Below are 288358 nucleotides of genomic sequence, written 5' to 3'. Positions count from 1 at the left end.
ACAAAACGACCATGTTGATATTTTCATTTGAAGATGATACTTTAAATATAAAACATAATACAGTGCATGTGGCAAAGAAGTTTGCATACTTGAGGTAAAGAAAGAGGTTTGTTCTAGAAATGCAAACAGTAAAATTTTGGGTTTGTACAGTAAACAGGTGTGTGTGCGTGTGTGTGTGTTTGTGTGTGTGTGTGTGTGTGTGTGTGTGTGAGAGAGAGAGAGATCAGGAAGAATGTGGCTTATTCAGTACTGAAATGTTATCCCATCTATGCAATACAGTGCAATACTGCAATAAGTTTAGTATACCATCCTACCCTATTAGTCAAACATTTATTTATTTATTATTATTTTATTATAATATCCACCTAAATTCTAAATTCTAGAATCACCCCTGGTTCTAAGTCATTTCTAATCAACTTTTATAAAGTTCCAACACAGTTTTCTAAAACAGTAAACAGCCTACTTTAAACTGGTCAGTTATAAACCAATTTAACATTTCAAAGAATGTTTTTATAGGCCTAAGTGAACGTGATTGTTTTATGTTTTAATTTGACTGTTTATAAGTTAACATATTTGTATTGTTCTTTAATGAGAGCAAGTGATATGCAATTTTTGAATGCATGTAATCATAATAATAAGCGGTTCGCGCGCTCTCTCGTTCATTCCGTTCATTCACAGTGCGCGTGACTGCCGGCGCGTGACTCTGGTTGCACAAAACAGAAGCAAGAAAGTTTCTCTTCCGCGCCGAGTGGGAACCACATAAAATCCCATAAAAATAATAATTTCGTGTGGGATTTCATTTCAATGACTTTGTTTTGCTCTCAAAATTATCTCTCTTATCCTTGCTGTAGTCTGAGACGCACCTGTGTAGAAGAAGCCCGCCTGCGCCAGCGCGTCTGGCTGCACCGATGCTCCTGTGGGCCAGCTGTGATAAGTGGACAGTCTGCTGTCCTCCGACTCCATCTCTGGGTACACCGCCTGGCCAGACGACACCTGGTCGTCCACGGTCAGCCGCTGCAGCTGACTCAAGAGCTGCCCGTCCACAGAGTCAGACGAGCCCAGCGGAACATTGCCCACATCCCTGCCCAGCATCAAGCCGCATGCGGGGAAGTGCCTCTCATGCTCCCCTCGCGGAGTGTCTCCGTGAACCCAGTGCCTCAGGATCCCATCGCAGCAGAAGCACTGCACCGTGTCACAGTAGCCCAGATAGTGAAAGCCAGCCCGGGCCAGCTCCGCAGGACTCACGGGCGCGTCCGTGGGCCAGTTTTGGAAAGTCTGGAGTCTCTCCTCCTCACTCCGCATCCCGATCCGCGTGCTGCTCTCGCGCTCATGTCCACGATCTCCCCTCATCCTGCTCTCCTTCCATAGTAGACTGTTCAAGTGTGGTTCAGCACCCCCTCCGCTGGCCATATGGCCTATTATTGCCAGTGACAGAGCACCGTTTACTAAAGCGCGCACATTTCCAGAATAAGCAGTTGTTAAAATGATCTGCGCTGTGGCCAAGCCCTGAATAGCATTTATACAATAGACGCCTTTCATGCTGATTTTCTCTAACTTTCACATGATCATACCTATCGCCTGCATATATAGTTATAATTCAAATACTTGTCACATAATTATGTTTTTTTGTAATGAAAAAAAAAATAATGTAAATAATAATAACTATAACAATTGAATTGACATTTCAGGCTGTTTTATAGGCCTAAACCTTTCACTCATCCAAAGTAATCAGTCAAGCACTGTTGACTAATACTTAACGTAAACTATATTGTTTAACATGTTACAAAATTTTGCCTAGTTTATTTTGAAAGAAAATTAATAAAAACACAAAATGAAATGAAAAATGAAATGACATCTTGCTGACAATGTTTTGGGATAAAGTAAAAAGTTCATAGTATTTCAGGAAGCATTATCTATATTATTATTATTGATGTTGTTGTAGAAATTTCATAGATATCTAAAATTATTTTTGATTGAGCCTACATCTCCCATAAACCTTACACTCAAACTACTTTCAATTAATCATTTTAAACGTTACAAAATGTAGTTTATTTAAAAAACAAATATAATAATAATGATAATAAATATATCTGCAAGCAGCGATTATCGGGGTTCAAGCACTTAAGGTGGTCTTGGCCAATCTGGATGTATGGCTGACAGTTAAACACATCCAAAATGGAGAATAGGCTCACAGACACACAACACACAGAGTGAAATTAAATTATTAAAGTAGTATATGATTACTCAGTAAGCATATTTACACACACAAACATGCACACACATTTTATTTATGAAATAAGTGATAAGGGACACAAAACTTATTGCAAGTCTTTTCTTTTTACAGTTTTTTACAATCACTTTGCTACTATTTTCATAACCTTGATGTCATTTTTCACAACTCTAGACACAAAACGGTTATCACTTGTAACACAGGCTGTCTAATGTTCAAAACATTGCATTGTGCATTCACATCTTTAAAGAAATCTTGCATAATCATTGGTTCAAAAAACAAACATAACTATAGATCACCCACACACAAGCAACCGATAGTTTCACTGTGTCATTGTTCGTACAATCATTAAATATAGAACAAAATAGGTGATACAGGTTTCATTATGGTACTACATGTACAGTAAATACATCTCTGTAAAAGTACTGCAGTAGTAGAGAGAATACTACAGGCACAGTGGAATCATGTGATGGTCGTCATCAGCATCCAGCTCCATCACCCTCTAAAAATACATTTTGGAAAGAGATTTAGAGATCTGTCCAATGTAGAATTTTTGGGGATGTTTTTACAACAGCCATCTTGAAACTGAACTTACCTGAACATACTCAGTCCTCATTTGCTTCACTCTGTCTGCATTTCTTTCGAAAGGCACACGGTATAGTTATTTTATAGATACCTGGTGCCTCGTGCAATAGTCGGCAAACTTATGGATCCCACATTGTTGAACATGTCTTCATTGTCCAAGATATGCTGGCGAATTTCTGTAAGGCGAATATCATTTCTGGCCCGAACCAAATCGACCACAGCCTGCTCTTGTTGGTCAGTTATAATTTTGCCTCTGCCTCCACTATTTGGCCTGGTCACAATTCTACAGGGAACATTAGAGTAAGAAGACACTTGGTCACATCACCTATTCTGTGATAAACATTGGTATGCAGTCATTTGACAATTGAGAGTAGCATAATGTTTAGTGCATGCTGATAACTTACCGGTTCTCATTGTGGAAAGTTCTGATTGAGGCCACGGTTGACATTCTGAGGTTTGGTTGTATCATTGTAGCCGCCTCAGTCATTGTCATGCCATGATTTATGACATGGTCTACAACTATTGCCTGAATTTCATTGGACACTATGCTGTTGCTGCCGCTGTCTTGGTCCGTGGCCTTGTCCTCTACCACGTTCCCCCACACCTCTCAAACGAGGCCCACGACCACCTCTCAGAAGGGGTGCCTGTCCTCTACCACGTTCCCCCACACCTCTCAAACAAGGCCCACGACCACCTCTCAGAAGGGGTGCCTGTCCTCTACCACGTTCCCCCACACCTCTCAAACAAGGCCCATGCTGGCTCCATGTTACGTATCACTACGCTCTTGCAATTGGATCCCAATCAACTCTTTATATACTCATTCCACAATGTGCACTCAGTCATCAGTAACGAGTTGGCAGAATTGGACAAGCAATTACAAGGGCCTGCATCTATACAGTGCAGTACTGTCAATACTGTAAATAGTCTGAAAAGGTGGTACAGTAGTGTCTGATGAAGCATTATGATAAAATATTAGGCTACATCATGGATATTGTAGTCTAATTGGTTCATGCTCCACTGGATGCTGATGACGACCATCACAAATTCATATATTTGGATGAGGCAGGTTTTAATCTGGCCAAGACAAGGAGGAGAGGTCGGAATTTAATTGGCCAGCGGGCAACCATCCAAGTACCTGGACAACGTGGGGCCAACATTACCATGTGTGCGGCTATATCAGAAGATGGTGTGGTGGGACGCAGACCTCATATTGGACCATATAATGCAGCTCTCCTTGTCACCTTTCTTGATGAGCTCGATCAGGTTTGTAGAGCTGAAGGTGTGACCTATGTCATTGTGTGGGACAATGTCAGGTTCCATCATGCTCATGTGGTGCAAGCATGGTTTCAGGCCCATGCACAATTTACCACCCTGTATTTACCCCCATACTCTCCCTTCCTTAACCCGATTGAGGAATTTTTCTCCGCATGGAGATGGAAGGTTCATGATAGGCATGCACCCTCATGAACAAGTCACTCTTCTCCAGGCCATGGATGACGCCTGCAATGACATCACAGCAGACCAGTGTCAGGCCTGGATTCGCCATGCCCGAAGGTTTTTTCCAAGATGTTTGGCTAATGAAAACATCCATTGTGATGTAGATGAGAACCTGTGGCCAAATCCACAACACCGAGTTGATGACAATGTAGAAGCACAGTAATCACTCCTGTTTTGTTTCTTACAGTACAAGCAAGTTGAGGAACACTGCATTTGATGTTTTACAGAACTTTCTTTTCTATTTCATAGCTAATTACTGTATTTTTGCTTTGATTCAAATAAACCTATGTTGTGATTGTAATGTAGTATTTTGCATCAATATATTACAAACTTTGTTCAATGATTCCACTGTGCCTGTAGTATTCTCTCTACTACTGCAGTACTTTTACAGAGATGTATTTACTGTACATGTAGTACCATAATGAAACCTGTATCACCTATTTTGTTCTACAATATTTAATGATTGTACGAACAATGACACAGTGAAACTATCGGTTGCTTGTGTGTGGGTGATCTCTAGTTATGTTTCAATGATATTTCACAGTATATTTGTTTTTTGAACCAATGATTGTGCAAGATTTCTTTAAAGATGTGAATGCACAATGCAATGTTTTCAACATTAGACAGCCTGTGTTACAAGTGATAACCGTTTTGTGTCTAGAGTTGTGAAAAATGACATCAAGGTTCTGAAAGTAGTAGCAAAGTGATTGTAAAACACTGTAAGAGTCATGTGTCACGTTTTCACCAAGTTTCGTAAAGTTTATAGTTTTCATTTAGATTTTATAGGCCTCTGGGTATATTTGGCCAGACCCCTTTTTTAATGACTCCGCAACAGCTAACCAAAGGACAATATTCAATTTTTTATTTTAATAATTTTATTTAATAGCAAAAAACATAGGACTAGTTCGCAAAAGTAGGTTTTTAACATATTTGTGAATATTTAATGAACGATTTGATTGACAGCATTAGTCCCAGAGGCAAAGTTGCTCATAATGAGGAGATGTATCATATGATATGAAGATCTAGTGTTTGTGTGAATATATAAACATGTTCTACAATTTGAGGTAATTTTCTATAGAAATTGTGTTTTTGAGGCCTTTTTAACTGTTATAGCGCCACCTATGGTCCGATCTCCATGCAATTTGGCGTACTTGTTAAGAGTCATGTGTCACATGTTTTCACCAAGTTTCGTAAAGTTTTGAGTTTTCGTTCAGGTGTTATAGGCTTTTGGGTATTTGACCACGCCCCTTTTCTAAATGACCCCGTTAAAGGTAACCAAAGAACAAAATTCAACATTTTTTTGATAATTATTGATCTAGAGAGTCCAGAGATTATTACTGCAGTGGTTTGATCGAGAAAACCCTAGGACTAGTTCGCAAAAGTAGGTTTTTAACATATTTGTGAATATTTAATGAACGATTTGATTGACAGCATTAGTCCCAGAGGCAAAGTTGTGCATTATGAGGAGATGTATCAAATGATATGAAGATCTCGTGTTTGTGTGAATATATGAACATGTTCTACAATTTGAGGTCATTTTCTATAGAAATTTTGTGTTTTTGAGGCCTTTTTAGCTGTTTGATAATTATTGATCAAGAGAGTCCAGAAAATTGTTCTGTAATGGTTTGATCGAGATTGAGCAAAAAACGTAGGACTAGTTCGCAAAAGTAGGTTTCGAATATAGGTCAATTTTACGGAAAAACGGTGCGTCGTAGAGCAAATCTGGCAGTGTACGCTTTTGTTCAGGCTGACCCAAGGATTGCAACGATGTAAAGTTTTGGAATCTACGACAAACGGTTTATGAGCTAAGGCCAAAAATGTCTGAAATTTTAGTTTTTTGTGCTGTAGCGCCACCGTTAGGCCGATTGGGGCGAGCCTTTGGATTTGACAAGAAGGCCGGTCTTGTGCCGAATTCTGACCCCCGCCAGATTATTACCTCCCTGGTATCGTAGGTTTAGGGTTGAGGATTAACGATTTCAACGAGGGGGGTAATAATTTGGCAGGGAGTCAAAAATGGGCACAACACCAGACTACTACAATCAGACCAAGTTTCAACTCTCTAGGTTTGGGCTGCAAAATCAGTTTTAGGGAATAATAATAATAATAATAATAAAAATCCTATCAAATACAATTGGGTTTCAATGCACTACGTGCTTGAACCCCTAATAATAATGATGTTGAGGATTATCGTCATCAACAATACAGGGTTTTTAGACTACATTTCCCAGAATCCCCCACAGGAAGTCCGTCATATGTTGAAGCGATTCAAGCGAAACATAATGGCGGCTCAGTGAAACGCACAGGCTTCGCAAGCGACTTGATTTTGATCTTTTAAGGCAAGTAAATGCATCTAATTTCTACTGTTTTAATCACAGTATAGTTGAGCATGTTTTTAATATTTGATTACTTATGTTGATACTTGATTTTACCCGTTAAAGTCATTTTCTGGTTTCTAAAGGTTGTGTTTATTGCTGAGAGCAGGCCATTGCTGTGCTCACTGCTGCGTGAGGTAACTTAAACGATACTATTGAAACTCCTGCGCAAACTCTCTAACTAATATCGTTAGATAATAATATTGAGTCGCGGGATATTACTGCACATGTAACGTTAAGTTAATTTTCTAGTTACACTGTTTAGCCGTGTTTTAATGCTTGCAATTTGACTAAAATCTGACTCATTCTTTTTCCTAAACAAAACAAAATGCGTTTCCTGTTCAATGAGTCTATATAATAATCTGTTAAATCCTGATTTTACAAAAAAATAAAAAATAATAATGTAAGTGCGTATGATGCAAGCCAATTAATCTTACGCTTACGCAGCTTTACTTGGCGTAAACACCAACAAACCTTCTTTCTCCCTCTTCGCAGATGGCGGGCGACTCATCTGATAAGAAGGACCTGGACACCGCAGGGAAGGAGCGGGAGGCTCGGAAGCGCAGTCGTTCTCGCTCCAGGGATCGTGATCGGAAAGCATCTCCTGGCAGAGAACGCAAAAGGCACCGATCCCGTGAACGCAGATCCAAATCTCCTGAGCGGTGTGTAGGGTTATATACTGTTCTTCTCATATCAGTGATATAATATACGTGTACTGTAACTCCCCTTCTCTGCATGTAGAGATCGTCGTCTAAAAGACAAAGAAAGAGACAGAGACAATAACAGAGACAGGAACCGCAAAGAAAGAGAAAGAGACAGGGACAGACGGGACAAAGACCGGTCCAAGAAATCAAGGTTTGAATCATACTTGCATCAAAAGTCTTTTTAGGGCCAAACAGTACAGATGACCTGGTGCCAGTGTTTTAGTTTGTGACTTATGTTTATTGATCCTATCAACAAACGTTTTGATAATGTTTTGTGATGCATTGAACATTGTTGTTGCAAATTCTGCAGAATAGTTTTTTCTTCTAATTTTACACTTAAGGAAATATAATATTATGACATACTATAACACAACCTCAAACACACAAAATATGATGCTGAAAAATGTAAAAAAAAATATTAGCAATACAAATCTTCACTATGCGAGAACAAGAGAAAAAAATCTTATTGTTGAGAGTTTTGTTTATGTTGAATTGCCTGGCATTGTGTATACATAATGAGATTTTAAAAATGTAAATAAAAACTAAAATATAAATATATTAAAGTCGGCATGAAATGGAAGTTGCAATCATTTAATCTTCCCATTTGTGACATACAGTGCCCTTCAAAAGTATTGGAACAGATAGAATTAACATAGATTAAAGTGAAAGACTTCATATTTAGATGCAAATCCTTTGCTTTCAATAACTGCATCAAGCCTGTGACCCATTGACATCACCAAACTTTTGCATTCTTCCTTTGTGATGCTTTTCCTGGCTTTCACCGCAGCCTCTTTCAGTTTTGGGGGGTTACTCCCTTCAGTCTCTTCTTTAGCAGGTAAAATGCATACTCTACAGGGTTTAAGTGTGGAGATTGACTTGGCCAGTCTAAAACCTTCCACGTCTTGCCCCTGATGAACTCCGTTGTTGTTTTGAGTCATTATCTTGCTGCATGATGAAGGATCTCCCAATCAGTTTGGTTGCATCTTTCTGTAAATTGTCAGACAAAATATTTCTGTAGATTTCTGAGTTAATTTTGCTGCTGCCATCATGTGTTACATCATTAATAAAGATTAATGAGCCTGTCCCAGAAGAAGCGATGAAAGCCCAAGCCATTACATTACCTGTGTAATGTGTACTATAATGTACACCTGTGTACACTGTGTTTCAGATGAGCTTGTATGTTTGGGATCATGAGCAGATCCTTTCTTTCTCCAAACTTTAGCCTTTCCATCACTTTGGTCCATGAAATCAGTCCATAAAACCTTGTCCCAGAATTTTTGAGGCTCGTCTGCTATTCTTCTTGCTAATGAGTGGTTTGCATCTTCTGGTGTAGCCTCTGTACTTTTGTTCATGAAGTCTTCTGCGAACAGTAGATTGTGATACCTTCACTCCTGCCCTCTGGAGGCTGTTGCTGATGTCTAACAGTTGTTTTAGGGTCTTTCTTTACAGCTGTCACAATGTTTCTGTCATCAACTGCAGATGTTTTCCTTGATCTACCCGTTTGAGGTGTTACTTAGTACACCGGTGGTTTCTTTCTTCCTCAGGAGATTCTGAATGGTTGTACTTGCTATTGCCAGTGTTTGTGCAATGGTTTGATTGATTTTTCATCTTCTCGCAGCTTCACAATTTCTCGTTTTTGACACCTCTCTGGTTTTCATGTTGGTTACACGTCTAACTAACTATAAATGCAGTCTGCACGGATCTGAAACTGAGCGCAGACATTCAGAGCTATTTATTGTTTGAATAATCAATTAATAGGACACACCAGGGCAACAAAACACACCTGTCAGTCACATGTTCCAGTACTTTTGGTAACATGAAAAATGGGTGGGTTCAAACAAAAGGTGCTATCTTCTAAGTTGTGTATCAGATCCAGATGAAAATACCTGTAAATAAAAGCTGAAATGTTAATCTCTCATCTCATATTCATCTTTTGATGTCAAACCCAAATGTTTTCAGTCTACAGCAAAAATAAAGGAATTGGCCTCACTGTTCCAATACTTTTGGAGGGCACTGTATATCCGAGTGATTATCAAATGAGGAAAAATGGGCGCATGAATTTTAGAAAAATTAATGATGTGCAGTTAAATTTATAATAAACACTGCAATATTCCATTAAAATAAGTGTTATCAATGTTGATTTCATGATGACTTTAATACTCAGTTATAAAGTGTTTGCTTTTTCCTCCCAGGAGCACTTCTCCTAAATCCAAGGATTTGAAAATAAAGAGGGAGAAGGATTTGAAAGAAGAGGAGGAAGATGAGAAGAAGAAAGAGAAGGTGCTCTGTCAGAAGTCATTTAAAGTTTGAATGCTCATGTACTGTGTACTTTTGTTGTTTTACACTGTTTCTGCACTGTTCCAGGTGCAGCCTCTTTCTCTTGAAGAGCTGCTTGCTAAGAAGAAAGCAGCCGAAGAGGCAGAATCTAAGGTGAAGAGATGTTTTTTATATTTGTGTAAATGCACTCCACTGCTGTTGTATTTTCTAAACATTTGTTCCTGTTGCAGCCCAAGTTCTTGTCTAAAGCGGAGCGAGAAGCTGAGGCCATCAAACGGAGGGAGCAGCTGGCAGAGGAACGCCGCAGACAACTGGACGACGAGAGGAAGAAACGAAGAATATTTCAGGACATCGGCAGGAAGATGCTAGGTGAGAGGCAGGACAACAGTAGCATCTGTAGAAACTAGGGATGTCATAATACCAAAAATCTAGTAGTCGGTACCGATACCACGGGAAAAAAATAACAATATTACTTAAACAGTAACTCTTTTATTTAATATTACAAAAACACAACATTAGTGGCACTTGGCTTTCAAATAACACTCGCACGCACTCGTGAACGCACACAATTCACTGACACAACGAATGAACAAGCAGTAAGCTGTCAGTCAGTTATGTGTATGTGTGATCATGCACAGCGCTCGTGCTTTCAGAGCTGTGCGCTCTCATTTAAATCTCACACAATCATATTCATATATCGTCGCCGTCTTCCACGTCTAGTTCTTCTGTTTGCTTGTAGGCGCTTTTTCTTCTTCTTTACCCTTTGAGGACTGACTGACTCTTCCAGGCGGATGCTCTGCCATCCCCCTTCAGTTCTGGAAGAATTGCAGCCTCGCTAATCGGTACCATCGGTAATTACGCTACTGTTTTAAGAAAATGGGTACTGGCAGGATTTTAAAATGTAAATACCGACTTGGTACTGTAGAATCGGTTCTTGTGACATGCCTAGTGGAAACATGATTATACTTTTAAAATTGGAGTTTTGTATCATTTAGTCTGTGTCTGCAATATTCAGTTCTTCTCTTCTCATCTTACCTAATCCAACTTGCAGAGGATCCTCAGGAGAGAGAACGGCGGGAAAGAAGGGAGCGAATGGAAAGAGAGAACAATGGGAATGATGAAGATGATGGGCGTCAGAAGATTAGAGAAGAAAAAGACAAAGGAAAAGAGCTGCAGGCCATAAAGGTGAAGAGTCCTACATTGTCTTCACTTAAGGCACTTTTCCACTGCTTGGTAGAACAAATCGGCTCGGCTCGGTTTGCGTTTCCACTGCTTTTGAGATGGGGCGGGATTATTCACATCGCCCCATCAAGCTCTCGTTGGATCCGCTCCTCTGCTGTCAATGAGAGGAACCTCTGTACTTCCTCAACAGACCACGAAACAGACATTTTTTGGTTGTTAAAAAAAAGGTGCGTTCGTTCAAAAAAAGTTGCGTTCAATCGTTCGCTGTGCTGATTTAAGTCTAGCTGGTCTAGTGTGTTGCAAGTTCAATGACGCAGGTTGTGACGATTCTCTCTGGCCAATCAGTGATCAGCAGGGTTTACATGTCACATTTTGGTAACTGTACGGCTCGCTTGGAACCTCAGCCCAGGTGGTACTGAAAAAAAAAACCAGGTACTGTACCCAGTGGAAAACCCCCCAAAATGAGCTGTACCCAGCCATACCGTGCCGTACCATGCAGTGGAAAAATGCCATTACTCGGCGGTTACTTTTCGTAAGTTATGTTCACTCATTAATGTCTTGGGGAAGTTGATGCAAGCCAAGTCTGCACAGGTTTAGCGTAAATACTGAACTCATGAGACAGCATGACGTTATCGAGTATATTGCAAAAACCAAACACAACACACTTACAGAGTGCACGCATACATGACGTGATGAAGTCTGGTTAGACTAACTTATACTAACTAGAGTGTGTTCTTTCACTGCATGATTCAGTCTATTAATATTCATTCAAAATAATCACACAATTCAAGAGAAGGGAGCAGAAATTGTATATATTTATATCAATTCATATAGTTAATCAATATCACACGAAGTGCTGTTTTTTCTTAAAAAATCAGGTTACAAATGTGATATTGATTTTATACAACAGTTCAATAAACAAGTTAATATCATGAGACTTACATTTTAGACACTATATTGGCTGTTTTTGCTCTATTTCGCCGATAAAAAAACATTCCAAACACAGCCACAGCACTGATTCACGTCTCTGAGCAACATGATGGTGTTTTGTTCCTGAATGAATCAACCCTTTAAATGATTCGGTTCAATTGCAACGACTCCGTGACTTGCTGCCATCTGCTGGCGGTTTTAATTTCACTTTTAAAGTATCTTTTCATTTTTAAAATAATTTCAAATATTATTCAAAATTTCATGTTTAAAATATCAAAACATTATTTATGCATTTGTAACTGCAGGATGAAGCATTCCATTGCTACGTCCCAATTCGCATACTATCCGACCTAAATAGAATTAGTATGTCCCAAATCATAGTATGTTTAAAAAAGTATGCCAAAGATTCCCGGATGGTCTACTACTTCCGGTTAGAATTCGAAGTGTAGATCGATGCACAGTCTAACGGCTAATATTACCCACAACACATTGCGCGGTGGATGGGGATTCGATTAGAACTACAAACATGCATAAAAAGTATTAAAACCTACAAACATGGCGGATATACCCGACCGACGGACAGGTAGAGAAAGGGAATCGAGTGATAAATAATCAGTCTAACCTGATGAAAAAATATTTAATGTTATCCACGTTATTTTTCATCTGCAGCAACACTGTGAACTTTTATAATGATACGTTTGGTGTTTAACTTTGAAATGCATCATTATGCTAACAAATGAGTTCTCGGCATGAAAGACCCGCGATGTGCTTCTTTATTTCTCTCCAATACAGTACGAAATCAAATTAAACAAAATGTGGATGTTAACTGTGACAAGATGATTGACAGGGCAGTTTAAACCGTTACAGGATGCACGTAACTAAGCAACAGAGCATCTGTTAAAGACGCAGCTATGATGAAGTAGTATGTCCCAAAGCTTGCCTACTATTCTGCTACATGCTCAAAAGTATGTACTTTTTCTTCACAAAAAGAGTACATACTTTTATAGCATAGTATAAGTAGGTGAATTGGGACGCAGCACATGTCCCTCTAAGTTGCATTAACGTGTAAATACATCTAAATGCCACTTCAGATGCATCTTCTGTAAAGATTAATTTTCTTGATACTGATTTCATTTGTTTAGTAACAGCCTAAATGTATTATTATTATAATTGACTGATTAAATGTAAGAATTTGACTCAAGAATATCAAAAACTTTAGGAGTCAGCTGTCCACAGTAGTCCTTAAGATATCAGCACAATAACACACTCAGCAAAATATTGTCTAATTATCTTTATCGATGTAATCCCAGAAAATACTGGGATTTTTCTTTTCTATTTTTATTTTTTGTCAATATCGCACACCCCTAGTACTGATACAATGATTTGCAACAGTCGCTTTGTCACGTGCAGTGTAGAGAGCCTCAAGCTGTTGGTTTACTTCCCTTTTTTTTGGCTAGTAGAAGTTATGAATATAAATACACACACATGCATGTATATGTTATGTTTATATATTAAATATATGTATAATATAAATTATATGAATATGCATGTAAATGTAAATAATTTCTAAATATATGCATGCATGAGTGTTTATATATGCATAATAAATATACAGTACGCACACATTAAGCAAACAAAAATTTATTTTGGATGCGATTAATCGTTTGACAGCACTTGTATATGTAACAATTGCACTTAAAGTTTGGTGGAGGATTTATTTTGAAACTCAGAAATTGCTAGTAATTTTAACAAATAATTAAAAAGAAATAGCAAGAAACACTTTGAATTAAAAGTAAATTTTTCAAGTAGAAAGACTGCAATTTTCTATTTTCTTGTAAAATATAGCCCAGTAATCTATATTTAAATGAATTTTTACAGTGTACGTAAACAGATGCCGAATCACATTTTTGGCAATAAGCAGAATGTGTCGGGTACAAAAAGCATTCAGACCTGAAGAAGTTTAAGTAAACTGTTACTAAATATCCCTTTGGGAATAAGCACAGCAAATTGTGGCTCCAGAAAAATTGGTGAAATAAATTTGTAAAGGTAGTGTCTACCATCAGAATAATCAGCTTTCCATTTATTTTTTCCTGTTGTGAATTGAAGTGCACTGGGGGTTGTGTCTTTTTGACGAATGGTGTACCAATACTTGTTTATTTTCTCTTCAGGAGCGTTATCTTGGCGGTATGAAGAAACGGCGTCGCACACGCCATCTGAATGACAGGAAGTTTGTCTTTGAGTGGGATGCGTCTGAAGACACATCAACCGACTACAATCCAATGTGAGCATCTCATGAGATGCCAGAAATAACTGCACTGCTTTGCTATTTGCACATAAAAGATTATTTTGTATATTTTACTGCATTGCATTTGATCTTTACTGCCTTAGGTCACTCTTTTTAGGTCTGCAAATGCTTAGCCAGTTGGATTGTACATACTTATATAGTGTGTATATATGATACAGGAGCTAAAGCATTACTTGACAGTACAAGAACACAGGTTTGACTCTGTTTATGCGTTTAGATATAAAGAAAAGCATCCGGTTCAGCTGTATGGCCGAGGCTTCATCGCCGGCATCGATCTCAAGCAGCAGAAGAGAGATCAGTCCCGATTCTACGGAGACCTGATGGAGAAGAGACGGACCCTTGAAGAGAAGGAGCAAGAGGAGTAAGTCCCACACGTTATATTTCATATTGATGCATTGTATGTACACTACCATTCAAAAGTTTGGGTTCAGTAAGTATTTTTTATTTTTATTTTTTTTTATTCTGTTTAGCAAGGATGCATTCATTTGGTCAAAAATGACAGTAAAAACATTTGTAATGTTACCATGGTTTTCTATTTCAAATAAATGCTGTTCTTATGCACACAAACAAACACACACAGAGAGAGAGAGGTCAGAGATCGCAGATTGTGCTGCGCAGACACTGAAGCTTCTTGTTGTTAGCACTGCCCCGTGACTTTTATTAATAAAAAAGCCTAGAAACTAGATCACTACATTATATTCTTCAGCATCGAGGAGTTTGAAGCTTCATTGTTTGTAGAGAGATGCACAGACACGGGTAACGCACACACAAATGTCATCTCTTTCGCTCTCTCTCTCGCTCCATCGATCGATAATTAATTTAAATAAACGCTACAACTTATTCAAATAAATGTGATCTTACCGCACTATTTAATCTCTGTGTCTGATTTGAAGCTGGCAGAATGCTAGCGCTAACGAGCCGTAACTGATGAAAATAACTTCCGATCAAATATTGCGCTGCAGACATCATTATCAGATTTTTGAAGCAACTGATTTCACCATTGATGATGATAAGGAATGTTTCTTGTGCACCAGATCAGTGTATTAAAATGATTTCTGATGGATCATGCGACACAAAAGACTGGAGTAATGATGCTGAAAATTCAGATTTTCATCGCAGAAAGAAATTGCATTTAAAATTATATCACAATAGAAAACAGTTATTTTAAATGGTAAGATTGTAATATTTCTCACTCTTACTGTTTTTACTGAAGGCTTGGTGAGCATTAGAGGCTTCTTTTAAAAAAAGAAAGAAAAGAAAGGAGAAAAAATTACAGACTGCAATTTTTTGTATGTACGACCAATTAAATAAAAATAAAATTATTGTGGGTACTGGAAAGGAAAGTTTGTGATTTATTTATTTTTCTTTTATTTTTCTTCACCAACCCCCAGCCCCCCACTCAGTAATTAATAAAAATTCCCTAAAATAAAAAAAAATAATAATTGTGTATTATTATTTGAGTTTTAATGGATATGCTATTAAATTCTCTGTATTTCACAGACTGAGGCTGAAGAAGGTCCGAAAGAAGGAGGCCAAGCAGCGCTGGGACGACCGGCACTGGTCTCAGAAGAAGATGGATGAGATGATAGACAGAGACTGGAGAATCTTCAGAGAGGACTACAGCATCACAACCAAAGGAGGAAAGATCCCCAACCCCATCCGCAACTGGAAGGAGTATTCACTGCCGCCACACATTCTGGAGGTCATCGAAAAGTGTGGCTATAAGGTCAGTTTGTATTTGTGTTTCTCAGTTGACTTGATTAGACTGGTTTAGATTCTTCTACAAGTGTGCAAGTAGGCATCCATGTAAATGTTTTGAATATATAAAAATGTTTTATTATATACATTTTTATTCTTTATTCTTTGTCAGGATCCCACACCTATCCAGAGGCAGGCCATTCCTATTGGTTTACAGAACCGTGACATCATTGGTGTGGCTGAGACTGGTAGTGGTAAAACTGCCGCCTTCCTCATTCCTTTATTGGTCTGGATCACCACTCTACCCAAGATTGACAGGTGAGAGCTCACTTTTTTCTGTCACTTTTATTTGCCAACACCTGTAGTGTGGAATCAGATCAAATGTGGGAAACTCTGTTTGTGTTTGTGACTGTAGGATCGAGGACTCAGATCAGGGACCGTATGCCGTCATTCTGGCCCCCACTCGTGAGCTGGCGCAGCAGATAGAGGAGGAGACGATTAAATTCGGCAAACCGCTGGGGATCCGGACAGTGGCTGTGATCGGTGGAATATCCAGAGAGGATCAAGGGTTCAAACTCAGGATGGGCTGTGAGGTGAGAGCGTAATCCCTATATATTTTATATATATATATATATATATATTTATATTTATTTATTCATTCATAATGGAATACCTCATAGTTGTAGATCTGATGTGTTTTGCTCCTCATTCTCAGATTGTCATAGCCACACCTGGTCGTTTGATCGACGTGTTGGAAAACCGATACCTCGTCCTGAGCAGATGCACATATGTGGTACTGGATGAAGCCGACAGAATGATTGACATGGGCTTTGAACCCGATGTCCAGAAGATTCTGGAGTACATTCCTGTGACCAATCAGAAACCAGACACAGATGATGCGGAGGACCCCGAAAAAATGATGCAGAACTTTGAGTCAGGCAAACACAAATACAGACAGGTAACAGATATCTTGAGTTACCATGGTTTAATGGGAAATAACTCGCCGTGAACAATGAATTATGAAGTTTCTTTTTTCCTCCTACAATTACCTTTAATTGCACGTCCTCTGTTTTTTCAGACGGTCATGTTTACTGCCACCATGCCTTCTGCAGTGGAGCGTTTGGCCAGAAATTACCTCCGTCGGCCTGCGGTGGTGTACATCGGCTCTGCAGGCAAACCTCACGAGAGGGTGGAGCAGAAAGTCCTCCTCATGTCAGAGGGTGAAAAGAGGTCAGAGTGCACATTAACTGTAAACAAGTCATATTCAAGTGGAAGTTGTTGTCAGAAATGTACTTGGCTTTTCTCACAAATGTTCTTGTGTGGTAAACAGGAAGAGGCTGATGGATGTTTTGGCAAGTGGCTTCGAGCCGCCCATCATCATCTTTGTTAACCAGAAGAAGGGTTGTGACGTGCTGGCTAAGTCTTTGGAGAAGATTGGAGTGAGTACACAGTGTTTATTTATGTCTGTGATGCTTTCTAGAAATAACTCAGAAACACTCAATCTTTCTTTTCTTCTGTCCTGCAGTACAATGCTTGTACGCTCCATGGCGGTAAAGGTCAGGAACAGAGAGAGTTTGCTCTGTCCAACCTAAAGGCGGGAGCTAAGGACATCCTGGTAGCCACAGACGTGGCAGGCAGAGGTATTGACATCCATGACGTCTCCATGGTCCTCAACTATGACATGGCCAAGAACATTGAGGGTGAGTCCAACATAATCTTTATCCCTATTCAGACGGTATTTGTTTCTCAAGTGGATGTCTGTAAACATAAATTTACATGGCACCTCAGTGATAAAACTCATGGATTCGGATAGAGATTTATTCACATTGGAGAAGTGAGTTCTGTGATCCTAGCATCCTACGTGCCCAGGAACACATGATTGTCTGCTGTAAATAAAATATTTTTTTTTTAAAAAGCTTTTGGCTTCTCTCCTGAGGCAGCCTTAATATAGTTATTTATATAACTGTATATAATACACATTAATACTGTATTGCATACCTGCTGCTGCCATTATTAACACCCATTTTGAATGTTTTTTTAATTTTCTTCTTTCTGCTCTCACTCGCTGTGGTTGAGCAGTTATAAAATTTGTTTTCAGATCAAATCATTTCAGAAATAAATATGCATGCAAATTACAGCAAAATGCAACAGATAGTGTACGTGTTTAGCAGTGGTCAAAAAGGATTTAAAAATTGAATTCTTCTCATAAACTCAGAGATGCGGATTTGGACAACAATTACATAAAAATACCAAACAACCCTTGTGTTTGTCCAAGATCAGGCGGGGATTTTTACGCGGGTGGTGAAAGAAAAACACAGACATTCTGTATTCAAACGCCAATAAAATCACTGACTACCCCCTGGAAACAATTACCGTCTAAATAGGGCTTTTGTCACTTTTTGTCCTTTGCCCTTTAGCACTGTCAAGTGGTTCTATCAGGAGACTTTTCCTATTTGGAGGATTAATATTTAACACTTTCTTTTCTCAGACTATATCCATCGTATTGGCCGAACGGGTCGTGCGGGAAAGAGTGGTATGGCGATGACTTTCCTGACCAAAGAAGACTCTTCTGTTTTCTACGACCTGAAACAGGCCATCTTAGAAAGTCCCGTGTCCACCCTCCCGCCTGAGCTGGCCAATCACCCAGACGCCCAGCACAAGCCCGGCACCATCCTTACCAAGAAGAGGAGAGAGGAGACCATCTTTGCCTGAACCAAACCATTTACTCATGTTGTTTGTTTTCTGTTGTACATCTTGTGAGTGTGCTGTTTTATCACCAGATTATTTGCAACCAAATTTATGAGACCACCAGTAAACCAAGGGATCAGTTTTGATGCAGATAAACCAATGACAAGTGTCTGTAGCAGAGAGAAGGCATCCCTTGACATCCTAAGATGGACAGTTGGTCTAACATTACATTGTAGAATGGCACACATCTTTCCTTTTTTTTACACATTACATGTAATTGTGTTTGATTTTAAAATTGTGTAAAAATACCAATTCATTAATGCATCTGTAGATACTCCATTTCAGTCAATGGATGAGTAAAACTTGTTCACTCTGCGGATAAATAATAAAGTCCTTTAGAATGAGAAATTTGTCATTTGAAATTCATTTTATTATGTTTATGAGTGCTTGATAGCAGATTGATGTGTAAAATCTTTAATGATAATGTATTCTGCAATTACGTAAATTACACTGCCCAAAATATAGCAGACATCTTAAATGGATTTCACAAGCCAACATGAAACTAGAGTGAATTCTGTCTCTTGTGTATTTTACTTTAAACAAAGTGGAGGGTATTGATTTAATGCACTGGGAACTGACAGGATTGTGAAAACTCACTAGTATCATTGAAGTCTAGATGGCAGCGCAGCTTCTAACTGTATAATAATGTGTATTAAGACCAGTGTTGGGCTTGTCACTCAAAAATTTTATTTATTATTTGTTAAGTTACTTCTTCCAAGATTCTAGTTGCCTTTAATCTGGTCTCTCATTCCTCAAAAGCTTCTGGTCTGCAATTGAATTGAAAAAAGTGTGATGGCACTTCATGATCATACAGAATCTCAATTGTTCAGTATTCCTTTAAAAAATAGGTGGCATCCATTTAATAATTTGAATTAAAATGATCATTTACACAAGTGAAAATAGCTGGATTTTGTGCTGTTTATACTACTTGATGCAAATAGTGGCAATTATCTGCACCTCAGTATTGTAGTAAAAAAAAAACAGTATGCAATAACTTGAGTGTAAATTATCATTTTAATTTAAATTATTAAATGGATGCCATCTTATTGGTACAATAAAGCCCTACCCTAACCCTACCCGATACTTTACTTTCAACTTTTTGATAATTTCCCTCAGTTTTATTGAAAATAAATGCCTTTCCGATGCGATACGAGATTTGAAAAGGATTCGAACTCGGGTCGATCGCGTCAAAACTATGACAGGCGATCTACCATCTGCGCCACTGGAGCGGATGTTTCAGTTGACTCTGCTGTTCTTCTTCTCGTTCTTCCTGTACACCTTGTCCAGATGCCTCGTCCAGTCAGCGGTGAGTAATCTATTCCCAAGCCAATGGCGCTGTCTCAAACTATACCTACCTCTTCCGGTTTGTCTGATTTGTTGTGTTTTCTGACTTATTTTGCATTTGCATTTGTAATTTTGTTATTTTGTTTTCAGAAACGTGATTTGTTTTGCACTTCTCAACCACCGTACTTTTCCACTTCTACTGAAGGTAAAAGAAGTTCAGTTTAAAATTATAACGAGTGCACCTTTTGTGAAGCAGACAGTCATCGAAACACTTGTTTTATGCAAATTCTCCAAAAATCTTCTGGGGTGGCCTCTATGCTTGGTTAAGTTAATATCTGACTTTGATTTTAAAACTATAAAATATTTGTCCTTTTGTCAGAATTGTGTTTTGGTTAATAATATTGTGATTTTGACCAATTACTTTATTCATAAATGCAGATTCTTTAAACCCAACACACACTTTTTTACTTTTTTAAGATTTAATGGTCGTCTTCAAATCCGTAAAACTCATGCATCTTAAAAAAGGCCTTAAACTATGTAATCTTTCGAAGGTATTTTTTTAAAGATCAAGCCCCTTGTATTGTATTTTATATCTGTATTTATTTTTCTTTCTTAATTTTCTAGTTGTCTATTTTGTTTATCTATGTTTTTTTTTTTTGGTTATGCTGCTATTTGGACTTCTTGAATTGTATTAGGATACTGTTGTTTACTTGGTATTTTGTATGTTCTTTCAAGCATTAAAAAAAGTTACTTCTTTCAAAAGTAATATTACTTTCTGGCAATAGTAATTAGTAACACTACTATACATTAGGCCACTTTTCCTTCATGGCCCATAGAAGTTAATTTCATATCTTCCCTATAAAATGATTTTAAAATATTACTAACAATATATTTCTGCCTCATCATTTGACCAAAATCCACATTGGACCGCAGTCAGAAGTTATTACAAACACTTAATGGTAACTGATATTGACTTTTAAGTAAAAGTATTTTTTAAATCTCATTGTCATGTAGCTTGAAGCTAATTGTAGCTATAATTTCTGTTACCCATTATATTTCATGATGTATTTTATCAAAAGAAATCACGCAAGTTTGTAAGAAAATGTAAAATGTTCTAAAAAGATTTTTAATGATCTGGATTAGAGGGATGTGGGTGGGCATAATTTACACGTCGGTGTTCAGATCATCTTTTCTCCAGACAAAATCAATGTAATGGCAATATTTCCAGCCACTAAATATAAGCTTTTCCATACTCCAAACTTGCCTGATGCACTGGTGCCTTCATGTGCCTGTAAGAGTTGTGAAAATTATGAAAATAAATCTAGGAATTATTGGATTGTTGTCAAATCAGTAGCGGTTGAGGCATCAACAGTAACTAAATCACCAGCTGTTTTACGGATAGTAACTAATATTATTACTGGAATCGTATTAGTATCTGCACTAGTTACTGCAAAAAGTAATATTATTACTGTAACTACTCAACACTGATTAAGACACTGAAGAAGAATATTGTTGACCGCTTTTGTAAGATAAAACAGCAGTGATGCATAATTCTTTGGCATATTTTATAAGATAAAGAAAGAAAAACAGAACAAAAACCCCTTTGTAATCAATGATTAAACAATTGAGACACGACTGGACTGTTAAAAGTACATAAAATGTTTTGTTTTTTATTATAATTAGTGGCATTTTCTTTAAATAGAAAGCATATACAACATCAGGCAGGATTTTATTTTTCGTGTTGTCAGAAAGATGAATGGGCGAGAGAAAGAGAGAGAGAGAAAGTGTGTATCTACATTACGCCTGAGGACCAATTAAGTGTCCATTGCAATTAATGTTCTACCTATAGTGCATTTATTGCATTACAAAGCAGACATCAAAAAAAGAAAATAGTGCAATATATTTTTCTCTACTTACACAGGAGAGGAAGTGTTAATGTTCTAAGGCGTTTTCTTTCCATGTTTGTATTGCATACAGAATCGAAGACAAAAGACTCAAATAATACCCATTGTAAAAATTGTGCTTAATACCTCAGAAAGAAAAAAAGAATAATCAGTGTTAGTTATGGGTTCTGTATTGGTCCACTAGAAAACAATGTTATGCCATAACAGATATAGCGGGGAAATGTTGTATCATGTATTAAGACATGCAAATCTTGTTTTTAGATTATACTGTGACAGAACCTCATACAGTTTATCACACAGTACACATGCTCTTTTACACTGTGGATCATATGAATCATCTCTTTTCTCTTTCTTCATATCAACTACAACAATGCAAGTCCTTGACTTGCATAAAAGTATGTGTGCAATGCTATTAAAAGGAATGTTCCAAGCTAAAAACAAGCTGAATTCTGTTGACACACTATTTGGACTTACATGTACAGTAATGGACTTACAATGGAAGTCTATGGGGCAAAACATTCTAGAGGGTTTAAAAGCTAAAATGTGCAGCTTGTATTTTTGTTAAAGTGCTTATATCAATTACAAAAACTTTATACGAATGAATGTCTATGTTTGGTCATGACAGGAGTTGAAAGATTAGATATCATTTCATATAGACAAGGTTAGAAAGCAATTTGATCTAATCAGTCTAATTATTATATGTAACGTTTAAGTTATGTGGCTTTCTTGTGATCAGATTCTGTCATTACAGCTTAACTTGAACCTGGAACATTTCTTTATTGCATCAATCCAAATATGTGCGATGATTAAGTGTTAAAATAAATAAAAAAACAGTGGAGGTATTGAAGCCCATGAGATTGAAAAAGAGCAATTCAAAGAAAATGAACTTTGTGACTCTGCTCGGTATAAAAGAGGGTGAATCGTCTTACTAAATAGAATAATACTTACAACAAGAATCAATGCAGTACTAAAGTAGATCAGAAACAATCGAAAGAAACAATCAGATCACATGCAACACTTGCATAGAATTTTTTTTTTTCGGTCATGCTCTGATTTTCTTTTTCTTTTTTTTTTTACTTTTTAAATATAGAACAATAGATTAAAGTGAGACATGTTGATAGCAAATAAAGATGCAGTACAGTAAAAGAGAGGATTGGTCAAGGCATTTGTAGTGGACCTTTACCCTGACTTACACACCCTAGAACATGTACATTTCCCATGACCCTCTAAATGTTTTACTTCAAAATCGGTGCTGTAAACACAGTGTCCAGAGCCGTGACACAATCTACATCAATTTGAATTTATGTTAGAAAGGCAAGAGCTGGGAAGATACAGTGACTTGTCTAATGACCTGAGATCAACGCACAATGTGGGTTGTTGCCATTACCAAGTGTTGTTTTCCCTGTTTGGATTTCTGTGTATTTCCGGTATATACATAAAAACCCTCCAGCATTAAGCTAAGATGCTGACATACTATGGTAGTGATGTTGCTGGACACACCGATGGCTCAATCTTCATCTCAGGCATCAATTTTGGTCAATAAGACAAGTCTTTACAATCTAAAATGAGGGTGGATGTTTCTGAAAGTGCATTCCGGGAGTGTACGGATCCAGTACAATCAATGCAACACAATCAACTGAGGGACAGTCAGTTTAGCACTGTCCCTCTGAAGGACAATACATTAGTGCTTAGGACTAGAGGTGTTAAGGCATGCAACTATACATTCACTCAAGTCTCTGTGCATGTTTGGAAGGACCTGTGTAGTCTACATGAAATCATACTTAAATACACGTCCTATGCATAAACATGACATTAAATTGGAAAGAGTAATTCTGAAGAAAAATTAGGATTTCTCTTTCTGGATGGCGATTTTTGGATATGCACTGAAATCTAGAGGCCATCACAACAATTAATAATACTTAAGATGTTTTAACTGTAAGTTTTCTTCCAAAAGAACCAAACCGACACCTACAGCGCAACATGAGAGTGTACTATAACTTTGTGACTTTACATAACCGTACAACAACTGACGTTACATATATATTTTAATGCGTCTCACGTCAACGATCTCTGAGTGAGAGCAATCCTGACTTTGTAAACATCGCAACATTTCTTAAAAACGATACAGATCCATAAATACAAAGTAAAGTAACATTTCTAAAGAATTATATTCAGAATCTGGTGAAATTTCATTCAATATATATATATATACACTAGCTATTCTTAGATATGTTACTAATATTCTGTTGCGGATTTTAAATTAAAAACAAAAAACGGAGTCGATTTTTCTACTCTAATATACTTAAAATGTTCTAAAGGTCCTGTTCCAAACCTAATGTGCAAATAGTCCTACATAATTGTATTTGAGACATGCAGTGGTAAAGATATAAGTATTAAGGCCAGTTTGAATGGTCCTACACTGGATAAACCTTAGCCTAAGCTGCTACAGGTAACATCCGAGTCTAGAGTCATGGTAATGAGAAAAGGGACAAACTTTCTTGGATTTGGTCGTAACAACCTGGTTGATAGATGCTAATGTAACCACCAATAAGGTAATTAAACTAGCTAGCAGTCAACGTGTCGCCATAGCAAGATGTGACGCTACGTTTTTAGGTAGGCCACGGTAACCGCCCCCTTAGACGCCCAGAGCCTCGCAGAGGAAAGAGTGGCGAGAAATGGAGGACAGAGGAAGATCGCTCACTTGTTAGAGACACATTCTTCTTGGTAAAGACAAATTCCTTCTGAGGCAGTTTATTCAGTGGCCATTTTGGTAATGCTAGTTTCCAGTCATGCAAGTACAACTCCTATCTACTTAAATAGGTAGACCGCCAAAACTATTTGCCAACCATTCAAAAAAAAATTAAATCACCCAGAAACAATGATACAAAAATCTTTAGCTTCTTTAGCTTTATATATCAGGTTAGTCTAGCTAATGTGCATGCAAGTTCAAAAACAGACCAAGATGCCTTAAGGCAGGGGTCGGCAAGGCATCGTGCCCAAACACAAATCACCACTAGATGGCGGGCCAGAACATAGTCAAAGGATAATTTAAGATATTAATTGATGAAAAATACAACCAGAATTGCCTGTGACCGACTGTTACAGTGTATTTTGTAACTGGTAGTGAGCTGTTACTCTGTGTAAAATCCTGCGACAGTCATTAACAAAAAGCCACATTTGTGTGGCGGTGTCCGATCAGAGTATGTGAGCGGAGTGGAGCGTATTTAATAATCACTCTGCTCCCACTCCACTCCGCGCTCACTGATATAAAAAAAAATTATTATCTCAGAATTATAACTTTTTAACTCGCAAGTGTGAGTTTAAATCACGCAATTCTGAAAAAAAAAAAGTCAGAAACAAATAAATTCCTTGAGAAATATAACTTCCGGCTCATGTCCACTGCAGTCATCATAGCCTTCACATTCTTTCTGATTTGAGTGATAATTTTCTATCTAGCTAGCTGAATATGTTTAACATGTGAATTCTTGCTAAATATGCAGTTATGTTATGGGTCGTTGGCATGAATTGTACTCGTGATGGAGTGCTCTTGGAGCGAGTGAAAACCACGACGCTCCGACTTTGAAAAAATCCTCTCCTCGCTCCAGTCAAAATCACACCGCTCACGCTCCGCTCCGCTTACATACTCTGATTGTGAGTAACTGTTGCTGTCTTGACAGATCTATTTCAGAACCAGCCACTATCAACATAATCTGGCTACGGGCGCGGGCCAGATATTATTGCTGGCGGGCCACTTTTGGCCCATGGGCCGCCTGTTGCCGACCACTGCCTTAAGGCGATTGGCTGTTATCTCTGATACGGTCAACAAACAAATTACTTGCAAATGTATAATATATGAACCTACACCAACTTTCATCTCGATCAAGTCACAAAGGAACAACATGACTATCCCAAAACGGACGTCAAATCTGAGCTTCATCTACTTCTATAAAAATCCAATATATGGGTACTAATTGGATGGTAAAATAACTATCCATGATCCATAATGATGTTGGATGATAAAATAACTTCAGTTTTCAGTCCTTCTCATTTCCCAGAAAAAGAAACCAGGTGACACTGACCTAATTAGGTTCTTTCTTTATGCAGCAGTACGGAAATGTAAGAAGATCGACTGCTTCTCTTCAGTCTGGAGTTGGAATTCACCTCATGTGCAAACCAAGACTATAGTCCAAACTGTATTTCACTCTACGACAGCAGAGCGTAACCCTGATTTCCTTTCCTACACGCACCATATTTACATGGTGCTTTGCAAATGGCAATGTTTGCTACATCTGTAAACGTGACTGTGAAAATGACTATTCGTGTCAGTTGCCTGAATGATGTCCAAAGGAGGACCAATAAACAACTCTTAATAAGACAAGTGCATATGGGCTTCAATCAGGCGACACCGTGACTGAGGGCTTGAACCAAAAAATCGTGAGTAATACTCGATAGCAAAAAAAAAATCCATTAAAGTAAGATGCAACAAAATGCTACAATATCTTTCATTGTGACTCACATCCCATGCTATAAAAGTGCTTTTCCTTTTCCCGTAATGCCTTCCGTGCTCATTAGGATCAGGGAGAGCGTATAATACGCAAAATAATAAAGTTTATAAAACATTTTTTTTTACTTGGGTGGGGTTTCAGAGGAAGCTCAAATGTTGTTTCGATATGAACATGCATGTGATCTTAAAGGAGAAAAGCTGCCCTGTCTTTTAAAAGCAAATGTAGTGCAATGCCTCAAACAATAACAACCACATAAGCTTAGAAAACAACAGGATCTTTTCATCAACCATGGGCAGCTTCATCCACATACACACATACACACAAACACGCACTGTGCATTTCCTGTTCCTCACCAATTCTCATCACCCCTCACCCCAATTTACAACCCAACTCTCCCCTGCAGACTCCTGCAGACAGGCGGTCAGTAGTTGTCTCTTGGCCAGGCTCTCGTACGCTGGCGGTTGTTTCGTTGGTTGTGTCCGTCCTGCGAGTCTTGCTGCTGCAGGAGTCGGTTCTGTGACTCGTGTCCGTTAGCGCTGTGGATTCCACCAGGGTGGTTACGGTTGGGCGGATACACATCCCGGTACGGGTGAGGGTGGCGGTGGGGTTCATAATCATCTTCCTCCTCTTCCTCCTCCTCCTCTTCTTCCTCGTCCTCCGGGGGGTGCAGGGAGCTAGAGCCACCTTGATGGAGGGAGCGAGAGTCACTAGCCTCGTCAGAGGGCATGAGGCTGTCCTGCTCCCCTTGCTCCTCCTCCTCCACTCCCCCTCCACCCCCGGCAGGTGACAGCTGCTGGTTCTGAGACAGAAAGAGAAAGATGACAAATCTGAACCATGTTGAGGTCACGTTTCCTATTTCTGTTTCACTCCAAAGAAAAATTACTCATTTAGGAGATTCCGTAAAGACAAAAAACACACAAATATAAAACACGTAATGTGCACAGAGGTGAAAAAAAGTTTTAGGAGACAAGTCTTACCAATGAGGAAATTGAAAGTGACTGGGTGCTATGGCTTTGTTCATACTGCACACAAATCGGACTTGTTTTTTAATCCGATTTTAAGGACTGACTGTCCAAACTGTCATAATCTTTGAATGTGGTTTGGATTGGGTTTGTCAGAAGTGCATAAACTGTTCAGACTGAATGGACTGGAGTCCACATGTGGCAAGAATCAAATTTTTGCTGCCTGTCTGAACAAAGCCTTTAGGTTCTAGGTCTACGATCAAACTGTTGGGCATTACAGATTGCTATGCATTTTCCTCTGGAGCAAAAAGATTCAGGTTAGTTTCAGAAACAAGGAGGTTGCATTCAAAGGGACGTTAGAAGGGTTATTACATTCACAAAGCATCAGTCTGTGGTCAGATACTGCCTCTTTTCCAAAGTCATAAAATCAACAAGTTTCTTTATAACACAGGAAAACAGGCAACTGTATCTGCTTTGTGAACTCATCTTATGGAGGTTCTATGGTGTTAATTTCAATCAGCAAGGTGCATAAACAGAGCAGTCAGAGACGATTGTGTGTGCAGCTCACTCTAAAAAGCAAATTAAGGCGAAAAGTGTAGTAAGTGCAAGTTTAGTAAAGGGTAAGTGCATAACACGACAGAAATCAAAGAAAAAGTGGGCCTTGTCAAATGGAAAGTTTGCACTGCCATATGGAAATTTGCATCATTTGACAGAAAAAGTTTCAATAAGGAGTGAAATGGTCGGTTAGGAAGTGCCAGAAAGCATGTGACTATTGCCCTGAATTTAATCCAGTTCATTTCTGACCTCCAACCCATAGAAATGCTGCCTACACCTCTACAAACTCTGCCTCCACCTTTAGAAATTCTGCCTAGACCAGGAATAGGCAACATCGCTCCTGGAGTGCCGATGTCCTGCAGAGTTGAGCTCCAACCCTAAAAAAAACTCACCTGCTTGTAGGGTTGCTGCAGGATTTTTTTCAAGACTTTTTCAAAATGCTTTCAAGACTTTTTAAGGCCTTTTTTAAGACCTGCACAAATAAAATTAACACTATATGAGCAGGGAAGGGCAATGTCTATGGTAAACTATTAAACTGTACAGTTCAGATACAAGTTTTCACAAAAAGTTTTATAAAATGATACACTTCACATTTCAGCCTTTAAACCATTTTATAGGAAAATGGATGAGTCAAAAGTATTAATTATTATATTAATTTATATATTAAACAATTAATATCAATAAATTATTATATTACTTAATTAACATACAAACACATTTTACGGTTTTTATAATGAATTACCTTCTTATCGATCCACCAGTTCACATTTAAAGCTCTGTGTGTTTCCAGGTTAAAACATGGGTCGATTTTCACATTGGTCTGAACAAAAAACAACCCAATGTTCCTGCAATACCGGAGGTTGCAGATCAAGGACTGCATAGGACCCTATTTTTTGGGACAGCGCCATCTATTCCAACAGAGGAGACCTGATTCAAACATAAAAAAACTGATGCAAAGACTAGATCCATGGAAACTATAAATTTTTTATCGTTACATCTTATTTTTAATGTAAGAGCTAGCGTGAACTTGAGTGTTTGAACCTAGTCGCACTTGAGTAGAGCTCCGTACGTTTGGCCCCTTTTTGCAGTTTTTTTTTCCGTTTTATTTTAAGTTTTATTCATTAATAATACTTTCACTGATGGCATACAATCAGAAACAGCAGGAGTTGTCTCCGTTGGCTTCTCCGATTAAGAAGAAATCCAAGTTACCGACCGCGAGCGATATGGTGGACAAGATGGCGAACACTGATACACACTTTGAGGACATTCTAAGAATGAGTTGACGGCGATGCGGAACGAGTTCGCTTCTCACATGTCAGTTGTTCAGTCCCTATACTCTAAACTGGATCTTCTTACAGGGGAGATGAGAGAACAAAAGAAAGTTGTCGCAGATCACGATAGGCGAGTAGCCACGCTCGAGCAACAGGTTGTGGACTTACAGGATCGCAATAGGTGCAGCAATCTGCATCTGGTTGGATTGCCTGAAGGTTCCGAAAAGGACGATCCTATGGGCTTTTTGAGGAGATCGCTACCGACGTGGCTCCCGTCTCTGGCGGGCAAAGAGATTGAAGTGGAGCGAGCGCATCGCGTGAACACAAGGCTCTCCTCAGATCGCGCTAAATCACGGGTTTTCCTCTTTATACTGCGGTACATGGACAGGGAGCTCATTCTGCGGGCCGCCAGACTTCATGCCCCGCTGAAAACGTCCAATGGAGCAACGCTGTCTTTCTTTCCAGATTTTTTCTCCAATCACCGCAAAAAGAAGAAGTGCATTTGCGCCAATTAGGAAGGAGATGAGAGACGCTGGCATTCAGAATTTTCTTCTTTATCCTGCAACGCTGAAGGTCATTCTCAATCAAGGTGAACCTAAAATGCTATATTCCCCAGAAGAAGCAAGAGTTTTTCTCAGATCCCATTCATCCACCAACTCTCAGTGAGCTTCAGCTGGACATTTGCTGTTTAATGGGAGAAGAGATGCTCTAAATGGTTAGGTGACTGTGTCTTTCACTGTTCATTTTAATGTTCACTTCTTAATTCATAGTTACTAGAAGCTTTCATTGTGCATACAGTATTTTTTACTGATTATGATGTTACTTTATGTTTCTAGTTGTATTCCTTCTCTCTCCCTTTTTTTATTTATTTATTTTTATTTATTTATTTTAAATAGACATACTGCCTAGTCAATATGTGACTATGGGGCCAATGTTGGTGCTTCAGTAATGTGCAGGGTTTGGTTGACGCCACGGACCATATTAAGGGGTGCTGGCAGATCAAGGTTTGTTCTTGGTTTGATCTGCCATAGTTCATGGGAATGTGTTTGTTTATTTGAATGGTAACGGGGAGGGTGGGGGTGGTTTAATGGTAGACTCAACTGGTTTTATTCTCAAACTTGTATTTTATCTTATTATGCAGTAATTCTGTTTGATACCTATGACTGACCTTAATATTCTGAGTTGTAATATTAATGGGCTAAATGGCCCTCACAAACGTACAGGTTTTCTGGATTTTTTGTGAAGAAGAAAGATTGATATAGTGTTAGTTCAAGAATCTTGAATAGTTCAAGTGGTATCTCACTCATCTTCGGATTCTAAAACCAAGGGTGTCCTAATATTGGTCCGGTGGACTTTAAATATTATTATTTTAGATAAAGGTTGTGATATAGATGGTAGAATAACTCATATAAAAACAATAGTGGAGAATAGACATATTGTATTTCTTTCAGTTTATGCACCTTATACTGGTTTTGTCAACCTATCTCTTGAAATTTTCAGATTTTGAAATTGTATTGGGTGCAGATACGAATTCTGTAATGTTGCATATCCTAGATAGATCTGGAGCAAAGGAATCACACTCTCAGGGTTTAGTTTTTTTCTGAATATGAATCTGTCATCTTCTCCTAAGGGTAATTTCTGTTCGCAAGGATCTTTAGGCATGTTTTCGCATTGTTTTTTTTTTGTGCCCTTCTCTCTCATCATTTGGTCTCAGCTCTCACAGGACCTGTTATATTTGTTGGGTGCTGAGATATGCTTGACTCCTGGCCAGAGGAGAACTGGCCCCCCAACTGAGCCTGGTTTCTCCCAAGGTTTTTTTTTCTCCATTCTGTCACAGAAGGAGTTTTGGTTCCTTGCTGCTATCGCCTCTGGCTTGCTCAGTTGGGGACACTTCATTTCTAGTGATTATCGTCAATTTGATACTATTTAAACTAAACTGAGCTAGACAATGACATCTCTGAATTCAATAATGAAATGCCTTAACTGAAAATTGAGTGTTTAATCTTATTTTTATACCTTACTGACACTCCATCCTCCAATTTGATACTGTTAAATGCTTTGACACAACCTGTATTGTTAAAAGCGCTATATAAATAAAGGTGACTTGACTTGACTCGACTCCGCGCCATTTTTTCATGAATGACTTTTGAGACTTCATCTTGTCCGTCCAACAAAGATGTTTACTGTTAGCTGCTCTCACAGCAGCAAAAAAATTGCTAGTCAACCGTTGGAGTCCTCCTCACACAATGGACGGACGAACCTGGACTGTGTGTTTGTTGGACATTGTCTCGATGGAACTCTCAACTTCTCGTGTGCATGGATCTAGTGTGGAAACTGTAAGTATTCAGCGTTTGATGTTGTGTCATCTTTTCTGGAATCCATGTGAAAATTATTTTACTGTGGGTCGGGGTGGGTTCTGAATTTGCGCCTCTTTGGGATGGCACAATAAAGCGACGTTCACTTGCAGAACGCAAGCTTCTAGAGGCACATAAGTCTGTAGTAATGAATTTAGGTAAAGTGGTGTAGAGCCAGTGGTGGTTTTGTAGGCAAACATTAATGCCTTGAATTTTATGCGAGCAGCTATTGGTAGCCAGTGCAAATTGATACACAGAGGTGTGACGTGCGTTCTTTTTGGCTCATTAAAAATTAATCTTGCTGCCGCGTTCTGGATTAGTTGTAAAGGTTTGACAGAACTGGCTGGAAGACCTGACATACATAACGTACAAAAAATAAATAAAATAATAAAAAATAAATAGACTATAGGGTCCTAGAAATCCGGTTCTGAAACTACAGCCTCCAGTACTGCATGAATACCCTACTCACAACAGCCTTATTGAAAAGCCACATTCATTCTCTGCCAGCAGGAGGCGCTTTCGGAACTGTTTCCGTGGAAACGGCAGAGCACAAAGCAGCACAGCACCGGACTTTGAAACGTGCAGCGCTCATATATATTTATAGCCTTTTGAAATTTAATCGTCACATTAAGCTGTATTGCGATTCTGGTCTGTACCCATATTTAAGACCTCTTGAAATCATAATTAAGACTTTCTAGTACAATTTAAGACTTTTTATGACCTTAAATTTCAAACAAGTAAATTTAAGACTTTACGGGAACCCTGGCCTTTAGCCTAGCCTGTGATCCTGAAGACCTTGATTAGCTTGTTCAGGTGTGCTTGATAAGGGCTAGAGCTAAACTCTGCAGGGCAGCAGCATTCCAGGACCGACGTTGCCTATCCCTGGCATAGACCTTTAGATGTGTCACCTACACCAGGGGTTCCTAAACTCATTCCTGGAGCCTCCCCAACACTGAACATTTTGCATGTCTCATTTATCAATCACACCTGATTCAACTCATCAGCTCATTAATAGCAACTCCAAGACCTGAAATGGGTGTGTCAGACAAAGGAGACATGCAAAATGTGCAGTGTTGGGGGAGGCTCCAGGAACGTGTTTGGGAACCCCTGACCTACACCCTTACCTTGCCAATGCTGCCTGTACCATTAGAAACATTGTCAACACCTTAAAGCCCAAAACACACAACACGATTTCAGCAATCCTTAGAGATGAACTGCATGTCACATTGTGCGACATGGATCTAATAAACTTGACTGCAACGTGTGTGTAGACTGTATGATGACTCGGACTTTATGACACACGTTACTATAAAAGAATAAAGCGTCATCAGCATGCGTAAACAAAAAAGAGCATGATAAATCACACTTTAGCAGTTGTATTTTTTATGCGTGCTGAAAAAAATGTGGAAGTGGCAAAAGAGGAAGGGATAAGAGCTTGAGTTAAGCAGTTTTATTTTTTAGCGCCATGTCGCGTTGATTTCATGTCACATTTTTATTGGTTGGTCAGTAAAAACGGATCGTACCAGCAAACACACGGTGCGATGATCATGCAGTATTGTAGGCTATCTTTGATTCAAGATTCAAGATTTTATTTGTCACATACACGATTATACAGAGTATAACCAGCACTGAAATGTAAGTCAGGTCCGCTCCAAGGACAGTGCAATAGTATAGAATACAAATATTAAGAAAAGAAAAGTAGAAAAAAATTAAAGAATAAAATAAAAGATTAAAAAAATATATAAATATAAATGTGCAGGTCAGTATGTTGTGACATAAATAGTAATATAACAGGAATGTGCAAAAAAGTTGTACAGGGTATTTAAATAGCAGCAATATGAGGTAGAAAAAATTATGAATAGCTTATAGATATATTGATATTTACATGGAGTCAAGTGATGTTATGACACAGAGTTAGAGTTTAGGAGCCTGATGGCCTGGGGGAAGAAGCTCCTCCTAAGTCTCTCAGTCCTTGCCATCAGGCTACGGAAGCGCTTACCAGATGGAAGCAAAGTGAATAGAAGGTTACCAGGGTGATTAGAGTCCTTGATGATTTTGACAGCTCTATTTTTGCAGCGTTTGAGGTAGATGTCCTGCAGAGAGGGGAGAGCAGACCCTGAGATGCGCTCAGCTAAGCGCACAACTCTCTGTAGTGCTTTGCAGTCCTGATTGGAGCTGTTTCCATACCTCACGGAGATGCACTGAGTCAATACACTTTCTATGGACTCATTAAAGATAGAAGTGAACAAACCAGTGAGCTGATCGGCGCAGGACCTCAGAACACGGCCGGTTATCCCATCAGGTCCGGCTGCTTTCCTGACGTTCACTTTCTTTAGCGCCCTCCGAACCTCATCCTCTGACACGGTGATTACAGGATCATCGCTGCGCTGCCTGCTGCTTCCTGCTGCTTCCTGACGCGCTGGACGGCAGAGACGCGCTGCCGCCGTTGCCATCGAAGTGGCCGAAGAAGATGTTTAACTCGTCGGCCAGCAACGGATCTGCTCTCACCTCCGCGGAGGATTTGTTTCCGAAGGCACAGATGGTCCTCAGTCCCTGCCACATCTGCCGAGAGTCATTGAGCTGGAAATGAGACTCAATTATCTCTCTGTATTTGTGTTTGGCGGCTCTTACTGCGTGTCGGAGAGCATAACACAATGCTTTGTACTCGCTCATATTCCCGGTCAGAAGAGCCTCATTGTAAGCGGCAGTGCGTGTGTTAACCGCAGCACGGATTGTTCTGTCCACCCACAGTTTCTGATTGGAGAATGTCCTTACAGTTATTGTTTCTGTAGCTTGCTCGGTTAGCGGGTTTACAAAGCTTAATGCTACATTCGTGAACTCGCTGACGTCAGAAGAATTCGCCCGGAACATGTCCCAGTCGACGTCATCAAGAGCATAGCTTCTGAATGGGAGGACCAGCACGTCACTACTCTCTGCACCGGAGGATCCTGAACGAGCCTTTGTTTATATTCCGGTGTGAGGAAAATGGCGGCATGGTCCGATTTGCCAAAAGCCGGTAGTGAGCGGGCTTTGTAGGCATTCTTGAACTGAGTGTAGCAATGAGCCAGAGTGTTTGGTCCTCTAGTTGGACAGGATACATGTTGGTGAAAGTTCGGCATGACCTGCCTGAGGTTGGCTTTGTTAAAATCTCCCGCGATGATAAAGGCAGCGTCAGGATGTTTGTTAATGTAGCCGCTGAGCACATCGTGAAGTTTAGACAAAGCCAAGCCGGTATCCGCCTGTGGTGGAATGTACACAGCAGTAACTATGATTGATGAAAACTCCCGGGGCAGATAAAATGGGCGGCAAATAATGGAAAGATGTTCCAGATGAGGTGTGAGCAGGAACGCGACAGAATGGAGATATTCCTGGGATCACACCATTTCTTGTTAATCGTGAAACACATGATTTGGTCGCAAGACTGAGACAATCACCGTCTTTGAACCTTTCTCACTGTACGACACAGGATCACCAATTAGGAGCCACGATCACATAAATCGGCACGATTATTTTACGATGCCAATCTTTCGTCTGGGACAGCCGAAAATTGTGCAGTGTGTTTAGGGCTTAAGAGAAGCTGCCCACACCTTTAGAAATGCTACCTAAACCATTACAAACATTGTCTACAGCTTTAGAAATGCTGTCTTCTCCTCCAGGTATGCCTCCTACACCCTTTCAAATGCTGTCTACATCTTTACAAATTCTGTCTATACTAGGGATGCACGATATTGGATTTTTCCCGATATATGTGACCCGTGCTGGCATAATGAGTCGGAATAAGCAATTTTCAAAAATATAAATTTACATATTCATATCCATTACAATAAATTCAAAATGACATATGACTTGTTGGAATCGGACAAAAAATTACTGAGCTACAGCCGTTTCAAGGCAATGGAGGCAGCAGATCTGATTTCAAGAAAAATCGAGTTAAAAGATTCCAAAGCAAAATCACCAAGCAACGTTGCATATTTTCCTCCAATTCGTTTCTTAATAATAATTACTATAGTATTAATCACAATATAGCTATTTTTATTTTATCTTTGTTATTAAAAATAAGAACAAAGATGCAAATAAACAGTAGCCTAGTTTAATCAAGAGCAGCGAGTGATTCCGTCTTCTCTTTTAATGTATGATTAACATTGAGACAGATCTATATTAAGACCTACTGTAATGCATGGATCCAATGTAATGTTACACATCAGATTTTCCCCCAACCATAAACTAAATGTTCATGAAAGACATAACAGATTATGATTGTGTGAATCTCGCAAAAACATATTTCGCAATAATGTAGGGAAGACTTGAGTAGAGACACTTTCTGCTTTTTTCATCACTACACAAAAACTAGATGCTGAAATGAAGTGATTTTTCACATGATATTTCTTTTGCTTGTGTACTAAAATATCATAAATTGATAATAGCCATAAGTCGTTTATATTTTCCACAATTAGCTCATAAACATGAGGTGCATTTTTGTCTCAACAGTACAGTTGAGACACCCATTCTTAATGCTGTAAAGCTGGCTAACCATTTATAGCAAATGCAATAAATTACAAAATTACAGTTTCAATAATTACAGTTTAAAAATAAACTTACTTATTTGCTTTATTTAATTCAGATCCAGTTAAACAAAACAGGAAAAAATATTTAACACTACAAAAATATATGGCAAACAGTACAAATATAAACATAACAGTAAAAATAACAATATGCATACCCCTAAACCTACACATCAATCGAAACTTTCTGCATTTTTACATTTTCAATCATTCTGTATGATTTATAAGCTTGTTTCATCATGGGGACCTAAAAAATATTCTCATAAGGTGAATTTAGTATTACTATACTTGTGGGGACATTTGGTCCCCATAATGTAGGTAATACCAGTACACAAACACACACAGCCTCTGTATGCATTTTATTTTCTATGATTGAACTGTTACTGTATACAGATTATGAAAAGACCTTGTATGGCACAATGCCATAAAATATGTCTATTTTTAGAGCACAGAGTAACGTTTGCAATGATATATGTTAAGTTTAACAATCATAAAAGATTAATAAGCTATTCATTGTGGAAAGGACATGGTGAAATGAAAATCTCACCTAGGAAAAAAATCTTTTGCCGATATCTTCGGAGTGGAAAGACGCACACATTTAAAATTTCCCACAATCAAAAAGGAACACTAATACACACGTGTGGAGCAAAAATCACCGCTCTGGGTTCTTGTGTACGCAAGTTATTTAAGGTGTTTCAACTGTACACCAAGTCTCTCCTGTGCAGAAATTATAAGCATAATATTTTTCATTTCGGTTAGTTTTTAATAAGAACTTATTTGTTAGAATTAAATAAACAATAATGAAGGTTTTTTGATAGTACATTGAAGCTTTGAAAATAACTATAAATTAACTATATATCAATCGCTGCATTTTTCCCCCCAGAAAGATGCAGTGTTCACCCAAACATTTTGTTTTAAGATTTAACATTTGTTGATGGTCTGAAGCAAAAGAGTTGTAAAAGTTCTGAAAATCTTTTAGAACTTATGATTTATTTAAAAAATAAAACATATTACACATTAATGAATAACTCAGTATATATAAAATTATTTAATTTACAAGTGTCATGTTTGTGATTTTTTTTTTTTCATGTAAGCATGGTGATTTAATGACAAATTACTGCTTTATTTAATCAGAAACAGTCTAAATGTTATTTGTGTAGGCTATTTTACTTTTAATTTAATTAGAAGTAGGCCAACAGCGCCCCCTACAAATGAAAACAACTTAACGAGCTGGCGTTAGAACCTGGGGGAGGCTGCTGCCACTACACGTGCTATTACTGTTACACTGAACGCGTCATTCTGTACGTGCTTTCACTGATTAAATGCAGCGATCCAAAACAGTGAATCTAATCATCATTCAGACAAAACTTTGCTTCAAGAATGAGCCACAAGGCTGACGTGATCTAATCACTAGCACACCCTGAGCACATGTGAGTTAATGTATTCCATTTATCGGCCGTTTCCGATATCAGTCAGATAATATCGTGCATCCCTAGTCTATACCTTTACAGATGCTGCCTACACCTTTACAAATGCAGCCAAACATTTAGAAACGTTGCCTACACCTTAAGACAGGGGTTCCCACCCATATTCCTGGACCTCCCCCAAACACTCCCTGAACAAGGTTACGAACAGTCTAACCACGGCCTTAAGACACATTGCCTACACCAAGGGTAGACAAGTTTGGTCCTAGAGAGCCGCAGTTCTGCAGAGTTTAGCGCCAACCGTAATCAAACACACCCAAACAAGTTAATCAATTTCTTCAGGATTACTAAGGCTACAGACGGGTGAGATTTTTTTTCAGGGTTGGAGCTGAACTCTGCAGGATTGCAGATCTCCATGATTGAACTTGCCTACCCCTGGCCTACACTATGCGTCAAACTCTGGTCCTGGTGGGTCACTGTCCTGTGGAGTGTAGCTCCAAAAAACCTGCCTGGAAGTTCCTAGAAATCCTGAGAACCTTGATTAGCTGGTTCAGGTGTGTTCAATTTGGGTTGGATCTAAAATCTGCAGGACAGTGGCCCTCAAGGAACTTAATTTGATACCCCTGGCCTACATCTTTAGAAACGCTGCCTACACCAGGGATCTCCAACCCTGAAAGCTACTGTCCCTGCAACCTTATTCAAACACATCTGAAGTTCTGAACCAACTAATAAAGGTGTTCAGGGTAACTTGAAAATTACAGGCAGGTGTGTTTGATTGGGGTTGGAACTGAACTCTGCAGAAAGGTAGATCTCCAGGAGCAGGGTTGGAGACCTCTTGCCAACATGTTTGCAAATGCAAAATGTCTACACCTGGGTTTCTCAACTCTGGTTCTCGAGGTCCACTTTCCTGCAGGGTTTAGCTCCAACCCTAATTAAACACACCTGAACAAGCTAATCAAGGTGTTCGGGATCACTACAAAGTTACAGGCTGGTGAGCTTAAACAAGGTTGGAGCTAAACATGGACCTCAAGGGCCAGAGTTAAGAATCGCTGGTCTACACCTTTAAAAAAAAGTTGCCTACGTCTTTACAAATGCTGCCTACACCTTTGACCCACTGTCTACACTTTAAGATACACTGTCTGCAGCTTTGCAAACGCTGCCTACATCTTGCCTACAAGATGTAATACCTACACCACCTGAAATGCAGCCTACACATTTATGGCTCGTTTCCACCAAGTAGTATTGTTCAGTACAGTGCAATATTGCAATTATTTCCATTTTCATTGTCAGAAGTTGTGAATGGTACTCAAATAGCGAACGGTACCGTACCACTTTTTTGGGACAATTCCGTTGGGGCACCTAGAACAGTAGTCCATTACCCAAAGGGTGGAGCTAGATTTACAGCAGAACATTGATTGGTTGACAGAGAATCATCACTTGCATGTGCTACAAGGGGAATGACAACAACAAGGGGAATGCTCCACCATGCTGCTCATGCATGTTGGGCTTATTTACATCAGAATGCGCAAGCACAAAGATATAACAGTGTATTTTAGAATTTGAAATTTTTACACATACAGTGTCGCGCTTTCTTCTTCTAACAAGAATGATGACAATCACTGCTTTCTGGCATACACCACGCCTATCAGTTAAGGGTATTGTTGGCGGTGGAAACGAAAGCCAGATCAGGGTGTACCATACTGAATCATACTGTACTGTACTGTACCGTACCGCTTGGTGGAAACGAGGCTTTAGAAACATTGCCTACACCTTAAGGCACACTGACTACATATTGAGAACATTTGAATGTACTTTTGGAAGAGTTTTCTTAACATTAAAAGTCATTTTAAGGCCTGCATAATTTTAAACATAAAGCTTTTTTATTACTCACTTTTCCCCACTGGGCAAGTGGCATAGCCACATAAAAACTATCAATGGGCTACATGTTTCACCAACAACAGCATAACAAAATCATATATTTGCATATATGATTTAAAAAAAAAAATAATTTGAATGGGGATACCAGATGGCCATTTACAGTTGGAGGGACTGAAGGTATCAGGGTAGGGTTTTGTTTAACAGTTTGAGTGGGAAAGGCAGTGTGACATCCCACCTACTCACCGCAGGTTTGTAAGTGTTCATTCAATTAATTCCTGTGTTTCAGAGAACTGCAAAGATGTCAGGCATGAATGAGACACAGAACAGACAGATTGAGACTTACAACATATCAGTATTACAAGCATCTCTGGACCCAAGACAACTTAAAAACAGAGAGTGAAAATATGGAATAGAGGAAAGGACAGAACAGACACGTTTAATGACCACTTTCCTGTTGTCAAAAAGAACAAAAATCAGTTTTCAAATTACACAACTGATTTGTTAAACACAATATAGAATTGACCAATTATTGCTTAAAGCAGAACAGTATAATGGAGTATGATGTTTTGAATTTACAGGGGGCTCCAAAACTCTGAGAACTGTAGTGCAAATACCTTTATTTTGCATTGTTTAGTTCTACAGTGCCTGTCTACCTTACAAACGGTGTCCCATTTTCTAGTGAAAATCAGTTATGACCTGAAACCATTTTCTGTGAAACTGCAACTTTCTGACTTTCAAGGTCAATAATGTATAATTTAAATGAATTTGATGGGATCTTAGATATGGTGGATGCAGACATGGATCTACACATTACAAATATAAGATATATTTCTCAAAGCTGATACAAATACCATCTATATTCTGGATGATTATGTTTAGCACAGTCTCTGGACTACTTTCCTGGCTGATCGATGAGGACACATACTAAATCTGGTTGCCTCTGGTCTAACTAGGTCAGTGCATGTGTGACTGAAAACCTCAAACTTGTTTCTTTTTTAATAATGTAGTTGTCTGCATTTTTACATAAAAGGACAATATGGAATATTTATGATATATTCCTAGGACGTAATGTTTGTTTGTGTATGATGTTTGGTGAATGGAAAATAGGATTGTTGCTGTTTGTATTGTTGTTTTGTGTTTCTCCTCCTTTCCTTCTCATTCCTCCATGCTTTCAGCTAACAGGTATTAACGACTACCACCTGATCCCAATTAGGTGGGTCCTCTACCTGTTGAGATGACTAGAAGGATGTGATATAAACCTTCACTGCTCATTGAGAAGAGGGAGAGACAGAACTAAGTGCATTGTGAGAAGAGGGTTCCTTTCTCCTGCCCCAGACCTAGTTGTTGTGGTTATTCCTGCTGCTTACATTGTTGGGTTGAATCTGTTGTGTGATCATGTGATTGGTGTGCTGTGTGCCACCCTTTGTCAAATTGTAAAGTAACTCAAAACATTGTAACAAATAAATAATTTGAGTAGGGATATGGGTGCCTACTTGTTTAATAGTTTTATCGTGTAGTAAGGGAGAGAGGGATGTTCCCTGTTCATTTGTTTGTTTCTTTTAAGCAGGTAAGTTTTTTCCTTAACCATAGAAAGAGTGGAATTTTTGTTTGTTGTTTTGGCATAACCCCCTCCTGAGACTATATGACTACTTATGTTTCCTCTTTGTTTCTTACTTAAAATAAAAGTCTAAAGTTTTACTTTGGCAAATTAAGTGTCTTGCTTGTGTTGCTGGGGCTGGAGATTGGAAGTCCTCCTTGTCTCTCTCAAATTATTTAACCTCGTTCGCAATACTCCTAGACTAGGGACGGACGTAACAATTGGGGGCTCGTCCGGGATTTGAACCCGGGACTTCTCGCATTTTGCTGGCTATTGTGAATATCGTGATTTAATATGCTATTAAGCTTCCTTAAACACATGCTATTACACAAGTTTCACAATCCCTTCGTGTAAAATTACTTTGATTATCCTGAGAGCCAAAGGCGCATGCATTATTGCTCTCTTACATATCTTTATATTAAAACTCTTTAAATGTTTCCGCCCATCCACACAAAGCCACCTTACCTGTAGACTGGAGATTGCTGAGGGTGGGGTCATCAGATTTTGCTCCAATAGAGGGTTGAGAGGGGCAGTGCCAGGCAGATGAGTGGCACGCCAGTAGACCTCCAGATATTCAGCAAGGTGCTCACAGGCGTCCTCCAACTGGTTCTCATCCAAAATGACATCAAACATCTCCTGATGAAGAGACAGGGTGGAGGAGAAGATGACATGCGGGGAATGGAATTAGAAGATATTATATAAAATATCTTGTGATGGTGATGGGAGATGACGTTGAGCGACAGGTAGGATAATGGCTCTATGGAACAACATGCAACATGACTTTTGTCAGAATGTGGTTTGGAAAAGCAAGCGTCTACATCACTACAACTGTAGCAAAGCCAGTCAATCAAGTGAGAATGAAGAACATTTCAAATTACACCAGTTCGCTAACAATGTGAGACTCAAATTTACCTTCATTTCCAAATAACACAATAAAAAAGACAACGTAGTCAAACAGATGTGCCCTAAATTGAATGCCCTTCAGTTCTCATCCTGCCAATCCTTAATTAATCAGGTCTATTTATAAAAAGGACAAACAGCTAAATTATGTTAAAGATTTTGAAATAAAAAATTTTACATTCTGTTGTCATTTACGAACCCTTGAGTAGTTCCAAAATGGGAGAAATTTAAAAGAATAAATACTAGTTACTCTTTTCCATGAGATTGCAATGAATGTGTTTTTTCAGTCTTCAAAAAGTAAGCAATAGCACCATAAAAGTCATCCTGTGTATTTTTTAAAGTCTTCTAATACAGCAGCTTTGCATGAGAAACAGACGACAAAATTATTTATGAATAGTTATGAAAATAGTGACATCCAACCTGGCTCTTATTGGTGAGGCTTCATGAAATAATATTCAGAACTGTTTTTTTAAACCAAATAAACCAATTTGTTACAAACATCCCTGAAAATGATTATACATTTATGGTGCTTTTGTGTCCTTAAATCTTGAAAGCTCCAGTCCCTATTCCTTGTAATTGCATGCAAAAGAGCAATAATTACAGTTTCTCAAAATATCTTCTGTGTTCCAGAGACCAAAATGAGGGGGAGTAAATCATTTTTTTTTAAAAGTACCTTTTTTGGTACATAATATAATACCTAGGCAGCCCTAAAAACTTCAGCCTATCTCCTCCTTTTGTAAGGGAAGGAAATATTGTAAAATGCCAAAACTATTCAATTATCTATAAGAAATTGATCCTGACAACATTACCATACTAACACTAATGTTGGATCTACAGTGTTCTGAACACCTCTCTAAGGGAAGCGTGTGTTTGTGTGTGTGTGTGTGTGTCTGTGTTTAAACTTGAAGAACTTACAGGAGGACATTGAGTCAGTTTATCTGCTGCCATCATCTGAACATTGAGGTGTTTGCTCTGTGATTTACCCCTCGACTTTACCAGTCGTTGTAGGACCTGCCAAAAAAGAAGACGAATGAGAATCAAAGAAACTGGGTTAGTTTTGACAATGAAGGATCTATTTTGCTGCTGACAGAGCTGAAGATATTTTTTTTATTTTATATTTTCAGCATATTTCTTAAAATAGTGCACACACGCTCATCAGACTCACCTTTGGAGAGGTGACCTTGACGTACACAATAATAGGAGCTAACGAGGTTTTAGCTAGTTGCGCTGGATGGTTAATAGTGTCTGCATCTAGAACCACCAACTGAAGAGTTTTGGCCAGCTCAAATATTCTCTCGATCTCACTTTGTACTTCCGCTGAGTGGGAAAACAGACAAATAGCATCCACAAAACATGAATCCCAAGAAAAAGTAGGGAGAAAATGCTCAAAAACTCAAATGTATTGACAGAGCTCAGCATAAGCCTTGCTTATTCTCAAACACAACCTAACATATTTAAATCAGCAGAATTTGCAACAACAGTGTTCAGTACATCACATAAAACCAATTGTTTAAGTATGCAAGATCAACAAACAGGCAACTGATGTGCCGGGTGATGTTACGGCCTTGGGTCATCTTTATTGTTGAGCTCTGAAGGGTGTGTGTGACGTTCTCACCCAAACTGGTTCGTGTGTTAGACCTCTCCATGATGGGTCTCTTGTTGAGAACCGATCTCTTGGCCAAAGAAAGGTCAGCAGTCACCCGGGTTATAGAAATCCTGTCAGCATAACAGTACATTAGTACACTTATGTGAAAGAAAGATTCCTCGCCCATCGTATGCTTTCTAAAACATGGAACATAATCACACGAGTTGTATAGACTATTTTTATGAGTTTTCTGGCGCTTGGCAAACCCTGTAACCATCACTTTTCGTTGTAAAGACATAGGAATGAGTAAATGTTGACATAATATTCTTCTATGTTTACAGACAAGAACACCTTACAGAATATTCTGTCAACATTTACTCATCATTACTCATTACTCTTTTAAAACTCACCGTCCATCAAAGCGATGTTTGAGAAAGTCAAACAGGGCTTTCTGCATCATATCTGTCACCTGTTGACAGACACGACACATTAGACAACAAATTTTAAAGACAAATTCAGAGGGCTGTTTAATGTTTACTGCTCACCTCATAGCCCTTCAGTGAAGGCCCAACCAGAACCACAGGCCTCATGGACGGCACCACATCATATGGAGGAATGTGTTCAGTCTAAAAAAGACAAGAGTGGCACTGTCACACAGAACTACAGCATCAACTACAACTACAAAATACTAGATTAGAAACAGTTTCAGAACAGACTGGCAACAATCTTGGTACAAACTGCTATACTTCCTGAGATGCATGAGTCGTCAGATATTGTCTTACTATTTAAAGCATCTAGACCTGTCACAGAGACAAGTGCAATTTCTAAAGACACTTATTCTACTGATATCAGAATTGTACGCATGGTACTCCAAAAGAGACTTGACAGTCATTCAATAAATAGACACTTTATTCCAATCTACTGTACACTACTGCTGCTCAAAGGTTTGGGGCCAGTAAGATCTTTTATTCATTAAATTGATCAAAAGTAAAAAATAAAAATGTAAGCAGTGCAATAATTTCCAAAGAAATGTTTATGGAGCAGCAAATCAGTATATTAGAATGATTTCTGAAGGATCATGTGACACTGAAGACTGGAGTAATGATTTTACATTACAGGAATAAATTGCATTTTAAAAAACATTCAAATAGAAAACAGCTTTGAATTGTAGTAATATTTCACAATATTACTGTTAACTATTTTATCTAACACAAATCTATATCAACACCTACCTGCTTTAGCTTCTGTTTGGCTTTTGAAAATAAGAGAACACATCAGAATCAGCATTCAGAAGATTTTAGAAGCAAAACGGCTTGTATATTTACTCTATTCTGAACTTTTACAGGTGTTATCCTACTGTATTTGACTGTGGAAGCTTAACCTGTGACAGAACATGCATTATGTTAAGAAGAGGAGCAAAGAATAAGAACAAAAGCAGGGGAAGAATAAACTCACTGATCTTCAGCCCTACTGATATTTTACTCATTTGGGGCAGCATTCCCAGCCACACACATCTCCTGCAAAGCAGCATGGTGCCCAGGCCCTGTCATACTCACTCTCACCTGCAGATGGTGGCGTGGATCTCCGACCTCCTGATACCATGTCGCCCAGGCTTGAGGAGTTGCCACTTTTCCTGCAGAGAAAGAAAAAATTTTTTATCACCATCACAGAGCAACAGCAAATGCCTTCACAGAGCTGGTAAGCTATCTGGACAATACCAGAATTGACAGCTTCATTAATATATATTATCATTCAGACGGGGACTCGGTCATCAGATTTAGTGGGTGTTTATATATGATATAACTTGATACGTGTGCATCAAAAAGATGTAGCTTATTCAAATAATAAAAGTATTAAGAAAAACATTAAAGAAATTCGGTAACACCTTACAACAAGGTTCAATTTGAGGAATAGTTTACCCAAATATGAAAATTCACTGAAAATGTATTCATTAATGTATTCCATCATTAAGATGTTTTTTAACTTCAAATCATTGCTTCAGGCTAAAATATTTGCCCTCTATCCAAATAATGCTTTATGTAGTGAAAAAAGTAATCTCGTCTGAATCAGGAGCGAAATTTGCACAGATCAAGCACTAGTTGCAAGCAAAAACAGTTTTAAACAAATATTCCTATGGGTTTTGATGTGAGAGGAAAATAGGGGATTCAATTCTTTAGTGAAAGAAGCATTATTATGGATTATGGACCCGTATTTTGGAGTGGTGTGGATTACTTGTGCATTACTGTGATGTTTTTATCAGCTGTTTGGACTCTCATTCTGACGGCACCCATTCACTACAGAGGATCCATTGGTGAGAAAATGATGTAATGATACATTTTCAGCAAATTTTCATTTTTGGGTGAACTATTTATTTAGCAGTATTAGTCAACATGAATTAACAATGACAAAAATCACTAAAAAATATATTAATCTTAGGTAATGTAAAGTGCAATATTTAATAATATACCACTAAAATCAAAAGTTGTATTTATTAATATTGTTTAATAGACCTGAGCTAACAATGAACAGTTGCAAATGTGTCTGAAATAGATACAGATGTGCAGTTTGGGAAAGAGAGACCTCTGTTGTTTTTGCTCCTGTTTGAGTCTCATGGCCTCCAGTCGGAGGGGGCTGGGAATGAAGCTGATGTCTGCCCCCTCTTTCACCAGCCTTCCAATCCACCAGTCATTATTGTACTTCTGCAACACAAACATGAAGGAAAACATGCTCAGCGCTATTATGATGAGCTATTGTGGTATTATGGGCACTGTTAGCAAAGAGGACTGACCTGCATAACCTTTCACACATCTCACCTCTTTAATGTGCAGAAAGTCTTTGGCTTCAAAGTTTATGGCAGCACCCTGAACAGGACAGTCCTCATCTAGAGCCCCGCAATAATTCACATTCGTCTTCACTGCGAACGCTACAGGTTTGGACTGCCAGGGAAACCAATGTTAATAATGCCATTTTTTCAACATAAGCAACCATCAAGAACCAATGAAATAATCCTCTTATGGTTTAAAACTAAATGATAAGAAAAGTTTGTAGCTTGAACTGCATTTGTATGCATGATCCCCTGTCCCGGCACATTTCTAAAGCTACATGCAGAATGGCACTTTGTTGCTGCTCGCTTTGCAAAAAAAAAAAAAAAAAAAAAGTAAGAAAATAAAAAAATAGAAAAAGCCCATTAAAGAAGAGCTTGAGGAACCTTGGCTCTCTCGAGCTGCAGCTGGGCCTGGCGTTCGGCTTCACGCCGATACGCCTCGCGGTCCTCCTCCGCTGACAGGTCGGAATCCGAAGGTCTGCTCGTGTACGAATCGGCTGAACCCTGCAGGAACAAGGGAAGCCAAGAACATTTGCCATAACGGACAAATGAAAACCACAGGAAATAGCCCATGACTTGCAGTGTAAACATAGCTTAGCTAGTCATAACACTCATCAATCACAACAAAACATAGCTACAGGAAGACACAATACATGAAAAATAAAGTAATGAACCATTTAAAACTCTTTTGGATTCTAGAAAATGGCCAGAAGTTTATTACACTGAAGAAGTGACACAAGAAACATACAGGAATGTAAACAGACTTTACAATATCATTTAGGCCACACAACTAAACATGAAGGTAAACAGTATGTATGACATGTTCTATTTTATATGTAAAGCACATTTTTGGCATAAGTGCTCTTATTTATGTGGTACTTATAAGTACTTGTAAATGAATGAGAACCTAAGAGCTCAGTCCACACATAATCAAACCATCTATGTGTACAACAACATACAAATAATCCTTTAAAATAAACCTTTATAAATAAACAAGTTATAAAGCAGATACTACTGTCACGAATCCTGTCCGTGGACTTCCGTCCGCTTGCCACCAGAGGTCGCCCTCCCATTATATTGACTCTCACATTCCACAGACTGTCATGTCACGCCGGACTACATTTCCCATGTTCCATTTCACTGATTACGTTTACACCTGCAGCCAATTACACACATTATAAAAATCAGTCTCAAACAACCAGTTTCCAGTACGGAGCCAGTTTCCTGTCCGAGTTTTGTCTAGTTCTAGTCCAGTTTAGTAACGTCTAGTTTTGTCTGATTGTCTGTTTCTTGATCACCTGCCTGTCTTGGATTTCTCTCTCGTCTTGTTGTTTGGACTCTGTTTGTACCTCGCCTGGATTATTATCTGTCTGTGGGTTATTCGCTTGCCTCATCCTTTGGATTATGTTCGCTGTCAACTCACCCTACGCCTGTTTATCGGAGTACTCTTCTGTCTTGCTCTCTGAATACCTGTTTGCCATTATCCAACCCTTGCCTGTTTTGACCATGTTTGAGAATAAAGCTTGGCATATGGATCCATACGTTTCACGCTCTGATTACTCCGTTACAACTATATTATAGATTTATACTACATACTACTAAAAAGTGTCTGCTAAATGAATGAATGTACAGTAGACACTATATTGAAATATTCACTCACCGGCCACTTTATTAGGTTTACATGTTAAAACTGCTTGTTAAATATCTAATCCGCCAATCTGATGGCAGTGTCTCAATGCACTTAAGGCCCAAATATACTTCATTTTTTTGTATGTGTACGCTATAGCGTACACCCACAATCGTATGCGTAGCCTTTGAAAGTTTAGTCCATTTGAGGTACACGTGAATGCAGGGAGTACACTTTTAAACTAAGTTGCTGATATTTACAGAATTAGTTGGGAGAGATTTTTTCCTTATGAAAACTAAACTACCGGTATCAGTATCGGTATTGGCAGATATCATTCTGAATAATCGGTATCGGCTAAGAAGCTGTAGCTATCAGCATATTGGTGCAACTATGCGCATACTATTCTGCTGACGAAATTTGCGTAAAGCGCACTGTACACGAACCCTCCCGTACACATTAAAACTGCATACTTTAGCCTTTAGGCATGTAGAAGACGATCAGCTGAAGTTCAAACCGAGCATCCGAATGGGGAAGAAAGGTGATTTAAATGATTTTGAATGTGACATGGTTGTTTGTGGTAGACAGGCTGGTCGAAGTATTTCAGAAACTGCATGCACAACCTCTAGGGTTTACAGAGGATGGTCCAAAAAAATATCCAGTGAGCAGCAGTTTTGTGTGTGAAAATGCTTTGTTGATGCCAGAGGTCAGAGGTGAATGGCCAGGCTGGTTTGAGTTGATAGAAAATGAATGTACAACACTTCAAACCTTGAAACAGATGGGCTTCAGCAGCAGAAGACAATGGGTGCCGCTCCTGTCAGCTAACAACAGGAAATTAAAGCTACAGTTCACACAAGATCACCATAATTGGACAATAGAAGACTGGAAAAAGGTTGCCTGGTATGATAAGCCTCGATTTCTGCTGCGACGTTTGGATGTCTGGGTCAAAATTTGGCACAAACAACATGAAAGCATGGATCCATCCTGCCTTATATCAACAGCTCAGGTTGCTGCTGCTGGTGTAATGGTATTGGAGATATTTCCTTGACACATTTTGGGCCTCTTAGTACCAACTGAGCATCATTTAAACACCACTACCTGAGTACTGTTATAGACCATGTCCATCCATTTATGAACACAGTGCACCCATCTAGTGATGGTTATTTCAGGCAGGATAATGTGCCACATAACAAAATTCCACAGTCAGTAGATCTCAATCCAATAGAGCACCTTTGGAATGTGGTGGAACGGGATATTTGCATTGTAACGCTATCATGTCAATATGGAACAAAATCTCTGAGGAATGTTTCCAGCACCTTGCTGAATCTATGCAAAGAATTAAGGCAGTTCTAACAACAAAAGAAAGTCCAACCCTGTACAAGCAAGGTGTACCTAATTAAGTGGCTGGTAAATGTATATTTACTATATTTAAACACTGTGTGATTTACAGCATTATTTAATGAAATTGCATAACTATTTGTATTTTAGTGCACAATGTGGGAAATGTTAATAAAACTCTTGTTGCAGTATATGCTCTTTATTTAGAGAGGCGTAAAAAGTGTAAAACACTGTTCTTTTTCCTGTACAACCACTGGAGCAACACTAGAGCTAAAATGCTTATGGTCAGTGAGTCATCAAATGCTGTTCCAATGGTCTGTACAGTCCTAACATGCACAGCCAGCTTCAAACAAACCAAGAAACGTATAACTAACAGATTCCACAGGGCTAAAAACAGAGACTGTGCACTAGAAATGTTGGTAATTCATTAAATACAACTGTGATCTGTGGCACAGTGATCGTAACATTCAGATTTCATCTGTATGGCCTCTAAGGTGACAGATTACTACAGCACTAGAGCGGTGAGCCCGAGGCAGTCATGTAACGCTCAGAACAATGATTCGACTATAAATAATGAAACAAAACCCACCCAAATATAGCAATAACAGCATAATTTGTATTTCAAAGCGATGCCAACATCTTCTATAACCATGACGATAATGAAGTGAAATCTAATTCTAAAATTTGTGGATCCAGACCAACACCCTCACAGACCTTAATACCTATTAATCATACAAAACAATAAAAACAACCTCTCTCTGAAATTCAAATTCACTGTCCACAAATTCATAACCAGTTAAATTCCACCTACCTTCTTCAGGAGTATGGTTAGTGGTTTGTTTGTAACGCTATCTCATTCTCTCTGAGCTCAAGAGAGACCCCAGTACCCTCAAAGCATAGTCCATTGGTTAGTGACCCTTTCCTGGTCCACTCTGAAGATTGTTCTTGGTCTAAGAACGATCAACTGGCACTCAATGCCAGTCAAAAACAACACCGAGATCCAGCACCCAAAACAGAGCAGTCATGACTGCCCTCAGAACCTCACAGCAGGGAGGGAGAAGACGAGAAACAGAGAGAGAGAGAGAGAGAGAGAAAGTGAGAATGTGGAACTCAGAAGACAAATGAAAATGCAGGCGGGTGGTACAAGTTGTTAGAAGAAGGAAAAATGGAGGAAGGGATGAAAATGAGCACCTCAGGACTAGCCAAGCTGCAGCGAGCAGAATGCTTTGGGGGGAAAAATGACTGAATCTCACTGTGGACGGAAATAAGGAAGCTTAAGAAAACATTGTACTAGCATCATCACAACCAACAACTTTTTCAGCTATGTTCACAACTATACTCCACCACGAGTCTATCAACATTTGAAACAATCATCGTTGATGTTACACAGTTGTCAAAATGTATTGCATTTCTTTTTTTTCTAATGCCAATGTTCAAAAATCGAATTTAATGTAATATAACAGTAAGTTTTGAGATTTAAAAAAGGAAAATGAAACAAAAATGTATAATGAATAAGATTGGAATAATATAAGATACCTATAATATATTCTGCATATTCTATAATTATATTCTATTCATATCATATTTTTAAATCATTAATAAATTTGTAAATATTGACCATGTGGCTCCTTTATGCAAAAGGTCAGATGTTCTTGCCTCCACTGAAGCACTGTAAAATGATTTTTGAAGAATGAAGTGTGCACAATTGAAACTTTTACATTAGTGGTTTCAGATTTTCAGACCCTACTGTACATAAAAAGATATTTCCAAAAATATATGCAATTTCTGATATGAATATATGTATACATATTTAAAAAAAAAAAAAAATTGTGCACTACCTATTTGGTCACTTTGTTAAATGAGCCAGTCTAATAGAGTTCTTAGTTAATGCTGATGATACATACACACACACACACACACACACACACACACATACATATTTATGTATCTATTACTAATTAGCAATATTTAACTATGAGTGTAAATCTCCAAAAATGCACTGCTCCATAAAGCATGCCAGTGAAAATCAGTGCCATCTACACAATATTCAAACATTTTGTTTGAACAATACAATATTGACGAGGTATGAGGTAAAGCACACACACACTCACACCCTTATCGACTGTATTCACGTCAGCCAACTAAAGAAGAAAAACAACCAGAAAGTGCAGACATTAGCATAATTAACTCTCTGAACAGAAGGCTTGTTTTTGCAGATTCAGCTCTTTCATTGTGAACGGCGTGTCATCGCCACTGTCTCTGTGTAGCATTCATCCAACATTAGCAATTAATCTTCCACATAACAAAATATAACTGAGCATTTTGAGATCCACTGTGTTGCTCTCTTTTTGGTGAAGGATATTGATTTGATTGAGATATATTGGTTAGCTCACAGAAAAACAACACAAAGAAAATATGTTGTGTTTGCACATTTCAATAATTTTTTAGCACACTGCCATGTGGTTATAGGGTGTTTTGAGTGATTATTTTAATGCATTGCTATGTGTTTGTTACAGTGTTCTGGGTACCTTTGTGATATTTAGTTCAACATACTATGATTGGTACACACTAATTCTAATTTCTGAATACTATTTAGGATGGATAGTTAGCTAATCCGGACCCAGCATACATGTTTTTTAGCACACTGTTGCTAAGGTGTTCTGAGTGTTTAGCACATTCCTAAGTGTTGCCAGGGTGTTAAGAGTGATTTATGTGGTTGCTAGGGTGTTTTAGGTTGTTGCTAGGTGGTTGATTACTGGGTGGTTGATTTTACGACTTAATGTTGGACTGAAATAGATGAAGCCTTATGTTGAAGGACTATTTAAGTGTACCTCTATTTGTTTGGCCCGTGCAAATAAAGGATGACTTATATGCTAAGTGTATATTATTAGTGTTAGGGGTTTGTTCATATAGTCCTTATGTATCTCCGCCACTTTTCAGCGCTGCCCTCGCTGTCTTCTGTCTTTCTTGTATTTCCGCAGCAAGATCTTACGGATTTATGAATGAACCACTTGTTTTAAAATTTACTGCCATTATAAAGCTCGTAAGAGCCAGGATATATTTGAATATAACTCTGATTGTATTCATCTGAAAGAAGAAAGTCATATACACCTAGGATGGCTTGAGGGTGAGTAAATCATGGGGTAATTTACATTTTTTGGGTGAACTATCCCTTTAAAGTGCCCCTATTATGGATTTTTTAAAATGACCTTTCATGCAGTGTGTAACACAGCTCTAAGTGAATGAAAACATCCTGCAAAGTTTTAAATCTGAAAGTGCACCGTGTATAATGTTATCGTCTCTCAAAAGAAAGAGTCGACTCTGAATCATTGAAACGAGTCGTTTTTAAAATGAATCCCAAGCCGTTTCATGTTGACGTCAACATGAAACATTAGCATATTGCCCGCCTACTTGTGCGTGCAGACCTGGGGAAACTTGATATTAGCGTTGGTCTGAATGAAAATGCTAATTCATTCTTTGCCACTAGGTGCTGCTTTTGGAGCGTTAAAAGCTCACAAACACTGCTTTAAATGAAATCGACCAATCACCGCAGATTAGCGTCACGCAAAGGAGGGGTTTGGAAAAATCAATCGTTGAGCGAATCCTTTGGGAGTAGTTGAGCAAATGTCAACCTGTTGTTGGGGACTCCCAAAACCAAAATATGAACCTTTCATAACCCATAATAGGGGCATTTTAAATCTTTTTTTTTTTTTTTTATAAAAAACTAATTGCGAGAAAATTGTATTGTGAAATCAGTATTGTGAATCGTATCGCAGCGCGAGTTGAGTGAATCATTACATACCAAACAATAAGTAAATCCACTTCACTGGCTAATTACTCTTCAACAGTGATGCCATAGATATATACAGAGCTACCGCAAAAATGGAAGTTCAAAATTCCCTAAATTCTAAAGATGGCTATGCACTTGTTTCTCTGGAGCATAAGGTCTATAACTTCTCATTACTGAGTCATCGTCATACTTGTCTGCTAACCATAATGACGTCAGCATTGTTTTGGAAAAGAACGGAACTTGATTTGCTGCCTACCAAAAGCCCACATCCACACACTCTTTTTCTTCCCATGTCCAAAGCCCAACTCAGCTGTGTGCAGATGTTTACCCCTCACCCCTTTCTTAGCGAGTCTCTGATGGCAGATGAAGTTGGTTCACACCCACTCCCGCTTTCACTGCAACACCAAATATAGCACACAACCCCCCCCACCACCCCGCGGCTTCTCCTTTCCCCTTACAGCACATATATCATCTTCCTCTCTGTGCGTAATCTTTATAGATTCACTGCACTATGGATATCATTTATCCTTCATATTTTAACATCAAGATACGCCCAAGGTTATCAAACAACACCACCTTGTTGTGAGGCAGGTGGAAATAATAAGACATAGACAACGCATAATAGTGTAAAGATAAGCAAATGCCTTAGTGCGTAAAACCACATTGCCGTGGGTGGAATGATGAAGGTGGTCGCTGAAATCGATGTAGCTGTAGAAAAAATAGAGGTGGAAATGAATGGAAGTTCTGGGCTGGTGGGAGACGTTCTTCTGGTTGGTGAGGCCATGGCGATGCTTCCTCCTATATTTGAAACTCAGCCCTGATTCTGTCAGCTCCAAATAACAGCCTCAAACAAAGCGAGCGGTACACATGGGAGGGAGGAGAGGAAGACACAGGGAAAAAGAGAGAGAGAGACAGGTATGGAAAGAGAGACAAAACAACGTGAACAAAAGTCCCATGAAAAAAGGACAAGTCTCTTGAGATGCTCACACACAACCCAAACAACATCTGTATCTTAAATACAAATTAAGCTGAGTAATGTTTTCCATCTAAATGTCTCAGTTGGTTCATATGTTAAAATGGGTTTGAACGACACACTTCATTGCATGTTGTTAGATTTATGCCTCAAAAAATAAAATAAAAAAAACTTTCAAGATATGTTCAAGATTCATACCAAGAGCGATAACTATAAAGATAACTATAATGATAAGAATATTATTGTCCAGACTAACGGACATATTAGCACACTCTGCAGTTTTGTTGTCTGTTGTTTTAAAGCGGTCATCAGATGCCCATTTTCCACAAGTTGGTATGATTCTTTAGGGTCTTCATGAAATGTCTGCAACATAATTTTATAGAACAACACCCTTTTACCATGTCTCTGTTCACAGCAACCCGTTTCTGTGAATGTCTCTTTAAATGATAATGAGCTACTGCTCACCCCACCCCTCTCTTCTTTTTTTTTTTTTTTTTTAAATGTTCTTTTTGTGTATTTTGTGGCGCGTAAACATCAAAAACAAAACTAATCCACTGTCAGGAGATAATGAGGACTCTTATGTTCATGGCCATAGCCAGGGTGTGAAAGGTCTGGGGTGGGTTAAAGGCATCATCGGATCCAAAATTCACTTTACAAGTTGCTTGCACATAAATGTGTGTTGTAAGTGTGTGTACACATCCATCCTATAATGATAAAAATCCACCCAGTGTTTTTTTTAAATCCCTATTTTAAAATCCCCTTTCTCAAATCAGGCTGTTCTGAGGTTGCTGTCAGAATGACGTAGTCTTTCCTAATAATGTGCTAATTAGCCAGTTTCACAGCTGAAGTTTAGTATGCTCCATAGATATATATACCTAGATGCCTCATTATGGACTGTTTATGGACATTATTATGGACATTATCCATTTTTTGGAACGGTCTGCGAATCTTTGAGCGCATTGACTGTGTGCGTCTACAACAGCAAGTTATACGCTTGTATATCTTTGAATATTCATTGATTATTACGGTGAATGCGAGAAGGAGAGGACGAATAGGGAATCTACACATATCTATGGTCTACTCGTCACTCCACAGAAGAGAGGGGCGGAGCCAGCAGCGCTCACTAGCATTTAAAGAAACATGGACTAGATCAGCGTGCTGAAAACAGAGCTGATTTTGACAGAGTAAGGAAGGTGTTTTTTACACTACCATTGAGAAATTTTAACCAAAGTATGTTATAGACTTTTCATTAAGACCCTAAAGTATCATATCAACTTGTGTAAATGGGCATCCGATGACCCCTTTAAGAACTGTGTTATAATAACCCCTCATAAACACATTATATACAGTAACATTTTAAAAGAGACGATGTAGATGTTTGTGAAAGATGTTTTCTCTGTTTTGGAGGGATGAACAATGTTAAATTATACAATATTTATTGCATCAAAATTTGTTAATATTTTACAATAGGGGGTGGATAATTTCATCATTGTTTATTAATACATATTACTGTTATAGTTTTCCTTAATAATCATTGCTATATAGATGATAACTTTGTCCTGTGTTTTTATGAATGTTTTTAGCATTATTTGTGAAAATTTAACTTCTATACTCTGAATGAAATAGCATAGACTTCTTCATGGCTAGTGTTTGCATATTTCATTTCATTCTGTAACCTACTTGTTCTACAGATCTGTGTGCTAGCGTTAAATGCTACTGTTTTTGGCAGCGTTGATAATGTTTCTGACAGAAAAATAAAACAAATTAAAATATGAACTGAAAATTTCAAATATTTTGCAAATTATATAAGATAAAGATATCACACTTTCACAATTTCACACTTTATTAACTTTCAAGTGTTAAATTAAGTGGAAAAGACAAGTCCAAAGACGCTTATAATAGCTGGATCTGGCAACTGGCTGCGATCATTTTTATTTCATGGATGCTAAACATCCTTCCAAACTGTCTAAACTGAATTATACATGCAGACACTCATATGAGGAGTTTTAAACAGTAAATTCAGAAAAATGTACCGTGGTCTGACCTCACAGCTGGCTACAGGCTTTTACATCCAATTACAAAACTCACGAGATGTTGTCACAACAGTGTCTTGAGCACGGAGAAGATGGCGGGCAGCGTACAACAGGCTGAGGGCAGAAATATGCTAATATGGGGAAGTCCAAAAGTGGCTGTGGGCGGGGCCTGACCAGTATGACGTCACACTGCTCAGAAAATCAAAACGCCTTGATTCAGACTGATTAGGTTTTTGGGGGATTAAAAAAAAATGGATGGATTTTTATAATTGTAGGGTGGTTGTGTCCACACACTGCTAAGACACATTTATATGCAAACACCATGTAAAAGTGAATTTTGCATCCGATGTCTCCTTTAAAGTCGGTGGATTCTGATTAGCTGTCAGTGTTTTTAAAATTCATCAGCTGGAAAAAAAATGGCTTTGAAAGTGATTCCAATGAAAATTGTTCCTTATTGTTAGTCATTTGGACTTTTAAAGACTATTAAAACTTTGTAGTTATAGTACGCATATTCGAGATATGATCGCAAGATCAAATTTAGGATGGTTTCTGCGCAAACATTTTATGTATGAGGCCCCTGGAGAATTATATTTTTGGGACTCAACCTGTCCATCACAACACACATCATATGGTTTTGTTGATTTGTTTGAGCAATATATTTAAATGTATAAATAATCATAAATAAATAAATTATATTTTACTAGTTGGGTTTTTAAAGACCCCATGAAATAAAAAATTGAGTTTGAAATTTGAAAATGTTTGGAATGTTACATCTTTATAATGGAGGGAAATTATGCGGTACAAATATAGTATAAATAAATTATGGTTTTGCATATTAAAAATAATAACTCTAAATATTATAATTATGGTATACTACAATTAATTGAACATCAATTTGATTTCCAACCTAAATTTTGGATGGAGATAAGAAGTTTGATGTGGGATATATGAAACAAATCACCATTTTATTGGGGGTATACAGACAATTTATGTATTTAAACTAATAATTCTCACAACAAAACAACACAGAATGTATGCCTCTAAAGCTTTAAAACAGTAATAACACACCAAAGTATACAGTATTTGTGGAGTATGCCACAAAAAAAAAAAAAAATCATGAGGTCCCAAAGGGCTATTGAGTTGTTTGGGACCGCTTACACTGCACTCCAGTACACAGAAACAGAAATACATGGTACAAACTCTCAGTTTACTGAGGAGGAAAAGAGGCAGACACAGGAATGAAGCACTCATATATCTACACATTACCCCTCCCTGTGTTTATGGTCTGTGCGTGGCACAAGCAGGAAAAGTGCTCTTGCTAAGTGATCCTTAATGATGTTACGGCCATTTGTGAACTGTCAGAGCGGCCATTTCCCATCCATTATTAATGCGATGGATTTCAACACCGCTCTCGGTGCTACACACCCTGCACTAATATCTCAGCCTTCCTTCACATTTCACTCTGATTCATGTGGAAAAGACTGAAACAACAATAGTGAGTTTGTGTTCAGGAGAGGCTGTACGTCTTTGTGTCTGTCAGATATAAAGATGGTTCTTCAGCCTAAATTTAGCCTATTCCCGTCTGATTATTAGTCAGCAGAACTCAGATACAGCTGGACAGACACAGGCTTAGTCTCAACTTCACACTAACCAGGCTTTGGCTTTGGAGAGAAAATAAAACTAGCTGGTTTAATTGGCAGATTAATTTTTAAATACATTGTTACACAATCAAAGACATTCAAATGATATCGTTTTAGTTTCAAACCAGGATTATAGTTAACTAAATTAAAAACCTTAAAAAAGTTGTTACTTAAATGCTAACTGAAATAAAATATAGTACAAAAAATGTGAACCTATTTCAGCTAATTAACAAGGCAACATTTCTCATTTTCATTTAACTTAATGTATCAAAATAACTAAAACTGAAATAAAAAATCATAAAAAACTACATACAGACATATTTAAAAGCAACCAAAACTAATAAAATGTAAAAAAATAACAAATTACTAAACTTTACATGAAAGCAGAAGATATAAAATATTTAAAAAAAATTACAAAAAATTATAATAGTATCTCAATGATATTAAAATAATTCTGTCATACTTTAACTTACAAACAGGTACTCTGTGTGGTTCCACCAACAGAAGACAAAAACAAATAGTCAAATAATATAACTGTCAGATAAAAAAAAAACAATGAATACAAAAATACACTTTCATGGCTGGTCAGGAATATTTATAGCAAGTGAATTTTCTCAATTCAGTCACAGCGGGCAGGTGTGCCATAAAGTTACTTTTGGACCTTCTTATGCCCTGGATAAAACTGGACAAACCTAACAAATATGAATATATACTTTGTTCTAGTCAAACTGGAAACAACTAGTAATATCCTATTCATAAAACATAAAGCCTTTAATATGGCAACTATTTTGCATGTTCCTTAGACATAAGCACACATAAATTCATCCATCACAAAACACCTTTTGCATGATTAAATTAACAGTTACTAGCCAGATTGAACAGTAATCATATACTTCAGACGCCAAATAGAAAAATCAACAGATTTGATGATACAACTGGAGAAAAACAGTGAGAGAGAAAGAAAATCAAAGCAAAGCATTTACCTTGACTGATGTATGTTGGAGGTGTTGTCTATAAATTCATGTTTTTCCATCAGCAGCTGTCACATATGTGCTGCTCAGACTCACTCTAAAACTCTGTTCCTCTGACCTTCATCTCCATCTCACATCACAGAGCCCGCCCTCTAATTCATGCTAATGACAACACAACAGCAACCTGCTCTCTCATGTGTGTTTGTGTGTGTCTAGACAGAGCTGCCAATTCTGCAATTAAGCGTCTGAAAACAATACATTCAGTATGCTTTTAAAGTACAGTATATTATTTATGAGGTAACACTTAAGAATAGGGAACACATATTCACTATTAACTAAGAGTTTAACAAACCTAATTTGCTGCTTATTAATACTTAGTCAGGTAATTATTAAGGCAGAATAAGGTATTAAAGGACCACTCCACTTTTTTGAGGAAATAGGCTCATTTTCCAACTCCCCAAGAGTTAAACAGTTGAGTTTTACCGTTTTCTAATCCATTCAGCCGATCTCGGGGTCTGGCGGTAGCACTTTTAGCTTAGCTTAGCATAGATCATTATAGCATCGATTTTTTTTTCCATTTAAATGTTTAGTGTTGAAATGTTGTATGCATTTGTCAATTTTATTTAATTTCTTTATTTTCTTAAATGTGTGTATATAGTATTTACAGAGTTTTGACTTTTAGTTACTTTTTCTTGTTTGTAAGTCGCTTTGGATTAAAGCGTCTGCTAAATGACTAAAAGTAAAGTAAAAGTAAGGTAAAGATCATTGAATCTGATTAGACCATTAGCATCTCGCTCAAAAATGACCAAAGAATTTCAAGGGACTTTGCTGCCGTACCATGAGTGCAGCAGGTGCAATGATATGACGCAGCGCCTGAAAGTAGTCCCCAGCTATATCATAACTAGTTACCTAGCTGGGGACTACTTTCAGGCGCTGCGTATATCATTACGCCTGCTGCACCCATGGAACGGCAGCAAAGTCCCTTGATTATTACGCCGGAATGAGAGTATAGTTCCTAGCCATATCGGCCTAGAAAATCCCAACTTTTCATTTTCCGTCAGTCTTAGTACACGATGTAACTACAGAAGAGTCAAGTTTTATATAGGAAAAATATCAAAACTCTTTGCTCATTTTTGACCGAGATGCTAATGGTCTAATCAGATTCAATGATCTATGCTAAGATGAGCTAAAAGTGCTACTACCGCCAGACCCCGAGATCGGCTGAATGGATTCAAAAATGGATTCAAAAACTGTTTAACTCTAGGGGAGTTTTAAAATGAGCCTATTTTAAAAAAAAGTGGAGTGTTCCTTTAACATGTACTTTATAAGTACTAATAAACAGTCAATATGCTAGTAGCATGCATGCTAATAATAAAATGGCTACTTAAAGTGTTACCATTTATGCAATAACTACTTAAAAGTATGCTAAATTAAACTTCATTCTCACAAGGTGTGGTCATCATTATATTATTTATTAATAATTATTACAATTGTGCTACATGAATAGAATCTCAAATCATGCAAGTAGTTTTGGAGAGGTGTGCTATTACTTTTCTAAGTGATCAGACTTAGTTGCTTTGTTATTTTCCCATGCCGGATCATCATCTACATCTACTGTACTTCATATTTTGAATTTACATATTAAAGTGGGACAACAGAAATCTACAGCACGTGCCTATTATCTGTATTTAACCGTTCCACAAAAAAAACTGATTTCCACTCTGTGTGCCCAAACTGGGACACCTGAGAGTACTTGAGAGAGTTTGTTATGCAATGTCTGTTTAGCAAGGTGTCAGAAAGATAATGAGTAGCACAGCAGCAATGCCTCCTCATCCCAGAGTGTCCTGAAGTGCTCTGGAGTGGGAGGGGCTGGAGGACGTATGGACGTGCATGTTATGTAAGCCTTCACATCAAGAGTCCTCCTTCACACAAAAACACCCTGGTGCTACCATGCTACAATAATCCTGTAATATTATGGTACGTCGAATGATTACCACATTAATGTACCATCATATTTACAAAAAATATGATTTTACTGTCATGGTATATGTTCAAAAAATGTTTTGACTATTGTTTTCGTTCATGCTGGAAGTGAGATACAGCTAGAAGCATGCAAATATTCCTCATATTTTTGTTCGCTGCATCAAGACTATATATATATAGAGAGCGAGAGAGAGGCTTATCCTCTCAGTTCTATATATGCTTTTAATCAATATTAATTTCTATGCCAAAATGAAAAGCCCCTAGAAGCTGCCCAGAGTCCACATATGAGAGAGGGTTCACGTGGGGTGCGTTTTCATGCAATAAGAAAGCAGATGGGATGAAATAGATCCACTCAACAGCAGCAGGTAAATGCCACTGTTTCTCCTGCAGAGATGAGTCACAATCCAGCAAGACAACCCCACCCGAGTCAGAGCAAAGATTTCTGTAAGTCAGCATGAGGAAACAAAAACAAAGCGACAGCTACAGCTCCACAAACGGCTCTAGTTAAAAAAATAAAAAATAAGAGAGAGAAGCGAACCGTTGTATTTTAAGATCCTAAAAACAGAGATTGCTCAAACAGTTTAGAAAAAAAGTATGTTTATTATGCTTAAAACATTTGATGCTTATCGTTAAAATGCAGTGTGCCATTTCTGCAACAGAATTGCAAAAATAAAAACTGTATAACTAATAAATATTTCATTTTTACAATAGTAATATAATATAGATATAATTATAGTTATAATATTAATATATATTACATTATATAATAGTACATTTTACCCGTGTCTGACAGCCCAGACATTTAAAGTATACTACCATTAAAAAAAAAACATTAAATAATCTTACCACCCTAATTTCTGCATTTAAATGTATTACAGAAATAAATATGATTTAATTCATAAATATGTAATTCTATATTAGCAATATATATATATACATTAAAATGTTAATAAATATTGCATTATATAATAGTAGCTAGAAGTTTTCAATCACACTACAATTTAAAAGTTAGCTGTTTACTTTATTTTTAAGAAATTAATATTTTTTTATTCAGCAATGACAAATTTAATTGACAGAACAGATAAACTAAATCACTACAAAATTTATATGCGATTTTTTTTTTTTTTTTTTACTTTATATTCATAAAAGACTCCTCAAAAAAACTTTATTATATTAAACAAGACAAATGTTTCCATCATTGATAATAAGAAAATAAGAAATGTTTCTTAAGCATCAAATCATTATATTAGAATGATTTCTGAAGGATCATGTGACACTGAAGACTGGAGTAATGATGCTGAAAATCGTAAATCCAGATACATTTTAAAAATTATATTCAAATTGTAATAATATTTCACAATATTACAGTATTTACTAGATTTTTAAGCAGCCTTGGTGAGCATATATCTCTTATGAGAGAGTTCTTTCAAAAACATCAAATATTCTTACCAACCTGAAACTCAAACGGCAGTGTAAATGTAAACTAGCAGTTGCAACCCAATTTTACTTCTATAATCCATTCTTTCACACTTAACAATGCCAATATTCACAGTAATGCGTCCATTCATGAAATACAGCACATTCACCGCTGTCTTCATGCATGTAAGGAATCCATGATGTACGTCACAGATGCTTATTTTCAGGTACGCCATCACAGCACAGTTTTTATGAACACAGAGAAAGCGTGAAGATTTAACATTCACCAGCAGGCCCCACTCCAAATGAGCTCCATTAATATTTTAATATTTTAATATTTAAGGAACTGTGATATTTTGAGAGAAAATTGAAACTGCCACGACCTCCTGGTCATGAAAATTAACAACCCGCTCAATATGCCGTCTCTTCTTTCCACACACACACACACACACACACACACACACACACACAAACTCTCTATTAACATGTTAAATGCTGCATGGCAGATGGACGCCCAGACAATCAACGTCCCTGTTAATACCCTTTAAACCTTGTCTGTAAACTTGCCTTTGCTTCCGCACAGATGAATTTGGAGTAGGTATCTAAGGGTGTCACATATTACAGGCTGAATATAAAGACTTATATGATGTGCGCAGAACAAACCAAAGAATTTGGGTCACTCATTACAGAGGAAATTAATTGATGTAACGAGGCTGACATAGATGTTGAAGTATGCCATGGAGAAATTCAGTGTGCTTGTCATAACCTATTTTTTCCTTTTGGTGTTTTCAAAAGCTTCTCTTAAAGAACACATGAAGATGCTGCAGGAGAGTAACGGAGCTGCCTCCATCTAGCGGCCACGTCTTGAATTAAAGCACAAGTGAGACGGTGACATATTAGTGTAGGCTGTATCCTTATAGATATAATCAGCTCCTACACAAAACAGAAGTCAAAATCCATGGTCATGAATGTAAAAATAATTAAAATAATAATAATTTTATTATCCTATGTAATGTTAATTTATTACAAGAAAGACAAGAATCTTGTAAAGTTTATTTCATTATATATATATATAATTTCATATGTGTGTGTGTGTGTGTATATATTTACACACACACACACACACACATACATATAAACACCCACACACATATACATTACATATTACATAATGTAGCATTACATAAAGATATAATAATATATTCTTATATATTATATTATTATTATATATTATAATATATTATCATATAGAATTATATATAATAATATTATATATATATATATATATATAAGAATAATATGTATATTTTCAAAGGTATATTAAAAGTACTATGAAATTTGTCATTTATTTTTATTATAAGCATCACTGTATATTTTAATATGACAATATATTATGAAATATTTTAAATTATGTAATATATTATACAATATAAATGTGATATGGTTTAAAATATATATGTAAAAAAAAGATGTACAAAAGATGTTGTAAAAATGAACCCTTTTTGATGCACTGAAATCATAATATTTTACAAGGTCGTTTGCGCGTTTTTTTTTTTTTTTTTTGTAGCTGTTTAGCTTTGGGTAAAACGCAGCGCTTTTCACTATCACTTTTTAGCCAGCCGACCAATCAATGGAGGAGGGGCGGGACAAATATCACACCAACCAATCATCCTACTTGTACAACAGAGAAGTTAATATTACTGGTTACTGCATGTTTATATTCAGTAATAATATTCTTCAAAATGAGATACTAGTAATACGTTACTGCCGTGGATATTCCACATCATAGCAACCAAAGCGTCTCAGCTGTAAAAACACTGTGCCACCAAAACGTTTTCAAGCGCCACAGAAGTCGTTTTCAGAAGAGCACCTGACATTTGTCAGATGGCTAAAACGCTTTGGTGGACACACTTTATTGAATATTTATTGTTAGGCATATGGCCTATTAGTCTTTTTTGCATTTATGCAATATACTGGAGCAAAACCTGAGAAAGTAGACCAGAATATTCCACTATGTTCCTGGACACGCAATTTGCGCAGCTGTAATCATAGGCGGGGATTATGCTAATTGTGTATGAGCATGCACGAGCGCCCTATTTACTAATGATTGAATCCAGAGGAGAGTTTTCGGGAAGATCCGTTTTAGCGCAAATTACTCAGAATTTACTCCTATATTTACGAATGTTTCATGAATGAGGCCCAGTGTTTCTAATACAAAGGCTGAGGGGGTTACGCATATTTGACATCTGTCCTCTGACTAACATAATAAATACATTTCCATTTTGGAAACATTGGGACAAACGAGAACGCATAAAATATGTTGTCGTTTCCATACACCACTAGACATTTAACCCAACTATGACAACTTCCGCTTCTGAGAAACCCAGAAATGTGAAAAGGGTTCATAAGACACCTGCTGATTCCAGCCTCCAGAGTCACTTCTTCAAGTCAATCTACACAACGTAACCACTCAAACAACCCCACATAAAAACGTAATGACAGAAACAATATATAGCATCTGTGTGATTAACGTTATGGAAGCGCTGACTGGTTAAGCAGAGTCTTACCTGTCGTTTGATGAAGCTGGAGGTGGTGTCAGAAGAGGTGCTGCCATCTGAGCGTTTAAAACGACCCTTGCGCTTCGGCAACTTTCGTGGTAGCTATATGGAGACAACCACATCAAAACAAACAGTCACCCGGTTACAGTAACATCAGACACAAGATGCCTTATAATTAAGATGCAGTTTGTTGAAAAACAGGTGCAGTTTGTGCTTACATTTTTAAAACTTTGCCTCCTTTTTTCAAAACTTTACACACAAATCCAAGAATCGCACACACAAAATACAAAATGCCTCGCATCTCTTGCAAAATGAAGCACTGCATTCAAAATATCACAAACACGTCTCAAAAGCAAACATTTGCAATCACCTTTGTCATAATATTAATCCCTGTTAGATTTGTGTGTGTTACATAGAATGCATTGCGTTTTGCAAAAAGAGTTTTATGAAATTGAAAACTGAGTCAAAGGCTGAGAATTAGATTCAAATGAAGATTTTGTGTGTAAGCAGTTGAAAAAAACTGTAAGTTGGCAAACTGGGCTAGGACACCAGATGCAAGCGTTTCTGGAGCTCCAGCAGCGGTTAGATTAATGTTCACATTATAGGAAATGGGTCTGGAGTAACTGTAAGCGCTTTAAATAGTTTAAAGTAAAGTCTTAAAATATGACACAGATATAAAGTTTGTAACTGTTCTAGTCAGCAGTGCTTAAATACCTTGTATCTACAAGGGAACCTTGTTTTTTGTATTAAAAATATTGTTGGTCGCATCAACTATACTCAACAATTTCTTTTTTTACTGAAAAATGTGGTGAATCTAAAATCTTTCAATCTGAAAAGTAAGACTGATACCCCTCAACTAACTGCTAGTTGATCAGACTAGTTTATAAAACAGTTTTAACATAACGGCTGTATTTATGCAACTAACTTTAGTCTGCTCTACAGGTACATTGCCTTTCGTGTTCAAAATCTTTTTTTTTTTTTTTGGTATAAACAATAGATTAATCCAATAGAGAATTAATCCAACCCGATCTCGCAGGAAAATCTATCTTTAAAAAAAAAAAAAAAAAAAAAAAAAAGATGTAGAGCGACTATAATTTTTGGTAAGCATTAAAGTCCACCCCAAACAAAACCGCCATTGGAGCGTAAGTAGCATATATCATACAAAAGTATATGGATGAGATTATACGAATTCATACAAATTAGTCACCAATTCAGCAAAATGTAAAACAGATACAAATTGCCATGAGATTTGACCAATTTTAACTGGCATGACCAGTTAATGGAGTAACTAATAGCCAACTTAGACCACCACTTACCATCGTCAAAAACACAGCTATCAGTTTAATATGGTATTTCAAGCAGTGCAGGTGACCATGGGACTTCAGTTGGCTACAGGTGAGACCCATGACAGTGAGGGTTCACCATAAGAGAATATAAATCCGTTTATTCGTAATCAGTAGAACCTGACTGTTTGAAGTCATAAATGAACACTGTCTACAGATGCCTGGCCTGAAGGACGAGGCCTTGGTTGCAGTGAGGAAGCTCAGGGCGGAGGAAAAACAGGAGTTTCGCGGATGCTGGAGGAGCATCAAAACATCTTATCAACATCTCGCCTCCGCTCATTAAACACAACAGCGCGTGACTGATTAAAAGCGCGATAAAGGCGATATTACACGGGCAGATTGTGTAGCTGTAGCGCTCTGCGGAAATATGAAGCGCTTCAATGCACGACTGCTCAACAACAAGTAGCAAGAAATTAACCATTTATGAGATCATATTCAAATCCTCAAAAAGTCTTACCTGAAAATGGTGCGACTGAGAAGCGCTTTCTACACCAGACAGAGGGTCTGCGGAAGATTTGGACATCTTTACTTGCACCATCTATTTGAGAGCGCAGGGAGGCGGGTGCATGCATGCATTGATGCTTACTGGAAGAAACGGCGATACCAAATACATATGCCTCCCGAGGAAGAAGAGGGTATCACGATTGAACAGTCAAGCTTCTGTTTGAGCTGCATACGCAGAGATCCTAAGATATAGCTATTCCCTCGCGCGTGTTATTGTAAATCGAGATAGTAATACAGGTGTATAAATGCAACGGGTCTTGTGCATGCGCCTTTTGTAATGATGTGTGCCTCTCTCTCTCTCTCTCTCTCTCTCTCTCTCTCTCTCTCTCTCTCTCTCTCTCTCTCTCTCTCTCTCTCTCTCTAGAGCATGCTATATTTGCCTCTCTTGTACAGTAGGCTAGATACAAATTTTCTATCCAAAAGTTGTTAGATAAACTAGTCAAAGAATAGAAAGATCTTAACCGGAATAGACATTTTTACTTGTAAGAATTGTATTTCTGAGATGTGAAATTGGAATTGATTTTGAATGGCAGCCTATGGTGACATTTAACTAGTGAAAATACAATTACAGATATCAACAATTTAATTCTTGATAACAATTTAATTGTTGATATCAAGAATTAACATGATTACTAGTGGAAATGTAATTGCTGATATCAAAAATAGCCATTGTTACTAGTAGAAATATAATTCCTGATATCAAGAATTGACATTTTAACTAGTAAAAATTTAAATGTTGATATCAAGAATTCATATCCTGAGAAGGAATAAAAGTCAAAACGGCTTGCCATACAGAAGAGGGCATTGTACTTTACTTCTTCATAAAAATAAAGCTTTAGTGTCAACTATAACTGGCAATTTTTTGTATAAATAAATAATAAATACATAAATAAAAATTGTGAAGGAAATTCTAGTTTTGGTTCTATTCTAGTTGGGAAGTGATAATTTTCAGTTATTAACAAATATTTAAAACATGCACCCATTCGCTTTTATTTGTATGCCTAATATGTTGAAAAAGCAAAACGTTTCTTGTTGTGGTGTCACATTCTGTCAGGAATTACATTATGTAAATCACAAGTTTGCATCACTGGATAAATTTGTCCATATATATTTTTTTATTTTTTTTGCAAATTATGATTGTTTTCAAACAGGTTTCCTTCTGCCATGGGCTGAGACTTGCAGAGAGTCACTCTTAAGTTTTGTGAGCCTAGGGCTATCAAAGAAACAAGTGTTATTTATCCAGAACACCTATTTTGGTGATAGCCTATTTGTGAAACTGTATGATATTTACTGCGTGTTACATCAAAGCACCGCATGAAGCTTTAAAGAGCCACATTACCTGAGTTGTTGTGATGTAAATTTCAGATATGCACAAAGTTTAGAATATAGAAATAAGCTGTATTTCAGTGTATGAAGCGCAGAAGGATATGTGTCTTTCAAGCATTAAATGATGTTGATTAAAACATCTAAACACACACACTAGGACACAAACACAAGCGGCCTGCTTTTCATTTACACAAAAGCTTGGAATTATTTCCGTCTGCTGTGTTTACACAATTGTAATTCAGTGCCACTGTACACTGCTTGTTGCTTTGCTGTTCTATGGTGACGGCAGACATGAAAAAGATAAAGTAAATACAGTACTATTTGTCTAATGCTCAGCTGACATATAGGTCTGGATAGACTGCCAGATCTTTGCCCTTCATAGGTTCCTCATTGCCTTAAGGTAGGGCTGTGCTCTCTGAGGAAGCAGTGCTGCTATTTGAACCATCGCTAAAGTTTTTTTTATTCAGCCACAGTATCGTAGAACTGCAATAGTGAAACTTTACGATAATATACTGTTAACAGCTCTTTTGCAACCAGAAGGCCATGCTTATATAGAAATAAAATATTAGAATAGAATAAACCCTATTAAGCCTACTTTATCATATTTGATCAAATGCAAATTTCTAAGGCCTCTATTAGCATGATTAAAAAAACTGGAAAAACCTGTTGTACACAATCTAGTATGCTTTCTGTCGTCTTATTGATTGTTTATACTTATTTAGCAAGTAAAAAGCCTTTTAGTATCATTTTCCAAGTCCTGGTTCATGTATCTTTTTGCTGTGAAATCTTTAAATGAAAACATAAGAATAACTTTTATATTGTTAAAAATTCAAGATAAACACTGGTCTGAAGCAACTTAGGTTTACTTGATTATCCATAAATAACTTTTTTTAGACAAATCGTGTTAAAATATTAGTATAGAGCATGATATCATTGTTCTGCATTGCATTAATTGTTTTGCCCCTAAAAACTATACTACTATTTAAATATATCGAATTGGGAGGTATAGAGTGACACTGATATTTATAGGTATTTTTATATATTTTATTTATATGAAAGTAGTCTGTTATATTGTTATAAAGATCTCATTACATACAAATTTACAAACAAAATTCAACTTACTCATTGGCCATTTAAATAAAAATGCATCAAGTTGCATATTTGTGCTCAGTTTGGGCCTCTGAATAAAACTGAGGTGGTATTTCATACACTGAAAAAAAATGTAAGATCTAAATTAACTGGTTTTATTCAAATAAAACACAATATTTAAAAAATTTAATAAATTAGCAGAACTAAATCAACCTAAATACATTAATTTATACTATTTGTTTATTTATTTTCATGGGTTAAATAAGATAAAGATTGCTCTTTAAGGTAACAATTACAGGTAACTGATTTTTATAGGCTATATAGTATTAACCATAAAAGCCTGATGTAAAATAATACTCACATTAATTTTTTCCTTTTAGATTTTATTAATATTTTATCTAAAATTTCAACTTTTTGCCATTTCAGTAAAATCAGATTTCTTTAACTATTCGCTTATATGTCGGGGCCCAGACTTTGCAGGGTTAAGCCCACAGCCAGCTGTTAAAATACATCAGCACTTGTCTTATGTGGCATAAGCTACACTGTTATAAACAACGTATTACATAATAGTTTTGCCAGTTAGAGGGGCGTTTATGTTTACGTCGTAGCAGTAGAAACCATATGCACAACAATCATTGCAATTAAAACAATCAAAACAAACAAACAGCACAAATAAAGCTCTTTATCACCTGTAATTACACAGAGACAGCGCCCTGCTGTTTCATAGTCAAATCAGGGTCCAGCTGTCAGCAGTGCATCACTTGTCACATTGACTCCCAACACTGGCCACATGATTTTTGTGTCTGACGATTAGTGGCTGCCAGAGGAGTTTACATTCACGTGATTGACAGCCTGATTGCTTCAGCGTGATGGCGTAAAGTCGTCAAGTCACCTTTATTTATATAGCGCTTTTAACAATGTAAATTGTGTCAAAGCAACTGCACAATATCAAAAAAGGAAAATAGTGTGTCAATAATGTAAAATGAAAAGATAAAAAAAAGATTTTCAGTTAAAGGCATTTCATTATTGAATTCAGTGATGTCATCATCCAGCTCAGTTCAGTTTAAATAGTGTCTTTGCAATCAGGTCGACGATATCGCTGGAAATGAAGTGTCCCCAACTAAGCAAGCCAGAGGTGACAACGGCAAGGAACCAAACCTACATAGTTAGTGAAGTGACATACTGCCAAGTATGGTGACCCATACTCGGAATTCGTGCTCTGCATTTAGCAGTGAACACACACACACCGTGAACACACACCCAGAGCAGTGGGCAGCCATTTATGCTGCAGCGCCCGGGGAGCAGTTGGGGGTTCGGTGCCTTGCTCAAGGGCACCTCAGTCGTGGTATTGAGGGTGGAGAGAGTGCTGGACATTCACTCCCCCCACCTACAATCCCTGCCGGCCGGAGACTCGAACCCGCAACCTTTGGATTACGAGTCCGACTCTCTAACCATTAGGCCACGACTTCCCACATTCTGTCACCGACTTTCATCGGTGACAGAATGGAGAAAAAAACCTTGGGAGAAACCAGGCTCAGTCGGGGGGCCAGTTCTCCTCTGGCCAAACGAACCAGCAGTTCAATTCCAACTGCAGCAAAGTCAGATTGTAATGGATCAACTGGTTCGAGTGGTCTTTCCCGATGGCTGTCTAAGTGGCGGGGTCCTCACTGGGGATCTGTCTCTGGCGCTCATCTCGGTATCCTGGTCTCAGCTGACGTTCGGGGCTGTAGAGGTCATCCCTGGGTGCTGATCCACCATCTGATCTGGATACGGACTGGATCTGGTGACTGCAGTGACCATCTGGGCTGGATACGGACCGGATCGGGTGGCTACGGTGACTGGGGATATGTCCCCGGGGATCATCCAGGTGTCCGGCCTCCGCGGACAATCAGGGCCACATACATCATCTCCATGGGCGCCGATCCACCATCTGATCCGGACACGGACTGAGAAACAAAATAGAAACAGACAAATATTAGCGTAGATGCCATTCTTCTTATGATGTAACGAGTACATCATGTGTTATGGGGAGTGTTACCGGTTCTGGTTGATCTAATTAATGCAGCCTAACAATCTTTTAACGGATTTGAATAATAGAAGTGTATTAGTGTGTTATGTGTGAGCCAGGTTAAAGAAATGTGTCTTTAATCTAGATTTAAACTGACAGAGTGTGTCTGCCTCCCGAACAGTATTAGGTAAATCGTTCCAGAGTTTGGGTGCTAAACAGGAAAAGGATCTACCGCCCACAGTCGATTTTGATATTCTAGGTATTATCAAATGGCCAGAGTTTTGAGAACGCAGCAGACATGGAGGACTATAATGTGATAAGAGCTCACTCAAGTACTGAGGAGCTAAGCCATTCAGGGCTTTATAAGTAATTAACAAGATTTTAAAATCTATACGATGTTTGATGGGGAGCCAATCCAGTGTTGACAGAACCCGGGCTAATATGGTCGTACTTCCTGGTTCTAGTAAGGACTCTAGCTGCTGCATTTTGGACCAACTAATTGGTTGATCAAGCGTGCAAAACAACCACCCAATAAAGCATTACAATAGTCTAACCTTGAGGTCATAAATGCATGAATTAGCATTTCTGCATTTGACGTTGAGAGCATAGGTTGCAATTTAGATATGTTTTGAGATGGAAAAATGCAGTTTTACAGATGCTAGAAACATGGCTTTCAAATGAAAGATTGCTATCAAACAGCACACCTAGGTTCCTAACTGATGAAGAAGAATTGACAGAGCAGCCGTCAAGTGTTAGATAGTGTTCTAGGTTATTACATGTGGGGTTTTTAGGTCTGATAATTAACACCTCTGTTTTTTCAGAATTTAGCAGTAAGAAGTTACTCGTCATCCAGTTTTTTATATTGACTATGCATTCCGTTAGTTTCTCAATTTGGTGTGTTTCACTGGGCCGCGAAGAAATATACAGCTGAGTATCATCAGCATAACAGTGAAAACTAACACCATGTCTCCTATAATATCTCCCAAGGGTAACATGTAAAGCGGGAAAAGTAACGGCCCTAGTACTGAGCCTTGAGGTACTCCGTACTGCACTTTTGATCGATATGATACCTCTTCATTCACTGCTACGAACTGATGGTGTTCAGATAAGTACGATTTGAACCATGCTAATGCACTTCCACTAATGCCAACAAAGTGTTCTAGTCTATTTAAAAGAATGTTGTGGTCAATAGTAGGGCTGGGTAAAAAATATTGATTCTCCGATTTTAATCGATCTTCAGTTTAACGCAACGATATCGATTCGGGAAATCCCCGAATCGATTCTTAATGCGCGTGCTTCACGTAAGAGGATATGAATATTCACCTCTCGTCCTGAAGGTGTCACCATCTGTCAAATTGCTCCACTAAAAAAAAACAACTGTGTGCACCCTATTATTAATGTAGATGTGTATTTCAGTAATAAACGTAAGTAGGAGAGTTTCAGTTACCAGCATTTATATCAAAATATGGATCCCATGTCTGCAAAACTAACATTTTAAATGAAATATTGATAGCTAATCGATATCGAATCGAATCGAAATCGAATCGAATCGAATCGAAACCATAAAAATAAGAATCGAATCGAATCGCAGAATTGGTCACAATACCCAGCCCTAGTCAATAGTGTCGAACGCAGCGCTAAGATCCAGTAGAACTAATAAAGAGATACAACCACGATCAGATGATAGAAGCAGGTAATTTGTAACTCTAATGAGAGCCGTCTCAGTACTATGATACGGTCTAAATCCTGACTGGAATTCCTCACAAATACTATTTTTCTCTAAGAAGGAATATAATTGCGAGGATACTACATTTTCTAGTATCTTTGACAGAAAAGGGAGATTTGAGATCGGCCTGTAATTAACTAAATCTTTGGGGTCAAGTTGTGTTTTTTTAATGAGAGGCTTAATAACAGCCAATTTGAAGGTTTTGGGGACATATCCTAATGACAGTGATGAATTAATAATATCCAAAAGAGGATCTATGACTTCTGAAAGCAGCTCTTTTTTTGTAGTTTAGATGGAATAGGGTCTAACATACATGTTGTTGGTTTAGATGATTTAACAAATTTATACAATTCTTCCTCTCCTATAGTAGAGAATGAGTGAAATTGTTCCTCAGGGGATCTATAGTGCACTATCTGATGCGATATTGTAGCTGACGGTTGCATGGTTACAATTTTATCTATGATAGAATCGATCTTGGAAGTAAAGTAGTTCATAAAGTCATTACTGCTGTGCTTTTGGGAAATGCCAACACCTGTTGATGCTTTATTTTTCGTTAATTTAGTGACTGTATTAAAGAAATACCAGGGGTTATGTTTGTTTTCTTTGATCTTCTTCAAGTCTATAGGAGCAACTGTATCTAAAGTGCTAGAAAAGAGAGAGTCCATAGTTTCTGTTATATCATCAAGTTTTTCTGCGCTGTTGGATATGCTGAGGAATTGAGATAAATCAGGAAGATTACTTACAAAGCAGTCTTTTGTGGTAGAGGTGATGGTTCTACCATACTTGTAACAAGGTGTAGAATTTACAGTTTTAGCTATATGGAGTTTACACAAGACTAGATAATGATCTGAGATATCATCGCTTTGCTGCAGAATTTCAACACCACTAACATCAATTCCATGTGACAGTATTAAATCTAGAGTATGATTTCAACAATGAGTAGGACCGGAAACGTGTTGTCTAACCCCAATAGAGTTCAGAATGTCTATGAATGCTGATCCTAATGCATCTTTTTCATTATCGACACGGATATTAAAATCGCCAACAATTAAGACTTTATCTGCAGCCAGTACTAACTCAGATAGAAAATCAGCAAATTCTTTAATAAAGTCTGTGTGGTGCCCTGGTGGCCTGTATACAGTAGCCAGTACAAACATCACAGGGGATTTATCACTAACACGTGTTTCTCTAGATAATGTTATACGCAGCACCTTACTTCAAACGAGTTATACTTAAAGCCTGCCCTCCGAGAAATACTGAGAATATTGCAATAAATTCTAGCAACACCTCCCCCTTTACCTTTCGGACGTGGCTCATTTTTATAGCAGTAATCTTGGGGGGTGGACACATTTAAAGTAATGTTTTCACCTGGTTTTAGCCATGTTTCTGTCAAACAGAGCAAATCTAGATTATTATCATTGATCAAATCATTTACAAAAAGTGCTTTTGTAGAAAGGGACCTGATATTCAGTAAGCCAAGCTTTATCAATTGTTTCTCTGTATTGTAAACATTTTTTATTTGTTGAACAATTAAATTGTTACTCTTCATTTGGTTTGGACGTTTTCTGTATTTTCTAGTTTGGGGAATAGACACAGTCTCTATAGTGTGATATCTGGGTGAAGGAGTCTCTGTGCTGAGAATTAACTGACTTCTGTGATGTGAGGCGGCTAGCAGATGGTCGGTTTAGCCAGTCTGTCTGCTTCCTGACCTGGGCTCCAGTTAATCAAGTGCGAACTTTAAGACTATGTGCCATAGAGAGAGAGAGAAGAGCGGCACCACCCCAGGAGGGATGAACACCATCTCTTTTCAACAGGTCAGGTCTGCCCCAAAAACTCTTCCAATTGTCTATAAAGTCTACGCTATTCTGCGGGTACCACTTAGACATCCAGCCACTGAGTGACGACAGTCTGCTATGAATCTCATCGCCACGGTAAACAGGGAGCGGACCAGAGCATATTACAGTGTCTGACATCGTACTTGCAAGTTCACACACCTCTTTAACATAATATTTAGTGATCTCCGACTGGCGAAGTCGAACATCATTAGTGCTGACGTGGATAACAATCTTACTGAATTTACATTTAGCATTAGCCAGCACTTTTAAATTTGCCAAGATGTCAGGCGCTCTGGCTCCCGGTAAACAATGGGCTATGGTGGCTGGTGTCTCTATTTTCACGTTCCGTACAATAGAATCACCAATAACTAGGGCACTTTCATCAGGTTTCTCAGTGGGTGCCTCACTGAGTGGGGAGAACCTGTTTGATGTTCTGATCGGAATGGAAGAACTGTGTTTTGACCCGCGACTAGGCCGCCTCACAGTCACCCAGCTGCCCTGCTGCACGGGCTCAACCGGAACCAAACAATGTACAGGACTCCCTGAGCTAGTCGCATCCAAAGCAGTATCTACAGCCCTCACATTCTTACTATCCTCAACTAAAGTTTGGATGCTTGTCTCTAATTCTGAAACCTTCTCTGTCAGCCTAACTATTTCCCTGCATTTATCACATGTGAATCCCTCATCACCGACAGTGAGAGATAAACTATACATGTGACATGAAGTGCAAGCAACAATAGCAGGAGAAGAAGCCATTACTCACCGTGACTGATGAATGATACCAACTGAACTTACCACTTACCACTGTTGTTTGATGAACTTGTGAAAAACGGAGCGAGAGAGAAATGAAAACGGAGCGAGAAAAAAGAAAACAGTAATAGGCGCGAATAGAAACGCGAATGGAAAAAGCGAATGATCAAATTAGTTTGATAGATAATACCAGAAATATGGTGGGAATTAAGTTATATATTATCACTTTAAACAACAGAGAGCGAAAGTAAGGTAAAGATTCAATAAAAAAGCGAAGCTACAAACGCAAACCTCTCAGCAGCACAACAGACAGGGACAGACTGAAGCAATCAGGAAGGAAGGGCGCTTGGACATGTACAAAACACAAGACACTTTGGATTACAACTCCAATTACACCAATCACCGGTGGAATATTAGCCTACTAGTCTTACTATTTTAACCATATCATTATATTTTTAGTCACTGTCTTATATGAGGTTGAAAGTTGAAATAACTGTTGTTTGAAGTGGGAAGTGCTGTCGTTCCTAATATTCAGAATAACAGCATGTGACTCAAAGGTAGGCTATAACAATTAACTAACTTTTTTGTTAAGTTAGGTATGGGGTTGGATAAAGCGATCTAAAAGGTCATGTAAAATAACTTCAGAAGAATTCTAAAGGTTTGATTGTGTAGTCAGTTCTGATTGACAGTTCATGGAAAGATTGCATGTTTCTCTTCGAAACCATAACTGATTCTTATGGTGAATTTACATTGTATCCAGTGTGTCTATGTATATGGATACTAAAAACTGTTATACAGTATGTGTTTTTATAACAATACTATACACATTGTAGAAATGTTTTGACAAAAAATTTCAAGTTTATGATATGTTTACATTGTTAGACAGTGTGTATTTGTATGAGGATACTGTACACATTGTAAAAAAAATTTTATTATGACAAAATAAATTGTCAAGTTTGATGTTTGAAGTCATTCATCTTAGATGATAAAATTACACATTCTGAAAGTAAATACATTTCTTTATATTACATTAATATTTTAAATTGTATTTGGTTGGATATTTGCTAGATGTAAATGAAAAGAATTAAGTTAATACAAAGAGAAAACATTAAGATTTGAGATTTCATTAAACTTAAAAACTTTATTTGATTCAAAGATACTTTTTGCTTTGGCTAAGTAATGGATAGTTAGTTCTTTTCAAAGTAAAAATTTAAAGTTGATAAAAAGTAAAGTAATTAGATGTAACAAGTTGACACAAAAGTTTTACTTTGATCCAATGAAACACTTTTTTCAGTGTAAGTGGCGTGGGTGCTGTGTTAAAACGAAACAGGTTTGTCTACACTAGGTAGTGTTTAGGATACTTACTAGCTGCATTTGTCTTGGCTTGTTCCCTGCCTATTCAAATGTGCGTGGAAGTATGTATACCAAACTTTTATACAATAGCCATTCATAGTGTATTATTTGGCTCTCTAGCAGTTTGCATAACTACACAGCTCAGTACAGCTGGAAATTTGTCTAATATGTTCACTAGAATTCATTGCAGTGCATCATAAAAACAGTTTATTTGGAGAGTCATATGTGACCCTGGACCACAAAACCAGTCTTAAGTGTCAATTGTTCAAAATTGAGATTTATACAGAATAAATAAGCTTTTTATTGATGTATGGTTTGTTAGGATAGGACAATATTTGGCAGAGATACTACTATTTGACAATCTGGAATCTGAGGGTGCAAAAAAATCTAAATAATGAGAAAATCGCCTTTAAAGTTGTCCAAATTAACTCAATACATATTACTAATTAAAAAATTAAGTTTTGATATATTTACGGTTGGAAATTTACAAAATATGTTCATGGAACATGATCTTTACTTAATATCCTAATGATTTTTTGGCATAAAAGAAAAATCTATAATTTTGACCCATACAGTGTATTTTTGGCTATTGCTGCAAATATCCCCGTGCTACTTAAAACTGGTTTTGTGGTCCAGGGTCACATATATAGGGCACTTATTGAATGAGTAAACTGCAAATGATTTACCTTAAATGTGTTTGTATGAGACCGTGTCTGAAGTGAAGTATTTAAAAGCATTGTATTGTGTTTTCTTAATGTGTTAGGCTGATGATGCATAGGGCAACTTTTTGAGCAATGCTGCTGTCAATGGGCCACCAGTTGAGACACAGGGCAAAAGACTGATCTAAGATATCCAGATATAAATTTGTTACCCATTCTCAATGGAAAAGTGCCCAAGCAACATTGCTCATAAAACTTGCTCTGCATAATTGCTCAAAAAGTTGCCCCGTGTATCATCAGCCTTAGAGTTTATTTGGTTTTTAGAAACTAGTTCTTCCTGCTTATAATGGCCTTGATCACTTGGCAGGGCATGCAATATGGGTCTGGGGTTTGGGTTGGGTGTCTGTGTGGAGTGCCACCAAAACCTCTTATTATAGCACACAGTAATGCATAAACTCAACTGCGGCAAACACTAACCACAGATTTGCAAGTTATTATATGAATCACTGATATCTGATAACCCACGACATACCCATTCTGCCACAGTTTCCTCTCGCATTTCTATCCAGCAGTATATTGTGCACTTAATGGAAAGCACCATCAGTATGGGTGCAGCAGACAATAGTGACTTCCAGGCTTTATCTTTGTTATCTGATATATTGTAGAGGAACTCTGGCTGATAAGCATGCAATGAAATGCCACCACTGTCAGACAGGACATCTTACAGTGTTGGCAGCTGACAGTGCAATATATTGTATATCACTAATGTATTAAATGCAGGAGCCATTTAGTTTTTCTTATTATGGAAGCAACTAATAAGACCAGTACTTAAAATGAAAGTTCCAAACCTTTCTTCTTACTTGGTGATATTTTGCATGGTGGGAAACCAATTAACACTGTAGCCCATTGACTTCCATTGTGTGGACAGAAAAATCACTTCTCATGTAACATTTCCAAATATCTTGAAACAAAAAAGTCACACAGGTTTAGAGTGAGATGAGTAAACAGTAGACAGTATATAAGGGTGAACTATCCATTAAGGGTTAGTGAGTAATAATGTAATACAGTATGTTTGGATAAAATCCCAAATGCCTCACAATAACAAAGCTTGCTTCAACTGCCTCATTTTGATCACTATATCAATAATTTAATAATGTAAATCTCATTTTTAAACATTTAGCTTGAAGAGTCTGTATATGTGGCTTTCAAATAAATGCCATTGGTTTTGACATTTTGCTATGCAATATAGCCTAATGGTGGGTTAAGTGTCCAGATATTTTGGCTGCCACTATAGATAGATAGATACCACCTGTTTGAGCGTCTGTGGGTCTGTGTCCATATGAGAGCAGAGGAGGAGGAGGAGGAGGACAGGTGAAAGCAGCTGGCTGTGAGGAGCTGCTTGATCGCAGGCCTTTAGGGGGAGTGTTGAGACGCGTGGAGACTGAGACTGGCACCGCGTCTGTGTGAAGGGGGAGAGGCTGGGAAACGACGGGAGCACAAGCGAGGCAGAGCTTCACCGGCTGTGGCCCTCTGTCCCCTCGTCCTCGATGCCTGCAAAAAACACATCGCCCTGCCGATATCAAGGACGCGGAGCGATCGAGGGAGAGACGCCACCGCAGTAGCGCCAGAACCGGAGAGATGTGTACGGTGAGTCAGATCAGTCATGTTTTATGTAGGGCTGCTTTCTAGTATGATTTCTGATGGACAAACGTTATACAAGCGTTTGCCTTCTATAGAGGACATTTGGAAGAGTCGGGGCTTTAATGCAGCACTAGCCCTGAGTTTTGACATGGCGAATAAGCAACGGCTAAATGCAACACCCCTCTCTCCATTCACATCAGCGACATATATTCAAGATTAAATGCAACGCCTGTCTTAGCTCGCACTGCTGATGTTGCCCTAAAGGTCGAGTGCTCCAGCTAAATAACGTGCAAAACCGCAGCTGCCGGTGTCTAAATAGATGTCATGCACGAGGCATAAGGCTTGATGTTCATCTGATGGTCGAGTTGTGCGTGTTTGCGTCTGTAAAACAAGGCGATGATGACTGATGCGTTGGAATGTTTCGCGCGTTATGATCCCTATGTAACATGTCCACCGCAGATATGGACCGAGTGGATGTGTGCACGGCCCGTTGCGCGCTAGAATTGGGCTTTTTGGGGGGGTGAAGGACGGGGCTGTGTAGCCAACACTTGGCGGTCGGGTGTGACATGCTGTGTTGCACAAGTATCCGCACACTGTTACTGTAACAGCCTCGACACACACACACACACACACACACACACACACACACTGAACGCTGAACACACACTCAGTGTTATGTAACGAACGAAACATCTCCAAACGGCCTATGGGAGAAATGCTGCATAGTTCTTCTGGCAACATGAGCCATCGATGAAGCGCTGAAATTATGCAGCATGCATATGTTATGGCGATGGCGAACAGTCGTTGATGTTTATGTGCACGCGTCGATGCTTTCTAGCGTAAATAGGCGTTTTTATGTTTTCTTTTTAAATGGAAGCACAATTTGACTGATGCAGCTGGCTTCCATAGGAGGAGACGGGGATTTAGATGAATAACAGATAGTGTTGAGACTGATGCGACACTGCGATCTCTATATTTGCATTATGTAACATCAGCGCATGGCTGCTGAAATGTCGTGCAAATGTCCAGGAGGGAATACAGCGCGATAGGAGCGCCAGCGAGGATGCACGATACAGATACAACCACATAGGCTATATATGTGCCGTACTCATCTTTAGTATGGCCTCAGATTCTGAATATGACTCAGAGTAGATTGGTTATGTGCTTATATGTATTGTGTACTGTGTCATTAGAGCGTCGTGTCCTCAAAATTATCGATGTTCGGTTCGTGAGTGAATCATTGGTTTGAGTTGGATCGATGAATCGGTTCTCAGAACCGAGTGATTCGTTCATAAATCGGACTGAATCTTTCCAAAGCGATTCTCGAGTGAACTTGCTGAATTAGAAATAGCATACTAGCTCTAAACTCTTACTGTTTCTATCATACTATATTGTATTTATATTGTGTCTAGAACCATTGTGGTCAAATTTAAGTTAGTTTAATGGATGCTTGACATTTCTGGTTTTCACAGAAGTGGAAGTCGTAACTGGGTTAATTTAGTAATAAACAAAAACTACAACACATATCCTACAGGCCAAAAAAAAGTGCACCCATTTGTTCCAGTATCAATAGAAAAACTTACGAAAGCATGGCTATGACTTTACAAAAGAGGGAAAAAATGAACAGATTGTTCGTACTGATCAGAAGAGAGAACGATGTCAACTTTGCCGTCATTTCCTCGGCTGTTAGAAACACCAGTTTTGCAAATGTACATAAAAATGTAGAAAATTATAGATTTACAATGTTATTAACTGTGGAAACGCATTGGAAAGAGATACTTTAATAGGCATACATGCTACTGGAAATAAGTTTATGACTTGGTTGACAGTTTTATCAACAGACATATTAAAAGAGCCAATTTTATTGAGAGTTATTAGTATTGTTTAAATGTGCAATAATGAGAGATGTACTTTAATTTTACCTTTGAAAATTTCATTTAGCTTCCAAGTTTTTTATAAGATGAATCATAGCTGCAACAAACTGAACTAGGATACATGACATTATAATAATCAAACGTAAAATAAAAACCGTAATTGAGATTGTATGCTCTATTTGCTAATTTTTATATGAATATTGTTCATTCATATGTTCGTTCTGCTGGTTTAGGCCTGCTAGGACTGAGTAATTGAGATGATCACTTCTTACCTCTGTAATCTGTGATTGTCTGATTAGGCAGGATATATCAAGACTGTTGCTTTTGGATTAAACAAACAATTATCATTGATAGAAAATGGCATGTACTGCAATATGTCTTTTGACCTCTAAATTTAATATGCAGTACTAAAAAATGTGAGTCCAAAGTCTTTAAACAATTAGTCAGCGTGGATTAATGCAAAGTCATAAATTAATGTTAAGCAGTCAGTTATACAGCGTTGCCCTGGACAACTGTCATTACTTGGAAATATTTGTCCAATGCAAATCAAGTGTTCCAGAGAGCAGTGTAATAATATCTGCTTATGCAGTGCTACTTAGTCTTCATATTCAGCGTTGCAGTCAATAAAGCTTTATTTGCATGATTCTTGTACAATATTGAGAGAGCATATAAAGTACTTAGAGTGCATAAAATACGCAAAACTATCAATATGGTTAAATAAAGAAGGGGGAAAATGTAATGCATGTGGGGATTTAGAAGTATTTAAAATGATAATAGTGAAATAGAGACATGAAATTTGAAAAGAGTATTCTCATTACTTCCTGAAATGATATTTGATCTTGCTGATGTCTTGACTCTCTTTCTCATCCGTCTCCTTTCGAATGTTTAGCAGAATCTCTCGTCCTTCCAGCTTTGTGACCCACTGCCATGCTAGAATAACATAGAGAGCTCAGAATATCTTAAAATGGCGAGGATTAAATGTAAAACTAACATCCAATGTTACTGTTTCTGAAGCTTCTTAACTTTTTTGTATTGTTATTAATCATTACTAGTAAGCAAGTTATGCGTATATTGATTTAAGAGCTGCCTAGTTGATCAGAAATACAGTGACAGTTTAGGGAAATTAACCTGGTGCTTTCCATATTTGTTGTAGACGTTTTTATTGCTTAGTTCATATGCCATGTAATTTCATCCTGTTAAATAGTGTACCTGTCTGAGGAAGGGAATTTTAGACGATGTGAAAGCATGTAGTGCAATAACTCTAGTTTTAAATCATTCAACAGTGAAATTGTCCAGATGGATCAATTCTGTTGATGGATTTTATTTGTCTTTCATTGTTTCTATTGATGGTTTATCATCAACAGATCCAGACGTTATGAAGATACAGTTGAACAAAGTATAAGATCTTCAGATCCATCAGGCCAGTCTTCAGTAACTAAATGAAACGGGACTCCCTGATAGCCTTCAATCACTTATCACAACTCTACATTTTTGCTTTCGCTCATCCACCGCTCTAAATGAGTGTCTCGGACAGCAAGATCAGGGCAGGGGCGCACACCAGAACCCACACAGGTAAAGAGATCCAAAAAATATGCATTATTTCATCCATACATTCTGCCACGTGCATGAGTCAATGACGTCATCTGTTCATTTATTAAAACATAAAACATACAAATTTAAAAGAACAGCTTTCATTTGAATATAATTTTTTGTAACAGTCTAAGACTTTATTGTCCCTTTATTGGATCCTTGCTAAATAAAATAATTTCTTTAAAAAAAAGGATCTTGCTGAATGGTAGTGTACATACAATGGCTTGAATATACCTCTTCCCTGATGAACATGTTTTTAATATCTCAGTTCAAATTTATTTTAGTATCTTCGGGGGGCATAAAGTAAAAAATATCCTAAAATCAACGAAGAATAAAAAACCTTCATTACAATATTGAAATTCATGTAAAGAAAACCTTGTTAGGTAGTTTAGCATAATGTTTATATAAAAGAAAAAAAAACAGTTTAACAAAACTGCTTCACTTCTTATTAATATAAAAAATGCTTTTGTCTGCTGTCATGTGGACTCTCCAAGAGATATTTATGAATGGATAATTGTTGATGCTTGTAAAAACCAAAAATTCTTTATCTACAGTATATTTAAGAACTTAAAAAATAAATCAAATTTAAGGTGTGGCCACAGTGAAATTTTGAGGACAAAAACAGGTCCATTATCAATAGCATAGAGATGCATGAAGCACAGAAGGCCATTGCAAACTAAGCAGCTTTCGGTCAGTGCGGCGAATTCATGTGACCAACTTTAACACAAGTTAATTCTGCGTGGGGAACTTTTTCTCCCTCATGTGATTTCCAGATTCCTATTGGAATGACAGAATTTAACCTTAAAATTTTGCAAAGTAAAGATAAATGTGAGCATACCTTAAGGCTTACAGAAAGTATGTTATTACTTTTTACTTAATGGTCACACCACCTGACAATGTGGAGTCATCTAATGTAATTTTTCAAAACAATCTTGAACCAACAGTACATTTCTATTGCCTTTTGAACTGCATTTTCTTGTCTGCCATTCACCTGCATAAACATGCACGTCTCTGACTTTGGTTTTCCTATAGAATGTCCTGGATCAACGGCTTCCTAGTGGCCAGAGTGGATGACCGTAAGACCGCGTGGGGCGAGCGCAATGGCAAGAAGTCCAAGCGCAAGGTTGGCTCCTCTCTCTGCAACCCACGCTACATGAGCTGCCTGCGGGACGTGGAAGCCATGGAGCCTCCTCCCCAGCAGCCCCACGCTCAGGCCACCCGGTCCGGAGGAGGAGGTACGGGCGGCGGCAACTTCGGTGTGCGCTGCGGATGGCAGGAAGACCACTATGGGAAAGTGGGGAGTGGGGGGGAGGGGTTGGGGCTTAAATCTGTGGACCTGGGTTTCGAGGACGGCGAGGTGAAGGGGAGGAAAGGGGACGGCTCGGGTTTCGACGGCTCCAGCGATGACACAGCCAGCGGCGCGGGGTCAGTGACGGCGGTGGACTGCTGGCAACGGGTGGTTCGCGTGTTCCAATCCAAGAAGTTCCAGTCGCGCAAACTGGAGCGTCTCTACCAACGCTACTTCTTTAGGCTCAACCAGAGCTCGCTCACGATGCTGATGGGGGTCTTGGTGATCGTTTGTGGGGTCATGCTCACCTTCCACTGCATCCACGGACCGCCTGACGTGGTCTACGCCTCTGTGCTCTCCGTGGCCATGGCCCTGTTCTTGGCGCTAATGGTGGTGTGCAACCGAAACGGGTTCCACCAGGACTACATGTGGATGGTCAGCTACCTTGTGATTGGAGTGCTAATAGTGGTGCAGGTGTTCGGGGTGCTGATGGTGGCCCCCCGCAGTGCCTCTGAGGGAATCTGGTGGTCCGTCTTCTTCATTTACATCATCTACACGCTGCTGCCCGTGCGGATGAGGGCAGCTGTGGTCAGCGGAGGAGTGCTGTCCTCCATACACCTCCTCACCACATGGAGGATCAATCAGGACGATGAGTTCCTCTGGAAACAGGTAGGTCATTTTAGTTTATCCAAGCTAAGCTTCAGATTTGACTTTTTGTATCCATTGCTTTGAGTATGATGACTAGAGTTGGGAATTGAGAATGGTTCCATTGAAAATATACTTCCTTTGAAAAGTTGTATCTTTAAATTCATTCCATTTAAATCACGTCATAAATATGCAGATGCATGAGTTGGGCTGTTTCGTCATGTCTTGCACTGTTTTTTCAGCGTCCCATCACAAAATATGCCTTTTCAAGTTAAAAATAGTCCAATTTTTAAAGAAGCAAGATCTGCTGATTTCTGTTCCATTCTGTTGCTCTCAAGAACACATTTTATGTAAAAGCCAAGAAATGTGAATTGTTTAGGGCTTCCAGTTAAGGGGTCAATGACATCATCTTTTTAGTCGTTTATTTAAAAATATTTAAAAACGTGAAAATAAAATCTTATTTAGTAGTCTGGCATAGTCTTTTATTATTATTATTTCTATTCAAATCAAAGTCACTTGATGCAGACAACATTCTGAATTTTACAATTAAAAATAAATGGAAATGATATTATAAAAAAGAACACTTGCAGACACTCATGACTATGCATCAAGATCAGTAAGTCCTTAAACTATTAGATAATTCAATTTTTTTTCCACGAAAAGGCTCAGGTTTTAAAATGTAATGTGGTGCATCTCCCAAGAAACTTAAAGGGTTAACTGTTTTTTTTTTTTTTTTCTAGGCTTGATCGTGTTTATGGCATCTAACATGTCTAACAGTCTAACATGTGTTAATGCTTTGTTTAAAAAAAAATAAAGCATTGTTTTTCCCATAATTTACCTACACCTACACTATTCTACGCTCTGTCCCTTCTCCGATGAATGCTCTGATGATTTCCTGGTTTTATGAAATACGCGATGGGCTCAGATTGGTTAGCTGGCCCACTGTGTTGTGATTCGCTATACCACCTAGTGCAGTCCAGAAACGTCACGCCCCTCTCTTCAGAATGTGCCCCAGTTGTTGTCTCATACTTTTAGATACGCTGATATTTGTAAATGCTACTGCTAATGTTCGTTTTTAATATAGTTTCATCTTGATTAAAGCTTTAATATAGCAGAATACACGATTGCATTATAGCATTTTTGTAAAGTAATGTTTAATTTTTAACAGTAAGAAGTGTTTGCCAGCAAGTATTACTTGCTACCACTGCAACCGCGTACATGTCCATGTTTAACGCTTCTCGTAGCTATGTAAAAAATATCTATCTTAAGTGTATAACAAATTGTATAATTGGAACAGTTTATTGAAGGAGCTGACAAGTGGATGATCTGACCGAGGAACAGTATTAAGAACCACTGCTTTAGAACATTGATTGTGAAACTTGTGAATCCATTAGAATCGTTAGAAGACAGAATCGTGATTCATATATGAATAGATTTTTTCGTGCACCCTTAGTTTTGACGGCATGGCAACAACTCTTCCTCTTCTCTAAAGCAGCGCAACATGGCCTCACCACCTTTGTTGAATGTTCCCGGTGGTGGTGTTTATGATGTCACTAACCCGGGAAATAGCTCGCTGTAGTCCCTACCAGCCATAACTGTTGGCATTAAACTGCCATAATTTTAAAAGACAATATCTCCATTTGCATCATAACTTTGCAGATATTGTTTATGCTCTAACAGCAACATTACATGCTAAGTGACATCACAATCAGCCACCCCTTTAATATTTGTGAATTAGTTCATTATAGATATATAAAGACATTTTTAATGTAGAAAAATACACATTTAAAATAAATGTATTTAAAAAATGTTAAATCATTTTTGACGATGGTTTTAAAAATATAAATATAATATAAAACATATGAATTGTGGACTTTGCACTAGGGATGGGCGATATGGGCTTAAAAATGTATCACAATATTTCTGGTATTTATTGCGATAACGACATCAATGACGATAATTCAAGGAATCCTGTTTCTTTAGAGAAAAGTATTATCTTTCCCGTTTTTACCCAAAACAGGGTGTTGTGAGCATTATTGAGTACACACGTAATGTAATGACTGCTTAATTCATACTGAAATACGGAGGGCGCCCTTATGCAGAAACTCCACAAATGCTAGCAGAAGTAATACAACTGATGACGCTCCAGGAAATCCCTAATATGGACAAAGGTATCCAGTTATCGCTGAATAAAACGCACAATGGAGATAGAGAAACTTTAACTGATGAAACTTGAAGACAATAAACATACTATTGCACAAATATATGGTTTATCTGTGTTCTTCAAACAATTTTGGGTATTTTTATAAGGAAAGTATGTTTATAATGCAATGCTAATCGACATAGCCTTTATTACTGTCTAGAATACTATCATTCTGTAATATGAATCCACATCTGGTCACAAAAAGAAGTATTTCAAACACTCGACTATGTTATTAAGTTAATTTGGAGAAAAAGCATGTCAATAAATTATATCTTTGTTGGACACCAGGTTTGTAAACAGTCATTTTTTAGGTTGATTTTTTTGTGCACAGTACAGCCTTAACTAAACCAGCTCCAGATTGTCATTTAGTGATAAACTCCTCAATTTCACGTCCGCCTTCCGCAATGTTCTCCACACGGTCGCACACAGGAATATGTCAACAACTAGACTTTATCGTTATTATCGCGGGAAGGCTAATTCTTATCGTGGGGAAAATGTTTACCGGTATATCGCAAACGATAAGATATCGCCCATCCCTACTTTGCACATGTGTGTTCAAACTGGAATCAACTAGTTTTTCCTTTTCTTTATCATGGACAGTTATACAATGGACAGTTGTCATTGACCCCAATACGGATTAGTTGACTTTTAGTTCAGTAGTTGCTTTTGAAAGTATCTAAACATGAAATATGTAGGGATAATTGCCATCCTTAATCAGAATCAGAATCAGAATGAGCTTTATTGGCCAGGTATGTTTACACATAGAAGGAATTTGTTGTAGTGACAGAAGCTCCACAGTGCAACAGAAAGACAGCAACAGGACAGGAACAGATAATAAAAGAATAACAACAAATATCCAAATAGGCAATGTACAAAGCAGCAAAAACACAATATATAATATAGACAACTATGTATGTACAGGTCAAGTATGTGCAAATAGAAATGAGAAATAAAAATAAAATAAGTGAGTGTGGTGAATGGATAGTGTATTATAGTTGTGTGTTCCACGTTTATTGTCAAGTGGATTGCCTGAGGGAAGAAATTGTTCCTGTGTCTGGTCATTCTGGTGCTCAGAGCTCTGTAGCGTCGACCAGATGGTAACAGTTCAAAGAGGGAGTGTGCTGGATGTGAGGGGTCCAGAGTGATTTTACCAGCCCTTTTGCTCACTCTGGATAAGTACAGTTCTCGGAGAGTGGGGAGGGTTGTACCAATAATTCACTCAGCAGTCCGGACTACCCTCCGTAGTCTTCTGAGGCCAGATTTGGTAGCTGAGCTGAACCAGACAGTTATTGAAGTGCAGAGGATGGATTCAATGATGGCAGAGTAGAACTGTTTCAGCAGCTCCTGTGGCAGGTTGAACTTCCTCAGCTGGCGAAGAAAGTTAAGGAACCTCTGCTGGGCCTTTCTGACAATGTAGTCTATGTGAATATCCCACTTCAGGTCCTGGGAGATGGTGGTGCCCAGGAATCTGAATGACTCCACTGCAGTCACAGTGCTGTTCATGATGATTTTTTAAGCGTGTTAAGCTCCAGGTTGTTAAGACTGCACCAGATAGCCAGCTCCTTAACCTCCTGTCTGTAAGCAGACTCGTCACTGCCCTGGATAAGGCCGATCAGTGTGGTGTCATCTGTGAACTTCAGGAGCTTGACAGAGGGGTCTTTAGATGTGCAGTCGTTGGTGTAGAGGGAGAAGAGCAGTGGGGAGAGAACGCAGCCCTGAGGAGCTCCAGTGCTGATGGTACGAGTGCCGGATGTGAATTTACCAAGCTTTACTAGCTGCTGTCTGTCTGTCAGGAAGCTGTTGATCCACTGACAGACGGAGGTGGGGACGGAGAGCTGGGTTAGTTTATTTTGAAGGGTTTCCGTGATGATGGTGTTAAAAGCGGAGCTGAAGTCCACAAACAGGATCCTCACATAAGTCCCTGGTCTGTCCAGATGCTGCAGGGTGAATGATGATGACTGTACTTATCCCCAGAGAAAATAGTTGTGTGTTTTTAACTTAGCAGAAGCAAATGTATGTAATAATGTCACACAACACTTTCATCATTTCAACAAAGATAACTGTATTAGTTATTTAGGGTTTTATATTTGTTTATGCGTTTTGACTGCTTCCACCTGTCTATAATTATGTTTCTCTTCTCATATCTGTATTTACTGCCCTTGTCCTGGAAGTGTAAAGACACTTTAGAGCGTCAATTATGCAAAGGCTCAGAATTGAATTCCACCATGGTAATCAGTCACCTGATCGTATGTACACTTCCACCCACAGCGCTGACATTCATGAGTTTGTTTGAGTTACTGTTAGTGTCTTTGCTGCATTAGCACGATTGAGAGGCACGTCTAGCACGGACATTTCTCTTCCTTTAGAGTCGGTGGCACTGTATCCAAGTGTCTATTAGTCACAGTTGCCATTTGGTTTTGCATACTTAAACGCGTAATAAATGCGACATAACAACATAAATAAAAGTTGCGGTGCCATTTTGAATACCCTTTTGTTTTTGTCTACTAATAATGATTTCTTGTCAGTGCGGTGTGCAATTTTATCTGTTAATTGGTAATCTGTTGCTGAGGTAGCCATTCATTTAGTGAATGGATTTAGTCAAAGTTAAGATAGGGCATGGCAGCAGTCAGTGTGACTGGTCAACATTATGTGAACACACTTGCCCAGCAAATGGTTCTGCTTTCACGGTATTGACTCAAGTTGGTTAACAATCTGTGGATGATCAATGGCTGTAAAAGTTATTTTAGAAGAATGTAGAATTAACAAATATAGGTCTTTTCGATATGTACAGACCAGGAATGTGTTTCCTAAAGCATTGTAAGTTTAAGGAGATTGTATTGGTGCCAATGATTTCCAAAATCACATCGGTAAAACAGAAAAACTTATCAGCAAATGCCGATATTAAAAAAATTGACAAATACCTGCCGATATATCATGATTTACTTGCCCTCAAGCCATCCTAGGTGTATATGACTTTCTTATTTCAGACAGATACAATCGGAGTTATATTAAAAAATGTCCTGTCTCTTCCGAGCTTTATAATGGCAGTGAATGGGTGTTGAGATTGTCCAGCATATTCTCACACATATTCTTATGCTACGCCTACGTCCTATGCCATCCACTGGATGCCACTCACTTGCGAGTTACTCAGTTAGCGGACCTATCCCTTTAAGAGCACTAAAATGACATTTATTAAAGCCAGTTTGAATTTTGAAATTTGAAAGCTGAGGCTTACTGTATATCAAAAGTAAAAAAGCACAAAGTGGCAATTATTGGATGGCAAGTGCAACAAAGAGTGTTTATTTAAGTTTTGTTCACATATCAACTGAAAACAGCTTAGACTAAAATATTTCTATTTTCCACAGAGCTGACACGTTACTTGTACTTTGTCCATGTTATCTCCAAAACCATTTTGCCCCAAAAAATTCAATTTTCTTTTTCTTTTCTTTTTTTTTGCCATTTCCACTGAAAATTTCCAGTTGCCAAAATTTCAGTGCATCACTACTGAAAAGCATTTTATCACTCAAAAAATTACGTTTTAGTCAAACATGTTTTTTTGCTTGTGGATCATTTTGCATTTATTCAATTGCTGATACCTGGTTGGCTGAAATGTCTTTGGAGAGCGGCATTGTAGATGGAGGGTGTGTTGTTTGAAATAAGGAAAGTGGTGGAAATTAGCAAACTAGCTCAGCAAAAAATTCAACAAACTTGGTACGAACAGGCCTTTGGTGCTCTTGTGTGATGTATTTGTTAATATTAGCATGCATCATCTGTAAGGCCTGTGTAACGCTAGCATATTTGAAAGTGCAGTGCCAGGCTTTGGCTGTGCTATCTGTGTGTTGTTGTGAGTCAAGCCAAGGACCTCGGGGGTAGGATGAAGGTCAGCCAGCGTGGTTGAATGAGCCGCCCCAGCAGAGGAGATCCTTTTCTCTCCTTGCGCTCCTCCCATGAAAATATCAGCATCATGTTAAGCACTGTCACCAGGCCTCTGTGCTCCTACACAAGGGACACTTTGTACTTTTCTCCTGGGTGTGTGTGTGTGTGTGTGTGTGAATTTGTATGTGTGTGAGGAGTTTTTGGGGACAGGAGGAGGTCAGTGTGTATGATGGGAGGGTCACTGTGTGACCACAGCATGTTGAGAAACTATTTACTTCTACTGTACAAAGTAGTGGGAAAGAATGGGAACAGGAGGTCATTTCATTATAATCAGGAAGACAAAGCAGAACATTTAGCCCCATTAACGCAGGAAGGAACGGTTGCTTACAACACATTTCCATCTTTTAATCAACGGTTTAGCAGATCTCTGTGAGGAATCCTTGCCATAGTTTGTAGTATAGCTGGATTATTTACATTAGTCTTCAATGTTTGCTGTATGTCTTTGCCATTTATCACAAGCCTTAACAACACATTAAAAATACTCTCCTTTCTTTTAGATTATAAACTAGGTATTTCTGGGCAAGTTGGTCTTGGATATTAGTATGGATATTAATAAATTGTGGTTGTTAAGAGAGGATCATAGAATGTAAAAAGAGTAGTTTTGGTTCACACAGAAAATAATAGAAATTTAGCCCTATGTTTATAAAAAACAAACAAAATATGTGTTGACAGCCATGAACTTACATTAGTCTATGGGGCAATAATAATGGAGTGAGTCATTTCTGTAAACAAGCTCTTTTGTTTGTTTTTCTGAGAGTCAAAATTATTTTCTGTGCTAATCGCTACAGTTTAACTTGTATTTTATTCACTGTATTGCTTCAAGGTTTTGATATGCTTTGGCCTTGTCAAAGGTGCTTGACTAGTTGACCATGTAATGTTTAGACTCCATGAGCACCAAAACACTTTTTCTTATTTTTTATTCATTTTCATGGAGGAAAACGTGAGAAAATACAAGATGAGTGTCACGGTGCACACACGAGGGAGGAACCAGGAACACGCAGACGAGGATATAAACTCAAAGAACAGACTTTACTTAAGACATCAGGACAAGGCAAGGCAGACACGGACATCACACACCGGGGTTAACGAGTAGACCAGACGAATTGTAACTCAACAGACAGGACTAATATACACAGGTAAATCATAGCTAATGAGACAAACAAGGCTGGACAAGAATTAAACTAATGATATGACAGGAAACAAACCAAATATGGACACAAGGGGCAGGAACACATGACACACACACACGACAGTTCCCTGACAATGAGCTTGTATTTTTTCTTTAAAATGGGAATTCCTTCTTTATTGGAACAGATTTGGAAAATGTATCATTACATCACTTGCTAACCAATGGACCCTCTGCAGTGAATGGGTGCCGTCAGAATGAGAGACCAAACAGCTGATAAAAACATCACAATAATCCACACCACTCCAGTCCATAAGTTAATGACTTGTGAAGTGAAAATCTGCATGCTTGTAATAAACAAATCCATCATTACAATGTTTTGACTTTAAACCGTTCTAGCCTTAATCCATACTAATGCTTCCTCCAGTGAATAAGTCCATCCTTGTTGTCTTCTCACATCAAAACCCACCAATGTATTTGTTTAGAAATGTTTTAGACTGTTTTTGTTGGTAAACTGTGCTTAATGTGTGCATATTTCTCTCCCGATTCAGATGAGACAAATTGTTCTTTGGAGAATGAGTAGGAGACTTATATTTAAAAAATACAGGTTTACAGTCACTTTACAGTTCATAGCAATTTTATGTAATATATTCCTAAGAATTATTATGATCTATTTTATTCATATTCATATGACCTACTCATGCCCCACTGATGGTGATGTTTAGGGCTGCAGGTCATGCTGAGGTTTTTTTTTTTTTTTTTTTTTTACAAATCATGCATTTCCTTCCTATACAGTTCCAATACATGTATGGCTATTTAGTGGAATTATATGTTTGATTTTTTTTTTTTTTATTTGTATATGTAAAATAAGATTCTTTGTGGACAATACAACAATCAAAATGTATGATAAATCCTGATGCTAGAGAGAAAATGACTCACAAAATACTTTATTTAAAAACCTGTATATTGTTTAACAATTTTTTTCCCCCTAAACGGCTACAAGGAAGTGTTAAAATCGGCAATGATAAATTCCCAATAAAATGTGTCATGTACCACCTCGTTCCTTCATAAATCCTTTCAACGTGACCTTTGTTGTCAGTCAATTTTTTTTTAGGAAGAGCGAGGGCTGATGACACGTGCTCTTATCTCTAATAGGCTGAAGCGGATCTGTGTGTAGATTTCTCAGAAAGCTGCAGTGTTGTCCAGGCTAATTTATCCTGCAGTGTGGACACTGCATCCAGGCATTTCCCCTTTCCTCTGTGACTCATTAAACCAGCGCACCATCCCTGCTGGTTCTGCGTCTGAGTATGCCTGTGATCTGAGACTTACTGATGGTTTGCAGCCGTCCCGGCAGTCCGAGAGGAATTAAATTGAATCAGACCACAAGAATTACAACTGGGTGTCGTTAATACCGCGCCATAGATAGGTCCTATTTATAGAGCAATTCATACAGTCGTAAATCTATTTTTAAGCTGTGCACGTGCACACGCTCACTCGCTCTCGTACAGATTAATAGTACATTGATGCAGAAGGCGTGTTTGGATTCGGGGCTGATGACTCAGAAATGTCGTTTCAAGTCTTATGTTAGCGTGCATGTTTCCCATGATCGCTTCACGCCTTGTTTGCTGCTTTGTTTTGTCTATACATATGTGCGTATTTGCATGCGTATGTGTTCGTGCCAGCTGAACAATGTTTTTGAGGGGGTGTGTGTGCGATTTTAATGCATTAGTCTTTTTTAAAAGGGATAGTTCACCTAAAAATAAAAATTCTGTCATTATATTCATTCATGAGTCAAAGTCCATAAGAAAAGTGACAATGTATTACATTTCATGAGCAAAGCATTCTTTTGCTATACTGGAAAATATAATGCGAAATATTAAACTACATTTCCATGTAGGGATGGGTATCGTTAAGGTTTTAACGGTATTACTACTCTTACCGATACTGCTTATCGATCCGGTACTTTAACGGTATTCTTATCGGTACTTTTTGTTTTACTTTGTTTCTTTGTTCATATTCTTACAGTCTCTTATCTTATGTATATAAAACACTAAAAATGCCTGCACTTCATCAATTTGTAAATGCACCAGTGCGCAGGTATTTTAGGTTTTAGTGTTTTATATACATAAGATAAGATACAGTAACAACATGAACAAAGAAACAAAGTAAAACAAACTGACAAATACAATAAAACAAACACACAAACGAAATGAAATAAACAGTGCTTTCATTTTTCCATGAAGGTCTACTAATATTAATATTCAGGTAAGTAATAGTTACAAAAGTAATCAAATGTAAATGAGCACTGCATAGTTTTCACTGTATGTACTGATAGATGTATGTTTATTAAAGCTATAACGTTGTTCAGATTAAGAGCTGTGGGTGATTTTCTCTTTGCATTTTGTTCTGTGATTAACATTGATGGCTCAAGCTCCAGTCTGACACTTTAAAGTACTTAATTAAGACAATATACTGACACACATCGGATTTTCTCCCAACTGTTCTCGTCCACTTAAAACATAAAAGTGAAGACTCTCATAACCGGCCATTTGACACATTGTGTGTGTATTTTTTGGCATATTTTAGTGTGTTATTTCGACGCGCCCAAAGCTCAAAGTGTACTTTGCTTGTCCGTTTTGGAGCACGCCGCCGCGCAGGCACACGCGCGCACACATATTTCAGCCTGGGGAACAGCAGATTGTACTTTCAACGTTTTACTATCAAATATGTCCTGCAATGTAGCAACAGTAAAGACGGCATTTTATAACAATCACTGATTGAGCTGATTCAGATGTTAAGTTTTGATTCGGAGGAACGAATCCGCGCCGCTATGAAGGGAGTTGTGCTAAGAAATGCGGCTATAATCCTTGGAAGCCAAAATCGAAAAAAAAAAAAAATACTTAGCTTAATATAACAGCCACAGGCCTAAAGTGTGAGCAGATGTTTGAATAGTTGGTTCTCTCTTCTATCATAATTAAACAGGACTTTCATGTTGCGTGTGCTGAAGCTCCTGGCGTGAGCGCGATCTCGCTTCTGAATTGCGCATAGCAAAAATGCATCATAGACAAATGTTTGAATATTATTGCACATAAAAACAGCTGGCGACATATATATATATATATATAGAGAGAGAGAGAAAGAGCGAAACAATAAATGTATGTGTGTTTTCTTAACTTCTCCAATACCGACAGAAGTACCGATAACGTCAGAGCTTATCGATACTCCGGTCTTTCATAATTTAGCCCCGAGACCGATTTAATACCGAGTTTCGGTACCCATCCCTATTTCCATGTATGGAAAAATAGTGCTTATTTTTTCATACTCTCTGAATGGACCATGTCTGGCTATGATACATAATTACAAATAAAAATATATAGCACTGAAGAAAAAACTGCACTACATTTTTATATCTCTTACTCTTTCATTGGTTTACATAAAACTAAACACATATTCATAAACTTTTATCTCACTTTTTATAAATGAATATTGTATCACATTATCAAATATGATCACATAGACTGTACATATTATATATATTACTGAATATAAAATTACAAACATTATGGTATATAAGTAAATATGTTTTTCAATATATGAAAAGTGGCAATTCAGATGTCTTATTAAATATATTGTAACATATTAACATCATTACTGTGTAAGGAAATCCATTTTATTTGCATAAGGGTTGAGTCAATGAATTATTTTTTTGATCCGGTTCACAAAATCTGTCTAAATGATTCTATCATGAACTGGACTGATCCAGTTCTTCTGTTCTTCCAGCAATATGAACAATGTAAGTGTGAGTAAATATTGACAGAATTCCCATTTTGGGTGAACAATCTCTCTTTAGTATGTTTTTTCACAGGTAATCTTTTTTTTTTTTTTTTCTCCACAAGAGGAAACTGGTGAGGGAGTAGGTCAGACTCTGGCGTGTGAGTCATGGGTTATCCAGTACCTGTTTTATTCTGAGATAATGATGTTAGAGAAGGACCAGTATCAACACATGTCTGTTGAGCTTTGAATATTGTATCGGACAGTGGGGGGCTGGGAAGCACAGATTTAGAGTCCAATTTCATGTTTAAAATAATAATAAAAACAATTATACTATTTGTCCTGGTTCCGATCCCCTCCAGCCAGAAGACTGTCCTAACCATCTGTTTTGTGTTGGTTTACTTTGGGGAACTTCCTATCTCTTCCTGTCTAGTATTTCATTGTGACAGACTTTGTGGCCATAGGTCATGAGTACACATTGGCTGGAGACTAGTGAGACAGATCTTAAATCTAAATCTGATCAGTTTCACATTATCATCTATGGGACACTTTTTTAACAATAAAATGTGATAAAATGTCCCATATTTAAGCTCAGATTCAGCAATGACAGCTGGTCACACACAGGGCACTTCATTCTGTATTCTGCATTTCTCAAGTTCAAGGCAGTTCAGAAAGTCAAACATACTATTGAAAAATGCCTGGGTCATTATGTTTATTAAAAACTATTTGGGACAAATATTATGTAATTTAATGAAAAACCATGTGATTGGTACTCTATGAGAGACGTGACACTTGTCCAGTACGAGAGCCCTTTCTCATGAGCAGTAGGAGCTGTCACACTGTAGGACTGTGACCCAAATTTTCTGACACCGCAAAGAGCATTCATTCGCCATCTGTGAACATGACCCACTAGGCGATCAAATGTCCTAGACAACAAAAATCCTTTAGGATCCCAAAATTGTGGCCAAAACCATACAGTGTGCACCGGGTTTTGCAAGCCATATCTAGACACCCCAGTATCATAGAGATTTGTGCACAGGCAAGCACCACTCTCATTTTCTTTAGACAATGTTATAAAAAAATCTATTTGGAGTGGCTGACTTTTTTCATATTAGATGAAGATGTGGTTACTGCAGTGTAACAGTGAATACTGTCTGAAAACTTTGTCATGAACCAGTTAGATTTAATTTAATTTATATATTTTATTTTATTTTATTTGTTTATTGTTCATTTATATTTTAAAATACCAGTGTTGTTACTGTTAACAAACTATTAAACAATTAAAGTTGGCTGAAATAAAGGTGAAATAAAATTACAAATAAATATATAATGTAAATATTATATGGAAAAACAAATATAATTTTTTAAAAATATATAAAAACATTTAAATGTTGTCTTGACAAATAACTGAAATAAATTTTGTGTTGAATTAAAGCTAAATAGAAATAAAAAGCTGCATTTTCCTAACTAATGAAAAATTACAAAAGCACAAAACAGAAAGAATAAAACTTAAAATTAAAACTTCAGAGAAAAATGAAAATGAAAACTGAAAATATAAAAATAAAAGCTAATTCAAAATATTGATGCTATAATAGTGTATAAATAATAATGGCTTTTATATTATTTATTGTTTATTTATATTAGTATTTATGTTATGTATTTAATAGGGATGCACTGAAATAAAAATTCTTGGCCGAAGCCAAACAAAATGAAACACTGGGCCGAAGGCTGAAAACTGAACTCGGTTTTTCCGTGTATTTTAACCATTTTTTTTCACCATTGCATACATTAAATAGCCAAAATGTGCTTTTTTTGTCTTGCTTTTCAAAGAAAAAAAAAAAAAAAAAAACTAAACACTTAGAATGAAAATGTATTCAGTCTTTTTGCTTGTTCCGTTAATAATTTCCATTGCGAACATTCGGTATATCCCTAGTATTTAAGTAATAAAAACTAAAATAACACTGCAAGACACAAATTTATTCTTAAAATGTCTTTGTTTTTGGGAAGATGAATTAGAGCAAGGAAACAGAGATAATGTAATACAGGAAATAAAAGCAAAAGAAGACAAAAGTAAAGCGTGTGAAAGCTCATGTTATATCACCTGCCACCTGCCACCTTTTTTACTTCCTGAGGGAATAAAGTCATATTTCTCTTTCTTTCTCTCACTTTCGCTGTCTTTCAATCTCTCTGCTCTTTGCATCCATCTTCTGAACCTATGAGTTGGTGTCCTCTCTCTGAAACCAATTAGCACACAAAATCCACGAGGCCCAAACAAACACGCTCACACATACACAATAGAATCTCCTGTTTCCTCCAGCCAACACCCTCCCTCAGGGCTCTCCTCGCTCTCGAACACAACAGACATCAGCTGCTGTGTGACAGAGTGTGTGTCTGTGTGTGTGAGCTGGCAAAACTGAATTACATTTCTCAGTTCAGACCTTTTATTAATTACAAATCATGTTAGCAGCTTAAATGAATTATGTGGGAAATGTTTTCCACAATGCACTGACCACAGCGCTCAAAAATGCCTGCTTGTATTCTCACGGGAAGTATTGCTAGTTTCTTGCCTTTTCTCAGTCTTTCTGTTTGCAATTTGCTGCTCATAGTTCATATTTACCAGATGGTGTCATGTTTGGTTGGCGTAGATTATATAATAAGTCAAAATACCAGTGTTGTTATTGTTAATTAAAACTAACACTATTAAAAACATTTTTCGATTGAGATAAAGCTGAAATAAAATATAAATATTAGATGGAAACAATTTCCTTGGAAAATAACTAAAATAAGTTTGTTAACTATAACTAAAGCTAAATAAAAATATCTAAAAAAAAACAACAACTAATAATTACATTAAAATAATTACAATAGCACATAACAAAATGACTAAAACCTAAACTTAAAATGGGAACTGAAAATTAAAAGCAAATTTAACACATTACTACAATAGTATACAAATAATAATATTTTTATTTAATAAGAATATTATTTATTTCTATTATGCAGGTGCATATAAGTAATAGAAAATAAAATAACATTGCCAAATACACATATATTTCTAAAATGTCCAGGTTTAGGCTATTTTTGGCTTGCATTAGTCACCTGATTTATTGTTTTGACAGTCTACAGTCATGGCCAAAAATATTGGCACCCTTGGTAAATATGATCAAAGAAGGCTATGAAAATTAAACTGCATCGTTAATCCTTTTGATCTTTTATTTAATAAAATCACAAACATCTACCCTTTCAGTGGATAATAAGAATTTAAAATGGGAGGAAATATCATGATGAAATAAATGTTTTTCTCTAATACACATTGGCCACAACGGCACCCTTTTATTCAATACTTTTTGAAACCTCCATTTGTCAGTTTACCAGCTCTAAATTTTCTCCTATAATGCCTGATGAGGCTAGAGAACACCTGACAAGAGATCAGAGACCATTCCTTCATCCAGAATCACTCCAGATCCTTCAGATTCACAGCTCCATGACGGTGCTTCTCCTCTTCAGTTCACCTCACTCATTTTCAGGGTTCAGGTCAGAGGACTGGAATGGCCAGCAGAAGCTTGGTTTTGTGCTCAGTGACCCATTTTTGTGTTGTTTTTGAGGTTTGTGTTTGGATTATGATCCGGTTGGAAGATCCAAACATGGCCCATTATAAGATTTCTAATAGAATCAGTCATTTATTGATTTTTTTATCTGTTGGTATTTGATCGAATCCATGATGCCATGTGTCTAAACAAGATGTCCAGGACCTCCAGCAGAAATATAGGCCCACAACATAAAAAATACCGCAGTATATTTCATTGTACACATGGGGTACTTTTTATCCCTCATGATCATATTTACCAAGGGTGCCGATATTTTTGGCCATGACTGTACACTGTAAAAAAAAAAAGAAAAAAAAGTTGAGCAAACTTAAAAGTTTAAAGCAACCAGCTTCAGCAGATTTTTGAGTTTTCTCAACTTGTTGTTGTATAAACTTAATACAACAAGTTGAGAAAACTCAAAAATCTGCTGAAGTTGACTTTACCGTGCTGTAAAAAATCAATAGTTGAGAGAACTTAAACATTTAAGGCAACCAACTTTAGCAGATTTTTGAGTTTTTTTCAACTTGTTTTAGGTTTAGAAAACTTAAAAGTTGAGAGAACTCAAAAATAAGTTTCTAAGTAAAAAATAAGTAATTCTTTTTTTTTTTTTTACATTGTAGAGAATTTTATTTGATTTGTTTATTACATAGTAGTTAATAAGCACATATTGCCAAGTACTCCACAACATATATTACTGGGAAATATTTAACCCTCTGGTGCTACTCGCGTGGCAGTCAAAAATGATAAAAAATCTCCATGAAATGAATGTACTATATTTTAATTTGATTACATTCTTTATTTTATATTTTGTATTTTTAAGGGGGAAAAATTACACTAAATTAAATCTTATGGTACTAAATTATATATTTATATTATGGAATAATTATGATCAATTTATTACCTGTTTCTAAAGTTTTTTATTTTTTATTTATTTTTTTTATTATAGAAGTTTATTATTGTGAAAAATACCCAAAAATACTATTTAAACTTTTTCTGTGTGAAATGCAAAGCCATAATTCTGAAAAAGTTGTGTTCCAAATTTGAGGTTGATATCTCAAAAAATGAGCTTTCAGTTAGATTTTGTTTGGGCACATGTTTCCATCAGCTGAAATTTGTTTCCTGTTCATTTCCAGTCCAGGCATTTTTTGACTGTAAGCAGAACAAGTGTGACTATTTTTGCCGGACCATTTAACAAACCTTTACAAAGTTTTGCACCATTCCGATAAAGTAAAAATTTCTAAAAAACAAAACATGCATTTTTCAGTCAGAAATGACAAAATATATAACCATTTCAAATGAAGTATGCAACATCTGGTCATGTGACCTACTGTAGCAGTTGGTCATCTGGGTATCAGAATTCGTATTTGCATACTTTGCACAGTCTGCTGTGTATAGTGCAAAAATAGTAGTATTGCAGTATGCATCTATACAGTACTACTGTTTTCCAGAGCAGGGGATGCTGGGAGGTGTAGTCTGCAGTGTGCTTTCAGTCTGAGGTGAATGTGATACTCTCTTCTGTGCTTCTGTAATGAATAATTACTGTCTCCGGCACGGCATTGACCGCATGCTAACAAGGCCAATGATACGTCCGCCCAGAATCCACTGTGGATATGAGGAATGTTTCAGCTGCTGATACTAGATGATTTACATTTTGTTCACAGCTCAGTGTTGGATCATTTCATCCAAAAGTTGTTGGACCCTCTCAGTTTATATAGATAGAGTGAGTGGGGAAAGCTAATGTGAACCTAAGCTCCACTGCAGTTGGAGGGGGATTATGGGATGGGTGTGGTACCATGGCAACTACTTTTAGAAAGGCCTAACGTAAGGAAATACTTCAGATACTGAATGCACAAATGTAAATGATCAAATATGACTAATGAATTGTTCATAAAGTCTTTTCAAAGGTATTCAAAAAAAGTTAATGCGATCTTCATGTAATTCTCATTTTCTCTGGTCTCTGTTGATGTGCTTAGCAGAACATTAGGAAATAAACTCAACTTCTGAATAAATATACCGTGATGGTGTCATGGTGAAACCGTCGCCCTTCCTCCTAAAACCCCCTCTGGCCTCTTTCAGTTGTTTTGGTCAACATTTTCACCACACAGGCTTATCTAGTGACCAGCAGGCCGGGGTTTCTCTGACTCTGCTCTTTGCTATCATGGAAGTTGTTTTATTTTGTGCCATATGCAGGATAAGAGATTCCAGAGAGGTGTTACACTCATGTTGCTCCAGCCGTTCATACAGTCTTGTATGTAGAAACATTCAAGTAAAGCTACAAGTTAGTTTATAACTCAGTACTTGATTTACTTGCACTATTTGTACATCTATAGCTGAAACTTCATGACCCTTAAATGTAAACTATGCTTTGTTTTATCCCTTGTGAAATAAAAATGCAAATGTTTCTGATTAAAGAAAGGTTTACTCGTGGTGGCCGAGCTCGTTAGGCTGAAATATATGAAATATGAGGGTGGGAAGTGGCAGTGTCGTCTCACACGCTCTGGCAGAAGAATAAAGAATATGAATGGTGCGCATTGTTGCTGTTGCTCATGTTGGTGAGGGGGTGGCGGTTGAGGGCGCGGGGGTGAGGTGGGACTTTTTTTGAATGAAGACAAAGCATGTGTTTCACTGAAACCACACTATCCATGAGGAATTAAAGATGGCATCCTGAATGACCATCATTTTGTGTGTTAGTCTCAGAAGACGATTGCAAAGTAACGGCAGATACCAAAGGTGGACAAAATAACAGAAAAATGTAGCAGTTCTGGTTTTGATTTATAAGTTAAATACCACAGAAAATCTTTTCAACCTGTATAGAAAACAATGTCGATTGGTTTTTGTGAGTGCAGCATCATAGGAATTCATTGTTCAAAAATGTGGGAACTCTGTAATAAAGTGAACGATCGCTCTTATCTACAAATACCTCAAATTCTTGTAGGAGGAAAACCTGGCGGAACTAGGTCTACAACTTCATGTTCTCCAGGACTTCTCAAATATATTCAGCGATTGATTGTTTTTGTAGATTGTTTGATTGTTGAGGTCTGGAAGGCATTTGACTTCATGCTGAAATGTGGGAGCGTGAAGTGAATAGTGTTTGCATCATAAGTTATAGGCCTATATTATATAGTAGTTTTTGTGGAGTGCGTAATGGCTGTTCTTCATCAACAGTACACATTCATATGACAATTTCATTATGACCAACTTACACTTTATGTGAGGTGACTTTAAGACCATTTTAAGACCATTTGTAGACTTTGTAGACTATTGAAGTACATGTTACTTGCCATTTCTTTGTTATTAATTGTGAAATTTACTTGTAGATTCTGACAGAAAATTGCCATTATACTAAATATTTTTCAGTGTACCATTATGCAACATGAACCTCACGACCATATTTGCCAGTTGGTAACACACATTGCAGATTCAATTAATCCTTTGTCTTTTTCTAATTTTATCTGAAATCCTAAATTTAGCAAAAGGGAAAAGATGACTCATCAGCCCATATTACTCTTTTCCAATGCTCAAGTGTCAAGGTTTTGCAGCCCTTGTACTGGGTAATGCATCTCTATGCGTTGTCGTTGGATACACATTGTTTCTGAATAGCAGTCCTGTCATAAATACCAGCTTTGACATGCATGCTGGGTCACAGAGGTGCTGATTCAATTCTCTGCTGATTTCTGAGGCTGGGCATTCAGCAATTATCTTATTGAAAGTCTGTCAATCCCTGATGCTGGTTGCCAGTTTGTCGGTGTCCACGTTCAGCCATGTTTTGCACGTGTTTTTTCCACTTTACTAAATAATTTAGCATTTTCTGTGAGTGATCCTTCTGCAATGTGGACATCAACTATTTGGTCTCTTTCAAACCGTTGGCTGTTGTTTTGGAAAGTCACACAACAAAATGTTAAATGTCAGACCTCTTTTATAGCTGTCAACATTAATCAAGCTAATGTGACTCACCTTTGCAGCTGCATTGGTAACTGAGATTTAATTACTTCAGGAATAAGCTCTTTTTCCTGCTGCGTTGCTGTTTGTTTGTCGATCCACTGTATGTTGAAAATGACTTAAAGGGATAGTTCACCCAAAAATGAATGATTTACTGACTCTCAGTTCATTCAAACCTGCATGCAACCTTTTTTTATGTAAAACACTAAAACAGATGTTTAGCAGAATGTTCATGCTGCTCTTTTCCATACAGTGTGAGTATTTGTAATTGAAAAGTATATTGTTTTTATTTTATTTTATTTTTTCTAAAAAACGACTGATCCTTGTTTGTCGACTGGGGTTGTGTAGATTGCTTTGAAGCTGCCTAAATATGCATTTTGGACCATCAAAATGGTCTACGTTGAACCACTTGCATTAGATACTTTAAAAACTATTTCTTAAATGTTTCTTGTCTCGTTACACTATTGTGCCTGGTCACAACATAAACTGAAAAATCACTGGAACAGTTAAAATATCCAAATTATGAATATTATTAAAGTAAATATTTCATCCTGTTCACCTCATATAAGTTAGAACCAGAAAGGCCTGTTAGGCTGGTTAAGTTGGTTAGCTAAAGGCTATCATACAGTCTTTTTTAGTGTACATGTCTGCATGAGTGCTGGGTGTCTGTGTTTTATCCCATGAAGGCTTGACTTGGATGTGAGTGTCAGTTATTTCCGTAATCTTGCTGAACATGTAGATGATAAGAGACTAGTTGTGGTGGAGTCTCATCATTTAGTTCTGTTTGACACTGAGAGATAAGATAAACAAACTAAAAAAAAAGAAATATAGGGAGATGCCTTGCTTGTTCCAGTGCATGAAGGGGAGAGTATGTGTATTTTCAACACGCATGAATTCAGACATTAAACCTCCAGATGCTCCTACAGAGTCATTGGCCGAAACAGGAAGCAGTTCAGATCTGTTTCAGAAACAGTGTCCTATCAGTCATTGCCCTGAGAGGAAATGACTTACACGTTTACTTGGAACTTTCCATCTTCCAGTTTTTTTTCTTCATTCTTTTTAGTGGTACAGTCAAATTTTCTTTGAGAATGTTTTATATACACAATCACAAAAGGTTTGGGATCAGTGAGGTATTTTTTTTTCTTTTGGTGAGTCTCTCATGCACACCAATGCTGCGTTGATTTGATGAGAAATACATCGAAAACAGTAATATTATGAAATATTATTACAATTTAAAGTAACTATTTCTTTCATTTTAATATATTTTATAATGTAATTTATTTTTGATGCAAAGCTGAGTTTTTAGCATTATTACTCAAGTCTTTAGTGTCACATGAAATCATTCTGTGTGGAAACGTTTTAGTGAAACTTTTTTTGTTTGTTTTTAAAAGAACAGCATTTATTTGAAACAGATTTTTCTAACAATGTAGAAGAGTTCACTACTGTCACTTTTGATTTCCGTGCTTAATAAAAGTATTTTTTTTCTAAAGTAAAATCAATAAACACAATCATTTTAAAAAACTTTTTTGAAAATATTTTTCAAGGTCATTTTATGTTACAATATCATGAATCATTCATTCCTGAATATTTTATCATATTTTATTTGATCATTTTTAAGTTTTTGGGGAGTCACACCACACAACATGTGAACTAACCTTTCCTTGTCATAAAAGGGTCAAATTACCTGAAATTTTAGACTGCTTGACACAGTCATGGGGGTCTGCAAGGGTTCACTCTATAATAAATGTAACTGTTTCGTGTGTTTTATTCTCCTTTCATAACATGACTTAGATTTGTCAAACAAAAAATGTTACATTTTAATTCAGAAAAAAATAGCTTGGTGCATTCTAGTCATAGTACTGAATTTACAAATTGCATTTTGATGTATTTTTGAATAAATCAATAGATCCAGAGAAAAATTGAGCATCATGTCGTTAACACTTATATGATGCTTATCATGGCCTTGTGCACTCCAGCATATAAAATTTCAGATGAATGTACAGTATAAAGCATTTCTTGACAGAATAGCAATGAACTGCAACTGCTTGGTAAAGACTCCTGGTTTGAACACGTTTGTCGAATGAGAGGAACTTAGTATCTTGTTATTTGTGACACTGAAACTCTGATGAAAACTGAGATATTGCCAGTTAGCAAACTGCATATCAGCTCAGTGCTGATTTCATAAAATTATTCTCAGCAATGCACATGTGCTTCATTTTACAGCCTTTTCTGGCCAAGAACCGCCCACTTAAACAGAAAGAGACCATCTGACCAGCATGTAAAGTGACCAAACACAATTCATTTTGCTTTTATAAATCTAAATCTAAAATGGATGAATCCACAATAATAATATATCCCTTTAAAAATGCAGATACAAACCTGCCAATCAGATCATAGCTTGAGATTTTGGCAAGTGTTGCGGTCATTGAACAGACTGTGGGCTGGGAGTAGTTCATATTCATCCTGACGATGGGCTCTCGGGTCATGTGAGTGTTTGGAAGGACATTGTGGAATTTGAGCTGGAGTCGCTGAAAGAAAGTCACAGTCGTGGCAGCGCATGGACAGCGTGCCAATCTCACGCCCTCATTACAGATGCAAGATGACACCGTGCCCCTGATTTAAGGATCAGTTTAGCAGTTCGATTAGCTTTTTTGTGAAATTTGGGTTTCTCAGTAACCCTCGGCCAGCTTTGATGGATGAATTACTGCAGCAGAAGGTCTCGAAGGCATTAGCTCACTGTTAAATATTGACTTGGATGTGAGTGTCAGTTATTTCCGTAATCAAATATTGACTTGGATGTGAGTGTCAGTTATTTCCGTAATCTTGCTGAACATGTAGATGATAAGAGACTAGTTGTGGTGGAGTCTCATCATTTAGTTCTGTTTGACACTGAGAGATAAGATAAACAAACTAAAAAAAAAGAAATATAGGGAGATGCCTTGCTTGTTCCAGTGCATGAAGGGGAGAGTATGTGTATTTTCAACACGCATGAATTCAGACATTAAACCTCCAGATGCTCCTACAGAGTCATTGGCCGAAACAGGAAGCAGTTCAGATCTGTTTCAGAAACAGTGTCCTATCAGTCATTGCCCTGAGAGGAAATGACTTACACGTTTACTTGGAACTTTCCATCTTCCAGTTTTTTTTCTTCATTCTTTTTAGTGGTACAGTCAAATTTTCTTTGAGAATGTTTTATATACACAATCACAAAAGGTTTGGGATCAGTGAGGTATTTTTTTTTCTTTTGGTGAGTCTCTCATGCACACCAATGCTGCGTTGATTTGATGAGAAATACATCGAAAACAGTAATATTATGAAATATTATTACAATTTAAAGTAACTATTTCTTTCATTTTAATATATTTTATAATGTAATTTATTTTTGATGCAAAGCTGAGTTTTTAGCATTATTACTCAAGTCTTTAGTGTCACATGAAATCATTCTGTGTGGAAACGTTTTAGTGAAACTTTTTTTGTTTGTTTTTAAAAGAACAGCATTTATTTGAAACAGATTTTTCTAACAATGTAGAAGAGTTCACTACTGTCACTTTTGATTTCCGTGCTTAATAAAAGTATTTTTTTTCTAAAGTAAAATCAATAAACACAATCATTTTAAAAAACTTTTTTGAAAATATTTTTCAAGGTCATTTTATGTTACAATATCATGAATCATTCATTCCTGAATATTTTATCATATTTTATTTGATCATTTTTAAGTTTTTGGGGAGTCACACCACACAACATGTGAACTAACCTTTCCTTGTCATAAAAGGGTCAAATTACCTGAAATTTTAGACTGCTTGACACAGTCATGGGGGTCTGCAAGGGTTCACTCTATAATAAATGTAACTGTTTCGTGTGTTTTATTCTCCTTTCATAACATGACTTAGATTTGTCAAACAAAAAATGTTACATTTTAATTCAGAAAAAAATAGCTTGGTGCATTCTAGTCATAGTACTGAATTTACAAATTGCATTTTGATGTATTTTTGAATAAATCAATAGATCCAGAGAAAAATTGAGCATCATGTCGTTAACACTTATATGATGCTTATCATGGCCTTGTGCACTCCAGCATATAAAATTTCAGATGAATGTACAGTATAAAGCATTTCTTGACAGAATAGCAATGAACTGCAACTGCTTGGTAAAGACTCCTGGTTTGAACACGTTTGTCGAATGAGAGGAACTTAGTATCTTGTTATTTGTGACACTGAAACTCTGATGAAAACTGAGATATTGCCAGTTAGCAAACTGCATATCAGCTCAGTGCTGATTTCATAAAATTATTCTCAGCAATGCACATGTGCTTCATTTTACAGCCTTTTCTGGCCAAGAACCGCCCACTTAAACAGAAAGAGACCATCTGACCAGCATGTAAAGTGACCAAACACAATTCATTTTGCTTTTATAAATCTAAATCTAAAATGGATGAATCCACAATAATAATATATCCCTTTAAAAATGCAGATACAAACCTGCCAATCAGATCATAGCTTGAGATTTTGGCAAGTGTTGCGGTCATTGAACAGACTGTGGGCTGGGAGTAGTTCATATTCATCCTGACGATGGGCTCTCGGGTCATGTGAGTGTTTGGAAGGACATTGTGGAATTTGAGCTGGAGTCGCTGAAAGAAAGTCACAGTCGTGGCAGCGCATGGACAGCGTGCCAATCTCACGCCCTCATTACAGATGCAAGATGACACCGTGCCCCTGATTTAAGGATCAGTTTAGCAGTTCGATTAGCTTTTTTGTGAAATTTGGGTTTCTCAGTAACCCTCGGCCAGCTTTGATGGATGAATTACTGCAGCAGAAGGTCTCGAAGGCATTAGCTCACTGTTAAATATTCTCGCTGCTCGACTGCACAGGTAGCCCATAGCCACTAACCTCACATGAGTAGAAGATCACAGTTCAGGTAGACAATACCTCAGTTACCAAACCGGTTTATCGCCTTATATCAGTACACAGTAAAAAGGCAATTTTTGAGGAAACCTTGAAAATTCAACACGATCTGAGATGTTGCATTCAGACAATTTTCTTAAAAATGTCCTAAGTAACACCTAAGTAATGTCTTTTGTTTGGTCAGTTTGAATTTGTTTGTTCAATGAATGTAAAATGCCTCATTGCAACTACAGATTTCTTGTTCAGCAAATTTCAATAACACTGTAAAAAATTATTATGGATTACGTTTTACAATAAAATACGATTGCAGTCTTTCTTCTTTAAAATGTAACATTGACAAATGACAACACAACAAACAAGTTTTTTTTGTGACAAAAAATTGTCTTGACTATTTGGGACAACATTTAGGGAATTTTTTGATGGGTATTTATTTATCTAAAAAAAAAAATTAAAGTAATTCACAATTCTTAGTATTTGTGACTCAAAATGTCCTGTAAACTAGAAAATAAATACTTGCTTTTTTGCAGTGTATAGCAAGAAATTATAGCTGGATGTTGACCAATTTATCATTTTTGATGATAGTTTATACTATGTAAATTGATCTAATGCCAGATTAAGCTCTTGTTCAAAGTCATACATCATTTTAGAACGGTACAGTATGTACCTTTTCAGATGCCATCTGTCTTTTTAAGGTTGTCATCATGTTTCCGTCACTGTCCCACCATTCTCTCGTAATCTATTTCTGTCCCTCTCACTTCATACTCATATTGTAAGTCCTATCCAGATATTCAAGGCTTCAGTTTTCTGGATGTGGGAACGTACTCTTTGTCAAAGCCCAGTAGTTTCATGTTTCCACTGGTTTTATTTCCGAAGTGAGGCGTATTGTCCCACCCCACCCCCTTTAGTGGCATCACAGAGGACGCAAAAGCTGGACATAATCTGCAATGATCATAATGGCTTTATATAATATCTGGAGCTGCCACAGGTACATAAACACAGACCAGCGCAAAGAAAAGAGGACGAGTGGGTCTACAAACACAAATTATCAAAAAACAAAAAAAATCACAAATACTCGGAAGTGGGGAATTAATGAATGAACACTGAAAGTAAAATCAAAAATCATACTTTTATACACCAGATTTGTCTGGGATCTGCCTGGTTTGTGTCTTCATATTGCCTAACACTGAAAAAATACAAAGAACATTCTGGGATAAATCAATTGAAAGCAATTATTCTACTGTTCATCTCTGAAATCAGGGTTTCTGCAGGTCTTAAAATAGTCTTACTTCACCCTTTCACAAATTACAGCCTTAGACAGTGTTAAATCAGAGCTGAAAGTCTTAAATTCATGAAGTTATGGCATTAATGTTGCATGCACTGCAAAAAAAAATTTAAAGTTAAAAATTTTAAATTTTGTCTCTTTTTTTTCCCCCATTACAAATATATAAATATCCTGAAATCAAGATACTTTTATTTGATAGGCAAAAATAACATATGACATTGTTTTCTGAGAAACTGAACAAAATTAAGTTTGTACTTAAAAAAAATAAAATAAATAGTTTATTATATCTTTTCATGTGACAACACTGAAGAAATTAGACTTGTAAAGACAATGTAAAGAAGTGAGTGTACAGCTTGTATAACAGTGTAAATTTGCTGTCCCCTTAAAATAACTCAACACACAGCCATTAATGTCTAAACCGCTGGCCACAAAAGTGAGTACACCCCTAAGTGAAAATGTTCAAATTAGGCCCAAAGTGTCAATATTTTGTGTGGCCACCATTATTTATTAGTCGTTATCATGTTGGAATACTGCCCTGCAGCCCAGTCTCTGCTTCAGTATGTCACAGTACATGTTGGCATTCATGGTTCCCTCAATGAACTGTAGCTCCCCAGTGCCGGCAGCACTCATGCAGCCCCAGACCATGACACTCCCACCACCATGCTTGACTGTAGGCAAGACACACTTGTCTTTGTACTCCTCACCTGGTTGCCGCCACACACGCTTGACACCATCTGAACCAAATAAGTTTATCTTGGTCTCATCAGACCACAGGACATGGTTCCAGTAATCCATGTCCTTAGTCTGCTTGTCTTCAGCAAATTGTTTGCGGGCTTTCTTGTGCATCATCTTTAGAAGAGGCTTCCTTCTGGGACGACAGCCATGCAGACCAATTTGATGCAGTGTGCGGCGTATGGTCTGAGCACTGACAGGCTGACCCCCCACCCCTTCAACCTCTGCAGCAATGCTGGCAGCACTCATATGTAGGGATGGGTACCGAGAACCGGTATTTTTTTGGACAGGTACGTAATTGGGTCAATACCGGACTACCGGTAAGCTTCGGGACAGACGATACTGTTATCGATACTTGCGTTGTATTATCACCGTATACTTCAAGATTCAAGATTCAAGATTTTTATTTGTCACATACACAATTATACAGGGTATAACCAGCAGTGAAATGTAGGTTAATGTTCAGTTCAGTTAATGACGAATTAGAAGATGCTGCTTATAATTTTCCTTCACTGAATGATGTGGTCGTCGTTTGCTCGACGTGCGTGTGATATCCGTGCGCATGTGTGGTGTGTGTTTGTGTGCAATCAGTGGTGGCAAGAGTGAAACGTTCGAAAGTGCGGGCTCACGTTACAAAACTAAAGTGACACCAGTGTCAGACGCAATATATGCAGTAGTGTAATAGTGAACAAAGGAGGCAACACCAGTAATATAATGAAACATTTACTAACAAAACACAACATCTACCTCAAGCAATGCGCTGTATTTACTATGTCTCCCGGCTCCAGCTCCAACTGCAACTCGTGAGATACATTCACATCAAATGTTGACTCAGCGGTAGAGTTACACTCACGTGACTCTGCACTTATTCGCAATCACAAAAGTACATTATTTGCGTGTGCTTTAGTTTAAAGCCTTGCCAGTTAAACATTTCATTCGCGTGTTGCTCTGACGTGTGCTTATTCAGATCATGTACACTGAAACGTGCGTAAATTACACTAAAGGCTGGTCAAACAGCACATGATTACTTGGTTATCTTAGTTATCGTTTGATTGCGATACTGTCAAATTTGATATTGTCAAAAACAGGTTTACATATAAACACAGTTAGTTATGTCTAAAGTGAAAGTAAACCGAGAGAAACAGATGCGTGCAGCTCTTAAAGGGACAGAATGCTGCCGATGTTCATTAAAGGGATAGTTTACCCCTACATTTTAATTCTATCATTATTTACTCACTGTCATGTTTTACCAAACCTGTATTAATTTGTATTCTTGTCCTGAACACAAAAGATGATATTTTGAAGAATGTTGGGAACCAAACAGTTGCTGGTCCCCACTGACTTTGATAGAAAAAAATCTGGAAATCACTGGGGACCAGCAACTGCTTGGTTACCTACATTCTTCAAAATATCTTCTTTTGTGTTCAGGACAAGAATAAAAAATTATACATTCTTCAAAATAATTTGTATGTTTAACAGAAGAAAGAAACTCACCCAGATTTAAAACAGCTTGAGAGTGAGTAAATTACAATTTTCATTTATGGGTGAACTATTTCTTTAAATGTTAATAAAATAAAACACAGATAAAAATAACTCCCTGCTCCTGACTGAAGAACTTTAATACAGTTGCTAAAGTTCAGCAGTAATAAAATAACTTAATTTTCAACAACTTTTCACATCATATCTTTTTGCACCAAATAGTATCGATAATAGTATCGATAAGTATCGGTATCAATAAACAGTATCGATATCGGTATCGATAAAATGTAAACGATACCCATCCCTACTAATACGTCTATTTCCCAAACACAACCTCTGGATATGACGCTGAGCACGTGCACTCAACTTCTTTGGTCGACCATGTCACATGAAAAGTTATAATAAAATATTTATGAGTAATAAAAGTAAGTGAGTTTGTATTTCAAATAAAAACAAATATCTACCTATATATATATATATATATATATATATATATATATATATATATATATATATATATATATATATTGGTAGATATTTGTTTTTATTTATATATATGTGTGTATATGAATATGTATGTGTATACAGGTCCTTTTCAAAAAATTAGCATATTGTGATAAAGTTCATTATTTTCTGTAATGTACTGATAAACATTAGACTTTCATATATTTTAGATTCATTACAACACAACTGAAGTAGTTCAAGCCTTTTATTGTTTTAATATTGATGATTTTGGCATACAGCTCATGAAAACCCAAAATTCCTATCTCAAAAAATTAGCATATCATGAAAAGGTTCTCTAAACGAGCTATTAACCTAATCATCTGAATCAACTAATTAACTCTAAACACCTGCAAAAGATTCCTGAGGCTTTTAAAAACTCCCAGCCTGGTTCATTACTCAAAACCGCAATCATGGGTAAGACTGCCGACCTGACTGCTGTCCAGAAGGCCATCATTGACACCCTCAAGCAAGAGGGTAAGACACAGAAAGAAATTTCTGAACGAATAGGCTGTTCCCAGAGTGCTGTATCAAGGCACCTCAGTGGGAAGTCTGTGGGAAGGAAAAAGTGTGGCAGAAAACGCAGCACAACGAGAAGAGGTGACCGGACCCTGAGGAAGATTGTGGAGAAGGACCGATTCCAGACCTTGGGGGACCTGCGGAAGCAGTGGACTGAGTCTGGAGTAGAAACATCCAGAGCCACCGTGTACAGGCGTGTGCAGGAAATGGGCTACAGGTGCCGCATTCCCCAGGTCAAGCCTACAGAGAAGCAGCACTGGACTGTTGCTCAGTGGTCCAAAGTACTTTTTTCGGATGAAAGCAAATTTTGCATGTCATTCAGAAATCAAGGTGCCAGAGTCTGGAGGAAGACTGGGGAGAGGAAAATGCCAAAATGCCTGAAGTCCAGTGTCAAGTACCCACAGTCAGTGATGGTCTGGGGTGCCATGTCAGCTGCTGGTGTTGGTCCACTGTGTTTTATCAAGGGCAGGGTCAATGCAGCTAGCTATCAGGAGATTTTGGAGCACTTCATGCTTCCATCTGCTGAAAAGCTTTATGGAGATGAAGATTTCATTTTTCAGCACGACCTGGCACCTGCTCACAGTGCCAAAACCACTGGTAAATGGTTTACTGACCATGGTATTACTGTGCTCAATTGGCCTGCCAACTCTCCTGACCTGAACCCCATAGAGAATCTGCGGGATATTGTGAAGAGAAAGTTGAGAGACGCAAGACCCAACACTCTGGATGAGCTTAAGGCCGCTATCGAAGCATCCTGGGCCTCCATAACACCTCAGCAGTGCCACAGGCTGATTGCCTCCATGCCACGCCGCATTGAAGCAGTCATTTCTGCAAAAGGATTCCCGACCAAGTATTGAGTGCATAACTGAACATAATTATTTGAAGGTTGACTTTTTTTTTTGTATTAAAAACACTTTTCTTTTATTGGTCGGATGAAATATGCTAATTTTTTGAGATAGGAATTTTGGGTTTTCATGAGCTGTATGCCAAAATCATCAATATTAAAACAATAAAAGGCTTGAACTACTTCAGTTGTGTTGTAATGAATCTAAAATATATGAAAGTCTAATGTTTATCAGTACATTTCAGAAAATAATGAACTTTATCACAATATGCTAATTTTTTGAAAAGGACCTGTATATATATATATCCCCCATTGAAGTAAGTTTATTTTTCTGACCCATTTGGCAGGTATTTGTTCATGTTATCATTATCACAAATTCACTTCATTTTGATACATTTTTTAGAAAACAAATGTGTCTTAATTTATGAATTTTTTGACATTTGCAGTAGAATACACATATATTATAGAATAGACATATATTTCCATATTCATTACTTGGTCTTAAAAGGTCTTTAAAAAGTCAAGTTTCATAAAACCTCCAGAAACCCTGGGAATTGATTTGGGATGGGGGCTGTCAAAATCCAACAATGCACTTTCATAAAAGTAATCCAAATGACTCATGCCTTGAATGTTTAAACCTAGTTTTCTCATGGTTTGCATGCTCACAGGAATGACCTTAGTAACACGTAATGAGTTCATCCACCTAAAAAAGTCATTCCAAATGATCTGAAAAGACAATTTTGACAACATTACAGCTCAAATAACAAACCTTGAACTGAAAAACAGAAGCTGCACATTTTCATAATTACACTGTTGGCCCATAGACTTCCATAGACTTCCAGTGTAAGAAGATTATTATTTTTTTGGATTTTATTAACTCTTATATTACATTCTTTGGTAATGGACATTATGCCACAGATGCTGTTCATAGAGCTTAAGTAGTTTTACACCCGGAGCATTCCTTAGATGCTCTCTGTCTCACCACTCTGAGCAATAAACACTGCCATGGACATTCAGTGTGAGCTGTAATCATAATATAATTTTTATGACAGTTTCTACACGGCGCTTGTTGACTTTTACCGGAAAGAAATTGGCAGACACAAAAAGGATCTCTAAGCATTGGCTTTTAAGGGAAGAGATGTTCTCAGTGTCAGTGAATATGTCACTTTTGAAGCCGGTGTGTGAGAACACGCTGTGAGGGAGTCAGGAATATATATTCATTTGATGATTTCTGAGTGAAAGACAAAGAAAAAGAGACGGAAGAGAAGATTGACAGGGAGTAAAGGAGTGAACGATGTCTCTCTCTGTGTTCCAGTGCTTGTGATGGTTATTGCTTATAAATCTTGAGCGTGAAGGAGAGAGGTGTCAAGTTGCGCAAACAGAACGGCCAAGTGTGTGTGTGTGTGTGTGTGTGTGTGTGTGTGTGAGTACGTGTGTGTGTGTAAACCCACTGACCTCACCCTCTGGTGAAGAGCAAGCAATTAGGACCTGCCTGGGATATGAACACACAGCTGGTAACACACACCGATCATAACCAATATTCAGTCAAAAGAATCAGCACATTTTTTTATGTCAAACAATTATATTTTGATTTTAAAATGTTCTTCAATTTATTAAGGCTTGCTGATTGTGAAGATATTTTTATTATTATTAATTATTATTCAGATAATAATTATTGTCTAAGATAGGTAATGCATTTTTTACAGTGGCTTTACAAATCATTATATTAGGGATTAATTCTTTAATAATAATTTATTAAACAGATTATTTACATGTTATAATATGATAAATGATAAATACATAAATAGCAAATGTTAAAATTCTGTACTATTGTTCAGTATAGATAAACATTATGTTCTAATGTCTAAACAAATAAAAATAAAACAGTAAAAACTCAATCATTTTAAATGCTAAGTAATTTAAGTATAACAGCATTATAATGTACAGTATAAAAATGGATGTTCATTTGAGATTTGCTAAAGATTACAAACAGTGTTATTAAATTATTAATTTTTATAAATTATTCTAACTAAAAATGAGCAAAACAATGAAATATCCAATATTGACCAGTGTTATTTTAGTATTATATTAGAATTATAGTATTTATTAATATTTTGAATTCGCTTTTTTATGTATTTTCAGTTTTAATTATTTTCATTTATATATGTGTGTGTGTGTGTGTGTAAGTATGTATATATGAAGAGTTCATTTGCAAAAACCGATAAACGCCACTTTAAAAAAATGAGCTGAGTGCCGCACATTATTGTCCAAACATAGCGCGATCTGAACCCTAAACACGTTTTGTCAAAAAAGCCGGTATTGTCCACTTTCAAGGCATCGCGAGTTCACGTTTTTGAACAGAAACCGATAAGTCCATTTTAGCGAATCAGCGCGCTGTTTTCAGGTCAGGTGACAAGGCTACTTTCACTTTGAAAAGACGTGCTAGCTGAGAGGAGTTTCATCAAAGCTGACTAAAAGTGATCGAGGATGGATAATTTTGAGGAAGTTGATGAACCTGTGATATCTTCAGGGCGTAAAAGGAAAATAAAAGCTGAAATGTTTTCATGGATCCTTGCAAAAGCAGCGCGTCACAATGGTGAAGGAAAACCTTTGTGTATTGCGTGTAATCACCTCCATACAGTCTATGATCACAACAACAACAACGTTCGTCAGGCATCTACATTGTCATCTGAGGAGATTACAAAGATTAACTCTAAAACATGAAATGTGGAGTTATCTGCTTTTGCTATAAAACAAACTTTTAATATGCAAAAAACCATACTTTCAATTAACTTAAATTTTGTAAATTGCCAGTATTTGTTTAGTTATTATTACTTAAGCAAAATAACCCAACTGCAGTTTGATTGATATAACTTGGAACGCGCAATAAAAAAAATGTGATTTCTGGAAAATTATCAGTTTTTGCAAATTAACTCTTCAAGGGTTAGTTCACCCCAAAATGAAAATTATGTCATTAATTACTCACCCTCATGTCGTTCCAAACTCGTAAAGACCTTCGTTCATCTTCGGAGCACAAACAAAGATATTTTTGATGAAATCGGAGAGCTATCTGACCCTCCAAAGACAGCAACGCAACTGAAATGTTCCCAGGTCCAGAAACGTAGTAAATACATCGGTAAAACAGTCCATGTGACATCAGTGGCTCAACTTCAGTTTTGCGACGCTACGAGAATACTTTTTTTTTTGCGGAAAGAAAACAAAAATAACAATTTACTTAACCATTCTTCTCCCCCGAGTTACGTCGTCCGCCATTGTAGAGAGTATCACAATGCATACGCAGCTTTCATTCATGCCCATCTTTTTTAGGATCCCTTATCAAATTAAAAGTTGGTAAAATGCTTTAAAATGTTTCACAATCCCCTGTTTTACCTTTTGATTTACTCTGTTTTGTTCTGTTTTACATTCAGGTGTTATAAACATGTTAAACTGACTGCTCTATAGCTGTAACACTATTGTTGATGTCAACAGTCAAAACACTAAGAGCGTCCATTTGCACGTGCACACTCACTCACACATGCACACACACACACACACACACACACACACACACACAAACCAGGCCTGGTTTTGCTTGAACAGAAACTCTAATGTAAACAGAGCTCATAGCCATCTGCCTAATGTCAGTGTGGCCAGCAGACTCGACCTCACACACACACACACACACACTGCACTACAGCATTGCCTCTCGCCTGTCCTTTTGCTTTCTCATTTCGTATTCTGTGTGCAGTAGCAAAACCATTGTTTGTCAAATCTATTGTTTTATGTCGTGTAGAGCAGCACACAGTATAACATTGCCTCTGCTATCACTTCAGATAAATTCTCTGTAGTTTTCAGAACAGCACAGACGTAAATGATCCAGTCAGCTATGAGAGGCTATTAGATTAACAGTGTTGGGGAGTAGTTAACTACAAGTAGCGACGCTACTAACTTAACTACATTTTTCAGTAGCTTGGCAGTAGCTCAGTTGCTTTTTAAACAGTGTAGCTTTTCCAGTAGCTAACTACTTTTTGCAGCAAGTAGCGGTGTAGCGCGAGCAAAAGCTACATTGCGTTTTGTCGAGCCTGCGCGAATCAGCGCGATGCAAGGATATTCTTCTTGTTAGATTACAAACTCATTTTTTGCCATTACCGCCACGGCGCCACCTGTTGTTTAATCACGCATCTTGCGGCTAACGGTTCACTGACGTACAGGAGTGGGTTGACACACCCATATTATCCATGATGGAGCAAGACGTGGCGGCAGATTTGGAGGATGGAGAAACAACTAACGTTAATTACCCATGGCCTTATTTGTCCAAGTTCATGTCTCTCAAAGAAACGACAAGTAAAGGTTACACTTTTTGTAACAGTCTGAGATATTTGAGTGTTGTGTGTAATAAAACAATACTCTTTGAAATCATAATTGTATTGCATTGTTTTAAACACTAAATATTTTACTTAAAACATTCCTCAGACACTTATTCATTTATAATATATGTTGTTCAAAAAAATCAAAAGTAGTTTCAATGTAGCTAGCTACTTTTTGATAGTAACTTGTAGTGTAGCTAACTACTTTTCCAAAAGGGTAGCTTGACTGTAGTTTAACTACTTTAACTTACGAGTAGCTTGTAGCTTGTCAAAGTACAGTTTCAGAGTAGCTTCCCCAACACTGTAGATTAATATGGCTGCTAATAAACCTGCCTGTTTGTAAAGTGGCAGAGAGAAATTATTTTATAGTTCATTGCTAACTCTTAATATCAAATGGTCATGGTTGATCTGGGCTTTGATTGTTCGATGAGAGTGGAAGAAGGCTTATTGACTGATTACTTTTCCACCATTATTAGCTCTTAATTTAGCGGCGATTGACCTCAGACTGCGCTCACGCTCCTAAAATACAGAGTTATGACTGAACAACTCCAAACTGAGTCCCTCTGTAGTTACGTTACATCGCATCTGTTATTGTTTCATTTCAGCTGATGGACGTGTTTGTTATTATTTTGATGTAAGACTAGGTGATATATTGAATATTTACAATGTATTTATTACCAGTTTGATCATGAAAACATTATTTTTTATATATATATATATATATATATATATATATATATATATATATATATATTATTTATAAATAAATATATATATATAAATATATTATTTATTTTATTTTATTATGTTTTAGGTTGGCTCCTGTTTAAAATGATTATCATGATTATTTTATTATTTTATTACACTGAAAAAAATTAACGTTCAAGTTTGAGGATTAAATTAAATCATCAAATTGATCAAAAGTGACAGTAAAAAACATTTATAATGTTACATACGTTTTACATTTCAAGTAAATGCTTGTCTTTTGATCTTTCTATTCCTTATAGATAATAAGAAACTAAATCACCATATTAAAATAATTTCTGAGTGATCATGTGACACTGAAGACTGGAGTAATGGCTGCAGAAAATTCAGCTTTACATCACAGGAATAAATTACATTTTTCAATATATTCAAATAGAAAACAGTTATTTTAATTTGTAATAATATTTCACATTATTACTGTTCTTACTGTATTCTTAATCAAATAAATGCAGCCTTGGTAAATATAAGAGACTTTTTTCAAGAAATACACAGACCTGAATATTTCTGAACATGCCTTCATTATTAGCCTTGATTATTATCTTAATCTAAAGTAGATCTTATCTTAAGTAAATGTTGCTGCATTTTACATATATTTTATATTTTACTCTATTTATATATATATATTTTTATTTAACTTCTTGTGTTATACATTTAACATTTTGGTGGTTAAGTCAAACAAAAAAAACACATAATTTTTGAAGCCATTTCAGTATATATTAAGACATGTTTAAAACAAAATATTGCTACATGGCTGAAAAAGCAACAATATATAATTTTTTAAACATATTGCCCAGCCCTTCATGCAATAAAATATCTGAACTCTATGGAATCTGCTTTAGAAATCTTAATTTTACCTTTTTACCTACTATTTTGGTTATATTTTCTCAATCAAATATTGTAATGAGCTTCGCGTAGCCATGAATGGCTTCTCAACAGCCACATAATGTCTACTCTGGTAATTATTTAGCATATATTTTAAGATAGGCTTTTTAGGAAATAGGCCAACAAGTGTTTTATAGTGATTGTGCAGTGTTTCAGCCGAGTGTAATGGTGTGAACCGTGTGACCTGAAGTAACCCCCATCAATCTCCCATTACCCCCTCCTCTCGTCTCATTCACCCAAAGGAAGTTACAGTGTTGGCTCTGCTTTAGGCTCCATTTTTAGCTCTGTTCTAGCTCCCCTATTGTAAACTTCTCTACAGGAAGTAGCCTCTCCGGGTCAGAGGTTGGCTTTTTTTCCCATACTGCAGTCGAGTAAAGCCCTAGAGTACGACAGATGTCCCAGGATTCCAGAGAACTGAGCTAAAGCCGTTTTTGTTGAAAGGTTCAACTGATCACTAGAGAGACATTGAATGAGTCTGCTTTTCTTTTTTCTGTTCCTCTCAGCTGAGTGCAAACGTGCTGATCTTCCTGTGCACCAACATCATTGGGATCTGCACCCACTACCCAGCAGAGGTCTCTCAGAGACAAGCCTTTCAGGAGACGCGAGGCTACATCCAGGCCCGACTGCACCTGCAAAGAGAAAACCAGCAGCAGGTCAGTTCAGCGTTGAGGCCATGACCTTCACTGGCAGAGTTTATTAGCTACACTGCTGTTCAAAAGTGTTGTTTTTTTTTTTTTTTCGAAATTTGTACTTTTATTCAGCAAAGGTGCATTAAATTGATCAAAAGTGAGAGTTAAAACATTTTATAATTTTACAAAAGGTTTCTATGTTTTGAACAAAAAAAAATTAGTTTTCCAAAAATTCCAACAAATCCTGAATGTATTCATTGTGGGGGTCTCACAATATACTGTATTGATGATCATTGTGAATTTTTACAAATGTTTTATATGGAAATCAAGTTAAAACTGCACGTATCATGATAATACTGTAAATAATCCTGAATACAGGCTACAGCGCGCACTGCTGGATTTGTGTAACCCTAGCTCCACCCCTGCGTTAACGGCATTAAATATTTTTAACGTCGTTAAACTGGAAAAATGGCCTGCATTAGTGCGCTAATTTTGACAGCATTAATATATATATATATATATATATATATATATATATACATATACAGTTCCCTCCAAAAGTATTGGAACAGTGAGGCCAATTCCTTTATTTTTGCTGTAGACTGAAAACATTTGGGTTTGACATCAAAAGATGAATATGAGATGAGAGATTAACATTTCAGCTTTTATTTACAGGTATTTTCAACTGGATCTGATACACAACTTAGAAGATAACGCCTTTTGTTTGAACTAGGGATGCATCGATCCGATACTCAGGATCGGTATCGACTCTGATACGGTCATTTTCTGCAGATCGGGTATCGGTCAGACAAGATCGATCCAAATCCGATATTGTGCGTATACTATTCTGTGTTATTGTTGAGCCCCACGAAAGGCACAAAAAAGGTAAACTCTTCTGTCCGCCGCGGCTGTCTGTCATCCTCCATTCAGCAATCAAACTGCGTGTCGCGTTCGGTTAGTACAGTCAAACTCTCTTCAAGAGCGCACAGTTACTGAGGTTTAAAACTGTTAAAAGAAAAGGCTTAATAAACTTACGCACAGATTTAATACACTATGCATCAATATCTCTTCCCTTTGTACTTTGAACGTATCTATGTGGACTCAGAGGGATGCGCGCTGTGACTCCGTGTCGCTTCAAGCACGTCATTCTGCGCACGGGATGCGCATAAGCGCTTTCTGCTGCTCTATATTGGAGCCTTACATATTATAATACTTTTGCGCAATGAAAGATTATTAACAGTCTTTCTTGTTCTGTCCTATCTATCATATGTTGCTGCCTTCATTACTGTGCTATAGATTTAAAAGAAATGTCTTTTAATTTTATAGTAGCCTATATATTTACAGTGGTGTGAAAAAGTGTTGGCCCCCTTCCTTATTTTTTATTTTTTTGTATGTTTGTCACACTTTAATGTTTCAGATCATCAAACAAATTTAAATATTAATCAAAGGTAACACAAGCAAACACAACATGCAGTTTTTAAATGAAGGGTTTTTTTATGAAGGGAAAACAAAATCCAAACCCACATGGCCCTGTTTGAAAAAGTGTACCCCCCCGTTAAAACATAACTGTGGTTTATCAAGTCAAGTCAAGTCAAGTCTGCTTTATTGTCAATTCTTCCACATGTACGGCACATACATACAGAGAACTGAAATAGCATTAGTAGACGTTCAAATACAGATAAATACAGTTTAAACATATGTACATACAACTATACAGATATACAAATGAGGACATGTAGAAAATTGTAGAAAATTGTTGAAAAAGGGCATGACCTTAAAAAGGCGGTTCATGCTTGAAAACCCTCCAATGTGGCTGAATTCCAACAATTCTGCCAAGATGAGTGGGCTAAAATTCCTCCACAGCGCTGTAACAGACTGTATCACACCTGAGTTCAGTTTCTCTAGCCACACCCAGGCCTGAACAACTGGCAAAAATGGCCTGCATGGCAAAGTTCCAAGACGAAAACCGCTGCTGAGCAAAAAGAACATAAAAGCTTGTCTCAGTTTTCATGATCCCCAAGACTTTTGGGAAAATACTCTGTGGACTGACGACAAAAGTTGAACTTTTTGGAAGGTGTGTGTCCCATTACATCTGGTGTAAAAGTAACACAGCATTTCAGAAAAAGAACATCATACCAACAGTAAAATATGGTGGTGGTAGTGTGATGGTCTGGGGCTGTTTTGCTGCTTCAGGACCTGGAAGACTTGCTGTGATAAATGGAAGCATGAATTCAGCTGTCTACCAAAAAATCCTGAAGGACAATGTCCGGCTATCTGTTCGTGACCTCAAGCTGAAGCGAACTTGGGTTCTGCAGCAGGACAATGATCCAAAACACACCAGCAAATCCACCTCTGAATGGCTGAAGAAAAACAAAATGAAGACTTTGGAGTGGCCTAGTCAAAGTCTTGACCTGAATCTATTGAGATGCTGTGGCATGACCTTAAAAAGGCGGTTCATGCTCGAAAACCCTCCAATGTGGCTGAATTACAACAATTCTACCAAGATGAGTGGGCCAAAATTCCTCCACAGCGCTGTAACAGAGTCAATGCAAGTTATCGCAAACGCTTGACTGCAGTTGTTGCTGCTAAAGGTGGTCCAACCAGTTATTAGGTTTAGGGGGCAAGCACTTTTTCACACAGGGCCATATGGGTTTGGATTTTGTTTTCCCTTCATAATAAAAAACTTAATTCAAAAACTGCATGTTGTGTTTACTTGTGTTATCTTTGATTAATATTTAAATTTGTTTGATCTGAAACATTAAAGTGTGACAAACATGCAAAAAAAAATAAAAAATCAGGAAGGGGGCCAACACTTTTTCACACCACTGTATATATAAATGTATTTGCTTGTTTTTTCATGAATGTATTTTACAACAATTCAAAGAGCAATGTGTATAATTTCACCAGATTTAGTCCTACACTTATTCACTTTTAATTGTAAATAAAAATGTTTCACTAGGTTTTATAAAATTATTGTGCACCCATGATTTTTCTAGAGTATATTTTGCTGTATTATAAACCAAGTTTATAATAGTATTTTCGTCATATATTTTTTCATTTGTTATTTTTCATTAAAATTACATTATCTATATGTAGTAGATTGTGTTTAACACACAAAAGAGTAACACACACAGAAACACAGACGTATAGAAATTCTACATCGATTTAAAAAAAAACTCCTCTGGTATCGGATTGGATCGGTATCGGCAGATACTCAGAATTTCAGGATCGGATCGGTTCTGAAAAAATGGTATCGTTGCATCCCTAGTTTGAACAGCACCCATTTTTCATGTTACCAAAAGTATTGGAACATGTGACTGAGGTGTGTTTTGTTGCCCTGGTGTGTCCTATTAATTGATTATTCAAACAATAAATAGCACTGAATGTCTGCGCTCAGTTTCAGATCCGTGCAGACTGCATTTATAGTTAGTTAGACGTGTAACCAACATGAAAACCAGAGAGGTGTCAAAAACGAGCAATTGTGAAGCTGCGAGAAGATGAAAAATCAATCAAACCATTGCACAAACACTGGCAATAGCAAGTACAACCATCTGGAATCTCCTGAGGAAGAAAGAAACCACTGGTGCACTAAGTAACACACCTCAAACGGGTAGATCAAGGAAAACATCTGCAGCTGATGACAGAAACATTGTGACAGCTGTAAAGAAAGACCCTAAAACAACTGTTAGTGACATCAGCAACAGCCTCCAGAGGGCAGGAGTGAAGGTATCACAATCTACTGCTCGCAGAAGACTTCATGAACAAAAGTACAGAGGCTACACCAGAAGATGCAAACCAAGAAGAATAGGAGATGAGCCTCAAAACGTCTGGGACAAGGTTTTATGGACTGATTTTATGGACCAAAGTGATGGAAAGGCTAAAGTTTGGAGAAAGAAAGGATCTGCTCATGATCCCAAACATACAAGCTCATCTGAAACACAGTGTACACAGGTGTACATTATAGTACACATTACACAAGTAATGTAATGGCTTGGGCTTTCATCGCTTCTTCTGGGACAGGCTCATTAATCTTCATTAATGATGTAACACATGATGGCAGCAGCAAAATTAACTCAGAAATCTACAGAAATATTTTATCTGACAATTTACAGAAAGATGCAACCAAACTGATTGGGAGATCCTTCATCATGCAGCAAGATAATGGCCCAAAACATAGTGCCAAAACAACAAAGGAGTTCATCGGGGCAAGAAGTAGAAGGTTTTAGACTGGCCAAGTCAATCTCCACACTTAAACCCTGTAGAGTATGCATTTTACTTGCTAAAGAAGAGACTGAAGGGAGTAACCCCCCAAAACTGAAAGAGGTTGCGGTGAAGCCTGGAAAAGCATCACAAAAGAAGAATGCAAAAGTTTGGTGATGTCAATGGGTCACAGGCTTGATGCAGTTATTGAAAGCAAAGGATTTGCAACTAAATATGAAGTCTTCTTCACTTTAATCAATGTTAATTCTATCCGTTCCAATACTTTTGGTAACATGAAAAATGGGTGGGTTCAAACAAAAGGTGCTATCTTCTAAGTTGTGTATCAGATCCAGATGAAAATACCTGTAAATAAAAGCTGAAATGTTAATCTCTCATCTCATATTCATCTTTTGATGTCAAACCCAAATGTTTTCAGTCTACAGCAAAAATAAAGGAATTGGCCTCACTGTTCCAATACTTTTGGAGGGCACTGTATATATTTGGAGGAATGATATCCCTTTTTCCAGCTTTACTTATAATAAAATTAACAATATTTTGTGTTAGTGTGGACGCCAGTATAGTTATAGTTATTATTATTAGTGTTATTATTATAGTTATTATTAACAGTCCTTTGCGTTTACTGTCTCGTCTGTGTTTATGTTTTCATGTTTTGAGTTCATGTCTTTTATGATGTCATGTCTTTTATTTTGAAGGTAAGTCGTATTCATTGTCTTATTCTTTCTGTTTCCTGTCCCTCGTGTTCCTGTTTCCTGTCTTAATTGTTTTCAGGTGTTCCTTGTTATCTCATTAGCGCGTGTGTATTTATAGCCCTCATGTTTCTCTTGTCTCTTGTTGAGCTTTGATCAGTGTAACCCTCTGTTTGTGAGCTCTGTTATGGTTTCTGGTCAAGTTTGTTGAAGTAAAGTTCAAGTCATCATTTGGTTCTGTTTATTTTCTATTTGTTCCTCCTTCAGTGGACTCAGCGTTACACTTACAAACTCTCTTTGGCCAAAAAAAGAAAACAAAAAATAAACAATGTTAAAGATGAATTGCTAACACTTTACAATAAGGTGCTATTTATTAACATCAGTTAACAAACTAACAATGAAAAATACATATAAAGGATTTATTAATCTTTGTTGTTGTTACTTTTATCCGTTACTAATACATTATAATCAAAAGTTGTATCTGCTAATATTATTTAATGAACCTGATGTAACATGAACTAACAATTAACAGTTTTTATTTTAACTAGCTTTATATACTGTAACACATTTATTCCTCATTGTTAGTTTATTTTATTTACTAAATGTTTTATTTCTATAGATATTGCAATTATGTTGTTATCATTAATTCTTTTGGCCATGATAAACATGTAGTTAACATCTGATATTGTGACTAACTATATAACTAAATTATATATCGTGATTTTTTTTGTGATTCCAAATCAACAAAATTCCATAAAATTCCACCTTTGACACTCAGAGAACTCTGTTGAATTTCATAAAATCTGATCTCATGAGATTAAATGAAATTCTATAAAAATCTCATCCCATTCTATGAAAATGAAATGGCTACTGTGCATATTTTCAACACTTTGTCAGCTTAATGTTTGGCACCAAGGTGTACACCAAACAGATGGTTCTTTCACAAAATATGGCATCTGCTCTGAATCTATTGAAGGTTCAGTTCATTTTCTTAAATGCCATTCTATGTATATAAATCTAAAAGAGATGTAATAAAATAAACACTGTTGTCAGTGGACAAGCCAACAAAATATATGCACTGGGATGCTGATGTTTAACAAAGAACAACTACATAAAAAGATAGGATGTTTGGTCTTCAGTGAGAAGAATTGCATGGTAATCTTTCTTTATTTCTCTCTCACACACATTCCCTCTCTTCTCTCCTCTCTACAATTTTCAGGAACGCCTGTTGCTGTCGGTTTTGCCAAGACATGTCGCCATGGAAATGAAGGCTGACATCAACGCTAAAAAAGAAGACATGATGTTTCACAAGATCTACATCCAGAAGCACGACAATGTCAGGTAAGCATTGCTGTAATGCGTCAAACTCTGCCACATTAACTATGACTGGATTAGATCATGAAAAAAGCAATCTAATCAAGTGATCTAAGAATATTTAGGATATTATTGGTTTTATAGTATTTTTCCCTCCCTCATGGCCTTAATTACATAAGCACAAATGACAAGTTTCAGTATATTTTCATGTGAGATTATGAATTATTCTTAATTGACTGACCATTATTTTATTTAGAAAGTAAATAGTCAGTTTTGAGATCTGTAAACTTCAAATGAAATAATTTGTCTCAATAATTTTTTTCTTTTGAAGCACATTTACAACCTGCCGACCCTTTGACTATTCGCGTTAGCCTTTAGCTAAAGTTGTTCATCTGCTTTTTATAATCTGTGGCCGTGTGGCCCTTTCTTTGTTTATTTGTCACTCTTTACATTGATCTCTCCTGCTTCTTTCACTCTTTTCTTCTTTGCTTTAGCTCTGGGAGCTCGTAATAGGAGGAGTGGGGCTTTTGTTTTGAAATGTGGCCAGCTAATTATGGCGAGAGAGGGAATAGTTAATTATCAGTCGCTAGACTAGCGCTAACCCCAGAAGATACTGAAATGAAACCACGATTCAATTAAAGCGCTCCACAGCGCCTACCCTGACACAGCCTCAGAGTGAATTTCCCCTCAGCTCAAGGGATTCACACATTCATACTGTATACTTTTCTACCTAGTTGTTATGGTATTGACCTCTGTGATTCCAAACATTAAATTAAAGCTTTTTTTAATCTGTCTTAATTCATTGTGTTTTATTGGCATGACATTTTAGTTAACAGACTGATGGAATATTGTAAAAGACAAAGCAACAATTCATACAGTTTAAATGTCTCTCTCTCTGGGTGTGTCTTTGTCAGTATTTTGTTTGCAGACATCGAGGGTTTCACTAGTCTGGCGTCGCAGTGCACTGCTCAGGAGCTGGTCATGACTCTAAACGAGCTGTTTGCCCGCTTTGACAAGTTGGCTTCGGTGAGCACATCTGTTAACACATGCCTAAAAGATGCTGGACTATGGTGACAACATGAAGTCTATGTTAAATAAATTGTTGAGATCGCAAGATATGAATTCAACATTACGAATACAGTTTTCATTCAAATACAACATGATTAAATATATATAAAACATGAAATACAGTACTGGTTTGTGAACATGACTTTAGTTAATACATCAGGATTATTCCTATTCATCAGAGAATCCTAAAAAAATTATTATGGTTTCCACAAAAATATTAGGCAGCACAACTGTTTTCAACACTGATAATAATAAAAAATGTTTCTTGAGCAGCAAATCAGCATATTAGAATGATTTCTGAAGGATCATTTGACACTGACGACTGGAGTAATTATGCTGAAAATTTAGATCTACTGTACATCACAGGAATAAATTACATTAAATATATTAATATTTTGTAATAATAATTCACAATATTACTGTTTTACTGTGTTTTAATTTAAGTAAATGCAACTTTGGATTTCTTTCAAAAACATAAAAAAAATGTTTTTACTGACTCAAACTTTTGAACGGTAGTGTAAATATATAACAATACTTAAATAATAATTGGTTTGATTTTGAACTCGAGCTGCGTTGGAAAACGCTAGGGGAACGAGATGTCCATGCCGCCAGACTTGCAAATCCCTGCCTAGTGTGGAAGAACACAACTATGGCAAGAGAACAGAAGAGCCAGGGGTGGCTCGCAAATATAGGACATAGAACCTGACGAACGTGAGGGGTGTAGACCATCCCGCAGCATTGCAGATGTCCTGCATAGGCACACCTGCCAGAAAGGCCTTGGAGGCCGCCACACTTCTTGTTGAGTGAGCCTTGACCCCCAAAGGGGAGGGGAGATCAGAGGAATCATAGGCAACAGTAATGGCATCAACTATCCACCGGCTGAGGGTTTGCTTGGAAGCAGGATGACCTCTCTTAGGGGGACCATAACAAACAAGCAGTTGGTCCGCCCTTCTCTGCTCGCACTGGACACATACAATTAAGCCTCTGCTGGTCGGGCTCCCTGAAGGGAGGAGGACAAAAAGCCTGAAGTACGACAGGCCATGGTGTAGAGGAGAGGACCTTAGGGACATAGCCCGCACGAGGATACAGAAAATGCTTTGGCCAGACCGGGCGCAAAGTCGAGATAGGAAGGGGCCACAGAAAGGGCCTGCAGATCCCCAACTCTCTTTAGAGAAGATATTGCTAAGAGAAATACAGTCTTAAACGTAAGAAGACGATCTGATATCTCCTCGATAGGCTCAAAGGGAGGCCTACATAGAGCTTCTAGCACCACAGCGAGGTCCCAAGGAGGGACACGAGATCGTGCCTGAGCCTCATCACACCGCGGAGGAAAAGTGTAACCAGGGGGTCCTTGCCCACTGACTGACCACCAAAAGGGGCGTGGTACACCGCTATAGCTGCCACGTAGACCTTCAAGGTGGAGTGGGTTAACCTTGCGGAGAAACAGGCCTGCAAGAACTCCAGCATTGTACTAATCGGGCAGTTAACTGGATCAAGCTGGTGGTCTCCACACCATGAAGTGAAGAGTCTCCACTTCAGGGTGTACAGTTTCCTCGTTGAGGGAGCTCTAGATTGGAGGATGGTCTCAAAAACCTCGGTTGAGAGACCAGAGGCTATGAGTTGTGCCCCCTCAGGGGCCACACCCACAGCTTCCACAACTCCGGGCGGGGGTGAAGGATCATGCCCTCCGCCTGTGAGAGGAGATCCCTCCTGACGGGAATCTTCCATGGAGAGCCATCGAGGAGAGAAATCAGGTCCAAGAACCATACTCGGCCCGGCCAGAACGGGGCTACTAGCAATAGATGGACAGTAGCAGGCTCTCAGCTCCGATACGATCCCGGGCGGACAAAACTGAGAGAGACACTTGCTGGACACCGCTGCGCCCTGAAACACTGGCAGGTTTGGCAGAACGATCTCCTGAGGGCGCTGAGGAGAGACGGACACCGTGTAATGCGGTGTACCCCGCTCTTCCCCAGTAGGGGCTGAACCTCAGCAGTCCCAAACTTAGGATGTCTGCTTCGTCGAGGGCTTCCTGGACTGAAGCACAACCCTCAGATCGGGCCTCGTCTTAGAGCGTCGCCAACCTCGGTCCCGCTCCGGGGGAGCACGAGAGGCAACGCTCTATTTTTGAGTCTTCCTGTATGAGGAGCTGGTACACGGCTGGGGCTACTCCCGCCCAGCAGTCCCCAGAGCTATAGAACGGCGAGGGAGAAACCGCTGAAACACCGCCACCTGTTTACGAGCCTCCTGGTATTTGTCGACAACGGAATTGACGGCGTCGCCAAATAGACCAGAAGGCGTCCATAAGGAAGACCCTGTCCTTCTCTTTCATATCAGACAGGGTCAACCATAAGTGCCTCTCCGCCACCAAAGAGCTAAATCAGCTGTTCTCCTAAGTTCAGTTATATCATCTGAATTAAACTCCTCGCCTTCATCTAGCTCTTTTAGCAGGTCGGCTTGGTACGCCTGTAACACAGACATAGTGTGCAGACGCGCACCAGCCTGACCCGCTGCCGTGTACCCCTTGCTTGTTTGGGGTTCACCAGTGGGTTTCTCATAATCCCTGAGGGTTGGGAGTCTCAGCTCCAGGCTGTGGGAATGAGGCTTCCCAGAGGGCATCCTCAGCATGAGCTCCACCACAGCGCAGAAGCTGTTTTTTGATACGCCACTGTAGTGCAACCAAGGATAAAAACGGTCACTTGTCCTCTAGAAGATCTGATGGGAGCCCTGAAATGTTGAATGACAGCAGCATTTCTAATGTAGCATTCCTCCAACTATTTTTTTGTGTTTACATGAGTTCATTAATAAATCAGTTTATTTCCCTGTAGTGACGTCAAAAAAATTTGTGTATCTGACTCCGAGTATTCCATACATTTGTCAGTTGTGATGTTAAATTAAGCTTGCAACATGTCAGCGGGAAACTTAGGCTACAGCTCATATATTATCCTCTCATGCAGTTATAAATGCAGCATTGTGACTGAACCACTTCTACTTCTGCTGCACGAGATGAGAACACATTTTTATAATTTTCTGCGTCATGAAAAAGTCTGCTTTTGTGATTTATTTCCTTCTTTCTTTCCTGCAAGACATTTGCTCGGTCTAGATGTGCTTAAATCTGCACTAACGATGCGTTCCTGTCAGTTTCAGTTCCAGTCGTTCCATATTAAACATAATTGGCTTAAGAACGTGCATGTAAACGCGCTCAGTGATGCCGTCTACACTGGATGCTACGCGGCGCGACAAATCCCAGACAGAAAACTGCTGTTCTATTTATGACGTGCTGACACAAATTTCAAATGATTTTCAACGGTCGCTTTATTGTGTCCAGTGTAGGCAGATTTTAGCTGTTGCGGTGTGCCGGGTCCGGTGTAGACACGGTGTTACTTACCTATCGAGAAGAAACAAAGCAACCTCGGCATCCGATCGCTGGCCTTCCGCTCCTTGAGTTCTCTCCAGCGCTGGAAAGCTGATTCGATATTTACACGGGTCCTACTTCTTGCCTTATTGTTCCGCAGACGTTTACCTCTTTTGTTTTTTATTTGCCATCCCTGTCTTTCTGTCGCTCGACTCGGCTATTCACTGAATGCGCTCTCCTCCATATCATGAGTAGACACGCCCCTTACTGCTGATTGGCTACAAGTTTGTTTTGGTACTCGGCCCCAACTCAGTTTTCTAAAGCGTTTTTGAAAAATTACATGCCCCCACTTTAAATGTCCTAATTGAACTAATCCTGGTTTAGGTTAAGCCCTGTCTATGAAACCGGGCCTTATTCATTCAAGAACGAAACACCACTACTTCATATTGCTCTGATTTGACTTCTTTTAAGACCTGTTACTCGCTGTAATGTACGTCCTTTGTCAGATCCATTGTCACATATTTCAGTCTGATGAATTTTTATCAGTATTGACACTCGTTTGCACATGGTGTCAGATGCACACACAAAAATCACACACTCTAAGCAGAATGTATCACACTCTGTATCACACTCTAAGCAGAATGACTACCCTCTTTTTACACCTCAGTGTGAAGCTGCCATCTCCTCAGCTTGAACTTTCTAATTTACTTCTGTTCCATTTTGTGTGTGTGTGTGTGCAGGAGAACCACTGCTTACGGATCAAGATCCTGGGGGATTGTTACTACTGCGTGTCAGGGTTACCTGAGCCCAGAGCGGACCACGCTCACTGCTGTGTGGAGATGGGGGTGGACATGATTGAAGCCATTTCGTAAGTCTCACTTAGGCGTCAGTTCATCTGAACATCAACCTTTGTGAGATTGAACAGTTGTGAGGTTAAATCATCTAATTTTTGATAGTGATCTGTGAATTTAATGTTGGATATGAAATGTTTTATGTCTATTTGCTTATGAGGGATTTATGAAGAAAACACGTATAGATTTGTATGGTAACAAATATAATTTTTATATTAAAGTTTAAAGTTAAAGTGAGACCTTGATAGTTGGAACAAATGGCCAGTGTTTTTTATTATTTAATGTAATTATTCATATTATTGTATTACAGTTATTGTTTAATGATAACTATTTATAATTATTTAATAAATCTGTGAATTGACTTCTAAAACAAACTAAATATTAAATTGAAATTTAGAAATTAAATTAAAATTAAATTTAGCTGCTAATAAAAGCTAATACAGACTATTAATATGTAAAAATAATACTAAAAATAATTTGACTAATATGTAAAAATAATACTGACTGCAGCATGTGATTTATTAATAACCTGTTTGTGTCGCAGATTGGTGCGAGAGGTCACAGGGGTCAATGTAAACATGCGGGTCGGGATCCACAGTGGTCGTGTGCACTGTGGAGTTCTTGGATTGAGAAAGTGGCAATTCGACGTGTGGTCCAACGACGTCACGCTGGCCAACCACATGGAGGCTGGAGGCAAAGCCGGGTGAGAGTCAGTCATGTACACATAGCTATACATAACACTGGAGAGACTGCTTAGTAACCACAAAATTCATGTAACATCATTACTGAAACCCATTTTTTTCCTCAGGAGGATCCATATCACTAAAGCTACTCTGCAGTACCTGAATGGAGACTATGAGGTGGAACCAGGCTTTGGAGGGGAGAGAAACGCCTACCTGAAAGAGAACAGCATTGAGACCTTCCTAGTCTTGGGCTGCAGTCAAAAGCGGGTTAGACACGTCATTTTATTTAGACTAAAAATCTCATTTTAATATTGGCTGTTATTTGTTAGATGTCATTTATCGGTTATCTATTCTAGCATAATATGAAAATCATTTTACATTGTTTTTATTTACTCTTTAGCCTTTTTTAGTCTTTATTCTTTCATTTTTTCATATGAACATAACATGAAAATCTTATCAATGCATCCCTAATTCAAGATGCTTGAGCACAAAACTTTTCCTTTGCACTTGACTGTTTCAGAAAGAGGAGAAGGCCATGATGGCTAAGATGCAGCGCACGCGGACGAACTCTAACGAGGGTCTGGTACCACGATGGGTGCCTGACAGATCCTTCTCCAGGACTAAAGACTCCAAAGTCTTCAGACAGATGGTGAGACCCCACATGACCTGTCGGCCCCTGAATCTGTCACCCACTCCCTATGACACTCGCCTGACCTCTCTCTCCTGTTCCTTCAGCCGATTTCTGCCTTTACCTTGTTCTTTCAGTCCTCCTACATTACTCTCAGATCTTTCTAATCTTCTTTGGCTCACATTTGTTTCTTCTCTTCACTCAGGGCATTGATGAAACATCCAGCAAAGACAAGTGAGTGTTTGTTTTTAGCTTTTAGAGAATAAATGCAGTGGTGAAAAAAGGAATGCTAAATGTACAAATAAAAATGTGCTATTCTAACTGTTCTTCTCACAAACGCAGCCGTGGTGCTCAGGAGGCGCTGAACCCCGAGGATGAGGTGGATGAGTTTTTGGGCCGTGCCATTGACGCTCGCAGTATCGACCAGCTCCGCAAAGACCACGTGAAGAAGTTCCTCCTCACCTTCCAAACCTCCAGCCTGGAGAAGAAGGTCAGACTCGAAGACACTGGCTGAGTTCCAGCTTTTACAGTTTAATTTAGTTGTGCCGATCGTCTAGCAGACTAACAGGATGGATGAGATCATGAGAGATCAAATGTCCTCCAATTTCTTGTTTGGTATTTAGGAAGACGAGAAGTAGATTGAATTCTTCTGAGTTGTTCTGAGCTATTTTTAACATGTCATTAGGTTAACAGGATCTTCTGGGTGGTTGTTGGTCGTTAGCAATCAACAATCAACACGCAGCATTCATATTTGGCACAGATTGGTAAATCAACATATTTTAATTCTATTTTATATTTTGGTCTTGTTTCTAGTACGCTAAGAAAGTAGATGATCGTTTTGGTGGTTATGTGGCCTGTACCCTGCTGGTCTTCTGTTTCATCTCTTTTATCCAGATCGTCGTATTCCCTCAGTGAGTGATAAACACACACACACACACACACACACACACACACTCGTACTTAAAGGGATAGTTCACTCCAAAATGAAAATTCTGTCATCATTTACTCGCCCTCAAGTTGTGCCAAATCTGTACGAGTTGACAGTAGCCATTGATTTCCATTGTGTATATTTTTCCATACTGTTGAAGTCAATGGCTATCAACTGTTTGGTCACCAAAATTCTTCAAAATATTGTATTTTGTGTTCAACAGAAGAAATAAACTCATACATGTTTGGAATAACTTGAGTGTGAGTAAATGGTGACAGAATTTTCATTTTTGGGTGAACTGTCCCTTTAAATGGGGGACTTTCCTTAGCCTTGTTTTGTTTTTGTTTACAGCTAGTTATATATACTATAACCTAACCCACTCTCTAAAGATGGCGGTCATGTTTACTGTCGCTCTGCGAAATTTTGCAAGCGAAATCCAGTCATTCCAATAGAAATCGTTCCAATAGTTTTGGCAAAAAAGTTCCCCTCGCAGATTTCGTTTGTGTTCTAGATTCACATATTTGCCTTGCTGACCAACAGAAAGCTGCTTGGTTATGAAGTGACTTCACTGTGAGCACTTCACTGTATGCATATGCTATTGACAATGGACACTAGACCTTGTTTGTACCATGCTAATTCTAGTTGCTAATGCGACTGCACCTTAATCCTAAAAGAAAACTTTCTGCATTATTACAATTGAAAAAAAAAAAAAAAAAAAATTTTTTTTTTTTTTTTAAATGAGGGCATCCCCAAAAGAAGGTTTTGTCAGGTTTACCTCACTTCTGTACAAATTTGTCCCTAATATATGGCTAAGTACGCACACAGACACACACACCCACACACTTAACATGAATCTGAAACCTGTGTGTTTTGCAGTACTCTGGTCATGCTGGGAATATACATCAGTATCTTCATCATTCTTGCCAACATCCTCTTCATCTGTGCCATTTACTCCTGTGTGAAGGTGAGCTCCGTCTAATTATGCTGTTTTTCATTCTTTTGCATTTTCTTTTGTACAAACTTGTACAATTGGCTTTTCTTTCGCTCTGTCTTGCAGCTCTTCCCTGCTGCTATGCAGACTGTGTCCAAGAAGATTGTTCAGTCTCGCACCAACAGCACACTGGTGGGAGTTTTCACCATCATCCTCGTCTTCATCTCTGCCTTTGTCAATATGGTATGCAGAGCTGCCAAATCACTTCACACAACATTAGTGTGTCTAACACTTTAGCTAACGATCTTATTTCTTCCGAAGAGACTGTATGGTCACAAATATTACTTAAAATACCAATTATGTCATCATTTACTCACCCGTATGTTGATCCGAACGCGTATTACTTTCTTTCGTCTACAGAACACAACATTTGCCAAAATGTCCAGAGTGTTGTAATCCATACAATAAAAATAAATGACAAAATACAAAAATACAATCCAAAAATGGCAGAAAAGCATTAGAAAAGTGCAGAGTGTTTATTTTGAGGTGGTGAAATATCCATTTAAAGGAATAGTTAAATCAAAAATTATCATTTGCTGAAAATTTACTCACCCTTTAAGATGTAGATGAGTTTGTTTCTTCATCAGAACAGATTTCTCACCAATGGATCCTCTGCAGTGAATGGGTGCCGTCAGAATGAGAGTCCAAACAACTAAAAGCTGTGTTTGTAAGAAACAAATCCAGCATTAAAATGTTTTGACTTTAAACCATCACTTCTATGCAAAACACAAGTCCATATTTCATAATATCGAAACATCAAAACACACCAATGTATTTGCTTAGAACTGATTTAGACTGCTTTCACTTGTAAATGGTGCTTGATCTGTGCATATTTCTCTCCTGTTTCAGCTGAGATGACTTTTTCTCTGAAGAAAGCAAAAATAATATTAAAGGACTTGTATTGAGCCTAAAACAAATGGTTATAGTTAAAATGCATTAATGATAATGATTGTTTCTTACAAACGCACAGTTTTTTTAAGCTTCACAAGACATTAACTGATGGACTGGACTGGAGTGGTGTGGGTTACTTGTGGATTATTGTGATGTTTTTATCAGCTGTTTGGACTCTCATTCTGACGGCACCCATTCACTGCAGAGGATCCATTGCTGAGCAAGTGATGTATGTAGAAGAAAATCTGATTATGTATTTTGATTATGTATTCTGAGTGTATGTTTTGTGTTTCCTGCAGTTTTCCTGTAATACACAGAAGCTTGTGGACTGTGTAGCAGAGCAGTTTAACTGGTCGTCTGAGATGGTGACTCCCTGTGTGATTCACAACTTGTCTCGTTCTGCAGCAGACGGCCTGAATATCTGTCCCAGCAACACTCCCTCCTGCCCCTTCCCTGAGGTATAATGTGTGTATAGTCACACTACGATTAAAACAATGTTGCAAATGAAACCGGACTCAGGTTTTATCCCTCATGTCTCTTTCAGTATTTCAGCTACAGTGTGCTGCTGACCCTGTTGGCCTGCTCAGTGTTCCTGCAGATCAGTAGTATAGGGAAGCTGGCTTTAATGCTGCTCATCCAGCTCACTTTCCTGCTGCTTGTGGAGTGGCCAGAGGTGGCGCTGTTTGACAACGCAGACCTCTTCGTTACTGCCAATGCTCTGTGAGTACCGCTGCCAGCCACTAGAGGGCGTCAGTACAGCTCAAACAGCACACAGAGAAGTGTTTTTGTAGCGGCTTTATGTTCAGATTATAATATAATGAGCCATAATTTACCAGATGATCTGTGGCCTGTTGTTTGTGATTACATTCAGTGAGTAATATAATTACATTTTATTACATCAATTAGTATTCAACTATTAAATACTGTGGTCTGTGGTTTGCAACAATGTTAAGTATTATTTATATATCATTATGATTTATTATTTGATATTTTAAATTAGGTTTTATTTTTATATTTTTAGTTTACATTTAAATTTTGAGCAAGTTTTTGTTTTATTAGTTTAGTTTTTTATAATATTCAATTTTTTTTGTGTATTTTACTTTAGTTTTAGTTGCAGCAATTTTTGTATTTTCAGTCATTTTAGTAATTTTAGTAGTAGTATCTTAAACTTATTCTATCTATCTATCTATCTGAATTATTATTATTAATAATTAATAATTATTTATTATTACCAAATTATTTTTAATCATTTTTAAGTTTCAGTTAAAACTGGTTTGCAATATTAATTATAATATATATGAAATAATATAAAATAAAATATTAAAACATATTAAAATATCTCTGATTTGAATACTAATTTGTAAATAAATGCTGGTTTAAAAGTTCTTGTGATGTTAACCTTTACACTGCATATTTATGTTGTGTTAAAAACAAGTGTTTTTGCTGTTTTTTTTTAGTGTTTTCAATGAAACTCTGCAATGGTGAGACTTAAATTCATCCCATTATTCGTAATTTCTAATTTATTGTTTTTATAAATGCAAAATTGTTTAATGTTCTTGGTTTTCCCACAGGTCCAATCTCAATACAACTACTGAGCAGTGGTATGTTCAGTCATTTTTTCCCCCATGCATTCATTGTTTTTGAATGATTTTTATTGTTTACTTAAAGACACTAACTCTTTGTAGTGGCTGTGTGCTGTATTCTGTTACATCCATGCTGTGATGTAAATAATTTATCCTGTGTCTGACCTGATCTCTCTTGTTTCAGTACTTTCAGGGTGACTAAAGTGTCCCTAAAGGTCATGACCCCAGTGATCCTCACTGTTTTTGTACTAGCACTGTACCTACATGCCCAGCAAGTGGAGTCAACAGCTCGTCTAGACTTCCTTTGGAAACTTCAGGTCAGTGTTTGAGCCTACGATATTTTGGTCGACACCAGAAGTTTAACCACTGAACTACTGCTACAGATCTTTGTTGTTGTTAGCTTGGCACACTAAGATGTAAAATTATATGTCAATAATGTCAATAAACAATGTTTAAAAAATACATAGAGAATTTCATCCTTTCAGAATTTAAAATCTATAATTTGTCTGTTATTCTACAGGCCACAGAAGAAAAGGAGGAGATGGAGGAACTTCAAGCCTACAACCGCCGGCTTCTCCACAACATCCTGCCCAAAGACGTGGCCGCCCACTTTCTAGCCAGAGAGAGGAGGAATGACGAGCTGTACTACCAGTCGTGTGAGTGTGTGGCTGTCATGTTCGCCTCCATCAGCAACTTTTCCGAGTTCTACGTGGAGCTGGAGGCCAACAACGAGGGAGTGGAGTGTCTGAGGCTCCTCAATGAAATCATCGCTGATTTTGATGAGGTTTGTGTTTGAAAAGAATAAGGGAATCTTTAATTATTACACCATTCAGTATGACCAATATGAAAGGGTCTTTTGAACGGTCTTGTATATTTATGAAAACCTCCCTTCTATATCTCTCCTCTCTTGCAGATCATCAGTGAGGAGAAATACAGGCAGCTGGAGAAAATAAAGACCATTGGTAGCACCTACATGGCTGCATCTGGCCTTAACGACTCCACCTACGATAAGGAAGGCCGCTCGCATATAACCGCCCTGGCTGACTACGCCATGCACCTCCGTGAGCAGATGAAATACATCAATGAGCATTCCTTCAACAACTTCCAGATGAAGATCGGTGAGTTTCAAAACCTGCAGGGTCACATAGCTGTCCATTGTTTGCCGATTTTTTTTTTCTACCAAATTAAACTCATGTTGTGCATGATTGTGTGTCAAGGTCACTAAGCCTATTTTATGACAATGCGAGGTAGTTCAGGATTCATATAAACAGAACTTTCAGAATCTAAAACCAGATTGGATTCATTCAGATTGACGAAAATTACCACATTGAAAATTTGGTCTTTTTTTTTTTTTTTCGCCATGATAAACCTGAAAACTCTAATAAACTAAAAAAAAAAAAATTACCTTTAAAGTTTATTAAAAAAAAACTTTCTGAAAATATTAAGATGTTTATGCATCTTACCTTGACTTGATAGTTACACTCAGTGTTGTTATTGTTAATTAAAACAATAAAAAATTGTATATTAATTAGTGCTGGGAAACTATTAAAATTTTTAAAGCGATTAATCGCATGATTTTTCTGTATGATTAATCGAGATTAATCGCATTGTTACGCGCAAAATTCAATAATGAATTCAAAAGTAGTGTTTTGTATACTTTTATTTTATAAGTACTGCTATATGAACAAAAGTGCAATGACATTTTGTTTGCAAACACTTTAAACAAACAAGGTGATTTTTAACATCAGTATTCCCTTTACATAGTAGCATTGTAAATCTCAACTTAAACATTAATGTAATATTGAGCAATGTAGCCAATCGCAAACATATATGCTGATTTCAGGAACACAATGGCCAATCAAAGGTGTTTAAGTTAGAATCCACTCACACTCAAAAGTTCTTGCGCAGTGCTAAAAATTGCTCACGAATCCTCTCATTATAACACACTAAGTGTAGACATTATGGAAGATTCATTGTGCTTATATTCATTGTTATTACAGAGCTTCATGAGATCGCGATGAACTGAGATGTCAGCTTTTTAGTGATCGTAAAGGGAGTGCCAAACCATGCACGCAGCAGCCCATGCTTGCTTTTCTGTTCAAAATAACAGTAAACAGTCGTTTGGGAATGTTATTGCTTGAATAATTTAATCGGGAGCGATAAAATCATGTGAGCGCTGCTACAGTCTTAGGCCCACCCCAAATGTTCTCATTGGTTGATCAACATCCCACCCCTCCTGTGACCCATAGTTTGTCTGTATGTGCATTCAGAGCCAGTGAGCAACAGACTTTCAAAATAATAATAATAATATTTAAAAAAATAAAATACATAATTGTCAGTATTAATTAATGCGATAATAATGAGCTAACTTGCCCATCCCTAATATTATATTGTATATTTAATAATAATAAATACATTTATAATATTATACAAAAAAACTGAAATAAGAAATGATGCCTTGGCAACTAACTGAAGTAAGATAATAAAAAATTACAGCTAAAGAGAAGTAAAAATGTACTAAAATAAAAATTAATGCAAATCCACAATATTAATAAATACTATAAATAATACTAAAATATGACGTTAAATAACCTTTTTCTTTTTTACTTTTTGAAACATGAATACTAAGGGTACATTTCTAAATTGGCATATGCATGTTTGTGTGCAGGACTGAACATTGGGCCAGTGGTCGCAGGAGTTATTGGCGCCAGGAAGCCGCAGTATGATATCTGGGGAAACACAGTAAACGTGGCCAGTCGGATGGACAGTACAGGGGTCCCAGACCACATTCAGGTAAACTTTCAAGTCTTTAGATGCCTTAGTCATAATGAGCAAGTCGTTTAGAAGTGATTTTCTGATGTCTTACTGGATGCCTTGCAGGTGACCACAGACCTGCACCAGGTGTTATCCAGTAAAGGTTACCAGCTGGAGTGTCGAGGGGTCGTAAAGGTGAAAGGCAAGGGTGAGATGACCACTTACTTCCTAAACGAAGGACCTCCCAACAGTTAGCAGTGCACTAGTTTTTTTGGATTCCCACAATTCCCCAGAGAGGAGGCAAGCAGAAGACAAACAAGTAGCCATCGCCATCACTTGAAGAAAAAACAAATAAAAAGATTATTGAAAAAAAAACAAAGCAGACTCCAGACTGGAGAGTCGTGGCGCTCATGGATATGGCTGTGCACCTTGAAGGACGATTGTTTTTAAGCCTCTCCCTCAGGCTGCTTGAAAGATGCAAAGTCTGTTTATTTAACAAAGGCCTTTATTTGCCGAAGAAAAACGCTGTACATAAGGCATTTTCTCCAGTTTTATTTTTGCGTGACATTTTTTTTCCTGTTATTTTTTATTTCAGGAGAATATAAATACAGGTACTCATGTTTTGTTCGGAATTCCTTATTTATTTTAATCTTGATGTTTTGTGCAAAAAGTCCTTTATGGAACAAGTGTGAAAAACACATACACATTTATACCGTACATGAACACGTACGCTCGTATATCTGTGTGTGTGCGAATACAGTATCTGTATAGATTAAGAAGAGAACTACTGACCAAAGACCAAAGTATTTAATAGAAAAGAAGGTGTCAAAACGTTTGCGGAAGGTTTGAATATTATGTAATGCTCTGACGTCCTCACCCCTCGATTTGATTCCTGTTTTTTTATGACGTTTTATCATTAAGAGTAAATTACACTGATTGATTGACCAGCAATGCGGGTGACTGGGGGAGCGTTGTTCACCGGGTCATATGAAGGACTGATATCATATTTAAAGTCATGCTGTGGAACAGTAGTTTTTTGGGGTTTTTTGAAGTACGACCAGGTCTGGGCCTTCAACGCATTCTCAAGGAAGACTTCGGTTTTGTTTCGTGTGTTCCGTCAACCATTTCTTCTTTTTCCAAAGAAGTATTTTTGGTACAAAATGAAACAAAAGGAAAAAAAGAGTTTTTCGCAGGCATCTGGGGAACAGCCACGGCATTGGATACCACGGTACAAGACCAGATCCAGTTCATTCTAGAAGGACTTTTTTAAAAATGAAAGAAATATATCTATAAATTATGACTGAATACTGTGCTTTGTAATCTCGACGGGGCATAACTCTTTTCACTGTGAGGTTTCTATGATACAACTAGCTGCTTTCTTGCCAAACTAAACAGCTCAAAAGCATGTCTGATTGTGGTATCTTCTCTACGATTTTTGTTTGTTTGTTTGATTCCCTGAAGTTGTTTTGGGTATTTTGTATCACCTCTGTATCCATTTTTTTTAATTATTCCTATTCTGGTTGTTCTTATATCTATTCTATTATGATTCCATTCCAGCTGAGGAGAGGGAACAAAGACCTGAATTGAGACATTTGGTACTAACAGATCAACTGCAGTCATTGACGTATGATCAGATCAACAATATTCCCTCCATTCATTGTAGTGAACATCTCTTTAAGGAAAAAGCCACTTGGGAAAATACATATCTAAACCGTAAACTTCAAATGCATTAGGTAAGCAGTTGCTAGCCAGCTATTTAATAACATAGAAGACTTCCCGAACACTGCATGCGTGCAGTGAGAATTGCAGTGCATTTGCCTTAATTGAACAAATTCAGCATATGATAACAGTGCCTCTATGTATCACACGGTGTACAATGCGATTCATCCGGTGGACGCCATTAACATTCGTTAACTCGCTCACCTCTTTCAGCGACTAGCATGACGGCCAAAGCACTGTCTTTTCCTGCTATGCGTTCTTCACTTATTGAAAACTTGCTTTGATTGTAATCTGGTCATTGCATGTCAGTTGATCATGTTCGTACCAAAGGCAGGGCGCCCTGTTGTTCCGTCCAGTACGTGCAATAAAAGCGTACAAGAATGGAGATTCAGCGTGAGGGAAGCAAACACAGTACCTGATGTACTGCAGACTAGCAGGAGTGTATTTTAGTACTACTGACTCTCACACTGCGGCCTCTGTCTAGATCAGGGCTGAACGCCTCCTGATCGTCTCTTTGTTTTCGTTTACCTTTTCGTTCGTTTGTTTCATTCTTGTTTTTACTTTAGTCGAAGGATTAGAAAAGGGACGAGCTTTTCAACTTTGCAAAGGAAAGTTGAGAAAAGACTCTTGATGAATATAGACAGACTTTTCCCCTCTAAAATAATAATAAAAAAAAGTATTTTATTTGTGATTGCTTTTTATTGTGGTTTTGTTTAAATGTGACCCTGGACCACAAAACCAGTCTTACGTCGCTGGGGTATATTTGTAGCAATAGCCAAAAATATATTGTATGGGTCGAAATTATTGATTTTTCTTTAATGCCAAAAATCTTTAGGATGTTTAAGTAAAGATCATGTTCCATGAATATATTTTGTAAATTTCCTACCGTAAATATATCAAAACTTAATTTTTGATTAGTAATATGCATTGCTAAGAACTTCATTTGGACAACTTTAAAGGTGATTTTCTCAATATTGTGAATTTTTTGCACCCTCAGATTCCAGATAGTTGTATCTCGGCCATATAGTGTCTGATCCTAACAAACCATACATCAATGGAAAGCTTATCAGACGATGAATAAATCTAAATTTAAAAAAATTAACCCTTATGACTGGTTTTGTGGTCCAGGGTCACAAAATGCTTTAAACATTTTATTTTGGTGTATATTAGGCATTGCACCATTTTTTTTTTGCTTCAGAATATTGATAATGTACATTGTAGATTTCACCTGTTTTATCACCATTTTGTTTATCACCAGATTTTTATTTATTTACAATTACCGATTATCACTTCTATAATCAAACTAGTATCACTTTTTTACATTTGAACAATGTGAACCGATTAATTTCTGCCTTTCAAAACTCTACATGAGAGTTGCGTGTAAATCAAGATGCCTTGCTCAGTAAATATTTTATGCATTTGTTGAGCTGTAATTCAAGATCTAGATCATCATTTCATCTTGTTGTAGTCAGTTTTTGATACTAACGAAAGAAGAATCAGAACATTAAGTGGTCTACTAAAACTCAGGAAGAAGTTTCCGAATGAAAACTGTTTCAGGTCAGGTTTATTCACAAATGGTTCATTGTTTTATTATTACTGGACTTAGCCACCATAATGCAGGTATATGCAAAGAACAACATTTAGCACATACAGATCGGGACTAAATTTATTGCAAATTCTATAAACAATATGGCACAGTCATAGATGTGCAGTGGATATGTTACACTTGCATTAATGTGAGTTGTGTGTCCTCTGCACCTCCTGTTCTGCAAAGCGAAGTAACACAATGCAGTGTCGCAGTATTATGGGTCTGTGATCACCATGTGAACATACTGTCTTACAGTTTCACAGACCAGGAATCAAAACAAGCTGAAGTCTGGACAGGTCCTTGACATCTCATTCACAAACCTGAGAAAATAAGTGAAATATGCATTATTAAAGCAATATCCATTAACTGTCTGTTGACACACATTGGCCTACACAGCTTAAGATCCTTCATACTTTGTCATTTCGCTGTGTTTGTGTGGGAAGCGACGGGTTTGAGTCCAAGGCTGCTGGTTCTTCAGGCCATCGGAGGAAACCCACCAACCATACTGCTGGTTGTCCGTCACAGGTACACGGTACAGTTCTTTAGGAGCTAAAAAGAGAAACAAGATCTCATCAATGTCACACTGACCACCAAAAAAAGCATCCAATTAATTTACATTTAAGATAAATTATTAAAACTCGTTCATTTAAAAAATCCATACTGGTCATGAATTTATCTGAACATATCACTTTCTCCATTTTGAGCAAGCATAATTATATGAACTATACATAAACACACACAAAACCTCTCTTTAGTATGTAACACATTCAGTATGTGGGTGTTTGATGTATTTAATATGAACTTACACATCTGAACGCGTCTGCTGAAGTCCTGATATCTGCTCTGGCTGCCGAGATGCAGGTCTGATGAGTCTGAAAGGAAAAAACAAACATATTGGACACCAGTACTTTAGGTAAACAGATGTGCTAAAGACCCGTAGAAAGCGCCTGTATTAACGTAACCTCGCACCAAAGCAGCCATACCTCGTGTACGTTTGTTTTGGGTAGATGTTGCCATCCTGTCCCCAAAAGGGTTCTGATAGCCCAAATATGTGAGTCCGAAGAAAGCCATAATCAAACTGTATTATGAGAACTAGCAAAACTGCACCGAAGAGAGTCGACCACGAGATTCACGCGCGGTCTTCAAACGCTGTTTAAGTGTTGCCATGGATACTTGCACTGCCCCCATCTCCAGTTTGTTTATCAGCACTTTTATAAACCATAAAGCAATTCGAAGTCATAATATTGTTCGCTTCCTAAATATCCCCTCAGTCCACTAACTAACTTCCTGTTCCTTCGCACACCATTTGTTTGTTTGTGCAGGAAATAAACCGAGGGTTAAATTATCCAATGAGATGCACCTGGCATGATGCTTTTACTGCTCTGAAAAAACTAAATACGAGCCATTTTATAAATATTTTCTCTGGCGTGTATGTTTACAGCTGAAAAGTGGCTACAACGCTTCGCTTTAGTGCAGGTAAGTAACAGTTACATACTTAAACTGAAGCACCACCTCAGTCCTTTATAAGACAGATTTATCACTCAAATTATGGAATTGGCATCAGTCCATTGTTGTCTACGTGTTTTATATATATATATTTATTTATACAATTACTGGTACTTTCTCATATTTAGGTAGGTTTTTTGCTATATGTGACCACAAAACCAGTCATAATTGTTCGAAAGCTGAATAAATAAGCTTTCCATTGATGTATGGTTTGTTAGGATTGGACAATATTTGGCTGAGATGCAACTATTGAAAATCTGGAATCTGAGGGTGCAATAAAAAAATAAAATAATTCAAAATATTGAGAAAATCGCCTTTAAAGTTGTTCAAATGAACTTCTTAGCAATACATATTACTAATCAAAAATTAAGTTTTGATATATTTAAGGTAGAAGATTTACTAAATATCTTCATGGAACGTGATCAATACCCTAATGAATTTTGGCATAAAAGAAAAATTGATCATTTTGACCCATACAATGTATTGTTGGCTATTGCTACAAATATACCAGTGCTACTTATGACTGCTTTTGTGCTCCAGGGTCTCATTATAGTCTTTTAGGTTGGGCTATGTGGTTCTTTTAGAGATTAAAATAATAAATTAATAAAGATTAGTAGTTTGACTTCATTATTACTCAACATTTCTTTTTATGTCTGATAAGATGTCCTGTCTCCTTGTGCACACCGGTGCTTCAAACCACATTCATCTGCAGAGAGGAGCAGAGCTGAAGCACTACCAAAACAATGTTCTTCCACTAGACGCAGGTTTATTTTTAACTGCTCGAGGGCCAAAGGTTAGGGGACAGCAGGGTGGGTTGAGACCGTTTTTATTTAGTGTGTTTAAAGTGAGCACGTGACAGTAATGGGTCCAACTTAAATATTTATATAAATTTCATGATATGGTGCATCACTTTGGATGCTTTCATAAAAAGAAAAGAAAAGTGGTTTCTTGGCTCAACTTGCCCCTGGTGAGGGGTAAATTGAGCCACATGGGGTTAAACTGGGCCACCAATTATGCTTAAGTAAAACTGGACATTTTCACCTCATGCTATATCAAGGGAAGATAAATTCAATAAATATGACTTTGTAAAATCTATGTGCGAGCCTTGTGATGAACTGGCCATTCGTGCAAGGAGTTTTCCTGCCTGTGGCTCGTGACACTGGGTTGACTTTGCAGGAATTTTTAACATTATTTAAAAAAGTCAGAACAAAATAGTTCAACTGACCTTACAGAACTGGGCTAATTACTCAACATCCTACTTATAAATGTTGCAGGGAAATACATCTTCATAACTTCAGTGACCAATTTTCATAAACAAGGCCTGTTTAAAATTTTCAGAACAAAATCAAATCCAGAACAAAATCAAAAAAGTTTGGTCTAAAATTAATGAAATATTATTGTAGAATTACAGTAAAATAATACTTTTGGCTCAAATTACCCCACTCCTACATTTGCACAAACTTGTATCATCCAGCAGTTTAGAGCTAACATCATTCTAACTTCAGATTTCATTCAGATTTGTCTGTAATTGTTCAGACATAAGAAGCATGAATAGTCAAACATACAAAAATCACTCTGAACTGCAAATTTTTATTTATTTTTAATTTATTTACTTAAAGGGGTCATCGGATGCAAAATTCACTTTTCAAGTTGTTTGAACAATGTGTTGGAAGTGTGTGTCCACATCCATCCTATAATGATAAAAATCCACCCAGTGTGTTTTTTTTTTTTTTTAAATCCCTATTTTAAAATCCCCTTTCTCAAATCAGGCTGTTCTGAGGTTCCTGTCAGAATGATGTAGTTCTGTACAGACCCCTCCCACGATAGTTGATTGACAAGGCCGTCCTACCTTAGACCCGCCCTGAGTGAGCTGAGAGCTGTCTGCCTCCGGTGCAGGGGAAGACAAGATGCCTCAATTGCTTAATTGGAGACGTTTAGTTGTTGGATGTAATAATGAACATAGCAATCGTCATTTACTCCGGACATCTGAGCTGCTGAAGATGCAGAGGATTAACATTACTTTCGCTTTGAAGTGAATGTGCCGATCCCCGATCTACATAAATGCGTCTGTTCGCCCGAATCATTCGTGATCCAGCTTCATCTACAGAAGAAGTGAGTATAACGCTTTTTTTAAATGAATCTTTGCAAATCGCCTTTCCTAATATGTGCTTGTTAGCTGGTTTCGCGGCTTGCTCGTCACCTCTCGGAAGAGACGGGTGGGGTCAGCAGAGTCATGAGAATTTAAAGGGACGTAGCCTTAAAAAAATGGCTTGATGAAAACCAAGCTGATTTTGACAGGGTAAAGGTGGTGTTTTTTACACTACCACTGTCTTTTCCCCATCGGTGATGAACGTTAAATTTAACGAAAAAAGAAGACTGATCTCATGAGTGCGGATCATAATTTCTTACACTACCATTGAGAAATTTTAATCCTGAAGACCTTAATTAGTTGCTTCAGGTGTGTTTGATTAGAGTTGGAGCTGAACTTTGTCGGACAGTCGATCGCCAGGAGCAGGGTTGGGCACCCCTGTTATAGACTTTTCATTAAGACCCTAAAGAATCATATCGATTTGTGGAAAATGGGCATCCGATGACCCCTTTAAAAGTTACGAATTACTCAATGGGCCTCTCTCCATCACAGGGTTAGTAAAGTGGTTAACTCTTCAAATATGTGTGGTCATGTCACCTATTTTGTTTATGGTTGACTAGAAACAAGGGGTGGCTCAACTTCCTCCGACTCAAATCACCTCGCTCTCCCCTGCAGTTCTGCTGTGTGACAAATGAATCACAATATTCCATAATTCACTCATTCCCTCAATCAATATGAGTTTGTGGCAACTACTCAAATTGAAAACAGCACAAACTGATTTACTGCAGACATTTTCAGATGCTACAAATGGCTGAAGTTAGATTAAAATCTCCTGTTTGGTTTTTCTTGTAGGATGAGTTTACGAAGTCCTCATTGTACACTACCCATAAAACTGAGCATCTTGGGACTGACCCTTTTAATCACCATTCTATGGGTAGTACTGCTGGATCTAGGAGGGTGGAGGTCTGCCAGCTACTGGTATCAAGATCTTTCCTTAAAGCCAAGATATAGAGGCATTGTGGGTAGGAATTACAGTAGCATCTGGCATTTTCAGATGTATACCTCTATACCACCCTTTGAAAGGGCTTTAGCGTTATCTGGAGATGCCAGATGTCCCTCTGGGTTCTACAGCATGGAGGAGCTCAGGCCTCACATAGAGAGACCTCAGGAGGATCCAGAAGGACCTGGAGCTGATGGGAAGCCCTTCGTCACTGGCATCTTGACACCTGCAGAGCTGAGGGAGAAGCAGGAAGGCCTTTCTAGAAATGGCTTTAACCAGTTTGCCAGTGACCGCATCTCCTTCCACCGCAGTCTTGGTGTCGACACGCGGCCCCCTGAGTGAGTACCACAGGAGGCAGACTGAGCAAAATTTTTCATATTTTACCTTTTGATCTTGTAGCACTAGATCACTGTTACTCTTCCAAGATGCATTGAGCAGAAGTTCAGCAGATGTCCACGGTTACCCACTACCAGTGTGATCATTGTGTTCCACAATGAGGCATGGTCCACTCTTCTCCGCACCATCTGCAGCGTCTTACACACTTCACCGGCTGTTTTACTTAAAGAAATCATTCTGGTGGATGATGCAAGTACTCAGGGTAAGTAAAGGCATATATGCATTGCATTTTTGCAACAGCTTAGCAACCACTCAGAACATTCTAGCAATGTCTCGGCAACCAACACCATAGCAACCACCCAGGACACACTAGTAGTGCCTTAGCAATCACCAAGAGCACCCTACTAACACCTTAAAAACCAATAGAGCACAATTGGAATGCCTTGGCAACAACACAGAACATCAAAGCAACACCTTAGCAGCAACCCAGAACGTGATAGCAACGCAGTTGTGTTCTGAGTGGTTGCTAAGGCATTACCCAGAACACAATAGCAATGTAACCACCCAGAACACCCTAGTAATGCCTTAGAAACCACCCAGAACACAATAGCAATGCCTTACACCGTGTCTACACCGGATGCAACAATTGTCATGTTCTGTCGCGTCGCACCGCGCCGCAGCAGCTAAAGTCTGTCTACACTGGACGCAACAAAGTGAAGTCTTGTAGTTTAGGTCTTAGTTTTAGTGTATTGATTATTTGTTTTCATTTCAGATCATCTCAAAGCCCCATTAGAGCAGTATGTCCAGTCTCTTGAGATTGTGCGTGTACTGAGGCAGCGTGAGAGGAAAGGTCTAATCACTGCAAGACTGATGGGTGCACGAGAGGCTGGAGGAGAGGTGCTCGCCTTCCTGGACTCCCACTGTGAGTACATGCTGTTGGTGTCTTTAAATAGTGCAGCCCAACTTATGGCTTTCACATAAAAACTGAATTGGATGGAGGTAGTCAAATCCAGTAGTGGCTGCTGACTGTAAGTTTAGGTGGGGCAGGGTCTGGGTCTTAAAATAGTCTAGAAACTCTGAAAAATATTGTTGAATAATGCTTAACATATTTACAAATTAACAGTTTATGATTGATTGAGTCTATAAATAGAGGTCTATGTTTTGAAGTGGATGAATATTTTGTTGTGGCCTTGCTCCACCTGTCCATACAGATGAGCCTTAGCTGCTCAAATATTAGTCCTCTAAAAGGTTAATATATTATATTCATACATCCATGAGGATTGAGTGTTTTATTACAGAAAAAGTTTGAAACATAAGGGAGAGAATGGTAAACAGTCTAATCCGATTTGAAGTTAACAAGTAGGCATATTAGTCGACTTCCTAGCCTGACTTTGTGTGTGTTTTTTCAGGCGAGTGTTTCTATGGTTGGTTGGAGCCCCTGTTGGCCCGGTTAGTTCAGGAACCTACCACAGTTGTGAGCCCAAGCATTGCTGTCATCAACAAGGACGATCTACAGTTCATTAAGCCAGTGATGTTGGCCCGCACACATACTCGTGGTAACTTTGACTGGATCCTGAGCTTTGGCTGGGAGACTATACCTGAAGAAGAGAGAGTGAAACGCAAAGATGAAACCTATCCTGTCAGGCAAAGGATTTACAAATTTACACAAACAGAGACACCTTTCTCATAACACATTTTAATTTAAATTGCATATGAGACACCAGTTTTCATGTAGTTTCATTTTTCATTCAGGACACCCACTATTGCCGGTGGGCTTTTTGCCATTAACAAGCATTTCTTTGAACACATTGGAACTTATGATGATAAGATGGAGTTTTGGGGAGCAGAGAACATAGAAATGTCATTTAGGGTAAGACCCTCTCACAGGTTTCTATCTTTTGCATCAATTGAGTGAACTTTTTTTAACAGAAATAGAAGATTTTGACATTTGACAACTCTGTTTATTCTAATTCTGGTACAGTTTTGTTATTGTTAATTATTAAAAATAGATATTTTTAAATCAATTCATTATATTTAATTAACATTTTATATAATACATTTTATATAATATATATATATATATTAATAATACAATAAATACAATATATGGTAAAAATGACAACTTAAATAATAAATTTGAAGTACCAAAATTACTGAAGCTAAAACTGAAATAAAAAAATGAAAGAGAAAAAAATATATATACAAAAATGACAAAAGCACAGTACACAAATGAATAAAATCCAAACTAAAATTAAAGTATAAACTGAAAATATATAAGTAAAAGATCATTCAAAATATTAAGAAATACTTCAATTGTTCACACTGTTCTGGTGTCATACATGATGTATTATGAATAATATTGATTAATTATGCATTATATTGGCTCTTGCAGGTATGGTTGTGTGGAGGTAGTCTAGAGATCATTCCCTGTTCTGTGGTCGGCCACATCTTTCGCACCAAAAGTCCACATTCCTTCCCAAAAGGCATAGATGTGATTGCATGTAACCAGGTTCGCCTCGCAGAAGTCTGGATGGATGATTACAAGAAGATTTTCTACAACAGAAATAAAAAGGCTGCTGCCATTTCAGCGGAGGTAAGAGAACTATTTAAATGACAATATTTTAGATTACAAACTCTTAATTGTACAGCTCACATATTGCTCTTCTACCTCTGAGGAGCACAGAAATCATATGGGGACATCAGTGAGCGGCTGCGGCTCAAAGAAAGGCTACATTGCAAAAATTTCTCCTGGTACCTAGAAAACATTTTCACTGAGGCCTTTGTGCCCGATTTGAACCCTGTGCTGTTTGGATCGGTAATGTAGTATTATAATTTGGGATTTATTGCAATAGCTATTACCAGTGAAATATGAATTGTTTGTGCATATTTTGTCTGTAGTTGAAGAATATTGCCACAAACGCTTGTCTTGATATCGGTGAGAAAAATCCTGGAGGGATGTCAATGATTTTATTCATTTGCCACAACATGGGAATAAATCAGGTACTTTATGATAACTGCTGTCATCCTCACATTATTTTTTTTATTGGCCATTATTAATACTTGTCCAAACATTTGTTTAGCTTGTTTGGCCAAAATAAGCACAATGCAATAAATAAATAATACATACTAATAATAGAATATAAATAGCAATAAAATAATTTTAGTATTAAATATTTTATTGGCCATTTTTCTATACTTTTTCAATTTTGTTTTGCTTTGTAGTATTTTGAGTACACGTCACATCAGGAGCTGAGGCATAATATTGATAAGCAGCTGTGTCTGCATGCGACGATCGAGCCTGTACCCGTGCGAGTGGAGCTGTGCAACTTTCAGGGTGAAGGAACCGTCCCAGCTCCACAGCAGATGTGGAGTTTCATTCTTGTTTCCCAACAGGTGTGGTACATATTCCTAACATCCCTTTGCCTCTGGCTGCATTATGTCACAAGTAATCAATGTACTATTATGGCACAAAATTATTTTATAATCCCAAACTATTATGGGTGTTATCTTCTAGAGATTTGTTATCTTACCTATATATATGTGTAATTATTTGCAGATATATCTTGTCCACAATGCTCTGTTTAGTAAGTGTTTAATGGTGGAGTATGGCAACATCATCATGAAAAACTGTGACCCTGCCAACAATGATCAGCACTGGTCTTTCATCTGATATGAAGTCAAAAGTGGCTTGTCCTCCATCAGAATATCTGATTTTGTTTGTATTTTTGAATATTGTACTAAACAGAAGCGCAAGGAATAGTTAAACAAATGTTGCATCGCTACGTAAGTTTGTGCAGTGTATCAGGAGTTATTACTGATTTGATTTATAAATCTGTCAAATTAAACTGAACTCATTAAATGTACTAAAATCATTGTCAAATAATGCACACTTTTAATTAACAATTGTGTTTCTCGCATTGAACGCTGATTAGTTGTAGCATTTGATCAATGTATTTATTTAATGAAAGCTGATGATTAATTAAAATGTGTTTTTGTAAACAACGTGTGCAATGACTGGATGTATTTTTGTGGAAGATTTAAGTTTAGCTATTTAAAAATCCAATCAAGTATGTACCTTAACGCGAGGTGGCGCTAATGCAATCAAATAGAATTGAGTATTTTTAGTTAATGCGAAATGTCTAAATCGAGGTAGCTATCTTTATACTAAATATATATGCGAATATGCTTAATTGTTCCAATTATGAAATATGTTAGTGTTTTTGTATATATTTTATTTATTTTTTTTATCTGCAGTGTCATGCTGACTTTCTTACAGAGCTCTACATTCCACTTTTTCTAGCTCTTATCAGCAGGATTTAATACTCATTAGGTATTCCGTATGCGCGCTCTCCATTGGACTGAAGAGCGTTCAGCGTGTACGCCATTGAAGCGTTTAGCTGTCAATCACCGCCATGCGTGGGCTGTTATCCACAAGCCCCTCCCTCCTGCAGTCTGTCCCCGCCCCCGTCGCTTATCCTCAGCGCAGTTGCGCGGTGACGTCATATGCACCAGCAATGATGGGCAGTCGAGCGAGCGCTGGTGAGTTCCTCTCTACACCAATAAAACCACAGAAGCCCGCCGTGTCATTTTAACAGGGAAGGAGGAAACTGTCTTAAAGAATGACACCGTAGTCTGTATTGTTACATTCTTTTTTGAGTCTGTTACAGCTCTTTAGCCGTTAAATCCTGCTAGTTTTGTTTGGTTAAGTAAAGAGCACTGAAAGTAAGTAGCATGATGTCATGCATCGAGTGCGTTTGATTCTGCTGTCTACTAACTTCAGATTTTCCCTTACCAGCTTTACCTTGTAGAAATGGATGTTCAATTTATTCCAGATATCTAAGGCATTTGTTTTGAATGTGATGCACTGCTTAAAATAATTAGCAAGCCAGGCTGAGCCCTGTTAAATAAGGGATTGTGCTAATAACATTATGGTAAGTTCAGAGAGTGGGTCTGACTGTGGGAGGTTGTGTTTGTCACACGAGGTTTCTCTGTGTATCTTTTCTGTATGCCACAGAGAGAGCTCACACTACAGTCCCTAAACACAGTGGTAGGACTATATGTTTGTCATCCCCATTGTGATTTGTCAAATTACTAGACTAGTCAACACTATAGTTGGTGTTGTGTGTCTGTTCCCTAAAGAGTGCAAGTGACTGCATTGGCAAGGAATTATTGCATGTGAAAGAACTTTAACAAATGCATATATTTTTTCTAGACCACTTTCTTTCCAAGTGCCAAGTGTGTCTTTAGAATCAGGAAATGTAGTTGACAGATTTGTTCTGTGGTTGTGTTATTTGTTGATAGTGTTACTTGTTTAATATTCATACTAATGCCTTTGACATTGCACTGTGGGTATGTTGGCAGCTTTAGTAAAAGCTCTTTGGAAAACACCTTTTGAATGTGAATCTACATGCATAATCTTTCAGTAGTGATAGACCAATTTCTTTATTTAGCCGTTTTGAGGTTGGTGACGGCTAATTGACATACACAAGTGTTATTTTTCTGTTTTTGTTGTCATTAAGTTGCATTATGTATATATCAGCATTGTCGTTCATCCTGATGTCTGCTATGTTCCAAAACAAATTTATATATTAACTGCCCTGCCAACATTTTCACTGACCTAATTTATATATAATTTATGTTATTTTAGAAATATTTTTTGCATATATAAAATATTTTTCTTTTAAAAGTTGGTTTTAACTTTTCTTAAACAAAATGAAGTTATATTTAATAGAAATTATATAACTGAGGACAACTCTAGATCTGCGGTTTTATCTTTTTCTGACCTCTTGACAGACAAGATGAGTTTCCCCCTCTCACGCTCTGAAGTGTTTGGGCAGCTGAGGAAAGAGCTACATGATGATGTGGAATTTCACCAGTCTGACGTTCATATCTTTATCATCATGGGTGCTTCGGTGAGTCTTGGTGTATTTAAATATCTCTGTCTCTTCTAATGAGGAGTTGATACAGTCTCATCTGCAGCCATGAATTGTCTCTCATTTTGTACACTTTACATCTACTGACAAACCAAAAATTTGTGCGAGTTCATGTATTTATTTACTGTGACTACATTTACATGCACATCAGTGTTATGATATTAATCTGAAATGGGCAGTGTTCTGTTAAGTACTGAATCATGTGAACACCTCAATCCAATTGCCTGATTCAGTTTAAGACAATATTCTGATCTCCCAAATTCCAATTCCCACTCCTGGAATATCATAAACCTGTTGCATGTAAACGCGTTATTCAGAAAACAGTTACACTTTAGATTAGGGAACACTATTCACTATTAACTAGTTGCTTATTAGCACGCATATTGGTTGCTTATTAGTACTTAAAAAGCACATATTAATGCCTTATTCTGCATGACCATATTCTAGATCACAAAACCCTACCCTATACCTAAACTTAACTACTACAGCTACCTTACTTACTATCAATAAGCAGCAAATTAGGGAAAACTCTTAGTTAATAGTGAATGTGTTATCCAGAATATTTACAGAAAACAGATTATGTGCACACTCCCCACAACTTCCAAGTTTGTAAAGCACATTACAACTGGCATAGGTGCGCATACAGTTTTATCACCGGATTTCATCACACTTTCCATGATTGCATATAGTTTGAGGAATGAGCATTTCCACATTCTAGAATTCTGTCGCCATTCTGTAAACTCTACCATGACGCCTCTCTCCCACCAGTTCTTGCTGCAAAGTTTCATCCCCTCGCTTTTCTTGTTGCTCTAGTTACATATTACTGCATGTTTATTAATGATTGTGCCATGCTTTCCATTTCATAGTGGTGTTGTTGGGATTGTTGGAGGTAAGAAGTGTTAATTGAAATATTGTGAAAACTAGGGATGTAACGATTCACACAACTCACAATGTGATATTATTCACAATACCTATTTGATAATTTTCCCACAGTTTTTTTTTTTTTTTTTTTTTTAACAAAATGAGATTTAAGAGAAATTATAAATGAAAAGTGTGCTTTTATTATTTCTCAGACAAAATGCTATTAACAATTTTTTTTATTTTAGGAACTATTCACCTAAACCGTTTTTGGTTCCCCAAAGAACCTTTTTCTATGGCATTGTTGCAAAGAATCCTCTTTAGAAACCTTTATTTTTAATAGTCGTCATTGAAGTGACTGTCATAAATTGGTCCAATTTGTCCCAAATCATACTAATGTATTGATTTAGATCCTATTTCATATTATTTTTTGTACATGGTATTCCTTTGGTTATACACCTTATAGTTTTACAGCACAGCCTTTTAACTGCTGATCCAATAAAGGAAGCAAATCTCCGATTACTCTGAATTAATAAAACGGCCTTGATGTTATGTACAAGGAAGTACAGCAGAAATTATGCAACCATGAAGGGACATTGCCAGCATAGGGCTTCTTTTTATCATCCAGACAGAACAGGGTGGTTGAGTAATTCAGCGGTTCAGTTCACAGCCCATGAACGCTTAAGGCCTTGAAAGATGTTTGGTGACAGAAGATCTGTGATTGGCTAGACATAATGAAAGACTTATTGTATCTAGAAAGCCTTGATTAGGTTCAGCATGAAAACTTAAACTGTGATGAATTCTGACCAATGTATGCAAAAAGAAAATCATACAAAATATTAAGAATAAAGTGAAAGTGAAGTTTGCGTTATAGTAGTTCAGGCTTTTACACTTCTCAATAGACTGTTTATCTTAACTTTTAGTTGTGAAATTTAAACCCTCTTCCCCTTTTTTTTTTTTTTTTTTTTTTTTTTTTTGGCTAGATTTTCCTTGTTCCTCCTTATTTGTTCAGCTTTTTACTAGTCTGTTTTTACACAACTGCTTTGTGAAACGATCTTTGTTACTGTTGGCTTTTCATGTTCTTATTGTTTGGCTTTTTAAATAGGTGCTAGTGAGCAGGATTATGCAATATCATTCTCTGTCAGCACTTTTCTTTCAGTTGAAGTCAGAGAGAGGTGAAAGAGCTGGCTTGTGTTTGGGATGAGAGTGCAGTCAGAAAGGTGGTGGAGAGAGGGATATGCATGGTCGGGTCCGGGTTGTTGGTTGGCATGGTTTCCATAGGTTTATGGCATAATATTAAGTCCATTCAGAAACCATGTCAAAATGCAGACGCAACATCACCTCATTTGTCTAACCTTGAGCCACTTAGATTGTGCATCGACCCCCAGCCAGCCTGTCACATTACCAAATTTGTACCTAATTTTAAAGAACGTTTGTGAGTACACAAGGGTATTTTCTGACCAAAAAAAAAAATCTGTTATAGAATGCTTCACTTGCATGTGGGGTCTGCACATCAGTTGCCATACTATGACAAAAAAAAACCGTCCTCATTATTATTATTATTATTATTATTATTATTATTATTATTATAATAATAAAAATACATTTTCCACAAATCAGACTAAGTAACAGAATAAAGCTAGGCCTTTAATAATTAGCTTTATTAAAATATGAAGATAAAGGGGAAGGGGAAGTGGTGTGTGGCCAAGTATGGTGACCCATACTCTGAATTTGTGCTCTGCATTTAACCCATCCTAGTGTACACACAGTAGTGAACACACACACGGAGCAGTGGACAGCCAATGCTGCGGTGCCTTGCTCAAGGGTCTCACCTCAGTCGTGGTATTGAGGGTGGAGAGAGTGTTGGTTATTCACTCCCCCACCTACAATCCCTGCCGGACCTGAGACTCGAACCCACAACCTTCGGGTTACAAGTCCAACTCTATCCATTAGGCCACGACTGTCCCAGCACATCTGTAAAGCAGATGTGCTTAAAAAATAAAAAGTGCTTCTAAATGGAATGGACAGGAATATCTCAAAATATTGTCTTGACTTGTACGAAAATATATATTTTATTCTGTGAATGTGAATTGAATTAAACATTTGTGAATTATATAGACTACCATTTTTAAAAGTCGGTTATGCTCACAGAGGCTTCATTTATTTGATCAAAATGTGGTAAATATAAAACAGTAATACTATGAAAATATTATTACAATTTGAAATAACTGTTTTCTATTTGAATACATGTTCAAATATAATTTATTCCTATGATGAAAATCAGAATTTTGAGCATTACTCCAGTCTTCAAAAATTATTCTGAAATGATGATTTGCTGCTCAGGAAACATTCCTATTATTATCAATGTTGAAAACAGTTGTGCTGCTTCATATTTTTTATATATTTGTTTTTTTCCTATTTTTTTTGTAACATTATATGCTCAATTGACATAATTTGTTGTCAGAATACCACAGCCTATTTTTTTTGTGCCAGATTTTTTTTTTCTCCATTATATTGTTTAATTGTAAAAATAAATAAGCTGTTTATTATTTGCTTCTACTGATATCTGGAGAGATGGGACTCTCCCACAATGCCATAATCCAGCCAAGACAAACAGAATAGTGCTGTCTCACCATGCACAGAGTGTTTCTCATGTGTCTGAATGGGTGTGGAGCAGATCTGCTGAGATCGATGACCTTTGCATTGAGGAGATTGAATCACATGGAGCAGGGATGGGTCGACTGTTATTTTAAGCTACATTGTATCTTGTTCTTGTGTATTTTGCATTTATTATTTAGTCATCTTTATAATGAGATGTTTTTTTAGTCGGTGTTCCAGAGAAATTATGGCAGTTCCCTAGGTTTTGATTCCTCTTCAATCACAGTGATTCATGGTGACTTGACTTACAGGCACCATTAAATAGTTTAACAAATGCAGATTTTTTTCCTTTATAGATGTATTTACTATTTGCAGAATTTTTTAGGTAGCCGGTAGCCTTTAAATTTCAAACCTGGAAAAACTACACAACAAAAGCAAAGTCACTTTCAAAATAAATGTACTGTACAGTATGTCAGTAACTTCCTTCTCAACCAAGTGATGGTGTAACTTGATATTGCTAGTTTGTGGCAGGTGATATTAGAGGGGAATTATTATCCTAGGAAGCATTTGGACAAAATTTGTATATACCAGTGCAAACAACATGAATCCTCAGTATTTGTTTTGTGACTTTTAAATGCACATTTGCTGTTTTATTTGGTCAACTATGAATTGGAGAAACTGTTGAATTGGAGAAAGAAAATATAGAATGTATGTGGATACAACAAAGACCAAGGTTACTTCTCAGAACAGTCTCGTCCCTTGTCATTGGATTATTCTATCAGCCACCTTGGCAAACGACAAAGAACTGCGTCAAGAAGCTGATGAAATCCCCTCAAGCTGGCATAATCCTTTGTGGAGAAGTTTTTGCACCAGTATGAAACGCAGTGAACCGCTTTTGTGTAATTCAGCCTATATTAATACATTGTACCGTGATGTAACAAATGTGTTCTTTTTGTAGGGAGATCTGGCGAAGAAGAAAATCTACCCAACTTTGTGGTGAGTACTCTGACATGCTTTCACACATACTACTATTTACTAGTACAGTACAGTTTAACAATTGGATCTGGTGAGAATTTAAACTTCTTTTTTTTTTTTTTTTTTTTTTTTTTTTTTTTTTTTATGCTAACCAAGGCTGCATTTATTTAATAATATTGTAAATAAACAATTTAATATTTGTTAATATTGAATTACAATTATTACTGTTTATTTAGCTTTTTTTTTTTTTATTTGAATATGTTTTTCATTTTTTCAGGGTACACTTTGAATAGAAAGTTCAAAATAAACAACATTTATTTGAAATCAGAATCTTTTGTAAAAATATAAGCTTTTACTGTCAATTTGATCAATTTAGTGTGTTTCTGTTGGATAACAGTATCAATTTCTTTCAGAAAATATAATTGACACCTAAACCTTTGATCGGTGTGAAGTATTACTGTCTGTCTCTTGTAGGTGGTTGTTCAGAGACGGTCTTCTCCCTGAACAGACATATTTTGTGGGATTTGCACGTTCTGATCTGACCGTGGATGCCATACGCGCGGCCTGCATGCCCTACATGAAGGTCACAGCTCAGAGAGTTTCTCCATGTGCATTTGTCTGTTTACTACCCATTTACTGTGTTAAAATGTCTTCTCTTTTTGTCCCCCCTCCATTTAGGTGGCAGATTCTGAGGCAGATCGCCTCACTTCATTCTTCAGCAGAAATTCTTACATCAGCGGGAAGTACGTGGATGAATCCTCTTTCTCTAAACTGAACACTCACCTGCTGTCCCTGCCTGGAGGAGCTGAGGCCAACCGCCTCTTCTACCTGGCCCTGCCGCCCAGCGTCTACCACGACGTCACCAAGAACATCAAGCATCAGTGCATGAGCACCAAGTGAGGAGCAAACTCATGCAGTTGCTTTTAAACTTGCCTCCGTTACTAATGGGCTCAGTGCACAAGATGGTGCCGGTGAGCTCCGGCGACGCGTGTGTGTGCATGCATACTTCCGGTCTTGTGACGTTCGCTTTTACGATAAGGGAAACTTGTATACGAAACTGGGCTAGATAGATATAATTAATGTTTTTCAAATTATATAGCGGATAGTGGTATATCAAAGAAAAGAGAAAACATCCCCCCTACATTATTACGTACCTCTGTGTGGAAATTCATCAAGATAAAACGTGGAGATTGCTTCATTCTTTCTTGATTATGCAGTTTAGCGTCAGTGGTTAGTCATTCTACGGGGATCTCTTCATTCAAACACAAACCACTCAAATCTCCAATACTGTACATTTTTCCAGAGTTGATTTTGTTCTGACTGCTATTTATAAGATAAGGTTTGTGACTGTCAAACGAGACCCTCAGAGATTTGTTTTATTAACTTTATTTGATAACATTATTTATTATTTTAACTACAATTTAACATAGGCTAATGTAATTATGGTAGGTTTGCATTAATTAAAAGATCGGTGTTTGCATTTCCCTGTGTGTTTTTGTTAATATCTGTTTTGTGAAAGATCTGTTGCATAAATCATTATCTGTCTATAAGCAGCGCGATTTTTACACAATTTTTTTTGCATTAATTATCAGATAAAACAAATCTTTAAATTAGTCATGTTTTAGTTGTATTACAGCCCTTTTATTATTAAAAAAATGTTTGATGCAAAGTTAACTGTAAAATATAAAAATATTTTGTTAAAATGATGGAACAAACTGATGTATGCACACAACTGAGAAATGGATATTTATGAAGACCAATTGCAGCCCATGTCTCTCAAGGTCAATATTTCATTAAATTCTGTAATTTGTACATTTACATAATTGGTAAGGGAAAAACACATTGTGGAGCTGTGTACACACACCATGAATTTAACTTTCGTTTCGTGAACTGTATAAGGGATTAGTGTATTTCATTAATTTACAAACATACGTAAGTTTCAAATGCACTGGCTCAGTTAACATTTATAGTATAGGAATAATAGCAGTGTAGATCTTATTTGCATTTGAAGTGATATTATAAATCCTGCAAACATATATAGAAGATTTCTCCAGTTCTCTACACTGGCGTTTAGCACAACCGGAAGTATCTATGAACACACTTGCTAGACCGGAAATCCAAGATGGCGGAGATATGCAACTAGCCCATTTGAAAACGTCACTTTAGAGCTAGTAACGAAGGAACGTTGAGTTGCTTCATTAAAAGCTTATTGTATTATGTATTGCTTAAAAGCGGTGTACTGTGTATGGTAGAGTATTATGAGAGAGAGATTGACTGAGTGATTTACCTGCATCTCATATTCACAATAAAACATAAGTTTGAATTTCCACTGAGGAAAGCGATATATCTTTGTCGTACTATCCTTTCATCTGTTAAGGGTGATTTCCTTTGACAGCGCTGCTCAGTGCTGTTGTTAAAAGTAAAAATAACTTCTTTTTCAGTCTTTTTCGATATAAAAGTCTTAAAGTCTGCTTCCTCGTAAAAACAGTCTCTTGTTGCCATCTAATTGCAGAACAGTGTAACTAAAATCACCATTACAAACACATGCACCCATGGTTTCCTAACACTAAATACTACTATTTATATAAAATATTATTTATTGAATAATATTATTTAATAAACAACAACAATTTTAGTCAAAAGTACAAAGAAAGAGCTCTGATATACAGCATTGAATTTACATAAACGTGAGATTTTGCTCAAACTATTTGCTCTGGAACAAATAATAGATTGAGACCAAAGACTGCCCGTTAGATTTACCCAAAACTAATTCTATCTCATGTTTAACCACTATATAGACATCAGAGCCAGTGGTTAAATCCAGAAGATCTGGTCGAGGTGAGGTGCATGTGTGATGGTGTGGAAATTTCTGCGGGTGATTTACTGACAATGCACAAATTAAAGAATACCGACGCAACATCTCAGTTCCATAATAACCAACATAATCTACCAAGCGCAGCGTAAATTAGCGTAAGGATATGTATGAGTTTGGATAATGTTCTTTTTGCATTCCAAATAAATTAAAACGTGTGGAAAAAAATCCTCTCTCTTTTACCACGTGCTCTGTTCTCTGCGGTGCCTCCTCCTAGCAACAATAATTGCAGCGATTTTAAGTGCAGAATAGTTTAAAATATGCTTTTTGGGGGGCGTAAAATAATGGTGCAAATACCAGAAATTTGACGAATGCAAACAGTAGTAAATCGCATTACGTGATGTGTGATTCATTTCAGTACTCTCCTCCCGTAAATTTTGCGTCTGATGGGGAACTACAAATGCACATTCAATTAGGTCAGGTGCAAAAATAACTGTCCACGCCTTTTCAGCACTAATTCTTCACCAATTAAATCCTGACAGTACCATTTTAATGCCAAAAGACTGTTTGCGCTGGCAAGCTGCTAGTAAATCTGTCCCAATATTGCTAAAACTTGAAAACTGAAAATATTAAAATATTATAAATGTAAATAAATAATCTAATAGTATAAAATACTGCTGGCGAGATTCGAGGTGTAGTTTCTGTTCAGTTTTCTGATTGTCTGTGTATATGAGTTTGCCTTAGCAAAGGCATTTTTCAAGTGCAGCGCATTTTTTTTTTTGTTTGTATGTTTGGTAGAGGCTGGAACAGGATAATCGTGGAGAAGCCTTTTGGACGTGACCTGCAGAGCTCAGAGGAGTTAACCAGTCATCTCTCTTCTCTCTTCACTGAGGACCAGATTTACCGTATAGACCATTACCTGGGCAAAGAGATGGTCCAGAACCTCATGGTTCTCAGGTGCGGCTCTTTCCCTTTCCTGTTGCCTCTATCACCCTTTTTATCCCTGTCTGCCTGCTGCTTTTCACTCGCTGTCACACACAGTTGTCATTTATGCATAATTAAGGGTTAAACTCCACCAAGAATCTCATTAGTCACAGTTTTCTCTCCTATTTTTCTTACAGGTTTGGAAACCGGATATTTGGCCCCATATGGAACCGGGACAGTGTAGCGTGTGTGGTTCTGACCTTCAAAGAGCCATTTGGTACCCAGGGCCGGGGGGGATATTTTGACGATTTTGGTATCATTCGGTTAGTTTTCTTGCTTTAAGATGATTTTTGCATCTGTGACAATAAGATCTTTAAAATATGTTATGAAATTATATTCTACCCAAAACTGAACATCTTTGTTTCATTCAACCTGTATGATTTTCTTCTGTGGAACACAACATTTTTGGTACTTGCACAAAATGTTCCATACAATGAAAGTGCATTGTGTGAAGCACCATAAAAGTAGAAGAAAGTGCAAATAAAAATGCATAATTTCAAAGAGAAAAACAAGTGTAAAAATAGATTGCACTTTCTGTGCATGAGGATTCCCTTCAAAGGCTGTGGGGATTTTGATATTCTAATCAAGCATGATTTGTAAATGAATGAATGTATTCCTCTCTTTTCTCTCTCCAGTGATGTGATGCAGAACCACCTGCTGCAGATGCTCTCTCTGGTTGCCATGGAGAAGCCTGCATCCACCAGCTCTGATGATGTTAGAGATGAGAAGGTAACGAGCCGGTCAGCCAATGAACTGTGTACAGCCGCCCCCTGCAGCACTCTTTTCTGGCACTTATCTGAATGATCCTGAATTTAGCCTTGAGGAGCAAATATATGAAATGTATTCATCCATCTGCCTTACAGTTAACCATTAGCATAAAAGAGTTGGCGGAGTCTATATAAATTAAGGTCTTGGCTCTGAGAATTACACTCCAGGGTAGTGTTCATTTTTGGTTTGTATTATAGAATAATTTATTTTTGTTTTTTTCTGTCTGCTGCAAAGAGTGGTTTTCTATTTTATTTATTTGTGTGTATGTGTGTTCAATCACAGCTTATTGGTTAAAATCCAGAAATGAGTGCTCATGATGCATCCAAGTGAATTGCTTTTGCTGAGATAAATGGGAAATCTCATGTTTTTTGCTCTGTGTTCCTCTACAGGTGAAGGTGCTGAAGTGCATCGAGTCGGTCTCTCTCTCAGATGTGGTCTTGGGTCAGTATGTGGGAGATCCAGATGGAGAAGGAGAGGCTAAACTGGGTTATCTAGATGACAAAACTGTCCCTGAAGGCTCCACTCAGGCTACTTTTGCCACAGCAGTGCTTTATGTAAAGAACGAACGTTGGGATGGTAAGTGATTGCTAATTAGCTCATATTTACAGTCTGGCCAAACATATCAAGTTCAAGCTTTTTTGTCATTCCGCCACATGTGGGGACATGAAGTGGAACGAAATGTCTTGCCTCAAAAGGACATAAGTTTTGACATTAAATGAGAAGCTTTACAAACCCTTTGGTCTTGAAATTGTTTTGTGGCTAAAAATGCTAAATTTAATTTTAGCACATACACTACTGTTCAGAAGTTTATAGTTGGATTTAAAAAAAAATTTTTTTTTTAAGTCTCTTATGCTCATCCTTTGTGATTTTTAAAAATACAGTAAAAACAGCAACATTGTGAAATGTTAATATAATTTAAAACAGCTGTTTTCTATTTGAATACATTTTTAAAATGTATTAATTTCTGTGATTTGTAAATCTGAATTTTCAGTGTCATCACTCCAGTCTTCAGTGTCACACGAGACTTCAGAAATCAATCTAATATGAGATTTCCTTTTTTTTTTCTGTCAATTCAATGCTTCCTTGCTGAATAGAAGTATTAATTTCTTTCATTAACAGCAAAATAACATTTTACTGATTTAAAACTGAACAGCAGTATATACCTGAAATACCCAGTATATGGTCTTTCTCTTCCTGAATGTGTTGATATTTTATCAAACGATTTTATTACCCCTGTCTCTCTCCAGGTGTTCCCTTCATCCTCAGGTGTGGAAAGGCTCTGAATGAGAGGAAGGCAGAGGTGAGGCTGCAGTTCACAGAAGTTCCTGGAGATATCTTTAACTCTCAGTGCAGGAGGAACGAGTTAGTGGTGCGTGTGCAGCCCAACGAGGCCATCTACGCCAAGATGATGAGCAAGAAACCCGGAGTCTATTTCAGCCCTGAAGAGACAGAGCTGGACCTGACCTACCACAGCAGATACAGGGTAAAACACACACCTTTCATCCATTCACACTGTTTCTTTTGTCCTAGTTGGCAACTTTGACTAATAATATGTGGGAAATGACTTACTTCAACCAGAAATCTTTGTAATGTGCTTTTCTCTTTTCTCTCTTTTCAAAGGACGTTAAGCTGCCTGATGCCTACGAACGTCTGATTCTGGATGTCTTTTGTGGCAGCCAAATGCATTTTGTACGAAGGTGCGTTTCTTACTGTGATCTCTACAGTAATGTAAATGCAATATGTTGTTATAATAATTCTGAAACAATCATTTCTGAATTTGACTTATTTCATCAAAGTGATGAGTTGAGGGAAGCCTGGAGAATCTTCACTCCTCTGCTTCATCAGATAGAGAAGGAGAAGACGCCACCCATCAAATACAAATATGGAAGGTAAAACATGCAGTTTATTTATTTTTTGATGAAGTGATGTGTAATATCTCTCACATTTGCTCTGGCTCTCTCATAGCCGTGGTCCTGCAGAGGCTGATGAGCTGGTACAGAAGGTGGGCTTCCGCTACGAGGGTACATACAAATGGGTGAACCCACACAAACTGTGAAAGAAGAGGACGACAGAAATGAGGAGCTTAAGCCTTTTTAAAAAATCAGCCCAAGACGAGTGCCTGAAATAAAAGAGAGAAAAGGGCACTTAAATATTTGAAGATGCACTCTGCATTTAAAGGACCAACTACTTTTAAAAACCACACTTTTTTTTTTTTTTTTGGATGTTATTAATTATAACCAGCTCAATATGATATAATGTTTTATAGGATATTTCTCATTATTTTGTTCTTTCATCGGACTGAACAACATTTACAATTTTTGGTTATTCACTTAAGCATCATGAGATTTTTACTGCGCTGTCATTCCCTTTGTTCTTTATTCTTAAAGAAAAGCATGCCTTCTGTTATGCATTCCTCTTTCAGCAAGCAAAAGTCTTAACATTAAATCCTGCTCAAATTTCAGAAGTGGTGTAAAAGTACAATCTGCTGCTGCAGTGATGATTGTTCATGTATTTTGTTGCAATTTTTGTTTTGATTTTGTAGCAAACTTGTAGAAATCTAAAATGAAATGCTATAATTGGACCACACAAAAGAAAGACGCATACAGGTATTAGGATTCCAGTGCATGTACTGTATGTACATGACATTTAACCATGTCTTAAGGTTCCCACCGATTGGCTTGATGAGCCACAAATGTGTTTAGTCTTATTAAAGCAGATGTATTCTATTCCACATCTCTCTGTAAATGATTGAATAGATGAGCTGTTTGTTCCCTCATTTGGGCATGGTCTCTTTCTGCTCTCTATTGTTTTTGGTGTCAGCACTATATAGACACTGAACCAGTGTCTATTACCAACTTTGTTAGTCTATGTATAGTGAGGGTGAGTTTTTGACAGCACTGAATCTCAACATCCTGTCAGGCTGCCTAAAACAAATGGTTTATTTATCAGTACATTTTGGGAATAACTGCTTTTGTAATGCATTTTTCATTATTATTATTATTATTTTGGCTTCTTCAACATTTGTGAGTTCTTTAACTTTTCTGTAAAAGTTCTGTCCAGTGTTTTCTATTTTAGTATAATAGACTACTTTTACAGTAAAGCATAGCTAAGGTGCCTCACATGTCTCCCATTGCTTTTTTTCATCTGGTCCTTTCATATTCCCTTAATATCTTTGGCTTGTTTCAGTACAGCCGATATTGCAATAAAATTACTGAGTGAGTAGTCTTTGTCCAGGCCTGGAAAAGTCATGGGGATTTCTGTAGTGAATGTAGATTTGACACGCAGTCAGTTTGTTTGTTTATTGGTCTGTATAGAGACTTTTGTACAATTGTTTAAATAAATGTTATCTGTCATGCACATGGAAATCCTATCACGATTTAAAAACACTTATGAAGTAAACATGAAAGACTGGAAGAGTAGTGGAAATTATTTTCAGAAAAAAAACTGTTGGAGCTTTGATATCCATCAAGCTTTTGGGTCATTCTACAGAAACATTTCTACAGAAGTGTCATTCTTTTTCTAACATTTAAACTTGGACCACATTGTTAGAGTACCTTTTGACTTTATGAATACATATAAATGACAGCTTAATTATTATTTTTTTTAATCGTTTTTGTGCAATTATTTAAAGACCACACATACCATTTTTGTCACTGGTGTTACCTTCTTCAGCAATATTAAAGGTTTTTATTAAATGTTATGTCTCATTTTTTTTTTCAGTACATGTCAGTTACAGAAAAATAATGAAAATGCAAGAAATAAGGAGATTGTTTTATTTAATGCGACAGAAAAAAACACAGTAACACCAGTGATGCAACGAATCACCAGTGACACATAAAGCCTGATATACTGATCTTCACTGTTATCCATAAGGAAGGTGACACCAGTGACAATTTCCACGAAAAATGCATTTTACAAAATATCTGCTGAAAGGTATCAAACCGCATGTTGTCAATCATGGTATAATCACTAAATTAAATAATTTAATCCATTTGTATTCAAGTTTTTTACAATTCCCTAACAAAAGAAATTAAATTCCACAATTGTATGCCATTTATATCATATATTTGATAGTTATGAATACATTAAAATAACAAAATACTATTTTACAAAATAAAGCACTTTCCCGCTGTGTGCTTTGAATGCTATATAATTAATTAAAAAACAAATATTGCCACATTGATGGCTCAAGAAGGAGTAATTGTTCAAATAACATATTGCTTAATTTTAAAATATAAAGAAATTGTAACCCTAAAGTGTAATATTTCTGTAAAGGCTAGGAACAGAAAAATGGACGTTTCCATAGAATGACCCTTTAATAAAATGAAATGTATAAAAACAGAATGAAGGCCTGGAAGTATTAATAGTTTTACTCCTTCATAATTTACAATATAAATAATTTATTAAAAACAAGTAACCCTGAATGTAAATCTTTTATAAAACATTTTGTATGTCTAAAACTAAACCTTGGTTTCGTGGCTTTTTCAAGGACTTTTATTATGGTTATCACCGGAAGGACTTTACCATCCGAGCATCCGTCTTCCGGTCATGGGCAACATGGTTGTAGTGGTGTAGCTGTGTCCATCTGCCTGCTTATTCGATTCTATAGAAAAAAAATAGTCTATTTGACAGCTGTATTGACATCGTATATTATATTTATCAAGCAACCCAGAAGGCAAAATGAATATACGCAACGCACGGGTGAGTAAATGAAACTAAAGACAAGATATTGGTGTGTGTGTGTGTCTCAAAACCCATTTTGGGCATCATTGACGCGTTCTGAACGATGGATGTATTAAATATTATTTGTCTTTTCATTATATCTACGTTTTGCTTGACTCATAGACGCTGTGCAGTTTAATAGTTTTAAAAGGGACCGTCACCGGTATCATTTTACAGTCAAACCAAATATAATATAAATATCACAGTTTATTCGCTATACTTTATAAAATGGTAATAAAATATGAAAATAATTAATCTTGATAATGTCAGATAACTTTGATAGAAATGTATGTAATGGTTAAATTTAAGTACACAATTAGATAATGCCAATTTAGGTCAACTAATTACCAAGCAATGCTTAATTTTGTTCAGTCTGTGGTGTAAAAAGGTCACATTAACAATTAAAGAAAGAAAAAAACAACAAAACATGGTCAGGTCAAAGTGTCTGAATAATTTTTGCTCACAAATTATTATCAGTTTTACTATATGAAGATTTTTTTGGGTATAATAGATTTACTTTATTTTGTTATCCTCACTTACATAAATGAACTATAGTGTCCTGCACCCACTAGTAAAAAAATATCAAATATCATATCTGGTGTCTGAATAATTTTTGGTTTGACTGTATATCTTTTTTCTGAGGTACACTTACGTCAGTCAAGCACCAAAACAGTTATAGTTTAGTTATACATGACTATTTTCCAGCTTCTCTCTGAACATTATAATTAAACGATTAGTTTTGGCTAATGTACTTGATGTGAATGATTCAGTTTTACTGCGGGTGGGCAGGTAGAGAACAGCTTGGCTCAATGGTTTTCTCTTTTACGTGTCTCCAGCCAGAGGATCTGATGAACATGCAGCACTGCAACCTGCTGTGTCTTCCAGAGAACTATCAGATGAAGTACTACTTCTACCACGGCCTGTCCTGGCCACAGGTCTGACACTGATCTTTATACAAAAACTGATTAGCATGTGCTGAACTGCTTTACTGAACAGCTGTGTTTGTTTTCCAGCTGTCATACATCGCAGAGGATGAGAATGGGAAGATAGTGGGATATGTTTTGGCTAAAATGTAAGTTTTGTTTTTATTTATTGCTTTCATGTGTGCAATGTCCATAAAACCTCCAAATTGTTTAGTTAAAGGGATACTCTACTCAAAATAGATAATTCTGTCATAATTTACTCACCCTCATGTTGTTCCAAACCTGAATGACTTACATTCTGCTGTGAAACTTTAAGAAGGTATGTTGGTGACCAAACTATTTTGTTTCCATTAACTTACATTGTATGGACAAAACAAAAATCCACTGGAAGTCAATGGAAATCCAAACTGTGTGGTTACCTACACTTTTCAAAATATATCGTTTTATGTTCTACAGAAAAAAAAAAGACTTACAGGTTTGTAATGACATGAGAAGTTTCTTCGTCATTACCTTTATCATTTACATGAAGGTAAATAATGACAGAATTTTCATTTTTGGGTGAACTGTCCCTTTAAGAAAGGTAATTTTGTAAATAATTATAATTAATATAATAATTATGTAAAATTCATAATTATAATGAAATAATACATAACATAAAATAAAGATTATTTTATGTAAATTGCATATTGTAAATTTTACAGGGAGGAGGATCCTGACGACGTGCCTCATGGACACATTACATCACTGGTAGTGTTATTAATCTGAAAACATTTGCTGTTCTTTCTCCTCATTTGTTGTCTTTCACCCTGTCTGCATGTGTATAAATAAATGCACTCCTGTGTGTTAAAACAGGCAGTTAAACGCTCTCACAGGCGTCTTGGACTGGCTCAAAAACTGATGGATCAAGCCAGCAGAGCCATGATTGAGAACTTCAATGCCAAATATGTCTCTTTACATGTCAGGAAGAGGTAGGATATACATATCTCTGTCATTATATCAGGCCTGAGAGATTTTCTGGATTGATTTTCCTGACCGTGTTTCTGTTTGTATTTCAGTAACCGGGCCGCTCTTCACTTGTACTCAAACACACTTAAGTTTCAGTAAGTATCACTTCTTTTTTCCCAGTTCTGTTATATTGTATTGTGAAAGTATATGGACTGTCAGTCAATTATAACTAAATGAATGAATTACAAATTTAATTTCATAAAATGCTAGATGGAGTGTAACACAATGAAATAACTGCAGGTGTCTCTTAACTTTCCCAAGGTGTTTTTAAATTGAAATAAATTAAAACAGAGGGATGAAGACATTGTGTTAATGACCCTTCCAAAGTAGTTCGACTTCAAAAACATCAGTATAATTAAAGTTTTAAATAACTATGAATATGTATCATGATAAATTGGAGAGACATTAAGTGCATTGTGTTCTTTTCTTTATGTTGTGATATTGCGTTGCATCACAGTCATGCCAAATGTTTCCTGATGCTGTATTGTAGGATTAGTGAAGTGGAGCCCAAATATTATGCAGATGGAGAAGATGCTTATGCCATGAAGAGGAATCTCACGCAGATGGCAGATGAGGTACGTGGTGTTGCAATTACATATCATTATTAACTCCTTTAATGAAGATGAATAAACAATTTACCAAATTGTAACCTGAGCCTCTACACCCACTGAACATATGTGGAAGAATTACACAGGCAAAAATCTTTTTTAATCTTTGGTGAAACAAACCACAAATATTCAGTTTGCCTCTTCACGGATTTTCCAACTGTTTGACTAGGACTCTAACAGTAGTCATGATGATCTATGTTGATCTCAGAAGGAGGCTTGTGCCAAGTGGTTTTTAAATACATAATCAAAAATATGTATTTTTATCTTTGATAATTACTGCCCAATTATTGTAGGTAGAAAAGTGTTAGTTACATAAATCTCACATTCACACATCTAAATTTGGTCAGTGCAGTTGAGTCTCACCTTCCACAGATTTTAAATTAAAAAATTAGAGGGGGATAAATTGGGTTGACCGTCAAAAATTAAAAACCTACTGGTAGCTTTTTTTTTTTAAATCCATTTTCTTTATTCTCCAGATTCATTGTTACCAATTAGCTAGTGTACTCGCTCAAAAACACGTTTAATATATTACTCTTACCAGTTTGGTTCCTTATTCAGTGGCGAACACTGGTAGAGATGTTTAAAATCACTTTTCCTGCAGTTGCAGAAGCCAGGAGTTCGTCTGTGGGGCTCAGAGGCTTCACCGTCTCAGGACACATCTGTTACTGGCCTGGTGGAGAAGCTGATGGTGCAGGATGGAGAGAAGGAGGGAGATGGAGACAGCGGAGGAGAGAGTAAAGAAATGAGTGAGGTTAGCGAGGCCACGGAGAGCACAGACGTCAAAGACTCCTCGTCAGACTCGTAACTCACATCTCCGTGTGTTCACACCCATCATATAGGTTTCAAATTGGTTTACAGTGTTTATATGCTCTGATGGTTTTATTTTCAAAATACAAGTAACTGACCTTGTGTAAGCGGTTCACAACTATGAAATTATTTGTGAGGAAATTTGTCAATAAAATTGAAGATTAACATCTTTTGTGGTGGTGTCATCTTGCCAAAAACAACAATTTTTATTTTTTTTGTCAAATGTATGGCTAAGAATAGGTAGTTAGTTTAAACCTTTTTTGGACATTTCTGTTTTAAAAGATAATGAGAATGAATGACCTATTTTACTTATGTAATCTGAGGAGCTAGTAAAAACCTGTTGAAGGAGTCTATCAATACTTTTCCTCTGAAAAATATTCTGTGAAAATACGTTTTTGTCAGAGATTAGTGTTATGTAAACATAGAGATTACCTTGAATGCAAACAGAGTGAAAGCAAAAAATATATATATATTTTAAGATTTTATTGTTGCGGCGCCTTTAAAACTTTTACCGCGCTTTTCCGCGCTCATACTTGAACTTTGGCTTTTCTGTCAACTTCAATATAGTTTTCAACTGCTCCATTCTTCAAAGACAACTCTTTACAAGCTACGTTACATTGCGATATATTAATAAAACAATCTTCGACGAAATGTGTTGCACAAACTGTTAAAGCCAGACTGACATAAACGCATTTTTGGGATCCCTCAGAGCGACGGATGAGAGGCTTAACGTTACCAACAGCCGGAAACAGCACAAGGTTTGGCACACTTTTCCTCATTTTTCTTACTTTGGTGTTTGTGAAGAATAGCATATCCCACTTCATCTTTATCACTGTGACTGGGTTCGCCCAACTTATTGACTACTAAACACAGGCCTTACGAAAACGTGGGTGGCGCCCACTATGTGTTATGTAGTGGGTATTGTTAAATAATGTTACTGACAGGCTCATTGCTGTCAAACTAACATCTTGTCCATGTCTAATTAACCTGGATAATATACTTTTAAATAGGGCGAGATTTCACTGTGGTCCGGCAGAGGGCAGTAAATGTATAATTTTGCATAATCACAATAGTGCTGGGCGTCTTCAACAATTCACATGTCAAGGGCCCTTTGGTGGATATAGATGAGAATGTCTTTTATTGTTCAAAACTGAGAATTGTAAGCCTGGCTTACATGCGTTTAGTGGGGCTACCAAACTGTTTATGTACTGATGACGTAAATTGTAAAGCTTTTAAATATTCATAATTAAATATATGTTCATTATAGTTAAATTTTACTCAATACATTTTAATGTGTGATGGAGAATGACACGTATAGCTAAACTTTAGCTTCTTAACTGTAGCTTTGGTTGAAATTATAATATACTTATTTTTTTGTTTAATGCATATGATTCCAACCCCCCCCATAATAATTCTCAACTGTGTTTAAAATTTTCTGGGAAAAGAGTTTCTGTATGAATTATGTAATTATTTTAATAACAGTTTCTAGAAAGACAATTAAGAAAAGGTCCAGAGTGACATTTACACTATCATGTTTATTGACACTATAAATACATGAACACAAATTCAGACAAACAAAATAATACATTTTCACGTGCACTATGTGTAGCCATTCACAGACATTCACACCATTTATTGAAGTGGTTTATGTGAATAGATGTGCATGTTGAATTTTACAGTTCAGGACCTTATCAAAGTGCCCATTGTGTTGTGCTTATTCTTATATAACTGTTGGCTTGTCCAAGGGAGTGCAGCTCCCCTCCATTCCCGACCCCCTGGGTCAAATGATTTGAGTACACTCTACTCTCGCCATTAGTTGAGGAGCACCATGGAATTGTTTGGCTACATGAACTGCACTCTCTCCATGACCTTTCTCATGTTGACCCTGTCCCTCTGTGCAGTCTCTCTATGAAGTCATGTGTGTGACTCAGAAGAGACTGGTTTCCGTTGACTCCAGGATTTTTGGAAGAGGTACCTGTGGATGTGAAACAGAAGTAGAAACTCCTTTGAAATTATATCAAAACTGGTACTTCCTTCTTGGACTCATTGGATCATTGACAGCCTTTCTGTTTGCTTTACAGAAATCCAAGTCAATAACATAATGTCACGTACGGTCACTTAGAAAAGTGAAAAGACACATGTCTTTTCAACAAACTGCACACTATCAGCCTATATATCATAAATGTGTGGAATAAGTTACACATTGAAGTTGAATACTTAAGATTAGCAGTCCAAAAAATAAGCAGTAGTGATGCTTACCATTACAAACACCAAATAGTTTGACATTGTAAATAGTTTGACTCAAAAATGTTCATCTTAAAAAATAAGAACTTGCCAACACATTTTTGGCATGTTCACACATTTTCACATTTAACTTATTCATTCAAGAAAAGCTCAGTGAAATTCATTGTATCAGTTACACAAGCAAATTCTTGTTAATATATTGTCAGCCAGGTGATAATGTGAATGCTTAGTTTATAAATATGCATAATCTCTGACTAACAATATAATTTATATGAAAACATTTTACACATAATTACATTACATAAAAATCTAAAATGTATTCTATATGAGTGGTTAGCACCAGAGCTGTCACTCAAATTCTTGGGAGCCAGAGAAAGAATTTTAATGGGTCGACTCCATGCACAATGAATAATTTATGCAAGTATCATAAAGCTGCGGTTCTCGACTGGTGCATTTTTACCCAAAAAAGTAAAGTATGTTCTGATAACATCTAAGAAAGCTGGGGAAAACCATCATAGACTATCATAAACTACCAAAGTTAGCATGGCAAAACAAATGGGATTTAAAAAAAATGAAGAAAATACTCATATGTTTTGTTGTTGATGTCATAGTGCACCTATTCAAACTAAATAGTATCTTAGCAGTATCTTTATATCAGTGTCTTAGTTAATCTTTCATTTAATAGAAGCTAGTCAAACTATGCAAGCTAAAAGAATATATCTTGAAAATACCTGCAACTTATTGAAACTTATTGAAAAAATTGTCAATTTACCTAAATTCAGACAATGCCTTGTTATTAATTTGGTAAATGTGGGCCTACGTCCTAGTTCTTCAACCCTACTCCTTAAGACCCACTATTCTGCCAATTTGATCTCTTACCTGTTTCAGCACACCTGACCTGTTATTTTTTCAAGTGATCCTGAAGACCTTGATTAGATAATTCAGGTGTGTTTGATAGGGTTGTAGCTAAACTCTGCAGAGCAGTGGGTCCCCAGGAGCAGGGCTGAAGACCTATGGCCTACATAGTTCATGGTAATGTAAGTTTAATGTACGTTTTATTGTTTGAGTTTTAATGACTTTTAATGACCCCAACAACATTTCCAGTTGTCCCTCCCCAACAATGGTCCACACTCAAGCTATCTAATTTGAGAAACTTCAACATTACATACCGCTTTGAGATAGGCCACGTTGCTCTGTCGAATCTCACTGAGCAGCTGATCCCGAGGTGTTAGCTCCACTTTAGGTGGTTGTCGCCTTCGAGGAACCGGCTTTAGAGTTTTTATCATATCTTTCAGGTTGGCTCTCTCATCTGCAGGTCCTTCTCTTGCTGTGCCTCTTTGTTTTGAAACACTCCTTAGCTGAACATTAGCTCTTCCCTCTTTCCTTTCATCCCTTAAGTTTAATTCCAGAAGCGGATCCCTTCGTTTCGGAGTCTTTTTCAGATGTACTTCTTCTAAGAGGTTTCCTTTGTCTGAACTAGGAGGATGCTGCTGTGGGGCAAGATTTTGAGTCTTGCGGAGCTGATGAGGGGGACTTGGTTGTGGTGAAGGTTCAGGAGAACCTTCAGGAGTCTCCTCAGCTCCATTATGAGAACCCTGTAATAGGGACAATGGTAAGTATCCTCCTAGCATTTCAAGCATGCCAGGGGGCAAGTTCAGGGAGTCCTCGTACATCTCGATGACCTTCCTTTGCTCTTTCATCTGCTGTAGCTTCTGCTCCTCCATTCTCTGCTGCCGCTGGCGGTCCAAGTTCCTGGTGAGGAGATTGGTGACCACCATCCTAGGCCCGGGGACTTCAAAATGGTAGCCCATCTTCAGAAGTGTGTTGTTAGCCTTGAGGAGACGAGACACTTCCATTTCTGCATGGTGTCCTAACATGTGCCTTTGGTTGTGGAAGCGAAGCTCGGTGAGTGTCTCATTGAACTGTAGACAACGTATTATTGCAACAATCCCTTTTCCTGTGATGAAATTGGATTCAATATTTAGTGTGGTGATGCTTCTGTTCTCTCTGAGCATGTTAGCCAGAGCGAATGCCACATTTTCATCTGCACCAGTGTTTGCGATGCTAAAGGTCTTAACGTGTCTGTTCTTCTTGAGCGCGTTGACATAATCAAGGAGCATTTCTTTGGGAATGTTTTCAATGTTGTTGAGATTGACATCTGTGACAGAGGGGTTGTTGTTGCGGATCTTAACCAAAGTGGTCTCCAAATTGGTTTCATTCCCAGAAGGTCTTGCAGTCTTTTTAACTAAGGCACTTACACCTAGTGCAAGTTTTGGGATCTTCAGCTTGGATATGACCCTTTCCTCTTTCTCCGGCACCCAGTTCTCATATGATGAGGGAGCAGGTTCAGACTGGGTGGAATCTGCTTCCGTCTCCTCATTCACTTTAGATTCTGTCTCATTAAGTTCTGATTGTTCAGTCTTTGCTTCAAAATTTGTATCTGCAAACTCTGGAGGTGGCTGTAAAGCATCTTCTGAGGTCACTACAGGGCCAGAGGCATCAGGTTCTATCTTGACAGGCTGGTCTTCCTCAACCTCCATTATCACTTCTTCAATTACTTTATCAACAACATCTCCCTCTCCTCCTTCAACTTCATCTACGATCTCCTCATAGACATATTCCACCTCTTCAACTTTATCTTCTTTTTTTGCTTCAAGCTCCTCTTGGGCTTTCTTCTGATGATGACAAATGGACAAAAGGGTCAAGTCTGAAGTGTTGAACAACTTTTAAAGACTAAGAATTACCAAACATTTCATCTTCAACAACTTGCAAAGCCTAAAAATAGAATGTATCGTTTTAAATGCTGCATGACAGCGCAGTTGCTGTTTCAAGACATTTGTTGTTGTAGTGTTATTGGCCTCCTAGTTGCAGCAGTTATAAATAGTCAAAATTGATGATTAATAATCAGAGCTCCAAGCACAGTTTATGAGACATGTAATACACCGAATGTAAATAATGCAGACAATAACTACAGTTACCTGACTAGGTAATAGAGTTGTGGGAACTCTCTCCTCTTCCAGCATACGTTTGGACTCTTTCTCCCAGTACAGATATTCCACCAGCGATCTGTGATCAAATGATCCAGTGGGTGGTTTGTCAGTTTGGTCTTTCTGTCTCATTCCCACTGGCACTCTCTCGTCAGGAGCGATTTCTTCCATCTCACTTTGGAGCTGCTTAAGCTCCTCTGCTGAAAGACCTGCCAGAATCTCATCCTCATCGACCTCCTCTTCTGACTGGGGCTCGCTGCAACCTGAAATGAAGAAAAAAAATCTTTGAAAAAAAAAAACAATTTATATAATCATATTTTTCTTCATAGGTAAACTATTTATTATTATGTGACTACATTGCGTTAAACAAATGAAAGTTGGATATCAGGCACAAGTAGCTTCTTATGTATGCTGTTAAAAAGTCATTTCTATTCCACCGGTATCACCAAAACAGGTTTCCTGGACACCCCCTGCCTGATATTATTTAGATAAACAAGGGAATAAAGAAATACACAAACTGGACAAATAAGTATTACGTTAGAAATCATGTTGTACTGAAGGTCAGGACAGCTGATATGTTCAGTACAACAACATGACTGCAAGTGTGATGCTTCTTACATATATTTAACAGTTCCATCACTTAAAACTACAGTATGATACGACCACCAGTTTTAGCAACGGTCTACTGGGAGCTAGTTAGAGATGGAGTAGGCTGAGTGTTAAACTCATTTTCTTCCAGCACCTCAGAGCTTTTTTACAAAGATTCCCTATGTTCTCAGGATTAATGGCAACAAACAATTTAATATATTAACAACCAAGGCGAAAGAATGCAATACCTTGGACTGTCATCTTTTGAGAAGCGTCTCTCTGTCTCATTCCCACCGGCACTCTCTCGTCAGGAGCGATGTCGTCCATCTCACTCTGGAGCTGCTTGAGCTCCTCCGCCGAGAGGCCTGCCAGAATCTCATCCTCATCGATCTCTTCTGCGTATGACTCCTGATCAGTGTGCTTAGACATGTCCACTTTTGTGTTTTCAAGAACTCAACTACAGCCACTGGTTTCAAAGTGCTGTGCGTGTCACTCAGCTCCGGGCGGGCGGCAGAACTCAAAGCCTTATCCCACATGTACGATCTAAAATATCCTCCATTCAACAGAGGGGGTGGTATTTATGGAACAAGTGGGGAGTTACGGACATAGACTTTTTTCAGCAGCTTGAGTCAGCTGGTCCGTCCCCTGCATTTCAACATGACAGACTTGAGAGAGAGAGAGAGATAGAGAGCTTGGTGGAGAAAAACAGCAGCAGGTGGGCATGCCAGTCAAGTGGTCCCAGTGGCTCAGACCAACTTCGCCTACAAATATTTTATCTGTCTGGAATTACAAGATGACCACAAGAAAAGAGAACCCCAACTGGGTGGTTCCATGGCCAGTAAAACAGACCTGTTCCACGTGTTTAATACCTATGTGCCGTCAGTGCTAGAAATATAGTGATTTGAAACAACTCTGACCCCTAATCCTCCACAGTTCTATGAGGACAGAAATAAAATCTGTCTGATGTTGAACACAACAGGCGGGGAAGCTGGGAAGTCAGGAAAAGCAGGCTGATGTAGGATGGAAAGACTCCACAAACATTAGTGCTGTTTAGTGTTGGAGGAAAATTCTTAAGCAAGTGTAGTTTGTCTGAAATGTTTGCAAGGCTAAAATGTCTTTCATATTGAGAGAGAAAATGTGAAAAATAAATATAACTGTGAGTTGTCAGTCACTTCAAGATAGAAACATTGCATTATCACAGTAGTATCCACTAATTTAGTAATATGAAACCATCAGAATAAACCACTTTATAGTGTTACAAACTAATCTTGGTAATCCCTTCACACTGTTGGGGAGTAACTAGTTACATGTAATGGTGTTACGTAATTTAATTACAAAATAAATGTGACTGTTACGGTTACTAAAAAATATGTAAATTGCGGTTACTTATGAAAATGTTAATGGCTGAGTAATATTAATTTGTTGCTTTGACTGTTTTAGATGTGCGTCATTTAAAGGCCTATTCTGATGCTTTTGATTGGTTGCCTTGTTTGAATTTGCAGCACACCACTTCTACAAATTACATCAATCCACATTGATGCTGAAAGCATTAGGCTACAACTTGTCTCAGAGTTAATTTACTGATTAACAGTTGAAAACATTTGCTAGAAAAATAATCAAAACTGTAATCAATTAAATTGCAGTTTGTGCGCTACTTGTGTCGTCCAGCGGAACTACAAAAATAAAGCATGTTTTTAAACAACCTTTGCAAATGCCCCTTTTACGCATCATGCCTCCCCCAACACAAGCATCACAAATACAGCTCTTACGGGTCTATAAAAATGAAAAAATGTCTCAACAGGTAAAAGTGGACGACTTTCTAAAAAAAAGGTCCAGCATATTACGAATACTTTTAATTTGAAGTTTAGCTTTCCTGTTGAGAAGAAACTTGTCTTATCAGTTGAAACCCAAATATTCCATCAAATTTGTCCATCTTGTGAAAACACTGCCAGTGTTTACCTTTGTTTTACCCTGTTGTCTATCTTTGTGTATTTTGGCAGGTCTGTGAAGTTTGGCTTGAACTTCTGTAATGGAAACTGAATTGCTTTTTCCACACTGGCTAAACACTCCTCTGATTCAGCCTGCTACAGTAGCCACGCCCCAAATGCTCAAATATATAGGATGACATGCAAGTGGGACATCCTATCATTGCATTCAGACCGAATTCAACGATTGGATGAACATTTTATGGTCCTGAGCCTTCCACAAAAGATATATGTATATATATTTTTTTCAAATTAAGACCACTTTAATTATTGTTTGCTATCAGGATGTGAATTTTTTTTTCTACAAAAATATCCCTCTCTAGCATTAATGTGTTATGTTAGATCAATAATTTCTAAAATTCAGGGATGTTTTCTTATTTAATGCCAGCAAACCATATTGCATATGGAATTGATTAATTTTACTTTCTAACTGGTGAGATATTTGCTTAAGATTTGCTTAAATTATGGCTATATCTATGCGTATGAAGTCATATCATACTGATTCATTGTCATCAAAAAATATATTTCTCAAAATGTGACCATCAATCCCATAACGTTAGGTTGTTGTTTTCTACTTTGTCTTAAGTCAAATTTGAGAATTCAAATCTGGAACTATTTTTACATTTGATTAGCTGTAATAATACTAAAGGAAACAGATTAGCTTAAATTATTTATTTCTGCCCACAAATATCATTATAAGTTGACATATCTTCATTGTTGTTTTTACAATCACAAAATCAGGAGTAATCTCACGAAAAAATAAAAAAATAAATGTAATGGCATAATTTTTCAATCTCTTCAGAAACAAGCAACATAATTATTAAATTAAATAATGATCTGGTTTATAATGATGCTTATGTGTATAAAAGTATAGTATTTGCATTGGTCCATATTGTTTAATTTGTGTGTTGAGAAGTGATGAGAAGAGGCTTATTGGTAGGTTGCAGCAAATAGCTTTGGTTTAACAGATAAAGACAGCTGAACAAAACTGGAATAAAAAAGCAAGAAATGCTATATTGTGCACCAAAATTGGCAGAATGTACATCTCTGACGTCTTAAAATATAGAATGGCATGCATGGACAAAACCTACATGTGCATGCACTCACAAACATTTTGAAAATGAACCACACACTGGCTCACTTATAGTAAACTTGTAGGTCAAGTACATAGAGGCAAATATGTTTTAATATTTATCTGTAGAAATGACCTGATTGAAATGACTGAGAAGTATCAACAAGTGCATTTAAAAATAGACCAGTCATGAAATCTAACCCATTAGCCCCTTTCACACATTACTGGTACATTACCGGTAATTTACCGTAAAGCGATCATGTGTGAACAGCCCCTTTTTAAAAAATACTGGTAAATTTGTTCCGGCAATTTACCAGTAAGGGAAGTTGTAACATTAGTAAATTGCCAGAATTCTGCTCTGTGTGAACGCAGAACGAGATTACCGATATGAGCATGTACAAGTTCAGAATTTGGGCCAATCCAGAGCCATTGAAATTAAAATTCAATGCCTCTGGGCCAATCATAACTTTCTGATGTAAATGACGCATTTACTCCACTCTGTGTAGTTTGGTTTGAAGTCGTCTACTATGAAGAACATAAACAAAAACACTGCCCTTGTATACCCCTTCATGTTTACAAACACAACACTGGGATGTGATTAATTTCTGATGAATGATGTCACAGAATTTACCTGTATTTTGAAATGGATGTGTGAATGGTGCTTTACCGGACAAAAGACGGAACGGCGTTCCTTGCCTGTGTGAACAGTGTATTTTTGAATTACTGGTAAAGTCATTCTGATAATTTTACGGCAATTTACTGGTATTACTGTGTGAAAGGGGCTATTCACTTGCATAAATGAATTGGATTCAAATTATGCCATCCAATTTGCTTTTTAATTCCAACAAATTTTATTTCAATTAAAGGTAAAGAACATAATAAATTAAACAAACAGGAAAGCTAAATGTCCAATCATTTGGATAGCAATTGTGCCTGGCACTTGGGCCAATGACATTTGAGGTCTAAAGCTTGTACAATTTCTCATTGCAAAGCATACATTTCCCATAATTCCACATGACAGTGGCCAGTCTTCGTAATTCAGATGCAGAGTGATGGCATACAGTAGAGCACATCCAAAACTTGAGTACGTTTCCAAGGGCAACAGAATTAAAGCTGCGATTCTTCTTTAAAATGTACTTTCAAGTGGCCCTTCATAACATAACACCATAATCTGTGCTTTTTCAAAGTAGAGGGAAAAAATGAAATCAACCAAGCAATTCACTGTTTGATCAAAGCTTTGCACCTGTACACCAAATCGAAACAAAAGCACTAAATGTATACAAAGTATACCAGATTATTTTTTGGTATAATATTCATTACTTAGTGTACGTTAGTAATATAGAAGCGTGTGCTGTATATACCTTTCTGTCAACACTTAGTAAATTAAGCTCTCAGAAGGTTCATCCTTCCAAAACAAAATAGAATATTAAGGAAAAAAAAATGTTCTCAAATATCACTCAGAAATGCATGGAACTGGCACAATATAATTACTTCTGAAAGCCAAATGGCTTGCTGTCCATAGAAAGGCAAGATTGGAAAGTTTTACACTGTTTTTCAAGAAAGGAAATATAAAAATGAAACAGATAATAAACTTAGCCTCCAGCACTTAATAATAATAACAATAACGATAATTATAATAAGAATTACAACAATATCATCAGTAACCGTAATAATTAAAATTTGTTAATCATAAGTAAAGCATAATAAAGCGTTTTATTCCCATTGTCAAAGATTCTGGCACAGATTGTTAAAACAATGAGTAAAAAGACATTCATGAACCCGGTCCTTCACACACTCGTACACACACACACACACTCACACACAGAGTCAAACAGAATGGTAAGGATGTGTAAAAAGACTAGACAATCTCTCCCTCAAAGACACACAAACTAAATAAATAACCATTTAAACCCAATAAATGAACAGCAATTTCACTTTACAGCACACATTAGTCCCCATGGTCTCATTACAAAGAGTTTTTGTGTTTCGTCATCTTAAATGGACTGACAACAAAAGAAAGCTGTGGTTCACTGATTAAGAAATTGATGCATATTTTTGAATATTCCAGAAGTTAGAGCAATAAATATTTAGTGGGAAGGCATGATATCTCCCTGCCACATCACACGGCTTTAAGATTTCAGAGGCAGACTCAGTACAGTACAATGGCAAGGCTGCGAGGAAACGTGAAATACGTCAAACGTAAAAAGAGGAACGAGAGGAGAGAGTCTGAAACCGCTTCTGTAAAGGCTTTTGAATGACGTTAGCTTGAGTTAAACACCCCCCACAAACCAAACCTACAAAATACACACATTTGCATACAGTTTTTTTTTTTTTTTTTTTTATAGAAACGCACCACACTGGAAACCCTCTGTATAAAACCATACCCATCCCTGACTGTGTCCACTATGGAATGCAAATAATGAGGAAATATTACAGTGGAACACAAGTAATATTTCCATAAATCTACTCGTATACTCTCTCTCCTCCAGTCTCTCTGCTTTGCCATTGCTGAAGACTAGTTTTCTCTCCCATAATAGAGAGAATAAAGATTGTTGAGAACTAGAAAGATTTGTTTCTGCATAGTGTTCACCCATCTTCCCCTTTACCGTTCTTTGTCGAGAACACAAAATCAACATCTCACTTATATGTATCTATATACATGATTTTTCCCCTTGATATAAATGTTCAGGAATGAAAATTGCAACGAAATAAAACATTACAAGGCAAACATTATAATTAGCAAACCTAGCACAAATGTTCATATATAACAGTCATAAGGACATACTGTGTATCCTTAAAGGTAGGTGCGGTCACCATATTCATCTATGTAAATTGGAATAAAAATGTAAACCACAGAAACAGGGAATCGATAGGAATCTAGTCAACATTTAAAGTGCAAGTCTGTTGCAGTTTCTCTTTGCAGAAAACAACAATGTGCCAAAAAAAAAACTGGTGCAAGTCTTCTGACGTGAACTGCTGCGCAATAGATAAGCCAGCGCCCCCTGGTGGCAGCTGACCATATGGCAAGAGCACATCTTTCGTACACTTCTTTGTCTGACCCATCAAGCGTGGTACTGATTTGGACAATCTCTTTTGTCTGAAGAAATAACAAACACACACAGAAACCCGTTTGGTCCTCAAGGAAGAAAGGAGAAAAACTGAAGCCTGGGTCAGAAGCACATGGAGTCGGGACGAGAGGACTCTCCACTGTCTCTCCTTTGGCAGCCCTGTGGGCATCTCAAGGATCTCTCTGTATCCGGCTCCTTCTACATGCTGAGATCCGATTGCCCCCCTAAAGCATATCTCCTTATAGGAACAGGTGCTCAACCTTGGACAAGGATCCAGGCATTGGACTAGGAGATCCAACTGAAGTGTTTCTCGCTTCCCGTCCTGGCTTCTCCTTCCAGAGCTGAGTCGCTTTCCTCTTTGCCATCGTCTAATGCTCTGTCTTCTCGCTGCGACATCCCTGAGCCAGCCCGCCATTTCCCGTTCTCCTCTTCTCCTTCACCTTCTCCCATCAGCTCCGCTTCCACCATCATCTCCTCTTCCCCGTCGCCGTCGGCAGTGTCATCGGGGAAACGGTGGTCACCGGGATACAAGAGTTCCTCTTCTTGCGAGCCGTCCTCACCATTCTGGTCCAGCAGGGCAGCCATGCCTCGACCCGAGCAGTCTGCGCAGACACCGTGACGCCGAGAGCCATGCTTGATGCCCACACTGGCAGCCGACATGAAGACACGACTGCATACTTTACAGACGTACTTCTTGTCCTTGCTGTGCACCTGAGAAAGAGGGACAATGCCTTGTTAAGAGACAGCATTTAATTTATTTTAAAAAATGTTCTGTGGCAGTACCATCATAATACCGTGATACAATATTCATTGTACCACTATGTTAGGCTTAGAGTGTCCCTGTTTACTCCTGGAATTACGACTCAATCTGTGGCTGGTTGCATGCAGGTCAGTCATCTCATTTATTCTTCAACACTGGTCATTACTAAAGGGGCTTTCGCACCGGAGGAACCTTTTCATAGGTCCTAGTACTACTGGCAGAAATACCTGCTTTTGGCATGTTTGCACCTCAGGAACTAGGAAGGATTTTAGTTCTAGGAACTCTGTTTGGGGAAACTAAATTAGCTTCTTCTTCAGAGTTGGGCTTTCGTATAAAATTTGTCGAATTTAAAATAAAAATCCACATTCGAATGCAAAAACGTGGCATTCAAATTTTAGCCGTGCATCAGGCAGCCTTATCAGTGGCACATAAGATACGATGATGAGCTTGTTTATTCAAAATATTGCAGAAAAAGAGAACATCGATGCAGAGAAGATCTTGTTTATGGCAAACTGAAATCAAGCTGTTCTCACAGAACGTATATTTATCGCATTTCCTAGAGTGACATTTATCACTGTTGCATTCGTGTCTCGCACAAGAGAGTCACATGTTTAGAAAGCCTTGTAAAATTAATGTTCAACTTTTAAAAAACATGTCTCGAGACGTTATGGTGTTTTTTCCCCCCATCCCACTGCATCTCATGTTTTTAAATTAAAAAAAGTTCTCTTTGTGATTGGTTTTCAGTCCTTTTGTTTCTAATTAAGTAATTTAATTAATTATATTTGGTTTATAAACATTATTTTAAACATTATGCCCTTTTTTTTCAAAGATAGTCGTGCTATTTTATTGCTTTGAATAAACCTGCATTAGCAATATTTTGCTCAATGCGCCCTCAGGAGAGAAGCCAAAAGCTTTTTCCCCATAACTGAAATTATGCCATTTAAATTAGAATATAATTAGAATATTTATAATATTTAAGTACAAAATTCTAATTTAGATTTTCAGCCATTTTGATAGCCCTACTTCAGATTAGGGTCTAAAACATTTCTATAGGAACTATAAGTGACACAAGTGTGCGCTACCCGGCATTTTTAAAAAGCCATATAAAAATATTTACTCTGCGAACATGGAAAACAGCGATAATGGCATTTACCTGTTGTTTGCGCTTGTGTTCTTTTCTCAGCCTCGCTGACATGTAACACTGCAGTTGTCATAGGAAATTTAGTCAGATTTTCATGCTCTTTCAATTGCATATATTTTGCGTTTGTATTCCATCTCTGTTATCACGAAACTCACGAATGCTGCAAATAAAGACATTACTGTCAGCCGCTTCAGAGTTCCTGCTGCCAGTGCGAATGCAATCAGGAAAATGGCCTAAGGGAGAAATTTGGTTCTCTAGTAACCACCATGCTGGCTAGATCCTTGAACTAAGTTCCTAGAACTATGTGGTGCGAAAGCCCTGTAAGTCAGTCACATAGAAAGGTACATTAGTATAATTTGAATCAGAAAAAAAAAAAAAGACTTAGATAACCGCTAGTTGCTCAGACTAGTTTCTTAAACCGTCTAAACATAGTGTCTGTGTTTATGCAAAGCCCCCCCCCAAAAATCAAGCGAACAATCATAAAAATGTGTAAACAGGGTCCACTGGGCTATTTTGAGGTCAGAAAACACTCAAATTATATTTGCAAATGCATGTAACCGCTTCAGATTTATATTGTATGTAATAATCAATCCTAACGCGTCCTGAAAAACATACAGTAAAGCATGCACTCAGTTAAAACAGAGATTTTTGCTCAGCATATGCTGCAGCAACAGCAATATGATAAAAGACCCAAATGTTCAATAAATAGTTCGATTCATTAACAATAATTATTTTTGCCAAATAATACAGGTTACTTGTTGGGAATCACTGATATAAATCAATTCTTTAGGCTATTTACAGTTGCCTAGCAACATAGCAACTTGCCACATTAATGCAGAATTTACATTTCATCGGCAATTTATCTGCACTTTATAATGTCTTTGAAATGGACTTTTATGCATTTGAAATACACTTTTATCCAAAGCGTCTTACATTGGATTAAAAGTATGCATTTTATCATTACAAGGAATTCCTTTGAGAATCTAACCCAAGACCTCGAGATTGCTATAATGCCATGCTCGAGTGTGGTACATTTTATTAGCATTACATGTATACATAAACTGTAAAAGCATCTCAAACAGAACTATGTATCTGCAGTCGCTCCTGGATTCACAAGGGAAGAGAAACATTCAGCCAATTACAGTCTCTTGTGCAGACCTTTGAATTTTTCACCACATTATAACGAAGCGGTGACAACATGTGGCGGTGTAGCATATCGGGTGCGATCCATCGTGGTGTGGATCATGAATTAAGCAATGTTTAGGTGTTAAACGTTTCAGCGCTAAGCAGAAGCAGCGCTGTCTGTTATCATGTCACACTATTACAGGCCCTTTGATAAGCTCAAAACCAGAGCTAATTTCTGTGGCATGTCTCTTAGCCACACAGAGACCAAGAACATGTGCCAAAGCTTGTTTATGTGTGCTTCCCTTGAGAAGATACAGTAAATACAGGCTTTAAGAAAGAAAAAAAGAAGAGGAGGTGTTAAAAAACTGCTGGCAATAAGGGCAGAAAAACTGAGATAAGAGGGGTTTATGAATGCTTATTTAATAGGGGCCCACTAGAGACTCGAATATCTCCCACACAAACATCTTTACGAAAAGCACATATGCTGTATAGTCCTTAATAAAACCTGAAAAGAAATTTCAAACTATTGGCTTTAAAATTCAAACATTTTCACAAGATATTTATATTAAATAGTTGTAATTGCATTTGATCTAATTATAAACATCCAGATGTAATAATCGAAATTGCTTCCACAATGTTATGTTAGTCGCTCTTAAAGCGTTACTCCACCCCAAAATGAGAATTTTGTCATTAATCACTTACCCCCATGTCGTTCCAAACCCGTAAAAGCTTCGTTCGTCTTCGGAACACAAATTAAGATATTTTAGATGAAAACTGGGAGGCTTGTGCCACAGAAATTAGCTCTGGTTTTGAGCATATCAAAGGGCCTGTAATAGTGTGACATGATAACTGATTAATTAGGGGGTGTAGTAACCCTTTAAAGGGATAGTTCACCCCAAAATGAAAATTATGGCATTATCACCCTCAAGTTGTTCCAAACCTGTACGAGTTTCCTTCTGCTGAACACAAAAGATGATATTTTGAAGAATGTGGTTAACCCAACAGTTGCCAGTAGCCAAGTCAATGGTAACAGGAAACTGTTTGGTTAACCACATTCTTCAAAATATCGTCTTTCGAGCAACTTCAGGGTGAGTAAACAATGATTTAAATGTAACTTTTGGGGGAACTATCCCTTTAAGTGCTGGCACTCACTGCCGCCCCCTGTTGGTGCTGCACTCACCAGCGTGTGGCGTTTCATGTGCTCCCTCCGGGTGAACTTTTTCCCGCAGATCTCACAGGGATACGGCCTCTCGCCCGTATGTGAACGCATGTGCCTCTTCAAGATGCACTGGTGCATGGCGGAAAAACTGCAGTATGGGCACTTAAACTTCTTCCTGATCACTGTGAAGTCATTAACTGTGGATAGAGATGAAGAGATGTGAGGAGAGCTGATCAGAGTCTGAACACATGCAGGTTAAGCCAGTGGAAGTATGAGAGTTAATATGTGAGAAGTGTTAAAGCCCTGCACATAGCATTAATGCCAAACCTACTTACCAAAGCACTGGGTTAATCTCTCTCTCTCACTTTCTATTGGATTGAATGACTTTAATTAACAGCCACTATTGCTGCTTTAACATAATGGGCTGATTCATGTTAACCCTAATTATTTTCATGGGTGGAGTCAGGGCTATTTTTATTTTAGGAGCATTCTGTAAAGCCGTAAGGGATGATCCAAACGAGGACATTACTCTACATCAGAATTAGCCAACAGGAAGAACGTGTCCAGGTCAAATATTACCTCAAAATGAAAAGTAAGAAATAAGAACCTGAATTTGCTTAAAGAAAAAAATGCCCATTACAAGTACCAGTTTTTTAATACATTGTGACAGTACTTTCTCGACAGCTTAGCATTCATCCACCCCAAATTTCACACTACTGATGCACAAACAAATTTGGTAACAGGGTTGTGAAGTCTGCAGTTTAACTGCGGAATAGGGGGACTTTTACATTATTGCGACAATGGGTTGCAGGTTGTTTTTGAAGTCAGGGGCTTGACGTGATCTTTAAATGTCATTTTTGGGGGAACTATCCCGTTAAGTGCTGGCACTCACTGCCGCCTGCTGTTGGTGCTGCACTCACCAGCAAACGAAAAATAGTAAAAAAAACAAAAAAACAATGAGATTTTGGCTTGACATTAGGGCTGTGCAATTAATCGTATGCAATTATCATGCCTATCTTGTCAGTAAAGCCACCTGCGATTATGGACACGTTTTTTCGTAGCTTTTCAGTGAACTACAGCTCTGTGTATTAAATGCCGCTCCATCTGAAAGCAGGTGATAGAGATTTACTACTAATCACCGAACCTGCTTTACTGACGAGATACGCATGACAATCGCATGCGATTAATTGCACAGCCCTACTTGACATCTCTTATTTTGTTTGTGGTTTACAAATCGGTTTATGGCTTCAATATTTCATTCACACGTGGGCGGTGCTGAAACGCCCCTTACATTTGATTGGTCAAAGATCCCCGTCTTTTGTACTACATTAATCCATATGAGTGAGGGTTGTTTATTATATGTTATATTATTATATGTTAGAACAATAATTATGATTCTGATGATACTGTTTTTTGTTTGCCAGATTGGATGATCGGATGATACACGGACCTCATCTATAATACATTCATGTTAATTTATAAAATCTGAAATGTTAAAAATGTGTCTATGTAGAAATTGACATTAATTAATGCTTTTAAATTATTTAGTGCTATTTCTTGTCAGCTATTTCACTAAATAAAAATAAAATAAATAAATAAAAAACTGAAACGTATTATAAAGTACCAAAAATGTATTATTGTAATGCAAAACAATAGTAACTATATATATTGTCAAGTATTATGGTAGATTTACCAGTATGCTAATAATTATGCTTTATGTGATATTATATTGTATTACGGTACTCTTCGCTGTACAAGATTACAAAAAATTGCAATGAGAATCACCATTTGAGAATAATGGAAATTACCAAAAACATAAAAAGAAAAACAGCGAGACATTATTAATGAGCACATAATTAAATCCAAATATTTGTATTTTCCCTTTTTAATCAAGGGAAAAAGTCACCTCTCAATTGTCACTGTTTATCAAATTATTATAAATGCTACTTTCACATCAGTTACTGTATTTCCTGTCCAATCCCTCCTATCCTTTCACTGTGTCATCTAGTGGCAGACACTGAAGATAGCCAAAGCACTGACAAACTGCAAGAGGGATACTTTCCCTAACTCACCTGCCCTTAGCTACCAAAAGCAGCCCCAAAAGACAGTTTCCCTAGCAACCACAGCACCGAAACAGATTTTACTGCTCAAATTCAACAAAGAAAGATGAAAAACACACAACGCAGCATAGCATAGCTTCCTATTGTTTGCTGAACGATTGCTGCACAAATTATCAACCCAAACTCACAAAACCAAACAGCAATTCCACTACTTCTTGTTCTTGTTCTCATTTTTCCATCTTCTGTTAGTAAAAGATTCAGACAGAGGCATGTGCTTTGTGTTATTCATACTGTGATGACTGTAATCTCATTAGGCATTGGTCTTGACTGGCTCAGCTAATAAGCGGATGAACACCATTTAGGTAAGAACAAACTTGAAGCCCAGGTTTACCTAATGATCCATACATATGAAAGACCTGATGAGCATGTGCAGCTGAAATGGCCAAAACAACACGTTTCACATTCACTACTTAAGAATCTGAACTGCTGCCGTGGAACTTACAATCTACACTTTTTAAAAAGCTGATGCTCTGATCTGATCTATGACAACAAGCTTAAATTTAAGGTAGCAAATAAACTCCTTGTAACCATCCAAACAAAACTGTAGAACTACAAATCATTAGCTGGTGATATTATTTGTCAAATAAAATGACCAGTTTTCATGATGCTTTACGTCAAAATTTATTGTCTAAAAAATTACATCCAACCAGTTACACAATAGTACTGTTACAAAATACATAATTTACAGAAATCTGTGGTTTTAGTCTAAAGGATTTAGTTTTTTCATTTGGGTAATAAAAAAAATGTGCAATTGAAAACAGTTGTGACTGAGATTTCTGATGCGTTTTTTACACCCACCATTCAAACCTCTTCAGGCAATATCAGAGTGCATCAGTCCTTTCGTTTCCTGAGGAGAAAGTGCTAAGACCTTAAAAACTTCAGTGCAAACCTCTCTCTAACACAATTCACAATTCACCCCACATTCAGTGCAGCAACACACTTAACAGTTTGAAAGATAACTGTCATCCTTTAATTCTGTAACTTCGAAATTGTTCCAAGCAGACCAAGCAGATATTTTGTTTGACACAACAAAGCTTTACACATGATACACAGATTGGATAGTCTATGTGAAAGTCTTTGAGGCCTTCAAGATCTTTACAAAAACACCAGACAAACATCTTATTTTCTGAGAAAAAAAAAGCAACTGTGAAAAGAAGAGGCCTTTTGCATACATGGGTATAAGACTTATGGGTAATTTTAGGTGGTTCTAGTGTGACAATCCACTTTTCTTTTTCACTGCGATGTCAGTAAGAATGCAGACACATTCACAGTTTCTGCCACAACTGATTTACTGCAACACTGCAAATACATTGATTTCAAAGAGGAAAAATGAATGACACTCGAAAGTTGTGAAAATGCTGACTACTTCTGCTGCAGTGCACACCGGCAGGCATTTGTTGACCAATCGCAGAGATTCTTTGAGAGGTGAGTCGAGTTTCAGTAATTCATTCGCTGTATTTTCACTTCATTTCAACCTCTTCCACACTCTCAAAGTGGATCTAACACATCCCTTATCCACCAAACGCTCCATCAGAGCTTCCTCTAGTGTGTAAGCGCCCACTGATACACTAATGAACTTGTCATAATTGTATGACATATGTTGTGTGAAAATCGCAATTAACGTAACAACGTCTCCTCCAGGTATTACTACGAGTGTAGACTGCCTCGAAGATTTCCCAGAACTCTACTTGATACATTTGTGGTCTGACCACTCAATGACACAGCTAACACTTCCATCTTCAACAATCACCCAAAAATGGGAACTCTATGAGATTTAACATTAAAACACAACTATAATTTAGATCCATCTCTGCTAGCAGGGGTCCAGAAACACCTTCAATCATCTTACTTTTCTACTGACTGTTACGGTCAGGTTTGGAGGCTAGTGTGAGGTCACACAAGGGCCGTCCGGTCACAACTTTAAAGGACTTATGTCTTTTCCTCTCACAACTCCTTTATCAGTGCGATTTATGGTCAGCATGGGTGAGAGCTGAGAAGAGCTAATTACTGACATGATTCAATGCACTCTCACACACACACATACATTTGAAGACAACATAGCTTGCTGAAAGATTTAGGACATTCCCTAATCTTCCTCATCCCTAATCATCTTGGCACACTCAAGTGCAGAATACAAGAGAGAGATTCTCCTGCAGAGGGCAGGATTGTGCACAGGTTTAACAGCTGAATTCACTACTTGGTGAGTTACAGAGACCCCTGCGCCTGAGTCCATCTAGGCATAATAAGATTAGTTCGCTGGTAAAGAGAGGGGTGCGAAGCCACCCAGAATGAAAAAGCATTGGCATCCAATGCACTGAGATCTCTATGTTCTCCAGTCTTCAGTAAAACCTTGAATAATCCTGCGTAGTACACAAAGCAGACAGTTCTATATGCGACAAGAGAAATGACTTAAAATGTCTTTATTTTGCATAGCATTTGTGCCTCAGCAGCCATATGCAGTAGTCATAAAAAAACCTGACGATATAGGTATTTGAAGAACATCTTCAAATCTGATGTACAGTAAAAAGAAAAAAGTGTAGAAATGTCAACAGTGCTGTGGCCAAAAGTTGGGGAAGGCCTGATTTGGGATCCCCTGAAGTTTGTATCACATTCCCTTTGTAATCAAGTAATAAATGTTGCTGGTTTGGAGAATCAGTCGTCTATACGGATATGGTCATCTTCCTTTAAGCCGTGCAGGTTCCACAGCTGCTCTGTGGGCGAGATTCCTGACTGACAGCAGACCTTGCCGTGGGTAGCCAGGTTTTTCTGCGTGCTGAAGGTTCGGGAGCAAGCGGGACAAGTGTAGATGCGCTCGTTGGAATGCACGGACGACAGGTGGCGGTTCAGGTCTGTTCGGTCACGGAAGTGCTTGAGGCAGTACATGCACTGCATCAGCTTCCGTTTGAGGTGGATGGTCTTCTCGTGGCGGTCGGCGTTGGACTTGAGGGTGAAGCTGGCGGGACACTTTGAGCAATGGTAGCGCGCTGGCAGAGGGTTGAGTGGAGATGGGGCCACTAGGGGGCGATGGTGGTCGAGGCAGTCCAGTGAAAGGGCCATGAGCGAGAGCGTGTGGCTGTATTCGTGCTGTCTCAGTTGAAGCAGGCTGCTAAACAGTTGCTTACACAGAGAGCAGGCGAGATCCTGCCGCCAGCCCGGCCCTCCGCCCTGCACCTCCGCCACACACACTCCATGCTTCTCCTCCACCATCTGATCTTCCTCTACAGGAACCTGGACACGCTCCAGCCCTGAGAGGGAGAGGGAGAGGGAGAGGGAGAGAGAGGTGAGAACTAACGCCAGGATATCGGCTTATGTATGTGAAAAATAACAGGCAGTCATGTGGTGGGCCATCGGCGTCACAGACGCCATGCGTACCTGCATTGTTATTTGGACTATTGTCTTCTTCTTGCATTTCCTCCTGTAAGAATACACACACATGCACATCAACACTTGTGTACTTCTGAGCACAGGTCTGTATTGAGGTGTGTACTCCTGAGTCATGCAAGGTCATAAGGTAAATCACACAAACATACACACTAGAAACAGAAGAGATAGACGGGACCCTTGAAGAAAAAAAGAAAAGCAAAGAAACAGTTGGCTGCAAAACAGCTGAAGCAACAAAACCTGAGACGCAAAAGATAGCATGCAAAAAAGTCGACATGGTCTTTAATGCAAAAAATAGATAGAATTTAAACATAGAAATAATATTTATAATTTTAAATCTTTTTTGATTAGTATTTTTTTACTAGTTAATGGTAAAAGATATTCATTACAATATACTTTCTATTTTTTATTATACATATATATTATAATTCTAAAATTGTACCTCTAAATAATGTAAGTCTTTGCTAGTAGGGTAAGAAAAATCTAAATTCTCTCACTCTTGAGCAGTTTCGCTTTTGTGCATGTATTCATATCTCTGGAGTAAATTGATCATTTTTCTCTTTTTTATATATATATATATATATATATATATATATATATATATATATATATATATATATATATATACATACAGTCTGTGTGTGTGTGTGTGTGTGTGTGTGTGTGTGTGTGTGTGTGTCTATATATATATATATAAACCAGTAGAGTAAAAAAACTTTCAAGATATATTCTCTTAAAAAGTCTGGCAAAGTCAATGTATCTTATTTTACTGACGTTTACATATTTGCATGAAGCTTTATTGGTGTGTCTATTATTATTTATTATTCATTCAGCTTGGGTTTTTCAACAGCATACCCAACAGGTGGAGACAAAGAGAGGACTCTTGGGACACAAGAGGAAATTAAGTATTGCCCATGAGGAGAGGTGTGTATTTGTTTGGGAGGTGGAGGGTTGCAGATCTGATTGTGTTTTTTTTCACCCGTGCTCTGAGATGCGTGCAGCATGTACGTCTATAGGTGCGCCCCATCCCCCTCGTTCTCGGTCCGCCCTCTCTTGCGTAAGAGTGACACATTATGGTTTAAGCAAACAGATGGCTTGTCCACAGAGATGGTACAACTTCTTGGGGGGGAGGTCCTGCGAAACCAAATGCCACCTCAACACACACGGGGAGAATGCAATTTCCTGCTCTCACTCAAGAAAACAAAAACCGACCCTGCCCCTCTGCATTGTCCATCACTATTAATTTCTACCGCCACCTGGATCCCCCTCTTATCAGAAGATCCTCGGCTGCGGAAATCGTCATTATATTCATCAGAATGACAAATGCACAGGGTGCACAGTGGACGATATATGTCCAAAAAAAATTACACTAATTTTGGGGGGAAATTGGCAGAATTCTGTGGAATATGGTAAAATGTGTTATGGATGATTTGATTGGTTCTGGTCAGGTGTGAATTTTGTGACTATCAAGTGATTCAAATATGTGGAAAACTTAGGAATATGTGGAAATCCCTGCACACAGGCCTTTATTTTTCTCACAGAAAGGAAGAAAAAGCAGGAACATGAATTAACAGAAAAAGAGAACATGCAGGAACAGAGCAGGCAATGCAAAAAAGCAACAAATCATCCACAACAATCCGACAGATTCTTAAAGAGGAGCTATATATCAAGAGACACACAAAGCTGAGGGATAAGTGGCCTATTGGGTGTATGTTGGACTTACCTCAGTGGGTGAGGCCTTCAGGGCCCGTTCCGCATAGAGCTTGTCTGAGGGGCCCCCAGACTGTGGCATACAGAGGGCCCCTGGGGGCCGTGGCATGGATGGCGGAGGCGGCAGTAGAAGAGGAAGAGGAGGAAGAGTAGACGGAGGAGAAGATGTAGATTCTCTGTGTTTGCTACCAAACAAAGCCCCTGGATGGTGGGAGCTGCTGCTGCCATTGGAGCAACGAGGCCCTGAGGAGCACAGGAAATGAGTCTCACCCACCTACTCTCAGACCAGCGGCCATCTTCCACACAGCAGCAGAGAGATAGGAGAGGAGGAGGAAGAGGAGGAGGAGGGGAAGGGGGCAAGGGGCACACACAGCCTTCTTTAGAACCAGAGAGGGAGAGGAGGGAAGAGATGAAGAGACCGGAGTGGGGTTAGGGCTTGGCCTCTCTCGCTCTGGTTTTTTGGTCCTCTCCATCCACCCACGTGCACACGCAAGGGATAGCCGCATGTGTGTGTGTAAGTGAGAGATAAAGAAATAGGAAAGAAGAGGCTTTTAAATGATGGCGGATGTTCTCTTTATTTTAAAAAACCATGTCAGGCTATTTGCCAGAATCTGTGCAAAAGTTCAAACAGGATATACACAAAATAGACTGTAACCATGCTACATGACAGAACCCAAGAGTAGCAGAGGAAAAGGTTCAGAGAAAGGTGAAATATTTACACCAATTATAGAACGTAGAGGGACAAATGTGACATTTTGAGGAATTTTACTGTTTAGAAACACATAGCTTTGATGTATAAAAATCAGGACTGTCAATTTAATTAGAGGTCATAAGGCATGATTAATTTTTTTCTATGCAATTCTGCAGTAAGGAATTTTTTCTTAGCAAGTTGCCTCAAGATGCATTTTCAAAGCTTTTCAAACTACTTATCTTGACACTGCATTTTAAGAAACGGTGCTCATGCCGCAAGACATGCAATAGATGCAGATGTTGGTCTGCATTAAGGTACGGTAACATTAGTGACATTTTGCTGGAAATAAAACAAATGTCAATAGTGTAGCAATGTATGAATCACAATTCAGACAGTAGTCACTGTGAAAACAAGCAGTTTTCTGTCTCAACTCAGCAAACCGACATGACCAACTGAACCTAATTCAAACTTTTTTTGGAAATCTTTCGTCTTCACGCAAAATTCCTGAAAGCATGACTGGATATCACCTCCAAAAATTCCCGAACAACAGTAAATGTGACTGCATCGTTAGACTTCTAAATTTAGTTTGCTATTTTTATTCAATGATTCACTTGTCTGCCACAATGTCTTCTTTTACATTTAACGTTTGCAATTTAATAACAAACATATTTAATTTTTCAGACGTATGCTAGACCTCTACTATATTCAAGGTCATCTGAATAGACAGTTTATACGAGACTGAGCTTCTTTCAAGCCACTGTGTTTCTGAATGTTCATCTTGTCTTTTTTTGGACAAGAATGTTTGTGGACTCCTGCTGTTGGGAATATGCTGGAGTTGCTGGTTAAGCGCTAAGTGGACAGATGCACATGCTACAGTAATGCGCAACCACGAACAGATTCCTGGAATTCTCCTCTCCTACACATCCACTCCCATCTAGCACACATCACCCTCTCATTTCTCCTTCCTTTTGTCTGCAATGTTTAAATGTAGCCGTGCTGCGAACTCCCCTACATCAATTAACAGTAATTGAAACTGAATGTATGGTTCACATCAAACCCTCAGTCCACTGTCATTCTCTCATTTCTAAAATTCCCAACTAAAGTGAACTTAGGTATTTTGATAGCGGTTGCAAAACTTTTCAGGAAATTCTTCGGGGGGTAAGTGAAAACAATGTAGCGCAGGTTTGATAGGATCTGGGACGGGCATTTGACCTAATGACCACCAACTGTGGTCTATTACAATGGAAATGTAAAGACTGATCACAGGTCAGGGTTTAAGATCAAGCCTGAAAAGCTTTGTCTCAGACTTTGGCGTAAAGATGAACTAACTTTCACATCTCTCCTATTAATTATCTAAATAAAGTAACATGTCCTACGGTTGGTTTCCCAATCTAATGGAATCTACAGGGAGAAAATGCTCAACTGAATGTAGAAACAATGAATAGCTGGGAGGATACAGGAAATCATGTTATGCTATTATAGCTCATGATACACCAGAATTGAGAAACTACCACATGGTATCTATCCAACTGAGGTTAACCACCAGCTGCCATGTCATAGGGTGTCTTTTCTATGGGAAACGGTACAAATCTTCGTATGTTACATTCCCATGATGATACCTGACAGTTAACAATATTTTTGTGTGGTTTGGAAGACACATTCTTCTTAGACCAATTTGTTGTGTGAACTGCTTTCGAAATAGGTAGTTCTTTTGAAAAAGCAATAACTCTGTTCTATGTAGTATGAAAGTGCGTAGTATGAATTTAATCTGGACGTACTACATTCACTATGTTGTTATTGTCATGTGACCTACATGCATCTTCCATACAAATCCTCTCCCGTGGCCTCATGTGATAGTTAAGTATCGTACTTCAGAATGTTGTCGAAATTGTAGGTCATCTGGGTACTTTTTGCGGACTATTTTATGAATACTGTGGATTCTGACATAATACTCTTTTAATGTATTGTTTTTCACCTTATATAGAAGGGAAATATGCATATTTGGATACAGCCCATGTTGTAGCATGGGCAGAGCATTCACGAAACTGTCTAGAACCCAGAAGTGTAATGACCTATGAATTCTGAAAAAAAGGAAGCAGACAAATAGCTCGAACTGCAGGACAGTTTTACCTTCATTAGTGAAGCATTTACACCCAACCAGGAAGGCACATGCTCAGGTCCAATTTAATGAAATTTCATCCCAAAAATAACCAAAACTTCAGCTCACTTTTGCTGACAGATTGCCAACAGATGCACAATTATGAGCACATTCATTTGAATTCCACTTAAGAAAGCAATTGAATTGACTTGGTTCTAACTAACATCCAAATTGCACTCTAGCATGTCCCATCTACAGTAATTTAAACGGAATTTGCTCCGGTTCATGTCAATACTTCAGAAACGTTTTACAATCAAAAGTGCTAATCTAAGCTTGGGCTGAGTTTGTGTTTATCCAATATCATATCATTGTAGTGCTGAGGAAGTACTGTTTAAAATGAATAATAATAATAAAAAATAATACATTGATTGATTAATTAAAGCAATGGTATTTAGTCAAGTAATGACGTTTTGTGGCATTACTTTACAATCACTTAATACAGGACTGAATGTGTTTATATACATTTCTCATCATGCATACATTTAATTTATTCATTTATTTTAAATTGTATTTATTTATGGCACAGGCAAATAGCTAGAAAAAAAAGAAGTGAGTTGTGAGAGCAATATTTACAAAGAAAAACAATGTAAATGAAAGCAACAATTGAAAGTTGTGAATCCATAATTAATGTTCTCATTAATTTTCACGCCATCACAGTTATATGTTCATGATAAATTGCTAGTCACTATTTCTAAATATCTTGATAAAATCTTTATATCAACTGATTAAGGATAAGAGATAAAGAAATACTACAACAAAATGTATTGTAAATATATGTGAGCATGTACTACAAGTCAAAATTTGGACACACCAACTCTTTTCCACATTAAAGAATAACAGTTATCAATCTATAAAATAACACAAATGGAAATATGTAATGACAAAAAAAAAAATAAATTGTCAGTAAATCACCCGCAGAAATTTCCACGCACATCAGAGCTGTTTCGGAATTGCGCTCTCGCACTAATTTGTCCTGTTTAGTCAAATTGGCCCTACGCATTTTTGTAAGGCAAATTCAGACAAGTATGTCCAAACTTTTAACTTAATTTAACTTGTAACTTGTGATCTTGCATCTACAAATATGAGTAAGGTCAAATTCAGTGTTACAGAATACAGTATTGATACTGTATATGTATATTCATAAATATAAACGTATTTTGTTCTCTATATATTATATGCATTCCAGCCCATGTGCAGTATTGTACAAGTTCTGTATTGTATTGTATTAAAGTGTTGTGATTGCATTATTGTTGTAATATTAACTGTGTATCATTTGATATTCACACTATGGTTTGGAATATACATTAAGAATGTACTGTAGATGCTTCTTTCTTTGGAACAACTCACTGATTGCTAGTAAGTGCAAATTTGTAGATCCGTACACATGAAACCACACACACACACACTCACTCACTTCCCCTGAGACTCCGGCAGTGGCGTTGAAGAGGACAGGTTGTCAGCCTGCTGTCAGTGTGTATAGATCAGTAGAGAAGACAGACACACACCTAAAGCAAATCACAACACCAAACCTGACCCAGGATCAGCCAATAACACACTATCTGGGTTAATCACAGCAGCCTGCAGGACGCAAGGGGACCCGCCGTGACCCGCTCGGCTCGATCAAATCAATTCCTTTCCCAGAGACTTCAACAAATCTACTTTGAAGTTTGGGAGAGGAGGGCGACTAGTGATCCATCAGAGCGGCACGGTGCGGTTTAACGAGTACTGTTTGTTTTAGAGGGGCGCAGATCCCCAAACTATCATCGGTTGATCGGTTACATATTAACGAGACCCTGTGTGTGTGTGTGCGCGCACACGTTTTTGTGACAAATGGGGACATAAATTTGTATAATGACACAGGTATGACAAAGGCATTACAAGGAGAAGGTGACTTATGAGGACATTGCCCCATGTCCCCACTTTTCAAAACGCTTATAAACCATACAGAGTGAGTTTTTTTTTTTTTTTTTGAGAAAGTAAAAATGTCTCCTGTGAGGGCTAAATTTAGGTGTAGGGCAACAGCACAGAAAGTTTGTACAGTATAAAAACCATTATGCCTATGGGATGTCCCCACTTTTCACAAAAACCGGGATTTTCTTGCAGGGATACTTCACCCAAACTTGAAAATGTCTCATTATTTAAAATTGATCCATATAACTTGTGCATTTTAGTGACCAAATTTGGTTTTGAACTCAGAAATCTGATTTCATTTAGACCAATTTAGTTAACTGGATTAAAGGGATAGTTCACCCAAAAATGAAAATTAAAGTAGTTATTTTTGTTTTCTTTGTATTCTTGTAGCTTCATAAAATGGTTAGAGTTGGACTCGTAATCTAAAGGTTGCGAGTTCGAGTCTCAGGTCTGGCAGGAATTGTAGGTGGGGTGAGTGAATATCCAGCGCTCTCTCCACCCTCAATACCACGACTTGAGCAAGGCACCGAACCCCCAACTGCTCCCCGGGCACCGTAGTATAAATGGCTGCCCACTGCTCAAGGTGTGTGTTCACGGTGTGTGTGTGTTCACTGCTGTGTGTGTGTTCACTGTTGTGTGTGTGCACGTTGGATGGGTTAAATGCAGAGCACAAATTCTGAGTATGGGTCACCATACTTGGCCGTATGTCACTTTCACCTCACTATTTTAATGATTTAATGGCCTTGAAAGTGTCAGTTGCGTTGCTGTCAGGGTCAGAAAGCTCTCGGATTTTATAAAAAAATATCTTAATTTGTGTTTTGAAGATGAACTAAGGTTTTACGGGTTTGGAACGACATGAGGTTGAGTTATTAATGACAGAATTTTCATATTTGGGTGAACTATCAAATAGATTCTGCGAGATTTGACTCAAAAAAAAAAAAAATTGTTCATGAATCAAGCATTGCTACTTTTCTCATGAATGTACCAAGATTAGCTAAAACAGATGTCAAGATGTTTAGTGAACACTGCAAAAAATTTAGTTTCCCACGCAATGCTACCAAATGACTTCAGAAGACTTGGAATATATACAAACACACAATGTGGTTCGTATGAACCGTTTTTATTGTGCTCTGAATAATGTTGCTTTAGTTTACCTTTTTTTTCCTTCCATTTACTGAAGAAAGAAAGTCTCTCAGGTTTGGATGGTTGGTAAATTATGACAATATTCATTTTTAAACTATTTGTGAGTCATTTATCAAAGTTATTCCAAAGACATTTTTTTTTTTTATCTCTGTAAACTTTCCTCTGAAACAACTTAAATTTTTAGCTGATGTCACCAAGACCTCTTAACTGACACCCTCCCATTTAAAGTCCACTTTTTACAATCCAATCAATTCACAAAGGACAAAATCCTTGAACATCCTGTATTACTCTGAAATATGTCATGCCACAATGGGTAAAATGGGTTGCGAATGGTGTTTCATGTTGACTTTAAACCGGAAGTAAAGATCACAGGAATATTCTGGCAGTGCTGGTGCAAGGCAGGATTCGTACATTAGCAAGATGATCAGATTAATGCTCCTCTACGTCGTCTTTTAGCTGCAGTTTGAGAGACAAAAGCTCCTGTGGCATGAGTGACAGCCACTGTGTTTCATCCTCAAGAGTGGCCATTAAGACTTACTGTAGTTCAGCAAACACACACTCTTGAGCCTGCCCTAAGGGTTTTAAGAGCAGGAGTGGTTCAGAGTTGTCCTCCCTCTCCTATTCAGAAGACTGAACTTAGACAAAAGAGACAATTACCAAGCCAGGACAGAGGGAGAGAGAGAGGCAAGGAAAGGGAGAGAAGGAGACATAAACCCACAAAAGAATAAGCCACAAATAACATAACACACTCACAGAGCCACACATTCAATACTTTGACAAAGTGATTGAGTGTGGGCAAAAATTGGGTTTTGCGATCCCAAAGCTTTTATGAAATTCAGTGCCATTCATAAAAGCGAGGAGGACATAGTCTACCACAAAAACGTTACTACTCACACACACGTCAACAAAAGAACTTGTTGAAGGCATAAATATGTATGGACGCATCTAAATATGACAAACTGCAGTTTTCCCAGCTGAGTACATTCAGATTCAACACTGCCTTCTGTCTGCAGCCATTCAACACTATTTTACATCTAGAGTCATTAAGAGAAAACTGCAGTAACACAGCTGCAAACTTCACATTTTTCCCATTGTCCCATCATAAAAAAAAGATATTCATACACACACACATATGGAATTTTGTGTGTATGAGTGTGTATTATCAATGTTCTAAATATGCCATCATGCAATTTTGTTGATATATTCCTTGTGTGCCCAGTGTTGAATAACACATAATCAAAATACTTAATAATAACACCTAATAATTAATAAATAATAACACAAAAATATAAAATCATCTTGCATTGTAGTGTCTTAAAAAAGACCAAATTATAATATATATATATATATATATATATATATATATATATATATATATGATGCTCCTACAATGTCCTTTTCCTTAGTTTCAAAGTTTTCCTTTCCATCATTAATACATTTTAAAATATCTGCAAAACAGTTTTTCAGATGGACAATTTTAGAGCACAATTGCTGACTGGAACATGAAGGTCGAATACCACATGTAAGCTTTAAAGCTACAGTATGAAATGGCTGTTCATTTTTAACAGTCTAAAGTAAATCTAAAGTTGCTTTAAACCACTGAAATGAAATCATGACCTTGATTAAAACCAATTACAGGATCCATTTACATTTTAACCTATAACCTTTATGCAGAAAATGCATTCCTCACTCAAACACAGTCATCCACTCCAACATAGTCTCTAAGACACAGTCAACTAATAGGATTCCATCAGAGCCTATAGACGACACGGGTTCGTGTAAGTCAGCAGGATGCTATGTTACTCATAAAGACTTCACAGGGGCACAGAGGTTTACAAAGACATACAGAAACCTATAGGAGAGGTTTCAAGCATGCAATGGTAGCAAAAGATCCCAAAGCCTAAGAGTCCCTATTTAGGAAACTCCAAGGTTTGTGGAAGCATACAGTAACATGTTAAAGTGAGTCCTGAACAACTTAGTAACAGCACAGCCTTTATCATTCTAGCAGGACCACATACAAGTTCATATAGATCCTCTCGAAACATCGTTTATGTAGGAGACCTACAAACACAGCCCAGCGTACAAGTACCTAAAAGTCCCTACAGGACCCTATGGTTTATAGAGACTATAGGACAGTCTTTATGCACCCAGTGATAGCATGTAACACACAGCATAAATAATTCAAGTAGGAGCACATCTACGTCCCAGTGGGATTCTATCAGAACCTAAGACTCCCTATTGGACTCTATTGGAAACTCCATGAGCTAAAGCAGTGGACCACAGTGTGACTTACGAGAGAGAGAGTGTCCTCCCTTGGGCAGGTAGTCGAACAGAAGCTGGTTCTCCTCTCCGAGCATCTCTGCCCCCAGAGACAACAAGCTGTTCTTGCTCATGAGGGCGGCTCGCAGGTTGGCCACCGAGCCCCCTCTCTCCTGGGCCACGGCCTCATCCCGCTCCCCGGACAGAAACCCGCCGTCCCCCGCTGCGGCCTCCTCCTGCTTTACCAGGAGGTCCATGCGCTCGCCACGGCTGTCGGAAATGTTGGGTTCCGTCACTTCTGCACCTGTGAGGAAAGAGAGGAATGTTAATGAATTCTCAAAGACACAAATACACACACATTAGAAGATGGGAATTTGTCAGTTAACTCATGAGAACAGGTTCAGGCCCAGAGCAGAGCCTTTTCATGTGTGTTTTATGTCTACTAGGGCAATATGGCCTAAGAAAAAAATACCAGATTTTTTCACAAAAAAAATCAGATTTATGATTTAAATAGATTTTTTTTCCCCTACTTAAAATCAACCTGCAGATGACAAAAAACATTGTTAAAAAACAATTAAGCATTAAATATCAGTGACTGTAGGTTTTTTTGGGCGGGATGATGATGAATGATTTGCAGATCCTGAGCACCACTGACAAGCATCTGATCTTGTATAATGTGTAGTAAGTATTGCCGCTCCATAGTATAAACAGAGCGGTGCGATCGCGAATCTCGAAAGTAAAAGTGAAACTAAAAAGCGATCGTGCAACCAAAAACAATTTCAATGCCAGAGAGAAAACCGATTTTCATTCAAACAAGTCGATGTAAACTACACATTCAAGTTAAAAGATAAAATAAATTTATCGCCCAGCCCTAATGTCTACAAATGTGTAAATTCTTATTTTCCAATTAATTGACCCTTCGCAAAGACCCACATCGGTGAAAAATACATTGTGGAGCAAAGAGGAAACTTGACAACGCACAAACAGACAAGACAGAGCAGGTTAATTTACATATGAAACCAAGTCTGAACTTTCAAATTTTGGCATTTTTTTAAAAGAAATTCAAACTATAAATTCCGTTCTATGGCTCTTTATTGTGTCGTGACAGATCGCTGTAGCGCCTCAGTTTAAACACGTGAACCGATAATCTCTTCCTTTTCACTTGTTATAGCGTGACATAAACATGAATGAACATCAGAATGTATCAAATGTGGAAAGATGTCAATATACACCATTTTATATGCAATATATACAATATACAAGTTCAAATCCACTGATGTCAATCTACTCTCCTGTCTTGTTTGTTTTTCGGATAAAAATGGCAGATTCGGTGTTATGATTGGTCAGATCACCTGTCAGTCAATCTCCCAGTGAAGGGTCAATTGGGTCCTTTATTTGAACAATCCTTTTTTTAAATCCTAAGATTGATCTTGTGACTTGACTAAATGAAGCTTATGACCAGGTTATTTTAATGAATAGTTCAAAGAGATGAATTACCATTTTTGAATCAGTCTGAAATACTGCTCTCTATAATTTAAATAACATTAGCAGAAAACATATGGACATTAAAGTCAAACATGAAATGCAAAATTAATTTATTTTCTAAATGCATGTTATTAATCTTTTTGTGAATGTTTAAGTTTGGCAAATAGGCTTGTGTAAAAATATCAATATTTTACAAATAACTTGGACCTTTATTTGAACAATTCTTCGTAAAATCACTAAAAAGATCTTGTGACTTGACTAAATGAAGATGAAAGATTACTAGATGAAATACCATTTTTGAATAAGTCTGAATCACTGCTCTGTATAATTTTCAACATTTCCAGGAAAAAAAAATACTGCATGCTCTTTATGCAAGCAAAAATGGACATTAAAGTCAGCATGAAATGGGAATTCATTTATTTTCTAAATGCAAGTTATTTATCTTTTTGCGAACGAATCATCCATGCCTTTAAAAAAAGTATCAATCTTCTGGTGGAAGACTCTTCTTTCTGGTGTTGCATTCCAGACTTCTCTAGTCATTTCATCCACAGAAAAACCAGCGCCTTTCTTACAATTGGCTGCAGCCTCACAATCAAGAACCAATGCAGAGAACTAAGTTCAGCGCACTCTTTTTTATTTCGATAATCAGATTCACTCTGATTTTTATTGCTACATTGAAGCTACTATAAGTCCCTCCTCCAAATACATTGCAATGTTAAACTTGAAATATCCCCAAATGAATCAGAATAAAATACTAAGAACTAAACTGTATTCCAGCCTGAATAAAAAACAAAACTTATAAACAAACCATCAAACAAAGAAAACTATTTCATCCCTGCTGTTCAAACTTTTTAAACATAGGGTAAAAAAGCAAAGTGAATCTTTACTTCCCTATTCATTACTACTGTCAAATAATGTAACATAGAGGGGGGCTGCCAAAACACACACACATACACACTTCTCCTGTCAAAGACAAGGACGACTGCTTGGATGTAAGAAGTCCAAACTGTAAGAAAAACAGTAAAAAAAAGTGGCAAGACACAAAACAAAAACAACAACAAAAAAATGATTTACCAGGAGAGAGCCAGAGAGGCTTGTTTAGACTAAACTGACAGCCTAAAGGAGAAGAGCTTTTCAAAACAGCTGTCAGTGAAGCTCAGATCACTGGAAGCCTCAAAGCGGCATGAACGACAGCCCAGCCGGCAAACCGCTTCAGTCATGACACCACAAGACCCGCCCACAACCTGCCATACTTCACACCACTTAATTACACCTTACATTAGGACAGCATGCTTGCAGAAAATACACATTTACACTCTCTTGCGCACACACACACACACACACAGAACTATCTCGGAAGCGTGTATTGTGTTTACACAGTATTCTCTGGGGTCTGGATGAACAGACAGAGAAATGGAGACAGTGTGAAGGGATGAAACATAATGAGTGTTATAAACCCCCTCCCTCAACACACACACACACACACGCTGTAACTTCATCTGAGGGCCTCCCAATGACAAGCACGGCAACTTCATCAACTTTGAGTTTTAGAGGAGGATTCGGCTCATTTCCAGAGAGAGAGAGAGATAGAGACGGGGTGTGTGTGTGTTTGTGTGTGTGTGTGAGAGAGAGAGAGAGAGAGAGACGCTCATGAAGCACTGACCCCATAAAGATCTTATCTTCTCTTCTGGTGTCCACAGTCTGGAGTTCACAAGAAGGTCACTCATGAAGAACCGAGTCTCCATCATTCAAACCTACTCTGGTTACTGTAACATTTGCATTAACAAGTAAAGCTGGTTTTAATATTTTATTGTTGGAAAATAAGTGCTGTTTAAGCAGATGCTGTAGTTTCCAATATTTACCTTAGCGGTCTTGCCAAGCAAGACTTTTGATAGCATGAAGGTCGATGATAAATAAAATGTGTTCAATTGAGTGTTCAAGATAAATAAAAGAAAGAATAAAAAATGAAAAAAAAAATATATATATATTTGAAATATAATGGTGCTGAGTTCTTAGAAATGTTTGTATTTGTGTTGTATATACTATTTTCAACAACGGTTTTGATTTAAGTGGAAAAACTGTCATGTGTAACCATCAAGTAAACAGAAATAACATTTTCCTCACATCTTGAATATATGTGAGTAGGTAAAAAATATATTTTATGAATGTAATGAATTTATAAATATACAAAGTTTGTGATGGGGTTTGAACCGTAATGACATTTACATCCTAAACGTACCTTGTCATGTTATAAGAAGTTCAAAAAGGACTTATTGACACAATCTTGAGGGTCTCTGTCTTTTTTTTTTTTTAAATATTAATAAGCAGTGAAGCAGTTTCTTAATATATTTTAAGAAATAATAATAAATGGCAAATTACTTCAGGTTTTCATTTCAAGAATTTGATTCCTTTAATGAGTTTTTTTCCCATTATGATATCAGTTAAATCACCCTGACATTTTCGAATCTAAATTATTTTTAAATTAAAATTAAATGCATGTTAATTATAAAACCATACAGCCTGATCCACTTTAGAGTTTATTCTGACCAAGAACCACCCATTTAGACAGGAACTGGTCTGATCTGACCAACAAGTAAGGCAACCAACCACAATTTGTTTTGTTTTAAATGTTATTTAAGGGTGAGTTTATCTAACATATCAATGTTACCATCCCTAGTTGATAAATTGGAGAGGAAAAGAGTCTTGAAATTATTGCACGTGTTGGTCCACGACCGACTTTATGGAATATCTATTTAACTTGCCACTATGCAAAAACTTGAATATCTAGCTCAACCATATGAAACCACTAACCTGGCAAACTTTGTGACTTGCAAACATGACTTTGTCTCATAGTGGACTTGTGCTCTCTGACTCACAGAAGTTACATAGCAACCAGACAATCAGATTGGACCTGGCAATGTGGCAGTCATTTCAGAATACCACTATGCTGCAAGTCCATAGAGAGAGCATGCCTTATTCTCACTGTCCGGGGTGCCGAAAGAAGTCATTGTGAAACAGAATAAGAGGGAGGATGTGGAAGATGTAGAAATGAGAGAGGAAGTAGAAATGTGGAGGTGAGAGAGAAACAGAGGGAGATGTCCGCCACTAAAAACAAGATGATTTCAACATGAATTTATCATTTCTAAATTTAAATTTGTTTAATGCATAATTTATGTAAATGTTTTCATTCATGGATTCTGTGTAGCTGTAATTCTTTCTTTAAGAAATGTTGAATGTGTGTTCATGAATATCTGTCTGCCTGTGTGTAGCTCAATTGCCACAGGGGAATATTCCACTAAAACCAGCGGATTAAACGCAATTCAGAGAGGTGTGTGTAAATCTGTGAGAGGAGAAGTGTGTAAATGGCTGCAGCCACCGTACAACTGACCCTCGCTGTCCCAGAGCTTTAGAAACAATCATAAAATCAGCCAAAGAGTGTGTATGTGTGTGTGTGTGTGTGTGCAAGAGTTTGAGTGTGTAAATGTGACAACATAAAAAAAAAAAACAATAAATCAAATAATTTTGGACCTGTGGCTTAGTGGTTAACATGTATGGTCTGGACACATTGAGCCTTGGTGCTCAGGTGGGAAATGTGGATTTGAATAGTCAAATGAAACTGCCCACTCAAACAATGCCCATCTTGCAGTCAGGTTAAAAAAAATTAATACTTACTGAGCGCTATACACACTTAGCAAGTAATAAAATGAATTTGGCTAGGTAACTTTATTAGGAACTGCAAGATATGCAAGGCTGAAATTGCAATAATAAAAGTCTAGTTGTAGATGGGAAAGAAATATTGTTGACAAGTGAGCAGAAAAGTGAAAAAAAGTACAAGCAGGAGAAAGAAATGAGCAGAGTGGACAGGTCACACACACACACACACACACTGATGTGCACAAACACACACAGGCAGAGTTAATTAAGTTGGGGGAGTGGGGAGACGGGAAGCGGGAATTCATTAGATAAGTTCACCCTTCATCTGTGGGCCGGGGCCACAGGAGCCAATCAATAAAATGGATCCGCTGCTCCAAGACCTGACGCCCACAGTGAAGAGAGGAGCAAATCGCCCCTTTGACCCCGATTTCTCCCCCTACACACTTGCCCTGACCTCTCGCCCAACACATTACAGCCAACACAATACTGATGCATTCCGTTATTTTAAACACCGCGTATTCTACTCCGTCGTGCTCTATAATATCTCACCGGTCATTACGTCCCACTCAACACGAGATACAGGAGGGATCGTTCCCAGAGCCGTTATGAGCCCGCTGTGATACACATCTAAATGTACAAACACACTCTACACTAATGCGTGAGGAAACCGAAACAGCCTAAAGAAAACGCAGGGGTCTGAGTACGAGTTTTCAAGATGATACAGTCTCATATACAGGCATCAACAGGCAATTCAGGCACAGAAGGTTTACAAATACATATAGAAACCTATAGGAGAGTCTTGCTGTTCCAGCAGGAGCACATGCAGCATGAGCAGAGCCAGTTCTGATTCATCTGGTACCATTAGCCAAAGCTGGGAAGATATGCAGGGTCATAAACATGATAACAGAAAAAAACATTAAAAAGTACCAGCTTAGCATGTGTAAAGTGCACAAACTGCCAAACAAGTACAAAGGTGAATTTTTAAAAAAGTATCTCCAAAGCAGGGGGTTTCAAAAGGGCCCGGGGACCTCCAGGGGGGTCCAAGAGGGATCAAGGGGATCAGTGAAACTGATTGAAAAATTCATTGAAATGAATTTAATATATTCATCTTCAAATGTATAATTTAAATACACATTTAGGGCAGTCGTGGCCTAATGGATAGAGAGTTGGACTTGTAACCCAAAGGTCGTGGGTTCAAGTCTCAGGTCTTGCAGGGATTGTAGGTGGGGGGAGTGAATAACCAACACTCTCTCCATCCTCAATACCACGACTGAGGTGAGACCCTTGAGCAAGGCACCAAACCACCAACTGCTCTCCGGGCGCCGCAGCATTGACTGACCACTGCTCCGGGTGTGTGTTCACTACTGTGTGTACGCTTGGATGGGTTAAATGCAGAGCACAAATTTCCAGTATGGGTCACCATACATGGCCACACACCTTTTCCCTTTCTCTAAATGTAATATTGGTATCACATGGAAATATTATAGTTCAAAAGTTTTTATTTTTATTTTTATTAAAGTGTCTTATGCTCACCAAGGCTGGATTTATTTGATTAATATGTGTTTTCTATTTAAATATTTTAAATATAATTCATTCCCCTGATATCAAAGCTGAATTTTCAGCAACCATTACTCTAGTCTTCAGTATATTGTTTGCGTCTTTCTTTCTTTCTTAAGTGTTTTTATACTTTAGTCAGAAAATGCCTACAGTAGTTAAGGACAATTGCACATGCAAGTGTTGAATGTTGAATACACGTGCGGCTGGTAAAAACACTGGGCTTTTGCATGTTTGATTTAAATGATTCAAGATAAATACTCTACTTCATCACAACTCTTTTCCTTCTCAATATTCTGAAGTTGCCAGTTTTACTTCTTGAGAATCCGTTTCAAGTGATTCAGTGCATGAGAGAAACATGAACTGAGTTTTACTAACCCGTTTGGCCAATTCATGGAAAAGAAACACCCCAAAAGAGTGACTCATTTAGCCTAATCAGGCATCACTTATTCTGATTCTAAACAGAAAAACTAATAGGTTTACAGACACTCACTGTATAAAAAGCCTGTAAAGGCTGGAATACACTAATTTTAAAAACTGAACAGGTTTTAAAACACAATAGGAATCATACACTTGCCGACTTTGTAAATGGTTAGAGAGAAAAACTGGACATCATACAAATAAACGACTGAGGGTCACACACTACCAGACTTTCAAGTTGTTCCAAAACAACAAACTCTAGAATAGGATGACAAATGAAAGCAATAAGTATTCTAAAATCATGTTTGATATCCTCCGACTGGATGGACTGAAATTCTGAAGGTAAAAAATCTGTGCCTATTATACACTACGTGATTTCTGTGAAATCTGTCAACTTCAGCTGCCCAATTTTGCAGACTGACTTTCAGCACCTAGCATCGACTCTTCTAGATGGCAAATCGGTGCAAAAATCTTTGCCAAGAGCCTTAAGAGAGCCTTCAGGCATTCACTGATGGCACTAGCTATTCACTATATACTACACAGCATGACATACTATATTTGAAATACTATTTCATTCAATGCACATCATTTGAAATGCATTTACTAACATTGTCGTTATTATGTCCCACTCGAGACGTGCGTCGGGATACAGGAGGCATTGTTATGGATTTGTTTTAGATAGCAGCTTAAGTGAATGAGAAACGCTTGTGGAATCTTTGTTCACGTGTGTAATCCGAAAGCTTTAATGGGCACTGATTGAAGTGTTGTGTCACACCGAGTGAGATTACAGTGGGAATAATGGCACGTATTGTCCCCCGTTCCCCTCATAAGAGAACGGCTGAATCAGTTTGATTCTTTCTTGCAAAGGGGATCTCAGTTTAATGTGGTTGCCATGGCAGCCAGGCACTCTTGGCTTCAATATTTATGCTAAATAAAACACCCTTTTAAGAGTAGACACAAATAGGCGGACCCACGGTGTTGGCTTTGTGTCCGCGCATGATTGTGTGTGCGTCTGCGCGTGGGCGTCCGCTGGTTCGAACGTATCTGTTTATTGTGCGCTAGAACGTAAACTCTCGGCATGAGAAAATATGCATTCAGGAACACGAACGAGCACACGCGTAGTGGCTAATGTAAGACCTTGTGGTGCGGCATTGAATGTGGGCTTCGTCTCTGAAAGAGCTTTTTGTGAGCGTGGAGAGTGTGTGATCTGTACGTGTTAATGGTTATTGGAGGGGATGGGGTTGGGCGAATGTCTATTAAAGCACAATAAACGAGAGAATAACACAGAAAGGCAGAGAAAAAAGGGTCAGCTGACAGGGTTTGACCCCGTGACCCTCTGTTCCAGCTGCTGTGGTGATTACGACCCTCCCCGGCTGAAACTCAACACTGTCTTTTGTTTCAGCCGGTTTCGAGGTGTCCCTGGACGCTCTCCCATCTCGCACAGAGATCAGGTTTATGCACACACAGCGTGGAGTTTGTTTCTGTTCAGTGATAAGACACACAGAAAGCTGTTTAAGCTGTCGTGTTTAACTCTTATCTACTACATCGTCAAATCAGACACACTCATTAGCCACGATAAACAGCCCCTCGGGACAGCGAACGCACATGTATGTAAACATACACATGCCACTCATGTGTCCGCCGGGCTTATGGGTAGGGAGGGGAAGGCCAGGCCTGCTTCCTCAGCGTGGTTGGAGTTTGAAAGGGTAAAAAGTAATTTCCAAGGAATGGAGGGAGGGAGGCACTAAAAAAGCCGAAGAATTCAGAGGCAATTTAAAAGCAGTGTGGGAGAGGGGGATGAGAGGAAAAAAAAAAACAAAGAAAGAGGAGGCATGATGGAAAGTAAAAGAGAGGTTGTTATTTTTCTCTCTATCTCTTTCTCTTGCTGTTGTTTTTTAGGGACTAGTCGGGACACAACCTCCAAGGAAAGAGATAGATAGATAGATAGATAGATAGATAGATAGATAGATAGATAGATAGATAGATAGATAGATAGATAGATAGATAGATAGATAGATAGATAGATAGAGGAAGAATAAATCAAACAAACCCTGAAGGCTAGAAAGGAGGGAGAACGACGAGGAGAAGTGTGGGTAATGATGGAGGGGGGAGTTGAGTGGGCGACGGAGAGGACGAGAGGGTGAGCGTAAGCAGGGGTGGAGGTGGAGAGGGGGAGTGGAGGATTGCAGGGCTCAAGGTAATCTGGGGAGTTAATGCAGCTTAGCAAAGCAGAGAGAGAGAGGGAGCACAAAGTGGCAGACAGTGCGAGCGACAGAAAGAGAGAGGGCGTAAGAGACAGAGAAAGACAGACAGAGAGAGAAAGGGAGGGCCGGAGAGAGTGGGAGAGAGGAGATCTTGGGGAAAATGGAATGCTGGGTGGAGAGGGGAAGCAAACACGCAGGGCTTTGTGCTAAAAGCACGACTCTGGGGAGGGTGCGACCGACGCTAAATCCAGAGCACAGGCCAGAAATCAGGGTTTAAAGAGCAGGCAACAGGACCGGCCCTTTTTAGATGTTCAAACACACGAACACAAGGTTTGAAATGACCCTTGTGGTGAATTGTTCTGAATAGTTCTTACCGATTGCTCTATTAGAAATGCATCACTGGATGTTGTCATTGTTGTGTGACCTACTAGTGTCAGCTGTGTCAATTCACTGCCATTCACAAATACTCTCCCACAGCCTTATGGGACAGTATCCACAGAATACACACTTAAGAATCTCTACCTAAGCAGTAGTTCATCCAGGTACTTTTGGCCTACTGTATTATGAATACTGTGAATTTGGATATAATAAATCAGGCATATTCAGATGCAGATGCATATTCAGTGTTTTTTAACAAATTGGTTGAGTGAATGACTCAATGATTCACTTGTAAAGACAGTCAATCACGTTAAATCACATGAGCAAGAGTGCTTTTGGTCTGAATATCAGCACAATCACAACCATGCTTTTTAATACTACAGTTAAATAGGAATATATTATTCAGTAACTTACTTTTAGAGTCAATATTGAGAGTTACTTTGTTATTTTTACACCGCCAAAGAAAAAGTACCAAGCAAAACCACCACAGAATTAACCTTTGCATCTTTGAGCAACATAGTCATGGTGTTTTTGATCAAACCAGTTCAGTAAATGACTCAATGATTCACTCATCAATGGTTCACTCATGAATCAGTGTTTTTGAATGAATCGGTTCAGTGAATGACTCACATATCCAAAATCGCATACTCTCTGAGTAGATACTTATTTTAATTTAGTAACTGCCCCACAATCACTAAAAGTATGTTCTGTATATGAAGAGTTTATTTGCAAAAACAGATTACTTTGTTTTTTGTTTTTTTTTCAAAAATCATGTTTTATTGTGTTAGCAGTATTTTTTTAACCTAATCAAAATAACACAACTGCAGTTTGATTGAGATTAATTGGAATGCACAATGAAAAAATATGATTTTTAAAAATAGTTAAAAATGGAGTTATGTTTTTTTTTTTTTAAATGAACTCTCCATATGTTCTATATATGTAAGAATGTGTATGGTATGAGTGTAATCAGGACATACTACATTCTTAAAGTTGTAACTGTCATGTGGCCTACTACCATCAGTTGTATCACTTCACTGCTACTCACAACTTTTCTGTGGCCTCATGTGATCGTAAAGTGCTCATCAGATGCAGACTTCAGAATCTTGTCAGAATTACTAGGTCATACAGGTACTTTTTGCCTACTGTTTTATGAATACTATGAAATTGGGCATGCTACTCATTTCAAATACTGTTTTTCGCCTACTATATAGTAGGGAAGTAGGAATATTCAGATCAATGTTTTTAAGCGAATTTGTTGAGTGAATGATTCAATGACTCACTTTTAAAGAAAGTCACTTGTTTTGTTCCCAAATAAAACAGTGTTTTTGCACAAATCAGTTTAATGAATGATTGACTCACTCATAAAGAGGTCTCCCACTGTTGTAAATTTGCAACCTGCAGAAATAGTCACTGCAAAATTCACTAATAAACACGCTGACAGTCTGTAACATGCAAACACAGAAAAGCAGAGCCATGCAAGCCATGCTCGTGTCCGGTGTAGACACGTGTATAGCTTTTTTTCTCCCTTGTATATTTGTGACAAACAACACAGGTCTTTCACAGCATCATATATGAGATGAGCCTCAGTCTCTCTGAAACTGCATAAAACATGAAGATGGATCATGATTTTTTTTCACCTAATATAAAAGGTAGCTTAATGGGAGGAATATTGCACAAACAGTATGTCACCACACTGAATAAACCTGATGATAAACCTGAGGAAAAATGTTATTAAAAGTCTTCTTTGATAAGCCTATGTCGCTAAGTCTCTTACATCAGTGAAAAGTCAGACTATCTTTCTTACAGTTCAATTATAGCCACGTATTATGTTGCAAATCCTTTTAAAGTTGCCAGCCAAATGGAGTTACTCCAATTTATTTACTCGCCAAAGGCAATTTTACTCACATTTGGCACTTAGAAACTGTTAATTTTGGACCTTGAACATACACATTACAAACATTTTTCATACAGAAAGTTTCCACAGCTGATAGATGCTGGAGTGTGTTGTACCTTTGAGGAATGTCTGCTGACAGACACTTTGAATGAAGTCAAATTACTGTAAATTTGACAGTAATGGAGACACGGCCTGGCAGTGCATTTCTGTCCAGGCAATTCCCAAGTTTGATTGTGGCTTTAGTCATTTCCCAACCTAATTTTTTCCCCCAGTAGTTTCCCATTATCTCATCTGTCCAAAAAAAGTGGCAAAGAACCCATAAATAAAAAAATTGGACGCGATCATAAAAGCAATGAAGCTGACTGAACCTGTTTATACCTGGTATTAACATCTGTTCTGGGCGAAATGTTAACGGATTCTGGTCATGCCCTACTTTTTTTTTTTTCATTCAGTATCCTAACTCTGAAACATGTAAAATTACACAAGTAAAACAGACTACAAATGACAACTTCTGACTTTAATAATATGTGTAAACTGGGCCTACATGTGTATGTGTCCCGTCCCACGTTTACTGTATTTCTGACTCATCATGAACTGTATCAAGCTTGGCTGTATGGCCGTATCCTTGGTAACTTCTGTCTTGGGTGAAGAAGAACACAGGAGCCAGAAGAATAAGCTCAGAGAGTGACTGAGTGAGAATTAAGACTTAAAGTGATCTGTACAGACGTAAAGATCTGCCATAAGAGTATAGACAGACTCCAGGTATGAGGCCAAATGGAAAGCCAGAGGAGAAATGAGCAGGAGAGAGACACCAAGTCTTCAGGTAGATAAGACAATCAGATAGAGTACTTAATGTCAGATTATCTGACACTCGATACGATTCCAAAAAAAAAAAAAACTCAAACCTCGTCATCAGCAGTGTCAACTGGGTCAAAAGCCACTCAATGTTTTAATAAAACCATTAGAAATTATTATATTGAATGATCATTCATGCACAAATTCCCAGTTCCTCAGGTAATTCTGCAGCTGTCAAAACACGCCATACAACTTTAACTCCATGTGACCGACATGCAGTCTGCAGCTCCACATGGTCAGTGGAGCTCCATGGCAACAGGATCTCAGACGGTTCTACATTTCAACTCGACACAGTGGAAGTGAACGCGAGAGCCAACAATTTATAATGAGAGATGATGGGACTGCACGTGATCTTGAAATCTTAAAGGGGTCATGAACTGAGAAACCCAAATTTCCTTGATCTTTTGACAAATAAGGTCATTGTACTATAAAAACATCCTGTAAGTTTCAGAACGCAAATCTTTCTCGTTAGTCTAAAAACAGCTTATATTGAAGCCAGTCTGCCAAATGACAGCGTCTGGAATGTACCAGTCTATGATATAATTGTGTGAGTAAACACCTCCTCAGCAAAAGAAGATCAACGGCTGCTTCTACATCACTGCCTGTTTAGCCCTGCCCACCGATTTATGCATGTTCTGTAAATAACAAGAGGCAAACGCAGGTCTACGAAGAAACTAAACGATAAAGGTGCTCCGAATATAACAAGTGCCATGTTGTGGAAAAACAGTCTTTGCATTGCCTTCCTTCTGATCCCAACGTTAGGAAAGAGTGAATTAACTTTATTTTTAATGAAGACCCAGAAGAACTCAGTAAGAATCAGTAAGAACTCGGTCCTTTGTTCACTTCAATTTACTGCGGATTCATTTATAAACAAGGCACAATTCAATACGGGATTTTCAGAAAGATTAAAACTAAAAGATGATGCTGTGCCGACTATATTGGATCTGAAAGTAATGTCGCAATACAAGTGTGAGTAGCCTAACTGTTTTCATTATACGGTGAAAAACTGTATTGGACATTACATGTAATTTTATGGTAGTATACCGTTTTTGGAAGTGAAAAAGAACATATAATTTACAGTGAATAACCATTTTCGCTCTTTTCCTTCGGTTTAAAATAGCTTGTAAAAGCTCTGTGCGCGATTTACTTTCACTTTCAAATTAGTGGCAATTCGGCGTCAAGCAGTTGTTTGTTTTTAATTCGTTTGAGTTTTCCCTCTTTTCCTCCCTATCCTTCCGTTTAAAATAGCTTGTAAAAGCTCTGTACGCATTTTACTTTCACTTTCAAATTAGAGGCAATTCGGCGTCAAGCAGTTGGGTTTTAGATGCTTGAGTTTTCACTCCTTCCCTCAGCTTTTATATAGCTTGTAAAAGCACCGTGCACATTTTGCGGCAATTCTGCATCAAAATACAAAATATACAACAAATACAACAACAAAATACAACATAAAACTTATAAAACAAAACGAATAAAAATACACCAAGATTCAAGATTTTTATTTGTCACATACACAATTATAAAGAGTATAACCAGCAGTGAAATGTAAGTCAGGTCCGCTCCAAGGACAGTGCAATTATATAGAATACAAATATTAAGAAAAAGAAAAGTAGAAAAAATAAAAGAATAAAATAAAATAAAAGATAAAAAATATAAATATAAATGTGCAGGTCAGTATGTTGTTGGCTTAAATAGTAATAAAGAGGAATGTGCAAAAAGAATGTGCAAAAAAGTTGTACAGGGTCTTTAAATAGCAGCAATATGAGGTAGATAAAAATTATAAATAACTTACTGATATAGTGATATTTACATGGAGTCAAGTGAAGTTATGACACAGAGTTAGAGTTTAGGAGCCTGATGGCCTGGGGGAAGAAGCTCCTTCTAAGTCTCTCAGTTTTTGCCATCAGGCTACGGAAGCGCTTGCCAGATGGAAGCAAAGTGAATAGACGGTTACCAGGGTGATTTGAGTCCTTGATGATTTTGACAGCTCTATTTTTGCAGCGTTTGAGGTAGATGTCCTGCAGAGAGGGGAGAGCAGACCCTGAGATGCGCTCAGCTAAGCGCACAACTCTCTGTAGTGCTTTGCAGTCCTGATTGGAGCTGTTTCCATACCTCACTGAGATGCACCATGCTATATGCCTAATATAAAATAACAAATAACTTACGAAAATCAGTAAAGACTGAGGAACAAATAATTATAAAATGTAGAAGGTTTATTAGCAAAACGAACGTTTGGAGATCGAGACATGGACTGCATACACCTTGATGTAAAATAATGGGGAAAAAAATCACAGTTTAAATAGGCTAAAATAAAAATCAGCAAATACTGTGGAACCAAATAAATGAGAAACAAATGTTAAAAAAAACTTCCAATATCACCTTAAGATAAATGGTAGGTCAACAGGCTTTTCAAAATCCCAAATATTTTAAAACAGGCGCTTTTACATTTCGTTTTGAAACTCTTCTGCCATCGTCTTGTCTGTCTCACCTCACTCTTCTTGTCAGTCACCTCGGCTCACTCTCCTCACGTGATAAATGAAATCTGATCTGTGATGCGCGACTGTTGTTCCTTCGGTGCGCTGCTTTGAGCTGCCGCGTTCGGTTTTAATTGTAGTGTCTGTTCTCTAACTGAACTAAAGGATTTTTATTACTATTAAAAAAATCTAAATAACGGTGAGAGACGGTGTCACGGTGGGAAAGTGACGTAACCGGTGTTGCGGCTTAACACCGGTATCACCACCAACACAGCAAGCCTACTGTGCACTTACCTATATATATGGTAATATTTAAAAGCTGCTTGTGATAGGCTTTGGTTCATCATGTGACTTTCTCATCACCACCTGCTTTTGGTGGTTATCAGTGTATTACAAAAGTACAAAACAGATTTCAATACTTCTATAGGTTGATATATTAACATTAAATCAGTTAATGAAATTATGGTATCTAACTGTAAATTTAAGTTATAACTGTGAAACCTAAAACGTTTTGATACAAAAATCTTGATAACATTATAAGGGACCTCAGAGAACAGGTAATCCTGCCACTTTCAAAAAACGTCATACAACCTCACGCAAAATGTGCGCATCAGCCACGCATAGTCACCGGAGCTCCATGGCAACAACATCTCATGTAGATGTTCTACATATCAAGACAGTTCTTCAATAAGCAGAAGCGTTCATTAGTACAATGAGAGACACAGGATAGTGTGTGATCTGCTGGAATCTTAATATAACTCTGTACAAGGTTACCGTGACTGACGCACCGATCTAAAATGGAACAATAAAGAGGTTTTCAGGAGGGGCAAGAGTGGGAAAGAGAAAAGAGAGGGGAAGAAAGTGAAACGGAAGTGTCTTATTCCCTCTCGCCAGAGGAGAGTTGGGTCGTTGAAATTAATTGCTTGTGATCAAATCAGCAGAATCATGCCCTCCTCTAGAGTATGACGGACGGAAAGTTAGAGAATCGGGGTCTTATTTAAGCTAGCTGACGTGTCACTTCCTCTTCCACTTCTGGTGGGGGCCACAGAGCTGGCCCCGTTGACATGTGGGTAATATGCCACACAGTTTTACACACTCTCTCTGTGAAGCCTCATCAGAACGCATCAGAGCTAATGACAGAGCGCGACTGGGGCATGAGCGGAGAGAACTGAGCTAGAAAGAAGGGATGAGTGAAAATGTATGACAATAGCTCTGTTCCAATCTATTGAGCTGCTGTGCTGTCAGCTCTCTACAAGGCAACTGTTAGGGCTGCATGATTTTGGGGGGAAAATATAACTTTGATTGCAATTTAAAATAAAAAATTGTGGAAAAAACTAATAAAATAAAATGCTTGTTTGTAGGGCTGCACAATTTGGCAAAACATTTTATGATTATACATCAATATTATATTATATTATATTATATTGTATTGTATTGTATTAATGATTATTATTACCAAACAAATGTATCGTAATATTTACTGTTAGGGCAGTCGTGGCCTAATGGATAGAGAGTTGGACTTGTAACCTGAAGGTTGTGGGTTCGAGTCTCAGGTCCGGCAGGGATTGTTGGTGGGGGAGTGAATAACCAACACTCTCTCCACCCTCAATACCACGACTGAGGTGAGACCCTTGAGCAAGGCACCGAACCTCCAAATGCTCCCCGGGCGTCGCAGCATTGGCTGCCCACTGCCCGTGTGTATGTTCACTACTGTGTGTGCACTTTGTGGTTTAAATGTAGAGCACAAATTCTGAGTATGGGTCACCATACTTGGCCACACACCACTTCCCTTTCCCCTAAATAACATTTTATTTTTATATAGGCCTATTTAGACCAAGATATACATTATGTATATAGATGCATTTATATCTTAATTTTCAGACCATCAAGTTTTTATTTTAGCTCAAAACCACAGGAAGCCCTTAAAGCATCTTGGTGCTTCTCATTACAAGTATAAGCGACCCAAACTCAGAGCAGTTGCGGAGATGAGTTTGTGAGAAGCAGCATTTACTATTACTCAAGTCGCTCTGAGACATATTTGAGGATTCATGTCTATCCTTAAAGGAATAATTCACCCCAAAATAAAAATTTTGTCATCATTTACCATCATGTCATTCCAAACCTGTATGAGTTTCTTATGTTGAACACAAAAGAAGATATTTTGAAGAACCAAACTGTTGTTGCGCCCCATTGATTTCCATAGTAGGGAAAGAAATACTATGGAAGTCAATGGGGACCATCAACTGTTTGACTATTAGCATTCTTCAAAATATCTTCTTTTATGTTCATCATAAGAAAGAAATTCATACAGGGTTGGAACGACATGAGGGTGAGTAAATGATGACAAAATTTTAATTTGTGGGTCAATTATCCTTTAAAAGCCTTATTTTCATTTTCATTCAAGTTCAATTAAGTATGGCATCTATCCTGAATTATTACCCATAAATACCACTAGACTTTAATATTAGCAAGCTGCTAAGTTAACAATATGATAAAATAAATCTATAACCATAAGACAAACAGCACACACAAATACTGTGTAAAATAGCCAATTGCTTAAATATTTATAATCATTTCTACTGTCAACTTTATCTGCCATCTTGGATTTTTTGAGTTTTTCCCCTTCTCCCAATTTAAAGTCAGTGACTAACTTCTGGAGCAGGCTTTGTTTTGGGTGTGTGCCTCTGATGCTTTAAAATAGCCAAATACGAAGGCTAACTAGATTTTGGTATATAGGAAAAAAAGAGAAAGACAGTATAAAGGAGATGGAAAGACATAGAGGGAGCGCAGGGGACCAGAGGTTAGAAAGAAGATGAGGGAGAGAAGCGGTTAAGATGAGGAAAATAGCAAATGAAGGAAAGAGACATAATTGACCTCATAGTTGTAATTCCTCAGAAGAGAAGGAATGGAGGCTGGAAGTGGTGGAAAAATAGAGGGATAGAGAGGATGGATTTGGAGCGAGAGGGGGAAAGAAATGGACTGTTTGGGAGGACAGTAACGGCCGCTTCCTCATGCGGTCTCAGGAATGCAGGACGGGTGGATCTGAGTGTGTGTGTGTGTGTGTGTTTTTGCCTGATAGAGCAGACAGGAATCCCTAACCCCCACAGACTCTGGAGCCAGTTATCAGAGAGAAAGGGGCCGGGGTGTCCCAACTTTATCTCTCTTTCTCTCCTACTTTCCTCCTTGCTTTTTTTCCCACTTCTTTCTTTTCACATCCTCCTCCTTCTGCCCTTTTTCTCCATAATTGTGCCAACAGAAAAAAAAGAAAACAAGGAGGATGCGGGGTAAAAGAATGAGGGTGAGCTAGAGGCAAGAGGACAAACCTTGAAGTGAGACTGCTTCAAGGTTGTGGTGAATTCTTTTACAAAGCTAAACACAGAATCGAGAGAGACTGTTTCTATAGTGCACTGCCCTCTGAAATACTCAATTCTGATTGGTCAGTCTTGGGATTCTACATGTTGTTGTAGAATGACACTGTAAAAAATGATTTAAACTCAAATAAGTAATTCATATCTATTCATTGGAAGTGCTCAATGCAACAAACACCCTAATTTTATTTTCTTTTAATTCCTTTGTATGAAATTGAATTTGTGTGAGTGCGTTTTTTTTTCATATTTACAAATATTGTGAGTTGATTGCTGTGAATCAAAAAAATTTAATTAAATAAATTAAAGCTGCAATACAGATGATTTTTAATTTTTTTTTTTACATCTAAACATTTATCAATTATTGAGAAAGTACTTAAAAAATTCATAATAAAGGGGAAGGGAAGTGGTGTGTGGCCAAGTATGGTGACCCATATGCGGAATTAGTGCTCTGCATTTAACCCATCCAAGTGCACACACAGTAGTGAACATACACCCGAAGCAGTGGTCAGTCAATGCTGCGGCGCCTGGGGAGCAGTTGGGGGTTCGGTGCCTTGCTCAAGGGTCTCACCTCAGTCGTGGTATTGAGGGTGGAGAGAGTGTTGGTTATTCCCTCCCCCCCACCTACAATCCCTAAATAAATATAAATAAAAAGTTTGTACATAAAAGAGAAGTTTCAGGCTATTACAGCCCATGTACAGTTACGGGCTCAAAAGGCATTATTTATGGATATTTCACTTTTTATTTTTAATATTGCATTAGTTTTGATGTCATTAGCGACACATACACCTGTAACCACAGTTACACCATTAAGCTTAAAACAATCATATTCATCTGCACTAAAAATCAACTCATGTAATTACCAAAATACTGTTTCTCCACCAGTAACAATGTTAATGGTATGTACCACTGTTTTACACCTCAACCCCTAGAGAGCCAAATCTTCCATCTTGCAGTGTTGAAGAAATATTTTCAACTATGTTCTTAACACTAGATCTTCAACCTGTTAAAAAAAGACTGCAATTGAGTAACATACTCAGTTACTCAATGTCACTGTACAGATAAGGTGCTTGTGAGAGTTGTCCTCAGCTCCCCCGGCCTGGCTCCAGCACTGTTTTGGTGGAAAGGGGTGTGTTTGTGTGTGCGCAGCTCCTGTCGTGAGGTCCTGATTGTTTGGAGCCGAGCTGGTGATGAGCCCAGACCCTCCATACTGATCGCCTCAGGGGAAGGACGGTGACACCTCTCTCACCTCACACAATACCTCTGAGAGAGAAAGGGGGGATGGGGGGGGGGGGGCAATCTGCCGACTTCCTGCCATTTTCTCCGAAAAGGGAGCCTTTAACTTCACACTTAGCTTAGTTGGTCCAAAAAATCCACTTCGGTACAAGAGTATTCACAAAGAAAACCACAATGCTGCTTTTACTGTGTGCCTGAGTTTGAATGTGTGCGTGTGTGTGTGTGTATGTGTTGGTGGGCATGAAAGCCAGGGAATGCTTCTGATGGTGTGAAGCTCACGCCCAAAGATGCTGCATCTCTTCAAGGGCATTCCATCTCACACATACATACACACACACACACACACACACACACACACACACACACACGCAGTCGCTGCAGTCCATTATTTGAAAGAAAACAGAAGTGACACACTGAATTGATGGGGCACAATTGGAGACATGCAAGAGATTTGTATCCTCCATGCATTAATACTAACACCCCCTTCACACACACACACACACACACATGTTGGTTTTTGTGGTTTATGGGGACTCTCCATAGGCGTAATGGTTTTTATACTGAACAAACTGTGTGTGCTATTGCCCTACACCAACCCTACACCTAAACTTAGCCCTCACAGGAGACTTTGTGCATTTTTAGATAAAAAAAAAAACACCATTTAGTATGTTTTTTAAGCCTTTTGAATTACAGGGACATAGGCAGTGTCCTCATAAGCCACCTTTATATTGTAATACCTCTGTCATACCCATGTCATTATACAAATTTGTGTCCTCATAAACCACATAAACATGCACACACACACACACACATGCATTTACCTAGATATCTACACAAGGACATAATGTAAACTTCACCTGTGTTTAAAAAAGCAAACTGTAATGACTACAGATCTGTTTGCATTTCCATTAATCTTAGCAGCAATTGCTTGGCTGGTGCAGGAAGTACATCATTTGAAATCTGTCATCTTCATTTATGGGTCCTCAGTTCAGTTCTCTCAAGACAGAATTAAGTTGTAAATGTCATGTGACTAGTAATGTTTTTTCCTTTTAAACTACTATAAAGGAAAAAACATTTTTCCTAACCTATAATATAATTACATTTTTATGGTGCCTAAAAATTATTCAAGCAAATTTATGAAAAGCCACAAAAGTTCATTAATTACTTGTGTCGTTCCAAACCCCGTAAAACCTTCGGAACCTGTTCATCTTCGGAACACAAATTAAGATAGTTTTGATGAAATCCGAGAGCTTTCTAACCTTCCATAGACAGCAATGTAACTGAAATGTTCCCAGGCCAAAAAAGGTAGTGAGGACATCATTACAATAGTCCACGTGACATCAGTGGCTCAACCATAATTTCATGCTTCGAGAATTTTTTTTTGTGCACAAAGAAAACAAAAAGTATTCTCATAGCTTCATAAAATTACTGTTGAGCCACTATTGTCACATGAACTATTTTAACGATGCCCTTGCTACCTTTCTAGGCCTTGAACATGGTTCAAGTTGCAGTGTTGTCTATGCAAGGTCAGAAAGTTCTCGAATTTCATCAAAAATATCTTAATTTGTGTTACGAAGATGAATGAAGGTCTCACAGTTTTGGAACGACATGAGGGTGAGTAATTAATGACAGAATTTTCATTTTGGGTGAACTATCCCTTTAATAGAGAAAGCTCCTTCTAAATGAGACTTTTTGCAATTTTAATAATAACAGTAGTAGCAAAAAAAGTAATAATAATTTAATAATAAATATAATAAAAAACATACTGTATATGAACCATTTAACAGTTAAAGCACACCCATTTATTTAGGTTGTAGGGACAAATTTGTGTGACTAAATATAGCTGTTCCCCCTCCCACGCACATACTCCACTGCTGCATAATCACACCTGTTTCTACAGCACATATGACACGCATATAACACATCTTGCAACACATATCATCATCTTTAGCGCACATGCAGTTGTGGTGCTGTAGCTACAGTTATCAGCCATTGCCCACTTTCACATGCACACATAGGAATTTCCCCTTGCACCTTTTACACCCTCTCCCCTAAACCTTTCCTTATTTAGGAGTGAGGGAAAGCAGGGTGCAGCCACAGGGAGGAGGTGAGGGGAGGACAATGGGTGGAGGATCGAGAAGAGCTGGAGAGGGTGTGGGGTTGAAAGAATGAGTGTGTGTGTGTGAGGAAGGGAGATTTTGCCCTCCCACGCCGGTTGTGTGTGTGTCTGTGTAGCAGGGCCAATCCGACACACCCAGAGGGCAGCGAACCTCCACATCCTGCCCGGGGCGTCCGTTTGTCCAAACAGCTCACTTCTTCCTCTTCTCTCCTTTCTCTCTCTCTCTCTCTGCTCAAACTGGTCTGACTGGAGGGTAGAGAGCAGAAGAGGGTGGGGGTTTGTCTATAAAGAACAGAACCCCCCCCCGTAAAACCAGAAGAGGAAGAAAAAGCCGCGGAGTAAAATACAGCAGAAGAAAACAAACAGCAGGGCGTTGTCCTGCCCTGAATGGGGAAGTTTGACGGTTTGGTGGTGTTCTAACCCCTTTACACACTCTCAAACACACACACATGTACCTATTACCCTCTCCGTCCACAGCAGTGGAGCCTGGAGCTAGTGCTAGTGCACAGTCTCAACGAGACGAACAGTAAGGAGATCTGAACCTGTATACAATCAAAGACTTACTCAGAGTGTCTAAACACAGGACAAACAGAGATATATCCTGTCAGGCCTATAATCATGTCCCAGAATTCTCTCCTCTTTCTCTCCCTGTCTCTCAGTGATCAGTTTTGGCAGCTACCAACTAGAGTCATCACAGACCACTGCAAATCTATTGATTGGGGTGCACAGTCCTGTTCCTGGAAGGCCAATGTCCCGCAGAGTTTAGCTCTAATCTGCCCCAACACACTTTCTACTAATCCTGACGACCTTGATTGGCCCTGCAGGAGTAGGATTGGACATCATTGGGAAAGTGCATCTCAAGGACAGAGCATTGGTTTCCAACCCTGTTCCTGGAGATTCCCCAATAGGACACATTTTGAATGTTCCCTTAATAAAAGAGACTCGTCAACTTGTTATTAGAGACCCAAGATCTGAAATGGCTGGGTCAGATAAGAAAAGCTTCCAAATTGTCTATTATTGGGAGGTTCAAGGAACGTGGTTTAGAGAAAAAACCTGCAAGGATCATCTGACCAAAAGTTCTGTTTATGTAACACAGAGGCATCCAATCCTGTTCCTATAAGGCTACTTTTCTGCAGAGTTTAGCTCAATCACACCTGCCTGAAAGGTTCTACTGATCCTGAAGACCTTTATTAGCTGGTTCAGGTGTGTTTAATTAGTGCTGGTGCTAAACTCTGCTGGAAAGTGTCCCTTCAGATTTAGGATTGGACACACTGTAACGCAATTGGACAACATGAAATGACCAGTGACTTCAAAAAGTACAGGGGTCCAACAGTTCTAGTTGTAGGGCCCTATGGAATCCGTTTTACTTTTTCTCAAATTCCATTTTTTTCCCCCATTTGAATTTTTCTGGATTCAACTTTTTTTTCCCGTTTTTATTTTTCTAGACTCTGTTTTTATGGCTAAATAAAATTGTATTAATCAAAAAGCATGTCTAATTAATTTAAATCGTGAAACTTACACAATTTAAAGAGTTAGTTCACCCAAAAATGAAAATTAGCCCATGTTTTACTCACCCTCAAGGCATCCTAGGTGTATATGACTTTCTTCTTTTAGACGAATACAATCAGAGTTAAATAAAAATTTGTCCTTGCTCTTCCAAGCTTTATAATAGCAATGGGCGGGTGTTTTTTTCTACAGTCCAAAAAAAGTCAAATAAAGCGCATCCATCCATAATAAAACGTGCCTCACACGGCTCCGTGGGGGTGAATAATGCCGCCCTGTAGCGAATCAATGCGTTTTTGTAAGAAAAATATCCAAATATTTATATTTACATTGTTATAAAAAAAATTCTCTCACTTCCGCTAACTGTCAACAATTTTTGTCAAAAAAATTCTGTCACAGTTTATTCAAGTTAAATTGAACTTTTATTTTGACGCGTTGCTGTGAAGACCTTTAAGTTTCTGTTTGCATATGATATGATGATCGTTTTCTTCTTCTAAAAAAAAAAGGTAAAATTCTCATGAAGTGACTTACTTTTGATTTATTCATCCAAAATTTGGCAAATTCCGTGACATTCCGCATTATACAGTAAATTCCATTTTTTTGACTGGATTCCACGATTCTGTCCGTGTTTTCGCTTCACAGAAATCAGAGGGGCCTATAGTTGTGCTTTACAAAATCCAACTTGACATATTCCTTCTCCATTTAAAACTGATCCAGCCCTTTCCACACGCTCAAAGCTGATCTTTATACATTCTTATCTGTCCCATGCTTCAAGCTTTCTAAATATGCTTCAGTGTCTGTCACAAGTGCAGACAGGCCCTCTTCATTAAAAAGGTAAGAAACTACAAGCAGAACTTTTGAATAATAGCAGGACAATCCCCGTAACATCCACTGCATCTGGAGATCAGCTTTGATTCTGATGGTGAGTGACGAGAGCGAAGCACATTCCCCCCACCCTATGCATAGTGATTAATGGGATTATCCTCCATTAAAAAGCCCACCACGATACAAAGAGGCTTGTCTCATTGTGTTCCTCTAAAGACATCTATTACCTTGCAATAAGCCAGTTGAGCATGGTCTTCCCTCAAACAGGTTAATGTAAGGAAATATTTACCCAAGTGGGTGAGGATTGGTTTTGGACCGATTCCCAACAAGCGATGAAAAAATTAAATGACAGAACCATGGCTTAGTGGTTACAGTAGCAACTATTTGAGTTTTTTGGCTACCATGTTGTGCCCTGATCCATTTCTACTTTTTAATGTTTTTGAACTTTTTATTTTGAGAGGAAATATAGGAAGCAATGCAGGAGGAGAAAGGGGATGGGGTCAGGAAATGACCATGATTGAAGACTCAAACTCAGGTCACCTGAAGCACTGTGCACTGTAGGCTATGGCTCCCACTGGATCCAATCTACTTTGTATATCAATCAAATGGTCCCCCAAAATAGCACAGAAAAGTAAATGTAAGTCATGTGCAAACTTTTGTTTCAAAGAACATTTTTGCTGGCAGGGCATCTTTCGGTGTTGCCCCATGAGACTGGGGAGAAGCCCAGATGGCAGAGATGGGCAGTGGGCCATTTTTGTTACTGATACAACACAGGTGTTGGAAGGGGATGATCTTCTATAAAAACTGGAACCTTCTACCATCCCTCCATCTCTGCTGAGTAGCTCAGGCATTCTGCTCCAATGGCAGGGGGTGCTTACGTTTTGGAAAATGACATTGCTATCATCATCATCTTCACTGGCCAAAGCCGAGACACCGTGGTGCGTCCTGGCTTGAGGCAACTCTTGGTTTTAGAGGCCAAAGTGTCTATATATAGTGCATGTGTAAAGGATTCTGGGAGGGGCCGTGTACTCAGAAACCAGAGCACTGAAGCAGGAGGGAACTCCACCATGAGGAAGTCTGGATTTTTCTGTCCATGATAAGTCAAGAGTATTCACTTTCAAAGAGACAGTGAGACACACAGGTGGGAGGTGTGGAGGAGTGACAGACATGTCCAATTTCCAGACATTTCCAAGCAAAGAGATCGAAAGAGAGACAAGGACAGTGGGAAGAGCCTAAAAACAGTTAGTGAACCTGAAACCTGAACAACAAAAATAAAGGTTAGATAAATTATAATTTTTTTGTTAACAACTTTTGATTAAATTTTCTTCCTGAAACAGCAGTAACACAAAAAACAACTGTGCAAATTCAGAACCCACCCCAACCCACAATAAAATAATTTTCACATGGATTCCAGAAAAGATGACACATCATCAAATGCCGAATTACACAAACTTACAGTTTCCACACTAGATCCATGCACATGAGAAGTTGAGAGTTCCATTGAGATAATGTCCAACAAACACACAGTCCAGGTTCGTCCGTCCATTGTGTGAGGAGGACTCCAACGGTTGACTAGCAATTATTTTGCTGCTGTGAAAGCAGCTAACAGTAAAGATCTTTGTTGGACGGACAAGGTGAAGTCCCAAAAGTCATTCATGAAAAAATGGCACGGAGTCAAACATATCTCAGTACCCAACAAATATAACAGGTCCTGTGAGAGCTGAGCCCAAAAAAATGAGAGAGAAGGGCACTTCCAAAAAAAAAAAAGCGAAAACATGTCTAAAAATCCTTGCAAACAGAGATTACAATTAGGAAATGACAGATTCATATTCAGAAATAAAAGAAAAAAACAAAACCTTGAGAGTGTGATTCCTTTGGTCCAGATCTATCTAGGATATTCAACATTACAGAATTCGTATCTGCACCCAGTATATATATCCTCCTCTTTCAAATGGGATTCTTGAACGAACACTATATCAATCTTTCTTCTTCACAAAAAATCCAGAAAACCTGTATGTTTGTGAGGACCATTTAGGCCTATTACAACAAGAATATTAAGGTCAGTCATAGGTATCGAACATAATTAATGCATAATAAGACAAAATACAAGTTTGAGAATAAAACCAGTTGAGTCTACCATTAAACCACCCCCCACCCTCCCCGTTACCATTCAAAAAATATATAAATACATTCCCATGAACTATGGCAGATCAAACCAAGAACAAACCTTGATCTGCCAGCACCCCTTAATATGGTCCGTGGCGTCAACAAAAACCTGCACATTACGATAAATTATAAATTGACCAACACCGAATAAAGGAAGAGAGTTTCCTGCTATACACTCACAGCATTTTATGTGATTATTGTCTGAATTAAAAAAAAAAAATTCTGACTGTGGTAATTGACAGAAACAGTAAACTCACATTAGGTGGTAAAAAACCCAAGAATATTCCCTTTCAGAATCTGGCAAATCAGCTGACTTGAGCTGGCCATCTTGGTAACTCCCTGGGGCAGCTATTTCTAATTGTTGCAAGGGACCCACTTTATATTAGGTGGCCTTAACTACTATGTACTTACATTTAAATTAATCATTTGATACAATGCACTTATTGTGTACATACATTTTATTACATTGTACTTCTATTTTTAAACATATCTATATGTAATTACATCTGTATTTAATTTCTGTAATTACATTTATAATTACACTGTTGACCCATCCCTTACACCTTAACCCACCCTTAAACCTACCCATACCACCAAACCTTTCCCTAACCTTACCCGTATCCCACCTCAATAGCAGCAATAGTGTTTTGCAATACAATATGAACACAATAAGAACATTGTACTTATTTATTGATGTAAGTACATAGTAGTTAAGGCCACCTAATATAAAGTGGGACCGTTGCAAGTACTACATGAAAGAAGAAAGATTCCAAAACTGTTTGCCAAGCTTATTTTAAACTGCATTTGTCAAATCAATCTATTTAGACCACAAAACTGTCATGAATGTTGTCTCTTTAGTACAAATCAGGCTAGAAAAATGTATTTGTAAGGGTCATGTAAAGATGATAAATATTACTTTTGCAACTATTTTCAAAATTAATGCACAAAATACAAGCAAAGACTGGATCTTGTAACTGAACGGCAAGACTTCATTTCCTACAGATGCTATAATAAGTGTTGTGATTTCTCTCATTGGTCACACTTTATTTTAAGGTCTAATTCTTGCTATTAACAAACTATGACTTTTGTCTCAATAAACTCATTTTATTAAATTAATAGTTAGTAAGGTAGTTGTTAAGTTTGAGTAGGATTGGGGATGTAGAATATGGTCATGTAGAATATGGGCTTTATAAGTACTAATAAACAGCCAATATGTTAATGATAGACATGCTAATAAGCAACTAGTTAATAGTGAGAATTGGTCCCGATACTAAAGTGTTACCCTTTCACTCCTTTTATCTGTACTTAAACTAACCTTTAAAGATTCTATACACTGACCAATTAATACCTAATTATCTGGCCCAGTTCACCTTATTGTAGTTGAAGAAACTTGTTGTAGTAAGGGAGGAACAGAGGGAGGCTGAAGAGAAAGGCGAGAGAATGGCATACAGCGAGGCGGAACACAAGAACTCTGTCTCGTAGTCCGAAATGACGCCTTACCCCAGAACAAACAAGCATTCAGCTACATTGAGGGGCAACTCAGAATGCCATGGGGGAGACAGAGGGAGAGATAAAGAAACAGAGAAACAAGAGAAAGAAAGATAGAGAAGAGAACTGTGAAGGTCATCTGGTGGGATGGTGAGTCTCAATCAAAAGAAAATAGGGAGGCACATCGGATGAGGGACAGAGAGGGAGGAAAAAGGAACAGATGAGGGACGGAGCACAAGAAGAAAAAAGTAAAAGTTTAACTTGTGAAATATGAAATCTATTTTGGTTTTAATGGAGAGGAAGGAAATATGAAAGTAGATTATTAAACTGGGAGAAAGCGACGAGGGAGGGGAAAAATCCAGAGGTGTTCAGGGTGGGAGGGCTGAGATCTGTTCACGATGTTTTAAATATTAAAGCTATTTCAGGTTTAATGAGGTGTAAATACTATGGGGAGAGTGGTAAGAGGATGGGGGTTAAAGGGGCCTCACTCTCATTATTTCAAGCGCACACCTTTTGACTATAGAGACCCAGAGAGAGAGAAGTTAGAGCGAGAGTAAAAACAGAGAGATAGAGCTGATGAGCTAGGAAAGACACAGGGCTGAGAGAAGGATGACGACACAATCCTAAAGACATTACGAAAATAATGAATAAACAAAGTACTGTGTGACTGAGTGAATGAGTCAGTCAGTCAGTGAATGAAGTAATTATTGAATTAATGAATGAATAAAAGATATGTAAATGAAAGAGTGTGTGAATGATGAATGGAGGGTGCATAAATGAATGAATGAACATGAATGAACAAGTGAGTGAGTGAGTGAGTGAGTGAGTGAGTGAGTGAGTGAGTGAGTGAGTGAGTGAGTGAGTGAGAGAGAAAATGAGAGTGAATTAATTTGTTATGAACAAATGAATGAAGCAAGGGAGGAAGGAATAAGTGAATAAGTGAGCGAGTGAATGAATTAATGAATGAATGAATGAATAATGGAGCAAATTAATTAGTAAGCCAGAGAGTGAGTGAATGATTGAGTCAGGAAGAATGAATGGATGAGTGATTCAGTGAATTAATGAATTAGTTAGCGAGTGAATAAATAAATAAATTAGTGAGTGAATGAGTCAGAATGAATGAGTCATTAAGTTAACAAATAAATGAAGGACGGAAGGAGGGAAGAAAGGAAGGAAGGAATAAGCGTGTCAGTGAATGAATGAATGAATGAATAATGTAGCAAATTAATCAGTAAGCCAGAGAGTGAGTGAATAAACGAATCAGGAAGTGAACAAATGAAGGAGGCATGAGTGAATGAGTCAGTGAATGAATAAATACATTTGTGAATGAATGAAAGAGTAAGGTAGCAAATTAATGAATAAGCCAGTGAGTGAGTGAATGAATGAGTCAGTAAGTGAATGAATAAATCAGTCAGTGAATAAATGAATGAGTGAGTGAATGAATCAGTGAGTGAGTGAGAGTGAATGAATGAATGAGTCAGTAAGTGAATGAATAAATCAGTCAGTGAATAAATGAACGAGTGAGTGAATAAGTTAATTAGTGAGTGAGAGAATTAATTAATCAGTAGGAGTTAGTAAAGGACTGATTGAGCAGTGAAGGCACGAATAAGTGAATGAATGCATAAATGAGCGAGTGTTTGTAGAGCAGTGGGTGAGAGGCCAAAGGTTAAACTCTCAGAGGAGAGTAAATAGATGTGATGTGTTGAGGCTGAGCTGAAGTTCATGTGTATGTGTGTTTGCTCTGATGAACAGGATTAGATTAGATGAGCTCTGCTGTGAACATGTCAGCCGCTCACTGAGACAAGTGCAAAGTTACGCCATAGACTGCTCTATTAAACACACAACACTTGTTAAATATTTCATCACTCTTTATACACGTCAGGCGCTTCACTATCATCTGTGTGCATGTGTGTTTTCTTCACATACACACTCTGAAATCACATACAAGCACTCAATCACCACATATCTGCATCTGTACACAAATAAATACAGATACCTAAGAAAGCACACAATTCCCTTTTGATAAAGATTCTCAATTTAAAATCAGAATATCACGTCAACAGCACATCAACCCATACGCATTTGTGAATGATCTAAATGTGGGATTTTTGTCTTGCCTTGTGCTGTGGAAGGGGGAAGGCCACAATTATCTTCTTATTTTCAAAGTCTCTTTCTGATCAAGCGATAGCCATGCTCATGAACAGATAATCTAAAATAAAATATCAGTGACCATTTCCTGAAAAATCCCCCTGATGACAGCGTGAAGTTCACAGCCACAGCCAACCACAGAACCCCCCCCCCCCTCCCCCCCCTTCATCAGGGAGTAAACCTGAAACACGAACAACACTCAAATTAACCAGCCACTTTCACACACAGATACCATGGCATCGCATAAGAGACACGCTGGGTAAATTTCCTTTTTGAAGCGTCACTCTTTGGTGGTAATTTTCTGACCTGACAAACGAGTGCCAATGCTAATGTTAATGCTAACTGTAGAGGCCTCTAGCATCAGACACAGGCTGTAGAGAAAATACTGATAAAATAACTAGTGTTGTTTTAAGGGTCTATGGAACATGGAGCTGTGACTCAGGTCTGTATTACAGACATTGTGGGTTTGTTTGTAAGTGAAGAGTGTGGCTGCTCGATCTAGAAAGGTCTGGCTTTTGGAAGAGCGCTGAACTTCTACATTAAAATTTCAGAGTGTACACACACTCCTGATGATGAGTAATGCAATCATAGCACATGTAAATGGGTGGGGACAAGCTGATATAGCTACTATTAAAACAACAACAAAAAAAGTGTAGGATGATGGGAAGAAAGATGAGCACTATATGACAATGAAACGAACACAGGCATCATTGATAGCAGTGCTGCTTCTCTCACAAACACTGCTATAGACTCAGGTTGATTAAATATACTTTACACAAAGACATGAAAGCAAAAAAATAAAAAATCTATCTACTCAAGCTTAATGTCATGCTCCATTTACAACCTGGTCTCAAGAGAAAACATGACTATTTTACATTTTGTATATGAATTTATTCGATGCGATTTGTACGGAAACTTACGACATAAGCAGATCATATGAAAACGTACACACTAATTTGTACGAGTTATACAAATTGGCCCCCAATTTGCCAATATGTAAAATAGTTATAAATTGCCATGAGAGTGTGTTCCAAATGAGTCCACTTATTTAACAAAGCAATACATAAGACAATACAAGCATGTTACATTTTTAGTGTTGCCACAAGGGGTGCACTATTAGCAGATATGAGCGTATGCAAATTCTTCTTCTATGGTCAGCTTTATCTTTCAAATCAACTGTCAGAGAAAAGGTCTGAAGAGAATTTCCGTTGTACTAGCTATACTAACTTGCTAGCTATGTAAATAACAAAACATAAATTTTTTATGCCACAGACAACTGAGGGTAACTCTACTGCCCCCTTGTTCCCGCCACAGTAATACAAGATCATTATAAAACAGCATTGTATGTTAGTACATTGCTAATGTATGCTTCTAATGTGCTGGCTAAACATTGGCATCTCTCTTTGCGCATTTGCGTCGAATATGTTTCTAGTAAGCCTATGCAAGTTATCTAAAATATGATCTAATGATTTCACAAAAAACATGAATGGAATCACTGAATCCAGTCACAAAAATGTAATTTTCTGTACAACATGGAATGTTATGGAATTTGGCAAAATATGAATGAATAAATCAATAGTAGGGCCGTACACTTAATCAAATCGTGATATGGAATAGTGTCCGAAAAAATGCATTGAAAATAAATGAAAATAAATATAATCCAGAAAACATGTAATTTGGAAAAACTACTTTAAACTTAACAGAATGCAACAAACAAAAATGTAAACCAAACTGACTGTAATATTGTGATGTTTCCCCAAAGTTTAGGAATCTGCATTCCAGGACGCATGCCCATTATAACGCCTGCAAATTCTGCAACCAGTTTCAACACCTGCAAACATCTGCTAAACATCCAGTGTGACCTCACATCCCCTCTCTAGAACTGCGATGGCTTGATGGCTCATGTTTGTCAGTGGTCAGTAAGACGCTCTGAAAGGGAATGTCCATTCAACAGGGGCCTGAACAAGGGTGCAGTGAAACTTAAGGACATGTGCAAAGAAAAACTGGTATGCAAACAGTCCCTATAGCATGATCCGAGTCTTATCTAACAACATTCATGAAGAAAACTGTATCAATAAGATGATTAGGATAATATTTTAGCAGAAAAGAGAAGCAGCTAGAAGCTTTAGACAGTAGCCTGACTGTCTTTTTGGTCTTGGCTGCCTAATCATGTTAAAAACCATATCCTCTCTCTCTCTCACACACACACACACACTTCACAAAGTGCAGTTTGAGCAATATCCTGCTGCTCGCCAGAACTTCATACCAGAAGCATGGTAATTTAGATATACAGTTCTATAAACATGCCAACCACCAATTACAAGCTTCTTAAAACCATTAGTCTGTGCACAATACAACTTGGACATCAGCATCCTGAGATCCCATTTACTGCTGTCAGCAAACGGCACCCATAACCATGCAAACCATTACTCCTGCAACTAGACACTTCCTGTGCCCTTTAACCAAATCTGAGAAAAGTCTAGCTGCTGACTGGACATAACAAGTGGGTGATAAAATAAAAATAAATAATCCTTGTTTATTTCAACAAAGCAAACCATCCTGGCCACAGTAGCCGCTCACATAGGTTTTGGACAAACCTGTCTGCCTCAACTCCTAAAGAATACACCAATTAAGTAGGAAAATTACAGCTGAGTCCAAAACCTAAAGCAGGGCATGAGGACTTTCACAACATGCCATCTTTCTCTCACCCTGATCCGACTCGTTCAAGCCTGAGCCTGTTTAGTGTACTAAGCAATATTCTCATCTTCACTGAGTATCGGCCCATATTATCAAATGACATCCAAAGCAATTTGCCATTTTGCAAGTCCTCGGTTCCTTAGCGGACTGAGATTTACACACGGTTAAGAGGGATGATTGTAGATTTGAAAATGTTTCGATTCCATTTAGAACGTAATTAAATTGACCTCAAAAGCTTGACTAGCATATTAGTTTGGCTTATAGGAGCCAGTGCGTGAGGAATATAAACGTGTACTATTTGTGTCGCACACAAAGGAACGGGTGTGACTTTTGTGAGCATGCGTGTGTACGCAGTACAGTGAGCTGGTGTGTACGTAGATGTGTGGAGTCTTGCACTTGATATTTGATCTGTGGGGTTGGGTCAGCGAGTGCAGTTATTTCTGTTGGAGCCGCAGGTAGCAGGGCTGGCAAACAGAGAGGATGAGAGAGTGCCTTGAGAGTTAAGTAGGTAAACTCGCGCTAAACTGATGCAGATCTCCGTATATTCCCCTCCCTCTCTCCCTCACTTTATCCCTTCTTCTCCACACTTCAGAAGACCTTGGGGCACCCCCCTGTCCCAACACACTCGCACACACACATACAATTTAATCCTCATACCGCCACCAAGGTCAATTCAATTATCCTGTTTTCTTAAAGTGTGTGTGTGCCCATTTCACAGTCGGCCTGCACAAATTCACCAGAGATTAGAGCTGCCACACTTTTAATGATCTACATACCTATAAGCAACAGTATCCGAGACAGGTAGGGCCTCATCCCCGCTTGCTGGTGTGATCTGTTCCTCAGCACGGATTTTGTTTTTAGGTTGATGAGGCTGCCTCGCGTCCCATGTGTCTTTCCGATGTTAATGAGGAAATTAGTTTTTTCAACCCCAAATTCCCCACCTCAATCTGTAGTTTGTCATGCTGCTATACTATTAGTGCTACAACAATAATTTTCAACTTCATCAGAGTTCTATTTCTATCTGGGTTCGAATTATACAATCAAACACGGTGGCAAAGTATTACAGACAACCTGACTCTCACGGGATCCATGAGGCAGTGCTCGCAACAATGAGAAACAAACTTTGTGACTGTTAAAAAGTATGGTCCACATAGAATGAATGAGTGTAGTATGAATGTAATCCGGACACTCTACATCCAACACCTACAACGTCAGCTATATGGCTTCACTGCCATTCACAACTTATCTCCTAAGCCTCATGGGATAGTAAAGTGTCCATCGAATGTGTACTGTTTCATGAATACCAGGAATCGGACATGCTACTTATTTCATGCACTTTGCACCTACTAAGGGCTTTGAGTACCCAGAAAAGCATTATATAAATGTAACAAATTATTAATTATTACTATATCAAGGATGGGCAGCTCCGGTCCTGGGGGGAGGGGGGTTGGGGGTCACTGTCACTGAGTTTAGCTCCATCCCAAATTGAACATAGCTGAAATATCTAACCAAAGTCTTCAGGATTACTAGAAAATTAAGTGTTCTTGATTAGGGATGGAGCTAAACTCTGCTGGACAGTGTCCCTCCATAACCGGAGTTGCCCATTCCTGTACTATATAGTAGGCATATTCAGTCTCTTCTGCAAGACCAAACATCCTTTGATGAAAGGTCAACAATCGGCTCGATGATGTTTTCACAATGTGATATCATGACAGTAATAAAGGAAGCAATAAAGCAACCAGTACACAGTAATCCTACCTGGAATGTCCTGGTTGCCGTAGCTCCAGCCAGGATTGGAGAGCATGGATGGCAGCGGCGACGCTGTCCGGCTGTCCCCTTCATTCTGTTGGGTTATGTGCCTGACCGTGTCCTTGTTCTTACGGTTCTTCCTGCGGCCCGAGCCAGGGGGTTGCCAGCCCCCCTCTCCTCGTCCACCTTGCTCTCCAGGCATCCCTTGTGCCCCTCGGCCAGCCCCATCTTGCAGATTGGAGGGGGAGACCTGCTCCTCTTTGACCTGGACAGAACGGTAATCAGCAGGCCACAAGGGCTGCAAACAAGCATCCTCCTGACTCTCATGGCTTTTGGGTTCCTGGTCTTCTTTGCCGTAGTTGCTACCGCCTTCGTGGCAGCTAGCGATGGCTGAGTCTCCAGATGAGTTTGCCGGGCTGGTGCGTCTGGCCAACCACGGCGAGGAACTGCGGGCAGAGATCATGGACGCCAGTGCTTCCGAGGCTCCGCCCACACCGGGCCCAGCCCCACCTCCCATAGAGCTCACCACGTTGCCCATCTCAATATCTGCGAGTTCGTCTGCGAGCTCAGAGCGAATGCTGATATCTAGCGCTGCCTTGATGAAGCCGTGACAAGCTTGCACTATGTCGGTCATCTGCAGGTAGCTGGCGGCCGACATTACCTCGATCACATTCTTGCTTGTGAGTGCCAAGTGGGCGGAGTACATGAAGTCGAGGATGGTCTTGAAGCCTTGAGCTGTGACGATGTCCAGGTGCGTGATGGTGGCCTGCTGCTCTGAGCCCTTCTTCACCTGGCAGTAAAGTGTCTTGAAGTAGCGGCTGCTGCCCAGCAACACGTTCTTGTGGGCTTTGAAGATCTTGCCCTCCACGATCAAACACACGTCGCACAGGATGCCGTGCTGCCGCTGCTCGTTCAGCTCCCGCAAGAGCTGCCGGTAGTGCGACGTGATCTCCATGTCTTCCTTCCGGTTATTCATTGGACTAACAGGTGGCTGCTTCTCCTGAACAGAGTCTGGAGGAGGACAACATACAATACACAAACCCTGGTTAGTAAAGTTGCAGTAGATGCAAGAAACAGGCCTCAAGTTTCTGCATAAAGAGAGAATAGCAATGTCTGGAATGAAATACTAGCTAACACTAATAGTAGACATTTTAAAAAGTAGTATTCCACATTGTTGTCATACATTAAGTATGGCCACATTAAGTTCCATGCGAGTGCCATACAATTATTATTATTATAAAGCTTAATAGAATATTATTTTCAGCATAATGTTGATTACTGGAGAAAATCATTTTGACTTAAAGCAAAAAATCATACAGTAACTTGCAATGGAAGTTCCAGTCTCTGGAGGGTTTAAGGGACAAAATATGAAGGTCTTATTTTTGTTAAGGCAATTACAGTCAGTTAAAAAAACACTAATATTTGAGGTGTACTGTACAGTTGTTTAAATTGGGTCATATCTAAGTTATTTGCTGCTGTAATCAACATTATACAGCACATTCTGTTTTGATTGAGCTTGTATTGATAGATCTTGGAATATTCCTTTATTTTTGCTAATCCAATCAAATAACAAGACAATAAAAAAAAGATGATAAATAACAATTTGTCACATTAGTAATGTCAAATTGAGTGCATTGCATTGTAGGATACAGTATTGTGCGCAGTGTGCTCTGTTGTTTGCTGCACACTTTTGCAATCCTAGTATTCTATAAATATAGGCAATTCACATACTATGCACAGTTTACAAACTACATACTGTAGAAATATAACAAATATATGCCAATCCGAACACAGCCAACGACTGAACAGGAGGCTCAGATTAATACAGTAAATGTAAATCATCCTGTCTGGACACAATGATTAAAATCATCTTAAAGCAACAAATACTACTATGTATACACACAAATATACATTCCAATTTTAATTTGGTTTTTACTGCATTGCAATAATAAGAATGGGATTCCTTTTTTGCATTACTGAAGGCTACTGAGAATTGTGAGTTAATGTGCTTAACTGTCGAAAATAATTTTATGATGCAATAACAGTCCTAAAATGGGCTTCTTTTTATTGTTTTTTTATTTATTATTTTGGGGTGAAATGCAATCCAGTCAATATTTGACCGTTTTATGTGAGATTTACCCCATGTTTCCCCCCTCTTCCCAGCTGAGTGTGTCTTGTGTTTATAGTTTCTCTCTCTTTCCTCTGTGCACATTCAAGAACAATGCATTGCCTCGTCTAGCTCTCCTCCCCCATCTCTTTATCTTAATGATTATAGCAGAGATGCTCAGGTGTTCACTGTTCAACCCTTTAATCATGATGTTTTTCTCTGTTCGCTTTATTAGCTGCCAAATAAAATCACCCAGTGAGTGTGTAAAGCACTTTAACACAATCATCGCCTCTCCTCTTCTCACTTTTCTCTTTTTTGTTACTAAATTGTTTCATTTAATTACCATTTTGTGAGTTAGTTGAATAATAAAGTGGAAAATGGAGCTGCCAAACAGATAATTCATTTTTAGCGAGGAAAGGTGATGGCTGTAGCCCAGCAGACAATCAGCCTCAAGCCATCAGAGCTGGCCAATGCATGTCACCTGCTTCAGAATGGCATTTTAGTGACATTTAGTGCTTAAATGACTTTTTACGGAGATAGAAGACCTCAGTAATAACCACTCAAAGCTATGGTCAATTTCTTCTGTCAGGTTTTGTGCTGGTAGGCATCTTTTATGAAGTTAGGTTTTCCGTGATGAGTGTGAATTTCTAGATTTTGATGCTGCACTCCATGAAAATGCAATTCTTCACTCAATTTAATATCAATTTTAAGGCTCTTCGAAATGCATAAGAGGTTACCAGGAATGTCAGGGACTGTCAGTAGTCACACTACTTAAATATTTTAAAGTTGTTTTGCACACAAAATTGAAAACCTTAAAATGAAGCATCTAGTTCCTGTTTGCGAGGCCCAAGTGCAATCTGTGCCTGCAAGTTTCTGCAAAATTGTGTTTTTTGTATACTAAATATTTGGGACAATTTGATTATGCTGTTGGCTATCATATCAGTGAAGTAGTCTCTGCTCCATTTAACTATTTTTTACTATTTAACACAATTTGACAGATTTCCCTACAAAGTATTGCAAAAATGTGGAAAAATGTCTGCAGATTCCTGGGCCTTCAAGGGGTTAAAAGGGTTGGGAATAAATTGGAGGAGGAAAAATTATAAATATTTGTTATTAAAGCAACACAACCAAGAGTGCATAATAATGTGTCTAAGTCACTGTTACCAATTAAAAAATATCATATTCAAGCAAGTAACAATATTTAATTTATACAACAATTCAATACAGAAAAATTTAATATTGAGCAACTTACATTTTAGACACAATATTATATATGTTATGTTATGAGTGAATGATTCAACGACTCACACATGAAGGCAGCCACTTGTTTTGTTCCTGAATGAATCAGTGGTTTTGTTTGATTTGGTTGAGTAAATGATTCAGTGACTCACTCATAAAGACTTGTTGCCACCTACTGGCATATCGATGTAAGTGAATGGGTACCGTCAAAATGAGAGTCCAAGTAGAACTCCTTAATGATGGATTTGTTTCTTACAAACATGCAACTTTTCACTTCACAAAATGTTTGGACTGGAGTGGTGTGTATTATTTGTGGATTATTGTGATGTTTTTATCAGCTGTTTGGACTCTCATTCTGACGGCACCCATTCACTGCAGAGCATCCATTGGTGAGCAAGTGATGTAATGCTACATTTCTCCAAATCTTTTCTGATGAATAGCAAAATCATTTACTGAGGGTGAGTAAATGTTCAGCAAATATACATTTTTGTCTGAACTATTTCTTTAATAGTCTTTACGAAAAATAAAAATTTCTTGTTTTGCATCTTTCACAAACCATGATTTCACTGACACTTGCTGAGACGCAACTTCTTACATCTTCTACATATTCACACACACACACACACACACACACACACACACACACACACACACACAGATATCCCCAATAGGCTAGACTTCCCCACTAGCATCCTCTATGAGCAGCACAGAAGCCGTCCTGGTTGGGGCTAAATCACAGGGACGTGGAGTGTTATCAAATGGGGCCATGGTTTGTTTTGTGAGCGTTCAGGCTGTCAGCTCGCATTGGCCCGACCACATTGTGACAGCTCCCGTTCACTATAATGACAGCAGCGTTTGCTGCGGGGCCGGCACACTTCAGGTCATGTTTAGGAAAGTTCCTCTCAACCTGATGGCTTGTAAAATCAAATCAATCCTCTGCCTCTCCCATGTCCACTTGTACAAATACACCTTACTTGGAAGACTGAAAGAAGAAGAGAATGACAGTGACAAGTGACTTTTTTTTTCTTTTTAATAGTTTTAAGTTAGCCTCCAACTGCTTCGCTTGATGCTTTTTGATTTGACTGCCTATAATGCAGTCGCTCGACTCATTCTAAAGAACAACAACTGAACAATATTAGCAATTTAAAGGGATAGTTCACTTAAAAATGTAATGCACTTTTACACAGACACACACACACACACACACACACACACAGCTATCGTATTGCTTCAGAAGACTTGGAATACGAGTCATATAAACCAATTTATGATATTTTTATGGTGCTTTTTGTGCTTTCTATTAATCTTTCCCTTTGTGTTCCACTTAAGAAAGAAAATTAAAACTTTTTTGAAACACATACCCTCTCAGAAAAAAGGTCCAAAAACGAACCTTTTTAAATTGCCTATCTTTGTACCTTGTAAAGAATGCATATTACTACCTTGAAAGTACATATTAGATTCAAGATTTTTATTCGTCACATACACAATTATACAGAGTATAACCAGCAGTGAAATGTAAGTCAGGTCCGCTCCAAGGACAGTGCAATTATATAGAATACAAATATTAAGAAAAAGAAAAGTAGAAAAAAATAAAAGATAAAAAAATATATAAATATAAATATTAGCACCTAAATGGTAACATCTTAGCAGTTAAATGGTGCAATTTAGCACCTTTTGAAAGGGTACCACCCTAGTGGCTTTTGTACCTTTAAAGGTGTAAAGGTGACAGAATTTTTGTATGGACTATCCCTTTAACATCAGAGAATCTTTTCATCTATTCCCTTTTAACCCTTAAGACTAATTTATTTTTCTCTGACAATGAGTAGTAACGGCTCAATAAATAACAGCACTTTGTATCCCTGACTCCCCAAATTAGTCAGTTCTTTTCATGTGACTATTCAGAACTACTTCAACTGTGCAACCAACAATGAATATTAATATCTCTTCGTTGGCCGACCGAGTTACACGACAATCTGGGCAATCAAGTGCAAAGCAACAATAAACATAAACAGCACAATTGACAGACGTGTAACACGGCTAAACACTGAATGCGACAGAATGCAGTTGGACTAATCAGATTTTCTGCTTCACTGGAACTAGAAGCATATGAAGCTTGTTAGACAAAAAGGAAGAGTGTAAAAAGAGAAAAGCATAATAGACATCAGGTTCACATAACCTTAGTGAACCATAAAGAGCGCAAGTGCAGGTGCAAATATTTATATATTTTTTGGGAAAGGCTTCATGCAAAAGCAATATTTTGAGATGTTAAATATTTAAAATGGCCATTAAAGTTCATTGGAATAACCAACCGAATACATTCTTTTGTTTAACAAGTGAAACAGGACATTTAAAGTGTAGGGTGTGTCTTGATTTTATACTTCTGAAATTGATTGGCTAGTGAAAAGTGGATGTGAAGGATGAAATACTGTGCACCGATTTGTCATTCACAACATGACCAGAAACTTAATAGGGTCAATTTTGATGTTGACTTAAAAAACGTATTTTCACGCTCTCCAAAAGTAGGCTGATGGCTTTAAATGAAGCTCTCAGACTGCATTGCATTACAGTGAAATCGTCAGCAAAAAAAATCCCTGTATAAAACTACATCATAACAGTGTTGTTCAGATGATTATACATGATTGGAAGCAATTGCTTTAATAAGGCTTGATAACCACTATCCATCAATGTTTCAGCACCAGGAGCACAACATCATGCTATTATCTACCCTGTCTTACATCGCAGCTACTGAGTTCACAGTTTACAGCCTAACTGCAGCCCAGCTTTCGTTCGCACCAAAATAGAAGGTGTAGAAGTGATAGTAGTGAGGTTAAGGTTAGGGTTAGGCCTGTAATGGGATTGGAGGGAAGAAATGTGCAAAGAATGGAGGCCAGAGCAGCCTAAGTCTCCGAGGATAGAGTGTTAAAGAGTGCCACCACCGCTTACAGTTCCTGTCACTAGCAAACACTCAGATCTGGAGTGACTGGGTTCCTCCGGCCAAGTAAACACACTTGCACACAAACACCTATGCATATACATCTATGTATGCTCTTCCTTATTTTCGTAGAGGTGGTTCTGATATTCTTGGAGAGGATGGGGGAAACAAGGCCATGTTTCTTTCTTTTTCTTTTTGTTTCTGTGCATGATGGTGGGAAGGACAGTCGTGACATACGAGGAGGTGGTGGAAGTAGGAAGGGTGGGAGGAAGAAGGAGACAGCGAGCGCTCAGATGGTGTAAGTCATGTATGCGTCAGTGTGTTTCTCAGGCAGCCAGTCATTTTAAACCACTCAACTGGACATCAGGGCCATTATCCGAGGGGTTAATCCCCAATTTCACAGAGCTGGCAACAGGCAAAGTGGAACAAAAAGGGTGCAGGCAGAAAATGTATAGTAGCCAACATACAAAAACATTAAATAGAAAGGCAAGTTTGAAACTTTCTTTCAAAGTTCATGAAAGTTTTATGATGGCTTCATGAAGCTCAGCCACAGCATTTTAAGTCATAAAACAGCTAAATTTAATTAGGGAAAGGCTACAAGTGTACCCTCAAATTGGCTTTCCAGCTGGTGGTAAAATCATTAATTGACTGAACCAACAGCTGTTTAAATGTGGTCTGACCGAGACAAAAAATAAGTAAATGACTCGTTAAACGAGGAGTATTGGTATTAAAAGATTAGCCAAATAAAACAAAATAAACAGAAAATGAGAATTAAGCACAGCTAAATATGGTTACGGGCGCTAAGCTGGGTAAATTTTTTTTAAACATCTAGAAGAAATTCACAAAGAATGTAAGTGTTACGACAAATACAGAGATAAATGAGCTGAGGATAAAAGGTGGATGCATTTAGTCTCACTATTTATAACTATTAGGGTAGCAATATAAATAGACTCAAGCAAATGAGGAGGAAAAAAGGTGTTTGGCTTTGATACACTGCATCGACAAATACCAGATGCCTATAATATTAATTAATTAAATATCAGCACATGTAAAGCTTAACATAAAGTGTTCATACATGTTAAAATATAAATATATATTAAATACATAAACTGTATTAGTATCAGAGGCACCGCTACGGTTTCTGGCCCCCTGGATACTCGGGCATCCCTGCGTTTTGGGGTGTTGGTGTTCCCCTCCGTACAGATCGCGCTCTGCATCCCCCTCAGAAAATCGTGTTCCAGGGGAATCCCCCTCGGTAGAAATCGCGTTTCTCCCTCCCTCCCTTAGAATCGTCCTAACTCCCCCCTTATGGCACCCCTGATTAATATTATACTGTTTAATGCAAGAATATTTATTAATATTATTGAAAGTTTTAAATCACAATAGCAAATGTAATGATAAAAGTAAGTACCAAGTTATTAATTCACTCTCAAAGCTAGCTAAATGGAAGTGAGTTACGATATGTTTCCTGGCACAATCTGTTCTAGATACAGTATGATTAATAGATAAATAGCATGGGGGACATCGGTGAAATATATTTGACTGCAGCAAGAGCGACTTAAAATCTCAGATACTTTATGTGTTTTCAGTATTTAAATGTTTTAATCAGGACTAGCAGTGAATTAAAAATGTAATTAAATTCAATAATATGCTGATCAATTAATCAACCGACGTTATTGCAGTTACTTGCACACATGAATATTTGCTAAGAAAAGCTCCCAAAGTAAGTTTTTGTGGCATTTAAAAGCCTGGAAAAGACAAAAATGGCTTTAGCAATCTATATATACTACTATTTACAAGTTCTTTGTTTGTTTTTTAAGAAATTAAAACTTTCATTCAGCAGGGATCCATTAAATTGATCACAAGTGACATTAAGGAAATGTATAATATTACAAATGATTTCTTGTCAAATATAAGTGCTGTGCAGTGAAAATGCTGTGAAATTTCTATTCACCAAAAATATTCAACAGTTTTTAACAATGATAATAATGAGAAATGTTTCTTGAGCAGTAAATCAGTATATTAGAATGATTTCTGAAGGATCATGTGACACTGAAGACTGGAATAATGATGCTGAAAATTCAGTTTTGCATCACAGGAATAAATTATTTTAAGAAATATATTAAAACAGACAACAGTTTTGAAAAATAAATACATAAAATAAGGAGAAGAAGAAAATGTTGGATTTGTTCTCTCTGCGAGTTGACCCTATATCTCTGCATAGACTGAGCAGCGCTATCTCAGTGTCTGTCTTTAGGCCAAACTCCAGCTGGCCCAGGTGACAAGAGCCTGTCACACCACTGAGAATGTGACAAGAGCGGATCTAAAAGGCTTTGAGAGTCTTAACCCCTCCGCTCAGCTCCACCCGGCTCAGCACCCCACCCACACCCTCCCTTACCTCCTCTTGAGCATTAAGCCGGAGCAGTGAAGGTGAGTCCGTGCTGAGAAGCTGTATGGGTCAGAGTGTCGGGAGAGTGGTGTGAAACAGGGACAGAGAGATTGGAGTGTTTACCGGTTCACATCAAGGCCTTGTCCCGCCGTGATCTCTGCAAAAATGAGGTCCTCCAAGGTCCTATCCCAGACTTCTCAATGAAGTCAATGAGAATTTGCCCTGAGCTCGCCTGCTAAAACTTAGCGGAGAGTTTCAGGTATTCCCTCTCACGCTAATGGCTAGTTTTGTCCTTGTGTCTTACATTCACACAGGACTCAACAGCTTTTTCATCATCGTTTCATCATCTAGAATCATTGATGATTTCAAAATAACAATAATAATAGAGATTTGTACAACTGCCACGTGTTTATTAACAACTTTTTTTTCCAAAATGCCTTACTTTGCATTCAAGTAAACATTTTTAAGCAGTTAGAGTTTGTTTCTAGTGCCATACTTTACTGTTTGAGCTACAGTAATGAATTCAACACCGTGACAAAACCTGAAATAACATTACTCAAATTCTTTATATAAAACAGATCTTTTTTGGATGTTAGATAATGCCTGTGTGACAACATTAATACGTCATATTCTTAAAATATGACGTACTAATGTTTGTGGCACCAAATTCAGTTCACACTTCTGCTAGAACATAGAAACTACTGTTGTCACTAGGGGTGTAACGGTACAAGTATTCATGTTCAAGCTTTTCGATCCAGTTCACATATGTACCGAACAAATACAGCATTGTTTTAACCACTGCACGAGTGGAACTTCAGTGGACTTCATTTATATATTGTTACTTTTGATAAGAAACAAAGTCTCATCTTTCAAATTATGTCAATTTTTTTCAAGAAATTCAAACCATAAATGGCCTTTTGATGCTCTTGGATGTGGCGTGAAAGATTGCTGTATAAACGCCTCGGTTCAAACAGCAGCGTGGAGCACAATCATCCCTTCCTCTTTACTAATAGTTTTAATACGAAATAAACATGAACGAACATCTCATGCCTCACATAATCACTCAATCTATGTTTCAGCCACAGAACTGAGGTGCTTTCTTCCTTTACAGCAGAAAAAGTTAATCAGTGCCATCAAGAAGCAGCCTTAATAAGAAAGTTTGAGTGTGTCTGCATGACTAATTAATATTCATGAGCAAAGCTGCTATAACAATTTATATTTTTGCTATAATTCATATGACTCACTACTACATTTACAGCAGAAAAACCGGTATGATTACAATTTGACAATTATGCAAACTCTTAATATAAAGTTTGGATGTGACTAGACGTTCCAGGACGGTTACAAAGTCAATGTGGCAAAACAGTAACTCGAGAGATATTGTTACATTTTTTTCCATTTTGGTATCAACTGAAGTAAAGGTACTTTTGACATCTGTACTCCCATGAAAACTCAAACAAAGGCACACAAAGGCCTTATCTCTACTCTTTAGTAATGCTCTGGCACACTTTGCCCTGGTGAACATTTTCATTCATCTGCACCTCGAAGGACTGCGACAAACTCCCTCACCAGAAAGTTTGCTGGCACTGCCTGCGTGTGCATTACAGAAACACTGCATTTGACTGGTCTCTTCACTGAATCACAGCCCATAACACATCACCTTAAATAATGCCTTTGCCCCTTAAAACCAGCCTCTTTTTCCTCTAACCAATGGAAACGCAGTGGAAAATGTTAATGCCAGGCAAAAAGTAGTTAACCTGTTAACCCTTAAACCGGTACCTGGCAGAGGCACTTCTTGCAGCATGACGCTATCTGGCCTTTGTCCTCCATCTTTCTCTCACTCCTTCCCTCCCTCGTTCCCTCTGTCCTAGTGTATTTCTGGGCTATTCACTGCCTCAGAGGCCCTGAAGCCAGCCGTGTCTCCAGTGGAGGCTCCCTCTCCGACAACCCGGGGCTTAGCCTAAATTCTCTCGCTATTAAAAGCTGTGAAATGCAAATAATGAAACATCTCATTACCACTGTAGGAAAATGAAAAGAGAAAATGGTAGGGGGGAAGATAGAGAGAGAGAGAAAGAGAGAGAGAGAGGGGAGGTTAGCAGGAGATAACCTGACAGAGTGGCTTTTGTTTCATGAGAGTTGGCGTTACGGAGGGAGTCAAGATTGGATTTGCCAGTAAAATAAACAGGAGTGGATCCTGGAGAAATGTTCTAGGGTGACTTACGGTCGTGGCATGAGCACACATACAAGAGAGCTGGAAACTTACTGTCCATACAGGGTTACACTTAAAATACTATATATATTCACTGTTCAAAGAATGAGTTTGAGAATATGGGTGGGAGAGTCTCTTAAGCCCCTTTCACACAGAAATTCTGAAAAATACACAGGTAATGTGTTCCGGCAATTGTTCCCGGATCATTAGATTTTGGTTCATTCACACTGCCAGTGATTTTCCGGAACCTGTGCGTGCGTTCACACACAACCCGTAAAGATCCCGTAAAGACACGTGACATTTCATGTGACGTGTATAATGCGCCGCGCTCCATTTCACTAAACTGGCGAACGATTTCAGCTTCAGCGCGGATAGTGAGGAGCTCCAATCGCTGCTTCATTCCAGTTTACACATTTTTCGTTGTGTGAACTTTGATCTGCCTCCAAAACACCCGGTAAAAGAGTCGCATGATAACGTTCGTCATTAGCCTTTACGGCATTGATCCGGCATTGTTCACACAGCGCTCGTTCCGGGACTGAACCCGGCAATGGTACTAGGTCCCCAACCCGGGATTGATCCCGGAATCAATCCCGGGACGTGGTTGCGTTCACACAAATGGCACTCCGGCAATTTTCTGGCAATTTTCCGGGACCAACGTGCAGTGTGAAAGGGGCTTAAGGGGTACGAAAACCTCTGTGTGGGGTCGTGGTTGTTCATTACTGACAACAAGGCCATGGATGGGTGATTCACACCTGCCAAGAACATGTCCACATGTCCAGGTCACATTTAACCCCATGATCAAACGGAAAAAACAAAACATATTGTCTGTAAAAACACTGAATCCTGATTTTAGGGCCATTAATATTGTTTACACTGAGTTTGCACAATTAAGCACATCCCCTACAAATAGTCATTCAATTTTTTTTGATGTTTTACTTTTGTGTTGTTTTATTTCTCATTATTTTCATTGGTGATTCCTATTATGTTGTTATGAACAAATACTGGAGCAAAATGTTTTACTTATAAATTACTTAATAGGATAAAGGCAGTAAAACAGATAGTATTATAATCAATTAATTCCAATAAGACAATATATCATTTTTGCATTACAGTAATGAAAATTATTTTGCACAGTAATTTGGTTTAAAGTGCTTAATTGTAATTAAAATAATGCTAAAAAATGTAAGTGAATAGGCTTACATTTTTGTTATGCAAAAGTAGAATGTATTATTTCTTTTTATTTTGGTGTGAAATTTGACCGAGACATGTTCTGTGATCCACATCAATGTGACAGTGGTCATTCATATCATTGAAAAAATCATTTTCTTAATTAGCATTTTTGCCCTATTTTCCAGTAAAGATCTTTAAAACAAGATACATTAGGTATTAAGATTTTATCTTAATAGAAAAGAGAATATCTTAATATATCTTACTATATTGAGAAAAGATATCTTTAAACCTCCCGAACAAAGCATATCAATTAATTTCTCAGTGCAATGAAACTTCTACTTTTAAACAAAATCCATCAGCTACCTTTAATTAAGGTGCAAAATCATTAACATCTTAACATCCCACACTATTTTGCTTCTCAAGTAAATAAATCTTGTTTTAAGGGTGTTTTAATGTTGGAAAACAAGGCAAAATACTGATTACAAGAAAACACATTTTTGCAGTGTAGTCTTGACATAGATGACTGCTTGGATAGTGCAGTGTGTTGTAATACTGCAAATAAGAGAACTGCGAGGATAGTTTAAATTGAATGAATGAGTCTGTGTATCTTCATCTGACCATCCTCGCTGAGGGACGGGCTCTCTTAAGCGTTAGGTTGAGAGGTTGATGACAAGCCTCGTTACTGAGTAGGAGTCAAATTCCAGCACGATCTCCACCTCTTCCTTCTCTTTCGCTGTCTTTCTTTCTCCCACTTATTTCTTTTTTTTTCATGAGTGTACACTTGCATTACCACACACACACACAGAGTCATCGTTTCAAATCCACCAAATGGTGCGCCGATGACTCCCTAAAGCTCGGCTGCCGCTACTCACGAATCGACGACTCATCTTTAACACCTTCCTGGAGCTCGCGCCGTGAGAGGTGTCACAACAAACCGGCGTTGTCACGCTGCACTGAGGCACGGCGTTCCTGTAAGCACACACTCCCGTGTGCACACACACACACACCAACACACAACCTCACACGCCATGCTGTGACAAGCCATTATCACAACAGGAAGGCTCATCACCACCAGATAAGGTCCACGAATGCAAACTTCACAGAACTGTTGTAAATGTTGCTTTTCATTTTTAAACTTAATAAAAAAAAATTTTTTTTAAGTTCACTAATTGAGATTTTGTGCAGTCGTAGTTTCGTTTTCCTCAACACTGTCCACCCTTAGCCACTTATTAAGCAGGCACACATACACACTCATAGATAGACTCCATAGATAAAATGATACACTGAATGATAGACAGCTAGTCAGACAGACAGAAGGACAGAACGCTAGATAGAATGATAGAATGATGGATAGAACAACAGAACGATAGATAGATAGATAGATAGATAGATAGATAGATAGATAGATAGATAGATAGATAGATAGATAGATAGATAGATAGATAGATAGATAGATAGATAGATAGTGCTAACTCTCAAATTCTGTTTCTCTAAGGATCTCTTTAAAAGTGTGATTTAACAGGCTTTTAAAATTTCAGATTAAAACTACCAGACACACCACACACACACACACACACACACACGCAAACATGTCCTGGCATGAGGTGTCTGTTAGGAAGCTAATTGTCATAATCAGGAACACTGGCTCCTGTCAGTGACTCAGAGAGAGAAAGAGAGAGAGAGGTGCAGGTGGACAGAAAGGAGGGGGTGTCTGTAGCGTGACTGCTGGGCTGTCAACAAAACATTGGCATCCTTCTGAAATTCATCCGTACTGGATAACCCCTAACTAACAGCTCGCCAAATACTAAACCGATGGGGAGAGAACAGGACGGGGTGGCAGAAAACAGAGACAGATAGATGGTGAAAGAAAGATACTGCAGAGAGGAAAACTGCATGTCCTCAAAGATTATTAATGAACTGTTGCCCCTCTTCAAATCGCTGACCATGACATTGAAAAAGTAGCATTTTTTATATCTCTCTGTCTTTATACAGTAGGTGTGTGACTTTTCTGCAACTACCATCATGAAACAGAACTTTGAAAGTAATTACATTTCAAACCCATCTGCTATTGGTCGGACAAAAACATAGCCCCGCCCCCAACTCATGTCATTGGTCAAGCCGCTGCTGCTGTTTTGGGCTGGTCAGATGCTCAAACAAACAGAGCAATGTTTTGAAAGCAGCTTAAAAGAGTGTTTATGCTTTTCTGGGGAATCAACTTACAAATGCCTTAATTATAGTTGACTCTGCATATTAAGAAAAGTTCTTTCAACATCCATAAGATTACATACTTCTCAAGTCCTTCACTAGCAACTTTTGTGAGCAGCAGAAGAGGAAAAAATGATGGGAAAACTTCATAAAGTGTTTGTTGCTACACCTGAATGGTTGCTGCATTGGCTGGTAAGGAACTAACAGGTTTACTAACTATAGATTTGTATAGGTAGATGCCCTGTTAGCATCTGTTTCTATGGGCTGCTATACGTAAGTTATCCGCCATATTGGAATGGTCAACGCAGGTCTGTAAACACTCGAGAGCAAGTTGCCTGTATGTCTGCAACCCTAGTTATACGCATGTATGAATATCTATATCTGCAATAGACTTCAGCAGATGATTTTGCTAAAGTCATTCAACACACTCATATCTGTGAAAGTTTATCCAATTTCTTTTCACATTTTTATTTCGGCGGTTTTTATATGCGTGCAAAAAAGAAAAAAAAGAAAAAAGAAGAGAGGATGACATATTTAAATTTAGGATTACATATTTAAATTAGTATAATTAGATTTTTAAAAACATCAGTTTTCAAATCTCCCAGCATATTAATATTGTTTATAATTGTTTAAGTAATTGTGGGAAAATTATGCTTTATTAATCAAAACTCTGTAAATTTGTGTGAAGAGGAATAAAAGGTGTCGGAGCTTTACTGCCTCTAGTATTCATTTCTTTTGGAAACTGCAGTGAAATGTACTTATTGATACGTATTTCGCATCTTGCTAAAAAGTGTCCCCAGGTACGTTTACGCCATGAGACCAGGTAGAAAATTTTAGTTTTTCAAACAATACAAATACATCTACAGTGTTGAAATGTAAAAAAATGAATTTTCAGGTTTTTTTTTTTGTTTTGTTTCATTAAAGATTAATTTTAAACAGCATATCTTAAATTAAGCATATTTTATCACACCTCTAGCTAATTAATTTACTTGTATTAAAAATAAAGTTCAATAAATGTTATCTGATTTATGATTCAAATTCAATCTTACATAATTTTTAATTTAAAGCAAACAGGTCTTGTTTTAGAGGATTGTTCAGACATTTATGCTGAAAAAAGGTCAAATATTGATGCAAGCGGCAGTACCGTTAACCGGCTCCAAACCCTTTCACTCATCTTTATCGCTGAGCCCTATATTGACTCCTATGATCAGTGTTTCTGTCACACAGGGGCATTTTCACACCTTTGTCTTCTGTCTGCTAAGGACTGGTGGGAGAAAATGAAGAGAAACACAACTGTGGCTATACTTAGTCGGTTTGACAATTTGTAATCACCAACATGAGAAAAGAAAGAGAAGCGAGCGACTGAGCGAGAAGAGAAAGACAGAGAATGAGAGTCCAGGAGATTAGCAGTCTTATAACAGATTTTAATGCATTTTATATTAACCCATAAAACATTACGTATCAACTTCCTCAAGGCTGATATGACCCTACTAAATAATTCATTATCTCTAAGAGCTTCTTTTGTTTCATATTTGATAATCAAGTATAGCTTAACAATAGCCAGTGTTTTTACCCAGGCTTGTGTTGCCATGGTAACCACGAGTGTGGCCAAGAGTCAACCATGTCACCAGATGCTTCGCTCCTGTCCCATACTGTCTGTTTTTCCTTCTTTTGTACATTTCGCCACACAATGCTTTGAATTCCAACGAACGGCTCAGGTGTCACCTGCAGAGGCTAACATCGCTCGATTAAGGACGGGCGAAATATGCGAGCGATGTATAAGCTGCAGCATGCTGCGTGGAGTAGGAATAGCAGGGCTAGCGTGTTGCTCTGGTGATCACGATCATTCTGTGACACCGCCCACCTCACAAACCTAATTTTAAAGAAAGTCACACATTCCCACGTTGTGAGGTGGCGGTATTGAGTGTCCAACCAACACTTTTTCTGATCAACCTCTTGAGTGGGATGGGAGGGGGAGAGGACCTTCATTGCTTTCCTTTCCTCGCATTTCATTTTAAGAAAGCAGGAAGGCCCATAAAATACCGTGGTGGCACCTTGTGTTTTGAACCATAAATAAATATATAAATAAAAAATACTTTTTGCAAACGATAAAGTCGGTGGGGGCTGCCAAAGGGTGAGGAGGTCTGAAAAGTTCAGAAAAAAATTAAAAATAAAGATAAAAAAATTTAAATAATGAAAATTTATAAAAAAATAAAAATAAATTTTTTTAAAAATAAAATGAATAAAGCTCACTAAATATTAATAGATTTACAATTAAAACTAGAAGATAAAATTAAAAATTAAAAACCTTAATTCAGTCTTACATAATTTTTCTTCTAAAGTAAACTGATCTTGTTTTAGGAATGTTCAGATATTAAACTGAAAAATAAGATTAAAATATTGATTAAGAGTGGTAGTACCTTAACTGACCCTAAACTTTATCATTTTATTTAATAAAAATAAAACGGCCCATAAAAATACTGTGGTGTCACCTTGTGTTTTTAACCATGAAAAAAAAAAAACTATATTCTTTGCAAATGATGAAGCCAAAATAAAATAAAATAAAATAGAAAGAATAAACCTCACTATAAAATTCCCAATAATAAAGCTCTTAGATGTATGATTAAAACTGAATGTTTTAGGTATATTCAGATATTTATACTGAAAAACAAGATAATAAATATTGATTAAGAAGGGGCAGTACCTTAACTCACCCTAAACCTTCTCACTTTATTATACAAAAATAAAAATGTCCAGAAAAACCATGAATTAAAACACACCCACCCACCCACCCACACACACACATTTTTTGCAAATGAAGAAGTCGGTGGGGGCTGCCAGAGGGTGCTTCGAGGTCTTGGAAAGTTCAGAATAGAATAGAATAGAATAGAATAGAAAAGAATAAAGCTAAATACAAAATTCCCAATAATAAAGTTCACTAAATGTTGTTAGATTTGTAATTAAAACTAGAAATAAACTTAAAAATTAAAAACCTTAATTCAGTCTCGCATAATTTTTCATCTAACGTAAACTGCTCTTGTTTTAGGTATGTTCATGTAAAACAAGATAAAAATATTGATTAAGAATGGTAGTATTTTAACTAACCCTAAACTGTCTCATGTCATTTAACAAAAATAAAAAGGGCCATAAAAATACTATGATGGTACCTTGTGTTTTTAACCACGAATAAGTAAGTAGATAAGTAAGCAAGTAAAAAAATAAACAAACTATTTATTTTCCAAATTATGATGTTGATGAAAGCTGCTAGAGGGTTCTAGGAGGTCTGAAAAAATCAGAAAAAATAAAACCAAATAAACACAAAGTGTGTCACAGTTTTCTCCGTAACATAATTGCAGCGCAAACTTTTCCATGCAGCTTGGCACTGCTGCACGCTCACCTGGCAGTGGGGGTGTTCAGTCTCGGAGAGCAGGGCGTGGAAGCTGGAACCAGAGTGAGATCAGGGCTTTTATTTAATCTAGGTAAAAAAGAGAAATGGGGCCACGGAGGGCACACCTGTACCATTTCCAACACCCTTTTTCCAGGACTAACAATCAAGTACACACTGGATTGGGCAGGGCTGGAAAGTGGATCTGGCGATCAAGGAGTCAAGCATGAAGGACACAGTCCATAACTGACTGACATCGTCCATCAAAGTGACAACACGGGTTTTGCTGTACATTATTCAGGCTGCAACTTTTGCGTATTGTCACAGCGTGCAAATCCAAGTTGTTATTGAAGCACTTTGACAACTGACAAGACAGAGGAAAATTACAGCGAAAGCGGCAGTCCCAAGTTTCTGCCCTCGCAATCGCTTCCATCACATTTGAGAGTTTCCCATGCGAGACACTTATCCATCCGCCACAAATGTACCTCTTCACCGTGATGAATATTTCATCTTCTGATGGCACTTTTAAGACAGAACTAATTAACGAAAACTAGTTGATCTGGCATACGTTAAATCAGTTCAATTAAAAGCACGCAGACAAACGCTACATGCTAATAGCAAGAGCAGAGGAATAATTGTATGTTGAGGGGGAAGTGCTGAATGTTAAACAGGCCCTGTTAACAGCACTTTAGCACTTGGCGATGAACTCCCCTCAGGATTACACCGACCCTTGATAATGGACTAATGTAGATCAGCACATCACACAATACATTTGGAAAAACAGAGGCCTTCCAATGTCCGTGACATATCTACTGCCTGCTAAGCAATGAGGCAGTGCGGATCTGATAGACTGTGACACTCCAGTTGGGGATTTGGGAACATGAGCCATGTGCACCACGAACTTAAACCAACTTTGACTTTTGGTTTGGGAATTTTCAAAGCTCGCATTTAGACACAGATCTAGACGGTCTTGAAGAAAGGAAACCTTCGCCCTAACAATGATTGCAATGGCTTTCTAAAATTCACAACGAGGAGGAAAAGCGTTCTGTGGTATTGTGGGGTAAATGTGTTAGCGCTGGGAGTGTCTCCACCCTCTCTTAATGGTTAGCTCTTGGCAGACAAGATGGGATGAAAAGTATAGAGACAGACTAAACCATCTTCTGAAAAATAAACAGAGCTTTTAAGAGACAGACAAAAGTGCTATGGAAAGTGGACAACCGCCTGTCCACCGATTTACCTGAGAACGTTTGAAATGGTAATAGTATTCCTGTCCAAAACTGAGCGCTAAAATAAACCCCTTTTCTTTGTTTGCTCTATTATTTTTGTCGAATCTCAATTGCTACTCCTTGACAGAAATGGTTTTCATTGAAGAGCACATTTTAACAAAATTTGTTAAAATACTTCCTAATCCAAGCTTAGTATGCAGAGACATACGTAAGTCAGTCATTTTTAGGTTGATTTCCTTGAAAAGTATAACAGTATGTCTCTGTGGTGCTTTGAAAACACTGCTCTGTTTGTTTGAACATCTCAACCACACTGACACAGCAACAGTGATTCAACCAATTGCATGAGTTTAGGGCGGGACTATCTGTTTGTCCAAACAATGGAACATTAGTGGGTATGAAAATAATTTGAAAATTATTTTTGCAGTTCTGGTTGGCACAGAAATTACACACTTCAGCTGCTCTTCAGGCGTTTCTCCAGAGAAAAGACCCCAGTAATCTCACATATGTCTCCTAAAATGATCCTCAAGACAATTTCTAAAGCTGAGATTTCAAGCTGTTTCGCCGTGTAAAAACCATGTTACCAGGGTGTTGCTAGGTAGGATACATATGCGGTTGCTTACAGGGTCAATTAAATATAGGGGTTTGATAAAATCTAATTGGGAACTGTAGTAATTTTGATGTCCAAATTAGCATTCACCACAAACTATTGGACTTGAGTGAACTATGAGTGAGCTGCAATTAAAAGCCTAGCCTAACAAATCAGTTGTAAACCAAAATACTACATATCAGTGCAAAACTAACCAGCTTACAAGTGTCTGAAAATGTAACTTTAACCTTGTCACATACCCTGAATCCATGAAACGTGAGGCAAAATAAGTGTGAATGCAAACAAAGAATGCATAATCCGTTGGGATGAATGAATATTGTGCTGTGACATCATGCGGCTATTTAAAGTGTGAACTTGTATCATAATTAGGGTTGCCAGGTCTTTAGTTTTCCTATGGAATTGAGCAATTTTTATCTGTTGCTTTGGGTAGATTTTTTTTGTGGGTTAATGGTTTGACATATTGCATAAATTATATTTGACTCAAAAGCTTGTACTGAAGTATTTTAATCTACCAATTTATATTCTTCTACTGATAAAACTGTGCTAGATGACTCTTAGGGAGCCTGAAATACATGACAGAAATACATGACAGAAATGTATTTATTTATTTAGTCATTTAGCAGATGCTTTTATCCAAAGCGACTTACAAATGAGGTCATAAGAAGCAATCAAAACCAACAAAAGAGCAACAACATGCAAGTGCTATTACAAGTCTTGGTTAGCCTAACGCAGTACAGATAATTATTATTATTATTAATTAATTTTTTTTTAAATAAAAAGACATACAGATAAAATAAAATTAGAATAGAGAGTGCTAGAGTTAGAGGGTCAAGTAAAGATGGAACAGATGATTTTTTAGCCGTTTCTTGAAGATGGGTAAGGATTCGGCTACTCGGATTGAGTTGGGCAGGTTATTCCACCAGATGGGAACAGTTAATGAAAAAGTCTGTGAAAGTGCTTTTGTGTGTCTTTGGGATGGTACAATAATGCGTCGTTCACTTGAAGAACGCAAGCTTCTAGAGGGCACATAAGAAATACATGACAAGCACCTAGAAGGAGAAGAAATGCATCAGAACAAGTTCTTAAAACTGAAAATACTTTATTTTCAAATTGTTGAAAATTCGAATTTAGAATTTGGGCAAGCTTAGTCATTTGGGTAATTTTTAAGATACATTGGTCAATGCAGATCTGGCAACCCTGATCATACTTGTGATCATTTAGATTACTGTGAAATAAAATAAAGATTCCATGCGCTCTGAGAGACAGTTTGAATAGCAGTTTGTGTAAATATGAATGTGTGTGTCTCTCTGGATCACCCGATTTGAATCTCTCGCTTTGAGTGTGACGTCACACTGTCCTCAAAACACAAATGTGTGAAACTACTGCTCGAGGAAAGTTAGTAACCGTCACAAACACATGCCATATTTACAATATGTGACACTTCATTTAACACACGCATTTTAAGCTGAGCAGGGATGTACATTAAATAAAGTCTACTTACTCTTAACCCATAATCACCACGTTAAAGGGGCTGAAGAGGATGAAGAAAAGTATGGTTTTAACTGGTGAGGGTTAGCATACCTCCCCATGTGTAAACATCCTGTATTTAAGACCACGTGTGGTCAGAAAGTAAGCCAGAAAGACCAAGTGTGACAGGGGCGGGGGTGTTGTAAACGAGTTTGTGTGTGCGTGTTTGTTACTTTGCACACCCAAAAGCAGGAATATGCGACGATTTACGAACCACCAAGCTGGACTGAATTTCACCAGCAGACAGAGAAAGAGAGAGAGAATTATTATTATTGTGTGATTATACAAGATGGACAATCCGAGAGAGTGCAAGGAGAAAAAGAAGAGGAAAAACAGAAACAAAAACCTCACAACCACATCCTCTTTTTCAGCCTAGGAGTGTAAAGCCCACTGCTAAGCGCTTGCTCAGGGTATGCTATCTCATTTCCAGGGGCTTTTTTTTCACTTGGTTTCTCCCCCAGGGCTTTCCACACAGCCTGAGATCCCCCACTGAAATATTCACAAGGCACCTGAGGACACAGGTCTTTGCGGGGCGGTTCCAGGGAGGTCGGCTCCAGTTTAACCCACACACCGAGCGCCTAATCTAGGGGGATGAACACATCTAAGTGGCTGATGAGCACAGCTGTCACTCCATACACACACACACACACGCACAGGCCCCCAAACAGCTCTAGGGAGTGAAGCGCACCTGTATGCATCCCCACTCACACAAAAGAACTCCTAGTTTTTTGGTAAGGGATGAGTTTGATTGCACATCTGGTGTGAGGGTGTAAAAATAAAATAAAAAATTTAAACGCAACAATTGTGTGTCGAACAGTCATGCTTGCATTTAGCTTTAAATATTGATGTGGGGCATCATACGAGACATGTACTGTACAGATGTTTAATGTGCAGTGTGTTTCCAAGCTGATAAATAGAATATCGGGCTTTGTGTGGTCTTTAAAGTGAGGGGGAGAAGCAAGTCCCCAGTGTTGTTGCAGGTTCATGCTTTCTAACCTGTTACCCACACAACACAGCCCACAGCCCGGGGAGAGCAGCCATCTTCCACACACTCCACCCACACACACATACATACACACTCAGCTGTGTGTCGTGTCAGCTTGCACCCCCCCCCCCCCCCCCCCCACACACACACACACACCAGGACCCGTTCTCCATGAACACACACACGGCCAGTTGAACGACCCCCTCTTTATCTGTTTCTCTATCCCTCTGCCCCATCAGCCACCTCCTCCCCCATATCTTGCCTTTCTGTGCAAATGTTCAGATTAACAACCGCAACCACCCTGAATAAACACCACACTAACTGCCTGAACCTCCCTCAAGATACACTTGCACATCCACAGTCATGTTAAACATGTTTGCTTAAACATTATAGCAGTGCAACCAATTAAAACAAACTCCAACATGGTGGATTCCCTCATATAAGTTGGGAACATATCAAATAAACATACTTTGTATATTCATTTAGCTGAATGCAATTTGAGCTTTAGAATCAGAATCAGAATGAGCTTTATTGGCCAAGTATGTTTACACATAGAAGGAATTTGTTATAGTAACAGAAGCTCCACAGTGCAACAGAAAGACAGCAACAGGACAGGACACAGATAATAAAAGAATAACAACAATTAACCAAAAGGCAATGTCAAAGCAGCAAAAACACAATATAGACAACTATGTATGTACAGGTCAAGTATGTACAAATTAGAAATGAGAAATAAAAATAAAATAAGTGAATGTGGTGAATGGATAATGTATTATAGTTGTGTGTTCCACGTTTATTGTTGAGTATTCATGAGATGGATTGCCTGAGGGAAGAAACTGTTCCTGTGTCTGGTCGTTCTGGTGCTCAGAGCTCTGTAGCGTCGACCAGACGGTAACAGTTCAAAGAAGGAGTGTGCTGGATGTGCTTTAGGCGCTGACATGTATAATTCAGCACATTAAAAGAATATTCAGAGTTAAATACATGTTCAGTTCTTTTGGAAACTTCTATGCTGTCAATTTCAATAGAAACTTTCAACTTTGTGGAACTCTATGGGGCGTTCATTTGCTGTTTTGTTTGTTTGTTTTAAGCATGGACTCATAATTAGTCCATCTCAGGCTCACTTGAAAAATATGCCTGTGGTAATATTTCAGCAAAATGATATAATACGTTTCATGACACCTTCAAAGTGAAACAAAGTGGCAACATGAATACGAGAAACTGAAATTTAACTCTGTTTTACTATGTTAGTCGTTGTACGTATCGCAGCAGATTAGAAATTATATGTCCAACGAGAGACCTTAAACGTTTAATGTCAATTCACCTTTAGTTATATAGCACTTTATACAATACAGGTTGTTTCAAAACAACGTAATGTGTATCGCGCTTGAATATAACACACCATTTAACCTGACCCTAACCCTACTCAATAGTATGAACAAAAGCAAATGTGAGATAAAAGGGCATTTGCTAAAGCAAATATGCAATTTTAGTAGAGTCTTTGAGCTCTTTTATCAGTTCAAATGTTTTCACTCAATGCAATGCTGTACCAGGTGCGCTGCAGAGTAAGTTTACTACATCTAAAAAGTCAAACATATAGAGCTTGTTATGTGATCCAAATGTCACAATTATTTTTTGTGACATTTGTGTTTTGAGTCATAACATAGTATTGTGCAAGGAACCACACAAAAATTTGTCTTAATTAATAATGCCCCCTGTAATCATTTAGTTTGAAAAGGAATAAAAGTTATTGGTGTTATACTGCCACTAGTGTTCATTTCAGATGGCTTTGTTAAATTATTCTCTGTGGTAATCGACAGTACGCCAACAATAGAGTAGAACTTGTTTAATATTCTTTTAACAGCTCATTAAGTGCTGAGCGAGGACAGGTATGATATTTCGGCTTCATTAAAGCAGTTCCTAGAAAACAATGCTGTTCTTTACTCTTATTTTAGCCCCTCTCTTCCCTTTACCCCATGCAGTAGGAACCAGTTCTCCTCCCCTGCTTTCTGTTGACACAATACAACCACACCTGTGAGGAAGTCAATATGCATAGTGGACCAGAGCCCCCTCCTGCCTAAAATGTTCTCCCACTTACACACACACACACACACACACACACACACAGATTCTACATTAAACAAAAACACCTGGACACGACCCTGATACGCAACACCAACACTGCCCTCTAGAATGAGCGCTCTTGCTATAAAGAATACACAAATACAGTGTGTGTGTGCGTATCGAAGAACAATCATTTATACATTTGGCAGATGCTTTTACCCAAAGTGCCTTAAAAACATATTTATGAAGGTATATTTTTATGAGTTTGTGTGCTCAATGGGAATCAAACCCCTTGAGCTGTTAGCACCATTCTTTACCAGACGAGCTGCAGGAACACAATCACTATACTTTTATCCGCAAGAATAAGCGTTAGATAGTGCTTCTCATTATAAATCTCTGGAGTATCTACAAACTTTATAGTCAAGTAAAGGAAGAAAGCAAAGAAAAGACCACATTTTAGTGGCTAATAACAGTTTGAAACTATCAAAGTATATAACAGATAAAAAGACCACATGGGAATCTATTACGCTGGTTTGGTCAGCAACAAGTCCAGCACATGGTGTCATTAAATGATTCTAGGCTACCTTAAAATGACTGGTTTCCATCCCAGGAGAGAGATAGGGGTGGACGGGCTGTTCTGCTACAACAGACACCTGCCAGCATCGTCAGGCACACACACACACACACACACACACACCACTAACATCAAGACACATTACAATCTGTACATCTACAATAGAATAAATAATGCCACTAGCATGTTAATTAACTCTTTATTCAATCAAAATAGAGGTCATGAGTGTCAGAGAGGCAGAGAAAACCTAAAAAGTGATTGGCAAAGGGAAGTTGTCATGTTTCCACTGGCTTCATTCTGTGTAGATGGGCATGAGGACAGTTCCTTACATAACCAGTTCTTCTGCTCAACTGACTCATTTTTGCACTGCAGACAGTTGCAATGCCATAAATACATGAATGTCATTTTAAAAAACGTGACGGTTCCAATTATTTAGCTTCTTGTATATCGTAATACAAGTTAAACTAGCGCGGTTAATTTCACACATAAATGCACTGATAAGTAACATTTAATGTTTTAACAGTCTGAATTCGACATTTTCGCCTGCACAGTTACAAATATGTCCAACTAACCAATAAGAATCGGGTGCACCTGTAGCCGACACGCCGCAAACAAGCGTCATAATAATCAATACAGAGTGCCACATTCTTTTGACAGACTCGCTGAATGATACATTGTTGCGCTTAACGCTCGATTCGAATGTATCAATTCAGAGACGCGAGTTCGAATTCGTTGTTAACATTTATCTGTGAAACCCGCTGATGTTCCGCCGTCGGCGAGTCAAACAAGTGGGGTCGCTCCCCTTAAAACCAACCCGTCAGCGAGGAGAAAATGGAGGAAGACGGAACTGACCAGCTTTAAGGGGGCAGACGGGGGGAAAAAGAGACAATAACCCAAAGAGCAGCGCTAGTATCACCTAACGCTTCCCTCAGCGAACGCTCGAATATACTCCGCTCTCCTCAAGTTGAGGGAAGTATTAGGCTCCGAGTCCATGGATTCAATTATGCAGGACATAAAATAATAGTAAAGTGAGTCCAAAAAAAAAAAAAAAAAAAAATCCCCTTCCCTTTTCTGGTAGTAGGTTTAGGGTGTTGACGCAGCAGAAATTTCCAGCTGGAGAAATTCCCCTTTTGGAGGTTAAATGAGGGGAGGAGAGAGTGGGGTTAAGCCCTTGCCTGCCAAAGCTGAGCTTTTCATTTAAATACCACCACCACATACACTGACCCCCAAAGGACGTGATTTTAGGATTAAAATTTAGGGAAAATGTTATAATATAAATAGTAGGCTATTAAGTTCCTGGTGAAATGTGAAGTAAAGCGTAATCAGCGCGTTCAAAGACAAAAAAGAAAGTCTCCCATCACTCCAATAAAACTCTATCCTGAATGAATGACTGCACATCTGACAGCTGTTCGCGGCGCGTGCATCATCTGTCATGAACACGTTCTCACCTGGAGACGTCAAACAGGTTGCTGTCACGCAGTCTACTTCAATGACGTGAAAATAACGCAAACGCACCGGCTTCGCGTAAACTCGCAACTTGAACTTACCTGAAAACCTGTGTTGAGGCGGGAGCTCATGTCTCTGCCATACATCCAGATGACAAGTCAAGCATGATTGTAAAAGCGCTGAGACTGAAGCCTGTGCGGTGGTCAGAGAGAGGAAGTGCTGTTAGAGATAGAGTGGAAAGGTGAGAGAGGCATACCTGTTAACCCATGAGTTCTAGGGGAGCGCGATGTCGATGCTTTGGAGCTCCAGTATTTCGCTCGTGACAGGTTTGGGAGAATGAGCACGTCAACAATGTCAGCAGGCAGCTGGGAGACGCGCGTGTGTGGGTCAGTGTAATTCCCCTGCTCGCTGTCTCCCTCTCTCCACGCTCGTCTTTTTCTGTAATTCTCCCTCCCCTGCTTTTCCGTGTCTCGGTATCAGGAACCAACCTCCCCCTCTCTCTCTGTGCGTGTGTGTCTATCTCTCTCGACTGAGAGTCAAATACAGGAAATGAGGCAACATAAACGCTCGCATTCACCATCAAACCCTGGACAGCTCCAGCTTAACATTATACATCCATGAAGCCTCCGGGTCAATTATGCATATACAGAGGGCATCATGCACACGTTATTAGTATAAAGATGCTTAGCGTACTAATAAGACAGGTGGAATACGAGTGAATTTAATTTCGACTCAACTTAAAAAAAAAAATTATTTAACCTGTACATGACGTGTGTGTGTATAATGCTATTTTTTATGTATGTAATCTGAGCAATTTGTCAGTTATATTTATATACATGACTTGTAAATATAAAAGTGTAACTGTTTTTTATTTGTTTTATTACACACACACAGAATTGATCATAATTGCAATTAATATTTCATATTAAAAGTATGTTATAAAATTAATTTTTAATGTATCATCACAGTGTCAATTTTATTTATGTACATGACATTTAAATATAAACTGTGACTGATCATTTGTTTTGTTTTGGATTTTGTCAACTTTATTATTCACTAGTTAGCTTATAAATTCTGCTGGAATGCTTATATAATTATATATCATATTATATTAGGCTATATTATATTATAAAAATTATATAAGATTTAGCTAAATATAATATGATTTATACAAACACACACACACATACATACATATTTCAGTATATAATAGCTACATGATATATTTTATAATACATGTTGAAATGTTATTATTTTAGCTGTTGCAACTATTATTGTCTTTATTAATTTTCTTTATTTGATTTTTTTTTCTCTTATTGATTTAACTAATAGCTCGTTTAAAAATCCTTTTGTCTACCAGAGCGAGTGTCCAGTTCATTGGTTGTGCTGGTTTTTCCCGTGGGTACTGCTGAATTTGCATGAGGGAGCGTCTGTGCGTATAGGCGCGTGTAGGCGTGAGTGCGCGGCTGCCACACGCTTTTGTCCACTGTGACTGTGCGTGAGAGTGACACGCGCCCCCTAGTGGCGAGAACGGCGCTTTGAATTTACCAGCGAGGGCATGTCATCACGCCAGTGTTCTCAATCTGTGTAGAAGGTGTCACCTGCGTATTTATGCAAATCACAGGAGGCGTGGTTACCTTTACTCATTTTGCATATTTTTAGAGATGCATTAAAATCTGAATGGCTCAACTTTACAGTCTAGTTTTTGTTATTTTAATGCTGTCTCTCACCGCTTAATCTGAGATACAACAGTCAGGCCATTTTGTATTGCACATGTGCGCGTTTCAGAGCTTTGGCCGGCACAACACCGGATCGGAACGTGTGTCAGGCAGGGTGTGTGTGTGTGTGTGTGTGTGTGTGTGTGTGTGTGTGTGTGTGTGTGGATTAAACCCATTGACCTGCGGCAGGGCTCTTGTTTTAGGCTCCTGTGCACGCGTGTAATACTTATGTTCTTTAGCCACTCTCTGCGTCCGAAATCCGTGTCAGAATCAAGATGCTTTTCTCCATTGCTCTATCCGTCTGCTTGTCCATGTACGCCAACGGCGGTCTGCCAATCTGCCTGACACAACACAGCCTGTCTGATTACGCCCCCCCCCCATTTAAAATGTATTATAGGTTAAATTTATATGAATGCACTTTAATTTGACATTACAACAGTGCACTTAAATAAAAAAAAAGTGTACCTAAATGTGTTAAGAAAAATAGTCACGAAGTACACTTAAGTGTGTGCTAATATATATATATATATATATATATATATATATATATATATATATATATATATATATATAAAACTTAAACAAAAAAAAAAACACAACTTTGGATCGTTCAGGTAACAAAACAGTATTAAGAATCAAGTGTATGTAAACTTTTGAACGGGGTCATTTTTATAAATTCAACTATTATTTTCTCTTGTGGACTTTATGTAAACATCTTTTATGTGAAATATCTTATTCAGGTAAGTACTAAATAAACAATAACATGCATTTTGTATGATCCCTCTTATTTTGGTAAAATAATCAACATTTTGCAGATTCTGAAAGGTGTATGTAAAGTTTTGACTTCAACTGTAGTTTATATTAAACTCTTTAATATTTAGCTGTTGGGACTATTGTTTTTTTTTCTGTTTTCTTTTTCTCTAGATTTTATTTTATTATTGTTCTCTTTAAGAATCAGTAGCTAATTTACAAGTGCTTTAGTATGTTATTTAAAAATACTCTTAAGATCTGAAGTACACTACACGTGTACATTCAGTGCAATTAAGCTCACTTCTTTTTCACAAGGGTAGGTGTCTTGTTGCAGCCTTAAAACTTTGTTATTTAGGCCACTACAAACACATTTCAACTCATCAATGCATTCAAACACATGTAGAAACAGACCGGCGATGCATAATTAAAAGAAAACACTCCCGTAAACGTCAGCACAGGAAACGAGAATGGAGTCCAAGTGCTGACACGCGTTTGAACCGTGACAACAGGAGGAGAAACATAAATAGCATCCTTAAAAACTTTCTGAAGTCTGAAATTAATTACGTCTTTACTCTGCCCCCCTGCTGTAAAGCGCAATAAACATTCACGTCAAACAAGCGGGCGAAAAATATATATAAACACAAACTGTCATAAAAATAGCACGGATGGATTTCAAAGCACCGTCCCCCCACCTTTCACTATCAATTTGCCAGCGAGCTGAATAGTGCTCTGTTTTTGCCAGTCTGTCAGTGGATGCAAAGGGAGACCAGGTGTGTGTCTGTTCTATTCAGTGATGGTTCGGTTTTCTGTGGGGAGCTCAGAGACGAGGTGTCCATCTAAAGGTGCAATGTGACGATAATGGCAGCTGACAAAAACCAAAACCGACTTCTACACTAGCACCCGCTCTAAAAACACCTCTCAAAACAAACAAAAAAAACACAATGGAATGACAGCAAAACAATGACACCTTCACAGACATTAATTGGTGAACAGAAAAAAGAGGGTGGATAGATTGAGGAAAGGGAAGTGAGAGTGAGCTGTTTTGTACTGTAGACTAGATACATGACAGATTATCAAACAACACAACAGCTCTTAGGTGTCTGCGTGTCCATCATCGTCTAGTCTGGTCAAGTCTAATCTTGTCAACATGAAGCAGTGTTCAACACAGGGAGCTTTTCCAGCAGACTCCACTTCACATCAGGGCTCGGTTCGTTTGATTGGTTGGTTGTATGTGTGTGAATAAGTAAACCACACCTGAGTCTGTTTTAAAACACTATTATTCATTTGTACTCACAATTGGTATGAAAACAATCTGGCCTAATTTGGTGAACCACTATTGATTATCTTTTAGTCTGTTAGGCCCAAAACAGTCCCAAACGGGATATATCCACGTCCAAAAATCACGGTCGCCATATTGAAGCTCTAAACAGAAATGCTCAAAACCAAAGAATTTCAGAAAAAAAAGGATTTTAAAGGGTACAACCGATAGACACTTCACTCACAAATGTTGTCATTTCAAAAGAAATTCAAACAATAAATAACATTTTGTGGCTCTTAAAAGTTTTGTGACAGATCACTGTAGCGCCTCAGTTCAAGTGGTACGTGAAGCGATCGTCTCTTCCTCTTTACTAGTTATAGCATGAAATAAACATAAATGAACATCAGAAGGTATCTTGTTTCAACCGCGGGAAGACGACAATACACAAAATTTTCAAGTTCAAGTCCACTGACATTAATCTACTCTCTTGTCTGGTTTGTTAGTCGGATAGAAATGGCAGATTCTGCATTATGATTGGTCAGATCGCCTGTCAATAAAACTCCCGGCAAAGGGTCAGTTGTGCAACGATGACCACTCCTGAAATGGCTCGGGAAGATGATGCAGAAACACATTCCAAGCACACTACAGAATCTCGCCGGAAGTAGTAGATACTTTCCGTCTACTCTTTTGATCACTATGAATTTGGACATACTGCTGTTTTAACGTACTGTTTTTCATATACTGTAGATCCTATGTAGACCCACCACTTTTCAGCACTGCACTTATTGTCTTCTATCTTCCAATTTGTATTTCCACAGCATGAAGGTAAGCTTGAACGAAACCACTCATTTTAAAATCTTCCCGGTCTACTTAAATTTGTTATGACATTCATATTATAATGCACATGATAACTTTGGTTAACTCTACAATAAGTAAACCCACTTCACCAGCTAATTCCTCTTCAACAGTGATGATATTGAACCTCTGTTTTTGTGGCAGCTCTGATAGAATTCTAAAGATGGCTGCACACTTGTTTCTCTGGTATAAGGTCTATATTAGGGATGTGCATCGAGGCCGATGTGATATGCATCTCGATGCATAGCCTACGATATGATACATTAAAGATACATATGAAGCAGCTACCGATGCGATACGATACAATACGTAATACCCCTGTTATGATGCAGTGCGATCCAATTTCGTTTTGATTCAACACAATGTGATTCAATGCGATTCAATGCAATACGATGCAATGGAAAATTGTCTCTCAGGACACGCCTCAATCTCCAGTTTTATGATGTGTCATATTCACGTAGCAGCAGCGGTGATGAGAGAACACGCTTAAGAAACAGTTTAGCGAGGAGAAATCAATTTACATATAAATTATTTGTCACTTTCTAAATAATAAAAGTATATCGCATTGACTTATAATTGTACATAAACAGTTTTTTGCCGATGCAAATATGTAAGAAACAATGCATCGCAATACAAATGCCAACTTGTATCCAATATTTTTTATTTTATTTTAACTTTTATGCCAATGCCCCTTATGCGCATCGGTGAATCTTACCATCCCTAGTCTATATAATATGGAAGTAGGCATATTTGGACACAGCAATTATCTGCAAAAGTATGCCGACAATATACTTGCTGCTGATCAGTTTTAGATGATTATTGTGTTTTTGTGTTACTGAAGTGCTAACAAACCTCAGTACTCAAAGAAACAATAGCGTTACATTCAAATGTATGTGGAATTAAACAGTATCTGTTTTCATTTAACTTTCAGACACTCACAGGGACGGGAGTTGTTGCAAATGGCATTGAAGGGACAAACTGACCCTGGTAGGTCACATAACCTTAACAACAAGGCGGATATAGTGCATCCAAATTCCATTCATGCTACCTATATTCATACTATATAGAACATACTTTTTTAATGGCTCCGAAGTAAATTTCAAACCAAATGTGGCACCTAGTAGTTCTGGATTCTATAGAAACTCCCCTTACCAACATTATTGCATTTTAACCAGTCCACATGAACAGACGCAAGGCTCAATCTGTGCATGTTTTGGTTGTAAAACAACAAGAGTCACAAGTAAGCTGGCACCCTCCTGTCTAGAGTTGGTTTAATAAACATTAATACTCACGGCGGTGCTCATGTAGGACACAAATGTAGCCAAGGATTTTGGAACCGAACACTTAAAATTTGAAATAAGCCCCACAGGGGGAAGGAGGTGTAACCAAACTGTTCAGACCAAACAATCGAACCAAGTATACAAAGTGCCCTAGACTCGCTGAGTTAAAACAAGGTTTTTACTGCAGTTAGAGCCCTTCATGTTAGAGATGGACTGTGCTGCGAGCTGGACTGAACTTGGGCTTCTCTCCTCTCTCTTCCCACTCCGCCCACTCCATTTCCTCTTCTTCTCTCATTTCTTTTGTAGCACCGAATGGCCTTGGCTGACCATCACTAACCACCCCCCTCGCTGCCCACCGCCTCTGCCCCTGCCCGCCTCAGAAATCACTCAAGGCCCCCTCTCTCTCTCTCCTGCTCCCTTGTTTCTTTTCTGCTCGCTTCTTTGCAGCCAGAGATGACCTTCCCCAGCTTACACGCACATAGACTGAAGGCTCGCCTCCTGTTTAGCTTTAACAAGCTCCTATCTTTTCTTTCCATTTCTCTCGTTCAGTGTCAGTGTTTTTGAAACATAAAAACGAAAGCTAGCCAGACCACTGTTCCCTAACTCTTGTCTCTCTCCCCGGCTTATATCTCATTTACTCGCTCTGTACTTGTAGGGGGGAGTATTAGAGTACAAACGACCTTCTCTTGCCCCGAAGCAAAAACATCATCTTGTTGCAGAGGTCACCCTCCTGATACAGCTCTCCAGGTTGGAAATCTATACTGCTTGTTTTAATGATGCTTCCAGGACATCTCTCCCCCTTTTTTCTTTTGAAATACTAAAACCCTTCCTTCAATCTTTCATGCCGAGAGAAAAGGCCTTTCCAATTCCTTAATATATCTAAAATTAAAATAGTAATATTGGAAAATATTATTACAAAATCTTCTCTGTTTTAAAATTTAAATTTATTCCTGAGATGGTGGCTCCTGAATTTTTCACAAGAATATTAGATATATAATAATAATATTAAAATAATTTTTGAATGGAGTAATGGCTGCTGAAAATGCAGCTTTGTCATTACAAGAATAAAATACAGTTTAAGGAGAAAACAATTATTTTAATTTGTAATAAGATTTCACTATTACTATTTTTTTTACTGTATTTTGTTTTGCAAATATTTTGAAATGCAGCACTGATGACCTTCTTTCAAAAACATAAAAAAACATAATTGTTCAGAACTACTGATCTACAGTGTATATCATAAAAAATATAAATGTATTTAAAATAATTATAATAATATAAAACTTCTAATAACTGAATAATCACATCAATTATATAAATATTAGAATGATTTCTAAATGGAGTAATGGCTGCTGAAAATTCAGCTTTGTCATCCCAAGAATGAAATACATATTAAAATATAATCAAGTAGAATACAATTGTTTTAATTTGTAATATTATTTCACAATATTAGAGTTTTTACTGTATTTTTAACCCCCCAATATTTCTAGAATCTAGTCTTGGTGAGCTTCTTGCAACAACAACAACAATATTCTAAACCTTTGACCTGTAGTGTATTTCATAAAAATATAAATGTAATTAAAATAATCATAATAATACTAAACCTACAGTTACTCTAATAACCGAATAATTATATAAAATATATAAATATATAAAATACTAATCTAATAAAAAAACGAATTTTACCGAGAGAAATGTCTAAAATATAAAAGCATTTTTGAGCTCCATGTTGCTCTTCACAGCTATCTCAGCCTTTACACCCTCACGAGTGGTTTGCAGATCCAGTGAGAGCTGCGTGTGTTGAGTGAGGGGGAGGAAAGGGTTAATCCTCAGCATTGCCTCCTGCTTTAACAGAGCAGCAAGTCATTTAATTTGACCTTCCCTGACCTTTAGGGGCCGTGACACACTCCCACACCAGAACAAATTACCCCTGACCTCTCAGGGAAGGGGCAGCGCTCGGCCATGAGGGTGCTCAGGTCATCGGCTTTGGGCTGCACGGGAACTACATTACATTATACACCAATAAATGTGTGTGTTTGTGTGTGCGCTACGCAGGAAATCAATGCATTGTGTATTCTTTCATTAGACAATACAAATGTATTCCAGGATCTACACAGCACTATTTGTATTTTCCAGGAGTTTTTGAAGATTTTACAGTGTGGTTTCATGTAGAAAACATTTATGGGTAAAACACAAGAGGAACTGATGTCAGTAAAATCCCAGAAATACTTTCAGACATGACCTTTTTTTTTTGCCAACATGAACGTGTAATTGACAGGGAAACACCTTTGTGACATGATGTAGCTGTTAAGAGCTTCTCCAAACAAATGTCAACATCCACTGCCACCCCTGTCATGTCCAACTGTCTTCATAATTCCCCTCTCGCTTTCTTCCTCATTGCTTCACTCATTTCCTGTATGGGTGAACTCACTAATAAGTCAAGTCTAGATCATGTTTCACCCTAAATTTGAATGTGTCTGGATGTAACCCACGTTTGTGCTAGGGACATGAAAGAAGCCTCAAACCATGTGACTTGATGAGAAGTGGTGTGTTATTATAATTCTAAGCAACTGGAATTGCAATTTTTGTCTGATTTTTGGATGATAAAATTAAAAATCACACTAGCAACCACTTTAGGCAAACCTGAATACGTTTCTGTCTTCTGTTGAACACAAAAGAAGATATTTTGAAGAATATTGTTTACATTTATGCATTTAGCAGACGACTTACATTGCATTCAAGTTACAGTTTTTACATTTTATCAGCTCTTGCTTCCACTGGGAATCGAACCCATGACAATATTTTTGGTTACCAACATTCTTCAAAATCTCGTCTTTTCTGTTTAACAGATGAAAGAAAAAGCGTCACTTCAGGAGGAAAAAAAAAAGATAAGAAAAATAATAATTAAAATAATTGTATCAAATAAAAAAAATTATTCTTAAAAAAAATAATTTAAGTATAATATATACAATTAACTAAATCCATAAAATTATAATTACTATTAATTGTTTGTGGCTGTTTGTAAAGAGAAAGTAATAAAGGCAAGATCCAAAATGTGATTGTGACTGGATGTTTACCCAGGTTAAAAAGTACACTTCCATAATGTAGCTACTTAAAGTGCTCTATTTTCGCGCGCACTAATTTTGTAATTTATTTGAGTACACATAGTTGATCTTAGGTTTACTAAAAAATAATTTTCCGAGTATATTAAGTATAAAATTTGTGCGTGAAAATAGAGCACTTTAAGTACATTACAGAAGTGTACTTTTTTTTAAAACCTGGGTATCATTACTTTCAATGCTTCTCAATGATGTTAAAATTACTGTAATGGCATGATGTAAAATACTTTGCAAGGCAATTAATTATTTTAATATTTTTGTCATTACAGGAATTAATATATTGCAGGGTTCCTAGTTATAAAAATGTCACACTTAAAAACAATGGTTTTAACAGGATTCGCACAATTCACATCATATTTCTTTATATTTAAGGATGAAATATGACTTCTTTCTTTCTTCCTCCACTTCCACTCGCTCACAGCCTACTCCTCCTCTTCTCAAGCTGTTCATCTATTGGGGAGCATTGGTTTTTTTGCATTTCTCTGTCATAATCGTCTCAGAGGCTGACGATCTGTTTCCACACTAGCGAGGTGGAGGCCTGTGTGTGTCTGAGCAGCGGTTAATGTGAGAGGACAGGCCCCCAGCCTCTGCCGCGAGAGAAGAAAACACACGAGTGCAGAAAGAACCGATAACCACTCTCGCTTTTTGTATCTTGGTCCTTTTCTTCCTCCTTCCCTCCTGCACTGAGGGAAATGTATTGGAAAGTAGCTGGCACCAGAGCCTGTGATGTCACTGCTGGTAGGTGTTTAAGCAGCTTACTAACATGAGAGGAAGAAAGAGAAAAAGAGAGAGCACACAGCGTGGGTTGAAAGGGTAGGGGCATGTGCAGATGCTGTATGTGGGTATGCGCTCAGTGGAGGATGATGTGTGTCAGAAGGGCAGATACATGGAGCCTCAGCAGGGAGTGACCGTTCTTAGGCTGTGAATGTGTTCGAGAGTTTGAAGACGTGATTAGTGGTGTTGGCTAATCAAAGAATCATTACTGCTCTTGCTCATACTTACATTAAGGCTGCTGAGCAGAGATCTGAACAAACCTCTAAAAAGTCCTTTGCACACCAAGGCCAAAACTATAACGCTAACTATAAAGTATAAAAGTAGAAACTGTTCTAATTCTATGAGAATAAGGAAGTCCACACTTTCAGAATGACTGTTTTCCAGCTAATGAGAGATAAACACATTGACAGCCAATCAGAATCCACCCCTTCTTTAAAGAGATTGAGCATTTAAAGGAGCAGATGACAAAACTAAAGTGTACACTTATAAACAATGTTATCGTGCACTGGTGTGTAAAGTACGATGGCATTTTAGTGCCACGTAAAATTCAAAATAAAAAATGTTCTGAGAGTAAAGTCATTGTATTTTAAGAATAAAGTAATATTATGAGATTAAAGTCATAGAATTTTGAGAATAATGTCACAGCAATACAAGATTAATTAAGCAGCAGTATTTTGAGAAAAAAGTAGAATATTGCATGAATAATTAATGTGAATTTTTCACCACCTACTCCACAAATAACATCTGTGGTGTCGATTTTTCAATTCCTAATGTTTTAATATTAAAAACAGCAATACAAACTTTCTAAAGATTTTATACATGGGAAATGATTGTAAATAAAAGTCCATTCAGCATTTGTATTCAATTAATGTGAATTGTCACATTAATTATTTCTTAATGCAATAAACTACTTTATACTCAAAATATTATGATACATTTTTTTTAAAACTTTATTCTTTATTCATATTTCTGTTACTTTATTCTCAAATGCTATTACTTCATTTCTCAAAACGTAGCAACCTACGACTATTCTCGTAATTTTGACTTAATTCTCAAAATATTATGACTATATTCTCATATGACTTTAATTTCATATTGCTACAACTTTATTCTCAAAATATTACAACTTTAATCTCATTGCTATGACTTTATTCTCATAATTATAACTTTATTCTCAAAATACTATGACTTTAATATCATAATGCTATGACTTTTTTGTTAAAAAATATGATTTTTGTCTCGTACTGTTCACTTTTGTTTTTAAATTAATTTATTTATTTTAGCGTGGCATTAAAACACTGTCAAAGTAAAAGGATAGTTCACCCAAATTTGTAAATAATGGCATCATTTACTCACCGTCAAAGTGTTCCAGATTTGTACAAATTTCTTTCTTCTGTTGAGCACAAAGGAAAATGTTTTGAAGAATGTTGGTAACCAAAGAGTTGCTGGTAGCCATTTATTTCCATGGCGATAGCAAAAAATTCAATTCATATAGGTTTTGAATGACATGACTGTGAGTAAATGATGATAGAATTTTCATTTTAGTGTGAACTAACCCTTTAATATACAGTTCAGTCAGGACCACTTTTGAAAATACGTTTATTGGCAATTCTTGAATTTGGCGAAAACCTAGGCTTTAAGGAGTTCGCTGCCATACTAGATGTTTAATATACATCCTTAAGGCATGAATCCCCCCGCCTGTCAATAACCATATATTTCTTAGCTACACACATATGCAGATACACAATGATTACAAAACAAGAGGGAATCAGTCGTGGTCGTTCTAAGAATCTACTGATAGGGAGTTGCTGGGGGTGGAGGTGGGTGCACATGTCTGTGAGACAGACTGAAGAGCATGCGTTCAGTGATCTTAAATACAGCTGTTGATTAGGAGCAGGTGGAGTAATTGATCAGCTGAGCGTCAGCTGATAGGATAGCGATTAGTGTTCTGCCTGAACTACGCTTGAATTCCATTCGATCACTCAAGCTGCATTTATTGTTTGTGGTTCAGGCCTTAACAGTAAGTAACCTTGGTATGCAACTCATGTTTGTGCCAAGGACATAAAAGAAATTGTGCAACATGTCGAGAAGAGGCGAGTTACATTTCTAAGCGATTGGATTTTTTTGTAACTCCATAGACTTACATATAGGGATCAGATTATTATAGAAACTTGTGGATGGGCTGTTTGGACTTGGGCTAGTAAGCAACCACTTAGCAACCACCCGGAATACCATAGCAACCACTTTAGCAACGTTATCGTTAACGTTAAAAATCTCACAGAACACCTCAGCAAATGCAATGCCCATAACAACAGGGGTGTTTTACACAGGCAACCATCACAAAAAGAGAGAGAGAGAAAAAGAATAATAATTCAAATAAATTATGAAATAATTATTAAATACAAATTAATTATATTTAATAAATTAAATTAATATTTGTTAATTTGGGAATATATGTATTTTTGTCTGGCAGTGTGTTTCTTGAAACTAATGAAGACAGGATCCAGAGTGAAGGCGTCAGAGTGACAGATTACACACCTTACGGGGTCAAATTGACAATCCAGCTGGGCTGCATGTGTGTGTGTGTGTGTTTGTAACGATGAGAGATTTAAGCCCCATGTCTTGTGTAAGAAGACCCACCCTAATAATTTCAAAACTCCCACAGGATGGAATGGGTTAAAGGACGCAAAGGGAGAGGCATCATGGGAAGGCGTGGGATTCTCTATCCGTCCGGCCTGTTTTGCGGTTAGAGAGAAAAGTGAGGTCAGGAAAGGAGGAGTTAAGGGGGAACAGCGATAGAGAGAAACAGAGGGAGGGAAAGAACATAATTGAAGGGTAGGGCCACTGATCAAGACACACAAGAGGAGTTTCAGCATCATCTACACAAAATCTGCTCACACACCAAAATAAAGATAGCCCAGGACAGAACCTAGAGGCTATGTTCATATTTACAGTACTGATTCTGAGGGAAAATTTGTGGAATTCCATTGAACGCACTGAAACATAAACATTCTAAATGGAGCCCAGAGTACAACACTCCCATTGATGACTGAAAGCACATTTCATTTAGCCAAAATATTGAATAAACAAACACAGGATGGACAGGGAATATTATAAACGACAGGCATTGTAGTTATATGTGTGGTGCTTTTCGTGGAATTCCGTGGGTGGAACTTACACATAAGTCTGGGAAAAATGCATCGAGTATTATAAACGGCAGATGTGTCAGAAATATATATTTTAAAACAGAACAAGCTTCTATGAAGTAACAAACATTTAGGTACTCCAATTGCGATGACATACCCTTCTGAAATTAATATGTTCTACGCCAGACTACCCAAGTGTAAATTCACAGTGTATAGAGCTGTACACTACTTTGGATGCATGATTTTTCACACATTTTATCATACGTCAGGTGAAAATTCACTTGAAAAGGTCACAGAAGCAGCATGTTTTGAGGTATTATTCATGTCTATAGCACATAGTGAGGGACCAGTTACACAACAAAGACTTAATACAGAACGCAGTGTTTATTAGGGATTTTAAATTCGAGTATAAACCAGGCACACCAATGATCTGATACACCCTCACAGAAACATAAACAGGCACACAGACACACACACACAGAACAACATGTCTTTGTCTTGTCCTCTCAGCAAACTCATGCAGATGAAGACGCAAACACTCCCTCATTAGGTCACTCCTCCCCCATCTCTCCATTTCTCAGTTCCTCTATCCATCCCTCCCTTTCTTGCCTGACCAACTCCTCTAATTTAGTTTTTCATTTATTTTCTCACCTCTACTCATTCCCCCTACTTCCTCTCTCTCTCCCAAGAACTCAGAAAAACTCCCATGAATGTGTTTAAAGACAACATAGTGCACAACAATAGGTAAGAAATGACATAGGAATGTTATTTTTTTAAGCCTCTAATGCTCACCAAGGCAGCATTTATTTGATCAGAAATACAGTAAAAAAGTAAAATTGTGAAATAATATTACAATTTAAAATAACTGTAATATATATTAAAATCTAATTTATTCCTGTAATCAAAGCTGAATTTTCAGCATCATTGCTCCAGTCTTCAGTGTCACATGATCCTTCAGAAATAATTCTGATATGCTGATTTGCTGCTCAGGAAGCATTTCTTTTTATTATCAATGTTGAAAACAAGTCCAGAAATCTGTATTTAATATTTGTGATTAATAATTTTTCGGAAAAAGTTTTTATTCTGTTTTGTGAATTAAAAACAAACAAAAACACAGTTTTTATGACCCTCTTAATTCTTAAAATTAAAAAAATAAATCTTCTGCAAGCGAAATATAAACTTTTGCGTATTTGAGTACAATTCTATATATAGAGAGAGGTTTCATATATATGACATGATTTATTCACATATATGTATGTATATGTATATGCCCTCCATAAGTATTGGAACAGAAAAGAAAAAATTGCTCTGTTGGCTGTGAAGTCAAGACATTTGCAAATATGATTAAAAGATGAATATGAGACAAAACTACAGAATGTCACATTTTATTATTAGCCGTTTCAACACATACATGTTTTACCAAATAAAAAGAATAGCACTTTTAGAGTTCATCCCACTCATTGATGTGAGCATAAGTATTGGGACAGTTGAACATAAGGCAGATATAAAAGATTAAAAACTATTATTTAGTTGCAGATCCCTTGCGTACAATCACAGCAGTGAGTATGTGACCCATAGAGATCACCAGACTCTTGGTCTCATCCTTTGAAATACTTTTCCCAGCCTTTAATGCAGCCAATCCCAATTATTGCTTGTTTTGGGGAGTTTCTGCCTTTCCTCTCCAGCTGGTAAAATTCATGTTCAATCGGATTTAAATCTGGAGATTGACTTGGGCAATCTAAGACTTTCCATTTCTTTGCCCTCATAAATTCCTTGACTGAACTGGCAGGGTGTTTTGGGTCATTGTCCTGATGCAATATGAAGCAATTCCCAATGAATCTGGTGGCATTTTCTTGAATATTGGTAGGCAAGATGGTTTTGTACCCTTCCAAATTCATTCTGCTACTGTCATCATATATTAAGTCATCAGTAAAGTTGAGAGGGCCTGTTCCAGAGACAGCCATGCATGCCCATGCCATGACACCACCTCCACCATGCTTTACAGATGAGGCTGTATGCTTGGGATCATTGCAGTTCCCTTTTTTCTCCACATTTTTGCTTTCCCAAAACTTATATAAAGGTTCATCTTTGTCTCATCGGTCCATAAACACAGTTCCAAAACTCTTCTGGCTCACCTTTGTGCTTTTTTGCAAACTCTAGTCTTGCCTTTCTATTGTCGGTGCTGGTCAGAGGTTTGCATCTTGCTGTGTAGCATCTGTAATTCTGTGTCAAAGTCTCCTGAGGACAGTAGATTGTCAGAGCATCACCCCAGCTTTCTGGAAGTTGTTGGTGTTTTTACAGACACGTCTTTTAGGGTTCATTTTCACAGCTTTTATGATGTGTCTGTCATCAACTACTGTTGTTTTCTCAGCCGATCAGGTAGTTGTTGGTTGCTGGTGTCGCTGGTGGTTTCCAAACTCTTGATTTATCCATGCCCTTTGTTTTTGCTATAGCTCTAACTGACTTCCTCTTTTCTTTTAGCATCCAAATTGCTTGTTTTTCTCTCAAAGCCAGCTCCCTCATCTTCATCCTGGTTTGTGTGTGTCATCATCGAATGCAGGATTCAGAATACAGAAGTAATGGATATAACTGATACGACACATTCCCTGCTTTTAATATCTGAAGAATTTATGCAACAGGACACAGCTGATCACTTAGAAAGACCTGTGAGGCAACTGCTCCAATACTTATGCTCACATCAGATAGAGGGATGAAACTCTAAAAGTGCTGAACTTCTTAGCTGGTAACACATCTATGTGTTGAATCACCCAATAATAAAATGTGATGTTCTGTAGTGTTGTCTCATATTCATCTTTTAATCATATTTGTAAATGTCTTGACTCCACAGCCAACAGAGCAATTTTGTCTTTACTGTTCCAATACTTTTGGAGGGCACTGTATATATATATATATATATATATATATATATTTATATATATACACTCTTTAAAATAAAGGTTCCAAAAGGGGGTTTTCACAGCGATGCCATAGAAGAGCCAGTTTTGGTTCCCCAAAGAACCTTTCAGTAAACAGTTCTTAAAAGAAGCATTTTTTTTCTTAGTGTGAAGAACATTTTAATCATCTAAAGAATTCCTTTTCCACTGTAAAGAAACTTTCATAGTGGAATGAAAAGGTTCCATGGATGGTAAAGGTTCTTTGTGGAACCATTGATGCCAATAAGGAACCTTTATTTTTAAGAGTGATATATATATGAAGAAATCATGTCATGTATGATGAAATCAAACACATAAAAAAAATCATACACAATATAACAACTTCTGATCCTCAGTTCCTCAACTTATCACATTTTACACGCGTTGACTAGACTACTCATGCCCAGCAAATTCTTCAAAAAGAAGAGAGAGCAGTGTTAAATGAAGAAGTTGCAAGGAACTGAGAGCAACACTTAAGGAGAATAGGGAGAAAGATATAGACGCAGCTGTCTCATCCCGTTATATATAAAAAACCTTCAGAAATGAGCACCACATCTCACAGGGGAGCAAGAAAGAAACCGAGAGAAAGAATGCTGAGAGGGAGAAGCAAATAGAAATCCTAATCAATACAGTCTCTTTGAGCAGTCAGCTCAGACACAGAGAAAGTGGGTCAAACAATGGAAGAAGAACAGGAGTGAGCGAGCGAGGGAGGGACTGAGAGGGAGAGAGGAGGTCGTGACCCTTCTTGACTACCTATCCAAGACCCACAACCCCTGATGGCTTCATCTGAGACTTTTGGGAGATTCTAGGCAATGCATTATGGGATGCATCCTGCCTCTAGTCAGCTCAGTGACTGTAAGACACAGTGTGTTTATGTCTTAATGGCTTAGCCGAGCACAACTGTTCTAACACACTGCAAAACTGAGTCAAAAATGGATTTCATGAGAGCAGAAGATATTTAGCGTAATTTAGTTATGTGAACACAGATTTACCTCCCACTTGGCTTATGTCAGATTGATAATGTTGTGTTTTGTGTGTGTGCATGTGACAATTTCGATACTGTTTAAGGGTCTACTCCAGCGACAATGCAGAAAATATAATTAGGAAAAATTAGTGCTGCTTTCCTTTGTAAAAAAAAAAAAAAAAAAGGCTTCTTGATAATTTTTTAATCATTATTTGTTTTTTATTTGTATTTATTTTTTATTAAAAAAGCACTATTTTTGTTGTTTTTATTTTATTGACTACAGCGGCTGTCTGTGTCATGGCCTACAGCTAATGATTTATTATTGGCTGTAAACAAAAGGCTGCACATATAAGGTACATACAGAAACATTTTGTACGTTCTTGTTCCTTAAGTGCAAATGTAATGATTAAGTTTGCTCAGGATTCCTCTTTTAGGGTCAGCTCATAATTCAATTCCTAAATCATTTTAGAGGGTGTCTAAGTATATAGTTCACATTGAGAACATTGAGACTTAAATTAATTTTAAGATTATGTAAAATTAAAAAGTTTAAATGATGTAAATGTCCCCATCTGTCCAAAACAATATTCAAAGGTCCTTCTATGTAGTCTGATATTTACATTAGGTTGTGATAAAATACATAAAATAAAACATAATGTCCTTTAATTTTGTTCATATTAATTATTAGTGTTTATTTTAGCATATTAATTTAGATTATGTTAATATAATGTAATATAAATAATTGAGGCCCTATAGTGGTTTCAAGCCCTGAGGTTGTGACCTCACTGACAAGCATGAGCTTCTGTATATCATAATTACTGTAAAAATATTGTTAATTTGTTATTCATTATTATGCTTATATTACATCTGTTCATTTCTCAAAGCACAAGAATAAAGCAGGCTTTCTACAAGCCCTATACAGTAGATATGTAGCCACTGAATCTCAAACTCGTTATTTTTAAGCCAAATGCTGCCATAGAGAACTAGTATCTGTAACAAAATTGCAGCTTCCTATTTGGTCCCCCACCAAAGATAATCAACCTGAAAATTAGGGTTAGTCTAAGTCCTGAAATCATCTGCATATGTGCTTATAACCCCTGCAAGAGTTTTAGGACTGAGACTCAAATCCTTCCCTTTATAAACTAAAACAATAAAAGTTAAATTATGTGCAAATTTTATGATATTTGGACTCGAGTCTAAAGAACAGATGCAAACAAGTGCAAAATGGTTTACATGTACCTTGTAATGTGCTTTACAGATCAGTTTTTGTTCCTGAGCTGCACTTAAGTTTTCCATGAATGCCTGTATAGCCAAAATATTTAAACTGTCAATAGATTGATATAATCGTAATACCTAGACCTAAAACTCTATTCTCTCACATTTCCCACCACACACCCAACATTCATTTGTGGTCACCCTGGACCCCAGTTTGGTTTAGGCAATATTGAGAGGGCCTAATTTGCCACCATATGCAAATGCTTCTGATATATGAAGAATTTTAAATAACATTTCAGTAAATTAATTGCATTAATACTTAAGCCCTGAATTTCTGTGTTATTCTGCTAGCTAAAATATTAATACAGCTATATTTCCCAAATCAGACTCTATTGGGACTGGAGGAGTCAAAAGCCAATTTTGCACATCTATTAAAAATGATTGCTGTTCAGGAATTCACACTTACACATTTACTACACTGCAGTCATCTTTAACAAAACTGAAAATATTTGACTGTACATGACTATTCAAAAGTTTGGGGCCTGTAATAGCCTGTAAAAGAAAATATAATTTCACAGTAATACTGTGAAATTATGTTCTATTTCTATTTAAATATACATTTGAAAATGTAATTTATTCCTGTGATATAAAGCTGAATTTTTCAGCATCATTACTCCAGTCTTCAGTGTCACATGATCCTTCAGAAATCATTCTGATATGCTGATTTGATTATCATGAAACATTTATTGTTATTATCAAAGTTAAAAACAGTTTTTATTTTTGTGGAAACAGAATTGTTTTTTCAGGATTCTGATGAATATAAAGTTCAAAAGAACAGAATATATTTGACATAAACATGTTATAATGTTACTTTTGTAACACTATAAATGGTTTTACTGTACTTCACTTTGATTAATTGAATGCATCCTTGCTGAATAAAAGTATTTATTTATTTTTTTAAATCTTACTGACCCCAAACCTTTGAATGGTTGTCTATATGTGAAAATTTCAGGGATTCAATTATGGGTAAATATTGAATCAAATTACTTCAAATTCAGTGTTTTGTCACTGTACATGATGACCAGGAAATTTAACAGTTCATTGTAACTACAGGCATTTAGAAAAGGTGTTTTGTTTGCTATATTCATATACTGAGAAAATGAAATGAAAAGGGTCTTTTTTCCACTGAGAGCCTTTTAAACCCAATGTGCTCTAAACACATGCAACACAAATCTATTTTACTCAACAGTTACACTGCCACTTGTGCACGCTTTTGGTTCATCAGCAGCTCATGTTCCAGCCGTTCATGACAGACAGAAACTTTAACAGCTGCCCTTATAACACAAAACGCTCTTTCTCTCATCAGGGAGAAGGATGTGAAATCAGACAAGGCCTGTCATGAAGAGGCACCCATGACCTAAAAATCCTTTTGAGACGCAGAGCACCTTTTGCCTTCATGTGAAAGCATGCAGAGAGGTAAGATGAAAAGAGTTGGTGGAAAGACCTTCAAAATCAGAGAACAAAAGCCTCATTGGCCATCTCTTCCCCTCAATCTGGGTTTGTGGAAGCCGTTTGTGGCGCTCAGAGAAGTGAAGAAAGAGAAGTAGAGATGTTGGTCACTGTTATGCACAGAGCCTATGTACACACACACACACACACACACACACAAACATGCATGATCTCTCAAACGCATCTATCCAGATGGTGTTTAACCTTCCACCCACACACACACATGGACCTTCATCTTTCTCTTAAGCCAAAGTATACACTTTAGTAACAGACCTCTTACCCAAATATCTTTTAACCCTAAACACATTATGATGAGCTGCACAGACCCAACCCTTCACACACACACACACACACACACACACACACAGACGCTCATGTAGGGTTCTTCCCTTGAGGATAAAGCCTATTGTTAAACGACATGAACTCAAAGAGGATCTACACTGCTTTTCATATCCTCTATAGTCTATAGATCCACCTGACACATATTATTCGTTAATATTTCATTAGTTAGATAATTATATACAATATGCACCTGGTATCTTATGGCTTAATTATGGGAGCCGCATACATGTCATGCAGAAAAAAATTATAAATCGTGCTCAAAACATCAAAATTCGCTCCCTCGTTTTACGGAAATCGTGAGCATGATATAATAACTCAATTATTATGTCATGCTCACACATAATTTTTTTTTTCCCTGCACGTCATGTACAGGGCTCCGTCTTTATTTAAAACTCAGTACTTTTTTATCTCATTCCACAAAAGTTTCACAGACTGTCAGCCTATTTAAAACAGTATCACATAACCAAAGTCGAAGTTAAATAAAACTGATATCGGTGATGCTATCTCTTAAGGAATAAATTAATCATGATCTATTTATTTATTTATTTGTATGTATGTATATGTATGTATGTATTTATGTATGTATATGTTTAGCATTTTAGTTCAGGTCTTAAAGGAATAGTACACCCCAAAATAAACAATAATCCATATACTCATGTCATTAAAACCTGTAGGATTCCTTGTGTGTGTGTGTGTGTGTGTGTGTGTGTGTGTGTGTGTGTGTGTGTGTGTGTGTGTGTGTGAAAAAACAGAATATTATATATATATATAAAATATTCTGTTTTTTCACACACACACACTTTTATTTTGGATGTCAATTAATCATTTGACACACACACACACACACACACACACACACACACACACACATGTTGGGTTTCCATGTTTTATGGGGACATCCCATAGGCGTAATGGTTTTTATACTGTACAATCTGTATGTGCTATTGCCCTACACCAACCCTACACCTAAACTTAGCCCTCACAGGAAACATGCTGCATTTTTAGATTTTCAAAAAAACTTTATGCTGTATGATTTATAAGCTTGTTTCCTCATGGGGACCAAAAAATGTCCCCACAAGATTAAGATTTACTGGTATTACTATCCTTGTGGGGACATTTGGTCCCCAGGACGTGATGAATACCAGGTGCACACACACACACACACATATATATATATATATATATATATATATGTGTGTGTGTGTGTGTGTGTGTGTGTATTGTGTATGTATATTATGTAAATATGTATAATACATAATGAACTATATTATTGTTTTTTGTATCTTGTATCATTTCTGTGTTGACCAAAAAATATACATATTTTAAAGTATGACATAGGCTATGTTTCAGTTTTTAAGTATAAATATATGTCCTACTTTAAATATAACATATGTTAAGCAATGTAAAATAAAAGTGGCCCAAAATAAAACCGTCCTTTACTCACTCTCATGTGTCTCTCCAAAAATGGTTTCTTCTGTGAAATGCAACGATGGTGGGCTATTTGTATCTCCAAATACCTCATAAAAGTCCATATAATTTGTGTTTGTTAAGCCTTCTGAATTCATTCTATTTTTGCATGTGAAAAATATACTGTAACTTACCTATATTCCCTTAAAATCTTGTCTTCCACCATTCGACTCTGGGTCGAGTTCAGCACAGAGAGCACCACACAGAGGCGCAGAAGAAACCTCACACAAACCTTAGGCTGCTTGTTCTCTCGTCTATCATCAACATGGTATATTTAAACAAGATGTGGCGTCCTAAACTTTAAGAACCACTGGCATAAATAATTTTATAAATAAAATGCATTTGCATATCAGTACTGCCTCAGTGATGTTGGTATTGTTGTGAGATGAATATAAGGTCTTTCTGGCTATCTAAACAGGGACATACCACAGACTTCTATTGTTTTACATACGGCTAATTAAAATACTAATTATCCAAATTCACATGCTGACAATATTTGCTTTGTATAATGTGAGTTTCTGCTAAGCTAAAACTGCTGAAAATGTGCACATTTTCTTATAAGTTGAACAAACCTTTTTGGGGACATCCTCAAATGGAATCGTGCTGCTCCGGGTGTGTGTTCACGGTGTGAGTGTGTTCACTGCTGTGTGTGTGTGCACGGTGTGTGTGTTCACTGCTCCGGGTGTGTGTTCACGGTGTGTGTGTGTTCACTGCTCCGGGTGTGTGTTCACGGTGTGTGTTCACTGCTCCGGGTGTGTGTTCACGGTGTGTGTGTGTGTGTTCACTGCTGTGTGTGTGCACGTTGGATGGGTTAAATGCAGAGCATGAATTCTTAGTATGGGTCACCATACTTGGCCGTATGCCACTTCACTTAAAAAAAAGTTTCATGAAGAGACAAATTAATTTCTTAATTCACTTATAAAATTACAAACTTTGTATTTTAGGGTTAGTGTATTGTAACTTGCCGAGTTCAGAAATTGAGGATTAAATTTCACTAAATTAGTCTCATACACACAAGTGTTTTATACAGAGTTGACTACATTGCAAAACCTCAACCAGAAACATATTATTTTCTCTTATATATGTAGTTTTTTTTTTTTTTGTAGAAACTCAATATGACAGCTTAAATGCTGGTGAATGTCATCTGAGCAGTGCTCTTCACAGGTTAGCATGAGTTCGTATCATCACACATGGATGATGGTCCCTCTAGTGGTGCATGAGGTTTAGGTGTGTGTTCCACGAACAAGAGACAGCAGAACAGATGCAGCACATGTGCTCCAAACTTCTGCTTTATCTGCAAACTGTTACCTGAGTTAACAGACTATAAAACCCTCTGAAGACCTAAGTTTGTCTCCACACCCTTCATGTGTGCAAAACAGCTTTATCTTTGATTCTAGGAATGACACTGAACAGACTTTGGGACTTAAGGTTAATGCTTGGGAAAATGTGCATAAAACTATACCATTAAGCATTTTAAAGCATTCGGAAAGCTCTTTTAATTAAGCTTGGTTAGGGGACATGCATCAGCTGGATTGCTGTTTCACCGCTCTGGTCTTTTGTTAAAGGTTTAAATCCTTTGACCCAGTGACCCAGTCTAAGTGGCTTTCTCTTGTTCTTTATCAGATTGTGACACCGATCGCTGTTAAGACTGTGTGGCCTTAAGTCACAAATAAGGATTTGAGCAGAAATGTTGTCGATAAGGGGTGTTTGAGAAGCATTACACCATACTTAACACACTGAATCAAATAAAATATGTGGATGTATTTACAGTACAGCACAGATATGTAACAGATTATGTCTTATTTACACATTTCAGGCAAGATGTAAGAAGAGTTGGGGGGGGGGGGGGTGTACGGGTTATCCATTTGGTTCATAATTGCATGATTTCCCTCTTGATTGACACAAGACATTAAAAGATCAAAATCCGTCAATGACATCTATGGAGAACAACACAAATCAATCCTAATAACAATACATAAATAAAAAATAATGCAGAGAAAGAAAGAATTTTGGTACCAAATAATGCTAGCTATCTGAGATCATTTATGAAAATAGTTTATGTGAGCATGATTGGCACATTGGTCTTGGGGTTGGTTGGCACACTGTAAAATAACTCACTATTCATAGCAGATGTGAACATGTACAGTACCTACACACACACACACACACACACACACACACACACACACACAGACAGACAGATAGCACATATAACATGAGATCCTTATAAAATATACATTAGGTCCTTAAAACGATTTAAAAACCAGAAATCACCAGTTCAGAAATGTTTGAAATGAAACCACTTAAAATATTAATCAAAAATGTATTATTATAAGGGTATGCGCATTGAGTGGTATTTGTTTAGTTTAAAATAAAATAAATCCTTTTAATGTTGTGCCAACCAGTGCTTGCGCATTTGCACAATATATCTATGGTCTGTAAATAAATACATTTACTGAACATTTTGTGACACTGAATTGATCTGTTTTACCAAATGACTTTCATTTGCACCTACATTTTTTTTTACACATTTATTAATTCATTGGGTTTTTTTTTAAATCCAAAAAATACAACATCTTGTGAATCTGTAAAGTTACATGTTATTATAAAAATAGTTTTAAAAAAGTCATAGCATTGAATAGTCTTTTAACTCAATGAATAAACAAATAAATGAACAAATAAAATCTGGAAATTTAACACTAACAATACATGCCATGCATAGAAGTACAGTGATTTTGCTTTCACTCTGGTTACGGTGTGATGCGGCATTAAGGTGGTTTGGAGGACCACTGGTTCATCCGTGTGGGTTTCAGCGAGACAGTTTTTCATGGGCTGACGAACCTGAGATTGACCAAAACTCAAGCATTCTCAGGTTGGACAGTCCTCGAAAGCACTGCTCATCCAGGATGGCCAGATCACACTGATCACAGATTACTTGCATCATTTAAAAAAAAAAAAATAAATAAATTCAAAAAAGAGAGAAAAAAAAAATCAAAAAAAAAAAAAGAAGCAAAATCTAGACCTTCCAAAAAATTTGGAATTTGTAAATTTAAATTGTATCCATTTCAATGATTAGAAGAAAATAATAGCACATTTTCTTGCTTTCGTGAATACAGGAAAAGCATGGACAGTTACACAAATATGAAAATGTAGAATGATAAAAAAAAAAAAAAATAGATGAAGAAGCACAGAAAATCAGATTTTAAACCATGCTTGGAAAAGTTACTAAATATCTACTATTTCATTTGACCGCTATGTAAAAATAAATCCAATCCAATCTGAAATTCTGAAAACTATAATATGAGCATGATTTCCACAATTTTCAGACTGTGGTCATTACAGGTACATGAATTAAACTTTAAACACTCAACATCATGTTTACAAAAACACACCGACCAAATCTTAAGAAATCTTATAGAAATGTCTCCCATAAAAAGTACATAATATATCGCCTACATAAATTTTTTTTTTTTTTTTTAAAGAAAATTTGTTACATTTAAATAAATAAATAGACTCAGTAAATGATTTTACACATTTTATTCTAAATTTGGCTGCCCTTACAATATCTGTCATGCTGTACTGTATGCTATAGTATATCAAGCAACTTTCGCGCCTTTCCAGTTGGAAAGGGCCACTGAAACCTTTACCTTACAACATCCATAACATCTTAATAGCTACATACATAAAAATATGAATCATTCATTATTATGAAGCAAAACCAACGAGTTTAATCAGATGCAATTATTATATTACAGCCACTTAAGAGACGATCAGCTCAGCTGTGTCTGACTATAATGGCCTCGTGGCTTTACAGAACAACACCATCCCACGGCTTTAACCCCCCATATCTCTCGAAGATCTGTCTGTATCAAAAAACCCATAAAACCTTGCTCCTACCATCACTTTTGATGCCAGGATGATGTTCAAAATCATGAAATCTTACGAATTTATTCACAGATGCATCGGTTGACCTTGTCAAAAACTATAAACCTAAATATATCTGCACAAACATCATCTCAGGTGTATTTCAGACTCCAAAAAGTCCTGGATTTCTCACTGTACGTTTAATTTGGCATTCATTGTGGGCTGGTACACGCAGCTATGCAAAACTCTCACCTCTGCCTTACCTTCACAGACGTTAATTCGCTCCTCTTCACTCCACACTGACAGAGGACTTTGAGGCCTTCAAAGTATGCGCTGAAGCCCTCTCTTGAAGCAGCAGAGAAGCCGGACCGTCGGGCTGATGCTCACACACTCGCTCCCTCCAGTGCTGTGACCTGCAGGGCCCTCGCGAGCTGCTGGAGATGCTGTAGAGCTGCCACACATGAGCAAAGCACCTCCTTCCTGTTTGTGACTATGAACAAGCTTGTGGTAAACTTTCCATGACATCTCAATATTGAGGGCCACTAGAGCATGTTTCATTCATCTCAACCGCTCCCTTTTTGAAATGCCTTATATGACATGGGGATTGTTTTATGAGAGAGGAAGAGCAAAATTATAGCTTTTCTGAAATGAAAAT

At 37.7% G+C, this 288358-nt stretch overlaps 10 protein-coding genes across 20 annotated transcripts in view; 5 read left to right on the top strand and 5 right to left on the bottom strand.

Annotated features, from left to right (window-relative positions):
- LOC306860451 (baculoviral IAP repeat-containing protein 7-like) overlaps positions 1-1491 on the bottom strand; it is a 7229-nt gene extending 5738 nt beyond the window's left edge. Inside the window, exon 1 of one of the 2 annotated variants that reach the window (XM_079402179.1) lies at positions 864-1491. In XM_079402179.1, the coding sequence (XP_079258305.1) occupies positions 864-1410 (547 nt within the window). In that variant the 5' untranslated portion in view covers positions 1411-1491. The remainder of the gene's footprint in view (positions 1-863) is intronic. The other variant, XM_079402180.1, reaches the window with a different exon arrangement.
- A 5068-nt stretch (positions 1492-6559) lies between these two features.
- On the top strand, positions 6560-18874 carry LOC306860329 (putative ATP-dependent RNA helicase DDX23). 4 transcript variants are annotated; one of them, XM_079401974.1, is made up of 18 exons: positions 6560-6648; positions 6771-6821; positions 7180-7346; positions 7426-7539; positions 9581-9668; positions 9753-9818; positions 9896-10034; positions 10717-10850; positions 13946-14058; positions 14300-14443; positions 15583-15808; positions 15953-16098; positions 16196-16373; positions 16496-16738; positions 16859-17010; positions 17111-17219; positions 17306-17480; positions 18269-18874. In XM_079401974.1, the coding sequence occupies exons 3-18, from the start codon at positions 7180-7182 to the stop codon at positions 18490-18492; spliced, it is 2418 nt and encodes an 805-aa protein (XP_079258100.1). In that variant the 5' UTR covers positions 6560-6648; positions 6771-6821; the 3' UTR covers positions 18493-18874. The 4 variants fall into 4 exon arrangements, with proteins under 4 accessions (XP_079258100.1, XP_079258101.1, XP_079258102.1 ...); XM_079401976.1 differs by having other exon boundaries at positions 6570-6648; positions 6794-6821; XM_079401975.1 differs by lacking the exon at positions 6771-6821.
- A 7629-nt stretch (positions 18875-26503) lies between these two features.
- On the bottom strand, positions 26504-66340 carry LOC306860265 (voltage-dependent L-type calcium channel subunit beta-3-like; the record flags this gene model as incomplete). Its single annotated transcript, XM_079401876.1, has 14 exons — positions 26504-27020; positions 41290-41460; positions 42640-42735; positions 42890-43041; positions 43340-43440; positions 43720-43778; positions 43855-43935; positions 44542-44561; positions 44872-44942; positions 45890-46008; positions 46123-46245; positions 46518-46637; positions 64469-64561; positions 66260-66340. The coding sequence occupies 14 exons, from the start codon at positions 66338-66340 to the stop codon at positions 26643-26645; spliced, it is 1665 nt and encodes a 554-aa protein (XP_079258002.1). The 3' UTR covers positions 26504-26642.
- A 12132-nt stretch (positions 66341-78472) lies between these two features.
- Positions 78473-141915, top strand: LOC306860117 (adenylate cyclase type 6-like). 2 transcript variants are annotated; one of them, XM_079401656.1, is made up of 24 exons: positions 78480-78699; positions 81932-82139; positions 83190-84114; positions 119428-119577; positions 125680-125801; positions 126689-126800; positions 130938-131065; positions 131593-131751; positions 131857-131998; positions 132252-132380; positions 132565-132593; positions 132702-132849; positions 133173-133270; positions 134164-134251; positions 134345-134461; positions 135469-135627; positions 135714-135889; positions 136627-136650; positions 136741-136770; positions 136937-137069; positions 137273-137536; positions 137666-137870; positions 139421-139545; positions 139633-141915. In XM_079401656.1, exons 3-24 carry the CDS (start codon positions 83191-83193, stop codon positions 139759-139761), a joined length of 3591 nt encoding a protein of 1196 aa, XP_079257782.1. In that variant the 5' UTR covers positions 78480-78699; positions 81932-82139; position 83190; the 3' UTR covers positions 139762-141915. The 2 variants fall into 2 exon arrangements, with proteins under 2 accessions (XP_079257783.1, XP_079257782.1); XM_079401657.1 differs by lacking the exon at positions 81932-82139 and having other exon boundaries at positions 78473-78699.
- Positions 141916-142475: 560 nt separating this feature from the next.
- On the bottom strand, positions 142476-144285 carry LOC306860116 (sperm microtubule inner protein 11-like). Its single transcript, XM_079401655.1, has 4 exons — positions 143797-144285; positions 143620-143685; positions 143227-143362; positions 142476-143133 (listed from the first exon to the last, which is right to left on the bottom strand). The coding sequence occupies exons 1-4, from the start codon at positions 143882-143884 to the stop codon at positions 143085-143087; spliced, it is 339 nt and encodes a 112-aa protein (XP_079257781.1). The 5' UTR covers positions 143885-144285; the 3' UTR covers positions 142476-143084.
- Positions 144286-149502: 5217 nt separating this feature from the next.
- LOC306860115 (polypeptide N-acetylgalactosaminyltransferase 6-like) lies at positions 149503-151740 on the top strand. Its single transcript, XM_079401654.1, has 6 exons — positions 149503-149614; positions 150137-150337; positions 150428-150559; positions 150643-150744; positions 150967-151137; positions 151301-151740. Exons 1-6 carry the CDS (start codon positions 149573-149575, stop codon positions 151412-151414), a joined length of 762 nt encoding a protein of 253 aa, XP_079257780.1. The 5' UTR covers positions 149503-149572; the 3' UTR covers positions 151415-151740.
- Positions 151741-152245: 505 nt separating this feature from the next.
- LOC306860589 (glucose-6-phosphate 1-dehydrogenase-like) lies at positions 152246-166364 on the top strand (the record flags this gene model as incomplete). 3 transcript variants are annotated; one of them, XM_079402355.1, is made up of 14 exons in its annotated part: positions 152259-152283; positions 152759-152791; positions 153538-153656; positions 158092-158129; positions 158583-158691; positions 158787-159004; positions 161719-161877; positions 162042-162167; positions 162540-162633; positions 163062-163248; positions 163920-164155; positions 164293-164369; positions 164469-164561; positions 164638-166364. In XM_079402355.1, the coding sequence occupies 14 exons, from the start codon at positions 152259-152261 to the stop codon at positions 164726-164728; spliced, it is 1605 nt and encodes a 534-aa protein (XP_079258481.1). In that variant the 3' UTR covers positions 164729-166364. The 3 variants fall into 3 exon arrangements, with proteins under 3 accessions (XP_079258483.1, XP_079258482.1, XP_079258481.1); XM_079402357.1 differs by lacking the exon at positions 152759-152791 and having other exon boundaries at positions 152246-152466; XM_079402356.1 differs by lacking the exon at positions 152759-152791 and having other exon boundaries at positions 152252-152283.
- Positions 166365-167187: 823 nt separating this feature from the next.
- LOC306860377 (N-alpha-acetyltransferase 10-like) lies at positions 167188-170906 on the top strand. Of its 2 annotated transcripts, none has more exons than XM_079402045.1 (8): positions 167188-167373; positions 168231-168329; positions 168408-168466; positions 169019-169064; positions 169170-169285; positions 169373-169417; positions 169813-169897; positions 170532-170906. In XM_079402045.1, exons 1-8 carry the CDS (start codon positions 167353-167355, stop codon positions 170733-170735), a joined length of 675 nt encoding a protein of 224 aa, XP_079258171.1. In that variant the 5' UTR covers positions 167188-167352; the 3' UTR covers positions 170736-170906. The 2 variants fall into 2 exon arrangements, with proteins under 2 accessions (XP_079258171.1, XP_079258172.1); XM_079402046.1 differs by having other exon boundaries at positions 167210-167373; positions 170538-170906.
- Positions 170907-172248: 1342 nt separating this feature from the next.
- Positions 172249-177047, bottom strand: LOC306860376 (leiomodin-3-like). The gene is made up of 4 exons (XM_079402044.1): positions 176805-177047; positions 175960-176231; positions 174151-175656; positions 172249-172712 (listed from the first exon to the last, which is right to left on the bottom strand). Exons 1-4 carry the CDS (start codon positions 176983-176985, stop codon positions 172665-172667), a joined length of 2007 nt encoding a protein of 668 aa, XP_079258170.1. The 5' UTR covers positions 176986-177047; the 3' UTR covers positions 172249-172664.
- Positions 177048-180450: 3403 nt separating this feature from the next.
- Positions 180451-263016, bottom strand: LOC306860630 (zinc finger and BTB domain-containing protein 46-like). Of its 3 annotated transcripts, XM_079402419.1 has the most exons (8): positions 262769-263016; positions 236460-237461; positions 202274-202543; positions 194091-194320; positions 192359-192401; positions 192109-192231; positions 186888-187063; positions 181955-183392 (listed from the first exon to the last, which is right to left on the bottom strand). In XM_079402419.1, the coding sequence occupies exons 2-8, from the start codon at positions 237424-237426 to the stop codon at positions 182967-182969; spliced, it is 2235 nt and encodes a 744-aa protein (XP_079258545.1). In that variant the 5' UTR covers positions 237427-237461; positions 262769-263016; the 3' UTR covers positions 181955-182966. The 3 variants fall into 3 exon arrangements, with proteins under 3 accessions (XP_079258544.1, XP_079258545.1, XP_079258543.1); XM_079402418.1 differs by lacking the exons at positions 192109-192231; positions 192359-192401; positions 194091-194320 and having other exon boundaries at positions 180451-183392; XM_079402417.1 differs by lacking the exons at positions 192109-192231; positions 192359-192401; positions 194091-194320; positions 262769-263016 and adding an exon at positions 262614-262702.
- Positions 263017-288358: the final 25342 nt, after the last annotated feature.

The sequence above is a fragment of the Barbus barbus genome, assembly GCF_936440315.1.
Source record: "Barbus barbus genome assembly, chromosome: 41".
Taxonomy (NCBI): Eukaryota; Metazoa; Chordata; class Actinopteri; order Cypriniformes; family Cyprinidae; genus Barbus; species Barbus barbus.
This window is presented reverse-complemented; position numbering and strand designations above follow the sequence as displayed.

Coding starts and splice junctions, on each gene's coding strand:
- LOC306860329 (XM_079401975.1), top strand. CDS start 7,180: ATGGCGGGCGACTCATCTGATAAGAAGGACCTGGACACCGCAGGGAAG. Junction 10,035..10,716: donor CATCGGCAGGAAGATGCTAG/GTGAGAGGCAGG, acceptor TCCAACTTGCAG/AGGATCCTCAGGAGAGAGAA. Junction 16,739..16,858: donor GCAAACACAAATACAGACAG/GTAACAGATATC, acceptor CTGTTTTTTCAG/ACGGTCATGTTTACTGCCAC.
- LOC306860115 (XM_079401654.1), top strand. CDS start 149,573: ATGGAGTTTTGGGGAGCAGAGAACATAGAAATGTCATTTAGG. Junction 149,615..150,136: donor ACATAGAAATGTCATTTAGG/GTAAGACCCTCT, acceptor TGGCTCTTGCAG/GTATGGTTGTGTGGAGGTAG. Junction 150,560..150,642: donor ACCCTGTGCTGTTTGGATCG/GTAATGTAGTAT, acceptor TTTTGTCTGTAG/TTGAAGAATATTGCCACAAA.
- LOC306860377 (XM_079402045.1), top strand. CDS start 167,353: ATGAATATACGCAACGCACGG. Junction 167,374..168,230: donor TGAATATACGCAACGCACGG/GTGAGTAAATGA, acceptor ACGTGTCTCCAG/CCAGAGGATCTGATGAACAT. Junction 168,330..168,407: donor ACGGCCTGTCCTGGCCACAG/GTCTGACACTGA, acceptor TTTGTTTTCCAG/CTGTCATACATCGCAGAGGA.
- LOC306860376 (XM_079402044.1), bottom strand. CDS start 176,985: ATGTCTAAGCACACTGATCAGGAGTCATACGCAGAAGAGATCGATGAG. Junction 175,657..175,959: donor CAACTCTATTACCTAGTCAG/GTAACTGTAGTT, acceptor TGTCATCATCAG/AAGAAAGCCCAAGAGGAGCT. Junction 172,713..174,150: donor ACGTGGCCTATCTCAAAGCG/GTATGTAATGTT, acceptor TCACATCCACAG/GTACCTCTTCCAAAAATCCT.
- LOC306860117 (XM_079401657.1), top strand. CDS start 83,191: ATGTCCTGGATCAACGGCTTCCTAGTGGCCAGAGTGGATGACCGTAAG. Junction 126,801..130,937: donor GCTTTGACAAGTTGGCTTCG/GTGAGCACATCT, acceptor GTGTGTGTGCAG/GAGAACCACTGCTTACGGAT. Junction 132,381..132,564: donor CCAAAGTCTTCAGACAGATG/GTGAGACCCCAC, acceptor CTCTTCACTCAG/GGCATTGATGAAACATCCAG.
- LOC306860630 (XM_079402419.1), bottom strand. CDS start 237,426: ATGAATAACCGGAAGGAAGACATGGAGATCACGTCGCACTACCGGCAG. Junction 194,321..202,273: donor GGGAGGACACTCTCTCTCTC/GTAAGTCACACT, acceptor TGTGCTCCTCAG/GGCCTCGTTGCTCCAATGGC. Junction 192,232..192,358: donor TAGTCCAAATAACAATGCAG/GTACGCATGGCG, acceptor TCTCCCTCTCAG/GGCTGGAGCGTGTCCAGGTT.
- LOC306860116 (XM_079401655.1), bottom strand. CDS start 143,884: ATGGCTTTCTTCGGACTCACATATTTGGGCTATCAGAACCCTTTTGGG. Junction 143,686..143,796: donor CCAAAACAAACGTACACGAG/GTATGGCTGCTT, acceptor TTTTCCTTTCAG/ACTCATCAGACCTGCATCTC. Junction 143,363..143,619: donor CAGCAGACGCGTTCAGATGT/GTAAGTTCATAT, acceptor TTCTCTTTTTAG/CTCCTAAAGAACTGTACCGT.